Below are 287087 nucleotides of genomic sequence, written 5' to 3'. Positions count from 1 at the left end.
ACAACACTGTTGCTACCCTCAACTAGCCACAACGATGCTAGAATTACCCAGAAGCCCCCACCTCTCTGAACCCACAATGCACACAGTGACACCTTGTGGCGAAGCACAATATAACAATCAAAACTGAATCACATCACATCTTCCCCTTTTAAAGTAGCTCTGTGAAAAAGCACTTAATACTTAAACTGTAACTTCTAATTAAAAATGAATTATATTAATATCAAAACAGTTCCGTGACATGTTCAAACCCAAACACATTTCCCATACTTCTTAATAAACAAAAATAGCATTTCACATGCCCTCACATATGTCCATATTTAAACCATACATCGTTATTTATTTTCCTTTCTTTCTTGTTTTAATTATAACTTCACTTTTCAACATAGTCTCTGAACCTGATATGTGGTTTGATTGCCCTCCCAGCCAAGGTCCTCCTTGGAGTAGACCTGGGGCTGCGAGGCACAGCAGGAGTTGCAGTGACCAGGGCACCAGGAGGAATCGAAGCCTGGCCCATGTCACAGGAAGAATCAGTCCTCAAGCCACGAGTCTCTACTGCTGTAGGTGGCACAGGTGACTCTGGCACCACCTGAATGTGTCTCGTGTTCCTGCGGGCAAGCATGCTGTGCTCCATCTGCACATAGTAAGACCTGGGCTCTGGTGCCTTAGCGACGACTTTTGCAGGAGTTTTCCAGCTTTTCTCTCCATCAAGCTTGATGTTGACATTCTGACCAGGCTGTAGTGCAGGTAATGGTCGTGTTGAGTGGCGCTGGTTATAAAAGAAGCGATAGGCAGCTTTAGTTTGTTGGTCCTTACGTTGGACAGTTTTATAGTCTATTGGACTCGGATTCAGCTGCTTAGGTAGAATGGGAACTGTAGTCCTCAGCTGTCGACCAATCATAAGTTGGGCCGGGCTCAAATCTGTAGCAGAGATTGGAGTGGAACGGTAACTAATCAAGGCCAAGTGAGGATCAGGCTGGCGCAGAATCCGTTTTGCTGTAGCCACACCCCTTTCTGCAGCGCCGTTAGCTTGGGGATAGTGTGGACTGGATGTCGTGTGTTCAAAGTTGTATGTCTTACTGAACTCTCTCTGCTGAGGTGAATTGGGTGCCATTATCAGTTATCAGCTCCAATGGGATCCCCCACCTGACAAACATGCTTTTCAGGCAAGTAATTACTTGTTGACTGCTGATGGTCGACAGATGTGCAATCTCAATATCACAACAACAAGATATTGTTTACCATCTTGTTCACAAATGTCTGCTGCTATTTTCTGCCATGGACCTTGTGGCAGTGGTGTGGTCATTAACGGCTCTCTTTTCTGAGTAGGTTTGTTTCTCAGGCAAAACTCAGGTTTTAACCAGTTCATTAATGTCTCAGCCAATACCTGGCCACCACACCGACATATTTGTGTCCAGCCATGGCCAAACCGGTCACAAGTCTACTTAGGGACATTTGGAGTTATTTACAGATTAAGCTTTCCAACATTGTCAAACACATATACATCTGATAATTTTTGAAGAAGATATGGCAATTTGAATGTAGGCACTGCTTAAACTGCTTTAGGGAGAGTTTTAGCCTCAAAGATTTACACCTTCTGGGAGCCAAGAGACAGAATCATCACATTTACATAGCACAACCCCCTCCTGGTCTAAGCTGTCAGTGAAACCACACTCTGCTCTGTATGAGCACAGATACTATTGTTGTGAGCTACACTGCTACACAGAACAACACGTTAAAAACTGGACATACTATCCTCTTAAGATTTGAAATGAAATAACCTAAAAAACCAGTGGCTTATTCTGTTATCATTTGTGTAGTCATACAGTGGTATATGCAAAAGTTTGGTCACCCCTGTAAATCTTCATGATTTTCCTTTATAAATCATTGGTTGTTTGAAAACGACATTTCAGTTAAATATATCTTATAGGAGACAGACACCACAGTGATAATTGAGACGTGAAATAAAGTTTATATGATTTACAGAAAGTGTGCAAATTATTCAAAGAAAATGTATGATTTATAAAGGAAAATCATGAACATTTACAGGGGTGCCACTACCATACCACGCATACCACTCTATTTCCAGCATCTGTTTTTGTTGTTACATGAAAACAAAATATACTTTATATACTTAAGAGAGAAGGATCAAAGATAGACACATATTTCTAATATCAAATCAAACACTAATGAATGACATTGAAGTGGCTCTGTGGTGTAGTGTGGATGGTTCAGTCTGAATGAGCTGATAATGTCCTAACTCACAACTCAAATCATTAGCATCACAGTCAATACTTCACACACAAAGCTGTGTCATTCAAACATGATTCAAACACTTCAGCACGTTTGTGCTGAGCTACCCTGCTGAAAAAACCAGCCTGGTAAGGCTGGTCTGGCAGCAGTATAAATAAATGTATACTGGTCTGTCTAGCTTGCCAGCTGGACAGACCAGCTGACTCCAGCCTACCAGCCAGGTTTTGCTGGTCAGGCAGGTTGACACCAGCTTAGCCTGACTGGGTGACCAGCCATACCAGCTGGCCAGCGACTGACACACCAGCCTGGCCAGCTTGTCCAGCTTGGTAAACCAACTAAACCAGCCTAAGACCAGCTAAGACCAGCTAAAACCATCAACCATGCTAAGCTGTTTTTTTCAGCAGGGTGGTGAAACATTGAAGGTCCCCTATTGTGCAAAATCAACTTTTTACTCTTTTAGTACTTATATTTGGGAATCAGTGGGCCATACCAGTCCCCAAAATGTGAAAAAACAAGACTCAGTCATGTTTTAGTGGTTCCACTTTGTGCAAGTATAGGCGATAAAACATGCAATGTTTACACCTCCCGACCAAGTGACGACAGTGCGGACATTTCACCGTGAATGTTGGCACCCCGCCAGGCAGAGTACTTCACAGCTCCACTGTAGCTCCCCCTTGTCCCTGTGAAATACGAGACTGCAGGCGAGGGAGGAAGAGCGGAGCACAGCGGAGCACAGTGTTTTACACAAACTTCCAGCCTCAGAAGATTTTTGTGTCCAGTGGATATATTTTATTTATGAAAAAAATGTTCACAAGCTTCACAAGCCCTTTGTTGTTGATCGTGTATGTAAATTCCTATGCTGGAGGGACACCTTGAACGCACCAGTTACGTGCCTGCAGTTAGCGAGTGGCGTGTGTGGATCGGTGATATGAGGAGCACACGTTTGAAAGCACTGCAGAAAGATGTAGATGTTGTCCTACATTTCTTCTCAACCAAAGGCTTCCTTTCTGTCGTGTTTCCAGTTCTCTCCTCATGTTGTTGATCCACACACCAGTTGGAGCCGCAGTTACACTGGTGCGTTCAGGGTCTTTTTCTATGATCGCGAGAAGCCACAATTGTGGTCACTCTATGCATTACGGTGAAACGCAGTAACAACGGGTAAATGGACATTACTATGGGGTATATGGAGCGGGGGTTGTGACGACGCTGCATGACAATAGGTGATAAGTGGTGACACTCCCCTAGAAGCAGTGGATGTGTATTTACCTGGGTCTCATTCACATGTAAATGATCAGGCACAAAACCGAGCGTTCTGAAAAAGGCTGTTTTGGCAGGGTTATTGAACTGCTATTGTGCTTCAACCTTATGATATTTTGACTAAAGCATGACACAGACATGTTCATTAGGGCACCAGGACCTAGTTTAACTTGGGTTAATAGGGTATAATATGGGACCTTTAACAAGAAAAAACGTCCCTGTATGTGACTGAACACGAACGTTGTCATCATCTCAGACAACTACTGTGTCTGTCCTGCTCTCTTTCAGCCACGGAATAATCCATCTGTTTGTTGTTTTTGTGACGATGAAGTCTGCTAACACGTTAGCATAAAGATCGCTAGCTTAAAATGCTAACAGTCCACACACCAGCAGTCTCTGTGCTTTCTCTGTCCTTATGATGATGTTCAGCCACAGTTCAGATATTGTCCTCTTCTCCTTGCCTTCCTTTGCTCAACAAAGCTTTGATGACGACTGCTTTGATGACAATCACGCTTTAATTTTGCACTGCACACACACACACACACACACACACACAACTGCTGGAAAGTTCCAGACACTCTCCCCCCCCCCCCTATTTGCTGGTGTTTTCTTATTTGCTGGAGTTTTGTTACTTGCCGGTGTTTCCTTATTTGCTGGTGTGTTGTTATTGGCTGACCAACACTGACCAGAGATGAATTCACAATAAGGTGTCAATTAGGGCTGGGTCCAAAAAAATGATTAATCGATTATTATCGATCTGCCAGTTGATAATATGATAATTGATTCATAAAACCCATAATGGATCTTAAACTTATGCCGTGGTGTGAAGGCTTAAATCTCATCTCAATCTCGCAAGACTAACAACAAAGTTTGGCCATGTGAAGAAGACATTGAAGAATATAAAGAAGACGTGCATTGCTAACATGGTGGAGCCTGCACCGGGGAAGGCACCATCCGAGCTAAAATGTTTGGCAGCATTATGGATTGAAATACTGAAGTGGCTATCCCAATCCTCTATGCCAGCATTAAACCCAGTGTTGGAACTTCATTTAAGTCTGCAGAGAGAGTTGCCCTAACGTGCGACAGCTGGACATCCAGGGCTATTGACTTATAGATGACTGTTACCTTGCATTATATTGACGATGACTGGTGTCTCATGTTTCATGTTCTACAGACTAGAGCCATTGAAAATAGCCACACGGCAAGTAATATAGCTGAGCTGCTGTCTGAAGTAACACAATATTGGGGCTTCACAGACAAAGACCCAGCCATTGTGACGGACAATGCTACTCCTGGAGTATTGCTTTTCCACATTGGTTGTTTTGCTCACATACTCAATTTCAAAATCAAGCTTAAGTTTGCTGCTAGCTCGGCCGAGTGAGGCACATTGCATCATTCTTTCACCACAGTTCTACTGCTAGTCACATACTGAAGAAAAGCAAAGGTTACTTGGACTGCCTGCACATAAGCTGGTGATTGATGTGGTGACCAGGTGGAATAGTGCACTGCATTTGTTGAAACGCTTCCTGGAGCAGCAACCAGCCATTCTGTCTGCTCTGCTATTACCCGCAGTGCGCAGGAACGATATCTGTACTTTGACAGAAGTTGATAACAGTCACAGAAGATGTGGCAAAAGCTCTTGAGCCACTCAAGGCAGTTACTCTAGTGATGTCTGAAGAAAATATATTTTTTAGTAATCAGTATTGTATTGATATTTTTTACAACTTTGCAACTGTGACCAAACACTTGGGACCTTTTGAGCCCATCTAATTAATTTTCCTTTTTTACATTTTCCTGGTGATACACTCAAGCATCAGATTTCTAAACAATATTCCAATATTCCTGGGCTTGATGACTGTGAACCTTTGCTCAGATTAGGGAATTGAAAAAATGCCTTGTGAAATTTTTTTTTTTTTTTCTTAAAACATATACACTCAGAGACTCGTATCAAAACTGTGTTTTCAGATCCTGAGAAGCATACAGCTGTGAAATTGTGTCCACACACATATCTAAATATAGAGATGGCCCTGTACTATCAGATCAACACGAAACATAAGGCAAATTTCAAATTTGGGTAGTAGATTAAAAAATATTAAAAATTAAATGTATTTAACCTGATAGTGTAATGAAAATGATTAGGAATGCAACTATTTGATGTAAAAGTGGATGTTCTGTGTCTGAAACAAATACATCTAATTATTAATTATGAACCAGGAATTTGCCGTAATTCATCATAACGTAATATTTAATAAGAACAAATTCTGATAACATAAGGACAGACTCTGAGATTTAAAAACAACAACAAAAAACATAATTGTGTAATAAATAAATACATGAAACTTACATGATAAAGTGACAGACTTTCTATACTGTACTGATAGTTTCTTACTAATCAAAATAAATTGCAGTGCATAGTTTGAGATTAAAATGAAAATAGTTTTAAAAGTTTAAAGTGGGTAATGAGAAGAATCTTGGTATCTGTGGCTCAATGAAATGCAGTTAATTATCCATTTCACTCAATACGTCCTTAACAGGTAATACTCCTATAACATATTGAGGAAAGGCTCATATTACCATTTAGTTTCCCACTTGATTTACTGAGTAGAAATTAGACTTCTCCCGAGAAAAACACTGCAGAGATTGGCTCCTGACCGACCAATCAGGATTGTGAGAGAGCAGGGCAGCTCAGCTGATTGTGGATATAAACCAGGACTCCAGGTGAAGACCTCTAATCAACAGGATCACACAGCAACCATGAGGTCTCTGGTCTTTGTTCTGCTCATCGGAGCTGCCTGTAAGCATTTGTCTTTGTGTTTGTTGGCTTTTGAATAAGTGAATCATCACGTACATTCATTCACTGACTGGTTGGTTTTCTGTGCGTTTCTCAGTTGCCACTGAGGACGACAAGATCGTTGGAGGGTATGAGTGCCAGCCCTACTCCCAGGCCCATACGGTGTCTCTGAACTCTGGCTACCACTTCTGTGGAGGCTCCCTGGTCAACGAGAACTGGGTTGTGTCTGCTGCTCACTGCTACAAGTCGTATGTCTCGTGTTGATAGTATGATAGTAGGGAATAAAATACATCAATATGATTTTGAGCAGCATCATGACATTCAGCTGCAAATGATCCTCTCTCTCTCTCTCTGTCCAATCCAGCCGCGTGGAGGTGCGTCTGGGCGAGCACAACATCAGAGTCAACGAGGGAACCGAGCAGTTCATCTCCTCTTCCCGTGTCATCCGTCACCCCAACTACAGCTCCTACAACATTAACAATGACGTCATGCTGATCAGGCTTAGCAAGCCCGCCACCCTCAACCAGTATGTGAAGACTGTGGCTCTGCCCACCAGCTGTGCCCCCGCTGGCACCATGTGCAAAGTCTCTGGCTGGGGCAACACCATGAGCTCCTGTGAGTGAAATCTGATTCTCTTTGTTTAAACAATGTTTTCCTCTGTGTTAAACGCTTTTCTCACATACTTTTGTGCATACTTTTTGTACACACCTTGTAGCTGCTGATGGTAACAAGCTGCAGTGCCTGAACATCCCCATCCTGTCTGATAGTGACTGTAACAACTCCTACCCCGGCATGATCACTAACGCCATGTTCTGCGCTGGATACCTGGAGGGAGGCAAGGACTCTTGCCAGGTGTGTAATTCAGCATTCAATGGAGGATATACAGAAACAAAGGCATGAAATACTTGTTATGAATCTTCAGTGTGAGTTTACGCTCTTTATATTCTTTGTCAGGGTGACTCTGGTGGCCCCGTTGTGTGCAACGGTGTGCTGCAGGGTGTTGTGTCCTGGGGCTATGGATGTGCTGAGAGGGACCATCCTGGGGTCTACGCCAAGGTATATCTTTATTTTCAACGTTTATCAATAAACCTGTTTGGGTTTTTACTCACAGTTTGTATGTGGCCAGTAAAATCAGTCATATTTGCTGTTGACTTTTCTCTGTCTCTTATTCACAGGTCTGCATCTTCAACAACTGGCTGAAGAACACCATGGCCAGTTATTAAAGCTGATCCTGCGACCACCATCTTGTTCTACTGTCTTTTGTCTATCATTCTAACTCCAACATTGTTGTAGAGTGCTGAAGAATGTACAGCCATTTAACATCAGAACCAATAAAGTCTTACACATCAAATTATTTATCTTTTATTTTTGCCATATAAAAATAACTTCTGCGAAACCCTAAAAAGCATTTGGGACAGTTTGCAAAATTGAAAATAATATACAATAAATGCTCTTCTGTGAAAATTGGGTATAAGAAGGAGCACGGATTAGCCTCTGCAAGCAACAGAAGACATGGCTCAGTTCAATGAAGATGTTTCTGCAGCACCCCCTGCTGATGACCCCAAAATGAAAATTGTCGCAGAGACGTCTTCAGCGACTTGCTCCCGGTAATCATCAGAGAGAACATTTCTACTCTGCGCCACATGAAGACATGGTTACGCACATCTTCAGAGGCTCGGAGACAGTGTGGTGTTGGTATTGCATGGTGGAGACTTACACAGGAAAGGGCAGGGACATAACTTTTTTACTTCACTTGAGTTGGCAAAAACATCACAAGCCAAGAAAACCAGCCTGGAGTCAGAAGAGAGCTTCTCCTGCCCATAAAGACGCAAATATCGCTGTTCACCACACAGGTGCTGAAAAGTGACAACGCATCACTTACTGTCAACTAGGGCTGTAAAGTCAAAGTCGACTGGTCGACTTATTGGTCGACACGCTCTGGCACGACACGCTCTGGCTCGACCAAATTATTTTTTATGGTGAATTTCATTAGGAGGAAAGTACCACATGTTAATAGGGGTGTTTTACAGCAGCCGTTCTTCACAGGTAACAGCCTTCAGAGAACACCCCCCTTGTTTTCCAGTATTTTGGTTTAGTCCAGCCCAGTGGGTTGTTGTCGCTCCGTGTAAAACCGTGTTAATGTCGAGTTCTCGAGCAAAAAATGAGCCTGCCAAGTCCGGGCGAAACAGGCCGCAACTCCAGTCCTCCGGGCCCGAGTCACCTGAGAAACCCGGTACTAACGACGAGATGCTACGCACCATAAAGGCGATGATGGATGACCAACGAGCTGAAATTGTGGCAAGATTCGAGTCAATTATTTCAGAGTTGGTTAAGAAGGAGGTGATGACTGCTCTCAAACCGCTGCAAGAAAAAGTCTCCCTGCAAAGTGGAACTTGGAGGGTGTTGGGCCCAGCATGACTGTGAGGCCTCGCTGTCCTCTTTGGGAGAGCCTGAAGGCAGCTGAGACTTAAAATGGTGGCCTGAAAACCCTCAGGAGCCACATGGTGGAGAACAAAGAAAGAAGCCATTTTCCTCCGCAGGGGGTCCAGTTGTGACAACTCATCCCCCATAAATCAATGCGGCGTATGACTTCACCCACAGACAGACTAGAAGCTCATTGGTGGACATCACGGAAGCCCCGCCCTCGAAGTGGCGGCAATAAAACGAGATTCAAATGAGTTCGTCGGCCTCTTCACCATATTTTCCTAGCGAGAGCGGACGTATGTGTTTAAGAAGAGGAAAACATCAAGAACATCTACATCCTTGCTGGCCAAGCTTTGAAGATTTTTCTTTGTTCACTCCTACTCCATTTTTGTTTTTTTCCTTTTTGCTTTCTTTTGTTTTGATCAAAGACTGAGCGAATAACTCCCTGCGAGTTATTCCTCATCATTCCTGCAGAAGAGGAGATCGTGTTTGCTATACACACTCCTAACCCACCGTCGACCCGCTGTTTCCTACCGTGAGTCGGTTGAATGCGCGTAACACAGCTCTAGAGCCGCGCATCCAGGCGCTCTCTTATCTCTCCCATTCCGGCAAAACCAGCCGACGCACGGAGCAGAATCGCGCATCCAGGCGCTCTTTCATTGATGTTAAGTCGCGGAGCTATCCGCACAACTTTTGAGTGTTTCCTGTTCTCTGTGTCTTGCGCTACGCGCGCACCGACAGCACGATTGTAATAGGAGTCCCCATTCGACCGGTAAAACTACAGGCTTACTAGATAAACTCTAGCTAAACCTGTGTGGTTGAATCTGGCTCCTATTCATCCCACGTGATCCCCCTTTGTGTACTGTGACGTGTCCCTGTGTATCGCGATCCTGTGTCCTCAACACAGCCCGCGATCACTCATTGAGAGGAAACTTAAGTGATCTGTAAGAACCACAGTTTAAGTCGGACAAGCCGAATAAACTGTGTGATTACAGAAGTTTTCTGATCAGACTCGTTCCTTTGTCTATTTCACTTCTTGCCGCCATTACCTTTACATTTTCCACGTCACTGCTGACTTCATTTCCTCCTTCAACTCTCCTCTTTTACTCAGCGCTTCCGCTGGTGAAAGACGGAAGAGCGGAGTGAAGAAATCAGAGCACGAGCGACATCTCGCGTCGCCTCACGGTAACAGCGAGTGGCGCCATTTTCACGTGACGTACTCTTTGGTAACCCGGAAGTGGGAGGCGCGTCGTCGTGACAACCGTCACGTCAGAGACCCCTCAAACTTTTACCTTTTGGCTTTGTTTGTTGCTTCCTGTTTTACTTTGGCTTTGTTTTGTTCACTTCCTGTTACCTGCTGCTAAAGTGACACGCCCCCTTTTTATTTTACTTTCTTTCTTTTATATTGAAACGTTTTTACCAGCAGTTATTTTAGATTAAGGGATTGATGTTTGTTTCTGTTATTGATTAATTTTAATGCTTTAATAAATGTTGAACCTTTACTTTAAAAGTACTGTTTCTGTCTTTTGTGCTTGCTTGTTTGTAACAAAGGGTAATTGAAAGAAGCCAGTGTACGATCTCACACCTTCTTTGTTATTTATTAATTAATATTAATATACTTATTATTAATTAGTTATAACTGATAGTCAAGAGACGCTTGAAGGTTGTAAAGTGACAGTTTCTCTGTAATTCTCCTCACGCTAAGAGGAGTGGTGCCCCGTTTTTAAGAAATTAATAACAAAATTAATTATTAAAAATAATTAATGATTTGTGTTAATATTTTCCCACCAATTACCTAAGTTGAATCACAACAGAGGGAGACTTGGAGCGCTCGGCAAATGAACACTCAGACCAACTAACTAGCATACAGGTGACTGTAGACAAGCTATCGGGTCAGGGTCCACCGCACATTGCGTGCAAAGCCAAAGGAGGGAGAACCACCGCGCCCGATGGTCATCAGGGTGACACAATTTCAAATAAGGAATGCTATTCTGCGCGCCGCTGGTCAGAGCTCTCCTCTGCTGCACAATGGGAAGAAGGTGTTTATTTTTCCGGACTTAACACCGACTGTGGCCAAGCGGAGGGCAGCTTTCGTTCAGGTGAAGAGGGAGCTTCATGCCTGTGCTAACGTTAAATTCGGCCTCCGGTATCCAGCTACCCTACACATCACCACGTCCAGCGGCCAGACATACAGATTTGAAGACCCAGACCAGGCCCTGGAGTTCGTCAACAAGAGACTAAAAAATCCGGCACCGGAGAGTGACTAATTCTGGAGTACATATGCGCTGGCTGGATCGGTTTGTAGTTCTGCGGCAGCATGCTGCATATTCAGCAGGTAATATCCAGGTTATGCCGTGATAGTCTTGTTTATCATTCATCGATTACGTCAAGTATCTGCTTCTCAATTAATTCCTCAAATTGAGACTGGCTCAGGTGTAACATCTGACCCACTGGAAATTAATAAAACTTTTTTGAAATTTTATAAATCGTTATATTCATCTGATTGTCCTCATACCTCTGCAGATATGATCTCCTTCTTTAATAAGTATAAAACTCCCACTTTAGATCAGGTTGCAGCTGAGGAGCTGGAACGTCCTATCACAGTGGCTGAGCTTGATCTTTACAAAGTGGTAAGAGTCCAGGCCCAGATGGCTTCCCAGCCGACTTTTATAAAATATTTTGGAAACAGCTGGCCCCTTACCTATTGGAGATGTTCACTGAATCTTATAATTCACGTATACTTCCTAACACCTTAAACCAGGCTTGTATTTCTTTGCTTTTAAAGAAAGGTAAAGACCCACTTTCATGTGGTCCATGCAGACCCATTAGTCTGTTGAACGTTGATTTCAAATTATTGTCCAAGTTGCTAGCCAGACGTTTAGAAGTTGTCCTACCTTCAATTATATCTTTGGACCAAACTGGATTTATTCGTAATAGACATTCTTTTTTTAATATGAGGAAAGTGTTTAATGTGGTTTATAATCCTCCTCCAATTGCTCTCCCAGAGGCTTTGATAGCAGTTGATGCCGAGAAGGCTTTTGACAGGGTAGAGTGGGATTATCTTTTTTTTATTCTGGGAAAATTTGGTTTTGGGGAAAAATTTGTTTCATGGGTTTGGTTGCTATATGCTTCTCCTCAGGCCATGTTCAGGACAAATGGCACGAATTCTGAGTATTTCTGTTTACATCGTTCTACAAGGCAGGGTTGCCCTTTGAGTCTGCTCTTATTCGCCATTGTGATGGAGCCTCTATCAATCGCTCTGCAGTCTCATCCTGATATGTGTGGTATAACTAGAAGTGGTGTAGAGTTGAAGGTGGCGCTGTATGGGGATGATCTCCTGTTGCTTTTGTCTAATCTTCTAAGATTTATTACTTATTACTGTATCGAGAACTATTGTTCTGTTTATTATGTAAAACTCAAACAGATGTTTTGAAAAAAATAATAATAAACGTTGATTGGTTTTATAACTGCAGGCGCATCCGCTCGTAACAGCTGCAGTGTCCCGCAGTCTATTTGTGTCTCAGCCGCGAAGCTGCGCTAGGCTGTTCAGTCTCGCTCTGTACTCCTCAACAGTTATTGTGCTGATATTACTAGTTATTTTCGGATATCACAGGCTATGGTATTGCGCAGATATTGTGAGCACAAATTCTATTTGCTCAAATACTCGACCCAGGTGACGCACAACATCGAGATTGGAACTACAACCCTAGTTCTGCACTTTTTGGACTCACCCATAGGGGGACGAGACTTCCCAGAATGGACGAGACTTCATTCCCTGGATGTAAACACAGTGTCCGCCATCTTTGCTAAAAGTTACCACCGGCTCTGGCTGTTTAATTTGGCCTTGTAAACTGAGAAGACAATGACAGAATGTAGTTTTCAAACTGATATGGCTGCGAGGGAAAATACCTGCTTTTTGGCGTTGCCCGTGGCCGTAACCGGGTCCCTGGATAACTTTTTTGTAGGCACTTGAATGTGCCGACGGGCTCTGGCTGCCGCAGTGGAGTGGAGCTGCACACACTTTGGTGGATGAAGGAAACGGGATAAACGGCCCCCTCAGTATAAAGTGAGTATCTCGTTTTATATTTATTTTTACCACCATATTTATCCATGTTTATATGCAACACCAGCTGAGCTACCGTTGTCATATTTACAGTTCATTTACATCTATGCTAATGTAAGAACATATACTTCGATTCACTAACACTATAATCATTGTTTTACAGACAGTCATATCACCGAACAGCTTACCGTCACTTCGTGGAGTGGAACCACAGACTAGGGAACGACGATCGTCTTGTTTTACCTTCCTTTGTTGTTCAGAAGAACATATGCAGCTCCTGAAAACAGTACTGTGTCTATGAAGACTGTTGATAATAAGTCAGATTTTTTTTTTATGACTATTAATATTAAAAATGTAAATTCATATATGTTGTGGTTTATTTTCTAGCCATTAGTGTTCCTCCATTACAGTATTATTAGATGAAAAGAGATTTAATTTGGAGAAAAGGGTTGATAAACATGTCTAGTATAGTAATAAAACAAAATCTGTAACTATTCAGCCTCCTTCCACAAGTCTTTACTTTACACAAGTGTACAAATGCATGCAGGGTGAGACGGTGAAATAAATAACTTCATTATTCACAAAGGAAAATGTTTTACCATCATATTCAAGAGCACAAATGCAAATAAACAACGAGCCAAATCTAAAAGCATGTCTAACACAATATGCAAACAAAAATAAATAATGAAACGTGCAGAGCGGTGTCAGAATCTGATGTGGGACAGCTGGAGGAGTCACAGTGGTGAAGAGGAGCAGAGCTGGATGCTGTGAAGAGTTTCTCCAAGACTTGATTAAACCATGCTTCAACTGTAAAGGACAATGAATACAATTAAAACATAAAATATGAACGATTTTACTTTTTTACAGAAAAACAAACCTTTCAGCAAAATATACCAACTCGGTGAGCTGTGGACATTATAATGTTGTCTATATAGGCGTCTTGAACAAACATGAATAACATTGAAACATTTGAATAACGCTGACATTATTCTCCAGCGAAAGCAAGGCGACTTTACTTTGCGACTTTACGTGTATATAACATGTGTGTACTTGTCTATCAAACGTTACTTTGACAACGTTGTCGCTTCATTGCAGACAACTATATCACATCGTATACTATGAGCAGAAATACAGTGGAGTATTCGCATCAGTCTTACCTCTCAGTGACGTCTTCCTGCTCGAAATGGAGCGTGAACCCTCTTCTCAAAAACTCCAAAGAAGCTGAGCATAGCTTAGCATAGCTGACTTGAAGCTTTCACAGCTCTGAATCTCTGACCGGCAAATAATGGGAACTTACTGCTTGTCCTTTCGTTGTTTTTACTGCATATCCCAGTACAATTTAGCACCATAGAAAAAAAAACCTGTGTAATATGTAGGTCCGTAATGTATTCGCCAACTAATTCATCAAGGCGTGAGCTGTGTAAACTTTACACAACTCATGCTATCCGCTTCACTGTGATACTGGAGGCGAGGCAGCTCTGCTGCGAGAATTGCAGCCAGAAGGGAGCGTGGCGTGCAGAGCATTCTGGGAGTTGTTGTCGTTTGTGTACATGAGCGATAAATACATTTTTCTGCCTTTCTCAGCCAAGAAGGCCCTTTTTCCAAATATTATTTCACATTTCTACTCCATAGATGACCCATTCTTAATAGACATTCAACTTCCCAGCGGTGAAATATCTCTTTAAATATATCATACAGGAGACAAACACAGTGATGAGACGTGAAATAAAGTTTATATGATTTAAAGTGTGCAAGAATTATTTAAACAAAATTAGGCATGTACATAAGTACGGTGGCCGACTTTTGCAGTAAAAACAGCCTCTAAACACTTCCTATAGCTTCTAATTAGAGTCTGGAATCTGGCGGAAGGCATGTTAGGCCATTCTCCTTTACAAAACATCTCCAGTTCAGTTTGATGGTTTGCCCCGACACAACTTCAACTTTGTCACTGATTCCTGGACATTGTTCTCCGGAATCTGCTGATATTGCAAACTGTATTTCACTTCTCAAATATCACTTTGTTTGTCTCCAATATGATATATTTAACTGAAATGTCTTATCCAAATAACCAATGATTTATAAAGGAAAATCATGAAAATTTACAGGGGTGCCCAAACTTTTGCTTACCACTGTATTTTGTCGTGGAACGAACGACCTTTTTCTCAAATCGGCTTCAAAAATAAATCCCAGAGTCTTACTCCAAAAAAGAGACAGAGTTGCGTTTGTTGTCTTCAATCCAAAGGCATTTATTTGTAGATCCACATAGAACAGAATAGGATAGAATAGAATAGCCTTTTATTGTCATTGTATTTTGTACAACGAAATTTGAGTGCCACTCCCTTTGGTGCAATTTGCATTCAAATATAAATAACATTAAAACAAAAAAAGAAAAATAAGAAATTTTTGTAAAATTATATACATAAACTATACTATACATAAATTATGTATACACACAATTTGCAGCAAACTTTTGTAAACAAAAACGGCAAGTTAAACAAGGAGAAAGTGTTGACCTGTGCAGTGTGACATTGTAAACATGAGCAGCAGTTATTGCACTTTTCAGCAGTATTGCACTTAGTGTGTTTGAATAGTCCTTGACTGTATGCGACAGTTTAATGTTTTTGCAAGTATACATCAGTTTATTGTCCATTTATTGCACTTGATCCAGTGCACTTATCCAGTTTTTATTTTTGTGTTGTTTACTTCTGTGATGGCTCTGGGAAAGAAGCTATCCCTGAGTCTGTTTGTTCTGGCTCTGTGTGACCTGTACCGCCTGCCCGAGGGTAACAGGTCGAACAGGTGGTTTGCAGGGTGGAAAGAGTCCTTGATGATGTTTCCAGCTCTGCTTCGGTAGCGAGAGCTGGCAATGTCCTCCAGGCTAGGCAGAGAGCTCCCTGTGATCTTCTGGGCTGTGTTAATGACCCTCTGCAGTGCTCTCCTGTCTGCTGCAGAGCACCCTGCAAACCACGCTGTGATGCAATATGTCAGGATGCTCTCTATGGTGGCTTTGTAGAAGGTCACCAGCAGCCTCTCCTCCAGGTTGTTTCTTCTGAGCACTCTCAGGAAGTGGAGACGCTGCTGGGCCTTCTTTACCACCGCCGTGGTGTTGTCAGTCCAGGAGAGGTCGTCGGATATCTGCACGCCCAGAAATCTGATGAAGTGGACTCTTTCCACTAAGTCCCCATTTATGTACAGTGGGGCTGCCCTTCCTGAAGTCCAGTATAATCTCTTTTGTTTTTGTGGTGTTCAGTTTGAGGTTATTAACTGAACACCACGCTGTCAGTCTGTTGACCTCATCTGTGTAGTCAGACTCATCTCCATCTGATATGAGCCCGACCACGGTGGTATCATCCGCGAACTTTATGATGCTGTTTGAGAGATGGGTCGGGGAGCAGTCGTGTGTGTAAAGAGTGAAGAGGAGGGGACTCAGTACACATCCTTATGGGGAGCCGGTGCTGAGTGTGATGGTGCTGGAAAGGTGTGTACCAAGTCTGACAGACTGTCGACGATCTGACAGGAAGTCCTTAATCCAAAGGCAGGTGGGGTTGGAGAGACCCAGGTGTGAGAGCTTCTGGACCAGGATCTCCGGTAGGATGTGGTTGAAGGCTGAGCTGAAGTCCAGGAAGAGCATTCTGACATAGCTCCCCCGGTGCTCCAGGTGACTCAGCGCGGTGTGGAGCACTACGGTGTTAGCGTCCTCCGTGGATCGGTTTGCCCTGTAGGCAAACTGGTGTGGGTCCAGTGTGGGAGACAGACAGGTCCTGATGTGCTGGGAGACCAGTCTCTCAAAGCACTTCATGACTACAGGCGTAAGTGCAACAGGTCTGTAGTCGTTGAGGCTGTCCACTGCTGTCTTTTTGGGAACGGGAATTAAGGTGGAGGTTTTGAGGCAGGGTGGGATGATGGCCTGCGCCAGGGACAGGTTGAATATTCTTGTGAAGACTCCAGTCAGTTGGTCAGCGCAAGCTCTGAATACCTTACCGGGTACTCCATCAGGACCAGCCGCCTTCCTGGGGTTCACTGTCCTCAGCACACGTCTCACTTCATGCTCCTGAAGTGTCATTGTGCCAGTGCTGAGGAGGTGTGGGAGTGCTGTGGCTGCTGAGGGCCTGTCTGTCTCAAAGAGGGCAAAGAAGCTGTTTAGTTCCTCTGCCAGCGAGGCATCAGTCCTAGCAGTCACCTGGTTACTGCTTCTATAGTTGGTTATGTGATTTATTCCCTGCAACATTCTTCTGGGATCATTTACAGCAAAGTGGTCCTCGATTTTCCTCTTATAGGCCACCTTGGCCTCCCTGATTCCTCTTTTCAGGTCTGACCTGGCCATGCTGTACACGGCCCTGTCCCCTGACTTGAAGGCGACGTTTCGGCTTTTTAAGAGGGACTGTACTTTGCTGTTCATCCAGGGTTTTTGATTAGGAAAAACCCTGACCCTTTTGTTGACGGTGACAGTGTCAACACAGTTCTTTATGTAGCAGAGTACAGTGTCTGTGTACTCCTGGAGGTTGTGGCTGGAGAATAAAGCCCAAAGAGTGATGGCCAAGTTTTTATTGTCTTTGTTTGAGGCTTTGTCTTCCTCAGCAGGGGGGTGTAGGTAGGGGTGAGGGACATGCAGAGTTGGTCAGATCCAGCCAGGTGGGGGAGTGGAGTAGCTTTGTATGCATGTTTTATGTTGGAGTAAACATGGTCCAGCTTACTATCCCCTCTGGTGACAAACTTCACAAACTGGACGAATTTGGGTAGCACAGTCTTTAAACACGCTTTGTTGAAATCACCGGCAACAACAAAGACTCCATCAGGGTGGGCAAGCTGCTGTTTGTTGATGATAGCAAGCAGTAGGCTGAGTGCTGAGCTAACGTTAGCATCCGGTGGGATGTAAACAGCTACCACAGTGACCACTGTGAACTCCCTCGGGAGATAAAAAGGTCTGCACGAGACTGCCAGAACCTCTATATCAGGAGAACAGTGTGTGTCAATGATCCTGCTGCTACAACACCCCTCGTTATGCACATAAACACAAAGCCCCCCTCCTCTGCTCTTACTTGAGTCTTCGTTCCTGTCCTGCCGATGTAACGTGCGGCCTGCTAGCTGGACTGCAGCATCGGGGATCAGCGGGTGAAGCCACGTCTCCGTGATGAAAATAACACTGCAGTTCCGTACAAAGCTCGTCGTGGCTGTCTGTAGCTCCAACTCGTCCATTTTGTTGGTGATGGATCTGGCGTTTGAGAGGAAAAGGCTCGGTAATGCTGGCCTGTGCGGTTGGTTGCGTAGCTTAGCATCCAAGCCCGACTGGCATCCCCGCTTCTGTTTCCTCTCTCTCCGCCGCCTCCTCCGCTTGCTAGGCGGGCTGACCATCCACGGAGATCCCGGCGATCTCGCTATGTCCTCCGGGATATTGTGTCTGCTGATAGTCGCAGGTAACAGCCAAATTATACCTCAGGCCGAGATCAATTGGGTTCTGGCGACTAAATGTGATGTTTGCGCAACAAAATTCCAAAAACACACATAAAAAAAGTAGTACAAAGACGCACCAAGTCGGAGAGCTAAGAGCCGCTGCACCAGTGCAAGCCGCCATCTTGTCTTGTTAAGACAAGAAAAGAATACCCAGTGAGCTGTACCAGATAAAAAAATTAGGTACAAAGCTGAGGTGTCGGACAGTGTGCATTGCCTTTTAACCCCAAAATGGGGGACAGATCCCCCTTTACTCCTATGTCCATCCCCATAGCCTTTCCACCTATTAGGATCAAATCAACAGGTTTAATCGTGTCGGATTGGTCATCTATTTATTTTGTTTTTTCTGGCCTTAAGGATTGGTTAACACCCTACTCCATAGGGAGGGGTAGGTGGGTGATAATTGTTGCCCCCCCCAGAAAAATTTATTTATCGCTCATGTACACAAACGACAACAACTCCCAGAATGCTCTGCACGCCACGCTCACTTCCGGCTGCAATTCTCGCAGCAGAGCTGCCTCGCCTCCAGTATCACAGTGAAGCGGATAGCATGAGTTGTGTAAAGTTTACACAGCTCACACCTTGATGAATTAGTTGGCGAATACATTACGGACCTGCATATTACACAGGGTTTTTTTTCTATGGTGCTAAATTGTACTGGGATATGCAGTAAAAACAACGAAAGGACAAGCAGTAAGTTCCCAGAAGAGACCCTGTAGAAGAATTGCAATGGATCTCTGTGAGCACAAACGCCACACCTATCTGGTGATTTCAGACTACTACTTCAGGTTCCTGGAAATATTGCACCTGCCCTCAACTACAACCACACAAGTCATCCAAAAGCTCAAAACTGTCTTTGCAAGGTTTGGTATCCCTGATGAGGTGGGCAGCGATAATGGGCCTCAGTTCTCGAGTGCAGAGTTTAAGGAGTTTGCAAGACAGTTTGACTTCAGGCATTTCACATCAAGCCCTCATCACCCTCAAGGCAACGGGCACGAAAAAAAAAGCTGTGCAAACTGCTAAGAAAATCCTAAAGCAGGAAGATCATGTGATGGCTTTAATGACCTATAGGTCCACTCCCTGCTCCACCACTGGCTTCTGCCCAGCCCAGCTGTTGATGGGTCGAAAAATTAGGACCACACTCCCCACCCTGGAGAAAAATCTCTTGCCAAAATGGCCCAGTAGGACAGCTGTGAGAGAAAAGGACAGGAGGGAAAAGGCTAAGCAGGCAACATTACTTCAACCGCTGTCATGGAGCCAGGCATTTACCTGCCCTGCAACCAGGAGATGTTGTGCTGTCCAAGTTGGACCATGAAAAATCGTGGTCTCTGCCAGCCGTGATCTCAAGCGAGGTCACCACCCCAAGATCGTTTGTCATCAGGACGCAGCAAGGAGCGGAGCTGCGACGGAACCGTCGACACCTCCAAACAGGGCCATTACACCAGCCCATCCAAGCAGCGCCTGGTGTGAACACAGACTCAAACACTCATTCTGACGGAGCCACGTTGTTAGAGTGAGTGTTAGAGTGTGGCGGTACCCACAACCCATCCACCAGGTGAGGTTGTGACCAGGTTTGGTCGGGTGTTCAAGCCAGTCAACAGGCTTGACCTGTAGACGGGCGTCATATGGCTTTTGGGGGGGAATGGGAAGAAGAAGAAAAAAGAAGATATAACAAATGTTGTGTCTACATTCAAGTTGAAAACACTTATTTGTGTTGACACTATTACTGATATTGTTGCCATGTGACTGTGACATAGCAGCTCTTATATTTCAGTTCCTGGGCCACGTGAAAAAGAAAAAGAGACCAACATAGTTTAAATAGTTTATTTTGTATTAACCTTTGTTTATCATAACAGTCATTGTTTGTTAAAATGTTTCTTTGATGTTATTGAAAATAAGACAAAAGAAAGGGGAGTCATTTACGGTAGCCAGATGCACCTGCGCATCTACTTGAATACTTACGGGGCTACCCAGAAGCACAGAGAGTGAGTCAGGAAGTGGGGAAGTGTGTTGCTGTTTTTACGTTACATTAAAAGCTTGCCTAAGACACGAACTCCTTCGCCATCATTTTACAGAAAGTTCCATACACTCTCTCTCCCCCCTCCCTCTCTCTCTCTAGCAGCTGCCTCACATGCATATTAAGTAGCCATGTGTTTTCTCCGTGACTGTCAGCTGATTGGCATAAAAAACAACAAAAGCTCTGGAATGTGAGATCACCACACCCAAACTAGGAATGATTCACAGCGATCAAACAACCTTAATTCAAATACAGTTTATGGTTTTAAGACCCACAATACTGTGATTTGAAGCATGTAGTGGCTTCTTACAAACTTGAAGTTGAACAATTTTGAAAAAAACGAAAATTCCACATTTTGAAAAAAAAAAACTTTTTTCATGTTTTACTCGTTTTGCGATGGGTCGGCCCCATTTGTCCGTGGGCGGTGCTCTATCCAGTTCATATTATACATCCATGTGTAAAACACCTCCACCGACCTGCCTGCTAGACCATACATGGGGCATAGCGTCACTAATGTACCCGCGAAGCAGCGCAATCCTTTTTACTTTTTCTCATCATATAAACTTCATGAAACACATCCACATGACCGGAATACACATCCCGCAGACACATATACATCTTATGGTTCAGAAACACCATTTCTTTCTCAAGCACTGACCTGTTAAAACAGATATAATGCAGCGACAATGAAGACACGGAGTGTTCGTTATTGTGTACAGGTTGCATCTGAGATGTGGGCGGACGCCCTCACCTGAGACCACCCGGACCGCAACAGCTCCGGCCACAAAGGTTCCGCTTGCATCCTTTTCCATCTATCTTGTCAGATATATATGAACATACATTGAACTGTGAGTGACACATTAGTATTAAACAGGGGAATAAACCCGACCCTTCAAAAATAAAAAAAAGATTATTTTGCCCATTCAGTAAAATAAATTCAAATAAATGTGGTGACACAATTTGGGTGCACTGCATACTGTTAATATTATTAACAAGGGTCGCTCCTCAGTATCTCTGATCAATAGATTTGTTAGGCGGCTTACATGGTCATCAGTGCAGGACTTCATACTTCGAGTTGCCCATATTCCAGGTCTGGATAACAAAATAGCCGACTCCTTGTCCCGATTTGATTTCCAGAGATTTAGCCAGCTGAGCCCAGAGGCAGATCCATCCAGCTTGACCTGCCCCCCATTCAGCCAAACCGTACTAGATTTAATACGGTCCTGCAAAACTTCATGATTTCTGCTTCCCACTATATGAGATCTGGACTGTCAAAAAATACATTAAAAATGTACGATTCTGCATGGTCCTATATTTATTTTTTATTTTTCCTCTTTCTGCACCACCTTCTCTGTAGAAGTGTTGCCTGTTGACAGGCATCATATCATATGTGCCTTTATTGTTCACTGTTTTGAGTCCTGCCATTGCAGCCATCCTCAATTAAGGGACTAGTGGCCGGTGTTCAGTTCCATCTCCGCTGTTTGGATCCATCCACCATCAGCCTGCTCGAAAACCCATCCATTAGTCTCCTGCTAAATTGCCTTAAGAGACAAAAGCCTCAAGGCAACGATAACCGTCTCCCCCTAACTCTTCCTCTTCTTAAAACTTTAATCACATATTTGAGGAATGGGTGCTTCGGTTCCTACCCAGATATACTACTAGAAACAATGCTACTTACTGCATTCTATGGTTTTCCTAGAGGTGGAGAATTCACTACACGCACAGATCACTTAGATCCTTCCCACGACCTCACCATAGGAGATGTATCTATAAAGCCTCAGCATTTCTCTTTATTTCTTAAACACTCAAAAACTGATAGGGATGGGAAAGGTGCGTCAATTCTCATATCTGACACTAATTCTCTGTTTTGTCCTCTCTCTTCTATGGGCCGCTATCTTCTACACCGCTCTCGAGCCAACCAGCACATGCCTCTCTGCTACGGAGGACGGGAAGCCCGTTTCCCGGCCTTGGTTTGCTTCCTGCCTTCGCCTCCTGTGCCAATTCTGCGGGCTACACGGATCGGTACATGCCTCATTCTCTCTGCATAGGAGCAGCTACCACAGCATCATTAATCGCTCCTGTGCACACGCTCAAAGCCATGGGTTGATGGTCGTCAGCTGCCTACGAACACTACCTCCGTCTAGGAGCTCAAGATGTCCTTGATGCTCAAAAAGCAATGAGTGCTCTGTAATGGTGTTGGCTCTTTAAATAACATAACAGTTATGCCACAACATTTAATGTTTGGAATATTGATTATTAATTTCATTTATGAGTCAAAAAATCCAGCTACATTTTGAAAATGAAAAAGCATTTCATCTAATGCATTTTAATTTTCAAATTTGACATTTCAAATTGAATTTTGTTACCTTTTTGCTGGAGGATGGTTTGAAAATTAAAACTTAAATGTCATTTTCTTTATTATTTTAATTAAGTCACAGAATGAGCAGTCTTGAATTTGAAAATTAAAATGCAATTTGAAATATTGATTATTCCTTTTATTTATGAGTCACAAAATGCAGCTCCATTTTGAAAATGAAAAAGCATTTCTGTTAATGCATTTTAATTTGGATAATGGCACAAATTTGCTTCCATATGCCAGTAGTTAACTGTTTTCACAAGCGTGCACCTCCTGTTGCCTCCTGGCTGTAGGTTTGCCAGTATGGTTGTTTTGGGGGTTATTGCTGCTCTCCCTGCCTTGGGGCTTTCCACGTCAGAACATGGAAGGGCAGGGGGCTCCCAGAACAGAGCATATGCAAAAAAAATTTATTTCATGCAATAGTAAATAAAACCTTATTTATTCTTGACAAAGTGGTCCTGACTGAACTGTGATTATATACTCTCCTGAACCAGAATAATGTTGTGCCGCATTCAGTGATGGTGAGCCGTGTTGTGACACCTCTGTGGGTTCCAGTTAGAGTCATTAACCCCTCCCCCAGACCAGTGACTGAGACCCAACTGCAAGATTGCTGACCCCTCTGTGGCACTGGAAGACTTTGACACTGACTACTGTTATGTAACTGACTCACCTGATGAAGTGAGATGTACTGTGACGAGGACGGCTTACAAATCTGACACAGCCAGTGAGAAGAGCTTGACTGTTGATTGGGACTGTAATGCTCGATTGACCCTTACCCTGGATTTCCACTGGACGCGGAACAGCCGCGGAACGGCAGCGGCGCGGTCGCCGTTGCAAATCGCTTCCATTCTAATCAATGATCAAATCTTTTTCTGTTGCCGCTGCTGAACCTCGTAAATTTCAACGAAGCAGATCGCACAAGACAGGAAGTCCGACACAGAATCAAAGTAAAACATTTCCGCCCCCCTTTCAAAATAAAACACAATACGCAGGTCATATAGCCTGTCACAACTTCACATCAACATTATGTCGTGACCGGTGCTGCCAGGTTTTGAACGCCTTCATGCACAACACTGGGTGCATAATAAAGGCCACATTATACTTCTCCGACTGCGTCATGCGTTATCCGTCTGCGTCACCACGTAGACCACTCGAGCATTTATACTTCTGCGTCGTGGTGACGGATAGGCGCTGCAATTTCCCGCCCGATCAGTAGGGGTCGCTGTGCAAGGTTGTTGTGCTTTTGGCTACAGTGAGCAATGGTGTCCGAGGGAGAAAGACTGTTGTTGTTGAAACAGCGGCCGTTTGTCACTTTTCTGTGTCCCGGAACGCAGTTTTAAGATAATTTGAGGCGAGAAATTGGCCATTTTGGAGTCTAAAAATGTGCTGTGTGTGTTAAGATATGACGTATTTATAGTTCGGCAGCGACGAAGTCGGCGGTCTTCAGCTCCGCCCTCTGTAGCGCTCGCTGCTCACTGTGAGCCGGCACAGAGCAGCTTCGCTCGGCTTGTCCTGAGGACCAATCGCAGCTCTTGCCGTCTCCGTTGTCCCTTGACGGAGTGACGGACACTTAAAAATATTCCGTGCACCCGGAGACGACGCAGAGGCTCTTGGACAGGTTCTGCGTCAACGCAGAGGACTCTTGCGTAGCCTACGCAGAGCACTTTACGCAGGAGTATAAATTGGGCTTAAGGCTCAGGGTGGAAACTGCTGCTGAATGTGTGAGAACATCAAGCAGTCATGTGCTATTATATGAGAAACGGTTCTGCTAAAGTGATGATGAGTACTTTGGCAAAATCATTGCCTCTTAACCCAGAAATGCAAGTCCTGACTGTATAACTTGAGCCAAATATCAGTTGAGTTCTCTGGACCTGAAGTTATCCAGAAAAAAACTGTGGGAACATGTTCTGTGGTCAGTCAGGTCCACATTTCAGCTTGTTTTGGGGAAACATCTTGGTGCTGTGAATGTGGCAGGGACAAGGTGGACAGTTGGGACAACAACCACCTGGTTATTTAATTTGGGTAGTGTAAGAAAAGGCAACACAGGTACATTTTAAGACACTGGGCAGAGTTAGGTTCCATCCTAAATAATTTTTATTGTTAGCCTGTTATATGTCCAATCATTATTATAGCAGTCACAACAACAGAGGCCCGATAGGAAGTATGCAAAAAAGCAACAGTTAAGAAACAGGGCCAACCCGGGTCTTTCTGACCTAAATGTACTGAAATAAATTTTAAAATGAAAACAAAATCAAATTGAATTTCCCAACTGATTAAACCCCCTGTTTTGAGGCTAACTCCACTCAATACCTGATTTTGAGTGTCAAGAAGTGGACTGATAGCTGAATGAGGGAGAGTGGTCTGGTAGTGAAATCTGACACCAAGTTGTAGAGAGAAAGACGACAGAGTGACGACTCCTGCATTTATAAAAGAGAGTGGAGTCTGGGACAAGCCTTGCACTGGTTGGACAAGAGGGTATTTAAAGCAAATGGCAGAATTTCAATTCAGTAATGACAACTAAGATGTGAAGATTTGCACCTGGATGAGTAAATGCCATTACTAGATACACATATAAACTGGTTTATATCTGGTAAAAACTGGTTTAGTTAAACTTTCAATTAATCAGATAAACCAGTTGTTGTGATTCAACTTAGTAATTGGTGAGAAAATATTAATACAAATGATTAATTATTTTAAAAATTAATTTTGTTATTAATTTTCTTAAAAACGGGGCACCACTCCTCTTAAAGCGAGGAGAATGACAGAAAGACTGTCACTTAACGACCTTCAAGTGTCTCTCGACTATCAGTTATCAGTAGTTAATAATAAGTAAATTAGTATTAATTAATAATTAACAAGGAAGGTATGAGATCGTACACTGGCTTCTTTCAATTACCTTTTGTCACAAACAAGCAAGCACAAAAGACAGAAACAGTACTGTTAAAGTAAGAGGTTAACATTTATTAAAGTATTAAATGTAATCAATAACAACAACAAACATACATCAATCCCTTAATCTAAAATAACTACTGATAAAGTGTGCAGGAAAGGGGCATGGATATGAGTGCAGGAATGTGTGTGTGTGTGTGTGTGTGTGTGTGTGTGTGTGTGTGTGTGTGTGTGTGTGTGTGTCTGTGTCTATGTAAAGGGGACGTGTCACTTAGGCAGCTGGTGACAGCGTGGGAAACAGGAAGTAAAACAAAACAAAGCCAAAAGGTAAAAGAAGGAGGGGTCTCTGACGTGACGGTTGTCACGGCGACGCGCCTCCCACTTCCGGATTACCAAAAGGTGGCCGAAACGTCACGTAAAAATGGCGTCACTCGATGTTACCGTGAGGTGACGCGAGATGGCGCTCGTGCTCTGATTTTTTCACTCAGCTCTTCCGTCTTTCACCAGTGGAAGCGCTGAGTAAAAGAGGAGAGTTGAAGGAGGAAATTAAGTCAGCAGTGACGTGGAAAATTTAAAGGGAATGGAGGCGGGAAGTGAAGTAGACAAAGGAACGGGTCTGATCAGAAAACTTCTGTAATCACAAGCTTATTCGGCTTGACCGACTTAAACTGTGGTTCTTACAGATCACGGAAGTTTCCTCTCAATGAGTGATCGCGGGCTGTGCTGAGGACACAGGATTGCGATACACGGGAACAAATGACAGTACAAAAGGGGAGACTCGTGAGGAGAAATAGAAACCAAATTCGACCACACAGATTAGCAAGAGTTTGTCTCGTGAACCTGCCGTCTTACCGGTCAAATTAAGGCTTCTATTACGATCGCCGCTGAAAGGCACAAAGAATAATAAACAATCGATAAGCTGGGCGGACGGCGCCGCAGTGTTTCCGCTAAACGGTCCGCTAGCTTAGCTCACAGGTATTATTCTAAACAAGTTACAGCCGTGTGTGAGAAATAAAAAGCACATAAAGAATAAAAACACAATGAAACTACCGGGTGTGCACTACCCGTGTTTATAATAAGCTGTAAATAAGCTATTTGCCCAGACACAATCGCTTACTATGAGTTGCCTTCCAACGAGTAAGGAGGGGACAAAGAAAGAATCTTCAAAGCTTGGCCAGCACGGATGTAGAACTTCAGTGTGTTGATTCTCCCCTTAAACACATACGTCAGCTCCCGCACAAATACGGTTGGAAGAGGCCGAACTCTGGAGGTTTGATCGGTTTTGATACCTTTGCCTCGGGGGCGGGGGCATCCGGTAATGTCCACCAATGGGCCAGTAGCTGCCTGTTGTTGACGTCATCTGCCGCATTGGTTTGTGGGGGGATGAGTCCATCACAGCTGGACGCCTTGGGGGGATGGATGGTTTCTTCTTTGTTCTCCACCATGTGGCTCCTGTGGGCTTCCGACCGCCATTTTAGGTCTCAGCTGCATTCAGGCTTTCCCAAAGAGGACAGTGAGGCCTCACAGTCATGCTGGGCCCAACACCAATCAATCAGATTAAGAAATGTATTAATTGACAAACAGAAATTGAAGCTGCTGTTGAAAATTACAGATAAAAAACTTTTTTTTGTCTTTCAACTCAAGTATCTAGTGAGCACCAGAAAGTATCTTGTAGGTAAAATAAACTTTTTTTTTCCATGTCCCTTTAGGGCAGGGGTCTCAAACTCAATGTGCCTGTGGGCCACATGAGTTAGAGTCTGGGTGAGGCTGGGCTGCATCAAGTAAAAAATAAAATGAAATTCTAAAATTGCGGGGGGAAGCACAGCTTTTGAAAATGTGAGGTTAAAATGGGGCATTCTGAGGCTTTTTGAAAGACCATTATAGTGATTTGTGGTGAAGGGCAAGTAACTCAAAATGGAAATAAACGGAAATTTTTTTTTAAATTATTATGCCAATTCTGTAACATTGTTTTTTAACCTAATTGTGTTGTTATGGCTGCTAAGGTGTGTACTTACAAAACTAAAGTCAAGGCATTGCAATTATAGAGGGTGCCCCTCATCTGGTGCGGGCCTTTTTTTTCTCCGCACAGCCCCTGCTGACTCTGCTCCTCTCTCTCCTGCATTGTACGCTGCTCCAAGGGCGCCCTGCGTATCCAACGCAGAATGGATCAGGGGCGGCCGGTGTATAGGGACAATTTGGGCGACGCCCTCCCAACTGGGAGGAGAAAGAGGATTTTTTTCCTCAGCAATTCCAAAGATCCTTAGTACTAATATTCCATTCAGCCGTCTCTGCCAGCAAGGTAGTTATTATCAGTGTTCTTTGTGGTCATTGTCGAATCAGAATCGTCAGATTCAAGTCACATTTTATGGTTCCGCTTCTTCTGGGGCGATTTGACTGACATGAAGAATCGTCCAAAAATTCTCCCATTGACTCTCATGTTAAAAAGTTTTTTTCGAAAAACATCAATGCACCCTCCAATGCATTTTTAATGAGGATTTATGTGCATGCACTAACATGCTTGCGTCATATGTAAATTGAGCAAAGAGAGGAGGGTATATCTTCTCTTCACTTCACGTCTCTCGATAAGTTGTTCATCTCTGCTCGCGGCGTTATGAGCGAAGCGAAGCTCACCGTTTTAAATATACACGGAGGATCGTGCTCGTTTAATCGGTTCCAGCATGAACAGATAAGTACACGTAGTTTGACCAGTGCCACAGCTGTTTATGGCTCGTAGCAGCGGACAGCAGTCATTTGAAGCTACCTTCGTTAGCTTGTTTGCTAACATTGTTGATGTTTGTATTGCTCTGCTCAGGGTTTAACTGCAGGTTAAACTTCACGCAAATCAGACAATCGGACTTGTTGTGTCGTGCTATAATGCAGATGTGAACATAGAGGGCGCTGTTGAATGTATGTGAAGTAAAGGTGTGCTTGTAAGCAGGAAGGAGAAGAGCGAATAAAGCGCGTAGACTGAAGCACAGAGAAGCTCTCCGGCTATTTATTTTACAATACTAAACACCACATTTTGGCGACGAGGATGGCCGTTTCCGTACCTTTGCCTGCACCTTTCATGCCATGCCCAGGCGAACCTGCTATCGCTTTTACTATATGGTTGAAGATGTTTGAGAACTACATGCTAGTTATCGATGCTACGGGGGATGGCTGGCCCGATGCTAGAAAACGCGCCGTTCTTCTCCATGCACTGGGAACAGAGGGAAAGAGACTGTTTTATGCTTTGCCAGATACTGGTGATACTTACGCTACAGCTGTGGGTGGACTGAAAAAGCACTTAGTTCCCAAACTTAATGTAATAGCGGAACGTCACAAGTTTCGTCAGCGGGCACAGAGACCGGATGAGACGGTAAACGAGTTTCTGGCTGCACTACGTCAACTCGCTGCTGCTTGTGAGTTTGGGGATATGGAGGAGCAGCTTCGTGATCAACTGATAGAACGCGTTGGCAATACACGCATACGAGACAGACTGTTGCTGGAATTGGACCTGAATCTGGCTAAGGCTACTGCATTAGGAATACGCAACGCGGACGTCCTTTCTGACAACACTGCTGCTTCTGCACCGGTGAGAGCCACACACTCGCAGACGCGGAACAACCGGTCACGGGAAAAGAAGAAGCTGGCCCCGAGGACCGCACCTGCTACGGCTCCGCACACCGGTAAACGTCGCTCCTGCTACCACTGTGGATCTACCAGCCACTTGGCTAATAAGCCATCATGCCCTGCAACCAAAGCCACATGCAACTCCTGTGGTAAGAAGGGACATTTTGCCAAAGTTTGTCGGTCTGGCCAACAAGAGGTGCGTGAGGTACTGATAAATGAACTAACTGTGCTTTACATGAATGATGCTGTGCAGGATAAAATCATCTGTACTGTACATGTTGATGCTAATGAACATTCTCATGATGTTGAGCTTGTTGTGGATACAGGTTCATCTGTGTCTATTATTCCTGTTAGCATATACCAGAACCTCTTTCCTACATGGGAACTTGCTAAGCCTACTGTAACACTGTGCACATATTCAAAAGAGAAAATACAAGTTGTTGGACAGTTACATGCAACAGTAACTCATGAGGGACATTCAGCTAAATGCTCATTTATGGTTGTTGAGTCAGGTGCTGCTTTACTTGGGTTAAACCTGGTGGTTGCTCTGCATATGTGTATTGAGGGTAACAAAGTTATTCCTGCTGCAAAACCCAATGCCTCTCCTGACCCTGAATCAACAGTGCCAGTTGCACTACCACTGGTTGCTGCAGAAGCTCAGGTACAAGAAGTTGGATGTGAAGTGTATTAGACACTTTAACACAGCAAATAATGTTACTATAATTCTGTGGGTTCACATGCTCTGTGAACTGGGGTTTACAATGCCCTACAATTAAGTTTTACGACAGATGTCTGTAGATTTTGTCTGAGCAGATACTGCTCAGATGGATCATCGGTTGACCATAAAGTGGAGGTCTAGGTTAGGCATTGGTCCTGGCATTTGTCCTTTGATGTGCTCCCTAGAGGAGACTGGAGGTCGAATGGCTAACCAAGGGCATAGGAAGATGTAGGAGGAGCAGGTAACCTTTATTAAGTGTGGCTTTGCTAAGGAGAAGTTAGTGCTTCTTAGGATTTTGGCTGAGGCACTCCCGAGCAACTGCAGAGCTTGGAATTGACACTTGACTTGTTACAGAATAAAGATCTCTTTGTTTGGTAAAATGTCTTGTGTCACGGAGTCTCATTCTACGTCATCATCTCATCACCTGGTGTTCTGAACAAGAAGGAAGCCTGACTAAAACGACAGATGTGTAAGAGGATTTGTGCACACGATACGGCTGAAGCCACATGCCATTTCAGTTCAGCAGAAGCTGAGGAGACTTCCTTTCTCAGTGAGACAGGCTGTTACTGAGGAGCTCAAAGACCTACAAGACAGGGGTATAATTGAACGCGTCACCATGGGTCTCTCCCATCGTTGTCACGCAGAGACGAGATGGAGGAAAGCCTCGTATGTGTGTAGACTTGAGAGAGCCAAACAAATCAATTGTCTGTGACTGCTACCCCTTACCGCACATGGACGAACTGCTCACCAATCTGCGGAGGGCTACTATGTTTTCCACCATTGACCTTGCCTCTGCATATCACCAAGTGTTGCTCCACCCAGATAGTCGTGATATTACTGCATTCATCACACAAGGGCCTTTTCCGTTTCTGTCGTGTTCCATTTGGCCTTGCTTCAGCTCCGTCAGCTTTCCAAAAAATGATGTCTACCATACTGTCTGGCCTCCCAAGAGTACAAGCTTACCTTGATGATATTATATGTTATGGTGTCACTCCGCAGGATCATGATGCTAGCCTACGGAGAGTGCTGCATGCCTTGAATGAGGCGGGACTCAAGCTGAACATGCGTAAATGTAAGTTCAAGCAGTCATCTTTGTCTTTCCTAGGACACACTATATCCAAAGATGGACTTCACCCTGACAAAGATTGACTCAACTCAACTCAACTCAACTTTATTTATAGAGCGCTTTAGGCAGCTAAAGCTGGTACAAAGTGCTTAACAGTACAATGAATAAAACATGGCACATAAAACATAGGAGACAAAATAAAAACAATAAAACTATAAAACAGTAACAATGTTTAAATAATAAAAAACAATAAAACTATAAAACAATAAAAATGTTTAAACAATAACACACTAAAACAAGAGCAGAGTCTCATGCTGAGTTGAACGCAGAAGAATAAAAATGTGTTTTAAGATGAGTTTTAAAAATGGACAGTGAGGGGGCCTGTCTAATATGAAGCGGGAGGGCGTTCCAAAGTTTGGGACCGGCAATGGAGAAAGCTCTTTCCCCTCTGAGCTTCCGTTTAGACCTCGGTACCTCCAGGAGCAGCTGGTCAGCTGACCTGAGGCACCGAGCAGGAGTGTAAGGATGGAGAAGCTCAGAGAGGTAAGGCGGGGCAAGACCATTTAAAGATTTTAAAACAAATAAAAGAATCTTAAAATGGACTCTAAAATGCACAGGCAGCCAGTGAAGGGAGGCCAAAATGGGAGTAATGTGCTCCCTCTTACGTGCTCCAGTTAAGAGGCGAGCAGCAGCGTTCTGGACCAACTGGAGACGTGAGAGGGAGGACTGGCTGACTCCAAGATAAAGAGCGTTACAGTAATCCAGCCGAGATGTAACAAAGGCATGGATTACTGTTTCAAAGTGCTTTTGTGAGAGAAAAGGCCTCACCTTTGCCAGCTGCCTGAGGTGAAAAAAGCTGGACTTTACTGTTGCCCCAATTTGCCGGTCCAATTTAAAATCACTGTCCATAATAAAACCTAAGTTTGTCACTAAAGGCTTCACATACGATGCCAAAGGGCCCAAATCAGCAGGGGGGGGTTCACTAGAGCCGCTAGGACCAAACATTATGACTTCCGTCTTCTTTTCATTAAATTTTAAAAAGTTCAGTGACATCCATGCTTTTATGTCATCAAGACATAATAGAAGTGGTTGCAGACAGGCATTTTTCTTACTCAGTGGGACATAAATCTGACTGTCGTCTGCATAAAAATGAAATGAGATGCCATGTTTTCTCAAGATGGAGCCCAGGGGAAGCAGATACAGGGAGAAGAGCAGGGGCCCTAAAATTGAGCCCTGTGGAACCCCATATGACAGTGGAGCAGAGCGGGACTCAGAGCCACCGAGGCGTACACACATAGATCTTCCCTCAAGATACGATCTAAACCAATTAAGGGCGCTACCACTAATGCCCACTAGGTGCTGCAAGCGTGCCACTAAAATATTGTGGTCCACAGTGTCAAACGCTGCAGTTAGGTCCAGCAGGACAAGGATCACAGAGTCTCCAGAATCAACCGTCAGGAGGATGTCATTGAACACTCTTAATAAAGCTGACTCTGTACTATGCCTTGTTTTAAAGCCAGACTGGAAAATCTCCAGAATATCATGCTCGTCCAGGAACGACTTCAACTGGGCGTGGACAACTTTTTCCAGGATCTTTGAAATAAAAGGCAGCTTGGAGATAGGTCTATAATTGGCTAGCATAACACGATCAAGGTCAGGTTTCTTAAGCAGGGGTTGTACAACAGCATGTTTAAAACATTGGGGGACAACACCAGAAGACAGACTGCTGTTAATAATGGCCAGGACTGACTGCCCTATACAAGGAAATACCTCTTTAAAAAAGTGAGGCGGGACAGTGTCACAGGGAGAGCCTGATGGCTTCATCTGGGCAACCACTTTTTCTAAGGCAATCAGAGACACGGGCTCAAACGAATCAAGCACAGCTGAGAAAAGCACACTGTCAGAGGGGTCAGACACAGGTGTGGTGATTAGAGCCCTTGTGGTAGCAACCTTATCAATGAAGAACTGCAGAAAGCTATTGCACATTTCAGGGGATTCCTCTGTGCACACAGGCTGAGGTGAGCCAAGAACAGACTCTATGGTTTTAAATAACACACGTGGGTTGTGAGAGTTTGATTCAATAATATTTGACAGGTGCTCTCTTCTGGACTCTTTGACAGTGCTCTGGTAGCAGCGCCAGCTGTCTTTTAGGATTTGGCGAGAAACCTGCAGCTTGTCCTTTTTCCACCTGCGTTCAGCTTTGCGGCAATCCTGTCTGGCTGCGCGAGTTCTCGCATTGAACCAGGGCTCAGGTTTAGCTTTGGGCTGCACGGTTTTAAATGGAGCCACAGAGTCCAATATGGTTCGGCAGGAGGAGTGAAACGAAGAACTGAGCACCTCCGTGTTTGGTAATAATTCAGAGGGGACACAGAGCTGGTTAAAGGCAGCAGAAAACTGACCGGCAGAGTTAAATATCCTACGACAGCGAGCAGGGGCGGCAGATTTAACTGTAGCACAGGAGACAGCAGCTTCAAACAGTACCGGCAAATGATCGGAAAACACATCGTCACATATTTCCACGTTTGACACAGACAGACCGTGACAGAGGACGAGGTCTAGTGTGTGTCCACGTTCATGAGTGGGACCAGACACACACTGCTCTAAGTTAAAAGAGTCAATAAGGCTTAAAAAGTCCTTCACCAGCTGTTTATCAGGACAGCACACGTGAATGTTAAAATCCCCTACAAGGAGAACGCGATCGTACTTGGGCATAATTTCAGCCAGAAAATCAGAGAAGTCATTTAGGAAGTCTTTGTTGTATTTAGGCGGTCGGTAGATGACGGCACACAGCACCGGGTCGGAGCGACCCACCTCAAATACATTCGCTTCAAAGCTGGAAAAGGAGGACGAGACAGCGCGCTGCCTACAATTAAAGTCGTTTTTATAAACAGTCGCTGTTCCTCCCCCACGACCCGATGACCGCGGGGAGTTGAAAAAAGAACAACCAGCCGGTAGAAGTTCGATCAGAGGGCTGCACTCACCGGCACCGATCCACGTCTCTGTCACAAAGAGGAAATCCAGGCCACGGGAGTTGAAGAAATCCCTCAGGGTGAATGTTTTGTTCACCAGTGATCTGGCGTTCACCAGGCCAAACCTGGCAGGGGCCGGGGGCTTCGGTTCGGCTGATCGCAGAGACGGTGGCAGCGACTTCAGGAGGCGGAGGTTCACGCCGCGCTGTGAAAGTCGCGGAGGGCAGGTGCGGCGGGGCCGGAGTCCCTCAAACGAGCCGATGACAGGAATAAGGCAGGCATTGATGGGATCCAGGAAACGCCAAGGCACGGCGAACGGATGAGTTAATCCATGTCCTGTCCGGGAGATGGACAACGATTGAGCCAGCCAGACTTTCAGCTTCACCAGCCGCCCGCCGCGTTTGTCACGGCGGCGGGAACGTTTCCGCCGAGGAGGTGGAGCAGAGGCCCGGCACAGGTATGTCGGGATCCCCGCTAGTAGCGGAGGCACGGTTTTCTGCCCATTATGCTTGAATGCACATATTTCACCGACATTTCGTCGAAGACTCAAAAGAGCCTGACGATCATACACCAGCAGAGACTCGATCTGGTTAGTGCCAAGGGCTATAAACAACACAAAAATCAACCATAGTAGGAGCAAGAGGCGGCCAGCAAAACACAACGGCGCCATCTTGGATTTAGTCACTTCAACCTGAGTCAGCACAGTGGCTAATGCGCCTGCCCCACATGACACAGGCTCCCTGAGATCCTTTCTTGGTCTTGCATCGTGGTACAGTAATTTCATTCCTAACTTGTTGGAATGCTTGCCACTGTTGTTGAACCATTACGTGCCACTCTTAAAGACTGTACTGACCTGAAGTTCACCTGGACTGCTGAGGCTGAGTCCGGTTTTGCCGAACTCAAAAGGCTGATACTTGAGAGCCCTGCCCTGGCACTTTATGACCCTGAACTGCCTACTCTAGTGACCACTGATGCTTCTGACTACGGGCTGGGTGCTGTACTCACTCAACTCCACCCGGACAACACTGAGAGAACTGTTGCCTTTGCTTCCAGGACTCTTTCCCCCGCTGAAAGAAAGTACTCTACAGTGGAACGTGAAGCTCTTGCATGTGTTTGGGCGGTAGAGAAGTGGAGAACCTACTTATGGGGACGTCACTTCATGCTTCATACTGACCACCAAGCACTTACATCTCTGCTCACATCAAACTGGACTGGTCGCACTGGTCTGAGAATTGCCAGATGGTCCGCTAGATTGCTTTGTTTTACGTATGATGTTACTTACCGTCCAGGCAAATTGAATGTGACAGCTGACTGCCTTTCCAGGCTTCCACTTTCCATTACGGGAGATGCGTCTGAGGTACCAGACATGGTTGCTGCTGTCTTTCACGAGTCTGTACATGCTGTTTCTTTGCCAGAATTCACTGCAGCCTGTGACACATGCCCTGAACTGACCCAGCTGAGACGTCAGATTCAGACAGGCTGGCCCAAATGCCGGAAGAATATGACACCTGAACTTGCTCCATACTTCCAGGTGAGAGATGAACTGGCCGATGAAAACTCACCCATCATGAGGGGCGACGATCGCTTGATTGTTCCTGTTTCACTCAGATCCAGAGTGATTGATCTGGCACATGAAGGACACCAAGGACTGGTGCGTACAAAGCAGAGACTTCGTGAGCTATATTGGTGGCCGCAAATGGACAGTTATGTACACGATATGATAGCTTCATGTGTGTCATGCCAGTACACCGATAAGACTGCAAAAACTGTCTTCCAAATGGACTATGGGAAAAAGTAGGGATTGACATTACAGGTCCTTTTGACCATGCTACATGGGACTGTCGCTTTGCCATTACTCTGATTGATTACTATAGTAAGTGGCCTGAGGTAGCTTTTGCCCCTACGGTCACTGCTGAGGTTGTTATTCAGTTTTTGACCACTGTGTTCAGCCGTGAGGGAAATCCTCTCTACCTAGTTTCTGATAATGGTTGTCAGTTCACCTCCCATGCATTTGCCAATTTTCTGAGGGAGAGAGAGATAAAGCACCTGCGCTCTAGTGTATACTATCATCGAGCTAATGGAGCCATCGAGAGGTTCAACAGAGTGCTTAAGGAGTGCTTACAGACAGCTGACAAAATGCACAGACCATGGAAACAAACTGTAACAGAGTTCTTACAGAACTATCGTGCCACACAACATGGTACAACAGGAGCTACACCATTTGAGTTGCTGAGACACAGAAAGATGCGCACAAAACTACATGTACTCCCTGTCTCACACAACATCAAGACACACGCACAAGTGGAAGAGACGGTAAAACAAAAGCAACAAAAAAGCAAAGAGTACACAGACAGAAAGGTTGGTGCAAAAGTACCTATGATCCAAGTCAATGATACAGTGCGTGTCCGAAGATCTGAACATGTTCCAAAGGGATCATCCAGATTCACAGAACCCTTGACTGTCATCAAGAAAGTAGGACCTAACACTTACCTGCTCAGTGATGGTCGGAAATGGAACGCATCCAAGCTGACATCCTTCCCTAAAGGAGCTCTGACCTCCACTGGTATAGACAACAACACTACTTTTGATGGATTTATGGTGCCTGAGAATATACACCCTAATGTCCAAGAGCTAGGCCCAAGGCGGACCCAGAGAACAAGAAATTCACCCCAATGGCTGACAGGTTTTGTTAGATGAAAGAGCACGTGATTGAAGCACTGATACATATGAGTGCATATCATTTAGTTAAAATCACGTGATGTGTACATTTGTTTAACCTTACATATCCTGTGGAAGAAGATGAGTTATACTAAGGTTCATACATTCTGCTATTCATTTATAGTACTTACGGCAGTTGATATTTGTTATTGTTACAGAATGCTGTTAAAAGAAAGAAGAAGAAAAATGCTTCATTTAATCAGTCTCTGAAAGTAATTCCTTCAAGGAAAAGGAAAATGTTGTGTCGTGCTATAATGCAGATGTGAACATAGAGGGCGCTGTTGAATGTATGTGAAGTAAAGGTGTGCTTGTAAGCAGGAAGGAGAAGAGCGAATAAAGCGCGTAGACTGAAGCACAGAGAAGCTCTCCGGCTATTTATTTTACAATACTAAACACCACAGGACTGTTTTGTGTAAGAGAGTATTGTAAGATGCGGCTTTCCTGGGGCATATGTACAAGAATCATGTTTGTCCAAAATAAGAGGTGTAGTGTGACCATGGGAAGGTAATCTTTGACCGAGGTAAGTTTGATGACTCTACAATGTACAGTAGCAAAGTTATTGAAAATGATTTCATATAAAAATTCACCAAGATTGTTTAAAAGCAATTTTGTCCAAAATAAGAGGTGTAGTGAGACCATGGTGAGTACATATTTTGTCTGTGCGGATTCTTAAAACACTACAGTTAAGAGCAGTGAACCTATTGATTTTTTTTATCATAAATAGGCCAAGTCATCTTTTCCATAATTAGCAGGTGTAGTGTTGATAGGGAGGCCATAGATGTGTGTAGAGATTTTGGAGTCTCTGTACTGTATAACAGCGGAGTTATTGATTCATATTAATAAGATTAATGATTAATACCAATAACAAATCACTAAAATTTAATTATTATTATTAGGATTATTTTTACAAAACAACTGTTGTAGTATGACCATGAGGAGGCCATTGGTGTGTGTACTGATTTTGGAGTCTCTGTATTGTATAATTGGAGTTATTGATTATTATTGTTAGATATTACTGATTAATACCAATAAAAAATTACCAGAATTCAAAAAAGGCACATTTTGACAAAACAGCTGTTGTAGTATAACCATGAGAAGACCCTTGGTGTGTGTAGTGATTTGAGAGTCTCTGTAATGTATAACAGTGGACTTATTAATATTGGTAGATATTAATGATTTATACCAATAAAAAATCACTAAAATTGAAAGAAGGCTTGTTTTTACAAAACAACTGTTGTAGTATGACCATGAGGAGACCCTTGGTGTGTGTATTGATTTTGGAGTCTCTGTAATGTATAACAGTGGAGTTATTGATTATTATTGGTAGATATTAATGATTTATACCAATAAAAAATCACTAAAATTGAAAAAAGGCACATTTTGACAAAACAGCTCATGTAGTATGACCCTGGGGAGACCCTTGGTGTGTGTAGTGATTTTGGAGTCTCTGTATTGTATAACAGTGGAGTTATTGATTTTTGTTTGCAGCATCTTGATATGTGTTGCAATTTGTAGACGGTCCCTGGGTACTCGCCTCACACCCGTCTCGCTGCTCATGTTATTCTTCCAGCCCGGAATTCAGGTCTGTTGGACGAAAATGTTACTGTTGCTCATTGAGTACACAATTCTGATTGGGAAGAGACTACGCTTGTGTTTATAGGACGTTTTGTTTACAAGCTATTGAACCCGAAAGTCTGAATCTGTCAATATCTTTCCAACTTTACCGAAGTACAGAGAAATGCTTTTTCGTTTTCATGTTCGCCCTGCAAAAAATGTTTCATAATTCAAATGAGTTTGCAATACGGAGTGGAGCAGGATAGTGACGTCACTGGCCACTGGTGTGTGTGTGTGTGTGTGTGTGTGTGTGTGTGTGTGTGTGTGTGTGTGTGTGTGTGTGTGTGTGTGTGAGTGCGTGCGTGCGTGCGTGTAACTGCTTGAATCAGCTGTTTTGAATCAGCAGCTGCTACAGTCTGCAGCTTTTTTCTCTCCCTCTTGCGCCGCTCTTCCTTATTGCTACTGCGGGGCGCACTTACATTAAACTTTGATATCAAGTGTGTGTTGATATGCAATGAATCAATGCTAATACCTAATGTGACCAGCAGAGGGAACTAGCTAGTGCTAGAGAACTATTGTGAATGTGATGGCGAGGGACGAATAAGAAGAGCTACAAGCTAGGTTTAGATGGTGTTCGGAAGCACATTAAAAGTTTGAGCAGAAGCTCGTTGTGGAAATACAAAGTCTCATTATTAAGACTCGAACAACACATGGTTTTGTCAAGCTTCAGTTGACACATAAATATGGATACCTTGAAGCCACCGGAGGGACTGAAACTGATGGCTAATGTGGACAGCAACTGGTGGTCTTTTAAGCAACAGTTCCAGTTGTATATGGCTGCCGTAGGTCTGGACAATAAACCTGACGCCAGAAAAATTACTTTACTACTTACAGTAGCGGGTCCCCAAGCAATTGAAGTATTCAACACGTTTGAGTTCGGCGAAGATGAAGATAAAGAGAATTACGAAACACAATCCTTGGAAAATTCAGTGCATATTGCTCCCCACAGAAGAACATTGTGTATGAAAGGTACGTGTTCCGGTCACGGATGCCACAGCCCGACGAAACTTTTGATTGCTTTGAGACTGATTTGAAGCTAAAAGCGCAGTCATGTGATTTTGGAGATCTGAAAGATTCTATGATCCCCGATCAAATTGTCTATGGAATCCAAGAGGATAAGGGAAAGGCTTTTGAGGGATGCTCAACTGACTCTGGAAGAAACAGAGAGACTGTCATGCAAGTGAATTAGCTCAACAGCACGCGAAGACGTTTAATGAAACGAATGCCACAGTAATACATGACAGTGCCAAAGTAGCTGTAGTCAAAAATAAGTTTAAGAAGTATATGTCTACTCCACAAAGAAAAACAGTGAGTGCACACACAGGCACAGTTGAGTCCATTGTACATCGCTACACAGATATTTTTAAAGGACTAGGATGCCTTCCATGCACATACAAAATCAAACTCAAAGAGGATGCAACTCCAGTAATCCATGCACCAAGGAGAGTTCCAGCTCTGCTTCCGAAGCGCCTCAAAAAGGAACTGGAAAGGATGTGTCAGTTACAAGTGATCACAAAAGTGGAAGAACCGACAGAGTGGGTAAACTCAATGGTATGCGTCGACAAAAAGAACACAAGCAAAGAACTGACAATATGCATGGACCCAGGAGATTTAAATCAAAACATAAAACGTGAGCACTACCAGATACCTAAAAGGGAGGAAATTGCAAGTGAGATGGACTTAAGTTAAACCGCGCCAAATGCCAATTCGGTGTACAAGAAATAACATTCCTTGGAGACAAGCTTTCCTCTCAAGGGATAGAGCCAGATGAAAGGAAAATAAAAGCCATTCTAGGCATGCCTCGCCCCTCAGACAAAAAAGGTGTGCTCAGAATAATGGGAATTATCAATTTTATTGGAAAGTTCATACCCAACCTATCAGTGAAAACATCAGCACTGAGAGAACTTCTCCACGACTCCAATGAGTTCAAGTGGACATCAAGGAATGAGCGAGAATGGAATGCTCTAAAGATCACACTGACTAATGCACCTGTGCTTGTGTATTATGATCCCACCAAGAGACTGAAGATTTCAACAGAAGGACAGACTTGGAGCTGTCTTGTTGCAGGCAGAAGGAGATAGCTGGAAGCCAGTTGCTTATGCCTCTAGGTTGATGACTAAAACTGAAACAAGATATGCTCAAATTGAGAAGGAATGTCTTGGATTAGTTTATGGACTAAATATCTTTCATTGTTATGTCTATGGGCTTCCTACATTCACAGTTGAAACAGATCATCGTCCTCTGGTGTCAATCATCAAGAAAGGTCTCAATGAGATGTCACCAAGGATTCAACGGCTCATCGTGAAACTGCAAAGGTATGATTTTGAGCTCATATACACACCAGGAAAGTACTTAGTGCTGGCAGATACGCTATTGCGAGCTCCAGACATGAATTCTGCAGCTTCCACTGAAGAAGAGGTTGAGAATCATGTAAACAAGATCGTTGAGTCTCTACCTGTGTCTCATGTTAAAGCAAGAGAGATTAGTGAAGAAACAGTCAAAGACAAGGAGTTACAAACAGTAATGTAAAACATTCACAGTGGCTGGCCCAAGGGGTCATGTCAGAAATATTACCACATAAGATCAGAGCTCAGTGTGGCAAATGGACTATTTAGAGACTGTAGAATTGTTATTCCACACAGCCTGAGAGCATACTCTGTAGGCTACACGAGGGGCACCTGGGCATTGAAAAATGTAAAAGGAGAGCAAGGAACACCGTGTATTGGCCTGGAATCAACAAGGACATTGAAAACATGATAGGAAAATGTGAAACATGCAACAAGTATCAGAGCAAACAGGGAAGGGAGCTGATGTTAATCCAAGAACTTCCAACTGCTCCTTGGGAGAAAGTTGGAACATATTTGTTTCACTGTAATGGCAAAGACTTTCTGCTAGTGATCGATTACTTTTCAAACTTTCCTTCCAAACCTTGCTCACAAGTGCAACCTCCAGTAGTGTTATCACTCATGTCAAATCCATTTTTGCCCGGCATGGGATACCAAAGACTGTAGTGAGTGACAATGGTCCTTGTTATAACAGCAAGGAATTTTGCAAGACAATATGGACTTCACCATGTCACTTCAAGTCCACAGCATGCACAGGCAAATGGCAAAGCTGAAAAAGGGGTGCATATCATCAAGCAGCTTCTAAAAAAGGCCACAGACAGCAAGTCGGATCCTTATTTAGCTCTACTAAGCTACAGAACAGCCCCGCTTGAATGTGGTTTGTCCCCAGCAGAACTGCTGATGAATCGCAAGTTACGCACAACCCTGCCTTGCTACATAGACATTAAGGAGAATGCAGAGACACAAACAAAACTGGAGAATATGAAATGGAAACAAAAACAGCGTTATGACAAGTCAACAAAAACACTCAGACCACTTGCCAAAGACGATATGGTGCATATTCAGGACCAGGATGCATGGAACCGAAAAGCTACTGTTTTCCAGGAGGTTGGACCGAGGTCATATGAGGTGAAGACTGAAGAGGGTCATGTACTCAGAAGGAACCGTCACAACCTCCTCAGAACCAAAGAAACTTTCAGGGAAACAGAATGTGGAGATGAAGATGGACATGCTTCTGTGTCACATGCGGAAACAGTGCCAGACCTGAAATCAGACGGATGTGTGCATGTGGACACAAGTGATGGTCACTCAGGATCGCCTGTCTTGAGAAGATCTGAGCGTCAAGTCAGAAGACCAGTCAGACTTGATCTGTGAATCAATGGAAGGCATATATGATGTTCTCATTTATGTGTGTTTTTTTAAAAAAAGAAAAGAAAGTGGGATGTATAATTTGATTCAATTGTGAATTGTGATTCTTTGAAGTTTATTTGTCAAACAGAGCTTTTGGCATTAGAAACCACTAGTTAACAAGAAGAAAACCAATATATATATATATATAGGTTATTAGGACAAAGATGTGAATTTGGTTGTTCATGATTCCAGTGCCATTTATATACGTTAAGACATGTTTTGTTCAACGCTTCAAAGAAAGGGGGATGTGTTGATATGCAATGAATCAATGGTAATACCTAATGTGACCAGCAGAGGGAACTAGCTAGTGCTAGAGAACTATGGTGAATGTGATGGCGAGGGACGAATAAGAAGAGCTACAAGCTAGGTTGTTGTGATGGTGTTCGGAAGCACATTAAAAGTTTGAGCAGAAGCTCGTTGTGGAAATACAAAGTCTCATCATTAAGACTCCAACAACACAAAATGGGGGGCCACAAAATATCGTGTCCGAGGCTACTGCTTTAGGGGATCCGTATCATTCCTTTCTTGGTCTCGGCTTTTTTGCTGTCGGAAGCGGAACTGTTGTGGCCCTGGTCCAGCGCCAAGCCGGATCAGTAAACCGACGCACCACCAATGTCAAACTGAGCTGACGCTGATCCCACTGAGTTGTTCTTTAATTTAACGTTTCTTTTCCACTCGCAGGTCTGTTTCAAAAGCTTAGACGCTTCACTTTGATTGTACAGTTGTACATATTGTCACTTTTAAGTATCTTTGTCACGGACTGTCGCAGGCAAATCTAACCGTTCTGGATGCGTCTCACGCTGCATATGTTGATCTCGCACGGCCGGGTGGCCCGGAGGATGGGAATGGGACCGGAGTCCCGCATCAACATGCTGCGGAACATCTTGACGGGACTGGTTCGACATGAGAGGGTAGAAACAACGCTGGGCAGAGCAGATGAAGTCCGCTTCTACGCTGAAAAGGTGAGTAACGGTTACAGAGTTAGCTCATGTCACAGCATTTCACCACATCAACAGCATCAAGGTTACATGAACTCAACATATATTTGATGAGTATGGAAATTAACATCATTATAGGGAGAGTTTAACTTTTTAATGAGGTACTGATACATAATCCTACGGAGCCCCGGACATGACATGATCAAAAAAATATTAATTGTGGCCACTACAATGTGCGCACGAAATAGTATTTTGTGGCCACGAGGTAGGCATAATGTGCAACCGAAGTAATAATAATACAATTCCTGGACAGCTGGGTAAGCAAATTGAGACTGCGGTCAAGCCAGCCACGACTTCGATCTCCATAGTCAAATCAGCCGCACTTAAACTTCGAGTGCACAAGTATTCTCTGCATTATGGTAAATGCGTGGAAACGGCGTATTTACTTCAGATCCGGATAAGTTCAAATTAAGATTAATGTATAAAAGAAAGGTAAACTATAATTCTAACATAGATTTAAAATAAAACATGTTCCATTCCAGTGTTTCATCCCCCCCATGATGAATAAAAAAAGATCAAAGTATCTTTACTCGATTACTGTGTGGAGAAATTTCAAAATAAAAGTCAAGTGGCATAATCGGCCATATTTGAGCGACTGTAAAATATTTTGCACAATAATTCCTGGCTATGGTATGATATCTCTGTCTTCTACACTAACCATAACCCTACACACACACTCAATATCAAGTATTTGTACTGTACCAATGTGGAGAAATTCAAGATTATAAATCCATATTTGGGCCTCCAAGTGACATATGCGGCCATATTTAAGCTACTGTAAAATATTTTGTTCAATAATTCCTAGCTATAGGTGTAAAATTTTCATTATGCTTCAAGAAAGGTGCAATCTAGACATGTTTTCACACAAATGTTTAATTACATTTTGTAAAAAAAAAAAAAAGAACACACAATATCCTACACAATCCTAATTTTTTTCAACTTTTCACACAAATTAAATTCCAGTCCACATTCTTCTTACTTTGCAGCTCTGCTGTGTCCATTTGTAGGCACTGTATGTGGAACCACCTGCAACAGCTGTCACACTGAATCGGGGAAAGGGCAAAATAATTATTTTAATCTTCAGAACACCATTTTACCTACAGTCTCTTCCTCATATTTGTCTCTAAAATATTTGCTGAGAGGAGACACAAGGAAGACATGCGATTGAGGAAAGATATAGGAAAAACTTAGAAATGTGCCAAAAATGACACTTGGACGAACAAACATGGATTTTTAATGTTGAATTTCTCCATATTGGTACAGTAAAAGTGCTTGATATTGACTGTGTGTAGTCTTAGATATGTAGAAGACAGAGATACCATCCATAGCTTTGTATTATTGAGCAAAATGTTTTTACAGTAGCTCAAATATGGCCGATTATGCCACTTGGAAAATATGGACTTTTATTTTGAAATTTCTCCACACAGTAGTAGAATAAAGATAGTTTGATCTTTTTTATTCATCATGGGCAGATGAAACACTGGAATGGAACATGTTTTATTTTAAATCTATGTCAGAATTATAGTTCACCATTTTTAACACCTTTATTATGTAGTTATTCGGACCGGAAGTAAATGCGCTGTTTCTATACGCCGTTTCCACGCATTTACCATAATGCTGAGAATACTTGTGTACTCTAAATTTAAGTGTGGCTGATTTGACCACGGAGATCGAAGTCGCGGCTGGCTTGAACGCAGTAAATTGAGCGCACCTTCTCGAAGGTCTCAGGTAGAGGCAGAGGGGCGATCTACGCGATGAAAAGGGAAAACGCTAATATGATTTAATTTTATTTTAGGCTGGGAATGAGCTACAGATATATTCTGAAAAGCCTGGCATTGCAAGGAACCATTTTTACCGAGATATATTTAAACAGAGCCAGGTTGCTTTACGGCGGAGGTACGACTTGGACGCTGGGATAGATTTCATTGTTGACCAACTGCAAGGCCCTGGAAAGGATCATGGTTACCGGTGGATGTATACAAAGTGTAAATAACATGGCATTTCTATCAGGAAAGAAGACGTGAAGATCCTCCTCTCTCTACTGGACCCCATCGGTTCTGCAGCACCCCCTGCTAATGACCCCAAAACAAATACATGAAATAAAGTGAAAACAATAAAGTGGTAAAAAAGAACATGCCAGAAGTTCTAAGTTTCTTGCTCTTGCTCTCCCAGTTCTATAAGCATATATATATATATATATATATATATACACATACTAGGGGTGTGAAGAGATCTCGTGCCACAAGATCTTGCGAGATTAAACTTGACGATATTTCTCGTCGCGGTACAAAACTGTCCCGCGAGATTTGTGACCTAAAGAAGGAGAAGGAAAAGAATACTTTTTGTTTCAATTTGTGGAAGAAGTTTATTAAGAGCTCATCCTTACATCATGCATGTAAAGAGTTCTACATTTCAAAATGCATGTGCAACTTGTTTAAATAAATCTGTTGGTCCAGTCATATATATTGTCATTGTATATTGTCTCGTCTCGTTCTCTTGAACCCAATATCGTGTCTCGTCTCGTCTCGTGAGCTGAGTGTATCGCCACACCCCTAATACATACATATATTAGATTTGTTGTTTAATCAAGGCTATAATGACAATAGAGTATAATTATTTCTATTTCACCTTACTGGAACACATCCAGAAAATATGTATACAGTTTTTTGTTGTTGTTTTTTAAAGCATTTTTCAAAAAAAATGAAACCATCCTCAACAGGTGTCAAGTATTTAGTGTGATCTACCCTCACACTTGAACAACAACACAGCTCTAACCTTAATTAATGTTACTGGTAAATCCTGTGTTTGTCCTACTATTTCATTTAAAGAAATATCTGCTGTAAAAGACGTCTATTACGCCAGGTTTATTCAAGACATGCTTGAGCATTTCATACACATGTTGCTTGAGTTAAACTCATTGACAGCTCGCTAATATATACAACCAGCTTTAAGTCGCATCACTTCATTTCAAATGCCAATGATCAGACGAGTCCGCTCTGATAGACAGTCACACCGGAGGCAGAGGGACCCCGTCCCCTGGGGCCCACTGACAAGCGGTCTGTATCTGTGTGTGTGAGGAAGAGAAAGAACAAAAGTAGCGGATGAAAGTATTAACCACAGGGTTTCCCCCAGAAAACCTACTAAGCCCGGTGGTATGACCTCTCGGGCGGCCCACAGCGTTTTTGTAAAAAAAAAAAAAAGTTCATAGAAAATTTTTAATTATGACTATTTTGTGTTATTGTAACACATTTATTAACAATAATTAAACATCAACTATAGAGTCTTACAAAAAGACACACTCTTGAAATTAAATAAATAATATACATTTTTTCACTTAAATACTAATCAAGTAATCGGCCAGTGAATCTTAAACCAAGCCACGCAATGGTCACATTTAAAAGTAAAATAAATCAAAATAATAAATAAACAATTGGTAGTGCCCCCTCATCTGCCTCATCTGGTGCAGACAAACAGCCCTTTTATTTCTAAATCTGTGGCGTATAAAAAAATCTATTTAAAATAAATAAACAAGCAACGCTAAGCCTGCTTACGTCAGTAGTAATGTCAGGTTTTATTTCCCCCCAGCTGATTGACTACGCCAAAAAAGGGGACAGAGATGAGATGGCTATGAAAATGGCCAATTTTTGGCTGACGGTATGTATCTGCAGTTTTTCAATGTTGCAAAGTTGTGCCATTCTAATCTGAATGAATAATGTGACTGAATGTGTTTCAACTTCTCAGGAGAAGGACCTGGTCCCAAAGCTCTTCATGGTCCTTGCCCCACGGTTTGAAACTCATCCAAAAGGCTACACACGGATGGTGCGCATCCCCAACAGACAGAACCTGGACAGAGCTAAGATGGCTGTCCTGGAGTACAAAGGCAACCCCTTCCCGCCTCTCTTTCCGGTGAAAAAGCAGAATGAGCTGACTCTCATCAACCAGCTGCTGAAAGGCTACAGAGAGGAGAGGGCACAAGAGTTGGCTGCAAAATCGTAGTCCACATAAATGTTTGCTGCAGATTGATGGCCAGAAGATGAAAATGTACTAGTCACTATCAATGTGTGGCCCAAAGAGACTGATTTGTGTTTTTCAACTGAACAGCTCGACAACTAGATTGTCAGCTGCAACGAAGACCATTTGTCATTGTTGTAAATTAATAAAAGTGGTTTCCTACAAGAAGTAAGATATTTATACATTTTCTTTGTGATAAACATGAAGCATGAATTATGTGTACAAAATGTTTTAAAGTAGACAATGGGGGTCAATGAGTGTCTAGTCTTGTCAGTAGGGGCCTGTGATATATTTACATATGTATAATATCAGGTTCAAATCATTTCATGATTTTCCACCATGATATTGCAATATTCATGACAATTTGTCACAGAATTTGAAAAAAAATGTGGACAAGGTGCTTGTTTTAATATGAAACAATACATAGCTCACAAAAAAACACTTAGACATAGGTAACATTCATATACCAACAATATTGTTTGCAGATGTTATTGTTATCGGTAGTGAGAGTAGGGTACTGGTGGAAGAGAGCCTGGAGAGAGGTCTTCTCTCTTCTCTCCAGGCTCTCTCCAGGCTCTCTCTCTCTCCAGGCTCACACATCAGCCCTGACACTCGTCTCGAGTGTCAGGGCTGATGTGTGACAGAAGGATAACAGCAAAAGTAAAAGGGAAGGTCTACATGATGGTAGTGAGCACTGTATAAGACAGGAGGCAGACCTGGATGTGTCAAAGCAGAAGATGCTGAGATTTTCAATGGGAGTGACCAGGATGGTCAAGATTAGAAATTAGCATATTTGAGGGACAGCTCAGGTTGAATGTTTTGGAGATAAAGTAAGAGAGTCGACTTTCACAAGGTTTGGTCATGTGCAGGGGAGGTATAGTTATTGTATTGGGACAAAGGATGTTGAAGAAGGAGCTGCCGGGCAGGAGGAAAAGAGAAATATTGGAACATGAATTTTGGACATAAGACCTATTTTCCAACTCAGCCGGTGTGATGGAGACTTCTGGAGACATTTTCAAGAAATTTCATTCAGTTCTTCTAGTTGCCGATTTCGCTGATGCTATGGCTAGCGCAAGTCAATGATACAAGTTAACATGGCATTAAAAACGCTCATACCGACTCCACAGTGCACCCGAGACAAATCGATTGTAACGGCAGACTATTGATGTACATATCTGTGTTAAGGATATATGTCTCAGCAGCAGCAGCAGCGCGTCATACTTCCGGCAGCGGCGGAATTCCGCTGCCGGAAGTATAGTGCTGAGAAAGTAGTCCCTCAAAAATTCATGCGATGCGACGTTAGTTTTGTTTCAAATATTATTCTATCAACACAGATATGTACATCGATAGTCTGCCGTTACAATTGATTTTCCTGAGTTTGATTGAAAAGGAAGTCATTTGTCATTTCATAGACAATGTCCCGCCTCCTCTGAATGTAGTATTGTGAAAATGGACGACCGGGTCCGTGCCAATAAGGCAATTAGATTTTTAATAACATTTTAACCTCTTCCGATGTGAACAACGATTTCGGAAATTTAAATCCATAATCAACAGCCCTCACGTAGTGTGGTCGATGAGGAAATGCGGCAGATCTTCAGATCTGGAGCAACAGGTGTATCAGGGTGGAGCGTATCTTCTCCTGAGGCTGCTATACATCTGACAGCCGTCAGCCACATGAAACACACGCGGTCGTGGACTCCAAACAAACTCCATCAGACTTTATCCGATCACAGGCAGAGTGCAGCGGCTCTTCACGAAATGCGAGTGGGATGACACTGCATTCAATACAACTCGGAAACATGGGTCAACCCGTCCTGATTTTTTCCTCTGAATTGAGGCTGTGATTGAAGTGATAGCACATTGATCTCCCTCCTGGTAGTTCTAGTCTGCCGTTATAGTGTCCTGTGGCAGGTTGCCACCTGTCACGTCAGAATTGCCCTGTAGCATATCTGAGGATTAAACAGCGCTTCCTGTTTTTGTTCTTCCCTAATTTTTTGTAGTTGTATTATGAGCTGTGGTGTTGAAGCTTTGGCATCAGGAGCATCCTTAAAAGAAGAAAAAAGAGTGAGAAAGAGAGAAAGAGCACAAAATAGGTGGGGAGAAAAAAAAGACCTGTATTGTATAAAATGATGACTGTCAGGCAGTGATTCCAAAAGTGTGGCAGAACTGCAGGTGGACCATTAAAGGTGTTAAAGGTATTAAACATTTTTTGAATTTTCAGTTTTGTAATAAGTTTTTAAATTGCTATAAAATATGCAGAGGTGTTGTTTATTTATGGTCAAAAACCTGCCAGTTGCTGTAAACGAGCCGATAGATATCCTCTTTTCTGACGCTGTTCCTCAGCCACAATATTTCAGACTGAACTCTCACACCCAAAAGACAGAGTGTGTTGTGATTGGCCAGCCAGCGTAGAGCTTTCCCAACTGTCTTGTGATTGGCCAACACCTGGAAGTGACATATTCAGCACACCCGCTCTCAGAAGCGCAGCTCTCACTCTGGAACGGTGGATGCACTGCTACTCATTATCAAAACATTGTTTTAACAGTGTTTAAAAATAGTTTTGTCACGACTCCCCACCGCAGTTTATGACTTTGACCCGGAGTCAGACCCAGGGTCAGAAGACACTGTCGCTCGTGAAACACCTCCACAACGGATGTTATTCTTCTTCTGCGGTTCAATGTACGCAACCGGATGTACCCGGACTAGTGCCTGGAGCAGGAGGATCTGCTCTGGAGAACCGCTGTTTATGTAACTGGACCGGGTTTTTTCAGAGATCTCGCTGAGCCCGAGATTACAATAAAACACAGCGTTCTCAGCAATGGCTGAACTGTTTCTTTTGGTACTTCAGGGCTTTGTAAACAAGGTAATGATGCAGTTAATTGGAACTTCCGGTCTAGGTCCACTTTAAGTACAAGTAAAAGTACTGGTCTAAAAATGTACTCAAGTTAAAGTCAAAAGGGATCTTTTTTTAAATGTACTCCGTTAATTATTTCAATCGGATACACATCTCATTGATTGTTTTTAATTAACAAATTAAAGTGCTGACAAAATAAAATATGTAAACACAAAAGGTATTAGTCAAAATGGGCCATTCACCTGTCATCATCTTTTTTTTACATTTGTTTTTTTTAACTCAGTAACAGATGTGATTACAGTACTTCCAAAAAACATGCTTAAGTAAAAGTAAAATTACACATTTTAAGTACATAAAAAATACTACTCAAACTACAAGGAACAAAACAAAGCCATGGAATTTAAATTATGAGTAATTTTTTCTTTTTAACCTAGTATAGAAGGTACAACCATATTTGCTGAGCCGAAGCTTTTATTTTTTTCAGATCAAGGTTTTTTTAATATTAAACATATTAAACTATTACACTGAGCGCAAGCTGTGATTGATTTTAATATGGACAAGGGAATGGAATGATTCAAAGTTAAAGGGATATTTCACTGTTAAGAAGATGAATGTCTATTAAAACTAGGTAATCTATGTAGTAGAAATGTGAAATAATATTTGAAGCAAGTGCCTTCTTGGCAGAAAGGCAGAAGAATGTATTTATCGCTCATGAATGACAACAACTCCCAGAATTCTCTGCGCTCGCTCCCTGCCATGGCTTGCGAATGCCGCCATTGTCACTCCGAGAGAAGCAGACACGTCCATGAGCAGACAGCGTGACTTGTCTGAAGACACAAATCCCAGAGGGGAATTAGTTGGCGGATACATTACGGACCTGTAAGTTACACAGGGTTGTTTTTTATGGTGCTTAATTGTACCGGGACGTGCAGTAAAAACAAGGAAAGGACAAGCAGTAAGTTCCCATTATTTGCCGGTCAGAGATTCAGAGTGGTGCTGAAGCTTAAAAGCTAAGCTAAGCTTGTTTGGAGTGTTGTTGAAGACAAAGCTGGACTAGGCTACATTTCCAGCAGGAAGACGTCACTGAGAGGTAAGACTGACGCTAATACTCCACTCTGTTTCTGCTCATAGTATACGATGTGATATAGTTTTCGGCAATAAAGTGACAACGTTGTAAAAGTAACGTTTGATAGACAAACACACGTTATATACACGTAATCTGTTAGCAAAGTAAAGCCACCCTGCTTTCGCTGGAGAACATTCAAATGTTTTAATGTTATTCATGTTTGTTCAAGAAGTCACAGACAATGTTGTCATTTTCAACTAATGTTATTCAAAGCTTATGTAGTATAGACAGCATTAGAATGTTCACAGCTCAGCTTTTTTCTGAAAGGTTTGTTTTCCTGGAAAAAAGTCAAATCTTCGTTCATATTTTATGTGTAATTGTATTCTTTGTCCTTTACAGGAGAAGCATGGTTTAAACAAATCTTGGAGAAAATCTTAACACCATCCAGTGTCTCCTCCTCTCACCTCTTCACCACTGTGACTCCTCCAGCTGTGCCACATCAGATTCTGTCACTGCTCTACATGTTTCATTATTTATTTTATCTTTGCATATTGTATTAGACATGCTTTTAGATGAATATGATAGTAAAACATTTTCCATTGTGAATAATAATTTTGTTCACCTTACCCTGCATCAGAATCAGAATACTTTTATTATCCCGAAGGATATTGTTTTTTGTTACATGCATTTGTACACCATAGTTAAAAACAGTAAAGACTAGTGGAAGGAGGCTGAATGGTTACTGATTTTGTTGTAACAACAAAATCAGTAACCATTCAGCCTCCTTCCACTTGTGTAATATTATAAGTAATAATATTACTTATAATATTACACAAGTTAGATTTACACAATAAAATGATGCAGTTGTCAGCAGTAAAGAACGTATCTCTAATTCTAATTCTGATCAACCATTTTCTCCAAGTTAAATCACTTTTCATCTAATGACACTCTAATGGACAAACACTAAGTACGGTGGCCCAGAGGTGTCAGGGCAAATACAAAAGCCACAACACGAATGCAAAAGCCACAACACAAATGCAAAAGCCACAACACGAATGCAAAAGCCCTAACACAAATACAAAAGCCACAACACAAATGCAAAAGCCACAACACGAATACAAAAGCCACAACACAAAAGCAAAAGCCACAATGGAAGTGACCTACAACGGAAGTGAACGGTACCGGATGTTGACATTTTATTTTTATTTTTATGGATGTTGATAATGCGGCGGTAAGGACCGTGATTATTAGTTAAATTATTAATTATATACTAATTAAAATACTAATTGTTATTAGGAATAATATCAACATGTTGAAGTAGTTTTATAACTCCCGATTCTTTCACTATGTTTCCTCAAGCAAATTAGTTCATCACGGATCTCGCACTATTTTCTCAGCAGCGAGTAAGTCCGTAACTTTATTGACATCATCCCCCGCCGGTCACACTCAGTCATGGTGCCACACCACAAAATCACTGTCTCCACCAATTCAACAGCAAACATCCCGAGAACACAGCAGGGCAGAACAACAACACTCAGAACATGCAGAGCAAACATCAAACATCAACACATCACAACAATAACACTTCCGTCAACACATAAGAACCCACTCCCATGAGTCTCTGCGCCATCAGCGCTCACTGTTCGCAGCCGGGTCTGCTCCCTTCACTACAATTTTTTTTTCAACACTAACTCGCGTGTTCATCACATTTAACAGTTACTTCATGAACCGATAGTGACGATAAGACAAACAGCCTGTGTGTTGTGGCTTTTGTATTTGTGTTGTGGCTTTTGCATTCGTGTTGTGGCTTTTGTATTCGTGTTGTGGCTTTTGCATTTGTGTTGTGGCTTTTGTATTTGTGTTGTGGCTTTTGCATTTGTGTTGTGGCTTTTGTATTCGTGTTGTGGCTTTTGCATTTGTGTTGTGGCTTTTGTATTCGTGTTGTGGCTTTTGCATTTGTGTTGTGGCTTTTGTAATTGTGTTGTGGCTTTTGTATTTGTGTTGTGGCTTTTGTATTTGTCCTGACACCTCTGGGCCACCGTAGGGCTAGAAAATAAACCACAAAATATATGAATTGAACTGTTTAATATTAATAATCATGAAAAGAAAATGCATCGTGCAAGCTCATCGTGAACATCAACAGTCTTCATAGACACAGTACTGCTTTCCAGGTCCCCTGATATCCTGAACAACACAGGTAAATCATATTTCCCCAGTCTCTGGATCCACTCCATGAAGTGACAGTAAGCTGTTGGTGATATTACTGGATGCAAAAAAGCACAAATCTAAGTATCTGCTCTTACAGTAGCATAGATGTAAATGAACTGTAGAGATGCTAAAGTTAGCTCTGCTGGCGTTACATATAAACATGGACAAATGTGGTGGTAAAAATAAATATAAAACAAAATACTCACTTTATACTCAGGCGGCCGTTTATCCCGTTTTCTTCATCCACTGAGCCAGTGTCCGGTGCCCACTGCCACCGTAACCGAGGCTGGTGGATTGCCTGCAGCGTAAGTGGAAAGAATTTCTAACAATGAAACTGTCTTTGTGTATATGTTCTGTAGGGTTGCCACCCGTCCCGTAAAATACGGAATCGTCCTTTATTTGGCAATTACGGAACGCGGTTTGTTCCGTATTTCCTTAAATATCCAATCCACATGTCTGTCACACACACATCAACACTAAAGATAAAGATGAAAGTAAAACACAGGGAATAATAATGCCAGCAAACTTGTCGTGGCGGGATTTACGTAGGATCCCGGCCGCCCCGGCTCCGGTCCTCTGTGCTCGTGCTGCTGTCACGGTTGCTTAGCAACAGACGCCAACCACGGTGAAATCAGTTTCATATTGGATATTCAACAGACATTCACTCCAGCTCCAGATCCAGGGGCACCCTCCTCTGCCTCTCCCCGGAGATGGGTGCATGATCACGGCTTGTTCAAAGACCGACCCATCGCTCTTGACTTCCGAGGTCTCATTTAGGGACCGTCAACAAATTACTGTTAAAATGACAATATTTACATTGATTTTAAAAAATTGATTAAATAAAAATATGGGAGGTGAAAATGTCATAAAAGGGGGTGTGTCTTGACTAGGCAGTCTAGTACTATGGTTCTTTACTGATTTGAAGTCTTTAGGTCACATGTTCAGGAAGCTATTGAGCTGAAATGCTAATATTTACATTAAAAAAATTATAAAAAATCTGGGAAGTATTTAAATGGAATAAAAAGAGGTGTGTCCTGACTAGGCAGTCTAGCACTATGATTCTGCACTGATTTGAAGTCTTTAGGTCACATGACTTGGGAGCTATTGAGCTAAAATGCTAATATTTACATTAAAAAAATTACAAAAAATATGGGAAGTGTTTAAATGGAATAAAAAAAGGTGTGTCCTGACTAGGCAGTCTAGCACTATGATTCTGCACTGATTTGAAGTCTTGAAGGACCCAGAGAACTGAGCAACCCACCACAGAAGGCTGCATAATGGACCACTCTCTGCAAGACCTGTTCCAACTTACGATCCGGAAGCAGTCAAGAGACATTTTTCGTAAAGCATGTTTGTTATTTGTGGTTTCTTTTGTAAATAAAGCTTCACTTTCTGTATGTACTTTATGTCTCTTATTCTCTTTTGTGACATGTCGTTCTCACTAAATAATAATAGTAATGAGGATAATTAGTAGTGTTATTATTATTAGTAGTATCATTATTAATAATAATAATAATAATAATGAGGATATTATTATTATTATTATTATTATTAATAATAATAATAATAATAATAATAATATTTGTATTATTATAATCATTGTTAAAAATGGGAGGAGGGGCATGACCATGTGTTCCAAAGGTGACCAATGAGTGATGGGAATGGGATTTTACCTTTGAACTGTCTGTGATTTCATCCAATGGTTGTTTGTGTCAGTCAGTGCAGGTCAGACGATTGCAAGATTGAAATGCTAATTAGAGCCATTCGCACCTAGTGGGGGTGTGCGAGCGGGCAATGTTGGATGTAACAGAGGCGGATCTCTATCCTTTTTAAATACTTTTATATCTCTTACTTTTTATGTTTATATTTTATTTTACCTTCTTTTACCTCCTGTTTTTAGTAAATTAGTAATTAAGTTTTCAGTGTTCAGCGCTTTGTGAGTTCCATGATAGTGTTTCCTCCCATCAAACAGAGCACCCAAATGGGGATTGAAGACCATGTACACACACCATCCATGATTACTGTCAGAGTACACAGAGTAAACTTTGTCATATTTCTGGAAAGGAGGGAAGCTCCATCCAGAGTGGGATGAACACCATCCCTTCTAATAAGACCAGGTTTTCCCCAAAAAAGTTGCCAATCCTGTGTGAAGCCCACGTTATTGTTAGGACAACCAGCTGTTGAATGATAACATGCGACTATACATGTCATCACTCGTTCTGTTAGGTAGAAGTCCAGAGAAACATACAGTGTCCGACATTCTCTTGGCATATTTACACACCGACTCAACATTAATTTTAGTGACCTCCGACTGGCGAAGCCGAATGTCGTTGCTGCCGACGTGAATAACGATTTTATTGAACCTACGATTAGCTTTAGCCAACAGCTTCAAATGAGATTCTATGTCGCCCGCTCTGGCCCCAGGAATGCAACGGACTGTGGTCGCTGGAGTCTTTAATGGACTCTCATAATGAGAACAGATTGTAAATATGATTTACAGATATTAAATTTACTCATATTGGACACTTGCCTTCATCTCTAACTGGAATACAAACAATTATAAAACAGGAGCCACACACACACACACACTACCAAGCCTTCTAATAAAACAATATTTTTATTATTTTGGCAAAAATTTAATATGTACAGCATATTTTAGAATAGTCATTTGACAACATTAAAATGCATCTGAACAGTGCTTCAGTGATGTGCTCTTAACCAGATTGCTCTGAAAAGCAAATGTGCTGTTTTCTGTCATGCATACATAATCTGTTTTCTTCAAGTGTGTGTCTCAGTCCTGTCACATGCAGTGGTTCTCAAAGTGGGGTTCGGGGAACACTGGGCGTCCGATACTCAAAGCTTGGGGGCCCACAAATATTTAGCAATACATTCAAAGTGATGCGTAATCGGGCAATACTGCGTGGATAATCTGTCAATCTTAAAATGATTGCTAAACTGTAGTTGCACAAGGACTTCTCACAACTGCCAGCGTTTTTGTCGGACAGAGTGCATCCAATAAGCCATTGCTTTAGCAACATCAGCTACTGTTTCTAAGAAGTCGGCCATGGCAGACAAGTGCGTACACATGTGGTGCACCTGAACGTGTCCCTCACCCCGAAACATTTGAGAACCCCTGTGTTAATGTCAACATCTGCACAGTTAAAGTAGTGACAGCAGTACCATGTCTACAACAAGTCAAGTCCTCCCATGCCTGTTCTGTCGAGTCATGGCAACTGTAGCGTTAGGCAACAGCAGTCAAAATGGCAGACATGCCGAATATAAAGCAGACACATAATCAGAAAGTAGACTAATAGTTAGACTAATACTCTAAATCAAGTATCAAGTTACATTTCTAGCAACACAACACACAGTCCTAACATCCTAAAGTACTCCATTACAGAAACATTTCCACTGGTACACGGGGCTGAACAAAATCTGAAACAACACAATTAGCAAATCACAAAGGCTGTGATCTATTTGTTCAATATTTGATTGTTCTCTGTGATTAAAAAAAAATGTTGGAAACAATTCATCTCTCAACTTGTTATTGGAATATTTAACCGTTAAAGGTGCAGTGTGTATAATTTAAGAGCTTATATCAAGAATAATTTAATACAATATTTATTTGACCCGGTCCTCACACTCATAATAAATATGTGCCAAATATGTGTTCCTTTTGCAAAAAGAAGACGAAAAAGAATCTGAGGGCCATTCCTCCAGTTTCTATCACTGTGGTGTTTCGTTATCCTTGTCTTTACCGAGTCTTGGATTTTATCTGGTTGCCATATGTATCTTCACCCCTAGATGCCACTAAATCCAGCACACTGTTCCGTTAATGTTCTGATGGTGATGCTCCATCATGTTTAAAATTTTCTACACAGTAACACTGAACTGAGGAAATCTTTAAACAAAAATTATAGCACAAATTAAATCTCAACTAGATATTTTAGTAAAATCATTCACCCCTACAATCTGTATATTATTCACCAAATGTCACACATTTTTATGAATCCGAAATTAAAAAATTACGACAATCATTTACCTGCCTGTTAGTATCATTTCAGAAACTATTTTTCCCCATTAGCAGTTTCTCTGATGCCAGTAGCTGGTGGTGAACCCAGTGACTAAACATGAAATTATATTGAGACATTTTGTGACAAAAAACATTTACAAGTGTAAGCAACTGGAATACTAGTGGATGTTATGAGGTGACACCCTCACAAATAAAAAGACTAAGACCAGGAACATTACAGTGCTCCATGCAGGACAGACAGAATGTGCAGTTGTGTTGCCGTTTTCACAGTTAATCTACAATCTTTTCTTTTCTTTTTTCTGGACATTGCTCCAATTTAGGAGATACAAAACTAGAAACTTTTAGAGTAAAAGAGTAGATTAATGCAATGAATTCATATTTCAGGTACAAAGACGGGGTGATGATAAAGTTGAGGAAGCCTCTCGCTCATTAATCGATTTGGTGGTTGTGAGTCGGGCTGCAACTAACTCATCATCTTCATAATTGATTAATCTTTTGATTATTTTCTCAATTAATATATTAGTTGTTTGGTCCATAAACACACAATGTTGAAAAATTAGGACGTTGTTAAATGTCTTGTTTTGTCTACAAACCAAAATGTTCAGTTTGAATGATTCCTTTGTTATATAGAGCAAAGAAACCAGAAAATATTCACATTTAAGAAGCTGAAAAATCAGAAAACTTAAAATAATAATAATAATAATAATAATACAAATACTGATTGAATAATTGATTAGTTGTTGCAGCTCAAGTTGTAAGATTAAGAGAGCGTCCAATAGCATTGTATGAACCTTTTCCATAGGGTTATGTACTGATTCAGATGCGGCAGAATCTATAGGGCAGCAAATGATAGTGATAGTGATAGTAGTCTTGAGACATAAACAGGACCTAAGGTGCAGTGTAAAATAAAGCCAGTGGGTGGCAGCAGAAGTCAACTGCAGCATGAATGTCATAAATGACTAAATGACTGTTGCTGTTTAAGATTGTTGAAGATTTTTGTTGCGTTGCGTTGTCCCGTACTAGCCATTATTAGCAATATCAGTCGATGACAACCACTACACAGTATTTGGCGCTCATTAACAGCATAGCAACACGTCTATAGATAAAAATCTAATTATACAGAAGTGCTATTGACGGAGTAGCAAATTGGATCTGAATTCAGGGAGCGTTCCTGTATAAAAAACATCCCAGGATCATTCAATTTATAGTTTCGACTACAAATGGAATGCACCATTAATCATCATTCAAAATAATTGTGGAGCACAATATATATGGTATCATAACCTCTATATCGTGATACGTATTGTATTGTATTGTGAGGTTGTAGGATATACCCAGCCTTAGTATTTCAGTAACTTGAAAATCATCCTTGTTCTGTATTGCATTAATACATTCATCAACCTCTACGTAAGTGGAAATTACATTTTTGAGCGTGTGCAGTATATGCTGCACTCAACCTGAAACCAAAATAGTATCATACAGCACAATAAAAGCTTTGTTTGAAAAACACAGAATGTATCCTGACAAAAGAATATACGAAAGCCTATTGTATGTATTTACAAAATAATAGATTTCAATACACAGTAAGCCAATTATCGTCTGTTCACGTGGAATACATAGTATATCAGCGTTCTGGACAGGAGATACAATACAAACATGCTTGTTTTAGTTTTTTTTTTTTACCTTGAAGTGCCTACAGTAAACATGACATTATGGATTTACACATCAGCATATCAAACCAGAAGAACCAGCTGTAATATCAAAATATGCCAAACATAAAAAAGGCCTTTTTTAAAACGTGGATTTGGAATTTCATCATGAAGAAAAATTAAACACAAAAAAATGAAACGAAATAAAACTTTATCAATACTTTACATATACAGTCTATACAGTACACATACAACATACACTTATGTGTGTGTACTGTATCTGTGAAGTGGTATCTCTCTCAGTTTTAACTATTTACACACTCTCCCGTGCACACGCCGTCACTGCCTCATACATTTTTGAGCAAAGGTATTTTAAGAATTTTGTTCACTTCTGCTTCTTGCACAGTTATCGTTTTATTGCTCTGGCTACATCCATTTTGTCATCTGTCACCCTGTGACTTTCACTGGTCAGCATCAAAAGTGTATTGCTACTTTATTCTTTAACAAGCTCAGCACTACCCTCTCACCGTGATCCCCTCCATCTCAGCCCACTGTACAGGTTATTTCCCTTAAAGTATAAAGGTAGTTTAGGGATTTATTCACGTCTTTGTGCTTCCAATATCCCAAACTTTTTTCACCCTTTTACACAGTGACACCCCATTTTTTACTTTGCCCTTACTTGTACTGTCATTCTGTCCTTCAATACCTCCTCTCATCTCCCCTCTGTCCTGACCTTCTCTCCATCTCACGCTTTCGTTCCGAAACCAGCTCCGCCACCACCGCTCTGCATGCTAAAATATTCTGTGAAGGATGGGAGTCGAGGGGGAAGCAGGGGAGAGTGGGTGGCCGGACGGGGGGGTATCGGAGGCGGGGGCAATATCGATGTCAAGTCAGCAGCAGTGGTGATGATCTTCTGCTCACTGTTCCTTGGCACCTCCGGCCCTTTACAGGCCACCGTCTCCTCCACCGTCTTCACTGGATCCTAGAGAACATGATAGAACATGATAGTTTTACACGTTCAACCTGGTCTCATCCTCAGAATATAGGTCATGTGTTGCCTTGGCCAGAAACTGGAATCTTGTGTCAGTAACACCATATTATATATCACAGGCTACCAGGGTGTCCTATATCACAGGCTTTCGGTCAGGGTATATTACACAGGCACAGGGTGTCCTTGTGTCAGACTGATGTCAACTATTTTCTCGATAATTTGAGTACTTGTCCATAAATGTCCACAAACCAGAATTTTTCAGTTTTTATTAATTGCTTCGTCAAACTTTTTAATGACTTTTTGATGAAACAGCACTTGAACTTAAATGTTACCTGACTGTGAAGTTAGTTTCATGTTGGACATCCCACCCACTGACTCTTTCATATCCAGCAGCAGTCTGCTTTCTTCAGACTATGAAAAAAAGCATCAGCGTAACATTTGATTTTGATAGTCCATTGTTGACTCTCTATTAGTAACATATATTCCTCTGCGTCGTCTCCGACTGCACAAAATATTTTTTAAGTGTCCGTCACTCCGTCAAGGGACAACAGAGACGACAAGAGCTGCGATTGGTCCTCAGGACAGGCCGAGCGAAGCTGCTCTGTGCCGGCTCACAGTGAGCACCGATCGTCCACAGAGGCGGAGCTGATCACTGCCGACAACGTCGATGCCAAACTATAAATACGTCATATCTTAATACACAAACCACATGTTTAGACTCTAAATGGCCAATTTTTCACCTCAAATTATCTTAAAACTGCGTTCTGTGACACAGAAAAGAGAGAAACGGCCACTGTTTCAACAACAACAGTCTTTCTCTCTCTCTTACTCTCTCGGACCCCATTGCTCACTGTAGCCAGAAGGACAACAACCTTGCGCAGCGACCCCTACTGATCCGGCGGGAAATTGCAGCGCGTATCCGCCCACAACGCATATAAGATACGCCACTTGGGGCCTCCTTGCCTAACCACTGGACATGGACGGAGACCCCCATGGAGGGGTCGGATAGCGCATTACGCAGTCGAGAAGTATAATGTGGACTTAACCCTATACAAAGGTGTCTGTTGACTATAAATACTGTTTGCTGTGTTATTAACCAACATTTGACTAGTATTAATAGACTATATACTGATTACTCTGTCACTTGAAAGTTAACAGAATCATGTCAACATAGCATCACAAGTATGATTAAATCTTAGTGGATTATCTGTTGATAATATGTTCATTGTCAAGTAAATATCTGTAAAATGTGTCAGGACCATCTAAATAAAAACAATAGAGGACAGTATATATACAGTGGTATGCAAAAGTTTGGGCACCCCTGTATATTTTCACGATTTTCCTTTCTAAATCATTGGTTGAGAATGGAAGTCTTTTGTTACACTGCTCTGCAATTGTTTTGTGATTGCTTCCAAGAAAAACAGTCCTAAAAAAAAAAAAAAAAAAAAAATCACTGGTTGTTTGAAGAAATTTCAGTTAAATATATCATATAGGAGACAAACAGTGATATTGGAGAAGTGAAATAAAGTTTATATGATTTACAGAAAGGGTGCAATAATTTTTTAAACAAAATTAGGCATGTGCATTAATTTAGGCACCCTTGTCATTTTGTGGATTTCAATATCTTCAGCACTAATTATTGGAACTCAAAATTGGTTTGGTAACCTCAGTGACCCTTAACCTCCATACACAGGTGATTCCCATCATTAGAAAGGGTATTTAAGGAGGCCAATTGTAAGTGTTTCTTCTCTTTGCATCTTCTCTGAAGAGTGGCAACATGGGAGCCTCAAAACAACTCTCAAATGACCTGAAAACAATGATTGTTCAACATCATGGTTTAGGGGAAGGATACAGAAAGCTATCTCAGAGATTTAAACTCTCAGTATCATCTGTGAGGAACATTGTGAGGAATTGGAAGACGACAGGCACAGTTCTAGTTAAGGCCCGAAGTGGCAGACCAATAAAAATCTCAGATAAGCAGAGGCGAAGGATGGTGAGAACAGTCAGTCAACCCACAGACCAGCTCCAAAGACCTACAACATCATCTTGCTGCAGATGGTGTCACTGTGCATCGTTCAACTATTCAGCGCACTTTACAAGGAGAAAGCCTTTTCTCTGCACCCGTCACAAACGGAGTCACTTGAGGTATGCTAAAGCACATTTGGAATAAGGTGCTGTGGACTGATGAAACTAAAATAGAGTTATTTGGGCAAAACAAGGGGTGTTATGCATGGTGGAAAACGAACACAGCATTCCAAGAAAAACACTACAGTAAAATTTGGTGGCGGTTCCATCATGCTGTGGGGCTGGGGCAGTGCAGGGACTGGGAATCTTGTTAAAGTTGAAGGTCGCATGGATTCCACTCAATATCAGCAGATTCTGGAGAACAATGTCCAGGAATCAGTGACAAAGGTGAAGTTGTGCCAGGGCTGGATCTTTCAACAAGACAATGACCCTAAACACTGCTCAAAATCTACTAAGGCATTCATGCAGAGGAACAAATACAACATTCTGGAATGACCATCTCAGTCCCCAGACCTGAATATTATTGAAAAGTTGTGGTGTGATTTAAAGCGGACTGTCCATGCTCGGAAACCATCAAACCGGACTTAACTGGAGATGTTTTGTAAAGAAGAATGGTCCAAAATACCTTCCGCCAGAATCCAGACTCTAATTGGAAGCTATAGGAAGCGTTTAGAGGCTGTTATTTCTGCAAAGGGAGGATATACAAAATGTTTCTTTTGTGGTGCCTAAACTTATGCACATGCCTAATTTTGTTTAAATAATTCTTGCACACTTTCTGTTAATTATATAAACTTTATTTCACTCCTCAAATATCACTGTTTTTCTCCAAAATGATATATTTAACTGAAATTTATTATCCAAACGACCAATGATTTATAAAGGAACATCATGAACATTTGTTCCACAGACCAAGCGGGAACAAGTCGGCCGAGCGCAAAACGAGAAAAACAGGAAAACGTTTTTTTTTTCAAAATTAGGGATTTCCGTTTTTTTCAAAATTACACAAGTTGAAGTTTTGAAGAAGCCACTACATGCTTCAAATCACAGTATTGTGGGTCTTAAAACCATAAACTTTGTGTTTGAATTAAGGTTGTTTTATAGCTGTGAATCACTCCTAGTTTGGGTGTGGCGATCTCACATTCCAGAGCCTTTGTTGCTTTTTCAGCCAATCAGCTGACGATCACGGAGAATACACATGGCTAATTAATATGAAGCTCTCACTCAGAGAGAGCGAGAGAGAGAGAGGGAGGGGGAGAGGGAAAGAGCGTGTGTGTCGAATGTACAGCTTATGTGTGCAGTGTGTGTGTGTGCAGTGCGAAATTAAAGCGTGATTATCATCAAAGCAGTCATCATCAAAGCTTTGTTTGACAAAGGAAGGCAAAGAGAACAGGATAATAAGTCTGTGACTGAGCAGCTTCTTCACAAGAACAGAGAAAGCACAGAGACGGCTGTGTGTGGACTGTTAGCATTTTAAGCTAGCGATCTTTATGCTAACGTGTTAGCAGACTTCATCGTCACAAAAACAACAAACAGATGGATTATTCCGCGGCTGAAAGAGAGCAGGACACACACGGTAGTTGTCTGAGATGATGACGTGACGCCAGCACCGCTCTATCTCCTATCTAATTGGACTTTTGGAGGCGAACTGACGAAAAGGAAGCACGCCCGGACCTCTTATCTGATCGGAGGCACTGAAGTCTGCCGGAATACCTTTCAGTTTCTTATGGGGTGAGTTTTCATTAACGTTGTTAATCTATGTTATGTTAGTGTTCATTCAAAGTCACATACAGACGCACATAGGGACGCTGTCTTTTAATAATCCACTGTGCGTTTCATAACGCCGTTTGGCTACATTGTTATTAGCTATGCTTGCTTAGCTCGCTAGCTCGGTACTGTATTATTACAATGAGAATGATGCGCACATCGAAACTTTTGTTCGGTCAGATGAGCGTATTATAAGTCGTAAGAGGAGCATGTCACGGCCCTCTTTGAGATTTTGTACACCCGCAGGTTCAGTTTGATAATTCAAATGCTTTGAGACGAAACTCCCGTGTTCTAAACCTAACATTGCATTGAATGATGTGTGAATGCCACACCTTTGCATGCATGAATCACACATGATTAACACAGTGTGTGATGAACGTGTTAATTACACGTGCAATTCATGCACATAAAGGTGTGGCATTCACACATAATTTAAGCAATACTACTGATCAATCTATACTGATTCAGTGATAAAGTGCCTGTTAACATGAACCATGATCTGAAACAAGTATTTTGTTATTTTTTTTCAGAATCCTGGGCATAAGGATTGGCATGTGAAGTTGCTGCCAACCCATGTGTCCAAGACCTCAGTGTGTTGTCTATACATGAGGTCGGCTAAGGCTCTTGGTATGTGTATAAATTGATTTCTATACAATAGCCAAATGCTTATATAGACTGCAATATGGAATCTGTAAAATGTGATATTTTTTTTTGGGAAAAGTAAAATAATTATTTTCATTGTGGTTCTTGCTGTCAACAGGTAGTGGAACACAGCTCTCCTGAAAGTCGCCTCAATATTCCGCAGCTTGTTTGAACGGCAGATGGCAGAGTGATAGTAAATACACATCCGAGTCCCTACTTTCGAAAGCTCCCACAGATCAAGAGTTATCAGCACTTTAGGTATTTATATTAAACATTCTGCATTTTATGAATAAAAAAATCACGAATGGACATGATAGTGTTCCATGTGAACAGTGAGCCATGTTTTAAATATCCTGTTGTGTGCTTCTATTCTGTCACAGCTTTGATGCCAACAGATGATGCAGTGATGCAGAGCCTATCGAGTTTCAGCTACTGCGCAACCCAGGAGTTCTGCCCCCTGTTGACAGTCTTCCTGTCCTGGCCCCACCTGGACTGACCATGGACAGGCAGACGTATCTTTTTGAAAATATCAGGCCTTTCTGTTCTGATGAGGCAAAAGACTTCACATGCCCAGCACCAAAGGTTACAGCACAGAAGAGTAAGCAGAAGAGGGTGCGTTTGTGATGTCACCATTTAGCCGCATCTCCGACGTTGTATAAAAAACTCCCATTTGCAAAAAAAAAATAAAAAAATTGCAGCGCAACACACAATTTCTGCTGAGATGTGAGAGCACAACTTTGGTTGGTAATGTTTCAAATGTAAGGACTGATTAGTTTGTGTATGTAAATGATGGACTGTGACGTGAAACGGTACCGCTCAAAAAGTGTCTGGAAATGCAAGAACATCTACGCGCGGTCAGATAATCATCTCCTGACGAATATTTAATTTTCTGCGCAGTAATGCTGCACCTTCATCCATAGGATCATTGTCAAAAGGACATGCCATGGTGGTGAAAATAGTCGCCACCTTATATAACTTCTAATGTAGATGGCAGAACCATACTACGTCAAAACTCGCCTGCTGACTGAATGAATGAGGAAATCCAATACTGTGTTACCTCTCTCTGTGAAACCGGCTCGAGTTACCCCTCTTTCTCTGGTTTGACTTCCCTTTGTAAAACAGAAAACTCCGAGTTTCCCTCATTTCAGGGTTAACAGACTAACCCCGGATTTCCACTGGACGCGGAACGGCATCGGCGCGGTTCTGCTTCGTCCTCTGCCCGGCGTCAATCCCCACCGGGCGCGTTACAGCAGCGGCGCGGAGCCTTGGGAGCCGGCGGTATTCACGGAAGATCGCGCGATAATCTTGAACGGACGCGAGTTCGCGAGATCCAGCGATAGACTTTGTGTATAAAGTAAACAACAACAACACAGCTTCTTTTCATTCTCCGACGTGGAAGAACTGTTGATCTGGTGTCATAAATGATTTTATATTTCTCCACTTCAACAATCAGTCTCTCGTCGTACATTATGACTCTCTGAGACGCTCTGATTAATTGACTGTTTACCTGGCAGCACCGGTCACGACGTAATGTTGATGTGAAGTTGTGACAGGCTATATGACCTGCGTATTGTGTTTTATTTTGAAAGGGGGGCGGAAATGTTTTACTTTGATTCTGTGTCGGACTTCCTGTCTTGTGCGATCTGCTTTGTTGAAATTTACGAGGTTCAGCAGCGGCAACGGAAAAAATAGAACTGATTCCTATCGATAGCGATGCGAGCCGCTTCTGGGCCGCTTCTGGGCCGCTGCTGAGACGCGCCACAGCGCGGCCGGTGGGAATGCTCTCATTGATTAGAATGGAAGCGATTTGCAACGGCGTTCCGCGTCCAGTGGAAATCCAGGGTAAGGGCCTGATTTACTAAGATTCTAAATAGCGAGCGCTAAATTGCTTGCGCGAGCAGAAAGACTGCACCCGCTACTGGATTACGTTTTGCGGGTGAACTACTAAGATTGCGGACGTAATTGACTACAGGCCCAGAAGTGGTTAAGACCGCCCTATTTAAATGAGGATTTTGCGCGAGTCAAGGGTGGTCAACATGGAGAAAGAGCAGACTCAACGGAAGCGCAGAATGAAATTTGAAGCCACTGAACCGAAAGCACAGTTGACGTTCTGCGATGAGCTGATAACTGGGATCGAGGCATACAGTATATGACATCCTTGTTCCCCGGGTCCATAGGACCTTTTATTATTATTGTTATTATTATTATTATTATTATTTTAATCCTGCGTCGGTATTTTGGACAGCTCCATCATTACCTGACGTATCAAGCAAAGAAAACTATCGACTATGGATGTTGCCGTTAAAAAAAAGACCTATGTGTAATCTTAAGATTTTCCATTACGCGTGCCAACAGTCTTTGTTCTGACGTCAGAGGTGGTAGGACAATCGATATAGATGATATATCTATAGCTGATTCAGATAGTTGCATTAAATAGTGATTGTTGTGATTATTTATTGCATTTAAATGTGTCTGGAACTGAAAGGGTTAGGGTTAGGGTAACCTGCCTGTGAGGTTTTGGTGACGTTTGCGCACTGTGCCACCTGCGCTCGCTGTGCACCGAGAGTAGACCAGGTTAGAGCTGGACCCGTTAAGGTAAAGCGGGGTTCCCCGTTCCTCCGGTCTTAACTGGGTAACATAGGTACGACCCCTCCTTGAACCACAAACTGCAGACCAAGGTAAGCCCATACCAGTACAAACATACATTTCTCCTATGGATATCTATATTTAATTTATTCAGATATACCAAATAAGAAATAAATGTGCATCATCTGTGAACGCGTAGTTGAACATACTCTGGAAAAGCGTAATTTCCTGATTTACAAATATAATATAACTATAAATAACCGCAGCCATGTGTGCGCACTGCTGTGCCAGTTAAGACCTGCCTTTCAAACGTGCTAAATATAGACGCAAAAATAAACACCGCAATCAGTTTCAGGTTTGATAAATCACTTTGCACGTACTAAAATAACATATTTACATTTTCTCCTCCCATCACACGCAAAATAGCGTGTAAACGCCCCATATTGCATATGCATTAAGGCAAGAACGCTAAATGGGTTGCGAGTGCTATTTTGCCCGTCTGAGGGACGCGCTCCTCGTTGCGCCCTGTTAGTAGATCAGCATCACTGCAAATCTGCGTGTGCAATCCAGTTTGCACACGTTTTTGCACGCGCAAAGCTTTAGTAAATCAGGACCTAAGAGTTTTAACCTAACCTGCTTTGTGAAACGGACCCCTGGTATAAATTTACGTCTGAAAGTAGTCCGGACAAAATGCGTAAAAAATTTGAAGTGGGAGGGGCTTACAAAAATGAAAAACAGCTTTCATCAGGTGACTTTTTGTCGTGTTTCACGCACATGAATAAAACTGGTACACATGTTAATTATGTCAGGACGGTCCAAAAAGTCCAATGTAGCGTTGTCTTAATGCCTACAGGAAGGCCGCCATCTTGGGCTGAACAGCCATTTTTGGTTGATTTCGCACCAATGGTATTTGAACAAACTTGTCCTAGAGCTTTCGTGTGATCACCTTCAAACTTGGTGAGGTCACTGTGGACCAGTTGAGGATCAAAAGCTATTGAATGTTTTTTCAAATATCGAATGGTGCACAAGATAGGGGGCGGCAAACTTAGTGAAAATTCCGATTTTTTGCAACACACAGCGAAACTCTTATAACTTGATGATTCATGATGATTCATGATGGGCCATTGCTGAAGACACCAATGCAAAAACTGTCAACTTTTAAAACATCCCCTCCTGGTGGTGACAGAAAATATACAAAAAAAAGTTTATTTACGATTATGACTGATTTTTGCGCCAACTGTTATAACTTTGGTTAGGGTTAGAATCCTGTTCTGATCTGAACCAAACTTCCTTGGATTGATGATAGTCCGATCCTGAAGTCGTCTATATGAAAAAAATCAATTTTGAAAGCAGCACCCCCTGGTGACAATAGACAGAATTACATATAATATTTGAATGAACTTAGAGAGAGCTTTTGTGATATCACCTTCAAACTTGGTGAGGTCAATGCTGAGCAGTTGAGGATCAATAGTTATCGAAGGTTTTTTTAAATGTCGCATGGCGTACGACAGGGGTCACCAACGTGGTGCCCGCGGGCACCTGGTAGCCCGCAGGCAGCCAATACGGTGCCCGCGGGCTCACTTCACTTCACCTCACTTGCATGTATCCGTATGATCTCTCAGTAAAATATCTTTGATATTGTTTATAAAAACTGGTAATCGTAAGAAGTAAGCACTGGAATGAATGTGTATGCAGTTGAATGCATAATATTAATCATTTAAATGGTAAACAAACAAAAAAATATTATATGGTAGCCCTCCATATTATTTTTTACCCTTAAGGTAGCTCTCTGTCTCAAAAAGGTTGGTGACCCCTGCCGTACGAGATAGGGGGCACCAAAGTTGCCAAACATTCTGATTTGTAAAAACAGACAACAAAACTCTTTTAACTTTGCGATGGAGGATCCAATGTCCTTACCTGGATTGATGCGCTGGAGACTTCTTTATGACAATATTAAATTTCTAAAACAACGCCCCCTGGTGACGGCAGACTATGCCATTTACTGTGCAACAGAAAAAACTAACTGTTATAACTTTGCAAATCCTGTTGCAATCTGAAGCAAACTTCCTTGGATTGATGACAGTCTGAAGAAGTCTATATGAAAATATTCGATTTAAAAATCAGCGCCCCCTGGTTGCTGGAGATAACGTTACATTTCACACGTCTTTATGCTGCTATAACAGGGATTGTTGTATCCTCCTAACACTTGATATGTGAGACCACAGACCCGCTCTGACCATGTCAGCAAAACAAGACCTCCTGACAGGAAGTGGAACCGCCGAAACAGGAAGTAAAATGTAACTTTACCGTACATTGATTGATCTGCACGGAACTTGATATGTGAGACCAGGAACCTATCCTGTCTGCAGAAGCTAAACTTCAAACAGGAAGTGGAACGCCAAAACAGGAAGTAGAATGTAACTTTGCAGTATATTGCCCAATCTCCACACAACATGATATGTGAGTCAAGAGAACTTCCCTGAACATGTTAATGGACACGCCTTTGACCCACCAGGAAGTCAGCCATTTTAAACAGGAAGTGCCCTCTAACTAGCTGTACATTGACCAATAAGCACGGAACTTGATATGTGAGACCAGGGACCGGTCCTGAACATGTCTGCAAACAATGACCTCCCAACAGGAAGTGGAACGCCCCGTAACAGGAAGTAAAGCCTATAATTGTCCGATCTTTACACAACTTGACATGCGAGTTTACAGACACTCCCTTGACCAACAGGAATTCAGCCATTTTGAACAGGAAGTGCCCTCTAACTTTGCCGTACGTCACACGATCCCCTTGGAATGGGAGACCTGGGGACCTGCTCTGATGCTTTTGTTGCGCACGTCGCGATGGCTCCTCAGACCAAAATGCGTTGGGACGCCGCTGAAAATAACTAGTACTGAAAATAACTAGCACCGCGAGCGGTGAATGAATGGGTTCGTGGGCGAGGAGCGCATGGCGGTGTGGGCACACGGTTAAATTCCCGTCAGGGTCTTTAATGGAACGGATAGTTGTTCTTTTTTTATTTATTTTAAGGTGGTTAGCTAAAAATCTACTGGATTTGTTACAATGTTAGAAGTTTTCCAAGCGTAGCCTTTCCAGTTGGAATTGTGTTTTCCTTTCAATTATTTAATTTAATTCAAGTTTTAATTGTCGTATTTTGTTCAAAAGGTGTTTGTCTTGTAAAGCGGTGTAAGCAGTCTCCAACATTTGAATTTTCTGTTCCAATTCTATTTCAAATAAATTGTCTTTTTTGTTTTTCAATGAGGAGATTATTCTACCCCTCATTACTGCTTTAGCTGCCTCCCAGAGAACACTTTCCGAAGTTCCTGGTAGGTTATTGAACTCCAGAAAGTTTGGGTCATTTAGCAATGATGTATTAAATCTCCAGTTTCTGGTTGGTGGGGTAACTGCCTTTTTAGTAATATTTAGTGAGACTGGTGCATGAAGGTGAGAAGAAGGTGTATTCTTTCGTAGCTGGGTTCTGGGAGCGCCAAGCATCACAGAGACCTGAGGTGTGCGACTAAGATTGGCAGAGTATTATTAATCTCTGGATAAATGATGGTGGATATATAGGGGGCGTTTTACTTACGGGTTAATAATTTTAACTTATATTATACATACACTACTCACAATAAATTAGGGATATTGTGGGAGACTTAGTGTAATTCATGCATACAGTGTTTGATTCATTTCAGAGATTTTTGGGATAGGGAGGCAATTGTATTGGGGTGATAGACACAGCTCATTTTGTGTTTTCAACGTAATGGTCTCACTGTGTACAGTGTGCCTTACATATTGGGGCCAATACCAAAAGACTAAAATAACCCTTTTCAATGTGGCATCAGTTTCACCATTCTGTGGGTATAAAAAGCTTGTATTGTCAGTAAGTCATTTTAAGTTCATCATTCAAACAGCCAGCCCGACGTCACTTAACGGACGAGCAGCGCCACCTGGCCATTGCCCGCCTTTGGGTCGGTGGCAGGCAGTCAGATGTTGCTCGTGAACTTGGTGTGTCTCAAAGTGTCATCAGCAGACTTGCATCAAGACACAGAACGACTGGCAGAGTTTGTGACAGACTCAGGAGTGGAGCCCCACGAGTGACAGACTGCAAAAATGACCAGTACCTAAGGACCTATGCACTCAGACATCGTTATGCAACTGCCACAAAGCTGCAGGCCCATTTACGGGATGTGAGGGGTACTAGGTGTTGTGATCCAGCCTTATAATTGGTGAGAACATATTAATACGAATGATTAATTATTTTTAATCATTAATTATGTTATTAATTTTCTTAAAACCCTTGCACGGGGCACCATTATGTTGTGGTTCAACAATAGTGGCAATAATTTGAATGATAAAAATAAAGTAATAAACATAAAATAATTAATTTTAATAATTAATTAACTTTAGATCAGGGCACCACCCTGAAATCGGGGAAAAGACAATCAATCTATGCCTTTCAAAATCAGTCTAAATAATCACTGTAATTGACTATATCACAGATATTCCAATTGAACAGTAGTGAAGGTATTAATCCGAGCACTGACTCTCTCAACCCCCCGTTTGTCACAATATTCATGTACAAAAGACACAGACCATTCCTTTAAGTGAACAAAAGTAACAATTTATTAAATCAAATAACAAGAATCAATTAAACAATTGAATTCACCAACATTAAGGGTGCATTCCAATTCCAATTCCTTGCTTAACCCTCAATCTCAAAAATGCGCGCTCCCGCTAGTGCAAGTGCTGTCCCGATTCTCAGAAAAATTAAGTTGAGGGGCAAGTTTAAGGGCTGTATCGCCCTCAATATTGAAATTTTCAGAGACCACCCTTGGGAGCAAGGGCTACCCAGAATGCATTGTGTGTTTTCACATAAGAAAGATGGCGTTGAAAGCAACGAAGCGAGTGAGCTACAAATTAAGTATTTTCTTTGTTAATAGAGATACAAAAATTATGAAAACCATTGTATAATCTTAGACCAGTTAAGATTAAGGGTTGAGCTTGAGGGTTAAGATTGAGGGTTAAGATAGGAATTGGCCCAAAATATCCAAGGCTATTTGAATGATCTAAGTGAATGAAAGCATAATGATAATTTAGTCATTTGAATCAATAAATCTTACTTGCTAAAGCTAAATCACACAAGCTATTTACAACATTAACACCAGTGTGTGTGTGTGTGTGTGTGTGCGTGTGTTAGTGAAACAGAAGGAGATAAGGTAAGAGAAGGGAGTGTCGCAGTTGATGGCCACTCCCCCTTCTGGGACCAAGACGGTGGGAGCATGCGCAGTAGCAGTGACTAAACGCATGCTTCCACCGAAGATGGCGCCAAAACACATTGACGTCAGGCTGCAGATCTTAGACTGAACACGTGCCAGCATGGCTGTAGGAGCGCGTGTTCGACACAAGATGGCGCCTATGAGACCTTTCATTCATGAATGAAAGGGAGAGAGTGAGTGAATGAGTGAGAGAGAGAGCGGGAGTACACAATGGATTTGGGTGCAGACACAGTATGTGTTTCGAGCCCAGCGCGTTACTGAAAAACAGGATCGCGTGTAACGTAAGTTGATGGCAGTGTAAACCACACAGACTTGACACAGGCGAAGCCAAGCCAGTCTGTGAGTCGTAACGTTTAAACAGCCATTATCTCACCACGTGATCTGCCTGCTCTCTCACAGCAGGGAAGATACCTGCGCTGCAGCGAGGCGCTCCGCATTCAACAGTAAAAACACAATAACGAACACAAAGCGTAAACAAAGAAACATAACCTAACTCTGCCCAGAACACGTTGCCTCTTACTGTAAGCCGATATCAGGTTGTGTGGTCCGTCCGTGGGTCCGGTCCAGTTTGTAGGAGCCGCGGAGTGTGGACGGGCCGTTATTTGGCTCACAGCAGACAGCTGTTGATGGAAGAAGTTCGGGTGTCAGGTATGGAGGGATGAGTCGGCGGAGGTGCGATCCTCACGGGCGGAGGAATGGAAGATGGCGGCTTCTTTAAAAAGGGCATTGTTCGTGCAGCACGGGAGAGCAACATGCCCCGGGGGCCCCGGCCCGAGGCCTGAGAACCAGCAAGAGAGGAACAGGAGCAGCAACAAAGGAACCAAGAGGGCAGGAGTAGGAGAGGGATCTTGGTTTTATATGGCTGACCAGTCGAGGAGCCATAAAACAGAGACGGCCAAAGGACTTAAAGGAGCCTGCTATCCCCTGTTGGGCTCTCCAGTCGTAAACCCAAGTAATGTTACAAAATGGAGGTTGCAGGATTTGTTAAACTCAAATCAGGCTTTTGTTTTGCAACCAGGCCTTAGACAAAGAACAATGGATTACAGTCACACGCCTAAGGTCCCAACATAGGGTTTCCAGACAAACCATTCGCAACTGACTTCATCGCTTTGGCTTGAATGCCAGATGACTGTTGCCGGTGAATCCACTGATACCAAGACACCGCTGTGTCACTGCACGTTCTTACCTCAGAGAGATCATAGAACCCATCATCATCCCCCAATTCCGCCAGCACACCACCAACTTTCAGTTCATGGATGATAATGCTCCACCACATCGTGCCAGAATTGTCACAGCTCGTCTTCAGGAAGTTGGAGTGCCTCATGATATGGCCAGCAATGTCCCCTGACCTGAACCCCATAGAGCACGTCTGGGACCAGCTGAAGCAGAGACTGGATGATGGTACCCCATGTGACCTGGCAGAACTGCATGTAGCACTTGTGGAAGAGTGGAATGCATTGCCTCAGAACTCAGAATAAATATTAAACTAATGAAAATGGTGTTTCTTCCCATTCATTATTAGTAATATCAAAGAGAACTTTTACTTATTTCATGAAAATTCAGACCAAATAGGAAAAGCGCCCATGTAAATAACAATATCCCTAATTTATTGTGAGTAGTGTATTATACATATACATACAGACCTGTTTAGTAGAGCCAGGGGGTTACCTCTTTATTCCGGTATAGCTGCCCGTTGACGTACAGTTTATCCACTGCTACAACTGCCCGGGCTTGCTCCAGGATTTCCTTGGGAAACTGAACCTGACGCTGAAGTCCGTTCCTCTGATCTCTCTTCGCCGGCTCTTCACAGGCTCCTTCTGTTTAAAGTGTTCGAATTTCACGACGATGGGAGGCGGAACGCTGGCTGTCCTGTCGCCTAACTCCTATGCGGTGTGCCCACTTCTGGGTCCTCTTCAGTTTTTTCCGGAATCCCAGAGAAAACCAGGTTGTCCCTCATACTCCTCGCCTGGAGATCAATAATTGTTTCCTTGATGTTTTTATTTTCGTTTGAGACGGCTGGTTTCTTTGGTGAGCGACGCCACTGAGTTTTTTAAGTTGGCATTTTCAGCCGCGAACTCGGCCACCTGTTGCTGGCTGAACTCCAGTGACTCCTGCAGCGCCTGAAACTCTAAATTATCCAGTCTTCTGTTTTGTCTTACTGTTTTTTATTACTACTGTCTAGATGCGCGCCACCATGTTGGATTTTTCACACTGATCTCATGGAACCTCGCGACACTACAACATTACCACCTCTCAAAATGAGCCATCACCTTCAAGGGTGAGAGGTGGTAATGCTTCAAACTTGGCGAGGTCACTGTGGACCAGTTGAGGAATGGAATGAGTTAGAAAGTTTTTTAAATATCGCATGGCGCACGAGATACGGCGCCACAAAGTTGGTGAAAATTTTTCGTCACAGACAACGAAACTCTTATAACTTTACAATGGAAGATCCGATCCGAACCAAACTTGCCATGAGTGATTATGGGTAGTTACTGAAGGCATCCATGACTAAAACGGAGTTTTGAAAACAGCCCCTCCTGTAGGTGACAGAAAACGTTTCTTCAAGAATTTAGGAATAACTTTTACAGAGATCATCAAGATCACATCAACTCAAAATTACTGACAGCACTCAAAACACATGGTAGATGATGCGTGTAAAATATGGTGCCAAATCGCTTAACGGCGTTGCCATGGCAATGATGAAAAGTTGGATTTTTGTGACAAAAAGCAAACTGTTATAACTTTGCGAATCCTGGTCCGATCTGAACCAAACTTGCTCTGATTGATGACAAGCCTGTCCTGAAGATGTCTATATGAAAATAATCAATTTCGGAAACAGCGCCCCCTGTTGACAGCAGACATAATTACATTTACAGTTTTTAATCCTGCTCGAACAGGCATTGCTGTATCCACCTGAAACTTAATATGTGAGACCAGAGACCCACCCGTGCAGATGTCTGCAAAAGATGACCTAAAAACATTACTCTGGCTCCACAGCCCGACATGTGCAGGGACAGCGCTGATAATAACGAATACCACGGACAGGGAATGACAACGACTGGGGTGCTTCAAGGTCGAGCCCATTATTACCCCCGTTATTATTATTATTATTACTACTATTATTTTGCAGGGTGTTCCCCTCCCAAGGTTCTTTACAAGCTCACCATTAAAATAATGTTTTTGAAAGAAAGTGTGATATTCAATAGATGTGTGACAGGTCCTCAACACTATTTGTCTTTTACCTTGAAACAAATTCAGATTCTTATAACTGAACTACAGTGTAGAAACATTGGACTCTTACTAACCTGTGTGGCAGAGAGGATGCTAACGAGAGGTCATGGGATCACATAGGAGGCCCACGAGAGGTGAATTCTGCTCACTGCTGCAGCAAGGAGGGCTTCTGCTACACGCTTTCAGCGAATGTGTGGAGTTTCTGTGTGTATTACATCAGTTTTTGCAATATAATTTAAATACTTGACAATGTCAATTTGCACATTTTTAAAACGCAATAATGATATTATCTTTACAAGATACACATTGCCCACCCCTCACTGACTTTATGACTTATTTTTAATGAGTCTAACTGTGTGTGTGTGTGTGTGTGTGTGTGTGTGTGTGTGTGTGTGTGTGTGTGTGTGTGTGTGTAAGGAGCTGAGTGCATCAAAGGTCTACCTATGCTCTTTAACAATGAAATTACATTTTAACCAAACAGAGAAGAAATAATTTGACATTCTATGTTTATGTTGGGATGGTGGGCTACAAATATAAATCAACCTATGAGCAATCTGCAATGGGTGAGAGGACGTCAGCTGAGTAGACCATCTCTAATACATTCTGATGGACTTCAGTGTTCATGCAGTTTTTTGTGTGTGATCAGATCTGAGAACACATTCAGGGTGCATTCATGTGATTGGAATGATTGGGATTTAAGACCAAGGCAGGACTGATTTAGGACATGTTCTTCTTCAGTTAGGGAGACCAAGAGATGTTGACTGGTCATTAACTGCCAGGTGCCTATTTTTGTTAGTACTGTATGATCTTTAGGACTACAAACTAAACAAACTCAGACAGGGTTCTCTCACCTTGGTTAACATCAAATTCAACAACCTTTCAAGGACTTTCCCTCAAATTCAAAGACCAAATGTGTTTTTATATGAAGATGGTAGGGCAAATTGTAAGAGCTGCTTCGCCTATGGCGACCACTTTTAGCGATTTGCAGCACCCTCTGCATCTGGGCAAGTGATTGTCCTTGGGATCTTGTTCAAAGTCAGTCTTGTAATTTTCTTTGGTGAACCAGAGATCTTGGAATTTTCATTTCAATCACGTCATCATTTGCTCTCTCTTACTTACGTTACTTGCGCATTGGTCTGCATGGAATCTCACATCAATGGGGGAGAGAGACAGTGGACAGTGTCCACTACACCACTAGTAATAATGACTCGACGTTTGTTCTGTGTAGGCTGAGTCTATGTACATCAAGCAATGCAGGGCATGAAACAGTAGGTGGCGTCATAACAGACAAGACATTTACCTAATATAAATATAAACTGAACTTCTTAAAAAATTCAAGCACTTTCAATGATTTATGTATATTTTGGGGAAATTTCCAAAGCTTTAAGGGGCATTTTTTCCCAAATTTGCAAACTTTTAAGAATTTGAAGGACCTGTGGGAACACTGGACATTGTATTGTATTGTATACATTTTTGTGGGACATTTTGTGAACTATAGTGAAAGACAAAAAAGCTAATGGTGGAGCATCAGAAACAGGAGAATCTCTCAAAAAACATGCGTCCGGAAATACAGCAAATAAAGAAATGTTTCTTAAAATATAAGGGGAAAACACACATGATTCTTGCAGTGAAATTAATAAAATATAATTCATATTTTAACTATGCTTTGTTTATTTGTATGCCCATACAAAATGGATGTCTATTTATCAAAACTGTAACAATAACCAGCCTAATTCAGGTTGTCTCAACATCACTCCATGCTTGCTGGTAGATTGTTTCCTATATGGGTCTCTCGAGAAGCAAATTGTAAACCACTGAGCCATAACATGCTCAGTGGGACATGTGCACCCCATGTGCCCATGCATCGCGCTGAGCCTGTTCAACACACTGAAAACACACTGTGAACTAAGACTTGACATCTGTAAGTACATATTTCAATTAAGAATTTGAAAAAATAAAATAATGTTCCATCTCTTTATGACCACGAATGCAGCCTAGTTGATAAATTTCACATTCGAGCAACATTTTTGCTGCTCTTAGACAAACATGCACCTTCCATGCAGATTCTACTGGTGTGGTTTAAGATTCAAGGAGTTTCTTCTGTCACTTATTTCTGATCATGTGTAAGAAAACAGCAATGAAGTTGAGTTGAGTTGAGTTCAAAGATCCCCAGGCTCGGTAGTACATCTCAGCAAGCATGACATCTTAATTTGGTGCTGCCAAACTTTCTGTTTAGTCATGGTTCTGTTGTGCTTGTGTCTTTTTAAATCAGTGCATGCACTTTGCGAGGCTGTGCTTTCTGTCACTCACCTGCCACCCACGGGGAGAACAAAGTTTCCGTACAGAAATGAAACCTATAAACGTGTCTGCGTACAAGCTCTATAGTTAAAGTGAAACCCTCTAATTTAAGGCTCTGTTAGATGAGAGAGCAGATCATTTTAAAACTGGGTTTGACAAAGGGATGCAACAAAAAATGTGCACAAATATGTAAAGTACAGCTGTAAAGTGATGAGTAAAGCTATAAACAAGATATATTAAATTAGGATTCCACTCACTGACTGGATGGAGAAGAGTTCAGTGAAGTTAGGTTGTGAATCTCCCAGGAAGGAGCTGTTTCCATAAGCATGATGGGGGAAACTCTCTACCCCCTCACCACCTTTAGGACTAGACAACAGAATCCCAATCTGAGATGTTCGAACATGATACGGAAAGTTCTTATTGGCTGCCGAGGGCCTTGTGATGACCTGAGGGCCAAGAGAATAGAAAGATGTGATCAGTGTTGACGATTCTTACACATATTATGTATGTACATACAGTCTACAGACCAAAAAGAGCATATAGAGTACAAATGAGATGAGGGAATTGCAAAGCCTGCACTGAGCAGGAATAGAAAATGACATTAGCATAAGTATGACCTATTAATAAAGAACAACATGTTGGAGGTGAGAAAGAGGCTGACAATCTGTGGAGGAGACAGTCAGCATGAGGCATTTATGACTCCAAGGCAGTGAATAATCAATGATGTGATTTGGCGCTACACAAATAAAACTGATTCGTTTTGGTCTGTATGAACGACAGAGGCAGTAATGACTCTTGTGCTTGTTTCTGTGTGTGTGTCTTTGTGTGTGTGTGTACGTATTTGTGTGATACGAACAAGGAAGACGATGTGGGCGTAGAGGTGGATGCCGAGCTGAATGCCATTCACAATCTTCTCCCGGGCCCAGCGAGGAATCCCGTAGTTGGCGATCAGAGCCATAACTGGCACCGCAAAAAACCTGTGGAAGCAGAGTGAGATTTTTCTTCACAATGTAGAAATCACATAGTAAAAAAGTAGCCTCTCCTGAACTAGCCTGGCTGGTTAATCTCATCTGAGATTGAGTATGAGTTTGGAATTCCTACAAGCATGACCAACGGATGTTGATCAATGTCTGTGTGTGCAATTGGATAGACCTACAACCAATCAGACCAATGATCCGGTTGACGTATGCAGAGCTTTCCTCCTGGACACAGGCCACCCAGGATGTTGTTGTTTTTCTTTGTTTGTATTTTTCTCAAAAAATGCATACTTCAGGTGTTTGTTCTTCTGGGCTGCCGTAAAACCATGGCAGTGGTAGATGACGGCCAGCAAGCCGTTGGCAAGCAAGGCCCTTGCCTTTAGGCTTATTCTACAGCGACAAAAAAAATGATTTGTATCTTTTAGTGAGCTTACACATTTGTCCTGATTGATAGAATGTATAGATTATTTCTTGCTGCAGTTTCAGTGTGGCATTATGACTCTATACTAACATGTGTCTCAGCCGATTATTTTGTTGAGCGTTTTCCAACAGATCTATAAAGCTCAAACAGAAAGAAATTCAAGTAGTACAGGTACATCCACCCCCCACTGCTAGACTGAATAAAAGATGTATTTCACTTTTTCTGGTTTCTTCAGAAAGCTGTTCCATTTGTGTTAAAAGGAAAATAATGACTGGTTATTTAATTATGGGTTTTCAAACAGACTAGAATTTTGATAATCAAATTAGCCCTCTGATTCATGAACCAATTGAAATAATCAAAAACCGTCAGATACAGATTTCCAAATAAAGATGTAAAGCACAAAGAATGTCGAAACAAACAGCACCATACAGCATGAGAAGTGTAAACAATGAGGCAGGAGGTGTAGCAGGTCGTATTTATTTGGCAAAGTTCAAAGCAGGAAGTCAGTCCTCGTGGCAAACAAATCCGACAAGGAGAGGACAAGCCGGGATCAAAACCAGGAAATCAGTCCACGAGGCAAACAAATCTGATAAGAGGCAGGCAAACGGGAAGGTCCTCATGAATTGCGGCCCCCTGTCTGAGACAATCTGCAGTCTCTTTAGCAGAAGGTAATTTCGGTAACAGGACAAACTGGGCTGATTTGGAAAACCTATCTACAATGGTGAGGATGGTCATGTTACCTTCTGAAGGAGGCAATCCAGTAACAGTCCAGAGAGACATGAGACTAACGACGATGAGGAATAGGGAGAGGTTGTAGCAAACCGGATGGGGCGTAGCGAGAAGTCTTATGCTGAGAGCAGACCTGGCAGGCAGCGATAAATTATTTTACGTCCTCCTCCATAGAGGGCTACCAGAAACGTTGCTTCAGGAACTCTAGTGTGCGTTTAACACCCGGGTGGCAGGCAAGGTGCGAAGTATGCCCCCATTGGAGAACCCAAGAGCGAAGATTAGCAGGCACATGCAGGTGATTATCCAGGAAAGCACTAGGGGCTGGTTTATTTACCTGAGACTGTCTCACTTTGTCCTCGATGTTCCAGGTAACAGCGCCGATGACCATCTTGGATGGAAAAATCTCTTCAGGTGGAGTGGGGCTACTGTCAGTTTTTCTGCAGCCAGGTCTGCCAAAGCTGTAGCCTTGATGGGCTTGACCAACGGTTCCCGCAGCACTCCTAGCTGCCTGGTGAGTCTCTGATCCATAAGATTAGTGTCAGCTCTGGAGTCGAGCAAAACAGCCACAGTGTGAGACTGTCCATTGCAGCTGAGTTGAGCCCGAAGTAAGGGACGAGAGGGCATTTCTAAGTTCTTTGTGCGGCTCACCAGGGATCCAGATATTTATAACGGACAGAAGGAAACGTAGTGACGGCCACTCCCACAGTACATGCAGCAATCTCCCTCAGACGTGCGATGCCGGAGGACCTGAGAAGCTCCAGTAGGAAATGGACACAGCTCTCTCTCGTCTCTTCTCCTGTCCTTTTAGCTGAGTTTCTGACATTTCTGCAGCATGTCTTTGTTTGTTAAAGTTAGATATGGTTTTATGACGCTTTTGTCGCTGCATGTGACGCTGTCCCCGGTACCGTCACAGGTCACACTCACAGGTTCTGAGTAATCATGAATGCTACTCAGGACCTCTCGTGGGGCAAGTGAGAGGTTGAAGTTCGAAAGTCAGTGAGCATAAAGTCAAAAAGGATCGGCAGGTACCTGGAGCTCCGATGAATCATTCCGGGGCATTTAAGCGGGGTTCGAAACCAGCACCTGTGGTGCTGTATAGCAGTGGCTTGCGCTGCTACTTTGCGCTAAAGCTTCTCCGTGTCGGCTGGGTTCATTTTTGGCCAGATTGTACTGTTAGACTTTCACAAAATGGCAGGCGAAAACCCAATTGCCCGACACACCAGACGGAGACAGAGCAATTCAGATGTAGCAGGTCATATTTATTCCGCAAACCAGGAAGTCAGTCCGCGTTGCAAACAAATCCGACAAAGAGACGACAGGCAGGGATCAAAACCAGGTAATCAGTCCACGAGGCAAACAAATCTGATAAGGGGCAGGCAAACGGGAAGGTCCACAGGTCAAAAGCAGGTTCAGACAATATCAAGGCAGGGAGAATATAACGCTGGACTACTAGACAAGCTGAAGCTAGACAATCTGGCAGAGAACAACGGGAAATGGGCTGGTATATATGGGAGCAGAGTGATTAGCTGATGAGGGACAGGCGTGTGACAGGGGTGGAGCAGATCAGGTGACTGGGAGTGGCAGGGGGAGTGAGTGACAGGGTCTGAAATGACATGAGAGTTAGTGAACATGTTTAAACAGACAATAAAATGTTTTTATCCAGGTTGAAACTGTGACAACAGCAGTGAGGGCAGAGAGAGAGAGAGTGTGTGTGTGTGTGTGTGTGTGTGTGTGTGTGTGTGTGTGTGTGTGTGTGTGTGTGTGTGTGTGTGTGTGTGTGTGTGTGTGTGTGTGTGTGTGTGTGTGTGTGTGTGTGTGTGTGTGTGTGTGTGTGTGTTTAAGCAGTGCAGGTCTCACCATAGTGTATATGTGGTGAAGAAAGGGACATAGAAGGGTTGTTTCTCTGGATAGTGTTTCAGGGAGACCAGCACGGCGTAGCAGAACCACACGTAGGCCAGCAGCTGCAGGCCCATCAGTCCGTAACCTGCGGGGCTGTCGTAGGCGTACAGCACTTCACCTGGGTCAAAAAACTGGCACAGGGACATGCGACGTTGAGCCAAAAATGGAAAAACACACATACATTTGAAAACCAACCAAAACTTTCAGACATTAGAAAATATGTTTATTCTGCTTCCCACTCCTTAAGAAATACATACATTATATTTAACTTTATGCTTATCATTGTTTATCATTGCTTATTTCATTGTTTTTTGCTTGTCTTCCCATTGCAGTGCAGGAAGGAAGGAAGTTGTTCTCAAGAAATGAGGATGTGGCCTTTTCTCAATATTATGCAGACAGTATAAAAAAAAATAGAATAAGAATAAGTCCTGTGCAACATGACATATTTAACAAAGTAGATGTACTTTTTACAATGCCACCACTGGCACTCTGTGCTCTAATTACTAAGATGGATCACTAAGATAATTCAGCTGATTTACTGCGATGGCCGAGACAAAATTCAGCTTGTAGTGTCCTGTGTCTTATTGCTGCAGGAGTCTTTGACATTGACACTTCTTCTCTTCAACTAGGTCATTGGTGTGTGTGTGTGTGTGTGTGTGTGTGTGTGTGTGTGTGTGTGTGTGTGTGTGCGTGTGTGCGTGTGCGTGTGTGCGTGTGTGTGTGTGTGCGTGTATGTGTGCGTGCGTGTGTGTGCCCGTGTGTGTGTGTGCCCGTGTGTGTGTCCTGCATTGTATTTCACACTACAGTGACTGGATAACATTAGCCATACAGGGTTTCTCTCACTACATAATGTATAGGTCTGACCACTCAGCATGGCGCTTCTTGGGATTCAACCAGGAAACCAGAGCCTGTTCCCAGACCAGGAACACTCTTCCAGTCCACACTTCCAATTATATCCTAGTTTGCCATATTTTTGCCATATTTTTAGCAGGAGCTCCCCAGAGGTTTGAGCTCTTTAACAGCAGGGACCACATAAAAGGGCAGCTGCAGATAAATTGCACTGCTTCAGATCATGGATGTATTATATGAACTGGATAGAGCACCGCCCCCTCTGCCTTGAAGACAATTTTTGCATGGTGGCCACTGTGGGTACTGCAACAAAAAATCCCATGGAGCCCAAAAAGCAATTTTCCCATTGACCACAATAGTAAAAGAGACGCGTGTAAAAGTGTCCACAGGACGGGCTTTTATAAATCTTTATATTATATATTTTAATTCATGGAGTTTCATGTTTGAAAAACATTCCTAAAGGTCATAAAAAGCCCAGACAAATCTTATTTCTCAGTGTGACGTCACAGCTGTGTACAAGCACAGCCAAGCGCGGTCATGTGGCGTCTCTGGAACAGCGCTACTGTCAGTGAACATACGACATGAAAACTTCATGAGAAATGTGAATAAATGAACACAATGAGGGGTTTTCCGTTTACATTTTTTTAATATTATGACAAAGCAGGTTTTAGTTGTTTATTCGGCGCTCATTAGCATTTATTTTTAAACTTATTATCGATGTATTAGCGAGCTGTTGTGTGGATTCATTGAGGAGAGGAGACTGACATGCTTCACTTTATCACTGTGTTCAGTCCCGGACATCGTGACACTGATGACGGTGTGGACTGTGGAGCTGTGAACGTGTGATGATGTCATTGTGACACTGATGACGGTGTGGACTGTGGAGCTGTGAACGTGTGATGATGTCATTGTGACACTGATGACGGTGTGGACTGTGGAGCTGTGACTGACAAAAACAACATGATTCCTGTAACACATATAAAGTAATAGTCACAGTCCTAACCCAAATAAACCATGTTTATTGATCGTTTTAATCTTTAACTCCATCATTGTACTTTTCAGCTTACTATATTCACTTTGCTATCGTTGGTTTTGCATTTATTTACAAATCTATGGTTTAAAGCCGAAGTTAACGTGACGGCGGTATTCATGAAATCCGCTAGCTCACGTCATTAGCGTACTCCGATCATGCCTTTCGCTGTTCATGTACGCGCCGAGCAAGTCGATAACGCGGACGGCTCGTTCACATAGCCGAGAGACATTATGGTAGTGACACTACTGCGCATGCTCTATGGGCCCCATAACCCGGAAATAAATGCGGAAGTCAAAAACTTTTTTGGCATATGCGCTGGGTAAGCAGCTTCATAGGATGAATGGACAATGAATGGAAGCGAAGGGGCGGTGCTCTATCCAGTTCATATAATACATCCATGCTTCAGATCCACATATTGCAGTGTGAGAGATGGCTAGGCTTTTGTATTAAGTATAGCACAGATACATCCACAGCACTATTCCCACTGGGTCATTACCATGTTGATTTCAAAGACTATAACATACTGCCATCAGTACATACGTATGAGTGAGCAGTGGCGGAGCTAACCTTTTATCTTTGGGGTGGCAAGGAGTGGGGGGGGGGGGGGGCAAGGCTATTTCAGGGGGTCCGCAGACTATGACAATGTATTGCAATCTGAGTCTCCAAGTTGTTAACTTTGTACCCGTGGCTTCTAGCAAAATGATCTTTTATCTGAACACAAAAGTGATTTTAAACAGCGACTCATTAGGACTAGTGCTGTCAAGCGATTAAAAACATTGTGCGATTAATATAATCTAATTAATCTCATTTTTAATCTCACCTTAAAAATTGCTGAGAAAAGCCCTCCACTTGAGGTATTTTCATTTAAATGCATTATTACATTATTGTGGCAGATCAAAAGATTGATTGATATATAACCAGTGGCTTTATAAAGTAATTTATTGTTTTGACAAAGCCATTTACATTCTGCTGTGTTATTGTCAAACTCTAATTAATTAGAAAATACAAATAAAAATCAGGTCCATATAATGTGGAAGTGTAGTTCTTCATTAGAAGTGGTTTTGTTCCGGTGGAAATAAGTTGTTTTGATAAACAGCAAATGTAAGTCAACATTTCTGCTTGATACAACCATTTTCTCCATCAGCTTCCCTAAGTGAGAGGTCAGGGCTATAGGTCTATAACTACCTGGGTTGCTTGAGTCTTTGCCTGGCTTAGGAAAGGGGAGGATTGTTGATTTCTTCCATGCATCTGGCAATTTGCCCTTATCCCAGACTGTATTAAACAGATTGAGTATGCTTCCCAGAACTTCATCAGGTAGTTGTTTGAATATTGCATAACATAGATAGTCACTTCCTGGGGCAGAATATGCAGTATTGTTTAAAGCCATTTTTAATTCTGCCATACACAACTCTGAATCCATTACAGACATAGTTGTTTCCTTGATATTCAGAATGTCCTTATTTACTTTCAAAATGTCTTCTTTTCTTTTCTTAAATTTCTCTTCTAAATGGTTACCTTTATGAATATCTGCAAATGATTTACCCAACAAATTGGCTTTTTCAATGTCTGAAATAAATTGAGTTTCTCCTTTAATTAAAAATGGTATCTGTGGTTTGTATCTACCTGTCATCTTTTTAATCATCATCCATACCTGATTTAATGTGGTTTCACTTCCTATCGTTGAACAAAATTCTCTCCATGATTCTCTTATTGCTTCTTTAATAGTTTTCCTGGCTAAAGCCTTTTTCCTTTAATAATCCAATAGGTTGTCTACTGTTAATGTTTTATGCAATAGCTTAAAAGCTTTTTTCCGTTCTTTAACCACTTCAGAACATTTATCATTCCACCAAAGAACATTAATTTGTTTCTTTTTACCCTCACTAACTGGAATACTTCTGCTTGCTGCACAGCATATAATAGAACTTACGCTACCATTCAATTCATTGATATTATCTGATTCTGGAATCTGTTCTGCCATGCTTTCACAGATTTCCTTGAATTTATCCCATTTAGCTCTCCTGAAGATCCATCTACGATGAGTGTGGTTAGGTTGAGTCTTCACTTTTATATTTATTTTACACCATATTGGGAAATGATCACTTCCAATGACTGTATTTTCAATTTGCCATTCACATCTGTTAGCTATTTCTTCTGTCAGCTAAAGTTAGATCAATACAGGATGTTTCATTCTTATGAATGTTGATTCTGGTCCCAGAACCATCATTTAAACAGACTAGCATTATGTCTTTAATCATTTCATCCACTGCCGTACCATTCATGTCTGTATGCTTGCTGCCCCATAGGCTATTGTGGGCATTGAAGTCACCACACCAGATTTCTTTATGAGATTTCTTCATAATACCATTTAGTAAATCAGTTGTCAAAGCTTTACATGGGTTGTAGTAGTTAATTATGTATATGCTTTCTTGTTCTCATTAAGTGGTGGCCGGGAGAGGAACTGCCGCGTGCTGTGAATCACTCGTCAATCTTCAGCAAAAGACGCCGAGCGAGAAGGGAGTGACTCGTAAAACTGTGTCTGCCGTGCTGCTGTGATTCGTTCACACTGTCAGTTCATCTTGTATTCGGTCTGCTCTGATGCTATTATATCCTTTAATGACAAAGTTGGTGTGGTTTTAACCATGTCTCCGGGGTGCACTCCTTATAATAAGCTCTGAATAAGCTATTTTGCCCAGACACAATTGCCGCTTACTGTGAGTCGTCTTCTGATGAGTAAGCGGGGGGGGGGGGGGGTGTTGTCCTGGTATCGCTTCACGCGATTCTAATCCATCCTTCGGTAAGTACCAGTATCGGAGAAGAGAGCGGGCGTCTCGTTGCGCGGCTCTGGAGCTGTGTAGTACATGGTCCACAGTGATTTAGGAGCACGGTCTCCTCTTCTGCAGGTATAACAATGAATAACTCGCAGGGAGTTATTCACTGAGTCACTGATCAAAAATAAAAGAAAGCAAAAAGGGGAAAAAACAAAAATGGGGTAGGAATGGACAAAGAAGAATCTTCAAAGCTTGGCCAGCAAGGATGTAGATCTTCGGGGGTTGATCCTCTTCTTCAACACATATGTCCGCTCATGCTAAGAAATACGGTGGAAGAGGCAGAATTCAGGTTTGAATTTCAGTTTTGATATCTTTGTGGGGCATCCCGTGACGCTGCATCTGACGCTGGCCCCGGTAAATTTGACAACCCTAATAAAAATAACAGTAATTTGTAGGGATGCACCGATTAATCGGCCAGTGATCGGAATCGGCCGATTTTCACGTGATCGGCCAAAATCGGTGACCAGCTGATCAGTCAGAATATTCCGATTTTAATAAGCCGATCAAATGCACCCGCATCGCGCAGCATCAGCAACACACGTGCATGCGACTACACGCACATGTAGCAGAGTGTAGAGCTGGGCGGTATACCGGTTCACACCGAATACTGTTTTTTTTCCGTTATGATATGAATTTTTAATATACGGCCATACCGGTGTATTTGATTACACAACATCCGCGGAGCCGCGCCGCTGTGGAGGTGCTGCGCCGCTGCTGTCTGCTTTGCGAGTGAGCGCTCTGCATGTAAACGTTTCATTCATCTTTATATATTTGTTTCAATCACTGAACGAAGCCTGTCATATTTAAGACAAGAGTCAGGATCTTAAATCACTTGCACAAAACTTTTGATCAGCACTAAGCATCTGTTTGTTTGTCATTTAAACCTGTGCGTGCAGAGAGCGCGAGGCATTGTTGGCACGGGGCGGGAGAGAGAGAGAGAGAGAGAGAGAGTGAGCGAGAGAGAGAGAGAGAGAAATCTGAGCTCTTGGTCATTAGTTCATTTACTTATTTGTGTGTAATATGTTGTGAAATATGTTTAAACTTTAATAAACTACACATACAGGTAGTGATTCGTTTTTGTATTTTCAGTTGGATATTGGATGTGAACAACATGGTTCCATAACACTGCACTTTTAAGATGTGTGTGAATATTCCACAGCATTATTTAGTTCTATTTTATAGTGGTAATCTGTTCAAAAAAGTCACACTTTAAGTTGTTATGTTCCATGGTAGCATGTTCAAATGTACCATGACAATTGTTTTTGTTTTTTTATATATACTTCTATTTTATAGTGATTTGTTTTTGTATTTTTAGTTGGATATTGGATGTTAAAGGGGAAATAAGTAGTTTATAGTGCCATCTAGAGGAGAGGCTGAAATTTACAAACAAATACCTGCTGCTCTGCTCACCCCCTCCCTTCCCTGAGCGCTACGGTATCCGCAGCTGGTCAAATGTCGTCCTCGTTGTCTTTCTCCGTGTCAGCAGATGAGGTTCGTGAGGCGAGGGAGAGGGCGAAGCAGACGAAGCGGAGAGAGAGGAGGCAGGACTTCCGTTACAAGTAAAGAGACGCTTGTTTTGTTCTCTCGCGTTTGTCCTTACAGGCTCCGGTAGAAACATGGCGTCTCGCTGCTAACAGTGGCTATGCAACCGCGGTCATGCAACCGCGGTCATGTTATTTTACATGACTTTTTGAAACACTACGAAAATGAAACAAAAACTATTATACAGCGACTAGACAATGCAGGAGCACATAATATGTATAAAAAAGTGGATTTTGGGTTATATAAACCCATAAATACTACATATTGTACCTTTAACTGATTGTATTTCTATGTTAAAATGTTCTATTAAGGAGAAAAGATGCAAAAATATATATCTTTCAGTATGCTGAAAGTTATTATGTTACATGGTAGCATGTTCAAATGTACCATGACAATTGTTTTTGTATTTTTATATATACTTCTATTTTATAGTGATTCGTTTTTGTATTTTTAGTTGGATATTGGATGTTAACTGATTGTATTTCTATGTTAAAATGTTCTATTAAGGAGAAAAGATGCAAAAATATATATCTTTCAGTATGCTGAAAAGTGGTTTAAAAAAGGGAAATCGGAATCGGCTAAAATCGGTATCGGCAGGTCAAACATCGGTGCATCCCTAGTAATTTGAAAAGTTTGGTAGCACTAACAGCTCATTTTCATGTGGCTCTGAGTATCGCGATTTCGATATGCATATCGTTACAGGCCTAACAAACACTAATACTAATAAAGTAGAGTTTCGGGAATCAGGAAGAATTGGTGACGGCTGATTAGCGAGAGCACGCTAATTGGCAAGCGTCATCTACCGCCTGCCGTAAAGAAGAAGTAGAAGAAGAAGAGGTAGGCTAGACCGTCTCATTTCGCAGCGTTTGACTTCCGGGTCCTCCGGCGGCTGCAGTCCACAGCAGCTTACATCGGCCGCAGCCTTGCTTATGGGACATGCCTTGTATGTTATAAATTCATAAGCTCACTTGCATCAACATCGTAGTTGGTGAAAACCGTTTTCATCTTCATAGGTGTTATAGAACATGGAGACAGTATCATTAGAAGTAGATATATTTTCCACACACACCAATTAGTGATAGTGAATTTTACCTCTGCATTAATGCATGCATTAATAGTCACAGGCGGGACCATCAGCCAAGAAATGAATTGCAAAATAATCAAATTGACAATTTGATTCAGAAAACAATGTGTGACAGGAATTCAATTTGTCCAAAGATCTTGTTCTTGAGATGAAAAATAAATGCTTTGTTTGTTGACATACAAAATGTCAACATCATCATGATTTTAATTTGTCTTAACATTTGATTGACAGCAGAGACCCATTTATGATGCCTGGACTGCCAAGTGCTAGGTATTGTGTAACGTCCATACCAATGGAAAAGATGCACTGAGGTATGTAGGGTAGAGATAATGTTTGGGACAGATGGACATAAACTAGGTGAAAATGGAGTATAAATGGGCCTTAAAGATGCAAAAATTATCAGTCATACCAATTTTTAATAATATCGCAATTGCAATATCTTTAAAAAACAATGGCTTCCCTTTTTTTTCGTTTTTTTTCTTTACCATATAATGTGTCAATGCTGGAAAATGTAAATTTTGTCAGTTTGTTCAAGGCTCTCTCTCCAGGACCAAATTCCAAAGAGAAAATGTGAGATATTTCATTACACACAGCAGTTGTTCCTGCATCAGTAATTTCAAATGTGCTCCTTTGACATATGCTTGAAATCCTTCATTTGGATTGACCTAAATGACAAAAATGATACCAAACAAGGTGTACTGTGTGAGTATTAGTACCTCAAAAAAGCTGGACCAGCACAGAAGATATTGATTATTGAAATGGTGTCATGTTTTCGTAGTAGAGAGAAGCCAAGTTGTTCTTGGCAGAATCCATCATTGCTCAATCATGAAGGAGTTTCCTTATAAAATATTCATAAATATCAATGTTTCAGTGAAATGGCTGTCTTGACTAAAAAAGCTATTACATCCCGTGTTGATCTGTGTGCTCGATCTCTTCCCTGAATATTTATGTGATTATGTGATTTATGTGAACACTAATCCACACAGAACAAGTGCAGATTCAGTGTCCAACACTGTCAGTGGAGAAAGCTTACACTTGTGCTTGTTATCATCAGTTGGAGAGGTGCAAACCTCAAGAGTGTTCACATGTTTTACTTGTTTGGAATATTAATTTAAACTGACAAATTACTACACTGTAGTAGACTTTTCTTTCAATGACTATTAAACAGATGATTTTATTTGTGTGAAAATTGCAGCAACTGCTGGATAGTCATAATTCACTATTGTTTAAAGCAGACCTAGACCGGAAGTTCCAATTAACACTGTTTTTTAGTGTGTATCTGCGTCATTACCTTGTTTAAGAAGCCCTGAAGGTTCAAAACAAACAGTTCAGCCATTGCTGAGAACGCTGTGTTTTATTGCAATCTCGAGCTCAGCGAGATCTCTGAAAAAACCCGGATATACTCTGCCTCACTCCTTTCTAATACCACAGTGACATGGCAGCCGTCGATTGAGCCAGCCCTGCAAACTCATCAAGTGGACGATGCAGTGGACAGTGGAGACACATTGGAGACCACCCCAGATCAGAAACACCAGGGTCTTCATTGTGGCAGCTCAGGTCCAGAAGCACATCCAGGGACATTCCTCTCACCGAAAAATTCAGCCCGTGTGTCTTCCGATAGAAGAACCTTTCCAGCACAGAACACCCATGTTGATCCTACAGTTATCAAATGTCTGTTGTTGTTTTTTTGTTGTATTTTTATGTAAATAGTGGACATTTTAATTAATTAATTAATTAATTAATTGTATGTTTTATGTTATGTTATGTTTATATATATACACAGATAATATTTTTTTGTAATAACTTAATACTAGTTCAAAGTTCATTGAAGTTCAAAACAAGTTCAAATGAAATATTTCAATTAAAAGAATACACATTTATTAATTCATGAACAGTATTGAACATATAACACAAATAATTATCTACTAAACTAATTTTTTTCTAATGATTTCTCAAGGATGGACAGGAGCCTGTCCATCCTTCTTTCATTCATGTCATCTAGCGCTTTCTGACGTTTGACGTCCTCTTTGAAGAGCTCGACGAGCTCAAAATCGCTCGTCCTCCTTTTGGACCTCTGTGGTCTGCGGGTCTGGTTACCACCGCCGCCGCCGCCGTCCTCCTCCTCCTCCTCCTCCTCTTCATCCCCCTGTCGTCCACCCACTGCTGAACTTGGCCCTGGTAAGTCTGAGATGGAGGCGATGAGGACAGGTGGGGAAATTGAAGGTTTCTGCCCAAGCACCGCATCCATGTTAACAAACCAGGGCCAAGTAGCAGCAGTGGGCTTCCCACCAACTCCTTCCCCTGACCTGGGACACTTACAATCCTGAAACAGAGGATTCAAACATTTAAGTCAACAATAGCAGCTATGAAAGAAATTTTAAAAAGTATATTGTCCACCAAATATAATGTAAAACGCCATTAACAGACTTATGAAACTAATATGTACATACTGTATACGTTAGTGATGGGTTGGTCGCGAATGAAACGGCTCTTAGAGCCGGCTCTTTGAAGTGAACGACGGGAGCCGGCTCTTTCTTGGGAGCCGTGTTTTTTTTTGTTTTTTTTGTCACTCTCTCTCTCTCGCTCTCTCTCTCTCTCTCTCTCACTTTTTTTTCTCTTCGCACCGCACGTGATTGGTCAATATGCGTGTGTGCCTTGTGTTTGCGCTGAGCAGCGGGGGGAGGGGCGGTAGTTACACTCGCAGCAGTAACACACAAACAGAGCAGGAGAGAGAAAGAAGAGACATCGACACATTAGAAAAGGTATAGTAGATACCTTTACCATAGTAAGAAAATGAGTGACACCAGGAAAAGAAGCAAAATCTGGAACCATTTCAATTTTGTTGACAACACAGTGGCAGAGTGTAGAGTCTGCAAGAAAAGAATATCCTACAGAGCCAGCTCCACAAACAACCTGCACAGCTGAGGCACTTGGTATTTCTTAATGCCAACCTCGACCTTAATTAAAGATCTGGGTGTTCATTTTTTTTCTTTTTGTTTTGCATATTTGAATCTATATTTTATTATGTTGTGGTTTGCAGTGTTTTGTTTAGTTTCACTTTAAATTTGTTTAAAAGGAAAAAGTTGAAAATTGAAATAGTTAAAAGTTGAATTGTAAATAGTTGTTTTTGTATTTTATAATTTATTTTTTACATTTTATGTGGAGTGTATAAATAAAAGCATATTTATATAATAAACATATATGAATAAAAAGCACTTTTTTTATCTAGTGATTAATTTTGTGCATCATTTTATATTGTTGTAGATAAATTAATGAAAGCAATAAAACAACCTGAAGAGCCGCTTGGGAGCCGAAAGAGCCGGTTCTTTTTAGTGAGCCGAGTCGAAAGAGCCGGTTCTCTAAAAAGAGCCGGAATTTCCATCACTAGTATACGTACTTTATATATTTTTTTTAAGTTGTCCCACTTTTTTTTGGCCTGCAGGGGAGTAACCATGCCTTGCAGGTTCATATTTTCCAAAACAGTTCTAGACAAAAGACAACAGGAGAGGTTGTATCAGTAGTTCAAGCACAGGGGTTTTAAATTAGACATGTTGCTGCCGCCCCCTTTCAGAGTTAAAATGATCATTATAGGCAAAACATTACGCTTACATTTTAGGAATAACAAATGCAATATTTATGTCTTACCGCCAGGCAACACTGGCCGAGTTTTTGGCCCCGGTGAAGAGCTGGTCGTGCTCCCCTCTGAGGCGAATAAACTCGGCCGTCTGCTCCTTGGTCCCTACAACAAAATAAAATTATTAACATACATTTCTTTCAAACCACCAACTACAATTGGTGTATGTGGCAAAATAAGCATGATATAAAACCGCCACATTCAAGTTTAACTTAAAGAAAAGGTTTGAAAGTTACACCGTGATTGAAACTACTTCACGGTACGAACTACTGTTCCCTGACAGCACACAGCGAACAGCAAATGCGGCGGTCAGTCTTGTGACTTGTGCTTAATAATTACATAAATAGCGGTACACATTTTAAAACAGAAGAAACGTTTTTATCTTGTTTTTATAATACTTACATTTTAATACGAAATCGCTGCTCCCAGCCGCCGCAGTCGCTTCCTCCGCCATCTTGTTTTTTATGAAAATGATTTGCCGCTGGCGCGCAAAGAATTGTGGGATATGGTCGGCGGCGAAGGATACCCCAGACCTTATCCTTCAAAAACAAGCTAACGTCGGCCACATATCTCGGCCACATACGGAGCAATCGAGATGGACCGGTTCATTCGTGACAGCCGACGGCGCTGCGCTGTGACGTAATTTGACAACATCCGGTCGACGAATCCCCCCTTCCTCGGCCGCGGTCTCGCATTTGGGACATAGATCACTCATAAACACTCTCTCCATGGAGGTGTGGTCTGATGTTAGATTTCTGAATTGGCTTAGACTTAAGTGTTTCTTATTTATCCAATTCAGGAGGATAGTTTTCTTGGCGATGCTTAGGCTAGTGTTTAGTATGTGTGATTTATTCGTGTCTATATGTATTTGATTTAAATCACCCAATATGCATAGTGCTGGAGAAGGTGTTATGGTGCGACCGAAACATGCTGAGAGGTCCTCACATACCCTACACCAGAAGTTATGCAGGTGTGCATAGCCATATAGCATGCATGTAGCTATCTGCTGTGTTCTCGTTGCAGTTAGAAAAGGTATTTGATTGTGAGAACCCTCTCCTTTGTCCTGTGTAGTGTATTCTGTGTAGTATTCTGTATTGTATTAGTTGTGGGCCTTTTTTTATTTATTTTGAATGCATTAGATGATATTTGTAGGGAGACATTTTCAGCTGGGCTAGGATAGGTCTGCCTCCCATTTTGTGGTTGGTAGAGAAATTGTGCTATGTGAAAAATAATTAAAATCCACACAGCTATAACTTTTCAGACACTAATCCATAATTTCTGAACAGGTTGTGATCGGCATATTAATAGGGTGTACTGTAAATCAGACCTTTGAAAAAAAAAAATAATAATTTCACATTAGCACAAGAAATTCTTTAAAAAAAAAATCAATTAAAAAGTCTGAATGTGGGACTAAAAACTACTACTTGTATACTTTTCCGTAAAAGTATACAAAAAAGAAATATTTCTAATATGCTAATTGTCATAGAGTTCCAAACAGTCTTTTTCAGAACTTGTATTCAGAAATATCTTCTAACTCGAAATGTCTCTAACTTTATTAGTCTTGCTCAGATGTGGGAGCAATGCCATACATATTCCATACATATAATATGAGTTTTGCACACTTAATCGTTTAAATTTAAGAACAATAAAAAACAAATATTAGTTAGTGCAGTGGGTGTGATGTGTTTAGTGTCGGTGTGTGTGTACCTCTGCCTCGTAGATGAAGAGAATGACGTATGTGATGGTGTAGACCGTCATGTAAATGCTGAGCTTCACCGAGCCGCTGTGGCTGATCCTCGCCCTGGCACACAACACAACACACACCAAGAGAAGTCAGAGGTCGCACACAAGTCAGCCGAAGATAAGAAACAAACAACCACAGACATGCACATGTGTGGGATGAAGCAAAATTGGAAACAAAACACTAGTTTGAACACATAAAGTTGGGGTAGGCAGGATCAAAAGAAAGAAATCTGACCTAAAACAAAGGCACACATTTCATGATAAAATCTTTCCATATCTAGAATACTTTATATATTATATTGTACATTTTATTGCATTTATTGTCTGATTCTATTTCCTATTTTTGCAGTGAAGTTTGTTGTTGAAAATGAAAATGACTGCTAACACTAAAAATATAAAAAACATGATTCAATTTCACAAGATATCAATTTTGAGCAATTTTTTATTTTGAGAATCTTGAGTTTTATAGCTTTAACTCTATTACACACTTGAAGCCCCCGCACTCTTCAAAGCATGATGCCATTTGTCATCTGTAATTTCTACATCAAGTTCTTTTTCCCAGATTTGTTTCAAGTGAACAGTGCTTATGACTTTTATTTTTAAAAGTCACAGTACAGCACAGGTGAATATAACCGCTCGGTTACACTACTAAAACCAAAGATAACACAACAAACTCTAAGGAGATACCTGCTGTAAATGGTTTCAACAGGAAGTAGTCACAGAAGAGATTGGGTTTCTGGTATAAATCAGCTTAAACAGGGACTTGTCAACACCAAAGACACAGGAACATAAATAGAACAGCCATTAGGAGGCTCTCTCTTTTTTCTCTGAACTGCCATTAGACTGGTCAAAGTCTCACATCATGGACTTTCAGATTATTCTAATATGAAATATTAGGATTTTGTAAATGTAACTGAAGACTGTTATTTTGTCTCGTGAGTAACAATGTTGACTCTGCTGCAGTCTTGATTTTTTTAAATTATTATTAAAGTAAGTAAAGGTTATTATTATAATAATAAAGTTAATTTACTTAATGCTGACAGATTATCTATCTTTTTCAATAGATTCCATGTCATGCAGCCAAATAATTCCAAACCAATGCCAGACTGTAAAGTGGCTTGAGGTGAAAAAAAAAATCTCATCACATCTTCTGTTCTCCTCCAATTGTAAATCGATTATTTAATTATGAATCATTAAAAAAAACATAGGTCCACAAGTTCTGATGCATCGAAATGCATAAAAATGTGAATCTTATCTGATAATCGATAATAATATAATAATAATATTAAATAATCAATAATTAAATCAATCAACTATTTTGATAATTGATTCAGTATTCAGTTTGAGTTGTTTTTTTTCCATAATTAAAACAAGTTTTCAGATTTTTCAGCTTCTTAAATTAGAATATTTTCTGGTTTCTTTGTTCCATATAACAAATAAAACATTTAAACTGATACATTTCAGTTTGTGGACAAAACAAAACATTTGAGAACATCATCATTTCCAGGTTTGACTAACACTGATCAACATTTTCTGCCATTTTATGGACCAAAAAAATACTTGATGAGTCGAGAAAATAATTAATGGATTAAATTAGTGATGCACGATATATCGGCATTAATAGCGGTATTATGATATCTGATTATTGTGGAACATATGGTACTCGGGGGGGATAACTATTTGTGGGAATGCTTGTGTGATGACCTTGTATTCAGACATGTATGAACCATCTCTATCTTTTAATTTGGCATATCGTGTGAGAAACAGTTAGTCACAACCTTGTGAATATGAAATGGAAACAAGAAGTGCAACTAGCAGGCTGGCTATAGTAAGGGAATGCATTTTCTTTGTTAATAGAGATATAAAAATTATGTAAACCATTGTATTATCTTAGTTTAGGGCCATTTTATGGATTACTTACGTCATTGTTGCATAACATTTATTTTCATTTTACGATCTTTTGTCAATAGCCGGCCGGTGAGGACAATCGATCGTTTGCTATTGTTTACTTTTCAATAAGCCGTGGTGTGCTGTAACTGTCAGCTGAATATGTCCGTGTTTTATTGTATTTGTATGAGTATCATCTTATAACTAACTGACAACCTAATAACTTGACTGACAAACGGCTCGTAATAAATAATCGTAATGTAAATGTGTTCTTCTTTTTGGAGTTGACAAACTGGACGCAGCTTTCACATTATTCTGCCCCCCACAGTCTGAAGACGTATATCTGCATTTAAGGGGTGTCCCAACCGTCACGGTAAAGGATTTTAATGTAGTTCGTACGTTTCTCTACCTGAAAATCATTCCCTCTCAGTTTGTGCCCCTGCTCTCCATTTGGGAATAGTGATTTGATACATAATTGATTTGTATGTTCCCTGTAATTATTAATAATAATAATAATAATAATAATAATAATAATGCATTATATTTAAGGCGCCTTTCAAGACACTCAAGGTTGCCGTACAACAACAAAATAAAAAAATAACAAAAGGTAGCAACGGGTAGAGAGTTAGAGGGAGTAGGCCTGTTTAAAAAGGTGGGTTTTCAGATGGGATTTGAAGATAGCCAATGAGACAATGTTCCTGATGCCGGGGGGAGGGAGTTCCAGAGGCGGGGGGCAGATCGGCTGAAGGCTCTGGCCCCCATGGTGGTCAGACGGGCAGGAGGCGCAATGAGGGTGATAGATGAGCCAGATCTTAGTGTCCGGGAAGGGGTGTTGGTGTGAAGGAGGTCAGAGAAGTATGGGGGAGAGAGGTTATGGGTGGCCTTGAAGGTGAGAAGCAGAATTTTGAAATCGATGCGGAAGCCAGTGAAGCTGTTGCAGAACAGGTGTGATGTGATTGATAGAAGGGATCCTGGTGATGATCCGGGCAGCAGAGTTCTGAACCAATTGGAGTTTATAAATGGACTTTTGGGGAAGACCAATAAGAAGGGAGTTACAATAGTCCAGGCAGGATGTGACCAGTGAGTGGACCAGGATATCAGTGGAGTTGGGAGTAAGGGATGGGCGGGACGGTTGATGCTGCGTAGGTGGTAATAGGCTGACCGAGTGGTGTTATTGATGTGGGTCTGGAATGAGAGAGTGCCGTCAAGGACAACACCCAGACTCTTAACCTGTCGGGAGGGGGAAACAAAGGAGTTATTGATGGGGATGGTGAAACTTGGAGTGTTGGCGAGAGTGGATTTGGAACCTATGAGGAGAACCTCGGTTTTGTCACTGTTGAGTTTCAGGAAATTGGAAGAGAACCAGGTTTTGATTTCTTGTAGACAATTACAGAGGGAGGAGGGCGGGAAGGTGGAGGTGGGTTTGGAAGAAAGGTAGAGCTGGGTGTCATCCGCATAACAGTAGAAGTGGATATTGAATTTGCGGAAGATCTGACCAAGGGGGAGGAGATAGATAATGAACAGGATGGGGCCAAGTACAGAGCCTTGGGGAACACCAGAGGAGAGGGGAGACGGTTGGGATGTGAAGGTTTTCAACTGGATGAACTGGGTGCGGCCAGAGAGATAAGATTTAAACCACTCCAGGGGCGTGTCGGAGATGCCAATAGATGCTAGTCTGTCGAGGAGGGTGGTATGGGAGATTGTGTCGAAGGCTGCACTCAGATCAAGGAGGATAAGGATGGATAATAGGTCGGAGTCAGCTGCCAACAGTAGGTCATTAGTAATTTTAAGGAGGGCTGTTTCTGTGCTGTGACGTGGGCGGAACCCAGACTGGAACTGTTCATAAAGGTTATTGCTATGGAGATGTGCATGTATCTGTGAAGCCACTGCTTTCTCCAGAATCTTGGAGAGAAATGGTAGGTTGGAGATCAGTCGCAGGTTATAAAAGTCACTGGGGTCTAAACCGGGTTTCTTAAGTATATGTAGCCCAGGCTTCATAAGCTACAGAAGTCTGTTATTCAGTATGTATGTGTGTGAGTGATAGCTGGCATTTATGGGAGTAACTGTGGATACCTGAGCAGACGGCGCCAGGCTGTAATATTACGTGATGACGTCACACAGGCCGACAGAGAGAGAGAGGAGAGATCGCGCTGTTTCGCTGCATGTGCCTGAGGCAATCGCTCTGACAAAAATTGTCCACAACTGACGGTCCAAAAGTGTCTAGGATGGTCGGAATTAGGGATCCACCGAAATATCGGCCAGTGATCGGAATCGGCCGATTTTCACTGCTTTGCGAGTGAGCGCTCTGCATGTAAACGTTTCATTCATCTTTATATATTTGTTTCAATCACTGAACGAAGCCTGTCATATTTAAGACAAGAGTCAGGATCTTAAATCACTTGCACAAAACTTTTGATCAGCACTAAGCATCTGTTTGTTTGTCATTTAAACCTGTGCGCGCAGAGAGCGTGAGGCATTGTTGGCACGGGGCGGGAGAGAGAGAGAGCGAGAGAGAGAGAGAGCCAGCCCATTATGGCTATCAAGCTGTGATCAAGGTCCTTGAACACAGGCGCAGACAGGCTAGCGGTAGCTATGGCATGGTGAAGCTACAAGGCAGAAACCCTGAGGTCATTCCAGCTGGAAGGACTGTTGTCATTGAGGGCATTGCTGTAGCTAATGACTTCCAGAATGAGAAAACTGTTGTTGTTGATCATCCATCTTCATCTTCCTTGCCTGGTGGCTTAATAGTGAAGACTTGCTTGGTCGATCTTCCCAACCAGCAACCCTTTAAGCTACCAGTCATTGTCAGTAATGTATCTGAACACGATGTTGTCCTCTCTGCAAGGTGTAAACTTGCAGACATCAGTACTTACCAGCGCGTCTTGTCCCAACAGCACTGCGTAAGTGAACCAACCGATGTTGAGTCTTCTCAGAAGTCAAACTTGCACTTCAATTTTGGGGAGTCCCCGATTCCACCTGAGTGGAAGGAGCGCATTGTCCAGCAGCTTCATAGCATGCCAGAAGTGTTTGCGCAACACGACTTAGATTTTGGGCGAACAGATAAAGTGGCACATCACATTAAACTTTCAGAGGAGACTCCTTTTAAGCAGCGGCCACGACCAATACACCCAGCTGATGTTGAAGCTGTTCGCAAGCATATCAAAGAGCTCCTCGATACTGGGGTAATAAGGGAATCAGAGTCACCTTTTTCGTCCCCAATTGTGGTGGTCAGAAAAAAGAACGGTACAGTACGACTATGCATCGATTATCGCAAGCTGAACCTGCAGACAATAAAGGATGCATATTCGCTTCCCAAGCTTGACGACCTTTTCTCTGCACTTTCAGGTTCTCAATGGTTTTCGGTCCTTGATTTAAAGTCTGGATATTACCAAAATGAAGTCGAGGAGAGTCTAAGACCGCATTTGTATGCCCTTTTGGGTTTTGGAAATTGAATAGGATGCCCCAGGGTGTGACTAATGCACCGAGTACTTTTCAAAGATTAATGGAAAAATGTATGGGTGACATGCACTTGAGGGAGGTCTTGGTTTTCCTAGACGACCTGATCATCTTAACCCTGTAAGACCCACGGTTGTAAATTTACAACGTTAACTTTAGCCATCCCTAAAAACAATCTGTTATATTTTATCTGGTTTTTTACCACATGTACATAGTCATTGGGTCTTATTGTTCAGTCTAACAATGTTAGTGGATGTTATATGTGTTTATAAGTCCCACTTTATGGCCATGAACGCACACAACTTTTCAAGATTTCCTCCGAACAAAATCTCTTAGTTTCATTGGACTGGATTCATCAGATTAAAGTAAGTAAAATGTCTTTTATATTTTTTTTGGATGTTATTATAATGTGTAGAACATGTACATATTTAGTTATTGTGGAATAGATGCATTAATTTCATTTAGAGCTTGTTACATAATTGTTGTAATTTTACAACACTGGGTCTTGGTGGTAGCAAAAATATCAGGCTTGTTTCAGTGGACAGAGACAGGTGATATTCACTCCACAACATCACTGCCTGAAACAGAGGATTTTCTTTATACATGAACAGTATACATTACATACATTATACCCTTGTGTTGTGTTCTGGTCAAATTTGAGTGTTTTTAAAGTTTTATGTCTAAAAAAATACCTAGTTAATTTGATCAAACTGAGCTAAAATCCCATGTCTTTGTCCACAAAGAGGATATCAACAGACAATTCAGTTCTGGGAAAGGTGTAAATGTTCCTGAATGTGTGGTGTGGATGTAAGTGGGGGTTTGCATGTTTTTCTTTTAGTATGATAAGTAGAGACCATAGACTAAGACAATTACATTTACATAAAGGGCATTTAGCAGATGCTTCAGTCCAAAGCGACTTACAATCAGCAGACAGTATTGTCTGCCTTGAAAACATTTCTACACAGAGGACTTGGTCTACCACCCTATCTATTCCTTCAGATTATGTACTACAATATACAAAGCATATTTATACGTGTTAATTCATTGCTTTTTTTTCCAGAATGCCACCAGCAAGAGCCGTGATACAATGTGCAGGATGCGATAGATATCATCCAAACTGGAGAGAGTGAAGTTGAGATGGATCTCAATGACGCTGATGAGAGTGATGAAGACTCAGATGAAGATGTTTGTCAACAAGTGGACAAAAAAAACCAACCACCCATGGACTGTCCAGCTGATAATTATGTCGACATCGAGCCAAAAACACATAAAAACACCATGCACCGTGACAGGTGTCACTGGCCGAAGAAATATTTCATCAGACCCAACACAGATTTTTCTGGTCTGGATTTCATCTTAAGGCAAAGAGAGTCCAGCAACACAGACAGTGACATCATGAAGCCTCTGAATGCTCAGAAGAGACCATCCAAGAGATGTGCACACCTGCCATTGGACGTACACAAGGACATGAAGACAGGGAGAGGATGCTGCAATAAAGGATTCCCCAACACACAATGCAGCAAGTGCCTTTGCTTTTCAGAGGACAAGAACTGTTTTTAGGACTTTCACTAACAATGAAAGTTTGTCATGAAAAGAAAAAAGGAATGAATAAGTTGCTAGAATAAGATAGAGTTTAATCCTGTTTATTTATTTATGTATTTATGTTTAATAAATGCTTTCATAAAAATATGACTAATGTGTGATTATTTTTAAATGTTATATACATTTATGGAGCTAAGTAAGCAATCAAACTTGCAAATAAACCCTTAGTTGTTGTGAATTGTTGTTCAGACAAAGTGAGTAAAAACACAGAAATTCTGCTACCACCAAAGCCCAACGTTGTAAAATTACAACGTTTCTGTAAAAACTAACATAAACATTTTTTTTCCAAAAACTCTTTGATTTCTGCATCAAAGGCCTCCTACAACAACATCTGAATGGTCAAATAATTTTTTTTTTAGGTTTTTCTTAATTTGGGTCTTACAGGGTTAAAGACCTTGGAGGAGCATGAAGTTCGACTCATGACGGTTCTTGGTCGTCTTAAGTAGTTTGGCCTCAAACTCTCACCTGAAAAGTGCACTTTTTTCCAGACATCTGTCAAGTATCTTGGACATGTCGTCTCTAGAAATGGGGTTGAGACTGACCCTGAGAAGATCACTTCTCTTAAAACTTGGCCAGTCCCTCAGAATCTGCGAGAATTGAGGTCATTCTTGGGGTTTGCTGGGTACTACAGGAGATTTGTGAGGGGATACTCTTACATCACGAAACCCCTGCACTGCCTGACTTCTGGGTACCTACCTCCGAAGAAGAAATCCAATTTGAAACGAAAAACTGATCAGACTTACCATAACCCAAAGGAACCCTTTGGAGGTCGGTGGACACCTGCTTGTCAGCAGGCATTCGAGCATGTCATTGAAGCACTTACTACTGCTCCTGTTTTGGGCTTCGCTGATCCTCAAAAGCCATATGTACTTCACACTGATGCCAGCACCAGCGGCCTTGGTGCCGTTCTTTATCAAGAACAGGAAGGTCAGCTCCGTGTCATAGCTTATGCGAGCAGAGGGCTATCGAGAAGTGAGAGCCGATACCCAGCCCATAAGCTGGAATTTTTGGCACTTAAGTGGTCAGTTGCTGAAAAATTCTGTGACTATCTCTATGGTAATCACTTCACTGCAGTTACTGACAGCAATCCATTGACGTTTATTTTGACCACTGCAGTAGCTGAATCCATTGTGTTTTCGCCAACTTCAGTGAAAGGAGACCAGCAGCAGATAGCCACGAGGCGGCTTCCAGCTGGAGAAAAGGATCCAGAGAACCGGATGGCGAGCCAGAGCTGATGGACAGCGGATGAATTACCTACCTTCTTTATCGGCGGTGTGGTAGGACCACGAAATACACACAAATTAAAGGGCCCCAACGAAATAAAATATAGAGCTCAAAGAAGAAGAAAAAACAGCAGACTTAACATAACAACCACAGAGGACACTTTCTTTTATTTATTTTTATTTTTTTATTCGCGTGCGCACTTTATTTTTTTTCTTGTTAAATCGATTGTATTGTTTTCATATTGTTGTTCTATTGAGTTCTATTGAGTATTCTAATAATACAGTGTTGAGAACTCAATTTTGTGTGAGTGTGGTTAATATTGATGTTCCTTCCTGGGCTCCATGAGCGACTTCATGGAGTTCTGATTACTGGTCCAACTTGTTCAAATTGAGAGTATTAATAATACTTGAAACCTCACCGTTCTTGGAGGGGGGGTTACATATAGGTTTAACAGCAGCAGATTTAAGAGTGGACGGTACAGAACCAGAGGTGAGGGAGGAGTGAATAATGGCAGTGATCAGAGGTAGCAAGAAGGGTAGACCGTGAGGGCAGAGACTTGATGGCAAGTCTGCGCCTTGTGCCAAAATTTAATGAGCGTGTTTTTACAGAGTTATGATCTTGACATTCGTCATATTAAAGGAAAAGACAATGTCCTGGCAGATGCCTTGTCTCGTGCACCTCTGCCTTAAAATAATTCAACCAGGATATTGAGTCAGTTGATCACATTTTTTTTTGTTATTGTGACCCTTTTCCTGCATTTTTTCTCCTGCTCAGGCAATGCTTCGGTCTCTTAAATATGCTTTTTTATTGTTGGAAGTGTTTGGTGGTTTGTGCTTGTCAAACTGCCTTGCTGCCGCAGACACTAATGAAACACATTGAAGTGGCTCTGTGGTGTAGTGTGTATGGATCAATCTGTTCCTGAATGAGCTGATGATGTACTAACTCTCAGATTGTTGCTGAATCATTAGCATCACAGTCAATACTTTATACAAAAAGCTGTGTCATTCACACATGATTCAAGCACATCAGCACACTTGTGGCACACGTTACGTAGATGAAAACTCACCATAAGGAAATAGAGCAGTGCTGGCGTCATGTCATCATCTCAGACAACTACTGTGTCTGTCCTGCTCTCTTTTTGTCGCTGAATAATCATCTGTTTGTTGTTTTTGTGACGATGAAGTCTGCTAATACTTTAGTATAAAGATCGCTAGCTTAAAATGCTAACAGTCCACTCACAGCAGTGCTGTGTCTGTCTCATGGATGTATAATATGAACTAGATAGAGCTCCGCCCCCTCTGCCTTGAAGACAATTTTGCATGGTGGCCACTGTGGGTACTGCAACAAAAAATCCCATGGGGCCCAAAAAGCAATTTTTTCATTGATCGCAATAGTAAAAGAGGCGCATGTAAAAGTGTCCACAGGACACGTCGAGACGTGGACACAGGCTTTTATAAATCTTTATATTATATATTTTTAATTCATGGAGTTTCATATTTGAAAACCATTCCTAAAGGCCATAAAAAGCCCAGACAAATGTTATCTCCCAGTGTGACGTCACAGCTGTGTACGAGCGCGGTCATATGGCTTCTCGGGAACGGCGCTACTGTCAGTGAACCGTACGACATGAAAACTTTATGAGAAATGTGAATAAATGAAGACAATGAGGGTGTTTCATTTACAGTTTATAAAATATTATTTTAGATATACAAAATATTAGAAAGATTTTAGTTTTTTATTCGTCGCTCATTAACATTTATTTTTAAACGTATTATCGATGTTTTAACAAGCTGCTGAGTGGATTCATTGAGAAGAGGAGACTGACAAGCTGCACTTTATCACTGTGTTCAGTCCCGGACATCGTGACACTGACGGTGTGGACTGCGGAGCTGTGACCGTGTGATGCACTGAGACCTGCGGTCACTGAGACCGTCAGCTGATTGGCCGAAAAAACAACAAAAGCTCTAGAATGTGAGATCGCCACACCCAAAATAGGAATCATTCACAGCAATCAAACAACCTTAATTCAAATAGAAAGTTTATGGTTTTAAGACCCACAATACTGTGATTTGAAGCATGTAGTGGCTTCTTACAAACTTTAAGTTGAACAATTTTGAAAAAAACGATTCGTCCAGATCGGCCTACGTTTGTCTGACTATTATAATAATAATAATAATAATAATAATAATAATGCATTATATTTAAGGCGCCTTTCAAGACACTCAAGGTCACCGGACTTCTGGGGGCGCTATAGAGCCCTGGGGTGAGGCATGGGTTGGGGATCTATGCCACTATCGCATTTTTTGCAAACCCAGCCTCCATGCAAAATTTCAAGAGCTTTTACGCATGTTAACCCCCTCAAAACAGGAACAATAGGTTCCTCGCACTTCGTGCTAGGACGTTTCATTTTTGGGTCCTAACTAGCTGTTGATTGTGCACTGAACAGCCCTCGACTCAATAAACACAATAAACACATTAAACCCACACAGCGAGTGGGAGTGGCGTCTGGGGATCAAGTGGGAGAAATTATAACATATATAATTATATAATGGGTTATATAATGGGTCATATATAATATTTTATAATTATAACAATAATTTCAGAAGCAGCTGGACATTTTTTTTGTATTATTTTTATTTTTCCTTCAACAATAATTATGAATGGATGATAAAAAATAACCTCAAATAATAATTCTGTACCTATTTTAATGTCTGCTTGTTTGTGCTGAGGCCTTATATAGACTCATAGTTAAAGCTGTAGTGTGTATCTTTTAAACACAAACAAGATTGATAGATAGATAGATAGATACTTTATTCATCAAGCAGAGAAATTCACAACAAGGGTTACATTCAAACCATTGTCATATGAGTTCACATGACGCAAATTAAAGGTGCTATATGTAAGAAATGTACAGTGTGTACAATTACTTTGCAACATTTATCGGTGAAGCTGCAGCTTAATATCCTTCACCTCTTAACCTCTTCTTCCCTGACCCTCTTTTGCTCGAAAATGACATGCCCAAACTAAATAGAGTAAATCTCTGCAGTTGAAAGCTCTGTGTGGATTATCTTGGTATCAAAATAAATATAACACTTGTGAGATTCCACCAGAGGTGTACGTTTCACTGTAGATGCCACTGTGTATGGAACACAGTATTAATTAAGGATTTTTTTTCTCTCACCTAAAAAAATATTGCATTTTAAAGCAAATATCACCTTTAAAATATGCAGTAGGATCTTAACAACATGTGGACATGAGCTGTACAAAGTCTGATGCTGTTGAAGTGAAGCAGAGTGAAGTTGCAGAGGTTTTAGTAAAGAGATGTCTAGACATCTCCTTTGGCACAGTTCGGCACCATCTGTGCCAATTGAGATTTCTTAGGTACCAAATTATTAAAACCCATTTAATTTAATTTACATGTCACTATTGGTCTAAAAAGAACTTGTTTGGAAAAAAAAAGTACGAAAACTCGCTGTAAATGGATGCTCCTTGTGCGGTGCGTAATAACAACTCTGTGACTCTGCAGCGTCTTCAGTTATGCAGCGCCATAGCTCTGGCTTACCTTGGTCAATTTGGGTGATTGACAGCTCGTTTTTAACCTCTCAACCGGTAGAATCAGAACCCAGTCTCCAAATGCATGTGAATCACTTCATTAGCGAGTCAAGAGGACACAAATGCATATGACACATTTGTGCGGACATTCGCCCTTCTCTAATCAGAACGATCTTATGTCGCTCTGTAATGATCAATCAGCCCGGGAATAGTCCCAAAAGCATGCTGGAAAGTGTAGTTCTTCATTAGAAGTGGTTTTGTTCCGGTGGAAATAACTTGTTTTGATAAGCAAAGGTATGACAACATCTCTGCTTGTATTTCTTGAAAGTCAGTTGTTGTTTTGCTCTTATTTTGGGGCTGGATCCATGACTCTTGGTCGTAGAGTGATAAAAATGGTACCGCTGGAATCCAGTCCAGTCGACACGTTTTGACGATCTGGTGCCGCTTTTCAAAGTGTGCGTTGTAACGTTTTTTTTTTGCTCCAGCTGGTTTGATCCATCAGTGTTTTAGCTGTGTTTCGTGAACATAAGAATGGTTTATATGAGATTTTAGCTGTGTTTCTGACCTTTCTGTGGGTATGCAACGTGTCTGTGTTTGTTTAAGTTAGATATGGTTTTATGACGCTTTTGTCGCTGTGTGTGACGCTGCCCCCCGTGAAGAAGAGGTTAAGTATGTTGGAGAAATTATGTAGCCTTCAGTTAGCATCAAAACTCAAAAAATATTTAGTTTGTCCATAGTGGGCTATTGTAAAAAACATGGTGGTCCAAAATGGCAGCCTCTATAGAGATATTGTTCTTATTGTATTAGTTAACAATAATATCAATTCATTATTGATCATTAAATGAATACATTTCTGCTGCACAATCGAAATAAATCTTTTGGGTACCTAGAAAGATTTCCACCACTATCAGAGTGCATCAGATGTTGATCCACACCATCGGCTCCAGTGTTCTCAGTGAATGTTTGACTGACAGTCAACACCGGCTCGAGATGGTGTTACGACGGTGACAGCGAGGTTTGACAGTGGAAGGCATAAACATACCCACAGACAGGCCTTACAGGGTTTGAATAAACAAGAGAGGAAGAAGTGCAAAGTTCCTACCTGGTGACAGTGAAACCTTTGCCCAGCAGAATGAGCATGAGAAGGAACACCAAGAAACTGATGGAGAACAGTAATTTCCCTGGAGACAGGCAGAGACCAGAAGAGACGGAAAAAGGGGGTTAAATATGGTTATGTTTTTTTCCAAAAACACATTGAGGGAAAGGTAAAATCAGGTAGTTCCTGAAACATGACCCGTATTGTCCACAGTCCACACCGATGTGGCTGAATATGTTTATACTTTAATGTTATTCTTAAATTACACCATAGTGCAGGGGTCAGCAACATCATCATCATCAGACAAAGCTTGTTTTTTTTTCCTAACCTTTTTTCTTCTACTTTAAACTTTTAAGAAATGTATTCTTCTAAAAAAATAATTATTCTTTTCAGAATAACGGCTGTGTATGATATGCACTGATTAATTAGGCTTGGTACTTGTGAGGTAAATCCAAGGACACACCAGCCAGATGGTCTATGATTGTCCATAGCCCTTGTTAATGCAGTGTATGAGTGCCACATCTGGCCAGTGGCTTTGGGGGCAATTGACCATATGCACAGAGTGTCACTTACAACTTCTGTTAAAATATAAGCAAGCTCCTTAACTTCCTGTTTGTTGTCACTAAGGGGAAACATAAGACTTTTTATGGTAATGTTAGTAGTAATCAAAGCTTCCAATAATGATTGAAAACATGTATTGCCTTTTAGTTGTTAGCACTCAGGGATTCAACGAGGCCTAAAATGAAAAAGATTTTAGTAATTTAGTGTCAGCAGAACACTGCTGCATCCCTCTGAGCACATCCTCCACTAAATTCTATAATTTAACAATCTTGGTAACTTCTGCAGACACTGATATAGGACATCTCTATGTCATTGGCTGACAGCTTGGAGGCATTTTCATCTATGTCCATTGGTCACGCCTCTTGGAAGTGGGAGGTGACTCAATCTCAATAATAACATAAACTGTGTATAGAGAATAAAGATATAATGTTCATGCACCATTTTATATGCACTGCCACCAAATACAGATACAGACAAACGCCACCTTCTGGTAAGATAAGGAAAGTAATCTCTCAGAAAGTGTGCAAATCGACCGAACTTCAGGACAATGTGTGTTCTGGGCCTAAAATGATCTGTTTACACAAAGTTTACAAACGTCTGTACATCTGTCTCATATAGTCATACAAAATCATACATGACACTATACGTATATGCCCATCAGCACAGCTGCTCACATCCAAATCATTTATTCTGCTCGGACTGGGGCTGATTTTCCAGCATAGAGGTAATGCCAGTCATCAATCAGTCAGTCAGTGAGTCAGACATTCAGTGGCCAATGAAGGAGATGAACTTACCGAGTATTTTAAAGCTGCCGTTGCCAACTCCATCTCTTGCATATAGGCCCCAGTAGACACAATGAAACAACAGGCTGAGCACTGCCAAATGGAAAAGATGTAGTGAGGACAGATACGTGAAAATAAGGGAAATCGATGAGAGAGAAGTAGAGACGAGAAAGCAATGAAAGAGAGAGGAAGAAAAGAAAAAAATGAAGAAAGAGCTAGGGGAGAAAGAGAGATGATGTGGAAAGGGGCAGGGGGGCGACAGTGGGGAGAAATAAGAAGAGTGAGACAGAAAAGAGGAGGCATCGATGGGGAAAAGGGGAAGCAGAAGGCTTTGAGAGAGGTGGGAGTAGATGGAGAGAGGAAAAGAGGTGGAATGGCAGGAGAATTGAGAACAGATTTGAAGAAAGGACAGCGAGATAAGGAAAGGGGAGAGGAGGAAAAAAGGGGATGTTCATCAGTAACAAAATACGCTTGACTGAGCAATGGCTGTTTGCAATAGTTTCATTTCAAAGGCTAATAACGGTGATAATATTGCACCTTGAAGTGGGGATTAAGGTATGAGATGCTGCAGCCATTCAAGGGGCTCATTGTCATCCTCAGTGTGTGTGTGTGTGTGTGTGTGTGTGTGTGTGTGTGTGTTGAGGACAGAAGCTCTCACCCTCCACACCTGCCGCCGTCATAAACATTTTGTAGGTTGTGTGAAGAAGCTGTCTTCCCTTCAGATTATCTGCAGGGGGGAGAAAAAAAACAGAATGAGATAGAGGTGGTGGTGTGTGTGTGTGTGTGTGTGTGTGTGTGTGTGTGTGTGTGTGTGTGTGTGTGTGTGTGTGTGTGTGTGTGTGTGTGTGTGTGTGTGAGAAAGATAAAAGGGATGGAGATATGCTAACAGATGGCAAAGGAGAGCGAGGAGTGCAGACAGTGAGAGACAGAAGAAAAGGCGGTACAAGGGAATAGGCCAGATAAATTGATGGCCATTAATATTCATCCACCTTGTGCTGTGGAACACAGAGTAGGGGCCCTTTAAGAGTTGAGAAATATTAAAAAAACAAAAACTCCATCTGCAGAGGAAGATGGTGTGAAAGTGTCAGAACAGCTTCTAAACGGAGCCTTTATTCAGGTTGTTTCATTTCATCTTACACCTGATAGCATATAGTCATGCAGATAATTTTGTTATTTAGCCTGAAATATCAATCGTTCAAGATTTCATTTAATGACAAAAAACAGCATCAACATTACTTTTCACAATCCATAGTCTTAATTGGAACCTCTGAATAAATAGTGTATGTAGACAGAGTGTATGCTGCGGTTGGATTTTTCAGCATTAAGGGCCTGATTTACTAAAGCTTTGCATATGCAAAAACACGTGCAAAATGGATTGCACACGCAAATTTGCATTGATGCTCATCTACTAACAGGATGCAACAAGGATTGTGTCTCTCAGATGGGCAAAATAGCACTCGCAATTCATTTAGCGGTCCTGCCTTAATGCATTTGCAATGTGGGACGTTTACACACAATTTTGCGTTTGCTGGGAAAAGAAAATGTAAATATGTTATTAACGGCCAAAGTGATTTATGAAACCTGAAACTGATTGCGGTTCTTATTTTTGCATCTATAATTAGCACGTTTGAAAGGCAGGTCTTAACTGGCACAGTCGTGCACACCCCCTGCTGAAGCATAATCCTCTGACAAATCCATTAACAAATATACTTTTTGTAAATCAGGAATATACGCTTTTCCAGAGCATGTTCAACTACGTGTGCACAGATGACGCACATTCATTTCTTATTTGGTATATCTGAATATATTAAATATAGATATCCATAGGAGAAATGCGTGTTTCTACTGATATGGGCTTACCTTGGTCTGCAGTTTGTGGTTCAAGGAGGGGTTGTACCTATGTTCCCCTCCCCAGGCACATTTAAATGCAATAAATAATAACAACAATCCCCATTTATGTAATTATCTGAATCAGCACATAGATTTATATCTATATCGATTGTCCTGTCGCATCTGATGTCAGATCAAAGGCTGTTTTTTTTTTTGTTTTTTTTTATCCTTTATTTAACCAGGTTAGTCTCATTGAGATTAAAATCTATTTTACAAGAGAGACCTGGCCAGGATGGGCAGCAGAACACAGTTACACATAAAACACAATACAAAATACAAGTTCAGTATTAAGTGCGGTAGTAAAACATAAAAATAAAAAATAGGATTGACTAAAAACATTCACAATTTCCGATGGAGTCCGACTTCAAACTCATGACAACAGCTTTAAATTCGTTAAGAGTTATTAGATCCTGAAGCTTGAGCTGCTCGCAACTTATTCCATGAAAACGGCGCAAAAAACTTAAAAGCTGTTTTACCCATCTCTGTACGAGCTTGAGGAACAGTCATAAGCACCATATCCTGAGACCTTAACGCATGGGGGACGCATTTTCGGGACATATACAATGACAAATAACAAGGGAGTTTACCTAAAATCGCCTTGTAGATAAACACATACCAATGGCTAAGTCGTCGCATTAAAAAGAGAAGGCCAGTTTACTTTTGAGTACAGCGTACAGTGATGAGGCTCTGCTGTTTGTAATGAACCTCAAAGCTCCATGATATACAGTGTCCAACATATGTAGACAGTGAGCTGATGAATTAATGTACAACAGATCACCATAATCAAGAACCGGCAAGACTGTAGCTTCGACTAGTCGTCGTCTAGCCTCAAGAGAAATACAAGATTTGTTCCTAAAGTAAAAACCTAACTTGAGTTTCAGTTTTTTTACCAGGTTTTGTATGTGGATTTTAAAAGAGATGTGGTCATCAATCATAAATCCCAAATATTTGTATACAGACACAACCTCAATTGCATTACCTTCGGAAGTTAAAATATTCTGATTTAACACAATCTTCTTGGAATTTGAGAATACCATGAGTTTGGTTTTATCAGCATTGAGAACAAGCTTCAGTTGACAAAGCTGAGCCTGCACTTGATCAAAAGCACTTTGCATGTACGCAAAAGCCTTATTGAGCGAGGATGCACAACAATAAATAACAGTATCATCCACATAGAAATGGAAAGCTGCATTTGGGACATTGACCAAGGCTATTAATGTACAAAGTAAATAAAAGTGGTCCCAGAACTGAGCCCTGGGGAACTCCCTTACGCACTGTAAGCATTCCAGAAGTAAAGCCATTAAACTGAGTAGCCTGAGTTCTGTCAGTGAGGTAGTTGACAAACCATCCAACAGTATGATCAGAAAAACCAATGTTAATAAGTTGCTGTATCAGAATGTTATGGTCCACAGTATCAAACGCTTTAGATAAATCAATAAAGAGAGACACACAATATTGTTTTTTTATCTAGAGCTTCTATAGAATAGAATAGAATAGAATAGAAATACTTTATTCATCCCCAAGGGGAAATTGTTGTGGCACAGCAGCAAAATACAATACAAGAAAAGAATTCAACATAAATAAATGAGTGTACAAAAGTATGTAAAGAAAATAGTGCAAAAAGTGAAGAATGAATGACCCATAGGATCAGGTGCAATGACATAAAGGAGAGACTAATGTAGTCTGTCCAATATATTAATATAAATTATACACTGTGCTGTTGTGCAATGGAGCAGAGTCAGTTTTACAGGGATGAGTTGTAAATCCTGATGGCTGATGGCAGGAATGACTTCCTGAATCTGTCCTTGTGACAGCGGAGCTGTCTGAATCTCCTGGAGAATGTGCTCTCCTGAGCCTGGAGGATGTGGTGGAGAGGATGATCAGAGTTATCCATGATGGATAGCAGTTTGTTCAGCATCCTCCTCTCCACCACCGTTTCCACGGTGTCCTGCTTGCAGCCAATGATGGAGCCGGCCTTCTTAATCAGTTTGTTGATTTTGCTGGTTTCACCGGCTCCCATGCTGCTCCCCCAGCACACCACAGCAAAGAACAGTGTGCTGGCCACAACAGACTGGTAAAATAACTCCAGCATCTTGCTGCATACATCAAAGGATCGCAGCCTCCTCAGAAAGAAGAGCCTGCTCATCCCCTTCCTGTACACAGCACTGGTGTTAGCCTTCCAGTCCAATCTGTTGTTCAACCTCACACCGAGGAATTTGTAATCCTCCACCATCTCTATGTGCTCCCCCAGCACCGTCAGCGGTTGTGGAGCTGTCTTCTTCCTCCTGAAGTCCACCACCATCTCCTTGGTCTTGGTCACATTCAGAAGCAGGTGGTTCTCACTGGCCCACTTCACAAAGTCAGCTACCACTGTCCTGTACTCCCCCTCATGTCCATCCTTTATACACCCTACCACCGCAGAGTCATCTGAGAACTTCTGCAGGTGGCATGACACGGAGTCATACTGAAGGTCTGAGGTGTATATGGTGAACAGGAAGGGGGACAGCACAGTTCCTTGTGGGGCTCCTACATCACTAACCACCACATCAGACAAACCACGACCCAGTCGGACGAACTGTGGTCTGCCTGTCAGGTAATCAGTGATCCAGGAGATGGTGGGCATGTCCACCCCCACCTTCCGCAACTTCTCCCCCAGTAACAGTGGCTGAATGGTGTTGAAAGCACTGGAGAAATCAAAGAAAGTGATTCTCACAGTGCCTCCAGCACCATCCAGGTGAGACTGAGCTCGATGCAGCAGATAGGTGATGGCGTCATCCACCCCCAGATTGGGCTGATAAGCAAACTGAAGCGGGTCCAGTGAGGACTTAACCTGCGGTCTGAGGTGAGACAAGACCAGCCTCTCCAGCACTTTCATCACATGCGACGTCAAGGCCACTGGACGGTAATCCTTGGGTTCACATGATGATGACTTTGTCTTGGGGACAGGAACCAGGCACGATGTCTTCCACAGTGCTGGGACCATCCCCTGTTGGAGGCTCAGGTTGAAGAGGTGCTGCAGGATCGCAGCCAGCTGGGTGGCACAAGCCCTCAGTAGCCTGGGGCTGAGACCGTCCGGGCCCGCAGCCTTGTTCTGCTGCAGTCTCTCAAGCTGTCTTCTGACCTGGTTGGTTGTCACTGAGAGGGGTGGGGGGGAAGAGGGGAGGGGGGGAGGTGAGACTGTGTCCAAGCAGCTCTCCAGGGGGGGCAGAGGGTGGAGGAGCAGAGGCAGGGGGGGAGGGATGGAGGTGTGAAATGTGGAGGAGGCAGCAGGGGGCTGTGTTGAAGTCTGTGTGCTGAACCTGTTAAAGAAGAGGTTCAGCTGGTTAGCCCTCTCGACGGTGCCCTCTGTCGGTTTCTCCTTCACGTTGAATCCGGTGATGGTCTTCATTCCGGACCACACCTCCCTCATGTCGTTCTGCTGGAGTTTGGACTCCAGCTTCCTCCTGTAGGTGTCTTTGCTCTGCCTCAGCATCTCCTTCAGGTCACGTTGTACCTTCTTCATTTCCTCCCGGTCCCCATTTCTGAAGGCCTCTTTCTTTTTGTTGAGGAGGGTCTTCAGATCCCTGGTGATCCAAGGTTTGTTGTTGGGGTAGCAGTGGACAGTCCGGGCAGGGAGAACCGTGAGTTCACAGAACCTGATATATTCTGTGATGCAGTCTGTCATGGAGTTGATGTCCTCCCCATGTGGCATGCAGAGCGCATCCCAATCTGTAGACTCAAAGCAGTCCTGCAGAGCCATGTCAGCCTCCTGTGTACTCCTTCTCACTGAGCGGGTGGCAACAGGAAGCCTCTTCACTACAGGAACATACCTGGGAGTCAGCTGGACCAGGTTGTGATCAGACATGCCAAGAGGGGGAAGGGCAGTAGCTGTGTATGCATCCCTAGCATTAGCATACAAAAGGTCTATTGTTTTATTGTCTCTGGTGGGGCAGTCAACATATTGGTGGAAGGTTGGTAAAACAGAGTCCAGGTTGGTGTGGTTAAAATCCCCAGTAATTGTAATAAATGCAGTGGGATGCCGTGTCTGTAATCTGGACACAGTAGAGTGGACACTGTCTACTGCTGCCATTGCATCAGCTGAGGGAGGGATGTAAACAGCCACAACAATCACGGAGGTATATTCCCTGGGGAGGTAGTATGGGCGCATTCCCACAGCCAAAAGTTCTATGTCCGGGCTACACAGACGCTCCTTCTCACAAACATGTCCGGGGTGACACCACTTCTCATTCACGTACACAGCAACGCCGCCCCCTTTCTTCTTACCGCTCAGCGCAGCGTCTCTGTCCGCCCGCACAGTCTTAAAGCCCGGTACTGCCACGCTGTGATCGGTGAAGTGTGAGTGCAGCCATGTCTCGGTGAAACACATGAGGCTGCTCTCCCTGAACACCCAGCTGTTCCTCACAAGCGCGCAGAGCTCGTCCGTTTTATTTCCCAGGGATCTCACATTCCCCGTGATTATTGCAGGTACTGCTGGTTTGTACCTCCTCGCTTTGGCTCTCCCTTTGGCTCCGGCTCTGCAGCCCCGCCGCTTCCGCTGCAGTTCCTTCGGAATTTCAGGCCGTGCTGTGATCAGGAGAGCCAGCTCCCTCAGCGCGATCAGCTGGTCGCGCGTGTAAACAATGCCCTCGCTCCGCTGTGCGTCTGCCACGCCACCAAAAAGCAGGAAAAAGTAACAGACGAGCCACATAAACCGCGCAAAATTAGCGGAGTACATGGCGTAACTGTTAGAGAAGTGTCACTCCTAATGCGAAAAATAATAAATTAAGAAAAAGGTGCTTAAATTGAAGAAGAACTAACACAAACAGAGAGCTGCTGTATCAAGCTGCCGCTAGCACGGCGCCATCTTGGAAATCCAAGATGGCGCCATCTATGATGTCGTTTAAAACTTTCATGGCAGCAGTAGTGGTACTATGATTTTTTCGGAACCCTGATTGATGTACAGATAATATTTGATGAGTATGGACATAATCTTTAACCTGCTCACTAACCAGGGATTCCAGCACTTTTGCTAATACTGAGAGGTTTGAGAGTGGTCTGTAATTATTTAAAATTTTTGGATCCCCTCCTTTGAGTAGGGGTAGAACATAAGCAGTCTTCCAGCTCTTAGGGATTTTGTTAGAAGCCAATGAGAGATTAAAAAGATGTGTCAATGGTTCGGCTATTAAGTCTGCTGCTAATTTTAAAAACCTTGGTTCCAAGTGATCCGGACCAGACGGTTTTCTAGGGTTCAAATGCTTTAAGGCAGGGGTGTCCAAAGTTTTTTTAGTGAGGGCCAAATACAGAAAAATAAACAAAGGGCCACACACTAGAGGTGACATATTGACATGGGAATACTGTTTGTATTTCTAACTCACCTATAATGTGAAGAACATTGCACTCAGTGGGAGCAGTGATGCTGTGCTTTGGATTGAAGGATGGCTGATATGTCAGGAGAAAGTTTGGTGGTTGAGACACGAAGGACTTCACAGAGATGGCTATCAGTCATTCTGGTTCTCAGTCTGCTTTTGTTCTGATTTAACAGAGAAAATGTTTGTTCACATATGTATATTGAGCCGAACAGGCTCATCATTCTTTTTGCGTGGCGTCTCATCAGAGGAAACTTGGCATTATCCAAACTCTGATAGAAGTTAGGGAGGGAGAGAAGCTGATGTTGACTCTTCAGAGAATCATCACATTGCATTTCAATCAGTTCTAACTGCAGACTCTCTTCCACTTCTTCTGCATCCACCAGGAAGGGGGTCGAGAACAGCTTGGTTTGTTTTTCAATGACAGAAACATCTTGGAAACTCTTGTTGAATTCTGTCATGAGAGATGCAATCACAGACACATATTTCTCCTTTTTAGCAGAAAGGTCGGCCTTTGGAAAAGCAGACTTGATTTCAGACAGCGCAGGGAAGTGTGCACAATTCCTCCGTGTGGCCCCCAACAAAATCTGATTCACTTTAATTCTGAAGCAGTTGCTGCAGAGATCTCATGAAAAATATGTCCATAATAAAATCTGTTCACAGGGAAAGATTCTACAAAGTAATGATTTGTGACAAGAGGCTCTCAACTGCTCCCAAGGATACTTAAAGGATAGGTTTTTTGTGGTTGTAAAAGATGCTGACACATAGTCAGCACTCATGGCACTGACAATTGGCTTGAGACATGGACTCCCTCTCACTGACAACAAAGCTGCCAATGGGAACACAAGAAAAAGATTTACTTAACAAAAGGGTCCTTGAATAGAATCTCTCCCGCTTGAATCTGTATTATCTTAACAATATTTTTGTCACATTATCCCACAATAAGTCTTTTATGTAAACTATGCCACCTTCCCACCAAATTCAATGGAGAAAATCTGCATTTTTATTTCATCCTTACTGACCATCATAGGCGGTGCTTTAGCAATGAATGTCTCCATTTCGTGCATGCGCAGGTCGAGAGTCCGCTTCGTCGCTGGTAGCCTTGTGACAATCTGTCGGAGCTGCTTCAAGCGGAGACGGGAGGTTTGTTGCGGTTCGCCATGGACACCATTTTGGATCAGCCAGCCCTACATCTGGCTGAGTATACCAGTATCCTTTTGCGTAATCGGTACACAGCTGGTTGTACCCGCCTTTCATTGTAGTTTTATATGTTGGAGAAGCCAGTGTACTCGCTCCCACTCCGTCCTCTTGGAATTTGAACAGGGGGGGCTGGTAGCCGAGGGAAGCCATGAACGGGGACACTCCAGTGGAGGCAGAGGTGAGCGAATTGTGTGCGTACTCAACCCAGGGGAGGAAGAAGCTCCAATCGGAGGAATGACGGCGGTGACGCATCGCAAAGCAATCTCCATTTGGTTCACTCTTTCTGTCTGGCCGTTCGACCGGGGATGGTAGCCAGAGGATAGGCTGGCCGAGGCTCCCAGAGCGGAACAGAAGGCCTTCCATACCTGGGATGAGAATTGGGGGTCTCGGTCGGAAAACATGGTTCACTACTAACAGCAGATGGCAGTTTAGGAAGGAGGATGAAGTGGACTGCCTTCGAGAACCGGTCAACCACGGTGAGGACGGTGGTGTTGCCCTGGGAAGTAGGAGGACCAGTGACGAAGTCCACGGCAATGTGAGACCAAGGACGACGGGGAATGGAGAGCGGGTTGAGGAGACCAGCCGGTGGGAGGTTTGAAGACTTTCCTCGGGCGCAGATGGAGCAGGCGGAGATGAAGGTGGCAATATCCTCTGCTAATTATTACTTATTTGAACACCCCTCTTGGAAGTTGGACAGAAATCTATTGGCTGATGAGACCTTTTTGTGAAATGATATCCCAAAAAATAGATGACTTTATAGAGTCCAACAAAAAAGATGACACTTCCCCTTCTCTTTTGTGGGAAACATTAAAAGCAGTAATCAGCAGTAGGGGTCGCTGCGCAAGGTTGTTGTGCTTCTGGCTACAGTGAGCAATGGTGTCCGAGAGAGAAAGAGAGAGAAAGACTGTTGTTGTTGAAACAGTGGCCGTTTCTCACTTTTCTATGTGACGGACTGAGTTTTAAGATAATCAGAGGCGAGAAATTGGCCATTTAGAGTCTAAACATGTGCTGTGTGTGTTAAGATATGACGTATTTATAGTTTGGCAGCGGCGTTATCGGCGGGGATCAGCTCCGTGTCTGTGGACGCTCGGTGCACACTGTGAGCCGGCACAGAGCAGCTTAGCTCAGCCTGTCCTGAGGACCAATCGCAGCTCTTGCCGTCTCCGTTGTCCCTTGACAGGGTGACGGACACTTAAAAAATATTTCGTGCAGTCGGAGACGACGCAGAGCCTGTCGAAGAGCCTCTGCGTAACCTATGGAGAGCACTTTACGCAGAAGTATAAAATTGGGCTTAAGGAGCCATTGAGTTTTGCTCAATAGATGTAAGTTTTCTTCTTAGTTTGTTTCCCTGTAGAAGGAATTTCAGTTTACATTTTGAAGAGCCATTATTTCTTTGAACAATTGGAGTATTATTTAACTATATTATGTGGTTAAAACTGGATTATACCACCACACCTTTGAACTAAGCAATACCATGTATCAACATTGTGTGTAGATTCCCAGTTGTTCATGGTAACTTTACTATGAATGATGAGAAAACATAAGAAAATAACTTAAAATATCTATAATTGTGCCTGACAGTTTAAAACTGTAAACATATTTTATATTGTATAACAATATCTATATAAACTGCCCTCAAAAAAGAAGAGAAGGTTCTACATATGAAAAAATTTTAATGTTTACACTTCAGCAGTTTCCACAGAGTTCCAGCTTAACTGCACAGTGGATGTGTTTACAACACATCTTCCAGCAATGTGTTCTACAGGGAGAAACCATTCTGTGTGTGATTTGTCTGTTCGCTGCAAACTCCAATCTTCTTCTGGCTGTCATTAAAATGTCTGTCTGGGTGGAGATGAGGCCAAGAAACTTTAGCAAGGACATGTTTGAATGCAGTGGCTTTGGACATGACATTAACAACTAAAAACTGCTTTATAACAGCTGGTCTTGGTTCAGATAGAGGGTCAAATGGTCCGTCATAGGGGCGGTAGTGCACCTAGGGGGCGGTAGTGCACCTATAGATGCATATACCGGTAAAATAAAATGAAGAGAAGAGCGTCAGCCTGCTCAGCGCATCAATTGAGAACATGGCTCATAATAAATCAGCGAGTGCTTGCTCTGTATTAGGTTGTAATAACCAACACCAGACACTCCACATTCTTCCCGTCGATGAGGACGGAAAAGCGGAGTGGATATATTTTATTTTTGATGGGAATGCCGCTGCTAGATTCCCAAAAAAACTCTGTGTGTGTGCCAACAACTTCACAGAGAAGTGTTATTTAAACTGCGGTCAGTACCATGCCGGACTCAGCAGAAGACTTCATCTAAACGAAGGAACAGTGTCAACAATACCTGGTGGATTACCTGCAGTTCAAGTTGTATTTCCAAAAATGAAACTGTCTTTGTGTATATGTTCTGTCGTGTAGATAGGCGGCTAAGTGCTAAGCTCATTATCTAAGCCCATGTTTCATTTGCATGTGTGCGTCTCTCACGCTGCTAAGCGTAACGTTCTCCAGGCTAAAGCCCAATTTATACTTCTGCGTAAAGTGCTCTGCGTAGGTTACGCAGAGTCCTCTGCGTCGTCGCAGAACCTGTCAGAGAGCCTCTGCGTCGTCTCCGACTGCACAAAATAATTTTTAAGTGTCCGTCACTCCGTCAAGGGACAATGGAGACGGCAAGAGCTACGATTGGTCCTCAGGACAGGTTGAGCGTCCACAGAGCTCATCCCCGCCGATAACGCCGCTGCCAAACTATAAATATGTCATATCTTAACACACACAGCACATGTTTAGACTCTAAATGGCCAATTTCTTAAAACTGCGTTCCGTTACACAGAAAAGTGAGAAACGGCCACTGTTTCAACAACAACAGTCTTTCTCTCTCTTTCTCTCTCGGACACCATTGCTCACTGTAGCCAGAAGCACAACAACCTTGCGCAGCGACCCCTACTGATCGGGCGGGAAGTTGCAGCGCGTGTCCGGATAACGCATTACGCAGTCGGAGAAGTATAATGTGGCCTTAAGAGCTGATTACAGGCCGTGCAGGAAATGTGTGTTTATTATCCTACATATGTTGAAACACTTGAGATATGCAGCTAAAGCTAAAGACGTGTATTATTTTAGAGTAGAGAACAACTTATTGTAAATATGACGAAGATTCAAGTAAAGTAATGCCAGTCTTTTTTGTATGATCCGTAATATTATTTTAATCTTTACTATTTTCCTTTCCAGGGTCATTATATCCACACAGCCACTCAAACAGACGTTAAAGCTGTGCCACTCACACACAGCTGTCAATTGGGACCTTGAAAGAACAGCAAAAGTAAGTAGAGTTGTAATTTTGTAGAATCCAAATACTGAAGAGCATAAAATGTTAACACATCTACTCCATAGGTACCCAGACACCAAAATGGCATCCATGGAGGTCAGACTGGCGTCTCTGGAGGAAGCAGCTGTGGGATCCAGAGCAACAAACTGTGGATGTTCTGATTTGAAGAGGAAGGGTGAAGGGTGCAACATCCCAAAATTGCGGTAAATACGTTTCTCTCGTCTTCATAACTCAGAGAGAAACGATGAGGCGTCATGACTCCATACAAGGGTAAGATTTTAAGGAAAAAAAACTTGACAGTTTAAGTAGGAGTATAAGTAAATGTATCTGACCTGACTGTATTTTTTATTTGCTGACAGACTCGTCCCACAATTCTGCTGTGACTTTACATTTGATGGAAACTCTCTCTGCAAGCCCGGACATGTGTGGAGTAGACTCTGGAGTCTTTATATGTAAGTAACTTTAATCTAAAAAAATGTCTTGTTTGTTTTTTTTTATATTAATTCCTGTTGCCTCTATTTTTGTCAGCACCATGTAAGACATACTACGAGACACTCCAGAAGAACTTGCATATGAACAGATAAAGTCAGCCAGACCTTGAGGCCCAATCAGGAGCAGTGAGAGGTGCAGCCCGGAGCACACAGAAACGAAATAGGGTACGATTTGAAATCAGTGCATGATTTAAAAATGTTTTTTCTTGACCTTAATACTAAGTACGAAGTGTGACATTTTACTAAACTAACTGGTTAATTAGACAAACGCATACATACATATGTGTGTGTGTATATATATACACACATGGAGCAGCACTAATTGTACTACTTGTTTCCAGCTGCTGAAAGCGAGGAGGGCTGTTTTAACCAAGGATGAGATGGACTTCTGGAGGGGCAACACAATTGACCTGATGTCTGATGAGGAGGATGGAGGACAAACTGTGTTTTGTAATTGTGGGCTTTATAAATAAAATCTGATTTGATTTGATGGCTCAGCTGATGGAGAAGCTGGGTGGATAGTTCAGCCTCCATCCTTCAGGAGCCAGAAGCTGTCAGAACTGTGTTCTGTACTACAAGAGAGGCTGGAGAGGGACCCAGAGTGCCGAGCAACCCACCACAGAAGGCTGCATAATGGACCACTCTCTGCAAGACCTACTCCAACTTATGACCCGGAAGCAGCCAAGAGAGATTTTTCATAAAGCATGTTTGTTATTTGTGGTTTCTTTTGTAAATAAAGCTTCACTTTCTGTATGTACTTTCCTATGTCTCCTATTCTCTATTGTGACATGGGGTCATCACTAAATAATAATAGCAATAATAAAAATGAGTAGTAGTATCATTAATAATAATGTTATTATAAATATCTGTATTATTATAATCATTATTAAAAATGGGAGGGGCGAATGACCATATGTTCCAAAGGTGATGAGTGAGGGATTTGCTGTCCAATCACAGGAGGATTTTACTTTGGAACTGTCTGTGGTTTCATCCAATGGTTGTTTGTGTCAGTCAGCACAGGACCGACGATCGCGACATTGAAATGCTAATTTGAGCCGTTCACACCTAGCGGGGTTTCGCGAGCGGGCGGCCCCCGAACCCCCCTCCCCCGCAGCTGTTCTCAGGCGTTCGCGGCACAGATAATCTGGGTTTTCATGCAGTGACTGAACTGCGAGACTGAGGACGTGAATCTCGCGAACGTACTGACACACTGAACTGCGAGACTGAGGACGTGATTCTCGCGAACGTACTGACACACTGAACTGTGAGACTGGGAAGGTGACTCTCACGTACGTGGTGACACACTGAACTGTGGCAGAGGAGGTAAATCTCTTTCGCGCTGTCACTCACTCATGACCCGCGACGCGAACCTACTGCACTCAGGGTAATTTGTTTATTAAAGATAATAATAATAATAATAATAATAATAATAAATAAATAAATAAAAAATCTGCACTCAGAGAGGACGTGAGTGACGTGGCAGGGCTCCTTCTAAGCACTGAACGATTCGGTGAACGAATCTTTTGAACAAATTCTTTTAATGAACTGATTCTAGTGATTCAGTACAGTCAAATGAACTGCCATTCCCATCACTAGATTATATCGTTAAATGTCGTTGGCATGAACACAGTAGTAATAGGGGTGGGAAAAATAATCGATTCTTCGATGCATCGTGATTCTCTCTGGAACAATTCCGAATTGATGTGGATAGGTTAATAATCGGAATTTTAAAAAATTTAATAACTTCGCCTGCTGCAACATTCTGTTCGCTTCGCTCGCTGCAGAGCCTGGGTTTCCCCTAGTGAAGTATAAGCCTAGCAGGCCGCCGGGCTATACTTGCCCCCCCGCCAGGCTTTGCGTTGCTTGTTTATTTATTTAAAATAGATTGTTTTATACACCTCGGCTGCATGTTCCCCCATGTAATCCGTGCAGCGCACACTTGTCCAGGTGCCGATTGAAACCCAAGTCACACTATCAAGGTTGTCATTATTACGGTTACATCGTTCTTGTCAATAAAGATATTAAATTTAGGGATGCACCGATAATTTGGCGGTCGAAACACAGCTACAACACGGTGGAACAGCACCTGTTAAACGCTGGAAAGTCTCTGCGCAAGGCACAGATTATGAACTCCCCGCGACATTCACTTCACACCAGAGAACATTATCTCTCTTTGAGCAGTTAACTAAAGACTTCAGCTCATCTGATGCATCTGTTATTCCCGTAATTGCAGCGTTAAAGAGTCTTCTTTCACAAAGATTAAGACCACGGAGTGAAAACGATGAAAAGTGCGCTCTGCTCTTCATAGTCTGTCATCATGTTTCTCTCAGATCACCTGCACTTCATTGCGACTGTACTCCATCCTTGTCATAAAAATCATTATTTTTATGTGGGGATAAAACACGTAGAGAAATTATCCAGTCTGCTTTAGATATGAAATGAGCGCTTGGAGACGCAGAAGTGCAGAGGAGCGACGAACGGCGCAGGAGAGGGAGAAGAGAACAGTGCAGGGGCGGTGCGCAGAAATAAAAGGGCCGTTTGTCTGCACCAGATGAGGCAGATGAGGGGGCACTACCACTTTTATATTTATGTTGCTTTATCTTACTTTTAAATGAGTAGCAAAGTATTAAAGTAAAAAATTGTTGCATCGAGATGCATCTATAATCTGTTTAGAATCGAATCGTTGACCTCTGATTCGTAATCGAATCGTGAGGAGCCAAGAGATTCCCACCCCAGTAGTAAAGTGCACAAAAATATTCTCACATATTCAGAGTTTAAAAGCAGACATAATGCTCCTCCAAGTGACACACTTAGGCTGAATCCCAATTCCACCCCTTAGCCCTCCCCCTTCCCCCTACCCCTTTGTCGGAGTTCCCCTTGGCCCTCAAAACAGAGTTGAGGGAGCGAGGGGTACGAAAGTTCCCCTAAAAAATGAGACACCTCCATTGCGTCATCACGTCGTCCAGACTTGACGCTCGCAGACTGCTACATCAACAAGCCGATGCGATGCTAACCAAAAATGCCGTCCTCACAAGTAATGTCTGTTGCCTGGGCTATTTTTCTGTTTTTACGACTGTCAGCTGCTAACCAACGACATCGGCGGCGACGCTGTGAGGAGTGTTCACAAACATAGTTACAGCGACTGCAGACCCGCTGCATTACCATAACCACACACACACACACACACGGTGCAGAGAGAGAAAGTTGCTCGCAGACAGAGCGGAGTAGAGCGGGGACAGAATCTCCTGTTCTGTCCTGAAGACGTTACTGTGCACTCCGGCACACTTTGTTAATGTTAAAAAAATAGCAATAGCAGCTAGCTAACCACTTATGAAAGGAACGCCGGGATAGCATCGGCTACGACAAGCTAGTAATTCAAAACAAACTTGACTAGTGATTCAGAAACACCGTTGACAATTGAAGAAGACTGCAATACAATGATTACACATGACTGTCGTGATTAAAATACTGAAAATACATTTGTGCGAGTCTTTAACGGCCAGCTTTCAAACTTCGCTGACAGGTGACGCGGCGGAAGCTGCGAAATTCCTCAAAGCCCTCCGTTTCAAGTGTGGTCCTGAGGAAGCTTCGTTTCGAGGGCTACGTAGCCCTTCGGCTTGGCCCTACCCCTTAACCCTAATGAGAAATGAGACAGCCCTACCCCTCACATGAACGCGCAAAAACAAGGGGTAGGGGGAAGGGGGAGGGCTAAGGGGTGGAATTGGGATTCAGCCTTACTTAATAATGATCACCAGAAGCTATGTAGACCTTGGATAAGACAGATATTTCATTCAAGATTCAGCCAGAAAACTAGGGGCGCAGCCATATTAATTAGGAAGAATGTTCTTTTTAACCCTAGAGATATCTCTGCGGATGCATATATACTGTATTATTATATTATATAATAATAATATATTATTATTACACTACATCATTGTGTCTGGCACACTATACCAAAAATCTGTGGTTCTTGTTTCTGTATACACCCATAACTGGGATAACCACATTTTTATGAAAACTTTTTTATCGTCTCTCCCTAATTTAAACTGTCATGCATTATCTGGCACAGCGGTGTGCACACATGGCTGCGGTTATTTATAGTTATATTATATTTGTAAATCAGGAAATTATGCTTTTCCAGAGCATGTTCAACTACGCGTTCACAGATGACGCACATTCATTTCTTATTTGGTATATCTGAATAAATTAAATATAGATATCCATAGGAGAAATGCGTGTTTGTACTGGTATGGGCTTACCTTGGTCTGCAGTTTGTGGTTCAAGGAGGGGTCGTACTTATGTTCCCCGGTTAAGACCGGAGGAACGGGGAACCCCGCTTTACCTTAACGGGTCCAGCTCTAACCTGGTCTACTCTCGGTGCACGTCGAAGCGCAGGTGGCACAGTGCGCAAACGTCAACAAAAGCTCACAGGCAGTTTACCCTAACCCTAACCCTTCCAGTTCCAGGCACATTTAAATGCAATAAATAATCACAACAATCACTATTTAATGTAACTATCTGAATCAGCTATAGATATGTCATCTATATCAATTGTCCTGTCGCCTCTGACATCAGATCAAAGGCTGTTGGCACGCGTAATGGAAACTCAGCCTGACTGAATGAACACAGATGAAACATTTTCGGATTTTCCCTTTTAGTTCTCCTGCCACATGATATATACAGCAAATTTATATTCTGTTATCATTTGTGTAGTCATACAGTTGTATGCAAAAGTTTGGTCACCCGTGTAAATCTTCATGATTTTCCTTTATATATCATTGGTTGTTTGAAAAAGACATTTCAGTTAAAGAGCCCATATTATACCCCATAATCCCAAGTTAAACAAGTTCCTGATGCCCTAATGAACATGTCTGTGTCATGCTTTAGTCAAAATATCATAAGGATGAAGCACAATAGCAGTTCAATAACCCTGCCAAAACAGCTTGGTTTTGTGCCTGGTCATTTACATGTGAATGAGACCCAGGTAAACACACACCCACTGCTTCCAGGGGAGTGTCGATCTAACTTACTATCCACAGCCATGCTGTCACCACTTATCACCTATTGTCATGCACCGTCGTCACAACCCCCGCTCCATATACCCCATAGTAATGTCCGTTTACCCGTTGTTACTGCGTTTTACCGCAATGCATAGAGTGACCACGATTTTGGCTTCTCGCGATCATAAAAACATTAGAATCGAAGAAAAACGATTAATGCACCAAGCGGCGCGTATGTAAATTCCTATGCTAGAAAAACACCTTGAATGCAACCGGGGTTACTGCAGCTTGAAGTGACGTGTGTGGATCATTAGGAGAGAACGTGGAAACACGATAGAAAGGTAGCCTTTGGTTGAGAAGAAATGTAGGATAACATCTACATCTTTCTGCAGTGCTTTCAAACGCATGCTCTTCATATTATTGATCCACACATGTCACTCGCTAAAGGCCACATTACAGCAGTGGCACGTAACTGGTGCGTTCAAGGTGTTTTTCTAGCATAGGAATTTACATACACAATCAACAACAAAGGGCTTGTGAAGCTTGTGAACATTTTTTTCATAAATAAAATATATCCACTGGACACACAAATCCTCTGAGGCTGGAAGTTTGTGTAAAACACTGAGCTCCGCTGTGCAGCCACTCTTCCTCCCTCACCTGCACTCTCGTATTTCACAGGAACAAGGAGGAGCTACGGTGGAGCTCTGAAGTACTCTCTGAAGTACTCTGCCTGGCAGGGTGCCAACATTCACGGTGAAATGTTCGCTATGTAGTAATTTAGGTTTAAACATCGCGTGTTTTATCGACTATACTTACACTAAGTGGAACCACTAAAACACGACTGAGTCTTGTTTTTTCACATTTTGGGGACTGGTATGGCCCCCTGAGTCCCAAATATAAGTACTAAAATGATTAAAAAGTTGATTTTGCACAATATGGGCACTTTAAATATATCATATAGGAGACAAACATAGTGATAATTGAGACGTGAAATAAAGTTTAGATGATTTACAGAAAGTGTGCAAGAATTATTCAAACAAAATGTATGATTTATAAAGGAAAATCATGAACATTTACAGGGGTGCCACTACCATACCACACATACCACTGTATTTCCATCAGCTGTTTTTGTTGTTACATGAATACAAAATATACTATATATACATAAGAGAGAAGGATCAAAGACAGACACATATTTCTAATATCAAATCAGACACTAATGAAATACAATGAAGTGGCTCTGTGGTGTAGTGTGGTCTGTTACTGAATGAGCTGATAATGTCCTAACTCACAACTCAAATCATTAGCATCACAGTCAATACTTCGCACACAAAGCTGTGTCATTCACACATGATTCAAGCACAGCAGCACATGTTTGTGCTGGAGCAGGTGAAACAATAACAAGAAAAACGCCCCTGTATGTGAATGAACACTAACATTACGTATATAAAAACTCACCCATAAGGAGATAGAGCGGTGCTGGCGTCAAGTCATCATCTCAGACAACTACTGTGTCTGTCCTGGGGCCTCATGTACAAAGACTTTTGTACAAAGTAGATTTCCTACTAAATCTTGGCGTACACCAAAACCCAGAAACTGTCGTATGCACAAATAAATTCAGATGTATCAAAGTGTGCGCACGCATGGATCCAAGCACGTTCCCTTTGTACATCCCAAATCAATGTGGAATTGAGCATGCAGAGGTGCCAAACTCCTCCTTGCCCCATTTACATATGCAAATCAATTTAAATAGAACCTGCGATTCACCTCTTTGATGAAATAACGCACTGAACAAAGGAAAGTAAAGGAATTTCACACAGTCTGAGCAAGAGATTCTAGTGAATGAATGAAAACATGCAGGGAGATTTTGTTTGGTATCCTGTCAACAGGGATAAATATGACAAAAAAAGACGTGAGTGGGAGCGTGTGTGAGGCTGTAAATGCTGTGGGCTTAGAGCAGCGCACACACACACGCACGCACACACACACCCACACACACACAAACACACACACAGAGATTAAAAAGAAATGGTCAGATCTCAAGGTGGAGGTGAAGCGGAGGGTTTCTGCTCACCGCTGAAGCAAAGTGACCAACAGAATACAGTCCAGAATCAGCTGCTCACAAAACACATCGCTCGTACGTAAAGATGGCAGGATATTAAACACTTTGACTCATGTTTATTAAAACTCTGTAGCTCTAATTTCACCAGCAGAAAATAAAGAAATCCCAAAAAATTATATTTGAATGCGAACATGCCCAAATGTGCATTGCACTGGTTTACATACAGGACAATTAAAATAAACTATTATAAACTATTTACTCACCCAGAAGCCCCCCAAAGCTCGGCTCATGGTTGACTGGCTCACTTCTGACCGCAATCGGCTTATGAGCCATTTATTATTGTTTGCAAGTAAATCCGCACGTTCCCTTAATACTCGCTCACATCGGATTGCGCCATTTGCAAGGTGTTAATTGTTCCTAAGTGTGTCTCTGATGTGCACATCTCTCTGATGACTACTTGTTTTCACATTATTAAGAGTTTCCCAGCATCACCACTAAGTGTCGCCAAAGGAACAATAGCTGCAGAAAAGGACGTACGCCACATTTTTGTGCTTACGCAACCTTTGTACATGAGGCCCCTGCTCTCTTTCAGCCACGGAATAATCCATCTGTTTGTTGTTTTTGTGACGATGAAGTCTGCTAACACGTTAGCATAAAGATCGCTAGCTGAAAATGCTAACAGTCCACACACCAGCAGTCTCTGTGCTTTCTCTGTCCTTGTGAAGATGTTCAGCCACAGTTCAGATATTGTCCTGTTCTCCTTATCTTCCTTTGTTCAACACAGCATTGATGACGACTGCTTTGATGACAATCACACTTTAATTTCACACTGCACACACACACACACTCACACATAACTGCTGGAACGTTCCAGACACACTCTCTCTCTCTCCCCCTCCCCTCTCTCGCTCTCTCTCTGTACGTGCATATTAATTAGCCATGTGTATTATCTGTGAGCGTCAGCTGATTGGCTGAAAAAGCAACAAAAGCTCTGGAATGTGAGATCGCCACACCCAAACTAGGAATGATTCACAGCGATAAAACAACCATAATTCAAACACAAAGTTTATGACATCGACAAACCTTAATCGACCTATCCATCTGGCACAGTTTATCCCCCCAGCAGAGCTGGAAAGGTCAGGACTGCTGGGCCCTGTCCAGGCCTTCAGAGTCTATATAACTTTGACCACAAGCATGAGACGGTCAGAACAGCTGTTCCTCTACTATGGAGGTCCTAAGAAAGACATTGCTCTCTCCAAACAGCGACTCTCGCACTGGATTGTGGATGTTATCACCCAGGTGTAAAAACACAGTGGTCACCCCCTGCAATCCGGGGTGAGGTGCCATTCTACGAGGGCTGTCGCTACATCATTGGGGGACATCTGTGATGCGGCATCTACTATCTACCCCTCCAGATTCTATCGGGTGAATATGGCCACCCCCCCACCCACTGGGTGTGGCCTTGTTGCCCACCTCAACTGCTTCCTCTCACTGAGGTACGTATTGGCATTCCTCGTGACTTTGTAGTTATGTGTCATCCAGTGCTAAAGCACTGCCTCTGGCGGTCAGTAAGGATGAAATATAATAGCTACTTATGTAACTACTGTAACGACCCCAGGGTCATGACGTATGAGTGAGTCTAGGTGGAGCCTGCGAGCTTATTGATCCTGATCAGGAGGAATCCGAATAAGAAGCCTGAACATCCCAGCTGCAGGGGACTTCCTCAAACCTCTCACAGGCAGACTGCCAGCAGACATTTTGTGCTTGGTTTTAATAAACCTTTAAAATGGTTTGTGTGATGTATTGCTGGTGGTTTCTTGGGAGTTGGGAGGAGGGAGTCTCTTTATTCTTGTTGTGATCAGGTTTTTCCCCTAGGCCTGGTCGTAACACTGCGGTTCTATGAATCCTGGATGACCGCCAGAGTGTTCTGTCACTCAGAATCCTAGTGGTTTCACGAGAAGATTCTGCAGGAACAGATCCTCTGATATCACCGGAAGATATAGGCTAGCCAGTATCTTGACCGGACGGTCTGGATTTTAAATACCCTGTCATTGGTTAAAAATGTAAACAAGGCTTCCATGTGTTGGCTATGCATGGAACAGGCGGTCCTGCTGCTGTTCGCCGGCTGTGACTAGCGTGATAGAAATGCCGAAATGTCAAACAGCTTTTTATTCTGAATGCCCTAGTTGTGTGTGTGGGAGTGATATACCAGATCCGGTGGGGAAGCATGGAGGGCAGGCAAGGTTGACCACCCAGGTCGGTTGCCAGCTTCCTGACTAGCAGTGCCGTGTATCCCCGCCCAGCTCAGAAGAGGCCAGCCCACTCAGACCGGGGCGATGCCGCAGCTCCCCACGGGCACCACCGGCGCGGCAGGGTCAGGTCTGCTACTTGTCTTGTTTGTTTGTTTTCCCCTTTTCAACCAGAAAATCTTATGCAGCATATACACATACACATACATATACAGAAAAAGCATTGGTAATTATTCAAGTCAAATGAACATATGTCTCTCTTTTTCTTTCTTTTTCTTTTCTGCCATCTAAAATTGAAATCACCTTTGATTATAATCTGACGGGGTAAGCATCCAAAAATTAAGTCTTAAGTCCTAAAAATAAACATATAGCTGCTTGAACACAGTTGTTTTAGAAACAAGAGGCGTCAAGAGTGGGTCATACTAGGCAACACACTTATCTAGATTATAAAGGATATAGCCACGACTTTCACAGCTTGCATGGTTGTTCTTACCGTCATGTAGTAAAAGACCGGATGTGTGTGTATGCGTATCTCGGCAGTTTGTTTGTTTTTGGCAGGTAACAGTTGCTGTGGTTAAAAAAAACCAAAACACAACTATTCCTGAGATCCATGATTCATCAGTCCGCTGCAGCCATAGATGACCCCAGGAGAGAGAATCTCTCTGCGTATTCTTCCGCTTTTTTAAGGTCTGTGAAGGATGTCTGTGTACCATTGTGTGTGACCAGGGGGCTGTTTCACAAAGCAGGTTCAACAAACTCTCAGTCTAACAACTCAAAGAGTTGATCTACTCTGAGATAGGACACTCTGAGTTTTCGATTTCAGAACAGCCGATTTGAGTTAATTTGATCAACTCAGAGTAGTTTCACGTGCTCTGCATCTCCGACTGTATAAAAAAAAACTCACTGAAAAAACGCAGCGCAACACACAATATCTGTCTGGTAATCATCTCACGAGGAATATTAAATTCTCTGCGCAGAAATGCTGCACCTTCATCTACGGGATCATTGTCAAAAGGACATGTCATGGTAGTGAAAATAGTCACCACCTAATATAACTTCTAATGTCAACTGCAGAACAGACTTCAAAACTCGCCTGCTGACTGAATGAATGAGGAAATCAAATACCGTGTGTGACTGAAAGAGGGCGGAGACAGAGAGAAACTCAAGCTCCCTGGCACGATTGAATAGACCCTTCGCCCCTCATTTAGCCACGACCGGAGGATAGTCGGGGAATATTTGAATCCTATTGCCTTTGAAGTAAAGTTGCTTTGCCGTACTGGTTTCCGTAGAATGTCCTCAAGCACATGATAATAGTGAAGCCTCAGGATGAAGGGCCTGGGGGCTGTCAAGGATCGGGGCTTCTCCAGAGGGTCTGATGCAACCGGTCAATAAGTGGCTTCTCATCCAGATAGCACATCTTTTAGCAGGTTTTAACTGATTCTAATGTTGTTCAGCCAGTTTCCCCACTTCAGAGTTAAGTCATGTTACCTGGCGTTGGAGAGCAGTAAGATAGTCGGAGTGGTGTGAGGCCGACTTCTCCAGCTCTGAAATAGTTTTCTCATGCGAGGCCGTGGCTCCTTCAAGTGTTGAAATAGATGTTTGAATTTTCTTTTTAGTAGTAGCCAGCTGCTATGCTTGTATACGTGCATCTATCGAGGAACATATATCGTGACTTCATTTCGCAGGTTAGCGATAGTATTGCGCAGTTAGGTGGGTCCACCTCATCACTCATATCGCCAGTTAGAGGTGTGTTACTCGGGCCCAACGGCTGGTTGGGGCCTGTTCCCTGTTGATCGTTTTTTTCATAGTTTTCACCTTTTTTGACATATTTTCCTTACATTGGCCTCTGTAATGCAGCGGTCCCCAACCCCAGGGCCGCAGACCGGTAAAATGACCGGATTCCCTCCGTTACATGTCTATTGGCGCTTTTCCACTAGCTCTACGCTACAAGGCACTGAGCGACACGGCACGAAAAACGGCACGGTTTAGTTGTGTTTCCACTACAGAGGACGTACCTTCTCAACGTGGGCGTGGTTATCACAACACGGCTACAACGCGCGGCTGCGCGAAACTGCTGTGACGTCTTATACGCGAGACATACACGCATATAACAATATAAACAATGGAGGACGTGGAGTCGTTCTGCTGCTCCGTCTGTGGCATTTGTTCACACACAGAAGAGAAGATCGCCAGAAAAAGCTACAGGCGGCAATAAAAAATACTGTGGAGGAGTACAGAAAAGTTTGGGAAGTCATACAACATGAAACTGAAGATGAGATGTTACGAGATGACGAGTGAGGGTAAGCTAAATATAGTTGCTATCGCTAACTAGCTCATATACAGTACTGTGCAGAAACGCTGTTGTTTTTTTGAGTATGTAATACTCAAGCATGTCTTGAATAAACCTGGCGATTTACCAGTAACATTAATTAAGCTTCCACTCCAGTATTAACAGAGCTGTGTTATTGTTCAAGTGTAAGGGTAGATCACACTAAATACTTGACACCTGTAGAGGATGTTTTTTTTAAACAACAAAAAACTGCATACACATATTCTGAATGTGTTCCAGTAAAGTGAAATAGAAATAATGATCCTCTATTGTCATTATAGCATTGCTCAAGCAACAAATCTAATGGTGGCCTAAGACTTCTACATAGTACTGTACAAGTGTTCAGCGTAGTAATGACTGAAAGCAACCTCTATTTTTGGTGTTCTGGTATTAACGTAAGCATGCTGCCTGTGTGTTTCAGATGGTTCTGTCACTCCTGAAAAGGAATGACTGTGATGTCCAGCTGGTGAAATCCATGGTGGTGACCTGCTGTGCTCTGCATAACCTGTGCGAAAATCCTGGTGAGCCTTATGACACTGAATGAGATGCACACACAGCAGCAACAGTGGTTGAACCTGTGGTGGCAGTGGTAAAGGGTGTAGAGGAGGGCAGAGATGTATGTGAGGGCCTGATGTGTCACTTGTTGTGAATTTGTAAAATTCTTTATAATTGTACTGTTTTTCACTGAATTACGAATAAAAGTTTGTACTTTCTGCAGAGATGTCTCCTTTTGCCTGTATACGTTTTGTTTGTAAAGGCTGCCACAATTAAAAGAAAAAGAATAGAAATACGCATGACGTTATCACACATTGTTTATTCAAACAAAAAAACACAGCAAACCAAAGTTAAAGTGCAACACAGCAAATCAAATAAACTGTACATAGGTGGTGGAGTCCTAGGACAGGAGGGAGGAAATAGGTCACATGCTCCTGCCACCTATTGCCTGGACAAGCTGCCCAATCACTCAAAGGAATGCGTGGTTGAACGCAGCACTCTCGTGGTGTGGCGGTCACGTTGTGTCCGGTTCCACTCCTGCTACTGAACATCATCCACCTGAAGCTCTGCTAGGACAGCTGTGTGCTTCTTTTTCTCTTCCCTCCATAACACTATAGAGAAGTAGAAAGGGGTTATTAATCAAACCATTAAGGAAATACACAAATGCTGTAAATCATGTTTATTATTATTATTGCACAGAGCTGTGGTCTGTGGCGAAGTCGATGCCCCCGACGACGAAGCAGCTGCTGGCTCTGCTGGGGTGGATGAACACTCCTCACATATGGAATGGGATTCTTGAACAAAAGAAGTGTACACATACGCTGTAATTACACGCATGACAATATATATATTCAGCCACAGACTGGAACACCCTGAATGAAGGAGCTTTATACTTATTATCCTTTATTCCTCCCTGCAGCTGTTAGCTCTCAGTAGACAACATATAACCACGCTCCTCTTCCCATGTGCAATATACTTTTTACAAAAGTGCAATATAGACATATAATATCCAATGCTCATTCTCTGTCTATAATGTAAATGTCGAACCCATACTGTATATTCTGGTCTAGGCTGTTTTGACATGTAAAAAACAACACGTTACACGGTAGTAAGTCTAATTTAGGGATGGGAATTTCACACATTTTTAGAGTCGATTGTCGAGGTCCACGTGTCAAATTTTTTTTTTTTTTTATCAGCAGCAACAGCAGTAATGCGGGGGTGTAAACTATTCTGCTCTGTACTACTTCATTTTATGCTCAAAAACATGGCTGTAATGTCCATTATTGACTATCAGAACAGCTATAATAAAAATGAGGGGCAACATTTTTTTTTTAAAAGCGCACTCTCCGCTGGAACGCGTGTGTCGCCACTCGCCAGACGGCTCAGGTTTTTGAACTACGCTTGTTAGGTGTCCACCAGAGTGAAGTACAGTGATCCTGACTGGGTGAGATGCCGTCTTCATTTGTGTAGCGCTTGTGTTATGTCCCCCACTCCCGTCCTAAACTTAAGCGCAACCTCGTTCGCACTGCACGCACACACACACGCTTGGATGCGCGCACAGCCACTCGCAGCCGCGCGCCATCATGTCAGAGCGCAGCCAGCCTGGAAGGGTCACCTTTTCGTTCACAGCTTGTGAACTTTACGTGTTTGTGACACTTCGACTTTTTTTACTCGTAATTTTTTTGTCGAGGTGCGAACGTGTCGATTTCTGTCGACAAAAAAGTCCCATCCCTAGTCTAATTCATGACTTCCCTGCTGAAAAAACCAGCTTAGACCAGCTTAGGATGGTTGATGGTTTTAGCTGGTTTTAGCTGGTCTTAGCTGGTCTTAGCTGGTCTTAGGCTGGTTTAGTTGGTTTACCAAGCTGGACAAGCTGGCCAGGCTGGTGTGTCAGTCGCTGGCCAGCTGGTATGGCTGGTCACCCAGTCAGGCTAAGCTGGTCTCAACCTGCCTGACCAGCAAAACCCGGCTGGTAGGCTGGAGTCAGCTGGTCTGTCTAGCTTGTCAGCTGGACAGACCAGCAAAACCTGGATGGTAAGCTGGGCAAGCTGGTTGGATGGCCAGCCTCTTAGACTGACCAGGCTGGACTGGGCAAGCATGGCTCATAATTGTCATGATATGTATAAATAATACATCCTGATATATATATATATATATTTATATATATATATGTGTATATATATGTATATGTATATGTATATGTGTGTATATATATATATATGTGTGTGTGTATATATATATATATGTGTATATATATGTATATATATATGTGTGTGTGTGTATGTGTGTGTAATAGGGAAGCCACAAGGCAGTGTTGGTTAGTAGATTAAAAGTTATGGCTAAAACCTACAACAGGTCTATCGTATTTGCTCTAAAAAAATATATCAAAACAATAATAGTCCCTCTTTCCCATGAAGAGGCAAAGGCAGGTTGAGAAAATGAATTCATGAACTATTGTTTTTAGAGGATTTTCATGGACTGTCCTAATACCTGTGATCCATTCAAACCATGAAGAGCAATGAAAATTATTTCCTCATATTTTGTTTCACAGTTTATATATCAATGACACCAATACTCCAAAAAGTGATCGGTGTGGTCAAAGAGAAAAAAATATCATCATACTTTATGTGCCAAAATACTTCAAAACTTGATTGGGTCAAAATCCATCAACGTTGTCTGTGCGTCCAACGTCACACGTCATCACGTCGACAGAAGATGACGCAACACACACCTCGCCAGGTTCTGAAGACCGCGAAGCGCGAGCCACCAACGGGGAAACGGACCGGCGAAGGAACACGGGAACAAAAGGTCTGTGCACACTACATACGGTATATAATTCACACTTTGTGTTGCGTTTTCTATTAAAGTAGTATATTTATATTGTCGAGGCTGGTGGGTTGGTTTGGATAACAACGTAGCTAGCCATTTAGCCGCTAGCATGGAAGCTCGCAAGCTATCGTCTCCACCGGAACGTCTCTCACGTCGCGGGCTAAATATCCCGAAGTCATGTAACGTTAACTCAATTAACTTTTTTATTTATGTATGCAATTTATCACCTACAAGTACACACACGTACACAGACACGCACACACACATACGTACACACACGCACAGACACACGCACACACACACATACAGTTTTGAGGTGAGTTCGGACGGAGTGGGATTTCGTCGGGGCGGGGGGGGGGGGTTGTAAGGGGGTGTGTTTCGGCGTTGACGGCAGACTAAGCGCAGTGCTGTATATTATGTATGTATGTGTATATTACATATATATGTATACATATATATGTATATATGTATATACATATGTATATATATACGTATGTATATATGTGTATATATATATACGTATGTATATATGTGTATATATACATATATACATATGTATATATATGTGTGTATATATATATATACACATACAAGGGGTATGTTTCAGCGTTGATGGCAGACTAAGCGCAGTGTTGGGAAGGCTGTATATTATGTATGTATGTGTATATTACATATATATATATATATATATACACATATATATATATACACATATATATGTGTATATATATACACATATATATGTATACATGTGTGTATATATATATATATACATATATATATATATATGTGTATATATACACATATATATGTATATATGTGTGTGTATATATATATATATATGTAAGGGGGTGTGTTTCGGGGTTGATGGCAGACTAAGCGCAGTGTTGGGAAGGCTGTATATTATGTATGTATATTACATACATTTTTATATATATATATATGTATAGGGCGAGAGGGAGGATTGGTTTCTTTCACCCACAAACAAGCTTGTTATCTTCACATTGGATTACATTCTGCTGCTTGAATGCATTGCTTTTTGCATGGTGATATCTGAATAGTTAATATAGAGCTGAAACAATCGATTGCTAAATTAATCGTCAACTATTTTGATAATCGATGAATCGGTTTGAAGCTTTTTTCATTATTAAAACAAGATTTCTGATTGTTTTAGCTTCTTAAATGTGGATATTTGCTTTGTTTCTTTGCTCCACATAACAAATAAATCATTAAAACTGAATTGTTTAGGTTTGTGGAAAAAAACAAGACATTTTAGAGCATCGTCATTTCCAGGTTTGACAAACACTGATAAGGTTTTCTGTCATTTTATGGAGCAAACAATTTCTTTTTGTGTTTGTTTCAGATCAATCGCGCATTGTCACCAACACTCTGACAGAGTGGCAACTGTCAGAACTTATAGTAATATTTAAAGGTAAGAAATACCATTTTTTCCACCCATCCACAGCATATCAATTCTGCACTACTCATAGTGATAATTTGGATAGTTATGGAGTTGACTGCATTCCTTTTTTGTATAAATTCTTATTAAATATAATTTCCTTTTTTTTTTCTTTTCAATAGGTGGGCTGCACACATTTTCAGAACATGTTTATTGTAATGATAGACCCTCAATTAATTTGTGGCTTCTTAGGTCAGTTCAGGTCTGAATCCTTTTTTTAATTGTTTTCTGTAATGTGAGCTATATGCCATAACCATTAAGACTTAAACAAAAAAAGTTTGGAATATTTTGTTATGTGCAGTGAAAGGTAGACTATTAAAGTTTAACTTTTTGAATTATAAATGCACTGAATCTTTTCCACTATAGTTACCTAGTAATCCTAACAAAGACTCATTGTTCTTGTGGGCACCAGGAAAACGGTCCTCACAATGTCTAGTTTTAATTCTACTATAGTTGAATTTGATTTGGTTCTTACTCACTCACATTTGCTCTCTTGCATTCTTTCTTCGTTTCTTTTTTTTTTTAGCCTGGAACAAACATGGTGGAATATCTTCATGAGGCCAGATCCAGACCCTACACCTATGTCCTGACACTGGGGAATGACAATCACCATCCATCAGGCTATTACTATTGTTGCCGGAGAGGCTTTGGAGCATGATTCAGGCCATTGATGTCTGCTTTATGGCAATTTCATCTTCGACATTGAATATCCAAAGCAGTGTAAGCATGTGTGGGAATTCCTACAGAGCGCAGTCTATAAAATGCCAGGAGGGGAGTCCAAAAAGGTGAAGTTCCTTCAGACAAGAGTACTTGCACGCAAGTAGAGCTAACTACCTTTTCTAATTTAAAAGCTGTTCTTGAGGCCAACAGGTGTTGATTGTTGACTTATTTTATTGTTTGTGTTCCAGTGACCTGAAATATGCTGAATTTGATTTTATATTGTAGATCATTTTCAATAAATGTTTTCCAAGATTCCAGTATTGTTTAAGTGTTTATTGCATAATATATGCTTTGCGTGACCAAACTCTGACCAGCTTAACCAGCTATACCACTGTGACCAGCTTAACCAGCAATGGTGACCAGCTTAAGCAGCTATGGTGCCCAGCTAGACCACTGTGACCAGCTTAACCAGGTATGGTGACCAGCTATACCACTGTGACCAGCTTAACCAGCAATGGTGACCAGCTAGACCACTGTGACCAGCTTAACCAGGTATGGTGACCAGCTAGACCACTGTGACCAGCTTAACCAGCTAAAGTGTCCAAAACCCCTCTAAACCAGCAAACCATCCCAGCTTAGGCTGGTCTGCCAGCCTGACCAGCCTAAACTGGGATGGTTTGCTGGTTAAGAGGGGTTTTGGACACTTAAGCTGGTTAAGCTGGTCACAGTGGTCCAGCAAACCATCCCAGCTTAGGCTGGTCAGGCTGGTCTGCCAGCCTGACCAGCCTAAGTTGGACCATTGTGACCAGCTTAACCAGCTAAAGTGTCCAAAACCCCTCTAAACCAGCAAACCATCCCAGCTTAGGCTGGTCAGGCTGGCAGACCAGCTTAAGCTGGGATGGTTTGCTGGACCACTGTGACCAGCTTAACCAGCTAAAGTGTCCAAAACCCCTCTAAACCAGCTTAGGCTGGTCAGGCTGGTCTGCCAGCCTGACCAGCCTGGTCAATCTAAGCTGTTTTTTTCAGCAGGGTTGTACAAATCTGGTTTCTTTTACATGTTTACGTAATGTTTTGTTGAAGGTTGAGCACCTAATAGCGACATTGCTAACCAGCTAGCCAACTACGTTGTCTCGTGTAAACAGACGGACAGAGCTTACCGACACACATGATGTTACTTTTACAATGTCTTGTTTAAGTGAGTTTATTCTCAGCAGTAGTTAAACGTTGCTCTCAGGCTGAAAAAAACACTTACCGTTGGCGTGTGCGGAGTTGTTGGCATTGCTGTGGTAGCCGACATCGACTCCCGGTAAGACCTGCTCGTTACGGGTGGCTCCGTCCAGCTCGCTCTGTATGTTGTCGTCTCTGACTAAACACAGGACAGTCTGGACCTCGTCGTTGGACCATGGAATGTTCTTATGCAGAGTCGCCATGTTGAAGTATTTGCGCGATACTATTTTTTTTTTTTAATTGTGGATTTGATTCCTGCATCTTCTGGCCAATCAGTGGCCGGCAGTTTTGACCAATCAGCGCAAAGTACCTGCGCCACTGACTTGGAACCTCACCAGGGCAGGTACTAAAAATAGTGCCTGGTTCCAGGTTCTACGCTAGTGGAAACACTCGCTAAACCGTGTAGTGTAGCGCAGTGCCGTTGAGAGTCGCGCCGGTGGAAAAGCGCCATATGGCTCACTCTTGACGCATCCCAAGGGCGATCGCTGGCCAGTTTGTTTGAATTACGAGAGCTGCTGCAGAGATTTCTCTCAGAAAAGAAGTCACCGCTGGCAGCACATTTCGGTGACAAGGAGTGGGTCACAAAACTTGCTTACTTGTGCAATGTATTCAGCCTACACACCTACACACAACTAGGTAAATGAAGTAATGGCCAAGACCGCAGACCTCAATCACTTGCACTCTTTACTCTCTCCCTCTCCCGCCCACGCTCTTGGCGCATACCGATTTTGATGAACAACAAACAAATGCTGAGTGCTGATCAATAGTTTTGTGCAAGCAATTTAAGGTCTCAACTCTTGTCCCAAATTATTATTATGACGGGCTTCATTCAGTGATTGAAACAAGTATATCAACATTAATGAAAAGTTTACATGCAGTGCGTGCCCACTCACAAAGCTATTTTGTGTATCTTATTTTGAAGGCACGTTTAAGCGTTACCATAGCGACCAGAGAGCATAAGGGGGCTTCTCCGTGAAAATATTTTCTGACATTTAACCGGTCCCTGGAGCAAAAAAGGTTGGGGACTGTTGCTGTAATGCACTTGTGTGTATCTACTTGCGTCGTTCCGAGGATCTTAAGAGCGAATTTACAAAAGTATAGTGTTTTAATAGAGATAAAGTTATCAGAGCTCGCGTGAACACGTCTTACTCTTCCATCACTCAACAGCACCCCCACATAAGCCATTACTTGAGGATCTTATTCTCAGCTACACTGTGAACTTCACTTGGCACACCCATGTCACTAAATTTAACGCTACAAATGACAAAACCCTCGCTCTCTCCATCCACTCTACCTACTGCGACTGTGTAACTCATGCTCAGTTCTGACACACATTCCACGCCCCGAGAGAAAACACATTCCAACCTTTACATATCAGAGAAAACATGAGAACTCACTACCATCCCATCGATAAGGGCACTTAATGACAGTGTATTCATGGAAGGAGATGGAGAAAAGGAGACACAGTGAGTGGACAAGACAGTACTTACAGGCAAAGTAACAGGAGAGGAGGAACACCATAGAGAATATGACCAGGAATGTGATGTCCGTCTCCAGGATTCCTGTGAATACAGGAAAAATAGGAAAGAAAGAAAAGATTTTCATGGAGTCACTGAGGTTTGGAGAGTGAAGGTTCTTCACTCTCCAAACCTCAGTGACTCCATGAAAATCTCATAGATAATTATAAAAGAACAAAATTGAGAGGAATAGGAACGTGATGAGGAGTATCCTCCTTTTGAGTATTGGTATTAATCCTAAGGATTGTAGGATTATTTTATTTAGAGGATACTTGGGCCTCTTCTTCTCCTCATCCCTTCTGTTCAGTTCATCCATCATCATTAATTCATTCAGCCGTACCTTAATTATTATAATTTGTTCAGTTCACTCTGCTTTATTGGCCGTGCTAAGTGGTGCTGGCTTGTCCCAACAGCTCATCATTCCATAATCTCTCTCTTTTTTCTACGGTGGCCCTGAGGTGCAAAACACAAACGCAAATCACAAAATACAACACAAACGCAAATCAAAAAACACAAACTCAAATCAGAAACACAAAAACATTAACTCAAAACGAAACACATATCACACAACACAAACACAAAAGCAGAAAACACGAAAACATTAACTCACAACGCAAACACAAAAGCAGAAAACACGAAAACATTAACTCACAACGCAAACACAAAAGCAGAAAACACGAAAACATTAACTCACAACGCAAACACAAATGCAGAAAACACAAAAAACATTAACTCACAACGCAAACACAAATCACACAACGCGAACACAAAAGCAGAAAACTCAAAAATATTAACTCACAACGCAAACACAAAAGCATAAAACACAAAAACATTAACTCACAACGCAAACACAAAGGCATAAAACACAAAAACATTAACTCACTTTAGCTCACTTGGTAGAGCTGCCTTTCCATGTAGAAGTGCACATTACAGATAGCCCCAGTTTGAATCCTGCCCCAAAAAACACAAACACAAGTCCATACACGGACTGTGCAATGAGTGACGACACTGGTCGATCACGGGAAGTTTCTCGTTGTTTTTTGAGTTGCTTTTCCGTTTTGACATGCATTTCGTTGTGTTGTCTGCTTTTTTGTTTGCGTTTAAAGATTTGCGTATCTGTTGTGAGTTAGTGTTGTTGTGTTAAATGCTTTTGTGTTTGTGTTTTCTGCTTGGGGTGGGATCGAACTGGTGCTATCTGTAGTGTGCACTTCTACATAGAACGGCAGCTCTACCAAGTGAGCTAAAGTGAGTTAATGTTTTTGTGTTTTCTGCATTTGTGTTTGCGTTGTGAGTTAATATTTTTGTGTTTTATGCTTTTGTGTTTGCATTGAATGATTTGTGTTTGCTTTGTGAGTTAATGTTTTTGTGTTTTCTGCTTTTGTGTTTGCGTTGTGAGTTAATATTTTTGTGTTTTATGCTTTTGTGTTTGCATTGTGTGATTTGTGTTTGCTTTGTGAGTTAATGTTTTTGTGTTTTCTGCATTTGTGTTTGCGTTGTGAGTTACTGTTTTTGTGTTTTCTGCATTTGTGTTTGCATTGTGAGTTAATGTTTTCGTGTTTTCTGCTTTTGTGTTTGCGTTGTGAGTTAATGTTTTCTGCTTTTGTGTTTGCGTTGTGGCCAATGTTTTTGTGTTTTTGATTTGCGTGTGTTTTTTTTGATTTGCTTTTGTGTTTTTTGATTTGCGTTTGTGTTTTTGATTTGTGTTGTGTTTTGTGATTTGTGTTTGTGTTTTGCACCTCAGGGCCACCGTATTTCTCTGACTAATCGCTCTCACCAAACTCATCTGCAGAGAAGTGCTGCGTCCAGAACGACTGGCCATTGGTCAGCTTCATTTCGTACTCCAGCTGCAGGCCATCGCCCTGCGAGGGAGGAGAGCAAGAAAGGCAGAGGGAAGAAAATCAACTGTCTTATCTTCAGCTTTGTGATCTGCATCAACGACTTTACATTCACACTTAAAGCTACATTGGATAAATGTGCAAGTTGATGGCCCTAAACAACAAAAAGCAATAACTTTGCCATTTTCTTATATTATATTTTTTGTCACGGTAAAACTGACATAGCAATGAGACCTTTTCATAGAAATAGTGGGTAAGGGGATTTATAGTTACCTTTTAATCTATCTAATTAGATTTTGATACATTTGAATAATTATATGTATTTACACACATTACAGATGTGGTCAGTAACTGGTTTCTGTAAACACTTTTGTTTAAATCCTCTTCACGTCCTGATAGCCATCTATAAATAACATGTGTCTGTAGCCACAATTCTGTCGTAGAAATACTGTAATAAACATGATTAATAATTGTTTTTGGAGCAGTGAAGTTGTCCACACAGCACTCTCTACTCTACTTCTGAGGGTGGTGCTTTAAAAAAGAGCAGACAGGAGGGGGTGGGATGTATTGTTGTTTAGTCAGGCTTCCTTCTTGTTCAGAACACGATGTAGAATGAGACTCTGTGACACAAGACTTTTTACCAAACAAAGAGGTCTTTATTCTGTAACAAGTCAAGTGTCAATTCCAGGCGCTGCAGATCACCTGGGAGAGCATCGGCCAGATTCCCAAAAAGCTCTTACTTTCCCTGAGCACAACCACACTCAGTGTTGGGAAGATTACTTTGGAAATGTAATTGGTTACAATTACAAGTTACCCTGTTGAAAATGTAATAGTAGTGTAGTTATTTCAATTACTTTGTAAAAGTAATGTAACTAATTACATTTGATTACTTTTCTTAATTTTTAATGAAATCTCTTAACTGTTAACCATTTTCACATTTTAAGACCTATAGTGTGATAAACGTTTCAGCAGTACTTAAGACTATACAAAAACAACATAATAAAAGACTCTTTTTTTAACCATATATTATGAGTCTGACCTTAGGCCTGTGCTGTGAAGGAGGCTCACTTCCTCACTAAATGGAGCGACAATGGACTGATTTCAGACAAGAGGAGCAGGTTGTTGTAATGGAAAGAGTATGAGCGATACAAAAAAGCCCGATCACAGCCTGAAGCAACAGTGTTGCTGCAAATATGACAAGAGGCTGATTTTAATTTCTGACAGATCTACATTGAGCTTCTTTTAAATATGAACCTTTAGAGCAAACTCTAGCAAAACTAGAGTAAACTGTGTTTTATATTGTTTTCATTGTTTCACTGATCACAATTATAAAATGCCAGTGTGTGTTTTATTCAAAGCAAGGCTGGGAGTGCGTATGAAAATAGGTAACGGTGGGTTTTTTAGGTGCTGTAGCTACAAGCAAATCTCATGTTGTCTCTGTACAAAGACCTTTTTTAATGTGAGAAAACAGAGTAGACCTACTCAAGACTTGCGTTTGGGCAACACATAACAGGCGAAACAATTAATTTATTCATGGCCACATTAAGTTAAATTAAATTTAAATTAACTTCTTTCAGTGGTGACTGTATATAAAGGTAAACAGGCTATAGCCTAATAAATGACCTCCTGACGCTGAGCAGCTGAACATCTGTAGGCGGACACGCTCACAGAGAAAGTAAACAGCAGCGGATCAGCGCGATCTCTCCCTCTGTATAAATGCTCCGTTCTGATCCAGCTGCACTGGACTTTGGTGACGCCAGCTGTAAATGAGTTAAATAGTGGAACAGCGGCGCTTTTATAGCCGATGTTATGATTAAACTGGTCGGGACCCGGTTCTGGTCTGTCTGTATGAAGTGTTTTTTGTATGTCCAGCCCAGGAACATCTTGTGCGCTGTCGACATTATCGCTGCTGAGTCTGACTGCCGCCGTTTGTCGGTTGAGTCGAATGGCACATGACCAGAGAGAACCAATCACAAGCGTCAGTTTTGGAAGAAGGATGTTGATTTAAAAACTAAAACTAAAAACAAACATGAATCCATGGGGAGGAAAAAACTCTGAGCTTTTGTGGCGATTTTTCAAATGTAAATTAAGGTTGTAATCATTGAAATTTCCAAAAGCAACTGTAATTTAATTACATATTTTCTCCCAGTAATGTAACTGATTACAATTACATACATTTTGTAATTAAATTACGTAACGTCGTTACATGTAATTCGTTACTCCCCAACACTGACCACACTTAATAAAGGTTACCTGCTCCTCCTAAATCATCCTATGCCCTTGGTTAGCCATTCAACCTCCAGTCTTCCCTAGGGAGCACATCAAAGGACAAATGCCAGGACCAATGCCTAACCTAAACATCCACTTTATGGTCAACCGATGATCCATCTGAGCAGGCAATGCTCACACAAAATCTACAGACATCCGTCGTAAAACTTAATTGTAGGGAATTGTAAACTCCAGTCACAGAGTATGTGAACTCACAGATTTATAGTAACATATTTGCTGTGTTAAAGTGTCTAATACATGTTAGTATCAATAGAGCTCTGGACATCACGTGGCTCAGTTTGCTCACAGCATCATTGTTGGCAGGCAAAGCACCTGAAAAATGAATATAGTAGTGCTGGTTTCAAGCTTTAAGTATTCACTGCACTTGAAAAAAAAGTATGTGGAAGTATGTAAAGAACGGACATTATGGAGTGGATCAGTGGTAGAGCGAGCTGTCTTTCAACTGTGGGTTTGATTCAGGGCTCCGTTAGTCTGCATGCCAATGTGTCACTTGCCAAGACACTTAACCCCACGTTAAGACAGCTGTGACTGCAGCGTGTGAATGGGTAACAAAGATGTGTGATAGAAAATGCATATAGATCCACTGTATGAATATGTGTGTGAATGGGTGAATGGCAAAACTGTAGTGTAAAGCAGCTTTGTGTGGTCATTAAGAAAAGCAAAACCATTTACCTACAACATCACAACAAATATATCAGCATTAATGAAACGTTTACATGCAGTGCGCGCCCACTCGCAATGCTGTTTTGTGTATCTTATTTTGAAGGCACGTTTAAGCGTTACCATAGCGACCAGAGAGCGTTAGTGCTAGTATTTTCTGACATTAAACCGGTCCGTGGAGCAAAAAAGGTTGGGGATCGCTGGTCTACATGATTTAACTCAATGGTCAAGGGGACAGAACATGTTTTGTGAGATTTGGACACTGAAATTTAAAGATTTAATCCACGAGAACTTGCAAAATTCAGAACTTCCAAATCTAAGTGAACATTTGAGCTACATTTGAAAGGATTCTCTCTATATGAAGCTAATGCAGTGACAAGACAAAAACAATGTTTAAACAAATGTAAAGACATTTCCTATATGCATTCTGAATATTATGTTCATACACATGAGGCCACAGTGACCGTGACCTATTTAGTTTAAATGTGAGTCCAAGTGAATGTGAATTTCATCATTTCCACCAGGATATCATAGAGATTTGTCTGAGACATTGTGTGAGATGGGCAAACATAAACATGGTATAGAGACATAAAGAAAAACTCTCTATGACCCTCAAAGTACTGGATCACACTAGTCTTCCTAAATGAAAAAAAATTGTTGGAGCACTGCAAAGATGATGAAATCATATTAATATTTTTTAGTATGAAGCCCAGTATATTCATAGGATATTTAGACTGGGAATCTAGAGAGGAAGATCATTTAAATCCAAATGATGTTAATTGATTTTGTGCCGGAGCACACACAGCTGCTGTATAAATCATATGTGCTGCTCCTCCTTGAAAAATCAAATCATAATGTAAAGTGTATTGTATATTTAATGCTTTTTTTGGAAGCATGATGGAAGGTCTTATAGAATCATTAGTTAGAGGAAATGAAATGAAGGAAAATGCCTTCATATTAAGTAAACAGACATCTAACCAGTCCTTCAGATGATGATATGTTTGTCCATACATACAACATCATGGAAAACTCACTACATCACTTCATCATCAGCAGAGATATTTCCACTGATGTCTGTTCGTGTTAAACGTGTTCATCTCCAACATTTAACAAAGGAAATGTCTAAAGTCTGGTGTATTTAGTGACCACACTGCTGTAAGCAGATGATCGTGAGCCGAATCACAACCTGTTCAGGACAGAGAAGTTGGGAGACAAACAGAGGAGAGAGAGAGAGAGAGAGAGAGAGAGAGATAGAGAGAGAGAGAGAGAGAGAGAGAGAGAGATAGAGACCTTACCTCAGAGACCTCAAAAACTTAGTTCGAATTTAGGTTAGAATTTAGTGGCAGGTGCCACTAGTACGCTTAAAGGTCCCCTATTGTGCAAAATTAACTTTTTAATCTTTAAGTACTTATATATATATATATATATATATATATATAGTAGGGACTCAGTGGGCCATACAGCCCCCATTATGTGAAAAAACAAGACTCAGTCATGTTTTAGTGGTTCCACTTTGTGTAAGTATAGACGATAAAACACGCAATGTTTGCACCTCCCGACCAAGTGACGACAGTGTGGACATTTCACCGTGAATGGTGGCACCCCTCCAGGCAGAGTACACATCTCCACCGTAGCTCCCCCTTGTCCCTGTGAAATACGAGAGTGCAGGCGAGGGAGGAAGAGTGGCTGCACAGCGGAGCACAGTGTTTTACACAAACTTCCAGCCTCAGAGGACTTTTGTGTCCAGTGGATATATTTTATTTATGAAAAAAATGTTCACAAGCCTCACAAGCCCTTTGTTGTTGATCGTGTATGTAAATTCCTATGCTAGAAAAACACCTTGAACGCACCAGTTACGTGCCTGCAGTTAGCGAGTGACGTGTGGATCCATAATATGAAGAGCACGCTTTTGAAAGCACTGCAGAAAGATGTAGATGTTGTCCTACATTTCTTCTCAACCAAAGGCTACCCTTCTGTCGTGTTTCCACGTTCTCTCCTCATTATTGATCCACACGTCACTTTCAGCCGCAGTAACACTGGTGCATTCAAGGTCTTTTTCTAGCATAGGAATGTACATACACGCCGCGCTACGTGGCGCATTAATCGTTTTTCTTCGATTTTAATGTTTTTATGATCGCGAGAAGCCAAAATCGTGGTCACTCTATGCATTACGGTGAAACTCAGTAACAACGGGTAAATGGACATTACTATGGGGTATATGGAGCGGGGGTTGTGACGACGGTGCATGACAATAGGTGATAAGTGGTGACAGTATGGCTGTGGATAGTAAGTTAGATCGACACTCCCCTGGAAGGAGTGGGTGTGTGTTTACCTGGGTCTCATTCACATGTAAATGACCAGGCACAAAACCGAGCATTCATAATAGGGTATAATATGGGACCTTTAAGGCAGTCATGTCCAAAGTGTGACCTTGGGCACTGACTTTTCATCCCTCTCAGCCAAAACACTGAGCTCACCAGCGCACGCAGGAGCGCTGGTGAGCGGAGCTATTTCCTTCTGCCCACTTAATCAGGTCACGCTTCCCGGCAAGCTCCTTTGGTCTCAGCAATCTCTTCCACTTACCTTCCTCATCGACTCTGGAGCTGATGATTGCTTCATGGACCACAAGCTTGCCGCCGGGATCCCCACTGTTCCTTTGCCCGAAAACTAAGACCATCTTGGACCTGGACACTGGTCACTCACCGTACCCGGCCCATCATGCTCATCCTTTCTGGCAACCACCATGAAACTCAACTGTTCCTGATCCCGTCCTCATCTGCTCCTGCCGTGCTGGGCTTGCCGTGGTAGGCACGCTACAGTCTTCAGTTCAACTGGTCGACAGGCAAACTCCCAAGATGGACCACTCAATGCCACTCCCGCTGCTTTCACTCCGTCGACAGGACCCGAGCCGCCCCTGTGCCTCCAGACCTCACTTCAGTCCCCAAGGAGTATCGTGACTTGGCAGAGGTGTTTTCTAAGTGCTGTGCACTTTCCTTGATGCCCCACCAGCCGTACGACTGTGCCATTGACCTGCTCTCCACTCTCACTTCCAGTCGACTCTACAACCTCTCATGCCCAGAACGCAAGAGCATGGAGGACTATGTGAACGAGTCCCTGGCTGCAGGTCTCATCCGACCATCATCGTCCCTGGTTGGAGCAGGTTTCTTCTTCGTCTCCAAGAAGGATGGTTCCCTACGGCCGTGTATCGATTACCACGGCCGTATTCGGGAGGGCGACGAGGGGAAACCACCTTCAATACCCCCATCGGCCACTTCGAGTATCAGGTCATGCCTTTTGGACTCACCAACGGCCCCTTACTTTTCCAGAACCTGGTAAACGACATTTATTTGGACAATATACTCATCTTCTCCGAAACGAAAGAGGAACATGTCCAGCATGTCCGCCTGGTCCTCCAACGTCTCCTGGAGAACTAGCTCTTCGTAAAGTCTGAGAAGTGGGTCTTCCATGCCCCCTCCATTTGGGCAGACCACAAGAACCTCGCCTATATATGGGTCAATGACATATCAAGCTTCTAAAAGTGTATTTTTCAAAAGTATTTTCAAAATGGATGTAATGCATATTTTTGAGTCCAGAACAATGTGCTTGAACATTTCTCATATATGGTTTAACTATTCTAACTGTTTTTACTCATTTTTTAACAGTATCTTTAACTTCACAACAAAAAAAATGTCAGATGGCACAACCAACTATTTATAAAAAATATATAAATTCCTAATATTTATTTTAAAATTAATTATTTGGCAACTATACCTTAAGGTGTCTACACTAGATAAACATTATTATTTTTATCATTGTGTTTTTTTTTTCAATAATTAATAATAATAATAATAAGATTTTTGGTCTCTGAAGGTCAGGTTTTAAGCATCCTTAACATCCAATTTTACATTTAAAGACAGGAAAATAATCACAGAAATACACAAATTCATATATTCACTATAATAACTACACACATAACATTTATAAACAATTCGGTCTCTTTGACGTACCATTTATTGGTTTAAATTGATTGCACCACTTGACAAATATTGGTTGCACCACCTGATCACATCAGTTATGACATGAAATATGCTGAAAAAAATGCATTTTCATTTCAAATAGTAACATGTGTTTTAGACATCAGTTAAACCTAACCCTAACCCATCAAAAACAATTCACATAACATTACATCTTTATGATGAGGATTGAGTACAGTCACGATGAAGTACAGGGGATCTGGGTAGATGTTAATAAAACGTGGTGACAGACTCTTAAAGAGCAGAGCTCACTTTTTATTGTTTTCACTCCATGTTCTCAATCTTTGTGTAGAAGACACTTTAGCGCTGCAATTAACGGAATAACAGATGCATCAGATGAGCTGATGTCTTTAGTTAACTGCTCAAAGAGAGAGAATGTTCTCTGGTGTGAAGTCAATGTCGCAGGGAGTTCATAATCTGCTCCATATGCAGCCAAGTTTCGCTTTAGCACAAAGAGACATTTCAGCATTTAAAAGGTGCTATTCCACAGTGAACTCGCTGTGTTTGGGCCATCGAATTATCAGTGCATCCCTAAATATAACGTCTTTATTGACAAGAACAATGTAATCGTAATAATGACATATTTGATGGTGTGACTTGAGTTTCAATCAGCACATGGACAAGGGAGCGCTCGCCGATTACATGGGGCGCAGCGGCCTTGATCCCCGGTTTAGAAAAATTTGTGGTGTATAAAAAAATTGATTTAAAATTTAAAATAAACAACAACAACTCTTAGCTTGGTGGAAGTAAACCCTGGCAGCCCACCAGGCTTATAATGCACTGGGGGAAACCCTGTAATAATAATAATAACTGTTGTAAAACTTTCCAGCAGGTGAAACTATATGTGCTAGATGTTATGACTAAGTAATCAAAGCAGAGTTGTCAGCTGGATCATTGTTAATACTTAACCTGTGTCATGCTAATTTTGATAGTGATATTGGCATCTAAAATGTACAAATTATCATGCAAAATGATTTAAAGTGTGTAATATCTTTCCATTCAAAACTAATAAACATTCTAGAAGTGTCATGGATAACCTTGGAGCCTTGAATAGCATTATATAGTGACATTCCTTGCAGTTGCACCAACCTACATATAGTTGAAAGTAGTTATTTTTATCAGTATTTGACAGAGATCTACAAAACTTTTTGCTTAGTCCCAAGGTTCTCTGGAGTTCCTCTGGCTGATGCAACATTTAGTTTACAGCTATTGTCTCTTGACTTCAAAATAAAGTCCAATCTTTATGGTTGCACCACCCTGATATTTAGGAAATGAAAATCTTTGGACAAAAGTTTTGCAGTTATTTTAGCAGCTTTAAAACTATTGATATTAGGGAAAAAAACATAGAAAGATAGATAGATAGATAGATAGATAGATAGATAGATAGATAGATAGATAGATAGATAGATAGATAGATAGATAGATAGATAGATACTTTATTCATCTCACAGAGAAATTCACAGTTCAGCAGCTCCAGAATATGTTACAAGATAGAAACATAAGAGGCATGCAATTATATGTACAGTCTAAATATAAACTGAAACATATGTATAAAAAGAAAAAAGAAAAATATATAAAAAAATATAAAGACGTTAAAAAGAATGAGATGAACATGTACATGTGTGCTTGCGTGTATGTGTCATGTATGATGCAGATTGAAGAGTCTGATGGCATGGGGAGGAATGATCTCCTCAGTCTATCTGTGGAGCAGGACATTGACAGCAGTCTGTCACTGAAGCTGCTCCTCTGTTTGTGTATGGTGCTGTGTAGTGGATGGTGTGGATTGTCTATGATGGACAGGAGCCTGTTGAGTGTGCGTCGCCCAGCTATGGATGTCAGACTGTCCAGTTCTGTGCCTACGACAGAGCCTGCCTTCCTTATTAGTTTGTCCAGGCGTGAAGCGTCCTTCTTCTTTAGGCTGCCCCCCCAGCACACCACTGAGTACAGGAGGGCACTCTCGCTACCACAGACTGGTAGAAGGTCTGTAGCAGCTTCCTGCAGACGTTGGAGGAGGATGCCAGCCTTCTGAGGAAATACAAACGACTCTGTCCTTTCCTGCACAGAGCATCTGTGTTGGTGGTCCAGTCCAGCCTGTCATCCAGCTGTACTCCCAGGTATTTGTAGGTGTGCACCACCTCCACACAGTCCCCCTTGATGAGAACTGGTTCTGGGTGCACCCTGGATCTCCGGAAATCTACAACCATCTCCCTGGTCTTGGTGGTGTTTAGGAGCAGATGATTGTTGTCACACCATTTTACAAAGTCCTGGATGAGCTCCCTGTACTCATCCTCCTTTCCGCTCTTGATACAGCCAACAATGGCTGTGTCGTCCGCAAATCTCTGCACATGGCAGAGCTCTGAGTTGTGCTGAAAGTCAGATGTGTACAGGGTAAACAAGACAGGAGAGAGCACAGTCCCCTGTGGCGCCCCCGTGTTGCTGACCACCGTGTCAGACCTGCATTCCCCCAGTCTCACATACTGGGGTCGGCCGGTCAGGTAGTCACTTATCCAGGAAACTAGGTGTGAACCCACTCCCATCCCAGACAGCTTGTCCCTCAGGAGCAGAGGCTGGATGGTGTTGAAGGCGCTGGAGAAATCCAAAAATGTGATTCTCACAGCACCGTTGCCTCTGTCCAGGTGAGAGAGAGATCAGTGTAGCAGGAAGATGATGGCATCTTCCACTCCCACCTTTTCCTGGTAAGCAAACTGTAGGGGGTCAAGGGCGTGGCAGGTCTGTGGCCTGAGGTGATGAAGCACCAGTCGTTCCATGGTCTTCATCACGTGCGACGTCAGGGCCACAGGTCTGAAGTCGTTCATCTCTCCAGGATGGGGTTTCTTTGGGACTGGGATGATGCACGATGTCTTCCACTGCTGGGGAACCTTCCCCAGTCCCAGGCTCAGTTTGAAGATGTGCTGAAGGGGGTGACCCAGTTCCCGCGCGCAGGCCTTCAGTAGTCGAGGCGACACTCCATCTGGACCTGCAGCTTTGTTAGGGCGCAGCCTCCTCAGCTCTCCATAAACCTGAGCTGCTGTGATCGTTGGTGGTGTGGTGGGGGATTGGGAGTTGTCCTCATCTGTGTTTGTGGAGTGTTTGAATAATTTGACATTATTCAAAAGACTTCAAACATAAAACTATGCCCGAGTATTTTATTTTGAGTTTATCATTATTAAAATAACATTTTTAATAGTTTTCTTAGTCTGCTCACTTGCCCGGACAGCTGCATCACCTGATATCTTAGGGGTTTGAGAAGTCAAAACATATATAATTATTTGAATTTATGAAAATTAATAGGTTTTATAGAATAAAGTGATAGATGTCATGAAAAGATTACATTTTGGTTTTTTTATATAATGGACACAAAAATATGCACGTCATGTCATTGACCCATATATATAACCATGTATATAGGTGCCTGTTGCTTGGCAGGTTCAATTTCTCCCTCACCTTTCACCCTGGCTCCCGCAATGTCAAGCCTGACACCCTGTCCCGCCAGTTCGGACCCCGAAACCATCATTTCCCCCACCTGCGTTGTTGGAGCGGCCTCCTGGCCGGTGGAAAAGAGAGTCCAGAGGGCTCAACAGGAGGAACCTGACCCCTGAGGTGGTCCCCCCAACCAACTGTACCTACCCAAGCCCAAGACATTTGAGATCTTCATCTTTTCAAGGTTTGGGAAACGCATATCAACATTATCATTTGCTGATTTGCTGATAGAGTGTGATATGCAAAAAAAGATGTAAGGAGGGCGATGTATGGATAAGGTATCCATTACAAAAGTCTAGGAGAATTTTAAGGATGTTTAAACACCAAGCTGTCTGGGGAATGCGTGAAAAAAACAAAACTTTATTTTGAAATCTGTGTAAGTGGGGGAGATACGGGGTCAGACATGTCGATACGTCATTTTAGGAGGTGTGTCTATTTCTCAAGTAGTAGTCCTGGCGTACACAATTGAACCCCAAACTTCAACTGTGGAAAATCAACTACAGTGCATCCTCGCATAGACCCTGCAAGACAACTATTTTAACAACAGACTGCAACATTTTTATCCTGAGAATTCAATGAAGAATCTTCTGCTTTTGCACTCACATGGCTAATACAGATATCCACTTTGAGGTCTTTACTCAGGGGTCTCAAACTCAATTTGCCTGGGTGCCGCATGAGTCTGAGTGAGGCTGGGCCACATCCCCCCCCCCCCTAAAAAATGCAGAGCATTCTGAGGCTTTTTGAAAGACCATTATGGTGACTCATGAAGTAAGTGGAAAAAAAACTAAAGAACAAAATTAATTATTAGACCAATTCTGTAACATTGTATTTTGATCTAATGTTGTTGTTATGGCTGGGCCTGTGTGTACTGACATCACTTAAGTCTAGGGCTGCAACAACGAATCGATAAAATCGATAAAAATCGATAAAATCGATAAAAATCGATAAAAATCGATTACTAAAAGCGATGGCAACGAATTTAATTATCGATTCGTTGAGTAATACTTCAGTCCTAGGCGCGGAACTGTTTACAGATGTTGACTGTTTCATGCCGGTTCATGCACGCCCACAGCGAGCCTTGTGTGCGCATGAATTGTGGATCGAATAAGCGGTGCGGGAAAGTTTTAGAGTGAGCGACAACTTATATTTTAGACTTGAAATATGGCGGAGGCGGAGAAAACCGTTCTGAAATGTGGGAACACTTTACCATTCGTGAACCTAAAAAGTGTGTTAGCTGCAATCTTTGCAAGAGCAAAATTTAAAAAAAACGACATACTACAATGATGTAATAATGAAATGAGTAAGTTTCAAGTGTACATTTTCTGTAGTAAGCAGGTGAGATTCAAGTGAGGTAGAATATTATGTCGTCAGACAGGGTCAAAATCAACATTAAATATACTTAAATGAGTATAAATTAGTACATGTTAACTTTAACCTGCGTGAGTATTAAAAAATGTGTCTCGTCTGTAAATGTATATATATCATACATTGTATGTTTTTTTTGTGTTATTCCAGTAAGTTTGGATTTTTTATCATTTAATATTACTTCTGATTGGAGTAATAATAAATGATATTACTTCCGTTGGAGCAATAACCAGTTGTTTTTACACTTTAGTCTGCACTGTGAATTTGAAATGTTACCGATTAATCGATTATTAAAATAATCGTTAGTTGCAGCCCTACTAAAGTCAAGGCATTGCAATTCTAGAGGGTGCCCCTCATCTGGTGCAGGCCTTTTTTTTTCCTCCGCTCCATCCCTGCTGACTCTGCTCCTCTCTCCTGCATTGTGCACCGCTCCAAGCGGGCTCTCGTGTCCAACGCAGACTGGATAATTTCTCTATAATGCGCAGTTTTATCCACACATCCATATATGACACATTCATAATGATCTTTATGACGAGGATTGGGTACAGTCGCGATGAAATGCAGGGGATCCGAGTAGATCCGAGTAGTAAAACGTGTTGATAGATTCTCAAGAGCGCACTTTTCATTGTTTTCACTCCGGTCTCAATCGAGAAGACACTTTGTGATGTATCCGTTATTCCCTTAATTACAGCGCTAAAGAGGCTTTCCAGCATTTAATAGGTGCTGTTCCACCGTGTACTCACATCTTGTTGGACTCGTTTTATTGGTGTTCCAAACTGATCTTGGACAGACTCTAAGCGGGTATAGACAGGCGCGTGCTGGCCGCAGTTTTTGCGTGCATCATCACGTCGTTTCGGTGGTTACCAGGGGAAACGGGAGGAAAAAATAAGGCGTTTTAGGGCGTCCTGCGCTTGGCTCCTGTCTTCGTCACATTACCACAATCCCACAGTCAGTCTTATACTCGAACTTCCCACTAACGTTTTTATCCTGGTTGGAGAGATTGTTGACTGATATCTTCTCCCTGGCACCTGCGGCTCTACGGGCGTGGTGGGCCAGCGCAGTCGATGAGGATGCGCGGATGCACGTATAAGCGAAAACAGAATCACATATAGGCTGCTATTTACACCAGCATGCGGATTTCCCATCTTCTGAATATGCTGAACAGCGACGACAAGGATGTTAGGGAGCTGGCTCGATCCTCCCTGTTCCTGGACCTAAGAAGACGCAAGGTCCCTTTGGCCAAGTATAAAAACTAAACATCATCTTTTGACATGATGTAGTTTTTGAGAAAAATGATGTCCACATATGGGGACACTCGGTCTGAATTTCCATAGATACAATAAACTCACCATTGTGTAATAACAGTGTAATAAAGTGCAAAACTCTTTATTTCCAATCTGAACAGAGCAATGTTAACACATATGAACACGGATAATACTTGGCCGCAAGATAGTCACGTATCGTTTCACTAACAGGTGTCTTCTGGCTGTGTAGCATGAACACTGGTCATCAATACCGGTTTATTGTCATACCACTTCACTACGCAGATATCACTGCTGCAGCTACCCGATTCTTCATAACAGTACCAGTCACATACACTTTCTTCTTCATCATTTGTTTCACACCTTGTGAAGAACTGATCGCAGTACACTTTTGTACCAGGATGCAGAGTTTGAGACAGACGATCGATGACCGTGCTTCCCAAACCCAGACCCTCTGGTTCAACGATCCAGAAAAGGCAACAGGTCCTTTCTTGGACTGTCCTTGAGGGTTTGGTTCTGGTGTTAGCTCTTCAGGGCAATCATTTGAGCCATCAGCCTCAACCTGACGATTATGACTGAATTTGTGATATGGCATTGTCATGGTCTGAACGATAACCGCAATTTTTACTACAGTGACATTTTTGTCCCCTGCAGTGCTCAGTGCTGTGGTATTGGGTTCTCATCCCCACTACTGGTGGGGTTGATAGTCAACGTCCTGCACGGGATCATCGATGTCAGACAGATTTTCCACCTCTGAGTTTTTGAGGTGAAAATTTACCCCAGTATCTGCTCTGCTCTTGACAGAGAAATACGCAAAATGAAGTAAAATCAAGAGAAAAATCTAATAACAATCCATGTAGATTTATTTATAAAACATATAGATATGTTTGTATTGTTGTAAAGTATTGTTTTCCACTAAAATCTTAGCAAACTACATTTTCTTTCTCACATTTTGCTGCTAGCATTTATGCTACATATTAACATTTTCAACAAAACTAAGTCCCTCTGTCCACATACGTGGACATCATGTTTAGCGGGTTAGTAGATCGTTACTTTTACAAACTTCTGTCAAATTTGCATGCCATAGCAAACATACAATCCTTTTATGCATATCTGAACAAGAATCAGCCGTGAAATTTCATTGAATTTTTTACCCGGTCTACGTTTTTGAAGGGAGTGGACATCTGACCTTTCTGGTGATTTCCCAGCCATCTTGAATTTCACCTTTAGAGTGTCGCTGGAGTGGGTGCGGTCTGACTCTGGGACTGTGATGGTCTCAGAGGACATTATAACTGACCCTCTCATTGTCGTCAAGGCAACAGCCACATATGGTGGTCACAATCACCTGCTAACATCTGCAGGTGCCCGGCGAACTCTTAAACTTAAGACTTAAACCAACATCAACTGGGCACTGGGGGGAGGAATGGCGGGGCTGAGGGGAGTTGGAACCACCACATGGTTGGACCACTCTCCACGGCCCCTGACGATCTGCCGCTCTCCCCCCTAATTTTATCGCACCATAGACAACAGGGTCTGGTGGGGGAGGGAGCACGTTGATGTCCACTGTCCGCCAGCAATGGGGCGTCCGTGCCATGCCTTCCCCCTCCATTTTAATTTCACACTAGTTTACAACATACCTCATATTCCATACCCCATATCACACACACACACTCACCACCAAGCCATCTCTGGAGGACGTGGGCTGGGGGTTGGGCATGAGTACTCTCCCGGTTACCCGACCCCTGCTCACTCCTCGGTCGGGTTGGGATCTGGCTGTTTGGGTGGGGGGCGGCTACGGCGGCTTGGGGGTGTCGCTGGATGTGGGGGGACCGGGTCGCCTACGCTCGGCTGGGGGGGACTGGGGGGCATTGCTGCTGCCCATCATGGCGCACCTCCCGGAAGGTGCGGTGGTGGGCGGCTGACTGCTTACCCGGTGGGGGCTGGCGATGGGCAACGGCTACGGCAACGGATGTTTGGTGGGGACCCTGGCTGGGGTGCCGCGGGGTCGGACATGGCGGCTCCTCGGACCTCTGCCCCCGCCTATGCTTGGGAGCTCTGCCCTGGACTGGCTTGGCTGGCACTATAAGATGAAACTGAACTGATTTAGCTGTTGCAAACCTGGATAACCTCTCTTGATATGGTCGTTAACGATTACTAGAAACCATACCTGTTATACAAATGAATGTCAATCAAATTTTAAGGTCCGGTTACCACGATCATAAGACAAATAAATAAGAATAAAAACACTACAGGCCAAGTATCAGAGACTTGCCCTGCGCACAGCAAATCTGCTTAACACCACAGGGCACGTAGTCAACCATACTACATGTCCCAGGTACTGGGCAGGACAGGTTAAAAAAAAGAAGAAAAAAGAAAAAAAAACAACATCAACAACAACAACACTGGACTGGACTGAAACTTCAGGGAAAACTTGCAAGTCTTCCCTCTGCTGATCACTCTGTGTCTCACTCATTCCTTAAGAACACTGCACTCAATGAGGACATTCTCACATTTACAGTAAAAGCCAGATTACAAGTCCTCCCTACCAGACTCAAACTCTCTATCTGGTTTCCCACAACTCAGGTCCCTCATTGTCTGCATCACATCTCAGAACACATCACTGAAACACTGTCACATATCCTAAATGGCTGCCATGCCTACACAGGAATGTACATAGCACGTCATGACAGAATAGTGGACCTCATAGTGAAAGACATAATTATTTACCACCCTCAGTAAGAATGTACAAACATTCTCAGGTAAAACCATCTATGTTTCTGCACTGTAATAGTAACTCTAGTACTTGTTACTAATTACTAACTAGTAATGTTTGTGTCCCTGTACTATTTTCTTCATGTGGACATAAATAAATGGTTAAAATGTGTGTGTGTGTGTGTGTGTGTGTGTGTGTGTGTGTGTGTGTGTGTGTGTGTGTGTGTGTGTATGTATAACTGCTGTTTTGAATCAGCAGCTGCTACAGTCTGCAGCTTTTTTTCTCTCCCACTTGCGCAGCTTTTCCTTATCGTGGGCCGCTCTTACATTAAACTTTGATATAAAGTGGGGTCCACAAAATATCGTCCGTGTGTCTGAGACTACCGTCTTTACTCCTTGGCTCCTAAAAAGAAAGGATATGCTCCCCTGCATGTATTCCATTTTCTGGATCAAAAAGCATGGTTTCCTATGTATGAGTGGGATGTGCAAGACTGTAGGGTTTCAGGATACTTGTTTGATCAGGGAAGTGTGCCTCTACACAAAAGAAGCTGATGTAATGTTTCTAAAAGAAATGACTCTTCACATCCGATTTTTTGCCAAGGACTGGTACCATTTTAGACCATTCAAGACACTCCGCATGAAGAAACTCTATCCCTCACGTCTAAAGAATGGGAAACGTGGTTTAGCAATGGGTTTCTAGTTCAGTGGAGGGAATGGGGGAAAACACTAGGCATTTTTGAACGCATTGATATCTTGATGGTACAAAGTTTACATATCCTACAAAGACCTCAACATTAAGATGTTTGTTGATGATGAAGATGATAAGGCTGAACACGATAACCCATAACATATTAAATGTATGTACAGGTGATGTGTCATTTAACAAGGAAGTATCTAAATGTCACACAAATCATCACCAGGATGACTGCAAGGCCAACTCATGGGTGGATGACTTTGGTGTTGAGTTGGGTAAAAGAAATCTGACATTTCTTATTCCTGAAGAGGACTCCTCTGAGGGTATCGTTTATGAAGCAATAGAGGTAATAATAGGTTATTATTTGTGTCCAGCCAAGGCTAAACCAGTCACAAGTCTCCCGAGGGAAATTTTAAGTTATTTACAGATTCTGAAAGTGTGATTTATAAGCTTTCCAACAATGCCCAACACATGCAAATTGGATAAAATTTGAAGAAGATATGGCCATTTGACCTTCTGAGAGCCAAGAGACAGAATCATCACATTTACATAGCACAACCCCCTCCTGGTCTAAGCTGTCAGTGAAACCACACCTCTCTGAGCACAGATACTATTGTTGTGAGCTACACTGCTACATAGAACAATACATATAGAAGACATTAAAAAACTGGACATAATATCCTCTTAAGATTTGAAATGAAATAACTTAAAAATGTAGGATGGGGGGGGGGGTGGGTATTCTGTTATCATTTCTTGTCCTTACACTCGTGTAGTCATACAGTGTTATGCAAAGTTTGGGCACCCCTGTAAATTTTCATGATTTTCCTTTATAAATCATTGGTTGTTTGAAAAAGACATTTCAGTTAAATATATCATATAGGAGACAAACACAGTGATAATTGAGAATTGAAATATGCCCCCGCCGGCGGTGGTAATATGATTTACAGAAAGTGTGCAAGAATTATTCAGACAAAATGAGGCATGTGCATACGTTTAGGCACCACAAAAGAAAACTTGTCCATCCTTCTTTTGTAGAAATAATAGCCTCTAAACCATTGGTTCTCAAAGTGCGGCCCTCAAAAACATTTCTGGCGGCCCGCAATTAATTATTTTAATCCAACTGTACATTGCTTTCAAAGGATGAATCTCTGTTTCATGGTCTTTAGCGACATCTATAGGGATAAGTGACAATTACAGGTGTGGTTTAGAACTCACTCCCAGAGGTCCACGGTGCAATGTTTTTTTTCACCACTGGGGTGCTGACGGCGTCTCTCTCTGCCTCGGGGAAGGGAGGAGACAGTGACTGCAGCTGTGACGATGGAGTCGGAGCAGGAGCCGGAGCAGGGCCCCTCGAGAAAAAAACGTTGTGTCAGCGAGGAGAAAAGGCGGTTCCAAGATAAGTGGACAAACGCGTACTTTGTTGTACCTCACGGGGCGGATAAAGTCATGTGCCTGATCTGCAAGCAGGTTAATGCAATGCTCAAGGACTTTAATATAAAACGCCATTATGATACCAATCATAAAACCTACATCAAATTCACCGGTGATGTGCGCACCAATAAGCTTCAACTTAAAAGAGGTTACACTGCACAGCACTCAGTTTTCACAAATCTGACCAAATCCGGTGAAGCTGTGACACAGGCTAGCTACGTGGTAGCTCAAGAAATCGCCAGGCGGAGCAAGCCGTTCAGTGACGGAGAATTTGTGCGAGACTGTATATTGAAAGTGGCCGACATTGTATGTCCGGAGCAAAAAACAAAGCTCTGTGACATAAGTTTGTCAAATGACAAAGTGACACGACGAATCGAACATTTGGCCAACGATCTCAAAGAGCAGCTGGGACAACGTGTGGAGGGCCTGGGAAAGGGAGCCTTTTCAATCGCACTGGATGAAAGCACGGACATTTCCGATACTGCGCAATTGCTGATTTTCATACGAACAGTCACGGAGAACTTTGAAATAGGCGAGGAGCTGCTAAGCTTGGAGAGTATCAAAGACAGAACAAGAGGAGTCGACATTTGTGATGCTGTGTGTCGCAGTCTGGATGCATACAATGTGGAGCTGCCGTCTATGGTCGGTGTCACAACAGATGGAGCACCAGCAATGGAAAGACAGGTGCAGTGTCGCTGCTCTCTGAGAAGGTGGTCAACAACAGAGGTGAGAAACTAATCAAATATCACTATATAATACACCAAGAAGCCCTCGCGGCTCAAACGCTTGAAATGAAACTTATAATGGACATTGTTGTGAAGACAGTTATTTCCTGAAGTCCAGGGGTCTGAACCACCGCCAATTTAAGACTTTTTTGGAACAATCAGAGGCAGATTTTGGTGACGTCATATACTTCACTGCCGTCAGGTGGCTGAGCAGAGGTGCCACACTGAAGCGTTTTTTTTACTTGAGGAAAGTAAAGGCCAGAGCAGCATATCGTGACAAGAACCTCATCGAGTTTTACAGGGGACTTTCCCCATCCACATACCCTGCACTTCACCAGCATGCTATCAGAATGGTTTCTTTATTCGGAAGCACATACATTTGTGAGAAGACCTTCTCCACCATGGCCATCAACAAATCCAATCTGAGATCCAGGCTGACAGATGGTCATCTACATGCTGTCCTTCATATTGCAACGACGGAGATGGAGCCGGACATAAGAGGAATTGTGGTCAACAGAAAACAGCACCACAGATCCCATGCCAATAAAAAAAGGTATGTTGAACTAGTAACAGATATTCAGTGTGACTTAATGACAAGCTTATTGATGACAGGCAATGATAGATATTGATGATGATGACTTGTTTGTTAAGTTTCTATTTTATAAGTCTCTCTCTCTCTCCCTGTGTGTGTGTCTATCTGTCTGTCTGTCTGTGCAGGCTTTCCTGTGGTGCTTTGGTAGCTGAAATTGCTCCTGGTCAATGCTGATAAGACAGGAAGCAAGCACACTGAGACTGTTGGTTCTAAATAACTGTTTACATGACCTGCACACAGGATTGTTATATCCCAGATTTGACTGCAGAGGGCAGATAACCCAAGGGATTTTGTGTGCATTACAATTGTTCTCATGGTTTTCTCAAGTTTTGCCAGGTTTAGCCTCATTTATTAATTAAAATGTGTTTATTGGACATTACTGGATACAGACCAATAAGTGTAAACTGTGGAACTGCAATCTGGTCATTAAAATGATTACAAATGGGATTTCTTTCCGTTTTTTGTTTTTTTCCCTTTTTTTTTTCCTTTGGCGACCCTCAGTCCAATGTCGGGTTCCTAAATTGGCCCTCAGGTATCAAAACTTTGAGAAACCCTGCTCTAAACGTTTCCTATAGCTTCCAATTAGAGTCTGGATTCTGGAGGAAGGTATTTTGGACCATTCTTCTTCACAAAACATCTCCAGTTCAGTGAGGTTTGATGGTTTGCCCCGGAACAACTTCAACTTTGTCACTGATTCCTGGACATTGTTCTCCAGAATCTGCTGATATTGCAGACTTTCTGTAAATCATATAAACTTTGTTTCGCTTCAAATTTTTTCAACAAAGAGCCACAAAACCCTGTCTATATCTGGATGATCTGCACAAAGATCAGTGTGCTCATGCATTGATGTACTCCTCTTACATTGTCTTGAAGGTCATATGGGAGAAATTACAAGGGAGATTTTTTTTTTTTAAATTGCACAACTGCTCAATCGTTTGTACTATATAGTCTCGGTCTCCTATCGTTTGTTCCGCCGAACACACAAGACATTGAGGAAGCTATTTTGAAAAAGTGGTTGACAACACCATTTCTCGCAACAAGACAAGAAAAACTTAACAGGAATCTCTGAAGATTTAGAGTAAAAAACAATCTGAAAATGGGGATTGTCTCTAGTGCGATAAACTACTTGAAGACACAGTACACTTTGTGTAAGATGAGAATTTTGTTCTGTGATGCTGTTGATAATGCTGCACATGGCATAGATGTTACAAGAGGTTTTCCCGAATTTAAAAGTCAAAAAGACTGTGCTAGACAACCAAAAGACGATTGGTGCTTAACGGTGCAAACAGTTGCCGACAAATAGACAGATGTGAAATCTATTCTTGTTGATGTTTTAAACAGATTTCCTTCAGGCGATAATGATTTTCGCTTGAAATATATTCCTGTTGATGTTTTAAACTGTCTCCCTTTAAACAATGATGAATTTCATAGGGGAGATGTAGCATGCTTCTGTGTATTTAGTATAGATTTGTGTGTTTTGATGTAAAACAGAAAACAACGTGTGAATGTAAAAAATGTAATGCAGGAACTTGTTCTTTTCCAACGCTTGTTTTTAGTTTTTGAAATGTTTATCCTTTTAAAACATGCCTGGTTCTCCTAAAAAACAGAAATAAAAATCCTTAAACACAGACAATGCTTGTTCATTCCTATGACAATAGCGATGGAGAAGGTTATGAAAAAATGGCTTGCTGTGCTCTTAACCAGTCTGTCATCTGGCTACTTTACACACCAAAGCACGGCGCAGAAATGATTTTCCAGACTGGTAAAAATAATGTGGAAGAGGTGTAGCTACGTGCAGGGGAAAAATATCAACAATATATGATATCAAAAGAAAAAAAAATTGTTTCATAAAGCCAGTATTTAGGAGCAAACTAGTGACTAGACCAGGGGTCAGCAACCTTTACTATCAATTGAGCCATTTTTGGCCCCTCTCCTCTAAATACAATTCATCTGGAGCCGCAAAACCCAGTTGCCCCTTAAAATGACGGTAACACAGTGTATAGTTTTATATATAGTTATACTTTATTCAGAGGGATTTGAATCCCTCCAAAAGCTAATTTCTAGTATGTTTGACAGAAGTTAATGCAAAAGGAGGTCATAAAAGATACAAATTAAATTTTTGTTTCCAAGTTTTTTTTGTCATCCACTGCAAACTATAGTTTGTTGCATTTATGAAATTAAAGAACAACAAAAAGAAAACTGTTGACATTTTATTGCTGTTTTTTTTTTTTTTATTAAAGCATTTAAAGATATCCTAGATGAGGGCAGGACAAATCACACAAGTGCAGTAACGAGTTCCAAACAAGTTGCATACTGTTGCATACATACAAATGTTTGATCGTTAATAGTATGGAGTATATCAAGCTCCAGTATAATACCATCAAAAATAGCAGAGCACGCTTTATTAACTGAGAAATACCAGAAGCATTGTGTACAGCACCATATCCTGCAAATATAGAAGTGGGCATGTACAACATTTTTGTTTATACAGACATTGTTGATTATCAAACTGTAGGGGATAACTACGTTCCCCTTTTAAGAATTGTTCACGTTACTGGAACAAACAATCGCATGATAACAAGAACGTATGACAAGGACTTCCGGTGAACTCAAAACCCCCCTAAACTACGAATATTGTTCTCACAAGAAATGAATATGACTTGGAATGAAGGGGACTAGAGGCAAGAAAACTGCGGGTAAAAACAAAAAACAAGCAAACAAGACTGAAACCGAGAAAGGGGGGAAAGAAACGACGGACGTCAGTACAGCTAGCATGGAAAGGACGGAGTCCGTTGGTAAAGCGGAGGATTTTACGACAGTCAAGGCCATTCAAAATCTGAGCAGACAAGACATCCAAACCATAAAAACAGAACTCAAGCAGGATTTAATGGTCTTTAAGGACAATTTTAAGAACGACATTAAACAGGAGTTTAACAACTTCAGAGCGGAGATAAATCAAAAGCTACAAAGTGTCCGTAACCACAGTGTGAGACTGACTGAGGCAGAACTTCGAACGGAAGGAAACGGAGACCATTCTTTAATATAGGGCATTAAAGAAGGCACCGAAGGAAGCTCAATGCTAACATTTATTGACAACTTCATGAAGACGGCGCTGGCGCTTGACGCTAGCACGGATTTACAAATCTAGCGAGCCCACCGGTCTATCGGCCCAAAGCCTCAAGATGAAGCCGTTTCAAGGTCCATTCTGGTTAATTTCCAGAGATATGACATTAAAGACAAAATACATAAGGGTTTCCAAACCCCGCACCCAGCCAGGATGAAGATTTTCTGGGAAAACGGACCGCATCTCTACAACAACGCAACAGAAGTTTTCGGGGACCAGCCACTAGCCAACACCAACTGGGAACAGAAGCTGACCGGAGGCGCACACTGGAACAGAGGGAACGAAGATCGGGCCGTACGGGGTCTGGGAGAGGCTCAGAGATTTTCACCGTCAATAAGTTTAAATATGTTATTAACAGAGCTTATAAGGTATGTTTGACCTAATCGCACATACTATAGGTCACTATAGTTCACTTCACTATGGCGCACACATAATATGTTTTAGACTATTAATCCAAATTTGGATCCCATCCACTCAATAAATTTTAATTTTTTTCCCCCTTTTTCTATTTTTCACTTACTTATTATAAACATTATTTATTTTACCGTATGTTATTTTCGGATCCCCGCTGCTAAATACAAAATAATGAACCTGACCAGGTGGAGATTAAATATCTGTAGCTATAGAGGAAATGGACACTTTGTTTTTTGCAAAGAGGGAGCCCCTACAGAACGTAGGACTGATTCTCCACCAGCAAATAAGCAGGTTCATGAAGACGACAGGGCAGTGTAAGACCCTGAGGTTGGAAGTCAATGTTTTATTAGTTCCTAATGTTAATCTTAATGGTTTTTGTTATTGTCACAGTATATGTTTCTGCAGCCGGCACACGCAGATTGAATCATTGTTATGGGATATAGTAATGTCAGTAGTCTCTTAAATAACCCAGTGAGGAGGAGTAAAGTAATGTTGAAAATGAGAAGGGAGAATAACGAGGTTCATTTTTTGCAGGAAACCCATCTATCACAAAATGAACATGAAAAATTAAAAAGGTTTGGATATAAAAATACATTTTACAGCTTTCAAAACAGGACATAGACGAGGCGTTGCCATATTAATACATAACACATTTCAAATTGGTCAGGGAGATCAAGGACAGTGAAGGCAGATATATCTTAGTACAAGGCAAAATAGAAGACCATTTAACCACCCTTATTTCTGTCTTTTTACCTCCTTTAAGTGATCAAAATTTTATGAAAAAGTTCCTGGAATTGGTTGGTTCAGAATCGCAAGGCACACTAATCTGTGCAGGAGATTTTAACACAGAAATGAATGGGAAACTGGCACATCTAATAATAAGAGATATGCAACTCCTCAAACTAAATTGAGGAAGGGTCTGCATGAGATGGGCTTGTTAGACATTTGGAGGGATATGCATCCATTAGACAAAAGTTATACATTTTACTCTGCTCCTCACATGGTATAATAGAGTATATAAGAATTTAATATTTTTTTAAGTTTCAAAATGATAGACATAGAATTTTGAACTGTGAAATCGGAACTAGAGACATCTCAGATCACTCACCAATCTATTTGAAATTACATCTTGACGATAGACTAAAGAGAACAATTTGGAGACTAGTTTACTTAAGAATAAAACAGTCGTTCAACAGGTTAAATCTGAAACAAGACCAAATATACTATGGGACACCTTAAAAGCAGTAGTCAGGGGTAAATTGATATCCCTATTAAGGAAGCGAAGGAGAATAAATGTAAACAGCTAAAATGAAAGAAATTGAAACATGGCGTCTCGCTGCTAACAGTGGCAATGTGACCGCGGCCCGCAACCATGTTATTTTAAATGACTTTTTGAAACACTACAAAATGAAACAAAGAATATTATACAGCGACTAGACAATGCAGGAGCAAATAATATGTATACAAAAGTGGATTTTGGGTTATATAAACCCATAAATACTACATATTGTCCCTTTAAATACCCTAGACCTGCCTACAATTGGAGTTCATCAAAACAAATGCTTATCATCATAGTTTATAAAAAAAAGATCTGGAGACTGCTTTGAATTAAGATTAGATTAAGATTAAGAACCCTTTAAATCCCGCAAGGGGAAATTTAATTCTGCAGTGAGTTAGTGAACACACACAGCACACAGTGAGGTGGAGAACATGCTAACCCAGCGCAGTGAGCTGCCATGCCAGTGAGCGGCCATGCCAGTGAGCGGCGCTCAGGTGCCTTGCTCAACAGCACTTCAGCTGTGGACTGGTCGGGGATAGAACCGGCTACCTTCCGGTCTCGAGCTCGATGCCCCAACCACTAGGCCACAGCTGCCCCTCAAAAGCGAATAAACTGAAGAATAATAAAACACCAGGAAGTGATGGACTACCAGCTGAATGGTACAAGATCTTTAAGGAAGAATTGACTCCATCACTTATAAACTCTTTTAACTGGATTCTTGAAAAAAGGTCATCCCCACCCTCACGGGGTGAGTCGATTATTTCTGTCATCCCAAAAGAGGGTAAGAATAAAATGTTATGTAGCTCATATAGGTCGATTTCAATTTTGAATCAGGACTATAAGCTATATGCAGCTATCATGTCCAGGAGACTAGATTCATTCATTCCAGAAATAATTGACAGTGACCAAACTGGTTTTGTTCAGGGACACCAAACACAAGATAATATACGGCGCTCTCTTCACATAATACTGAAGATTAAAGAAACAAAAACAATGTCACGAGGAGGCAGATCTGCTCGTTTTTTGATGTTTAGTTAGTGTTTTAGTTTATGTTTCAAGCCTTTTATTATGGTAAACACTCTTCCTGTCGCGCTGGCACTGCATCCACCTTGACACACCTTCCCTTAATTCCCTCATGCACTGCACCTGGTGATCTTCAGCAATCACACACACCTGCCCTTGATTTTTCCTTCCCTTTATAATGTCCCCACTTCACCTCAGTCAGTGTCAGTGCGTCGTTTATGCTCCACGGAGAAATCATTGCTCAAGTCTAATCAAAAGTATTTTTTGATAACTCAAGTGAGAATAGGTTTTGTTATTTTGTGTTTTGAGCCAGTTCTTGATCTCATGTATTGTTATCTCGTATTGTTAGAGGAGAAATAAAAGCCTCACCGTCATACATTCATCCTGATTCTCTTGCATTTGGATTCAAGCATTGCTACACATCCCTAATAGAACGCAATGACCAAACATGGATCCAGCAGAGACAGGAACTGTGACGGCAGCTCTCGGCGCCCAGGGACGTCAATTACAGGCTAGTCGTCTGGACATCCGTCTTCGCGAGCGGAACCGGGAGCCGTGACAGACGACTCCACCTCGACTTCTGCCTGCCACAATTCCTGTTTCTACTTTCGAGCAGCTACAGGAGGCGCGCAAATTAACCAAACTGCAACACCCCCACCGGTCATTACGAGTATCTTGTAATGCCATTCGGCGTAGCCAACGCCCCCGCCGTTTTCCAACACATGTTTAATGATGTATTACGAGAATTTCTGAACCACTTCGTTTTTGTCTATCTGGATGATATTCTGATTTTTTCTCCGGACATGAACTCTCACATCAAACATGAATGTTTAGTTCTTCGCCGCCTCCTAGACCATCAGCTTTACGCCAAGCGGAGAAGTGCGAGTTCCACTCGACCTCTGTAACCTTCCTAGGCCTAGGTCCTATGGACCCAGCTAAGGTTCAAGCGGTCAGAGATTGGCCAACTCCAACAACCCGAAAACGAGTGCAGCAGTTCCTTGGTTTTGCAAACTTTTACAGGAAGTTCATCCGGAACTTCAGCTCCGTCACAGCCCCCCTTCACGCCTCGACCTCCTCCTAGACCTTGTTCAGCTGGACTCAGCTTTTTCCACCGCTCCCATTCTCACCATTCCTGACCCGCAGAGACAGTTCGTCGTGGAGGTGGATGCCTCCAATGGCGGAACCTTTCTCAGCATTCAACCTACTTCATCCCTGTGCCTTCATGTCCCGAAAGCTAGCCCAGCTGAGCGCAACTAAGACGTGGGAGACAAAGAGTTGCTGGCGGTGACGGAAGCTCTGATGGAGTGGAGGCAGTGGCTAGAGGGGGGTCCTGTTCCATTTCTGCACAAAAACCTTGAGCATATCCGCAAAGCTAAGAGACTTAATTCTCGTCAGGCTCGGTGGTCGTTGATTTTTAATCGCTTTGACTTTGTTCTGTCCTACAGGCCCGGGTCCAAGAATGGGAAGCCGGACGCTCTATCCCGTCTCCACGACCCCGAGCCTTTGGCCACGGATCGTGCACCAATCCTACCACCTGACCGCGTGATAGGCATTTCCTGGCCTAAAGAACAATTGGTCAAGCGCAAAACTAGTGAGTGCTCTGTGCCTAGTGGTTGTCCGCCAAGACGGCTCTTTGTCCCAGAGACCTTGCAGTCTCGGGTCATTGAATGAGCACACACTTCGCTGCTGACTTGTCATCCTGGGGCCAGGCAACATTTGTCTCACCATAATCATGACTTGAGATTTATCTCGAAGATTTTTAAACACCCATTCATCCATCCATCCATCTTCTACCGTTTATCCGGGGCCGGGTTGCGGGGCAGCAGTCTGAGAAGGGACGCCCAGACCTCCCTCTCACAGGACACTTCCTCCAGCTCTTCCGGGGGGACCCCAAGGCGTTCCCAGGCCAGCCGAGCGACGTAGTCACTCCAGCATGTCCTGGTTCTTCATCTGGGTCTCCTCCCAGTGGGACATGCCCGGAACACCTCCCAAGGGAGGCGTCCAGGGGGCATCCGATACAGATGCCCGAGCCACCTCAGCTGGCTCCTATCGATGTGGAGGAGCAGCGGCTCTACTCCGAGCTCCTCCCGGGTGACAGAGCGCCTCACCCTATCTCTAAGGGAGCCACGATGCAGAGAAAACTAATTTCAGCCGCTTGTATCTGGGATCTTGTTCTTTCGGTCATAACCCAAATTTCATGACCATAGGTGAGGGTAGGAACGTAGATTGACAGGTAAATAGAGAGCTTTGTCTTTTGGCTCAGCTCCTTCTTCTCCACAACAGACCGATACAACGACCGCATTACTGCGGCCGCTGCCCCGATCCGCCTGTCAATCTCACGCTCCATCCTTCCCTCACTCTTGAACAAGACCCCAAGATACTTAAAATCCTCCACCTGAGGCAGGATCTCTCCACTGATCCGGAGGGGACAAGCCACCTTTTTCCGGTCCAGAACCATGGCCTCGGACTTAGAGATGCTGATTCTCATCCCAGCTGCTTTGCACTCGGCTGCAAACCGCCCCAGCGCATTCTGGAGTTCCTGGTTCGAAGGAGTCATCAAGACCACATCATCTGCAAAGAGCAGCGATAAAATCCAGTTGCTCCCAAACTGGACCCCCTCCTGCCCAGTCCAACATGCATTGGGAACAAGTCTGACTTACTACTGGCAAGGCGAACCAAGCTCCTGCTCCGGTCATACAGGGACCGCACGGCCCTTAACATAGGGCCCCCGACTCCATACTCCTGGAGCACCCCCCACAGAATGCCACAAGGGACACGGTCAAAAGCCTTCTCCACAAAAGTCCACAAAACACATGTGGACTGGTTGAGCAAACTCCCATGAACCCTCAAGCACCCTGCAAAGGGTATAGAGCTGGTACAGTGTTGTACGGCCAGGACGAAAACCGCACTGTTCCTCCTGAATCCGAGGTTCAACTATCGGCCGAACTCTCCTCTCCAGTACCCTGGAATAGACTTTCCCCCGGGCACTGAGGAGTGTGTTCCCGATAGTTGGAACACACCCTCCGGTCCCCCTTTTTAAAAAGAGGGACCACCACCCCGGTCTGCCAGTCCAGAGGCACTGTCCCCAACTGCCACACAATGCTGCAGAGACGTGTGTCAACCAGGACAGCCCTACAGCATCCAGAGACTTTAGGTACTGAGGTCGGATCTCATCCACTCCCGGTGCCTTGCCACTGGGCAGCTTCCAAACTCCCTCATTGACTTCGGCGTGGGTAATGAATGAGTCGACCTCTGAGTCCCTAGCCTCTGCTTCCTCTAGGGAAAGCGTGTCAGTGGGATTGATTGATACTTAAACCCCTCCACCACGATAAGGTGGCAGTTCAAGGAGGAGGGTTTTTAAACACAACAAGATAATTGGTATTTAAATGAATGCTTAAGTTTAGTTTAAATGAATTGCTTTTTTTACAGGTAACAAAGAATCATCACACAAAGATGGCAGTAAACCTTAGACAAAATTTACATCTCTTATTTTCAACAAATCATCATACAAAGGTTGCCAACATAAATAAATATATACAATGGTTTTTTTTTGAGAAATGAATTTCTCTACATCTTTAATTAAAGTTTTTATAAAATATGTGACCCGCCACGGACCAAGCGGGAACAAGTCGGCCGAGCGCAAAACGAGAAAAACAGGAAAACGTTTTTTTTTTTTTCAAAATTAGGGATTTCCGTTTTTTTCAAAATTACACAAGTTGAAGTTTTGAAGAAGCCACTACATGCTTCAAATCACAGTATTGTGGGTCTTAAAACCATAAACTTTTTGTTTGAATTAAGGTTGTTTTATCGCTGTGAATCACTCCTAGTTTGGGTGTGGCGATCTCACATTCCAGAGCCTTTGTTGCTTTTTCAGCCAATCAGCTGACGATCACGGAGAATACACATGGCTAATTAATGTACAGCTCTCACTCAAAGAGATCAAGGAGGGGAGAGAGAGTGTCTGGAACTTTCCAGCGTATGTGTGCAGTGTGTGTGTGTGCGAAATTAAAGCGTGATTATCATCAAAGCAGTCATCATCAAAGCTTTGTTTGTCAAAGGAAGACAAAGAGAAAAGGACAATAAGTCAGCTGTGGCTGAGCAGCTTCTTCACAAGGACAGCGAAAGCACAGAGACGGCTGTGTGTGGACTGTTAGCATTTTAAGCTAGCGATCTTTATGCTAACGTGTTAGCAGACTTCATCGTCACAAAAACAACAAACAGATGGATTATTCCATGGCTGAAAGAGAGCAGGACACACACGGTAGTTGTCTGAGATGATGACGTGACACCAGCACCACTCTATCTCCTACCTAGTTGGACTTTTGGAGGCGAACAGACGTAAAACTGCGACGAAAAGGAAGCACGCCCGGACCTCTTATCTGATCGGAGGCACTGAAGTCTGCCGGAATACCTTTCAGTTTCTTATTGGGTGAGTTTTCATTAACGTTGTTAATCTATGTTATGTTAGTGTTCATTCAAAGTCACATACAGACGCACATAGGGACGCTGTCTTTTAATAATCCACTGTGCGTTTCATAACGCCGTTTGGCTACATTGTTATTAGCTCGCTAGCTCCGTACTGTATTATTACAATGAGAATGATGCGCACATCGAAACTTTTGTTCGGTCAGATGAGCGTATTATAAGCCGTAAGAGGAGCATGTCACGGCCCTCTTTGAGATTTTGTACACCTGCAGGTTCAGTTTGATAATTCAAATGCTTTGAGACGAAACTCCCGTGTTCGAAACCTAACATTGCATTGAATGATGTGTGAATGCCACACCTTTGCATGCATGAATCACACATGATTAACACAATGTGTGATGAATGTGTTAATTACACGTGCAATTCATGCACATAAAGGTGTGGCATTCACACATAATTCAAGCAATACTACTGATTAATCTATACTGATTCAGTATAACAGTGCCTGTTAACATGAACCAGGATCTGAAACAAGTATTTTTTTATTTTTTTTTTCAGAATCCTGGGCATAAGGATTGGCATGTTAAGTTGCTGCCAACCCATGTGTCCAAGGCCTCAGTGTGGCGTCAATACATGAGGTCGGCTAAGGCTCTTGGTATGTGTTTAAATTGATTTCTATACAATAGCCAAATGCTTATATAGACTGCTATATGTAATGTGTAAAATGTCATTTTTTGGGGGAAAAGTTAAATAATTATTTTCATTGTGGTTCTTGCTGTCAACAGGTAGTGGAACACAGCTCTCCTGAAAGTCCCCTCAATATTCCGCAGCTTGTTGGAACGGCAGATGGCAGAGTGATAGTAAAGACCATCGGCTGGCAGACACATCTGAGTCCCTACTTTCAAAAGCTCCCACAGATCAAGAGTTATCAGAACTTTATGTATATATATTTAAAATTCTGCATTTTATGAATAAAAAAATCACGAATGGACATGATAGTGTTCCATGTGAACAGTGAGCCATGTTTTAAATATCCTGTTGTGTGCTTCTATTCTGTCACAGCTTTGATGCCAACAGACCAGGTGTGGTGCTTGCTCAAACTCACAGTGATGCAGAGCCTATCGAGTTTCAGCGACTGCGCAACCCAGGAGTTCTGCCCCCTGTTGACACTCTTCCCGTCCTGGCCCCACCTGGACTGACCATGGACAGGCAGACGTATCTTTTTGAAAAAATCAGGCCTTTCTGTTCTGATGAGGCAAAAGACTTCACATGCCCAGCACCAAAGGTTACAGCACAGAAGAGTAAGCAGAAGAGGGTGCGCTTGTGATGTCACCATTTAGCCGCATATCAACTGTGATGGACAGAGTGGGTACAGCCACATTGTGGGGGAGGAACTGGTATTGAAGATGATAATATAGTCCATGGTCTGGAAAATATTGAACTCTCCTTCACACACTTAGATATATTTTATTTGATATTTGAAGTATGTATCTATCTTTCACCTTTCTTTTTTCTCATTTTTATTCAAGTGCTTTTTGTAACAGAAGAATTTCCCTCTGGGGATCAATAAAGTAAATTCTGATTCTTATCAGTCCACTGAAGTACTTACAGCAAATAACACTACATTGACATGAACTACATTCCTTCCTTTGTTTTCAAACTGCTACACTGTTTCTGTCCTGTGGGCTAACAGACATCAGATGTCACTGACAGCTAGACTGGGTGGGGGGTTGTGACCATGTTAATGTCATGCAAATGAGCAGCTATTGGCCTGGCTCCTCAAGAAGGTCGTAATCTTTCAGGCTGAATTTCTCCCTAAAGCAGTTTGAGGAGTGCCTACATTCAAATGGCCACATCTTCGTCAAAAATGATCAGATGGACATGTGTTTGACATTGTTGGAAACTTAGAAATCACACTTTCGGAATCTGTAAATAACTCCAAATGTCCCAAAGTAGACTTGTGAACCCTTTTGCCATGGCTGGACACATTTTTTTTCCTACTGTTTGAGGGACCAGACACAATCAAACTAAAAGGATGTTGAATTCTGAAATCAAAAAATCCTACGTCTCTAGCACCCATTTTTAGTGGTGAGATCAGGAAAGATGCGCCGTTTGGTGTAAACCACCTAAAACTTTTTATGAAACTACTTATTTTTCCGTTCAAACCTTTTTTTATTCTTGATGATGGTGTCTGATTTTGTCATTAAATCGTGTCTTGTATTATCACGACTCGCAAACTCTTGCACAAGATCCACCAAACTGTCATGAGTGATAATGGAAGTGTTGTGACTCGTCAGAGTGATTCCCTTGCATTTTAACTGTGACTTGTTAAGGAGTGTTTGGGATGCAAAACATTTTGCCCCCCCTGACAAAAATTCTACAATGTAGCCATCACCACCACTGTCTCCATTAACTTCGTCTGTCAAGTTACCAAGAAAGGGACCTGTCTCAGGAATCCAAGCTCCATCCATTGACACAAAAACCACACTGTCTGTATCAGAATAGATACAGCTCTCAAATGCCACACATCTATTTGGGATACAACGTACCCCTTTTCTGCTGCTTTTTCAGCTCGAGACTGACCCATGTTCCTGAAAGGGCCCTCTCAGAACCTGTGTGATTACATTCACCAGTCTGGTTTTCAGTCTCCGAGCAGGTGCGGCACAAAGGGAATATTAATTTATTATTGCAGCGGTATGGCAGTATTGGATGATACAAGCCTCGGGGTGGTGACGCTGTGCATTTTATTAAGTATTTATCAATCGATTCAAAATAGCGGAAGATTATTTAAAGGTGGCCAATGGGGTAGCTTTTCTGTGACTGTACGGTAGGGTATAAGGAAGTAAAGTCGTAATAATGTATTTTTTGCCGTCCGCAACTTTGTAATGCAGTTTGTAGGCATTGGTACGACCCCCAAACAGAGCTTTTCACGGGTCGAGTCTTTCAGGTACGTTGTAACTTTTTTAAATCCTGCAGTCTCTGGTCTGTTGTTTTGGCTCGTTCCCACTCACATTCCCACATCACCCGCACATGCAATTTGTGTGTCTGTCTAAGGCTGAGCAGTTTTTCTTTGAATTGTCTGTTAAGAACACCAAATGCTATGTTACTGACAGCATTTTTATGTCCAGGGGTGTAGCACTTTGGACAACCGTGCCAGAAGCATCCTGCAAACTCGTATGCAGCATGCACACCATCCCTATCACAAACACCATCAATGTGGTACAGTCCAAATTGTGCCTCTCCATGATTCAGGGCATGCCGAATCTCTATACTGTTTTTGAAGCCCTCAAATTCTAGCCATTTTCCATGCATTCCCTGAGACAGTGTGGTGTTAAAACATCCTTTAAAACTCTTGTAAAAGAGGGGGGTAATTGATACCTATCAACTCTATCAACTCTGCGTAGGTTACGCAGAGTCCTCTGCGTCTACGCAGAGCCTGTCGGGGAGCCTCTACGTCGCCTCCTACTGCACAAAATATTTTTTAGGTGTCCGTCACTCCGTCAAGGGACAACGGAGACGGCAAGATCTGCGATTGGTCCTCAGGACAGGTCGAGCGAAGCTGCTCTGTGCCGGCTCACAGTGCGCACCGAGCGTCCACAGACGCGGGGCTGATAACCAGCGATAACGTCGCTGCCAAACTATAAATACATCATATCTTAACACACACAGCACATGTTTAGACTCCAAATGGCCAATTTGGCGAGAAAATCTGAAATTATCTTAAAACTGCGTTCCGTGACACAGAAAAGTAGCAAGCACAGCTAATAACAATGTAGCCAAAGTATGTGACTTTGAATGAACACCAACATAACATAGATTAACAACGTTAATGAAAACTCACCCCATACAATAACAAGAAAAAACATCCCTGTATGTGACTGAACACTAAGGTTACGTATGTAAACTCACCCATGATGATAGAGCGGTGCTAGCGTCACAGTCTTTCTCTCTCGGACGCCATTGCTCACTGTAGTCAGAAGCCCAACAACCTTGCGCAGCGACCCCTACTGATTGGGCGGGAAATTGCAGTGCGTATCCGTCACCACGATGCCGAAGTTTGAAGGCTCGTGTGTCTCCGTGGTGACGCAGTCGGATAACGCATTACGCAGTCGGAGAAGTATAACGTGGCCTTTATTCTTCTGCGCTTGTTGCAGCAGAGTGAGAGAAAAGAGAGACGGGAGGACGAAGAAGAAAAAAAATGACTTTGATTTCATCTCACACTCATTGAGACTCCGTCTCACTCCCTCTATTAAGGAGCGCGAACAACACAGATCATTCACTGCTCTCCAAAAAATCAATACAGACACATGGAGTGGGGAAGACAGAGAAACAACAAAAAGAGTGAATGATGAAGAAAGAAAAAGCTTCGCTCGGCCTGTCCTGAGGAGCAATAGCAGCTCTTGTCGTCTCCGTTGTCCCTTGACAGAGTGACGGACACTTAAAAAATATTTTGTGCAGTCAGAGACGACGCAGAGCCTGTCGCAGAGCCTCTGCGTCGTCTCCGACTGCACGAGGGCTCTGCTTAAGCTACGCAGAGCACTTTACACAGGAGTATAAATTGGGCTTTACAGTCAACAGCAATGTGTACACAGTGTACACTTCAACATTACCGCCCATGTGTGACTTTACAAAAACTTTTAAAGACTAATTTAGTAAATTTAGTCCTGTACTCGTATGTGACATATTGATTTTTAAATAATAATTCGAATCTGATAAGGGTTCATTTCCAGGTAAAGCTTACACAATATGATCACTTTGTTTTTGACATTGCTGCAATACAAGCAATAAATATTAGTGCAACATGGAAATAAAAGGAAATAAGAACATAAAGAGTGCATTTATTTTTAAAAAGAGTTAAGATGAATATAACGACTACATCAAAAAGTTGTGCAGTATGTCAGTTGTGCCAAAGCAGAAGAATTTAAAGAAGATAAATAAACTGAACTGGACAACAAACTGTCCACAAACTGAAAATATTCAGCTTACTGTCAGTGAAGAGCACAAACCTGAATATAATTATATAAGAAATCACACGTTTTTGATGTATAAAATTCAAACATTGATTGATTATTACAACAGCTTGGGCTGCCCCTGTAGCGCCAGCTTCGCAGCAACCACTTCAGAGCGGAGGTTAACTTCAGACCAACCCGCGTCTTAGAAACATAGAGTGGGGGGGCGTTGTTGAGCACTGATGGAGTAGGACGCAGGTTTGGGAAGCTCCCACCGATTTCGATTATAATTGTTATTTTATGCACTTTTATTTGTTTGTTTTGTCTCGTCTTTATCTTTGAGTTACTTGAGTTGAGGTAGCTAAACGTTGGCTTGAGTAAAATGTCGGGAAGTAACGCTAAAACCCGCAACACCGTCCAGACGCGGTTGAGGCCTGCTCCACAAACTGCGACCACGTCTTCGAGTGAGCTATCAGCTCCTCCAGCAGCAGCAGCATCTCTGCTGGATAATCCGGACATAGATGCTCTTAAACTTGAATTGCTTGCTTCGTTAAGAAGAGACATTGCAGAGATTTTTTAAAAATAGCTGCAGGACACACTCGGCAACGCTCTTTCAACTATTAAGTCCGACTTGCAAGCAGTGAAGACGCAACTTGCTACCGATAAAGCGGCTACTGATGCTAGCATCGTGGAGCTAAAGGGTATGGTTCAAGATATGGAGCATTCCCTCACAGAGTGCTCCGATGACATTACAGAGATGCAGGCTACGATCAAGTCTCTCACTGCTAGCGTAGCTAGACTGGAGGATAAATGTGAAGACCTGGAATCAAGATCTCGTCGCAACAACGTCAGGATCGTGGGTGTACCAGAGGGCCCAGATTCCTGCTCCACTACTGCTGTGGCCGCTTTATTGAAGGAAGCATTCAAGTTGGAAGAGGTGCCATTGCTAGACCGGTCCCACCGGACCCTTCAGCCCAAACCCAAGCCTGGCGACCACCCTCGCGTCATTGTAAGCAGATTCCACTATCACAGCGACTGTGTCTACATTACACGCCGTTCCAGGGAGATGCAGCACATCCGAGTCAGAGGCCTGACCATTTCAATCTTCCCCGATTACACCGCTAAGGTAGCCCGGGCTCGGGCTGCGTTCAACGGGGTCAGACAACAACTTCGAGGCATGGAAGGTGTACGGTACGGTTTGGTTCACCTAGTTCGACTCCGCATCACCAATAATGGTGTCGAGAAGGCCTTTGTTTCAGCGGAGGAAGCTGAGAAGTACGTCAAAACTTTGGTGTAATTTTCAAGTCTGCGTGCTATCATTCTTATTTCATCTTTTCTCTCTTATTGTTCGTGTTTGTGGAATCTTTAGTTTTTGCCTTTTATGTATATTTATATGATTAAAGGTGGTTCCTCCAACTAATAGTGGCACAGGACTTAAAGGTATTATTTAGAAAAGTTATAAAAACTTTAACCTTACATTGTTATTCATGATGCCCTTTGATTCTTGCTGAAGAATAAGGTTGGAAATTTAATTTATATTGCTGTGGCTACCGCCTACTTTTATTTTTTTTTTTATTTTTTTTTTTTGGGATCATTATTGGTCGAGACTATATATATTTTTTATTTGTGTGCAATACTTATTCACTGTTGTACAGTGTTAAACTTGGTGGGAGGCTCTCCTCCCCTGCTTTTCCTTTTAGTTCACTGGCTCTGCAATCCCCGTGTTGTCTGGTGCAACCATGGGCAACTTTTGTTTACTGTGGGAAATACTGCTGTCCCCTATGTTCTTTTTTTGGGGGGGGACTTTGGGTGTTTTTATGTTAAGGGTTAGTTCTGTGGGTGGGTGCCTCGTCTCGGCTCTCTATGTACTATTTGTTATTGTTTTTATATGTAGATGGTTAATATTTACACAGGTTCCAGCATGGCTGGGCCGGGTACACCTCTTAGATTTGTTAGCTGGAATGTCAGGGGTATGGGTAATCCTATTAAGAGATCTAAGGTTTTTTCTCATCTGAAACATCTTAATTCTGATATTATATTTTTACAGGAAACCCATCTTCGCATTAGTGACATAACAGGTTACTTTGTCCTTGGCTTAGTCAGGTTTTTCATTCAAACTTTAATTCAAAATCTCGAGGAGTGGCCATTTTAAAAAATAAAAAAGTTCCGTTTTTGTCTACAGATGTTATTACAGATAGAAATGGTAGATACCTTATAGTTGCTGGTACCTTATTGCAAAAAAAAGTTGTGCTGGTAAATATATATGCCCCTAAATTCGATGACGCTGAATTTGCTAATAGATTACTGAGTAGCATTCCTTTTCTAGAGTCTCACTTACTGATCATTTGTGGTGATCTAAATTGTGTTTTTGATCCTAGCCTTGATAGGTCTAGCCCTCGGCACATGACTCAATCTTCTATGGCTAAGTCTTTTTTTGATTTTATGAAATAGAATGGTCTCGTTGATCCATGGCGATCCTGTAATCCCTCCACTAAGAAATTTTCTTTTTTTTCACCAGTGCATCAATCATATTCAAGGATTGATTACTTTTTTGTAGACAATGCTCTTATCCCGGGGGTCAACTTTTCTGACTATTCAGGTATTGTAATCTCTGATCATTCGCCCCTTCTATTGGATATTTATCTGTCTTCAGATAGACCTAGTCCACCACGCTGGAGATTTAACTCTCTTCTGCTGGCAGATAAAGATTTTTGCGATTTTATTTCCAATTCTATCGATGAGTTTTTGGACTTTAATCATACTGACTCGTCTGCGTATTCTTTGACATGGGAAACACTCAAATGTTATTTAAGAGGTCAAATAATATCTTACTCTTCCAGTGTCAATAAAAAAAATAAAGCTAGACGTAACTCAATCTTATCTGAAATAAGTAAATTGGATCAAAGATGTGCACTAGATTCTTCTCCAGAACTTCTCAAGCAGCGTTTAGATTTGCAATCGGAATTTGAGTTAATTTCAACTAAAGAAGCAGAGCGCCTGATACTGCGCAGTCGAGGTTCATACTATGAATATGGGGACAAAGCGAGTCGCTTACTGGCTCATCAATTGCGGCGTCAGGCCACCTCTCGCTTAATTCCCAATATAAAAAATAGTGCGGACATTATTGTCACTGATCCCCTGGAAATCAATTCCACTTTCAAAACATTTTACTCTTCGTTGTATAGCTCTGAATTTCCCCCAGACAATGCTAATATGAAGACATTTTTTCAAAACCTTTCGAACCCAGTTATAGATCCCACTACTGCCATGCAATTGGATTCTGCACTTACTCTGGAAGAAGTATCGAAAGCAATTAACAATATGCAATCAAACAAGGCCCCTGGCCCTGATGGGTTTCCCATTGAATTTTTCAAAACATTTATGGATAAATTGGCACCTTTACTTTTGTCTGTATTTAAAGAATCTTTGGACAGTGGTTCATTACCTCCAACTATGACTCAAGCCACAATATTTCTTCTTCCTAAAAAGGACAAAGATCCCACCTCTTGTGGCTCTTACAGGCCATTGTCTCTGCTAAATGCTGATGTTAAAGTTTTGGCTAAAGTTATTGCATCTCGGCTAGAGGTAGTGCTCCCATATATAATCTCAGAAGAGCAAAATGGTTTTATAAAAGGACGTCAACTTTTCTTTAATACTCGTACACTTCTAAATCTAATATATTCAAAACACTCGGCTGAACTTCCAGAAATAGTTATATCTTTGGATGCCAAAAAGGCGTTCGACAGGGTAGAGTGGGAATATTTATTTGCTATCCTTGAAAAATTTGGCTTTGGGGATAAATTTATATCTTGGATTCAGCTCCTTTATTCCTCTCCAAAAGCCAGTGTACAAACTAATACTTTATATTCTGATTATTTTACTCTCGGTCATGGCACTCGTCAAGGATGTCCTTTATCACCTTTGCTCTTTGCACTCGCCATCGAACATCTTTCGATAACTTTAAGATCTTCCCCTTCGTTCAAGGGAATCACGCGCAATGGGAGTGAACTCTAACTATCACTTTAAGCAGATGATTTATTATTATATATTTCTGATCCCTTACGTTCCATTTCTGCTGTTTTGGGGATTCTGGAGAATTTCTGTTTTTTCTGGCTACAAATTGAATTCGGAGAAAAGTGAGTGTTTCCCTGTCAATAATGCAGCGCGTCGTCTTCAACAGGATGATTTACCTTTTCGTCTTAGCTCATCCGGTTTCAAATATCTTGGCATCAATGTAACTCATTCATTATCTGGCCTAGCGGCTGCTAATTTCACTCCTCTTGTATCTAAGATTACATCAGATTTTCAAAGATGGGGTAACATCCCCCTTTCTTTGACTGGCAGGATAAATGTAAATAAAATGAACATTTTACCTAAATTTTTGTTTCTATTTCAATCAATCCCCCTTTTTCTGCCAAAACATTTCTTTGACTCTTTGGATAAGCTAATTGGGTCCTTCATTTGGGGTGGGAAACCACCTAGGGTTTGTAAAACATTACTTCAGAAATGCAAACTTAGTGGGGGGTTTGCTCTACCTAATTTCTCTAATTATTATTGGGCTTCCCATATTCATAAACTGTCTTATTTGTTAAAATCCCCTACATTGGTGTGGTGTAAAATGGAGCTATCTTCTACTCGGGGAACATCTATTCCAGCTTTATTATATTCCTCATTACCTGTTAAACCTTCTCTGTATACTGATAATCAGTTGGTTCTCAATACACTTAAGATCTGGTATCAGTTTAGACGACGTTTTAAATTTATGGCAGCTTCCCCTTCAGGGCCGTTGAAGAATAATCATTTATTTTCTCCGTCATTGTCAGATTCTACCTTCTCATTCTGGTATGATAAAGGTATTACCCAATTTAAACATCTATATTTAAATGGAGTCTTTGACAACTTTACCAATTTGTCGTCTCGCTACAGTCTCTCCAATTCACATCTATTTCGTTTCTTTCAGATTTGTGACTTTGTTAAAAAATGTTTCCCCACTTTCCCTTCTCTACCGCCCCAACAGGAGTGGGAACCTTTTCTATTAATTACCCCTCACTTAAGAGGTACCATCTCAAAGTTGTATAACACAATTTTGGATTTTAGCAATGTTTCATTTGTCAATTTGAAAAATACATGGGAGAGGGAGTTAGGGACACAAATATCCGATGCATCTTGGGAACAGGCTATAAGAGGGTTCGTTCTACCTCTTCATGCGCTCGTCTCGGATTTATTCAGTTTAAGGTTTTACACAGGGTGCATTTTTCTAAATCCAGACTATCCGAAATATATCCGGAAGTGGAAGACAAGTGTGACAAATGTCAAGGCTCACCGTGTCACCTTAGCCACATTCACGTTCTTTCTCTGCCCTAACTTGAGAAGTTTCTGGACTGGCTATTTCACTACTATGTCTGCTGTTCTTGGTGTATCTCTTCAGCCTTGTCCCCTTATTTCTTTGGTTGGGATTCCTAACCCTGCTATATCTCTTACCGCAGCACAGAAAGACATTATTGCCTTTACATCCTTACTGGCCAGACGGACCCTTTTGTTACATTGGAAGGCGGCTCGATATCCTTCTTTCTCACAGTGGCTCAAAGACGTTATGTACTTTCTGAAACTTGAAAAAATAAAGTTCACGTTGAGAGGATGCACTGACACATTCTTCCAAAAGTGGCAGCCCATCATCTCTTATTTTGCTAACTTAGAGGTACTTCCCTGTTGATCGTGTACCAATTTTGTCTGTTTATCTGCATATTTTGATTTGTAATTTCTTTTGGTCGAGATGAGTCGAGACGGGGCTTGGGTCGGGGGGTGGTTGGGGTTTGTTCTACCTTTTCTTTATTTATTTATTTACTTTAAAAAAAAAAATGGAAAACTGTATTTTTGCGATTGTATTTGTACTGTATTTTTCTCAATAAAAATATTTGGAAAAAAAAAAAAGAAACAGAGTGGTTTATTTGTTCCATTTGTTAAACTATAATGTAAAATATACATATATATATATAAATATACAAAAAACTATTTGCCACTTCCGTTCTACCCAGCCATCAGAATGTCACTGCATATATCCAACGTCACACATGACATCACTCTCCACAGGTCAGACAGAACGGCAAATCATGCACAGTATGAAAGCTCAAAATAAATATCTAATAATGATCCAAACATATTCCGTTAACATAAATATCAGCATTTCATTCGCGCTAAACAAATTATAAATTAATAATTCTGAGAAACAAAAAAAAATGCAAAACGGCTACAACAGCACCTATTAATTGATTAATCATAGTTAATCGATTAATCAGAACTAGCTGTCTTTTTAGCTTCTAAATTGTGAATATTATAGGTGTTGTTTTTTATACTGATTTATTTTTATTTGTGGACAAAACAAGAACTTCATTACTTCAAGGAAACACTGATTGACATTGTTCAACATTTAATGAACCAAAGAATGAATTGAGATATATAGATGATGAAAATAACCATTTGTTGGAGTCTTGGAACTCCAACACAGCTAACACAATCAATTCACTTTTGCAGCCCTGAAACAAACACTTAAACATAAGGCTGTAAAATAATATTCCTAAATTAAAACTAAGGACAAACTGTCCAGGGTGTACCCTCACCTATCGCCCTATGTCAGCTGAGATTGGCACAGCTCCCCCTGTGACCCTCATGTGGAGGATAGAGCGGTAGCAAATGGATGGATGGAACCAAGGAGCCTCATCACTGGAAACAGACCCCAAGTAAAAGTATTGATATGTCCATATACTTTTGGCCAAATATGGAAACACTTTACAATTTATAGACTGAAGTGAGTAGTTGAAAAAAAAGGCAAAGGCAACATTCCCTAATTATCTTCTCAGTTGCAAATATCAACCTTTTTGATTACATTGTGAACAAAACTGATTTTCATTATATTATTATTACTATTATTATTATTATTATTATTGTGCCGTTAATTTTCTATTCTCATATAATTTATTGCAGCTCTAATAAATGTAGTGTACAAAAAGAATGACACTCTGTTTCATATTTTTTATTAATGCGTATACAAGAATAACAAAGGCACTTACATGGTATGTTGGTGTCACATTAAACATGTTTGTATACACCCTTGGATTTAGAATTGTGTTTTTTTAAGAACAAGCAGATACAGAAATTAAAACCAAATAAACTATACAACATTTAGATACTTATAAAATACAGATATATACAGATATAATCTGTATAAGAACCCTGTAAGACCCATGGTTGTAAAATTACAACGTTAACTTTAGCCATCCCAAAAAACAATCTGTTGTATTTGTGTCCAGCCATGGCAAAAGCGTTCACAAGTTTACTTCGGGACATTTGGAGTTATTTACAGATTCTGAAAGTGTGATTTCTAAGCTTTCCAACAATGTCAAACACATGTATAGCTTTAAATTTTTGAAGAAGATGTGGCCATTTGAATGTAGGCACTCCTCAAACTGCTTTAGGGAGAAATTCAGCCTGAAAGATTTTGACCTACTTGAGGAGCCAGGCCAATAGCTGCTCATTTGCATCACATTTACATAGTCACAACCCCCCACCCAGTCTAGCTGTCAGTGACATCTGATACCTGTTAGCCCACAGGACAGTGGGCAGTGTAGCAGTTTGAAAAAAAAAAAAAGGAATGAATGTAGTTCATGTCAATGTAGTGTTATTTGCCTTAAGTACTTCAGTGGACTGATAAGAATCAGAATTTACTTTATTGATCCCCAGAGGGAAATTCTTCTGTTACAAAAAGCACTTGAATAAAAATGAGAAACAAGAAAGGTGAACGATAGATACATACTTCAAATATCAAATAAAATAGGAGTATATAAGTGTGTAAAGGAGAGTTCAATATTTTCCAGACCATGAACTTTATTATCATCTTCAATACCAGTTCCTCCCCCACAATGTGGCTGTACCCACTCTGTCCATCACAGTTGATATTTGGGCTAAATGGTGACATCACAAGCGCACCCTCTTCTGCTTACTCTTCTGTGCTGTAACCTTTGGTGCTGGGCATGTGAAGTCTTTTGCCTCATCAGAACAGAAAGGCCTGATTTTTTCAAAAAGATACGTCTGCCTGTCCATGGTCAGTCCAGGTGGGGCCAGGACGGTCATCAAAGTGTTTGATTATGTCAGTCAGTTTGCCTTTGCCAATTCTGAAAGAAAAAAAAAAAAAACTTCTTTCAGATCATGTTACATGTTAACAGGCACTTTATCACTGAATCAGTATAGATTGATCAGTAGTACTGCTTGAATGATGTGTGAATGCCACATCTTTATGTGCATGAATCGCACGTGTAATTAACACGTTCATCGCACATTGTGTTAATCACATGTGTGATTCATACATGCAAAGGTGTGGCATTCACACATCATTCAATGCAATGTTAGGTTTCGAACACGGGAGTTTCGTCTCAAAGCATATGAATTATCAAACTGAACCTGCGGGTGTACAAAATCTCAAAGAGGGCCGTGACATGCTCCCCTTACGACTTATAATACGCTCATCTGACCGAACACAAGTGTTCTCTAGTATAGCTAATAACCGTTATGGCAACATAACGCTCTGAAACGCACCAGAAGTATGTTATCCACACGTTATTCTTGCCCAGCAGAGGTCATATACTCCCGTACATATCGATCAGATGATTGTAGCTTATAATACGATCATTTGACTGAACACAAGTTTCGATGTGCGCATCATTCTCATTGTAATAATACAGTACCGAGCTAGAGAGCTTAGCAAGCACAGCTAATAGCAATGTAGCCAAACGGCGTTATGAAACGCACAGTGGATTATTATATTATTATATAAGAAAAAACGTCCCTGTATGTGACTGAACACTAAGGTTACGTATATGACAACTCACCCATGATGATAGAGCGGTGCTAGCGTCACGTCGTCATCTCAGACCACTACTGTGTCTGTCCTGCTCTCTTTCAGCTGCTGAAATTCCATCTGTTTGTTGTTTTTGGGACGATGAAGTCTGCTAACATGTTAGCATAAAGATCGCTAGCTTAAAATGCTAACAGTCCACACACCAGCAGTCTCTGTGCTTTCTCTGTCCTTGTGAAGACGTTCAGCCGCAGACAATTATTTTCCTGTTCTCCTTGCCTTCCTGTGTTCAAGAAAGCTTTGATGACTACTGCTTTGATGACAATCATGCTTTAATTTCGCACTGCACACACACACACACACATACATAAATGCTGGAAAGTTCCAGACACTCGCTCTCCCCCCCTCTCTCTCCCTCTCTCTCCCTCTCTCTCTGTACGTGCATATTAATTAGCTATGTGTATTCTCCGTGATCGTGAGCTGATTGACTGAAAAAACAACAAAAGCTCTGGAATGTGAGATCACCACACCCAAACTAGGAGTGATTCACAGCGGAAATCCCTAATTTTGAAAAAAAAACTTTTTCCTGTTTTTTCTTGTTTTGCATTTTGCCTACTTGTTCCCGCTTGGTCCGTGGCGGGTCACATTTTATCTGGATTTTTACCACATGTACATAGTAATTGGGTCTTATTGTTCAGTCTAACAATGTGAGTGGATGTTACATTTGTTTATAAGTCCCACTTTATGGCCATAAACGCACACAACTTTTCAAGATTTCCTCTGATATTTAGTTATTATGGAATAGATGCATCAAATTTCATTTAGAGCTTGTTACATATTTGTTGTAATTTTACAACACTGGGTCTTGGTGGTAGCCAAAATAGCAGGCTTGTTGCAGTGGACACAAACAGGTTGTATTCCCTCCACAACACCACTGCCTGAAACAGAGGATTTTCTTTATACATGAACAGTATACATTACATACATTATACCCTTGTGTTGTGTTCTGGTCAAATTTGACTGATTTAAAATTTTTATCTCTAAAAAAAATAATTTGATCAGACTGAGCTAAAATCCCATGTCTTTGTCCACAAAGAGGATATCAACAGACAATTCAGTTCTGAGAAAGGTGTAAATGTTCCTGAATGTGGGGTGTGGATGTAAGTGGGGGTATGCATGTTTTCCTTTTAGTATGACAAGTAGTGAGCATAGGCTAAGACAATTACATTTACATTTAGTGCATTTAGCAGATGCTTTAGTCCAAAGCGATTTACAATCAGCAGACAGTATTGTCTGCCTTGAAAAATTTCTACCCAGAGGACTTGGTCTACCACCCTATCTATTCCTTCAGCTTATGTGCTACAATATAAAAAGCATATTTATACATGTTAATTCATTGCTTTTTTTCCAGAATGCCACCAGCAAGGAGAGAGCCGCGATACAGTGTGCAGGATGTGATTGATATCCAAACTGGAGAGAGTGAAGTTGAGATGGAACTCAATGACACTGATGAGAGTGATGAAGACTCAGATGAAGATGTCTGTCAACAAGTGAACTAAGAAAACCACAACCACCCATGGACTGTTTAGCTGATAATTACGCGGACATCGAGCCAAAAACACACAAACACACCATGCACCCTGACAGGTGTCGCTGGCCTGAAAAAGATTTCGTCGCAACACAGATTTTCTGGTCTGGATATCATCTTCCGGCAAAGAGAGCCCAGCAACACACACAGTGACATCATGAAGATCTCTGAATGCTCAGAAGAGACCATCCAAGAGATGTGCACACCTGCCATTGGATGTACGCAAGGACATGAAAACAGGGAGAGGCTGCTGCAATAAAGGATACACCAACACACAATGCAGCAAGTGTAATGTTCGCCTTTGCTCTTCAGAGGACAAGAAATTTTCTTAATTTGGGTCTTACAGGGTTAAACTGACATGACAGATGCAATACATACATAATAATAAAAAAGAGTGGGGAAGAGAGAGAGAAAAAAAGGTAAAAGTAAAGAAAGAGTGAGTATTTGTGTGAGAGGGGGGTTACATCGTTGCAAAAAAGTCCATAAACGGTTGCCATTTGTTGTAGAATTTGCTTTCGGTTCCCCTTCTTAAATCTTAATCTAATTTTCTCGATTTTCAAAAAGTACATAACCTTTTTAATCCATTGTGGATTTCCAATTCAGGAGGAGGTGGCGTGGTAAAAAGCTATTACTCCCCATTCTTTAGTAGAATATAAGGTATAGTAATCCGGAAGACCAAAACTGCCAATGTGTGGTGAAATGTGAATAGTTTTTGAAAATACCTTAGAAAAGGTATTGAAGTAAGTTTGCCAAAAGTTCGACAGTGCTGGGAAAGAGAAAAACATCTGCGTAAGATTGCAGGATGTGCCTCCACATCTGTCACAGACATCTACCATATCTGGGAAAATCTGTGCCAACTTAGTCTTCGAATAATGGCATCTAAATACTTTAAACTGTATGAGTGTCAGGCGGGCAAAAATAGAGGATTTGTGAATGACCTTCAGTGCAGAATCCAACCAGTTTTCATCAAAGACTAACCCCAACTCACGCTTCCAAGTCTCCCTTGTATTGATGGGTAAATGATCATCATATCATTGGATAGAACTGTAAACCTTTGAGATTAAAGGTTAAATTAGAGGGTCTGCTGGGAGCACCTGGCGAAATCACCTGTCAGGGAGGTCTTCAACTCCCACCTCTGGGAGAGCTTTGACCAGATCCCGAGGGAAGCTGGAGATTTTGAGTCAGAGTGGACCATGTTCTCCACTTCCATTAAGGACGCGGCGGTTCGAAGCTGCAGCCGTAAGGTCTCCAGTGCCTGCTACGGCCGCAATCCCCGAAACCAGTGGTGGGCGCCGGAAATAAGGGATGCTGTCAAGCTGAAGAAGGAGTTTGGTTGGTTCGAGGGACTCCTGAGGCAGCTTACAGGAACTGACAGGCCAAGCGGATGGCGGCCTGAGCAGTCGCAGAAGCAAAAACTCGGGTCTGGGAAAAGTTCGGGGAGGCCATGGAGGAGGACTACCGGTCGGCCTTGAAGAAATTCTGGCAAACCATCCGGCGCCTCAGGAAGGGAACGCAGTACTCCGCCAACACTGTTTACAGTGGAGGTGGGGAGCTTTTGACCTAGGCTGGGGACATTGTTGGGCGGTGGAAGGAATACTTCGAGGATCTCCTCAATCCCACTAACAGGCCTTCCCTAGAGGAAGCAGAGGCTGGGGACTCAGAGGTCGACTCATTCATTACCCAAGCTGAAGTCACTGAGGTAGTTAGGAAGCTGCCCAGTGGCAAGGCACCGGGAGTGGATGAGAGCCAGCCTGAGTACCTTACGTCTCTGGATGCTGTAGGGCTGTACTGATTGACACGTCTCTGCAGCATTGCGTGGCAGTTAGGGACAGTGCCTCTGGACTGGCAGACTGGGGTGGGGGTCCCTCTTTTTAAAAATGGGGGACTGGAGGGTGTGTTCCAACTATAGGGGGATCACACTTTTCAGCTTCCCGGGGAAAGTCTATTCCAGGGTACTGGAGAGAAGAGTTCGGCCGATAGTCAAACCTTGGATTCAAGAGGAACAATGCGGTTTTTGTCCTGGCTGTGAAACACTGGACCAGCTCTATACCCTTCGCAGGGTGCTCGAGGGTTCATGGGAGTTTGCTCAACCAGTCCACATGTGTTTTGTGGACTTGGAGAAGACCGTGTCCCTCGCGCCATTCTGTGGGGGGTGCTCCGGGAGTATGGGGTCAGGGGCCCTTTGTTAAGGGCCCTGCAGTCCCTGTGCGACCGGAGCAGGAGCTTGGTTCGCATTGCCGGCAGTAAGTCAGATCATGAGATTGACAGGCGGATCGGGGCAGTGGCCGCAGTATTGCGGTCATTCTATTGGTCTGTTGTGGTGAAGAAGGAGCTGAGCCAAAAGGCAAAGCTCTCGATTTACCGGTCAATCTACGTTCCTATCGAAAGAACAAGATCCTGGATACAAGCGGCTGAAATGAGTTTTCTCCACAGGGTGGCAGAGCACTCCCCTAGAGGGTGAGGAGCTCGGTCAGCCGGGAGGAGCTCGAAGTAGAGCCGCTGCTCCTCCACATCGAAAGGAGCCAGCTGAGGTGGCTCGGGCATAGGGGCAAAAAAAGGGTGGGGAGAAGGGAAAGAAAAAAAGTAAAACAAATCAAAACATAACACACACGCACAAAGAGCTAACTTATCAAACTCACCCCAGAACCCACACCCTCCCTCCACAGCACCTACCACTATCCCATCCCCAAACGAGGATACAGTGCTAACTTCACAGGGAGTCATAAACAAAACAAATAAACTCCAGGCTATGGACCAAAGAGTCATCTTCACCTTGCTCCAACTTGGCTGGAGCATCTGGAAACATTTAGAAGATACAGATTGCATAGCAAAAGACAGGGCCTAAATATTAAAGACAAGGCTCAGAACCATCTAAGAAATATGCACATACTGTACATAAGCATAGTCACTGCTTATTCGAACAGCAGGAGTTATGGTGCCATTTATGTCAAAATTAACGGAACATGTCAACCTTAATAGTATATTACTAAAAGCTGTTTCATAGACCATGCTGCAGATCAAGTTTCAGCTTTATTAAAGCGGACCTAGACCGGAAGTTCCAATTAACACTGTTTTTGAGTGTGTATCTGGGTCCTTACCTTGTTTAAGAAGCCCTGAAGGTTCTAAACAAACAGTTCAGCCACTGCTGAGAATGATGTGTTTTATTGTAATCTCAGGCTCAGCAAGATCTCTGAAAAAACCCAGTCCGGTTACATAAACACCGGTTCTCTAGAACAGCAGATCGTCCTGCTCCGGGCACTAGTCCGGGCACTAGTCCAGGCACATCCGGTTGCGTACATTGAACCGCAGAAGAAGAATAACGTCTGTTGTGGAGGTGTTTCACGGGTGACACCGTCTTCTGACTCTGGGTCTGACTCCAGGTCAAAGTCATAAAAGGGACTGCGGCTGGGAGTCGTGAAGAAGCTATTTTTAAACATTGTTCAAACAATGTTTTGATAATCAATCACAAGACTCTGCCTTCTGCGTGAGAGAGTTGAGTCTCAAATCTCGCAACTCGGAGGTTTTTGACCATAAAAACAAGTTAATGTATGTAAGTAGACCTCCATAACTAACATATCTGTGCAACAGGACCACTCTATGTGAGCTTTAAAAAAAAAAAAAAAAAAGGATAAAAGTAATAATAATAAATAATTATAATACTAATAATAATGATAATAATAATAATAACATAACTGTAATGGCACCTAAACTCAAACTTGTGTTTTAACAAAGGCAGCGGCATCCTTCGGTGATGTAGATTCCATTGTGACATCCCCTCTGGTGATCCGGAGACGCACCGGGTGTAGCAGCCCGTATATTATGTCTGGAATGTCTCTGAGCTGACGTTGGATTTCATTGAAACTGCACAGGCTTTGGCTGTGCGTGCAGTGAGATCCGGGAAAATTGAGATAGTTGAATCCTTCACCTTGATCTGCCGCTGGGTTCTCGCATGTTGTAGGATGTCGGAGCAGTCTGCATAATAGTGTAAACGTGCTGTTATGGGACGAGGGCGTAGGGATCGATGTGCCCGTTCCTCCACTAAATCTTTGCCCAAGCCGAAAGCATCCTTCAGCAGGATGGCAACTGTGGTCGCGTCAACCGCGTCAACCGCGCCATGCTCCTCGGGTAGACCTATTATCCTGATGTTGTTACGCCGAGATCTCGCCTCCAGATCTTCACATCTGCTGTCGAGTGTAACAAGTTGTGCAGAAAGTTTGTCCACTTTACTTTGATGTGAGACCACATCATCAGTGCATGTCGACAGCGAGCCCTCCATGTCAGTCACAGTTACCTTTAGCACATCCACCTCCGATCGTATAGCCGACATGTTAGCATTTAGCTCCATTTTCCCACTCTGTAGCTCGGACTTTATCTGAGTGAAGTTATTTGTCATTGCCGTCTCTAATTCTGTCTTAAAAATGCCTCCCACCTCATCTTGAAGAGCAGCGAGGAGTTCAGCCTTAAAGTCCGGAGAGGTCAAGCTCCAGACGGCGGCCATTTTCTCTGGAGTGGGGGGCTTAGTAGGCGCACTCTCTGGCCGGGTGGCCTCACTACTCTCCGGGGACGCTGCAGCCTGGGGGGTAGGCCTCACTTGCGCCGCCGCCGAGTTGTTCGTGTTTTTCTGATTTGGAGGCATAACGGCGTGTAACACAGTCACAACGAGCTTGTGGAGTCAAAGTGTAGAAATAGTAGCATTTTTCAATGTCAGCTAGAGTTTTCCTTCTCCATTTTATCTCAATACAGTGTCAACTGATTTCTGACTGTGACCTTTATCCACATTCTTCCTGGGTCATCCTGTAACGATTAATAGTCATGTTTACATACTTCTTTTTGAATACACTCTGTGTTGCTGATTTTCTGATCTCCTCATCTAAGTTATTCCACTGTTTGACACCCGTGACCGACATGGTAAAGGATTTTAATGCAGTTCGTATTTTTTTCTGCCCTATCTGGCCCCATCTTGGCAAATCTGAAGCTCATCATTGTGAGCCACATTATGTCTCTGCATGTTAAATTTTCTATAAAAATACCACAAACAGGCAGAACATCATCATTAAATAATTTACAACATAAAATATTTAATCATATCACACACGTAAATAAATGAAATCAGGATATACTCTGTTTCAGTCTTTATTTCCTACATTATTACATGGATCATAATATTGCTCCAATCTTGTCATATGTTTGTTGTATGTATCTGCGAAAGGTTGTGAAAACTCTTAATCCTTGGTCAGTTTCAGGAGCTGCCACTGTTCCAATAGTGAACAGGGTGAAACGCTCCACCGTCAAAGACTGAACAGATCCGCATTGCCTGCATTGGCACTATGGAAATTCAGGTTTCAGCAGGTCAGAGAGAACACAAAGGTAATCGTGAGAGAACACAAAAATAAAGTACAACAGGACCACATCATTCATGCATGTTTACACGTGGTAACATCCTAGATGTAGGACTTTGGGAACCACTTCAACACAAGATAAGAGCGAACATGAAAGGAGAAGCAGGAACAAAGGGAGGGAAATGTATAAGTGGGAAAATGCATTCAATAAGTAGTAGGCTGGGGAAAATAGGCTGATGCTAAGATGGGTAGGTAAAACACAATTAGAGACGGGCTGACAGAGGGACACGGGAGACAGAGAAGTAAACAGATAGGAAATGGTGTGGAGCTCGTCACAGTGTGCTGACAGGGAGCTGAAAGAGTGCGTAAGCCAGATATTGTGAGCGACAGAGGTAGGGGAGATGGAGCGATGTAATAAGTAAAAGGGATACAAGACGGCAAGTGACGTGGGGTGGAAATTGGCTTTGGGGTGGTGTGGTATGTGCAAGCCCCCTTCCCCGGGGAGAGAAGATGAGCTTTTATACTGGAGTCCAACAGCATTAGGCGGTGTGTCCATCAGCAGATGCCATGGAGCAACAATAAACAACACCTCGCAGGAAGCATCTGCTCTAATCATATCCCTCTTCAGTGTGACAGTGACAGACAGCGACAGATACTGTCACACATCCACAAGATATTCTGCATTATTCAATCGTTTTCAACATCTACGAAATAAAAAAATGTCACACTATGAGTTGGTTTGGACATTATGGCTTTTAAAATATTTGCAGGATTTATATCCCAATATATTAGGATATATCTTTCACATAAAGCATATTTAATTTAAGAGTGTGTGTGTATCATTTGTTATCTGATAAGATAACAAATGATACACATTCTGCATCAAATATTGGCCATAGAAAAAAATCATAATGGTGTACCTTTTAAATACTGTAAAAGAACATAAGCACTAAAGTAATATGCACTACAAATAAACCAACTTCTGTATTTGCTGTAAACGATCTGTATTAATTTAACAGTTGTTACCTTTAATGTTTTTGTTTAATAAATGATACATGTATAAGAAACAGTGAAACTACCTGTAACACAAATAATACGCCTTAATAAGAAAAGTCTAGCAGTTAACAGTGACTATGCATAATTTTATTAAAAAGATACAAAACTGAAAAATGTTCTATCATTGGAGGTTTTAAATAAAATCCAAAGACAACCTAATTTATGGTGCATCTATTGCTCTGTGTGTGTTCACAGAAGTGATACAATTTTTTTTCTTTCAACAAACTGTGAACCGTCCATTACAGTCACTCGCTCTCGTGCACTGGAGTTCAGAATATTTTCACATTCAATGACTAATCCCTAATTTGGATAACTTTATAATTTCATATTGATAATTTAATAACATAAATGTCATAAATGCCTCAATAGCAGTACTGCATCAGCTGGAAACCATGAAAAGAGAATAATAATAATAAGAGATTCAATTAGACTAATCTCTGCGTTCTACTGAGATTAGGTTGATCAACACGGAGGAGGACAAATGAGGAAAGCATCAGAAATAACTCCGTTAGGAAGAAAGCGAAGAGACGTCATGGTCAAATTTCAATTATGATGAGGACCATGTGGAGCCAAAGTCAAAGGAAAAAACACATCGAACCTGAAGTAACATGTGGAGGCAAGTCATCTAGAAATCCATGCAAAGGTTTAGTAAAAAATAAAACACTATTTTATCAGCTGTTGTTGTCCATCCATCCATCCATCAATCTTCTTCCGCTTATCCGGAGCCGGGACGCGAGGGCAGCAGTCTGAGAAGGGATGCCCAGACCTCCCTCTTGCAGGACACTTCCTCCAGCTCTTCCGGGGGACCCAAAGGCGTTCCCAGGCCAGCCAAGTGACATAGTCACTCCAGCGTGTCCTGGGTCTTACTCTGGGTCTCCTCCCGGTGGGACATGCCCGGAACGCCTCGCGAGGGAGGCGTCCAGGGGGCATCCGATACAGATGCCCAAGCCACCTCAGCTGGCTCCTCGCGATGTGGAGGAGCAGCGGCTCTACTCCGAGCTCCTCCTGGGTGACAGAGCTCCTCACCCTATCTCTAAGGGAGCGCTCTGCCACCCTGCGGAGAAAACTCATTTCAGCCGTTTGTATCCGGGATCTCGTTCTTTCGGTCATAACCCAAAGTTCATGACCATAGGTGAAGATAGGAACGTAGACTGACCGGTAAATCGAGAGCTTTGCCTTTCGGCTCAGCTCCTTCTTCACCACAAAAGATGGTGAAGAAGGAGCTGCCCCGATCTGCCTGTCAATCTCACGCTCCATCCTTCCCCCACTCGTGAACAAGACCCCGAGATGCTTAAACTCCTCCACCTGAGGCAGGATCTCTCCACTGACCCGGAGGTGACAAGCCACCTTTATCCGGTCGAGAACCATGGCCACGGACTTAGAGGTGCTGATTCTCATCCCAGCTGCTTCGCACTTGGCTGCAAACTGCCCCAGCGCATCCTGGAGTTCCCTGTTCGAAGGAGTAATCAAGACCACATCATCTGCAAAGAGCAGAGATGAAATCCAGTTGCTCCTGAACCGGATCCCCTCCAGCCCCTGGCTGCGCCTAGAAATTCTATCCATAAAAATAAAGAACAGAACCGGTGACAAAGGGCAGCCCTGCCAGAGTCCAACATGCACTGGGAACAAGTCTGACTTACTGCCGGCAATACGAACCAACTATCGGCTATCGGCCGAACTCTCCTCTCCAGTATCCTGGAATAGTCTTTACCCGGGAGGCTGAGGAGTGTGATTCCCCGATAGTTGGAACACACCCTCGGGTGCCTCTTTTCAAAAAGGGGGACTTGCAGCTAAACCTAATTCTAATCCTAAAACCAGGGCCCAACCCCAAAATGCACTTTAAACCCTTGAGGACCAGATAAAATGTCCCTTTGTTTTTTAAGGTTTTTTTTGGTCCTCACAAAGATATGAGAAGAGACATACAAGAACACACACACATTTATTTTTGGTCTTCAGTTTGCACACTCAGGATTTCAGCATGAAGATAAACAAACAAACACACCACAGCTACCACAAGTCGCTTGCCTTTTTCCCAGGGTCTCATCCCATGTTTTCATTCCACTCCAACAGGGATTGCTGTATCCACCTGAAACTTAATATGTGAGACTAGAGACCCGTCCTGAACATGTCTATATAATAATAATCTTTATTATGGACTCGAAAAAGTGGTCCACTCTCATACACATACACACTTAACATACAAGACAAAACCAAGTAGAGCCAAGTAGAGTAGAACAGCCAACCAAAATACAGTAATTTGTCACTGTTAGTTTAAAAGAAACTATTGTGCCAGTGCTTACGAAGCCTGGATGTGAGCGATATCCTATCATGGGGCAGGTTAAGGCCTTGATAATACTGTTATCAGATACAGTTAGGCCCATAAATATTTGGACATCGACACAGTTCTCTTTATTTTGGCTTTATACACCACTACAATGGATTTGAAATTAAACTAACAAGATGTGCTCTAACGGTACACTTTCAGCTTTAATTTGAGGGTATTTACATCCAAATCAAGTGAACGGTGTAGGAATTACAACACTTTCTACATGTGCCTCCCACTTTTTAGGGGACCAAAAGTAATTGGACAAGCAAAACAATCATAAATCAAACTTTCATTGTTTAATACGTGGTTGGAAATCCTTTGCAGACAATTCCAGCCTGAAGTCTGGAAGGCATAGACATCACCAGACACTGGGTTTCATCCCTGGTGATGCTTTGTCAGGCCTCTACTGACACGGTCTTCAGTTCCTGCTTGTTCTTGGGGCATTTTCCCTTCAGTTTGGTCTTCAACAAGTGAAATGCATGCTCAATCAGATTCAGGTCAGGTGATTGACTGATAACATTCCATATTTGCCTAAAAAACTCTTTGGTTGCTTTTGCAGTTTGCTTTGGGTCATTGTCCATCTGCACTGTGAAGCGTGGTCCAATGAGTTCTGAAGCATTTGGCTGAATATGAGCAGATAATATTGCTGGAAACACTTCAGAATTCATCCTGCTGCTTTTGTCAGCAGTTACATCATCAATAAACACAAGGGAACCAGTTCCATTGGCAGCCATACATGTCCACACCATGACACTACCACCACCATGCTTCACTGATGAGGTGGTATGTTGTGGATCATGAGCAGTTCCTTTCCTTCTCCACACTCTTCTCTTCCCATCACTGTGGTACAAGTTGATCTTGGTCTCATCTGTCCAGAGGATGTTCTTCCAGAATTGTAACAGCTTTTTTAGGTGTTGTTTGGCAAATTCCAATCTTGTCTTCCTGTTTTTGAGGCTCACCAATGGTTTCCATCTTGTGGTGAACCCTCTGTATTCACTCTGGTGAAGTCTTCTTTTGATTGTTGACTTTGAAATACACACACCTACCTCCTGGAGAGTGTTTTTGATCTGGCCAACTGTTGTGAAGAGGTTTTTATTCACCAGGGAAATAATTATTCTGTCGTCCACCACAGTGGTTTTCTGTGGTCTTCCAGGTCTTTTGGTGTTGCTGAGCTCACCGGTGCATTCTTTCTTTTTAAGAATGTTCCAAACAGTTGATTTGGCCACACCTAATATTTTTGCTATTTCTCTGATGGGTTTGTTTTGATTTTTCAGCCTAATGATGGCTTGCTTCACTGACAGTGACAGCTCCTTGGATCTCATATAGAAAGTTCAGCATCAGATTCAAAATGCAAATGTCACTCCTGGAATCAACTCCAGAATTTTGACCTGTGTCATTGAAGATGAAATAATGAGGGAATAGCCCACAACTGTCCATGAAATAGCTTTTCAGTCAATTGTCCAATTACTTTTGGTCCCCTAAAAAGTGGGAGGCACATATAGAAAGTGTTGTAATTCCTACACCGTTCACTTGATTTGGATGTAAATACCCTCAAATTAAAGCTGAAAGTGTACCGTTAGAGCACATCTTGTTAGTTTCATTTCAAATCCATTGTAGTGGTGTATAGAGCCAAAATAAAGAGAACTGTGTCGATGTCCAAATATTTATGGGCGTAACTAAGTCCAAACGACACATGAAATTGAACATCAGAGGCCCGTTCCACAAAAGTAGGATAAGGGATTAAGCCGGGCTATGTTGCTTATCCTGGCTTAATTTATCCGTGATCCAGTTCCTCAAAAGCAGGATAGGGGAAAGCAGGATATGTTATGACATAAGTTACCATGGAGATTTATCCTGAGGCCTTAGCCTGGTCTGGAGCAGGCTAAGTTCCAGGATTTATTAAATCTCATCCCTCATCACAGCAGCAGTCACCACAAATGGAAACTAGTAGTTATTCCACTGTCCACTACACTATGTTTTCACATTCAACTATACCCATGGTCATTATCTAAACATTTGTAATCATTGATTACAATAATTCAAAAATAATTATTAATAATTTTATATTTATACACACGATAGGAATTTAAAAACACATCAAAGGGTAACACGATGCTGCTTTATTGAATAAGGATAAATCAAAGCAAGCAAATCAGCTCCTTTCAAAACTGAACTCTGTCTCTGCAAAGACATAAAGCACCAATTCAAAGCATATTATAGAACATAAGAATATTATAGAACATAAGAATATTATAGAACATAAGAATGAATGCACATTAAAAGGTCTGTATATAATACACACACGCACACCACACACACACACACTCGCATACGCACGCGCGCTCACACGCTACACAAGCTCGCTCGCACGCACACACGCACGCTCGCACACAGACACACATGCTCGCTCGCACACACGCACGCCGCACACAGACAGACGCTCGCATAAACACGCGCTCACACGCACAAAGTGTATTTTACAATCTAAAGGAAGTGACATTTACACATTTTCACTCACAATTTCAACTCATTATCAAAGTACAACTATGTTATCGGAGATGTTAAATAACTTTTTGGATCGTAAATGTGACGGTTTCGGCAGAGGAATTGACGTGTATTTCCGCACTTCTTACGCATTGAGGCGATCGCTTTTTCTCGTTGGTTTATTATCGGTTTCATTTCTTTTTGATTTGGTCTTTCACATCCTCCATGAGGATTTCAGCCTCTGAGGACGAAAAGAACGCCGCAGTTGTCATGGTGAATCTGAGAATCTGTGATCGACAGCGAGGTCTATTTGAGGAAGCTGTGTACACGCACTGATCCAGGATAAGTTTCACCTGGCTTGATGAATCCGTGTCCGATCATCCTGGCCCGGTCTTTGTGGAACCAACTGAGCCTGGACACGCTTGTTTTGGATTCGTTGAACCAGGCTCAATCATTCATCCTGGATATCTAAATCCTACTTTTGTGGAACGGGCCTCAGCTTACGCAACAATGCCAGACAAGTTGGTATATTAGACAATACAAATAACTGGCTGGCACTGTGCCACCTTGGAGCACGTAGCAACAACCTCATGGCGTCATTATAAGCCACCTTTAGCCTCTGCATACTTTTCACTCTGTAGGAAGACCACAGATGAGTTGTGTATATGGGGGTAACATAGGCCCTGAACAGAGCACATTTGACATCAACAGAACACATAGAAAGTTTTCTTAGCAGCATATTGGCCTGTGCATACATTTTACAGCACTGACGACAGATGTCACTGTCATCTCTGAGATCATCAGAAAAGACATGGCCAAGATATTTTAGTTCCTTTGTCATTTCTAAGGATCCATCAGAGAGATAAAAAGTAGGAAAGGACGATTTCCTGTCCTCCCTAGATCTCACTACCATGGCCTTACTTTTTTTAGCTTTATAGTTAATGTCAAATTCTCTGCCATACTGTGTACATATTCTTAACATTTGTTGTAATCCTGCAGTGTATGGACAGAGTACAACAAGGTCATCAGCATACATGAGATGGTTGATAACTTGGTTTCCCACAATACAACCTGTTTTACATTCATTCAATTGTTTTGACAAATCATCAATATAGACATTAAAAAGAAAAGGAGATAAAATGCCTCCTTGCCGGACCCCATTACTCACATGAAAAGGAGCAGAGACAGCATCATCCCATTTGACCTGAAATGTTTGCTGAGCATACCAGTATATGAGGACTCTAACAATATATTTGGGAACATTTCTCTCAAGCAATTTAACAAATAATTTGGCATGATTGATCCTATCAAATGCCTTAGAGGCGTCAATAAAACAAAGAAATACAGAGGAGTTTTGACTTTGGTACTTAGCAACTATCTCTTTCAATGCGATTTCTCTTGAACCCAAATTGATTGTCAGTAGTTAATACATACTTTTCTATCCTATTTAAAATGATCCTTTCCAGCACCTTAGACAGTATACTGGCAAGGGCAATAGACCTGTTATTGTCCATGCTGTTTAGCCTTCCAGCCTTCTCCTTAAGAACAGGGACCAGTAAGACAGACAGGATGGAATCAGGGACCCACCCAATTCCATGCACCAGGAGGCCAGTGAAGCACAGGGCTAACAATGGGGAGAGCCTGTAGCTGGCCTACTTGAGATGTTCTGCAGCAATACCATCTGTACCACATGCTTTGTTGTTGTCAAGCAACCTAATAACATCTGATACCTCACCAGGTCTTACTGTGACATGAGAGTCCAAATCCACAATATTAACAGCAGCCACGTTACTCTTAACACAGTTAAAGAGCTTGGAATAATGCTTGTGCCATAACTTTGCAATGTTATCTGAGCCACAGACACCTTCAATGTCATATGGTGAAGAAGTTTTATGATTATTCATCACTTTAATTGCATTCCAAAAGTCTACATGGTTATTATTTTGTAGCTTCCTGGCAAGCAAGTCAGCTCTGATAGTGTTCTCATTAGTCTTAATATGACAGAGAGCATATTTATATCTAGCATTAGTTTGTTTCTTATACTCAAACACATCACCCTGTCTGGGCCTTCCTGCATTAGACCAGAGTTTAAAGGCTTCCCTTGCTGCGGCATGATGTTCAGCCACATACTCGTTCCACCCAGGTTTGATGTTGAACACCTTCTTATGCCCACAGAGAGACCCAGCAGATGCATGTAGAGCCTTGATGATGTTATCATATAAGTCACAAAGGTCAACAGCATGTTGTGGATCAGTGCAGTTCATATTAAGACAAGTTATAGCATCTCTCAGCAAAACAACGTGATTTAATAAGCTATCCGTTAAGTCAGTATAACTATCAATGTTTTTCTTAGACAACTTAGCCCAATTTAATTTCTCAGAGAGTAAAACTATTATTAGGTAAAAAATACTTTGCTAGACAAAACCAGATTATTATCATTACAAAAATGTACCAGATGTTTTGTAAAATCCCCATTTACATAAACACAAGTTGAGTCATGGTCCTCAAAGGAATGAATAAAGGCTAGTCTGTTCAAAAATTAATCCTCATTGTCATAGGATTCATAAGGGGTATATATACTTAAGATACAAATTTTCTTACCATTAAAATGTATGTCTATCCCTATAGCCCTGTCAACATTTAGTCTTATCACTTTCACCATAGGATCATATTTGCAATTCCAGAGAATGGCTACTCCACCAGATATTCTACCTTTAATTAATTTTGTACTGAGGTCAGTAGTAGATTCTCCTGCACCATGAAAATCTTTGTGTATTGTATTTAGCTTATCTAAATCCTGTTTGGCAAGCCACGTCTCTTGGAGACACATAATATCACACTCATTCAACAAGGTATCAACAACATAGCGTCTAGATATATCTGTGGCAGTATGTCCCACACGTAACCCACGTGTATTGTATGATACAACCCGCATTATGTTCTCCAATCGGGATATGGTTTGTGCGCAGCAGCCACATAATCAGTCGCTCGTTGGCTGGCAAGCAGCTGACTGGGGCTCCCTATCACACACCACAGGCTGTATTGCAGGTAACTGGGGGCATGGTTTACCTTCCAGTCCAGCAGTTCCAAAACCAGGACTCACGGCACGGCTCAAAATAACATCTAACAAAAGAGCCTGCCGGCCACAGGTGCGGATCATACATCTCTGCTACATTGTTACATTCAGCAGTGACACAGAAAGAGCTGAATCTACTTACAGATGTTTCAATCTTACGACAGATCACCTCCCATCTCAGTTTGTCTTTCAAATAGATAGTGTCGACATCCAAGTTAAGATCAAACTTTTGAGGCAAAGACACATCGTTTTTATGTTACTGGCCGTGCCCGTTCCAATGATTCCCGTCTTCTTTCTCTCTGATTTCGCTGGCGATTTACCCCGATGAAGTCTGTGCTGTCACAATCCACACTCTCACTCATTCCTTTAAGTTTCTGTTGTTTCCCTGCTACTCCGTGTCTTTGCTCTCTCTCTGCAGGAGGCGTGGTTGACCCACTTCCCAGGGGACGCTGGTGATCACTGCACCTGCGCGATTCCACCCAGCTGCTCCTGATCACCAATCAGGAGTGCTCTTTTTTTTTTTTTTTTTTTATTATTTTACATAATTATGAACAGAACAGACACGAAAAAAAACAAAAACAACAACAAAAAAAAAAGAATAGAGCAGGCAGGTAGATAGGCAGTTCAATAAATAACATATATTTGGACGTGAGGAGCGATTCATTATTAAGGCAAAGTGTATGGCCTTAATGTAAAACATCAAAACAAAACAATTGAGAGTATCTCTACATGGTTTAGCTGTTCTCTCTAGACATATATTTACCAAAACTGTCCCACTGTTCATTTATCATATCATTTTCACTGTTTAATCTCCCCAACATTTTTTCACATGCAGCAATTTCGATCATCTGAGTTCTCCACATATTCAGTGTGGGAGCTTGAGGTTCCTTCCAACACCGCAAAATTGTCCGTGCACAAGTCATTAGGCCAGTTTTTAAAATTCCAAAAAGATCTTCGAACATTCCCATCATGCATGTACAAATGTACCACTTTTTTCCCCACACTTCCAGCATAGATCATTGTTAACAAACCCATTCTATTTAGTCTCGATGGGGTAAAATAATATCTGTGAATTATTTTATACTGAATAAATTTGCCTCTTGCTTCTCTTACATATTTTTCAGTGTTGGAAAGAATCCCCTCCCATGTTTCTTCATCCAAAGTACAAGACAAATCCTTCTCCCATATGTGCTTGAGATTACTACAGCCATTACTGCCTGTCCAAGGACACATATCATACCATTTTGATGCTTTATGATGCATTTTAGGTAACTGTACATAACATTCAACTGGACCCTTTCCCTGACCAGTGGGAACAACCTCCTTAATACAGTGTCTGATTTGTAAATATTTCCAAAAGTGGCCTCCGCCCTCTAAAGGAAATGTTTCCTTAAATCTGGTATATGAAACAAAATTACCATTTTCAAATAAATCATCTATAATTCTAATACCTTTTCTTAACCACTGAGCCCAGTAAACAGTCTGTCTATCTATCCTTATTTTTGGATTATACCATATGGGTGCATATCTTTGAGTATACTGACAAATTTTACATCTCTTATGCACCTCTTTCCATTCAATTTTCGAATGTTCTAGAATGGGGTTGATCATTTTGTTCTTCTCATGTTTGACTACTTGTGCAAGTACCTCAATGGGTTTAAAGGGGGAAGTGAGCTCCCGCTCAATCAGGACCCAGTCCAGACCAGCATCAATTTCATTTCGTGTTTTGCAAGCTTGGACATCTCAAAGGCCACACTATAATATTCTATATTCGGTAATGACAGACCCCCTCTCTTCTTAGATTCACATAATTTATCTATACGAATTCGAGGTTTTTTCCCATCCCAAAGAAATAGTTTTATCATTTTGTCATATCTCATTAATTGTTGTTTTGGAATGCATGTGGGTATCATCCCAGTTAGGTAATTTATTTGTGGTGCTACAACCATTTTTATTGTATTTCTTTACCCCATAAAGTCATACGTAGTTTACTCCAGTTGTCCAAATTAACTTGAATTTTATCCAATAGTTTTTCCATGTTAGTTGTCATAATTTCCCGTATGTCTTGATCTAAATCTATACCCAAATATTTCATCCCTTTTGGTAACCAATTGAAATTAAAGGTAGATAGCTGACTGCATGAGCATGTTTGAGATACTGGCATAGCTTCTGATTTGTGCCAATTGATACAATAACCAGAGACTTTAGAATATGTTTCGATAATTTCTAGTAAGACTGACACAGAACTGGTCAGATCTCAACTCAATACCAGAATTTCATCAGCATAAAGAAATAATTTGTGTTCCCTGCCTCCTCCAATTACTCCCTTAATTCTTGACTCTGCTCTAATCAATGCAGCTAATGGTTCTAAGAAAATTGTGAACAATAATGGGCTCAAGCTGCACCCCTGTCTCGTTGACCTGGTAATACTGAAAAACTGAGATATTATTCCGTTGGTAAAGACAGCAGCTTTAGGGTTTGAGTATAAGACTCTTATCCATCTGCAAAAACTATCCCCAAACCCAAATTTTGAGAGAGTAATAAATAAAAAAGACCATTCCACCCTATCAAAAGCTTTCTGCGCATCCAGTGATATGGCTGAAACAGGCTGGGGGTTTGTTCTATTCATCCAAATTAAGTGTAATAATCTCCTCATATTATCAGCTGATGATCTATATTTTATAAAACCCACTTGATCTTTGTGAATAATCTTAGGTAAGACCTGACCTAATCGTAATTCTAGTGTCTTGGATAATATTTTGCTGTCAACATTTATTAGGCTTATGGGTCTATAGTTAGCTGGGTCTGTTGAATCCTTATCTTTTTTTGGTATTAATGATAATGATGATATAATGGCCTCATTCTGGGAGTGAACCATATGGAAAGGCCTCTTGAAAAACCTCTGTAAGAAATGGACAAAGAATATCAACATATTTCTTATAGTACTCCACCGGGAAGCCATCCACACCAGGTGATTTCCTGGTTTTCATACCCTTAATTGCAGTTCTAACTTCAGCTTCTGTTATGGGAGTATCCAAACTATCCTTTTCCCCTAAGGAAAGCTGTGGTAACTCCACCTTTTGGAAGAAGGAGTTCAGGTCTTCGTCATTAGCCGAACATGTGGACGTGTACAAATCTTCATAAAAATGTTTGAAAACTTCATTAATTTTGTCAGCTGATGTAAATAGCTTATCATCTTTTCTAATTGCTGTAATGGTATTATTTGAATCCAAACGTTTTAGTTGTCTTGCCAATAATCGTCCAGTCTTTTCACCATTTTCATAAAAATGTGTTTTGAGCCTAAATAGTGAATACTCCGCTTTTTTATAATATATTTCATGTAGCTCAAATTTTAGTCGACAGATTTTCCTGAAACCTTCTTCATCATATTGTTCAGCTAGCCGCTTATCTAATTGACCTATTTCCTCTTCTAATTGTTGTACTTTTTTCTTATTGTCCCTTTTCTTCCATGAGCTATAAGCTATACATTTCCCTCTAATAAATGCCTTAAGTGCATCCCAAACAGGGGCTAATCTTTCAGTTGTTCCCTTGTTAATTTCTAAAAATACCTTAATATCCCCACCAAGTTTTGCCGCAAATTGTTCATCTTGTAGTAGACATGTATTTAATCTCCATCTTCCAACTTTACCTTTATCAGAACGCAAATCTATATGTAATTCAACAGGTGCATGGTCTGTTATTGCTATAACTCCTATATTGCAGTCTATCACCAAATCAACAAGTGAGCTATTTATCAAAAAAAATCTATTTGTGAGTAAGATCTGTGAGAATGAGAATAAAATGTGTATTCCCGTTCTTTCTGATTCACAAGTCTCCAGATATCTATCAAGCCCAGTTCTTCCCGTAGAGTATCCAGCGCTGCTCTGTCTCTGGGGGATGTACCTACTCTGAATTTTCTGCGATCTATTGTTTGATTAAAATCTCCCCCCAAGATAATCTGGCCATCTACATTTCCTAATATTTTATTGACCTCTTTAAAAAAAGATGTGTTTTCTTTGTTTGGAGCATATACATTGCAAAGTACCACTTTAACTCCATTAATAAGTGCTTCCACAACTAAAATTCGTCCATGAGAGTCTTTAAATTGATTCGACACAACAAAATTCAACTTTTTGTTGACAAGGATAACAACCCCACAGCTCTTGCTTGATACTGAATTATGAAAAACTTGGCCAACCCAGTCCCGTTTCATTTTTATAGCTTCATCTTGGTCTCTAAAGTGTATCTCCTGAATATATGCAATATCTGTGCCTTTAGATTTAAGATAGGTGAGTATTCTTTTACGTTTAATTGGTGAACCGCAGCCGTTAATATTCCATGTTACTATGTTGATATGTCCACTACCCATTGCCCCCAAAGAGTATATACACCTGCCTTCTTTTGCCCTCATCCACAAATCTACCCCTCACTTCTTCAATACACATTAATGCCTTTCTCCTGCCATCATGAAAATAATAACAAAAACACCTCCAATACAAAATACAAAATAACAATAACTCAAAAAACACTGTCTTTAAAGAGAACATGACAGTATACTAAGCCTTAGGCCTGATGTGATTCCGGTCTGTGTAGGTCCTGTAGACGGTTCCTCCTCCTTCTTACGTCAACCGTCTGGTTGCAGCAGCGCCCTGAGAATCCGTGTCCCCGCCATATCTTCAAAATAAAGTTCCACTCTCCCATATGTTCATATCACACAGTCATTCGTTCTCCGCGTTTTGAATATTTTCCCGAACAAAGGTCTCAGTCTTCTTCGGGTCGGTCAAACTCAGTCTCTCCCCCTTCCATGTAAACCTCAGGATTGCCGGGTGTGCCAGAGTGTGTTTCACCTGCTGATCCCACAGAGCCTTCATTATTGGGGAGAACTGTCATATTTTCTTTGGTCATATCCTCGTAGATGGAGAGTGTGCAGTCCTCCCATCGTATTCCTCTCTCTTTTTTCGCAGCCTTTCTGGCGGGCCGTGTAATGTAGAAATTTCACCAGTATCACCCGTGGTGGATTATTATTACCTGGCCGTGGCCCCCCACTTCTGTGGCTCCTCTCGATCTCATACTCATCCCCCTGTAGTCCCAATCCTTCATTCAGTATCTTCTTTACGTATTCATTCATTGTATTCCCTGTTTCTTTTCCTTCTTTCAGTCCAATCAGCCTAATGTTTTTGCGTCTCCCTCGATTTTCCTGATCATCGACACAACTCCATAGTTGTTCCACTTTCTGACTTAGCACTTTGTTATCATTAGCCATGCTGGCTGTGCTATCTTCCATGTCACCGATGCGATTTTCCGCCTCTTCGAGACGAGTTTGCAAAGCACTTACATTATTTTTGAGCTCTGTTGTGTCTGACTTGATTGTCAATACATCGCTCGCCACTTTATTCAGAGTTGCGTTCACCTTTGCAATTTCCGCGAGGATATCCCCTGTGCCGTTTCTCTGGTTAGCTTCTCCACTGGAGGGGCTAGCAGGGTTAGCTTCCATGGTAGCTGAGGTCTTCAAACGTGTTTGTACACTTCGTTTCCCCTGACTCATTGTGCCGCAGACCTTATAACTCAGTGTAACTTTGGGTTGTGCGGGAGAACCGACTGTTTACGATATTAACTATACTTTCACGTAGAGTTTACATAGTTTAATTGTTATTAATTGTTGGCGAAGGACGGGAGGATATCTACGGCGCTGCCATTCCCTAGGTCTTCCTCACGTGACTCAATCAGGAGTGCTCTTAAGCCAGGCTCTGCCGTGACACCAGCGTCAGAGTGTAGTTTCGCTACCGCCGGTAACTACTGTGTTTACTAGCTCTAAGAAACGTTGACTCTAGCCGACACTTACCTTCGTGTCCTCTCAGGTCTCCCCGTCTCCTGCCGGCTGCCATTGACACGGAGTTCCCACGTCTACTCACCTGGTACTCCTTCGTCTTCCGCCTGCTTCCTCCTCGTCGCCTCCTCGTTCCACAGCAGCCGCTGTTTGCCCACGGACCTTCCCGTCCTCCGTGTGCTCCCGCCGCCGTCGTCATCGTCTCGGCTGAGACGTTTTCTCCTTGCCGCTTCCCTCCGTGGAAGCACCATTCTCCGCTTCCTGTCTTCGTCTCCAGACTACAGACTGATATCAGAGTGAGTCCGTTCCATTGGAACGATACCACGAACTTTGATACCTGCCACGAAGGAACGGCTGTTCCTCCGACTTCCATCTGCAGACTGACTCACATACACATACATACTCACCGTATCTCCAGTTGTGATCTTCTTACCTTTTTATAATAAAACCCGTAAAACTCTCTTTGTGTCCTGTCTGCATACGAGTCCTTAGCTTAAGTACAGTTTCTCCTTCAATAGAAGAGAAACATAACATGTGCTGCACCGCAGGGTTTCCCGGTGCTGGCTTAACACGACCCGCTTTCTTCACTACCGTGGTCCAGGCAGGAGATTGTGTTTGCCCTGATGACCGGGCCGCCACAGTTGGAGTCAAAGATGTGGTCTCCTGCTGGACAGTTTGTGTTAGGGCTTTGGTCACCGTCTCCCTCTGGACAGTTGCGTCTGAAATCCGTTCGGCAGCCACGGGTTCCGTCGCTGGGGGGAGCGGCTGCTCCACAGCGGTCAATCGCCCATCAATGGTCGCCGTCACCTCCCGCAAACTTTCACAAACATTTGACTGGATTTCCAGGGTTCTCTTCATGCAACAGATCTCTTCGTTTAATTGTTCCATTCTGCCAAGCAGTGTTGAAACATCTATATGGTTGAATGAGACGGGTGGCAAATCGTCCAGAAAGTGTGACACAAATCTCGGGACATCCTCCCCACACTCATTCAGCACTCTCATGTATAGCTTAACATTATTACTGTCTTTCTGTTGGCCTTTGTAGGTGATACAACGCTGAGTCGTGTTAGGGCAGACCTCAAACAGAGCCTTCTTAGCGGCCTCAATCCGTTCTGAAGTGAAGCTACTTGTCACCAGCAGAACAATCTCGTCGTGGCTTAAAGTTCTCATTTTAACCACAAGAAAGTTCAATATTTCGGCTTCCACAATTATTTTACTGGCACTAGTTTTGTAAATCTCCGGTTTTAATCGAGAAAACGCTGAAGCAGCAGCACGCTGTGATTGTCCGTCCGCCACATCCGCCATCTTTCTTTCTTGTAAATGAGTAAGTCATTTATATAAAAATATTGTATTTCGAAAACAGAGCCCCCTGGTAACAGCAGACAGAATTCCATTTTACAGTTTTTCATGCTGCTCTAACAGGGATTGCTGTATCCACCTGAAACGTAATATGTGAGACTGGAGACCCTTCCTGAACATGTCTGTAAAAGATGACCTCCGTACAGGAAGTTGAACGCCCGAAACAGGAAGTAAAGTCCAACATTGTCCGATCTGCACGAAAATTGACATGTGCGACAAGTGAACTTCCCTGCTATTAACTAATAATTAACAAATTAATAATCCAAACGAAAGGACGGAGCAGCGTGAAAGGAGCGCCGTAAGTATCGGTATCGAATCTGTATCGCCAATACTGACTGGTATTGAATTGGTATCGGATCACTACCAAAATGTGTGTGTATACAGCAGCAATGCAGGGGTGGCCAGGGGGTGGGCGGAGACAAGAAGCATTTATCACTTATCTACTTTGAGCAGTAGATTTCACCTCTGAAACCCCAACCTGCTTACAATCTTGCTTTACTAGCACAATGTTGCCGTTGCCTCCATCCGTCTTGACCTAAAACACCACTGCATTGAGAAACACAGAGACTCATGTGGAGCTGCACAACTCAATTAGAATTGTGTTTGATAATGGTTTGAGTGTTTATATTTAAATGTTATACACCTTAGTATCTACCGACATCTTTTCTGTCTTGGCCGCAAAATCTTAAAAAACATTAAAATGGAAGAAAGAGGCGGTGTGGTCAGAGAGGTCAGTGCTTACCCCACACTTGCTGAGAGCAATGTACCACCACCGCTCCCTCACCGAGCGGAAACTACGACCTCCCACGCAGCTCAGCACCTCCTCGCTCCCATCTCCTTCCACCTGAGAGAGACGGAGACAGGTGGAGACAGAAGTATGTTATATAAACATGTTTTACCTCAGAGATGCACCAGTGCATCAGTGATATATCTAGTGCATCAGTGATATATCAGGATACAAACATATATCAAACCCACATATAGCCCGAAATTTTCAGACAGGAATAATGTGATAAACAAACATGTCACATTGCTTACTGAAAATAATATTTTTCTAAAAAGAAAAAAAGATATGACAGGAGAGACAGATCTTGACTGGGCTGCATCATTAACAGTGGTGAATGTGCATTAGCACAATGTTATGAAAACACATTACAGACCATTAGCTCTCACTCGCTGCTTTTTCCTCTTTACATGTGTCTCCTAAAAAAAGAATATTTAGAGGGAAATAAATAATGGGGTTGGGCGGTAAAGTGATAACATGATATGGTGTGGTACCTAAAAATAGCCACAATGTCACTTTCATTACAGTCATACAATCCAAAAAACAAACAAATCTGCTGCGCATCATGCATAAATTTGGGGCCTTGTTTAGTATTACATTTACTTTTAATTTACTTTACTTTTAATTTAATACCTGAATAAAGATTGTGTCCAACCTATTTGTTTGTGTGGCTGAGTTTTCAGTTTAACATTGTGTTTTTCCTGCTTGTTGATGTGGGAGATATTACATTTATTAGGAAGTAATATATGATTAAATTGAGAAGAAGGCACTGGTATGAGATTTGAATGACAACTACAAATAAGGTTATGGATGTGACGTCATCATGTGACAAAAAAGATGACAAGCCACAATCAACATCCAGTTAACAAAGTCCATTAAAAGATATTCAAGTCAAGTCAAGTTTATTTATAAAGCACATTTAAAAACAACCTCAGTTGAACCAAAGTGCTGCACAGTTATTTGAATACAATATAATCACACACAATATAATAATAAATAAAAACAATAAAGGAATAGTGAGAGCTCAGTTTAAAACAAAAACTAAAATTAGAATTAAAAACAAATAAAAGTACAAATAAAATAAATAAAGTAGGAAACCCAAGGATTCTCGCCTAGCTGGGACTGAACGCCAGGGAAAAGTGATATGTTTTTAGTAGTGTTTTAAAGTGCTCAACAGACTGTGCAGCTCTAACCTGGAAAGGTAGGCTGTTCCACAGCTTGGGGGCCGCCACTGAGAAGGCTCTGTCCCCACGAGTAGAGAGTCTGGACCGAGGTACTGCCAGAAGCAGCTGGTTTGTTGACCTAAGTGCTCTGGAGGTACTGTGAGGCTGTACGAGCTCTGATAAGTAAGATGGTACCAGACCATTTAAACACTTAAAAATAATTAATAAAACCTTGAACTGGATCCTAAAATTGACAGGCAGCCAGTGCAAAGATGCAAGGACAGGACTGATATGATCACGCCGTTTCTTTCCAGTCAACAGGCGGTGGCTGCGTTTTGAACCACCTGTAAACAGCGCAGTGCTGACTGGTCGAGACCAACAAACAAAGAATTGCAGTGAATGACTTTCTCGAGATCATTCCTGGGGAGATAAGCCTTTACTTTTTCTAATAATCTTAGCTGGAAGAAGCTTGTTTTCACAATGGAGCTTATCTGCTTCCTGAACCTAAAGTCATTGTCCAAAATAACACAAAGGTTCTTTGCAGATGGGTGACAGTAATGGCGCTTTTCCACCGGCCCAACTCTCAACGGCACTGCGCTACACGACACGGTTTAGCGAGTGTTTCCACTAGCGTAGAATGTGGAACCAGGTACTATTTTTAGTACCTGCCCTGCCGAGGTTCAACTTCAAGTCAGTGGCACAGGTACTATGCGCTGATTAGTCAAAACTGCCGGCCACTGATTGGCCAGAAGTGTTGTCACTGGGTGCGTCATGAGCGCGACACAGGATGCAGGAATCAAATCCACAATTATTAAAAGAAATAGTAGCGCGCAAATACTTCGACATAGCGACTCTGCATAAGAACATTCCATGGTCCAACGACGAGGTCCAGACTGTTCTGTGTTTAGTCAGAGACGACAACATACAGAGCGAGCTGGACGGAGCCACCCGTAACGAGCAGGTCTTACCAGAACTCCGCACACGCCAACGGTAAGTGTTTTTTTTCAGCCTCAGAGCAACGTTTAACTACTGCTGAGAATAAACTCACTTAAACAAGACATTATAAAAGTAACATCATGTGTGTCGGTAATCTCTGTGAACGTAGTTGGCTAGCTAGTTAGCAATGTCGCTATTAGGTGCTCAACCTACAACAAAACATTACGTAAACCTGTAAAAGAAACCAGATTTGTACAAGTCATGAATTAGACTTACTACCGTGTAAAGTTATGTTTTTACGTGTTAAAACAGACTAGACCAGAATATACAGTATGGGTTCGATATTTACATTATAGACAGAGAATGAGCATCGGATATTATATGTCTATATTGCACTTTTGTAAAAAGACAGTATATTGCACATGGGATGAGGAGCGTGGTTATATGTTGTTATATGTTATTCCTCCCTGCAGCTAAAGGATAATAATAAGGATAAAGCTCCTTCTTTTAGGGTGTTTCAGTCTGTGGCTGAATGTATATATTGTCATGCGTGTAATTACAGCGTATGTGTACACTTCTTTTGTTCAAGAATCCCATTCCATATGTGAGGAGTGTTCATGCACCCCAGCAGAGCCATCAGATGCTTCGTCGTCGGGGGCACCAACTTCGCCACAGACCACAGCTCTGTGCAACTGGTAAGAAATAATAAACATGATTTACAGCATTTGTGTATTTCCTTAATGGTTTGATTAATAACCCCTTTCTTCTTCTCTATAGTGTTATGTAGGGAAGAGAAAAAGAAGCACACAGCTGTCCTAGCAGAGCTTCAGGTGGAAGATGTTCAGTAGCAGGAGTGGAACCGGACACAACGTGACCGCCACACCACGAGAGTGCTGAGTTCAACCACGCATTCCTTTGAGTGATTGGGCAGCTTGTCCAGGCAATAGATGGCAGGAGCATGTGACCTATTTCCTCCCTCCTGTCCTAGGACTCCACCACCTATGTACAGTTTATTTGTGACCCGCCACGGACCAAGCGGGAACAAGTCGGCCGATCGCAAAACGAGAAAAACAGGAAAACGTTTTGGTTTTTTTTCAAAATTAGGGATTTCCGTTTTTTTCAAAATTACACAAGTTGAAGTTTTGAAGAAGCCACTACCTGCTTCAAATCACAGTATTGTGGGTCTTAAAACCATAAACTTTGTGTTTGAATTAAGGTTGTTTTATCGCTGTGAATCAGCTGACGATCATACACATGGCTAATTAATATGCAGCTCTCACTCAGAGAGAGCGAGGGGAGGGGAGAGATAGGCCTGGAACTTTCCAGCTATGTGTGCAGTGTGTGTGTGTGTGTGTGCGAAATTAAAGCGTGATTATCATCAAAGCAGACATCATCAAAGCTTTGTTTGACAAAGGAAGACAAAGAGAACAGGACAATGAGTCAGCTGTGGCTGAGCAGCTTCTTCACGGACAGGGACAGAGAAAGCACAGAGACGGTGGACTGTTAGCATTTTAAGCTAGCGATCTTTATGCTAACGTGTTAGCAGACTTTATCGTCACAAAAACAACAAACAGATGGATTATTCCGCGGCTGAAAGAGAGCAGGACACACACGGTAGTTGTCTGAGATGATGACGTGACACCAGCACCGCGCTATCTCCTATCTAATTGGACTTTTGGAGGCGAACAGACGTAAAACTGAGACGAAAAGGAAGCACGCCCGGACCTCTTATCTGATTGGAGGCACTGAAGTCTGCCGGAATACCTTTCAGTTTCTTATGGGGTGAGTTTTCATTAACGTTGTTTATCTATGTTATGTTAGTGTTCATTCAAAGTCACATACAGACGCACATAGGGACGCTGTCTTTTAATAATCCACTGTGCGTTTCATAACGCCGTTTGGCTACATTGTTATTAGCTATGCTTGCTTAGCTCGCTAGCTCGGTACTGTATTATTACAATGAGAATGATGCGCACATCGAAACTTTTGTTCGGTCAGATGAGCGTATTATAAGCCGTAAGGGGAGCATGTCACGGCCCTCTTTGAGATTTTGTACACCCGCAGGTTCAGTTTGATAATTCAAATGCTTTGAGACGAAACTCCCGTGTTCGAAACATAACATTGCATTGAATGATGTGTGAATGCCACACCTTTGCATGCATGAATCACACATGTGATTAACACAATGTGTGATGAACGTGCTAATTACACGTGCAATTCATGCACATAAAGGTGTGGCATTAACACATCATTCAAGCAGTACTACTGATCAATCTATACTGATTCAGTGATAAAGTGCCTGTTAACAGGAACCATGATCTGAAACAAGTATTTTTTTTTTTTTTTCAGAATCCTGGGCATAAGGATTGGCATGTTAAGTTGCTGCCAACCCATGTGTCCAAGGCCTCAGTGTGGCGTCAATACATGAGGTCGGCTAAGGCTCTTGGTATGTGTATAAATTTATTTTTATACAATAGCCAAATGCATATACAGACTGCAATATGTAATGTGTAAAATGTGATTTTTTGGGGGGGAAAGTAAAATAATTATTTTCATTGTGGTTCTTGCTGTCAACAGGTAGTGGAACACAGCTCTCCTGAAAGTCGCCTCAATATTCCGCAGCTTGTTGGAACGGCAGATGGCAGAGTGATAGTAAAGACCATCGACTGGCAGACACATCTGAGTCCCTACTTTCTAAAGCTCCCACAGATCAAGAGTTATCAGCACTTTAGGTATTTATATTCAAAATTCTGCATTTTATGAATAAAAAAATCACAAATGGACATGATGGTGTTCCATGTGAACAGTGAGCCATGTTTTAAATATCCTGTTGTGTGCTTCTATTCTGTCACAGCTTTGATGCCAACAGACCAGGTGTGGTGCTTGCTCAAACTCACAGTGATGCAGAGCCTATCGAGTTTCAGCTACTGCGCAACCCAGGAGTTCTGCCCCCTGTTGACAGTATCTTTCCTGTCCTGGCCCCACCTAGGGCCAGGACAGGAAAGATACGTCTGCCTGTCCATGGTCAGTCTAGGTGGACTGACCATGGACAGGCAGACGTATCTTTTTGAAAAAATCAGGCCTTTCTGTTCTGATGAGGCAATAATACTTCACATGCCCAGCACCAAAGGTTACAGCACAGAAGAGTAAGCAGAAGAGGGTGCGTTTGTGATGTCACCATTTAGCCGCATATCAACTGTGATGGACAGAGTGGATACAGCCACATTGTGGGGGAGGAACTGGTATTGAAGATAATAATATAGTCCATGATCTGGAAAATATTGAACTCTCCTTCACACACTTAGATATATTTTATTTGATATTTGAAGTATGTATCTATCTTTCACCTTTCTTGTTTCTCATTTTTATTCAAGTGCTTTTTGTAATAGAAGAATTTCCCTCTGGGGATCAATAAAGTAAATTCTGATTCTTATCAGTCCACTGAAGTACTTACAGCAAATACTACATTGACATGAACTACATTCTTTCCTTTGTTTTCAAACTGCTACACTGTTTCTGTCCTGTGATTTGCTGTGTTGCACTTTAACTTTGGTTTGCTGTGTTTTTTTGTTTGAATAACAATGTGACTTATGTGATTACATCATGCGTATTTCTTTTATTTTTCTTTTAATTGTGGCAGCCTTTACAAACAAAACGTATACAGACAAAAGGAGACATCTCTGCAGAAAGTACAAACTTTTATTCATAATTCAGTGAAAAACAGTACAATAATAAAGCATTTTTCAAATTCATAACAAGTGACACATCAGGCCCTCACATACATCTCTGCCCTCCTCTACACCCTGTGCCACTGCCACCACAGGTTCAACCACTGTAGCTGCTGTGTGTGCATCTCATTCAGTGTCATAAGGCTCACCATGATTTTCACACAGGTTATGCAGAGCACAGCAGGTCACCACCATGGATTTCACCAGCTGGACATCACAGTCATTCCTTTTCAGGAGTGACAGAACCATCTGAAACACACAGGCAGCATGCTTACGTTAATACCAGAATACCAAAAATAGAGGTTGCTTTCAGTCATTACTACGCTGTACACTTGTACAGTACTATGTAGAAGTCTTAGGCCACCATTAGATTTGTTGCTTGAACAATGCTATAATGACAATAGAGGATCATTATTTCTATTTCACTTTACTGGAACACATTCAGAATATGTGTATGCAGTTTTTTGTTGTTTAAAAAAAACATCCTCTACAGGTGTCAAGTATTTAGTGTGATCTACCCTTACACTTGAACAATAACACAGCTCTGTTAATACTGGAGTGGAAGCTTAATTAATGTTACTGGTAAATCGCCAGGTTTATTCAAGACATGCTTGAGTATTACATACTCAAAAAAACAACAGAGTTTCTGCACAGTACTGTATATGAGCTAGTTAGCGATAGCAACTATATTTAGCTTACCCTCACTCGTCATCTCGTAACATCTCCTCTTCAGTTTCATGTTGTATGACTTCCCAAACTTTTCTGGACTCCTCCACAGTATTTCTTCTTGCCGCCTGTAGCTTTTTCTGGCGATATTCTGTTCTGCGTGTGAACAAATGCCACAGACCGAGCAACAGAACGACGTCCTCCATTGTTTATGTGAGTGTGTGTCTCGCGTATAAGACGTCACAGCAGTTTCGCGCAGCCGCGTTGTAGCCGTGTTGCGATAACCACGCCCACGTTGAGAAGGTACGTTCTCTGTAGTGGGAACACGACTAAACCGTGCCGTTTCGTGCCGTGTCGCTCAGTGCCATGTAGCGTAGAGCTAGTGGAAAAGCGCCATAAGGCTTCAGGGTGCCTATGGTACTGTCATAGCCATCTAAGAGATTTTGTTGCCCGAATAAAATCATGTCAGTTTTATTTTTGTTCATGGAGAGAAAGTTCACCTCCATCCAAGATTTAATGTCATTGAGGCAGTCTAATAAGATCTGGACAGAGGCTTGGTCATTTGTTTTTAAAGGCATATAGATTTGTACGTCATCTGCAAAGCAATGGAATGAGACATTGTACTTTCTAAATATGGATCCCAATGGCAACATATATCGAAAAGAGGAGGGGGCCCAAAATAGAGCCCTGCGTCACCCCACAGCTCAGGGGGGAAGTTACCAAAGTATACTGGCCCAGCTGGACAGAGAAGCTTCTATCAGAGAGATATGATTGAAACCACTTAAGAACAGTACCCTTAATGCCCACAGGAGGGTGAGACAACACCATTGTGGTCACATGGGTTTAAAAGAGTATTTAAAGTATTGAACAGGAACTGAGGTTTATGACTATTAACTGACACAAGATTGGAGAAAAACTGACTCTTAGCAGCTTTAACAGCTTTCTGATACTGCAATAGACTGTTATTTAAAATTTCCAAAGAAACATGTAGATGATCTTTCTTCCACTTCTTCTCAGCGCCATGGCTCATTAAGCCATGGCTCTGTTACTGGCTTAGGATGTTTACACCTAAAAGGAGCCACCAAATCTAATATGTCATCGCAAGTACGATTAAAATTACTCATCAGGAGTAAGAATACCATAATGATCCTGAGTATGTAGGACGGAGTGATAAAATGCAGGGTTGAAGGGTTAATTGTGCGCACACGGCGGTTTGTGGCGCACCGTTTCACATAGGAGAGAGGCAGTGTAATATTAAATAAAACAGCGATGTGTTCGGATATACGTTTGTCACAAATCTCACTGACATTTAATTGCAGACCAAAGGATGATATAAGGTCCAGTGTGTGTCCCTTCTCATGTGTTGGGTCAGACACGGACTGAGTAAGATTAAACGAACCAATTTGATTCAGAAAGTCTTTCACAATCCACATTGAAAACTGGATTTAAATACGGAAGCCACCTGGCCAATGGTTCGGGGGGAGTTAAAAAAGAGACAGTTAAGGGGTAGCAACTCGGAGAACTGGATAAACTCACCGACTTGAATCCATGTCTCTGTCAGAAACATAAAATCCAATTCACATGACGTGAAGAAGTTATTCAAGATAAAAGTCTTGTTTGCTAGCAATCTAGCATTCAAGAGAGCCAGGCTGAGCGTGATCTCCTTGCGGGCCTGGGTGGAGACGCGGCACAGAGGCCGAAGATTCCTGAGATCCACGCTGCCGTTGCGGACCCGACATCTGGGAGGGGGACCTCCACCGGCAGGTGAAGGCTTCCAGTGGCTGAGCAGAAAGGGACAACAGGCTGGATCCAACGAAGACACAGCGGCCGCACCTGAGATCTTCTGACAGGAAGGCGAGGATCGGTCCAACAGGTGGATCGTCTGAGGATCTCGAGTTTCACCAAGACACCTGCCCTCTTTCCGCGTCTTCTGGATCGCTTCCTCCAAGGGATGACAGCCGGTGAGTGCAGCAGATAAGCTGGCACAGACGCCAGTGGAGGAGGAAGACCCGAGGCTTGATCACCCACATCAAAGTTTGGCAATGTTTTTTGAGATGCTCTAATGTCAAGAAGTCTCTTGACACTGTGAGAGACGATGGATCCCAGGTTCGGCTTGTCTACTGTGCTGCATGGGTATGAAAGATGAGTGATAGGATATGCACTGCACATAGACGGTGTATGAGTGTGAGTGAATGGCAAAAGTGTAGTGTAAAGCAGCTTTGAGTGGTCATCAAGACTAGAAAATCACTATATAAGTACAAACCAAACCATTTACCATAAAAGCTGAGTGAGCAATTTAGAGGACACTTGTTCACAGTGCGGATTTTACACACAGCTGCAACTTGGTGTCAACTAGACCATGCCCCATACACTGATCCCCACTCTCTCTCAGCTTTCAGCACACTTCTTATTACGTTTTCAAAATCAAGCATTGGGTACAGTAAGCCTCAGAATAGGGAGTTTAGTTACCCTTTAATCTGATTTATTTTGACATTCTCTCATTAGTAAAAATTATTTCACGGTACCAAACCAACCAACCCTGTGATGGAATTCTCTGTAAGACACATAACAGTATATCACAATGCAAAGAAGTCACAGGTCATCTTTGTTCCTCAGTTCAGATTGATATGTTCAGGTGTTTCGTGTGTTCTTACCACACAGCCAGACCAGGTGTAGCGTGTGGTGAGGTTGATGACCTGGTTGTTCTCAGGCCTCAGCACTGCCTCCTTCTGGTAGCAGTTCTGTCAGAGGTGGAAAAAAGAGAGCACTCATAAGAACATGGATGAGAAGAAGTTGGAAAGGTGTGCAATCAAAAAGTGATAATTTGCAGGCTCTAGCAGGCACATTGCCGTCATATGTGACCCGCCCAATGTCTGCTGAGATAGGCACAGCACCCCCCGTGACCCTCTGGTGGAGGATAAAGCGGTAGATAATGGATGGATGGATGGATGATCGCTGTGAATCATTCCTAGTTTGGGTGTGGCGATCTCACATTCCAGAGCTTTTGTTGTTGTTTCGGCCAATCAGCTAACAGTCATGGAGAATACACATGGCTACTTAAAGGGCCCATATTGTGCAAAATCAACTTTTTAATCATTTTAGTACTGATATTTGGGACTCAAGGGGCCATACCAGTCCCCAAAATGTGAAAAAACAAGACTCAGTCATGTTTTAGTGGTTGCACTTAGTGTAAGTATAGGCGATAAAATACGCGATTTTTCCGAGTATGTTCTTCCAGCCTCAGAGGAGAGAGGACTTGTGTGTCCAGTGGATATATTTTATTTATGAAAAAAATGTTCACAAGCTTCTCAAGCCCTTTGTTGTTGATCGTGTATGTAAATTCCTATGCTAGAAAACCACCTTGAACGCACCAGTTACGTGCCTGCAGTTAGCGAGTGACGTGTGGATCAATAATATGAAGAGCATGCGTTTGAAAGCACTGCAGAAAGATGTAGATGTTGTCCTACATTTCTTCTCAACCAAAGGCTGCCTTTCTGTCATGTTTCCACGTTCTCTCCTCATTATTGATCCACACACGTCACTTGCAGCTGCCGTAACACTGGTGCATTCAAGGTGTTTTTCTAGCATAGGAAGTTACATACACGCCCCGCTGCGCATTAATCGTTTTTCTTCGATTCTAATGTTTTTATGATCGCGAGAAGCCAAAATCGTGGTCACTCTATGCATTACGGTGAAACGCAGGAACAACGGGTAAACGGACATTACTATGGGGTATACAGAGCGGGGGTTGGGACGACGGTGCATGACAATAGGTGATAAGTGGCGACAGCATGGCTGTGGATAGTAAGTTAGATCGACACTCAACAGTTATTGAGCGTTTGTAGTGCGAAATCAAAGCGTGATTGTCATCAAAGCAGTCGTCATCAAAGCTTTGTTGACCAAAGGAAGGCAAGTAGAACCGGACAATAACTAAACTGTGGCTGAACTTCTTAACAAAGACAGACACAGATCTCACTTCTGCCCGGTGAGTGGACTCATTAGCATTTTAAGCTAGCGATCTTTATGCTAACGTGTTAGCAGACTTCATCTTCACAAAAACAACAAACGGATGGATTATTCGGTGGCAGAAAGAGAGCAGGACAGACACAGTAGTTGTCTGAGATGCTGACGTGACGCCAGCACCACTATATTCTTATGGGTGAGTTTTCATTAACGTCGTTAATCTATGTAACGTTGGTGTTCAGTCACATACAGGGACGTTTTTTCTTGTTATTGCTATTCACGAGCTCCAGCACAAACATGTGCTGATGTGCTTGAATCATGTGTAAATGACACAACTTTGTGTATGAAGTATTGACTGTGATGCTCATGATTTAGCAACGAGCTAAGAGTTATTAGCACATCATCAGCTCATTCAGTAACAGACTGATCCATCCACACTACACCACAGAGCGACTTCAATGTATTTCATTAGTGTCTGCAGTTTGATTTGATATTAGAAATGCGTGTCCCTTTGATTTGAAATACAGTGCTATGCAAAAGTTTGGGCACCCCTGTAAATTTTCATGATTTTCCTTAAATCATTAGTTTTTGGATGAGAAATTTCAGTTAAATATATCATATAGGAGACAAACGCAGTGATATTTGAGAAGTGAAATAAAGTTTGTAAGATTTACAGAGCCCACGGTTGGTGTAGTGGTTGTGCTAACAACCACTACACCATAAGAGTGCTTCTGGCCTTTGCAGCAAGAAGACCCGGGTTCCTGGGTTCGAAGCCCGTTTGGGACAACTTCGGAACAAGGGCCTTCTGCAAGGAGTTTGCATGTTCTCCCGGTGTGTGCATGGGTTTTCTCCGGGTTCTCCGGCTTTCTCCCACAGTCCAAAAACATGCGATATGGGGATTAGGTGAATTGGTCACTCTAAATTGACCGTAGGTGTGAGAGTGTGAGTGAATGGTTGTTTGTCTCTATATGTAGCCCTGCGATGGACTGGCGAACTGTGCAGGGTGTACTCCGCCTATCGCCCAATGTCAGCTGAGATAGGCCCCCCGCGACCCTCTGGTGGAGGATAAAGCGGTAGATAATGGATGGATGGATGGATGATTTACAGAAAGTCTGCAATATCAGCAGATTCTGGAGAACAATGTCCAGGAATCAGTGACAAAGTTGAAGTTGTGCCAGGGCAAACCATCAAACCTGACTGAACTGATGTTTTGCAAAGAAGAATAGTACTTCCGCCAGAATTCAGACTCTATTTGGAAGGTATTGGAAGTGTTTAGATGCTATTATTTCTGCAAAAGGAGGATGCACAAATGTTTTCTTTTGTGGTGCATAAACTTATGCAAATGCATAATTTTGTTTAAATAATTCTTGCAGACTTTCTGTAAATCATATTAACTTTATTTCATCTCTCAATTATCACTGTGTTTGTCTCCTATATGATCTATTAAACTGAAATCTCTTTTTCAAAGAACCAATGATATATAAAGGAATTTTCACGAGTGTAATTTTTTTACAACATGTATTTTTTTAAGTTATTTCATTTCAAATCTTAAGAGGATATTATGTCCAGTTTTTTAATGTATTGTATATGTATTGTTTTGTGTAGCACACAACAATAGTATCTGTGCTCATACAGAGCAGGGTGTGGTTTCACTGACAGCTTAGACCAGGAGGGGGTTGTGCTATGTAAATGTGATGATTCTGCCTCTTGGCTCTTAGAAGGTGCAAATCTTTGAGGCTAAAATTCTCCCTAACGCAGTTTGAGGAGTGCCTACATTGAAATGGACATATCTTCATATTATCCGATTTGCATGTGTTGGACATTGTTGGAAAGCTTTCAGAATTTGTAAATAACTCAAAATGTCCCTCGGTTAACTTTTGACCGGTTTTGCCATGGCTGGCCACATATATAACATGTTTTCACTGGACAGATACATCTCTGAGGCTGGAAGTTTGCGTAGAACTCTGTGCTGCACTGTGTAGCCAAGAATAGAACTTTTCACAGACTTTGTGGATTTCCTGATACCGTTGCCCTTGCCAGCACCCTTGCATGTTTTACGGACAAAGCAGAGCTCCACGAGACAGCAATTCCAGGAATTTTGCACATTGTGACGTCCCAGTGAGCGTGGAAGTCAACATTGTGTGTTTTATCTCCTGTACTTAGACTGAGGAGGACCACAAAAACATGAGTGAGTGATCTTTTTCACACTTTGCCGACTGATAGGGCCTCAAGAATCCCAAATATAAGTATAATATATATTTAAATGATTAAAACGTTTATTTTGCATAATATGTGACCTTTAAACTGCCGTCTTTGCAATTTGAAATGATTAAATTTGCAAATTGCAATTTAAAAAAAAAAAGTGTGTGTGTGTGTGTGTGTGTGTGTGTGTGTGTGTGTGTGTGTGTGTGTGTGTGTGTGTGTGTGTGTGTGTGTGTGTGTGTGTGTGTGTGTGTGTGTGTGTGACTCAGCAGACTTTGTGAGCTGTCTGTGTTTGACTCATCATCCGTCCTGCTGTGGTGAGCCTGTCTCTACAGCAGCCTCAGATTTTGTCTTCCTGGTTGACACCCATCTGTTCTACAACATTTGATGTGCTGTGTATTCTGACATGCTCCTCTGCTCAGGCATGTTAATCCGAGTTACCACAGCCTTTCTGTCAGCTCCAACGAGTCAGACAATTCTCCTCTGACCTCTCTAGTCAAAGAGGAGGATTTGTCTTCACAGTTGCTGCTTGGTGGATGTTTTGCTTCATGTTCCATTTTTGGCACCTTCTGAGAAAAGTATATCTAGATTATCTTCCAAGATCAGCAGCTTCATAAATATTTAAAACCAGCCTGACTGGTGCCTATAATCTAGCTCCAGGCAAAGTGACGAAGATCACATTTGCAATAATTCCTTGCAAAAAAAGTAAGCACTTTCTTCTGTTTTTGTTATTTATGATGTTAGAAGGTGTATATTTTATATATGTAAATATATTTGTTTAAACTTTTTAAAATGTGTGGCCAGCCATGGCAAAACCGGTCACAAGTCTGCCGGGGGATATTTTGAATTATTTACAGATTCTATACAGAGAAAGTGTGATTTCTAAGCTTTCCAACAATGTCCAACAATGCACATGTAAATCGGATAATATTTGAAGAAGATATGGCCATTTCATTTCAAGCATGTTTTTGAAAAAAAAAAAATGTCATGTTTTACTCGTTTTGCACTGGGCCGACTTGCGCCCTTTTTAGCCGTGGTGGGCCACATTTTAACACTTAACATTTTAGTTTCACTTACCATATTTCAGTGACATTTATCTTTCTGCTTATAACTTTTAATTAACCTTATTTTTGTCTAATTTAATATTCTTTATGCTTTTGTCTATGTCTATGTCTTTGTCTATGTCGGGCCACACGGCATCGAATCCTTATCACACGTAGTGGTTAGCGCTCTTGCCTTTGCAGCACAAACACTCAAGTTTGAGCCCCAGTTGGAACAAGGGCCTTTCTGCATGGAGTTTGCAATTGCTTGTAATTGGAGTCATGGGGCCTTTGATGCGTCTAAATTAGAAAATAAGGCTGTATTTGTGGCGTATTAGAGTTTCAGTGTTTCTTCAGTAATTAATATCAGCTTCTTGAATGTGAATATTTTCTGGTTGTCTGCAAAGACATTTGAGAACATCTTTATTTCCTTGTATGAAAAACACTGATCAACATTTTATGACATTTTAGCAACCAATCAAGTACTCAAGTAATGGAGAAATAATTATTCCCATTAATCGATTATAATAATAGTGAGTGGCAGCTCTACTTTGCGTTGTTATTGTGTGTTACCATTATAGGTGGGCTTAAAATAAGCCCATAATGGGTTTCTGTTTTTTCTCTGATGTTCTATCTATAAATGTGCAAATAAAACAATAAAACCAACACATGATGCAAAGAGTATGTTTTCAGTATCTCACCTTTTCAGGCCTTTTGTACACAGCTGGCCACTGAGAACTGTCATCAAAGTAGAGCAGTATGTTCTGACAGCAGCGCGACTGCACCAGGCGAGGAGAGACGGAGACAGATTAGGAAATGACAAGTCTGCAGGCTAACAGTATGAAACAGGGAAACAACAAAACAGAGAATGGAGATGATAGAGATGGGGATAGGATAGGATAGGATAGGAGATGGAAAGAAAAAGAGGAGGAGGGGGCAGCAGGAAGAGTGGAGAGAAAGATTGATGCACTTGGTCAAGATGAAGGAAGAGGAACTGCTTGTTTCCACATAGATCGTATGCACGTCAGACGTCAGACAGAAATGCATTAATTTATATGGCAACTGTCTGGTACCTACATTGTAGGGTTAGGGTTGTACATACAAACCCCTGTATGTACAAAATTACCTCTACAGGAGGTTAACATAAAAACTAAAGAGCATGATTAAATATAAACTTCATTGACTGTTTTTTGCCCTTCCTGACACAACCCTCCCATTTATCCAGGCTTGGGACCGGTATATGGAGTGCACTGAATGTGGTCCCTTTGCGGCTGAGTTCACTTTAGAGTGTCCATTTAAAGCTATACTTAGCTTTCGTGCATGTCTCACAGCACTTAGTAAAAATTTGAACAGGAACACCTCAGCCTCCCTCAAAGTCCCACCCTTCACAAAGGAATGGCAGTGGCTATGCGCATGCGTGATTCATTAGCAGCCTGGAGGCAGAGTGCAGAGGTTGGCTGTCTCTACGCTGACTGTAGGCTGGGACTGCAGAGGTTACTGTGCTTTGGGAGGTGATCCTGGCAACACACGCTGCTTGTTGAGCACATTAACTGCAGAGTGATACATGCTTTCACAGCAGAGTCTCCAAACACCACAAAAAGTCAGCAGATTTAGCATCAAAGTCGCCACGTTGGCAACACTGCTCTGTCAGAGATGCGCGCGACTCGCAAGCTGTGACAGCGATTTGATTTGGTCAGAATGTTTTAATTGGTCATACTTTTATCATAATAATATGAGAATTAAATAATGATGAGTTTGAAAGCCTAGTGGGTTTATCTTGTTTTAGAGTGCCATACGCTTATTAGGAGTAATTTAAGATTACAAAAGAAAAGAGAAAAAATGCAAGAAAGGTAAGTATAGCTTTAACAATGAGCAATAGAGATTGGGTATCTTGCTCAGGGGTAACATTGACCTGGAGGGAACTCAAACTGGCAACCCTTTGGTCAAGAGCCTAGTTCTCTTTCTGTTTGGTCATGGTTCTCAAACGGTAGTATGAGCTTTCTCTGGTGATACTTGGGAGGAAAATCTGAAATATTGTTCAGTATGTGATCAGAGTATATGAAGCATATATTTTGTGAGAAAGAGGATAATGATGAGAGAGAGAAAATTATCTTACTGGGAATAAATCTGTCTCTCGAGAAAATTCTGTTGTCTGCTCGACCTATTTAACACCAGTAGACCTGAACAATGTCCTTTAATCTGCGATATTATAACAACAAGCTCATTTAATATTAAACAAAACTTAGCAGTGAAAAAAGACTAAATATTCTCCCACAGCTGCAGTTCAAACACATCAATGTCTCTGTCACCCATATGGATAAAAAATCAAATCAAATCTAAGCTGTACTCATTTTAGATAAATTTGGTATAAATGTTGTACAGTGTATGTATGTGCTTTGTGATATGTCTGCTGTGATGTAATTCATTGTGTTGCACTGTCATGTATTTTATAGTGTATTTCACATACAAAAGACCAACTAGGGATTGGAGTTGTGGATTAGCAATTGCCAGGAACTCTTCATGCTCTGTCTTCGACCTATGTTAAATTAAATAAATATAAAATTAAAAAATGTGGGCTTCATTTATGTCAGTTAGTCAAGACTGTGCAGACACTGAAATAAAAGACTAGTTTCACCTGTGTCCTGGTTCAGATATACAATATGTGTCCATGAGACATGATGGGAAACAGTCATATCAGAATCCATGCAGATTTTTTTGATGTGCTACAATTGAAATCACTACAAAATCAATACTGGAGGAGAGTGTTGTCCTCTAGAGCTAAATCTGAACCTACAAATTCACTGTGAAGGAGTTTTCCTTATGGTTAAGCTGGCTCATAAATATCTTTGACAGACTTGTGTTTCTGGCAAATAATATAAGAAATTAAGTTAACTATCACATAACCAATGTAACGTTATTACATATTAGCTCAAAGCTGTTGGAACTTCATCCTGTTGTCAGCGATTTCCCATTCAGCTAGTGTTTTATTCCATCCTACTCTAGTGAGTGTTATATGTTATGAACACTCGCTAGCACCATTGCTAAGGATGGAGTGACAATTGTTAATAAATTGGTTCAAACTTGATTTTTGTTGTGTGTCAAGTGTCAAGAAAAGAAGGAAGGATGACAGAGAAATTTTTTGTTAAGAGAAGACAGTGTGAGAAAATTCCAAAAACCTGGCAAAGTCATTGGGAATAATAAATGGATAACCAGCAAAACATACCTTTGAATATCGAAACCTGAAGTCCAAGCGTCCAAAGTCGGTGAGAAAACAGAAGCGAGTGAGAAAAACCCAGTCCTGCAAATAAAGAGGTGAGGAGGAACATTTAGGAGAAGATCCAGATAAACAGGCAGATGTATGATTTATTTTTCACCTTATTTAATATAAGATTAGTATAATATAGGAGAGTCGGAGTAAGATTATACTTTGGTCCCAATCATTATCTGAATGAAGGCCAAAAAGGTGAACTACTAATGTTTGAGAAGAGACACAACGGATGTGAACAGTGTAATAAAGGAGATAAGTGGCAAGAGCCGGGACTGAAAAAGAAAAGAAGACAAGTCATTCTATAGAAGCTAAAGATGAGGTCAACAAATACCAGTTCTTATCAGAGACAGTAAAAAAGGAGGAGGACGTGGAGAGAAGTAAGAGGGAGAGAGGTAACTCTTGAGTAAACTACCACTTATCCAGCCATAAGCTTAGCAGCATGAGACCACATAATAGTGCTGATGGTGAACTTGACATTTCATAAGTCACCGCTGCAGTATCAGCATGGTGGATGGATCACACTCTCTCTCCCTCTCTCCATACTCTCAAAAACTCTCAAAAACTACTTTGTGAAGAAAAAGTCTATTGAAACACAATTAATTGTTTTTGAAACAAAATATAAAGATTCAGCTCAAGTGGACATCAGATATATAAGTTTCAAGCTTGACACTATATTAAAATAAAGGACTGCTCAATAAAACAGGAGAGCAATAAGTATTTTAATATCTTAACAAGAAAAGGGATACAATAAATATATAAAATGTGACCTGCCAAAGACAAAGGGGGCGCAAGTCAGCCCAGTGCAAAACGATTGAAACATAAAAAAAAATGTTTTCACAGTATTGTGGGTCTTAAAACCATAAACTTTGTATTTGAATTAGGGTTGTTTAATCGCTATGAATCATTCCTAGTTGGGGTGTGGCGATCTCACATTCCAGAGCTTTTGTTGTTTTTTCAGCCAATCAGCTGATGGTCACGGAGAATACAAATGGTGACTTAATATGCACGTACAGAGAGAGAGATAGAGGGAGGGGGAGAGAGTATGTGGAACTTTCCAGCAGTTATTAAGCGTGTGCAGTGCGAAATTAAAGCGTGATTGTCATCAAAGCAGTCGTCATCAAAGCTTTGTTGACCAAAGGAAGGCAAGGAGAACCGGACAATAATTAAACTGTGGCTGAACTTCACTGAACTGAAGACAGACACAGATCTCACTTCTGCTGTGAGTGGACTCGTTAGTTTTTTAAGCTAGCGATCTTTATGCTAACATGTTAGCAGACTTCATTGTCACAAAAACAACAAACAGATGGATTATTCAGCAGCCGAAAGAGAGCAGGACAGACACAGTACTTGTCTGAGATGATGACCCCGCTCTATCTCCTTATGGTGAGTTTTCATTAACGTGGTTAATCTATGTAACGTTAGTGTTCAGTCACATACAGGGACGTTTTTTCTTGTTATTGTTATTCACTATCTCCAGCACAAACATGTGCTGATGTGCTTGAATCATGTGTTAATGACACAGCTTTGTGTTTGAAGTATTGACTGTGATGCTAATGATTTAGCAACAAGCTGAAAGTTATTAGCACATCATCAGCTCATTCAGTAACAGACTGATCCATCCATTACTGTCTGTAAAACAATGATTATAACGTTAGCGAATCGGAGTATCTGTTCTTACATGAAAATGAACTGTAAATATGCTAACGTTAGCTCAGCTGGCGTTACACTGCATAAAAAGTGGGATTTGCGGCAGTTAACGTCCCTGAGAATTGCTGTGAAACTCCCAGTCAACTGGGTGTTTCAGTCGGTTGCAGATAAACTTGCCGTAAACTTGCAGTCCAGGTGAGAAAGTCACCTTTAATGCAGTGGTTTTGGACATGACATTAACAACTAAAAACTGCTTTATAACAGCTGGTATTGGTTCAGATAGAGGGTCAAATAGTCTGTGATAGGGGCGGTAGTGCACCTAGGGGGCGGTATTGCACCTATAGATGGATGGCAGCCGCCGTAAAATAAAAAGAAGAAGTGAAGAGCATCAGCCTGAGCCTTTGGAGCTTCTGAGTTTATCGATTTAAAACATGGCTCATAATAAATCAGCAAGTGTTGCTCTGTATTAGGTTGTAATAACCAACACCAGACACTCCACATTCTTCCAGTCAATGAGGACGGAAAAGCGGAGTGGATATGTGTCCAGCCATGGCAAAACCGGTCACAAGTCTACTTAGGGACATTTGGAGTTATTTACAGATTTTGAAAGTGTGATTTCTAAGCTTTCAAACAATGTCAAACACATGTACATCTGACTGCTTTAGGGAGAATTTTAGCCTCAAAGATTTACACCTTCTGAGAGCCAAGAGACAGAATCATCACATTTACATAGCACACCCCCCTCCTGGTCTAAGCTGTCAGTGAAACCACACCCTGCTCTGTATGAGCACAGATGCTATTGTTGTGAGCTACACTGCTACACAGAACAATACATATACAATACATTAAAAAACTGGACATAATATCCTCTTAAGATTTGAAATGAAAAAACCTAAAAAAAAATATGGGGGGGGGCTTATTCTGCCATTATCATTTGTGTCATACAGTGGTATATGCAAAAGTTTGGTCACCTCTGTAAATCTTTATGATTTTCCTTTATAAATCATTGGTTCTTTGAAAAAGACATTTCAGTTAAATATATCATATAGGAGACAAACACAGTGATAATTGAGACGTGAAATAAAGTTTATATGATTTACAGAAAGTGTGCAAGAATTATTCAAACAAAATATATGATTTATAAAGGATGAACATTTACAGGAGTGCCACTACCATACCATGCATACCACTGTATTTCCATCATCTGTTTTTGTTGTTACATGAAAACAAAATATACTATATATACTTAAGAGAGAAGGATCAAAGACAGACACATATTTCTAATATCAAATCAGACACTAATGAAATACATTGAAGTGGCTCTGTGGTGTAGTGTGGATGGATCAGTCTTTTCCTGAATGAGCTGATAATGTCCTAACTCACAACTCAAATCATTAGAATCACAGTCAATACTTCACACACAAAGCTGTGTCATTCACACATGATTCAAACACTTCAGCACATGTTTGTGCTAGAGCTAGTGAAACAATAACAAGAAAAACATCCCTGTATGTGACTGAACACTAACGTTACGTATATGAAAACTCACCCATAAGGACATAGAGCGGTGCTGGCGTCACGTCATCATCTCAGACAACTACTGTGTCTGTCCTGCTCTCTTTCAGCCGCTGAATAATCCATCTGTTTTTGTGACAATGAAGTCTGCTAACACAATAAAGATCGCTAGCTTAAAATGCTAACAGTCCACACACCAGCAGTCTCTGTACTTTCTCTGTCTTTGTGAAGACGTTCAGCCACAGTTCAGATATTGTCCTGTTCTCCTTGCCTTCCTTTGTTCAACAAAGCTTTGATGACGACTGCTTTGATGACAATCACACTTTAATTTCGCACTGCACACACACACACACACACACTCACACATAACTGCTGGAACGTTCTAGACACTCTCTTCCCCCCTTGAAGTTCCTATACAACATGCAGAGACTTGTGTTTGTTCAACATCATCATCAGGTATTACCTAGGCCGGTCAAGCTGTCAAACTAGAATATTTGTGAATGCTACAAGAACAACCAATTGTCCTCACAGATGGCCTAATAATACCCTGACACAATTTGCCTGCCCATTTAAACAGCTTTCATCCCAACCAGGAATCGTGTGGTCTGTGGCAGAAAGGCCTATCATAATTTGCCACCTCACTCTCAGTGGTCTGGTTGTTGTCACCAATCAATTGTTGCAACTGATTCCGTAAGAAGCCTCCTACCACCAATATTCAATCTACCACGCATTTTCGAGTTCGCCGAGACATTACTGCTATTCCCTTCAAATATGATGGTTATGTGTTAACTGACCCCTGGACCTCTCCAACATTGGCTGGCCACTATTTATAGGCGGTGGAACAGCTGCCGCCCTGAACAAAATTAATGGACTAGTCTGGTCTGTTCTTTCATTAGCAAACCAAACTGAAATAGCGCTTACCTTGATGAATACTGAACTGGCGGCAATTAGAACAACAGTTATCCAGCACAGACTTGCTCTTGATATTATTTTAGCTGAAAAAGGGGGCATTTACATTCTCAATGTATCTTGCTGTTTTTATGTCCCTGGTGAATACGAGAACATCACCAACAATATCAAACACATGCAAGATGCCATTCAACCCCCACCAGTAGCAGATGACTCATGCTTCTCTTGGCTAAAGTCTTGAGGCCAAGGATGGTCATCATGGTTTTTAACAATGATAATCCCAGTCATAGTTATTTTCTTTTTGCTCAGCACCCTGATTCCACGTGTGTTTAAATGCCTATCTAATGTACTCACCAAAAGAATTGTCCAATCCTCTACATATGTTCATACAAACGTTAACAATGACAGTCAAAATCCGGCCTCATTCCACGTTCCTGATTTCCATCATTACCCCGTTCTTCAACCAAAGTCCCGTGGTTTAATGTGTTGTTACCGTAACGAGCTAATCTGAGCTGAAGGAGCTAGCGGAGAAGCGCACACCGCTCGCCATCCGCTCAAAACGGAATGGTTACTCTTACTTACGCATGCCGACTACTCTTTGGCCCGCTCGCGCAGCGTGTCTGTTGTTTTGTTTCCGGTCTATCTAGATCCAGTGGGGTTTTGTAGTTGTTCTTACTAGTTGCTTCAACAGCATGTGGAAAAAAGTTTGCTTGGCCAAAAAGAGCGTTAATCGCGCGATAAAAAAAATTGACACCGTTAAAATAGGTTAGTGTGAACACGTTTAACTGACAGCACTAGTAAATAATGTTAATTTTGATTTTGTTTTGATTTCGTTTTGCTCAGGATCACTCCTGTGAAGATTTACCTTTTCCTTGCAAAGAAAATAAAACCTTGTCGGCCGGCAGAAGTTCTCTATTTCATTCTTCACCAGCAGCAGAGAAATTTCCACAATACACTACAGTTTGCTATTCACACCCATTCACTCACACATTCATACAGTGCATTTGGGGGCTTTCAATCAGCCAGGCTGTCAGGTGATGACAGCATGACGTCAATAACAGGACAAACTAATACAACGAGACATAACTACCTGTATATGTAGTTTATTTAAGTTTAAACATATTTCACAACATATAAGTAAATGAACTAATGACCAAGACCACAGATCTTTCTCGCTCACTCTCTCTCTCTCTCGCCCGCCCCTCGCGCTCTCTGCGCACACTGGATGAACAAGAAACAAATGCTGAGTGCTGATCAAACGTTTTGTGCAAGTGATTTAAGGTCCTGACTCTTGTCCCAAATATGACAGGCTTCATTCAGTGATTGAAACAAATATATAAACATTAATGAAACGTTTATACGCAGAGCGGGCTCACCGGCAAAGCACACAGCCGCAGCGCGGCTTCGGTGAGTTCTTCTGTGTCAGCATGTTCTACTTGTATTTCGATTTCGGAACTTTCCATGTATATCCTATCCATCTTCACGTAGCACCAGAGTGCTTTAAACCTCAAACCTCGCAGTCTCGCCATGCGTGTTTAGATGCGCAACCAGCGTAGCCGTTGAGCGAAAACAGAATCACATATAGGCTACTATAGTAACTTTACAGCAGCTGAGACACTGTGATACAGATCTGCGTGTGTGTGTGTAACTGCTGTTTTGAATCAGCAGCTGCTACAGTCTGCAGCTTTATTTCTCTCCCTCTTGCGCTGTTCTTCCTCATCCTCACTGCAGGCCGCATTTAAATTAAACTTTGATATCAAGTGGGGGGCCACAAAATATCGTCCTGCGTGTCTGAGACTACTGCTCTAATGCAGTTGTTCAAAGTCACACACGTAGTGATACTGCAGAGCAACAAAGACACCAGGGCTGAAGTGTAATTGCTCTCAACAGCATAGGCTGCATCATCAATCAATCAAGTGTGTGTGTGTGTGTGTGTGTGTGTGTGTGTGTGTGTGTGTGTGTGTGTGTGTGTGTGTGTGTGTGTGTGTGTGTGTGTGTGTGTGTGTGTGTGTGCAGAAAAAAACCCAAGTGAATACCAACAGTGGATTAGGTGTCTACCTGTGTGTGTTTGTGTGTGTGTGTTCACTTTCACATTTATCAAGTGCTATGCTTATCCAGTATATGGTCAATTTAGCATCACAGTTTCTCTTTTCTTTTCTTGCTTGATTTGTCTCTCTCGCTCTCCCTCCGTCAAAGCTTCCGTCCTTTCTTCTCCGACACATTCCTTCTTTTTTTCCTCTCTCTCTCTCTCCCAAATCACTATTTGCTTGCTAAGCCTCATTTAATTCAACAATTAATTACCAATCAGCTAGTCAAGTCACCACTGGACTGCCAGGCTTCTCAATGATTCATTAGTCAGGGTTTCACAATGCTGCGGCGCATAAACACACTCACACACCAGCAAGCTCACACACAAGGTATGTCTCATTCAGGAAGGGTGGATTCGACGACCGGATGTCGTCAAATTGCGTCACAGCGCTGCGCCATAGGCTGTCCCGAATGAACCGGTCCACCTCGACTGCTCCGATATGCGGCCGACGTTAGCTTGTTTTGGAAGGATAGGTCTGGGTATCCTTCGCAGCCGACCATATCCCACAATTCTTTACACGCAGCAAAACTTTCCAATCCAACATGGCGGACGTGTTGCGGCTGGGAGGAGCGAGTTCATTTTCATACGTAAGTATTACAAAACAATGAAACAAAACAAATTAAACGTTTCTTCTGTTTTAAAAGTCGTACCGCTTTTTTTGTAATTAATAAGCACAAGTCACATGACTGACCACAGCATTTGCTGTTCGCTGTGTGCTGCCTGCTGTCTGTAAGCACCGTGAAACAGTAGTTTCAATCACGGTGTAACTTTCAAACTTTTGTTTTAATTTAAACTTTAATTAACATATTTGTGGTGGGTTTATATAATACTTATTTCACCACGTACACTGATTGTAGTTGGTGGCATGAAAGAAACATACTTTAATAATTTTATTTTCTAATAAAATAATGCTCGCTGTATTCTCCTCAGAGATGAGCTCACCTCTTCACTCTGGCAAAGACATAAATATTGCTTTTGTCATTCCTAAAAGATAAGCGTAATGTTATTATGCCTATAATGATAATTTTAAATGTGAAGGGGGCAGCAACATGTCATTTAAACACCCGTGCTAAAACCACATCTTCGCTTGTTGTCTTGTCTCTGAATAGTACTATTTTGCAAAGAATGGACCTGCAAGAAAATGTAACTCCCTTGCAGGCCAAAAAAAAAAATTAAAAAGACAACTTCAAAAAGAAATATTAAGTGGACTTCCGGTATGGCGTAGGAGCGAACGGCAGCAAAAAACGGCGGCTCCCAGACAGCCTTATTTCCCCCAAAAAAACACTGGATAATCACGCAGAAAATATATTAATGTAGCATGACAGGGGGAAAGAAAAGACACACCAGACAGAATTCACAACGAAACCCAGGAAAAGACGATAACACGCCGACGGAAAGTGAGGATACAGCTAACGTTAGCATACTAGCTGAACAAGAAGCTATGGAGGCTATTCAAACAAAGATCATTGCCGAGATACAGGCGGTTCTTGTGGACGTGAAAAAAGACCTGAACGAGGCAATTGGGACACTCAAGAGCGAGCTGGTGGACTTCCGAGGAGAAATGTGTACGAAGCTAAACGGCATTTCATCTGAGTTAAAAGAAATAACGGATAGAGTTGAGGCGACGGAGCAGAGAGTGGCCGACGTGGAGGAAAGTCACACCGAGCAAGCAGAGATGCTAACTTATACACTTGAGCTACAAAAGTCCATTCAAGCCCAGTTAACGGACCTGGAGGCGCGTTCCCGGAGGAACAACATCCGTATCTACGGTATTGCAGAGGGGGCCGAGGGGGACAACATGAAAACTTTTCTGGAGCAATTTTTCAAACGTGAACTGTCTCTCACCGAGACCCCCCTCGGTATTCAGCGCTGCCACCGATCACTGGGACCCAGACCGCCGCAAGATGAAAACCCCAGGTCCGTGCTTGTTTATTTCCTGGAGTATACAACCGAAGAGCAGGTGCTCCGCTCCGCTTGGAGAAAGAAGGAGATTCACTACAACGGAAAACAAGTGTTTTTTGAGCAGGACTACCCCACAGAAGTACACGTGAAAAGAAAGGCATACACCTTTATCAGAAAAGCTCTCAAGGAAAAAGGCGTTCGTTTCCAGATGCTTTACCCAGCAAAATTCAGAGTGTTTTTTGACACGGGGCCAGTTATCTATAACGACGTGGAGGAGACGACCGATGACCTGAGGAAGAGGGGACTCATACCGGACGGACACGGAGCAGATCCCCCCGCGCAGAATGCACCCCCGAGATCAAAACAAACCCCGTGGGAAACAGCTGGCCCAAAATCACGTCGGCAGCATGAGTTCCGCCTCAAGCATATTCAGCACAAACTGAAGGGGTTTCGTCGCAATGAGGAGGCTTCATGAGAGGTTTTGGTTATTGTGAATAACTGATTTATCTACTGAGACTGGTAAGAGTACTACAGGCAATACCACAACAGACTGTATAGCATGATCAGGTTTATTTTTCTATTATAATCCTCCTCCAGGTAAACTGACTATGTCTGGGAGCCAATGTTTATTTTTCTACGTGCACTACTTTCATGTTATCCTGTCAGAGAGAAAGGGTGACACGGGGAGGGGCACCTTCTAGGTTAAGGGATTCCCCTCCCAAATTAGAAGTTGAAACTACACTTCTAGGATGGAAGTTACAAATGTTCATTATGTATGTTATGTTCACATGTTGTATTCTACTTTGGTACACAGGCAGATGTTTTGTTGTTCTGGTCATCTATGGATGTTTGATAATTAAGGTAAACTTTTTCCAACAATTGAAATGCACCATCAAGAGTACAGAGTAATCACTCTTAATGTTAATGGGCTAAATAATCCCATCAAGAGGAGTAAAGCCATCACTAAAATGAAAAGAGAGAAGCAAGATATAATCTTCTGGCAAGAGACTCACCTTACAAATACTGAACATGGGAAACTGTGTAAAATGGGGTTTAAGAACTCATTCTATTCCTCATTTGAGAAAGGAAGTGCAAGGGGTGTAGCAGTATTAATTTCGAACAGGGTAAATTTCCAGTTTTCCTCACAAATTACAGATAAAGAAGGGCGCTACTTATTGGTTAAAGGTTTCATTGATAATAAAGAAGTAACATTATTTAATTTTTATAGACCACCAGGAACTAATAAAGGACTAATAAAAAAGGTGTTTAACATGATAACTACGGAAGCATCAGGTGTGCTGATATGTGCCGGCGACTGGAATATTAATTTACATCCCACCCTAGACTCTACAAGTAGAACAAAAAATATAAAACCTGAAGCATTATATACCAAAAAAATACTTAAAGAAATAAAAATGTTGGATGTTTGGCGCGAATTACATCCGACGGATAAATGTTTTACCGTCTACTCCCACTCACATTGCATGTACTCAAGAATTGATTATTTTTTTTATGTTTAAAACTGACATGCATAGGATTATAAAATGTGACATAGGGGTAAGAGATATTTCTGACCATGCGGGGGTATATCTGACTCTGCATTTAGATAACCTAAAGAGACTCTGTGGAGACTAAACACCAGCCTCTTAAATGACTCCCAGTGCCGAGAATATGTAGAGAAAGAATTTGAAGAGTATATGTTGTTTAATGATAATGAGATGGTGTCTCCCAGTACACTATGGGATGGGGCTAAGTCTGTTGTCAGAGGCAAACTAATAATGTGGTTCAGTACGTAGGAAGAAAGAAAAAGAGAAACAAATTAATGATCTGACTGCAAAATTAAAATCCCTGGAAACCAGACATATGACGTATAACGATAATGATGTTCTTAACCAAATCAGAGAAACAAAACAAACTTTGAACAACATATATGAAAATCAAATAGAAAAAAACCTTAAATTTATGAAACAAACATTCTACGAAAATGGCCCTAAATCTAAAAAACTGCTTGCGTGGAGGATACGCAAACAATTGGCAGGAAGATTTATTCACAAAATTAAAGACTCACAGACTGATAGAATGTGTCACAAATTGGAGGATATTCAAAACGCATTTGAAACTTATTATAAGAACTTATACTCACAACCCCAGGCAGCGGAATCAGTAGTTGTATCAGAGTATTTATCATCTTTAGATTTACCATCGGTGGGAACGGAGCAGAATAAATTAATGACCCAAGACATTACGGATGTGGAAATTAATAAAGCCATATCAAGATTGAAAGCGGGTAAAATGCCAGGAGCTGATGGCTATCCAGCGGCATGGTATAAAACCTTTCGAAAAATCCTGGTACCGGTACTTAAAAAATGCTTTAATTATGTCCTCAGGGGTGGGGAGACACCGCCTTCCTGGAGGCTAGCTGTAATTTCAGTGATCCCAAAACCAGGTAAAGACAAGACACAATGTAGCTCGTACAGACCTATATCAGTGCTAAACATGGATTACAGATTATATGCATCAATACTCGCAAAAAGGATGGAGGACATTGTCCCAGACCTGATAGACCCAGATCAGACTGGCTTTGTGAAGCACAGACAAACCCAAGACAACGTGCGACGAGCTCTCCACCTCATTAATCGGATGAGAAGTAGTGACAGGGAATCTATAGCCATTAGCCTTGATGCCGAAAAGGCCTTTGACTCCGTCCGTTGGAAATATTTGTATCTGGTTCTTACACGTTTCGGCTTCAATGATCAGGTAATTGGATGTTTGAACTCCCTATACTGTTCCCCCACAGCCAGAATAAAAATTAACGGGCCATTGTCTAATACAATACTTCTTGAGAGGGGTTGTCGTCAGGGGTGCCCCCTTAGTCCTACACTTTTTGCTCTTTTTATTGAGCCACTGGCTCAGATGATAAGAGAGGATAAGGACATAACTGGTTAACTGGTGTGCTGATTGGAAACACACAATATAAAATTTGTCTATATGCAGATCATATTCTTGTGACCCTTAGCAACCCCAAAGTAAGTCTCCCCAAACTGTTATGTCGACTTGAAGAATTTGGCTCATACTCTGGCTATAAACTAAATTTAAATAAAACCCAAACTCTGACGTATAATCTGAGACCACACAAAGACATTTATACAACATGTAGATTTAAACTGACAAATAATATTATGAAATACCTCGGAGTACAAATACCAAAGGACTTAACTACCATATATGACCACAACTATACCTCTATAACAGCTGACATTAAGACAGACCTAAATCGCTGGTCCTTACTACCGACAAACATGTACAACCGGATAGACATTGTTAAGATGAACGTGTTGCCCCGCCTCTTGTATCTCTTCCAGTCGTTGCCAATTGAAATACCACCAAAGCAATTTGACGCATGGAATAGGATGATATCTACTTTTATTTGGGCAAAACAAAGACCGCGGATTAGATTTCAGACACTTCAGTTGCCAAAAGATAAAGGTGGTAGGGCTCTACCCTGTTTGGAGGATTATTACAGAGCGGCACAGTTACGGTTCTTGGTTGGTTGGTGTGATCCGGAATGTGATGCAAAATGGAAAGAGTTAGAACAAAATTTTATATGTGAACCTCTCCCCTCTTTGCTGGGAGATAAAAATCTCTTGAAAAAATACTTATCGACAGATAAACTAATTAATTTGATTATAAACCCTTTAAATATATGGTACAAAATTCTTAAAGACCCTAAATTTGAAAGAAATGCGCGACTATTACGCTGGGTAGCATTCGATACAGAATTCACGCCAGCCAAACTGGACGGCAGGTTTACACATTGGACAAACCTAGGTATTACCTCTTATTGTACAGTTTCTACTAGTACTGTCTTGGTTTCTTTTGATTATCTCAAGAAAAAACACAATTTGGAGAAACAGGATCTCTTCAGATATTTTCAATTGAGAAATTATTTTAATAAAAACATCAAAACAATTGTGGAAGAAGGAATGAACCTGATAGAAATATTTGCTAAAGCCTATAAAGGAAATGTGAGCGGAAAACTGATCTCTAGGATTTATTCAGCTTTACAGAAGGACAGGGGTTTCTCCACAATGTATATTAAATCGAGGTGGGAAAAAGACGCTAACATACAGATATCTGAAGATGATTGGCTGAATATTTGCAAGACAATGTCCACTACTTCTAGTTCAGATCTGTGGAGGGAATTCGTTTGGAAAAATACCCTAAGATTCTTTACAACTCCCAGAATCAAAAGTTTACAGACCAATAATCCAGCTCAAGGACGATGTTGGAGAGAATGTGATAATGTGGCTGCTGGCCATTTTCACATATTCTGGGAATGTCCCACAATTTCTTCTTATTGGGAAGACATTATAGCAGCAATTAATTCAATATTCAATTTGCAGCTTGGTCCCAGTTTCGGTGTTGTATATTTGGGAAACATACTAACTGAGATAAATAAGCAAGACAGATATCTATTACAAATCTTATTGGCAAGTAGCAAAAAGGCAATAACCAGGAAGTGGCTGAACAAGGAGTGTCCAACAATTTCAGACTGGACAGGAATAGTTGAAGAAATCTATAACATGGAAAGGTTGACGTTTTCCCTGAGGTTCAACACTGAAAGAGGTGACCAATACTGGAAGAAGTGGAGGGACTACATAGATGAGAGGTAATTGCATATTCTGTGTGGGAATATCCGTATTTTTTATTTATTTATTTATTTTATTTTATTATTATTATCATCAGTGTATTTTTCCTCTGGGCCATGAGCCACTGTGAACAGAGAGAGACTGGAGTGCCCTAATCCTTCGACATGATCCCCCAGTTTGATTTCTGCCAGCCAGTTGTTTGGAACAATAACCTTATATACTATTATATTATACTTTGCTATGGATGACCCTGTCTAATGTACCTGTTTTGTGTGTATATTTATATGTTTGTATATGTTTTTTGTTTTTTTTTTATTGGAAAAATAAATAAAAAGAAAGTTTAAAAAAAAAAAAAAAATATTAAGTAAGGATACTGTATGTAGTATGTATATATTAGTTTGATGTCTGTTCAGTGTTTTACATTATATTTGGTTTATCATGGGCATTAATAATGTACTTTTAAAATGTTCTTTCATTGTTGTTTTTGTTGACTTGATGAATCCCGTTTCAGGATTGCCAGTGTCCGAATGGGGAAGCCCACTGCTGCAACTTTGCCCTGGGATGTCCTCAGAGATCGAGTGCTTCTGTCCCAGCATCTCATCCATGAGGACAGACAGACCAGGGCAAAGTTGCAGCAGTGGGTGAAGAGGAGGACGATGGGGTGGAGGAGGATGATGATGTGGAGGACCCAAACAGACCAGAACCTCAGAGGAGGAAGAGGGACAGGGACGGTGAACTGATCGACCTCCTCAGGGAAGACATGAGGAGAGAAATGAGAGGAGGATGGAGAGACTCCTCTCTATCCTTGAAAGATGTGTCCCTAAAAACATATTTATTATATATGTGTTTATATTTTTTGATAATAAATACACTGTTAAATAGTATCTTGGATTTTATTATTTTAACATAAAAAGCTATATATATAAAATATGTGACCCGCCACAGACAAATCGGGAACAAGTCGGCAAATCGCAAAACGAGAAAAAACAGGAAAAAGTTTTTTTTTTCAAAATTACACAAGTTGAAGTTTTGAAGAAGCCACTACATGCTTCAAATCACAGTATTGTGGGTCTTAAAACCATAAACTTTGTGTTGGAATTAAGGTTGTTAATTCAATTTGCTGTGAATCATTCCTAGTTTGGGTGTGGCGAGCTCACATTCCAGAGCTTTTGTTGTTTATTCATCACGAAGAATACACATGGCTAATTAATATGCACGTACAGAGAGAGAGGGGGAGAGAGAGAGTGTCTGGAACTTTCCAGCAGTTGTGTGTGTGTGTGTGCGTGCGTGCGTGCGTGCGTGCGTGCGTGTGTGCAGTGCAAAATTAAAGCGTGATTGTCATCAAAGCAGTCGTCATCAAAGCTTTGTTGAACGAAGGAAGGCAAGAAGAACAGGACAATAATTGTCTATGGCTGAACGTCTTCACAAGGACAGAGAAAGCACAGAGACTGCTGGTGTGTGGACTGTTAAGCTAGCAATCTTTATGCTAACGTGTTAGCAGACTTCATCGTCCCAAAAACAACAAACAGATGGATTATTCAGCAGCTGAAAGAGAGCAGGACAGACACAGTAGTTGTCTGAGATGATGACGTGACGCCAGCACCGCTCTATCTCCTCATGGGTGAGTTTTCATATACGTAACGTTAGTGTTCAGTCACATACAGGGATGTTTTTTCTTGTTATTGTATGGGGTGAGTTTTCATTAACGTTGTTAATCTATGTTGTTAGTGTTCATTCAAAGTCACATACAGACGCACATAGGGACGCTGTCTTTTAACCTCTTCTTCACGGTTGCCCCCGGGATCGGGGGCAGCGTCAGACGCAGCAAACAAAAGCGTCATAAAACCATATCTAACTTCAACAAACACAGACATGCTGCATACCCACAGAAAGGTCAGAAACTCAACTAGAAGCTCATATAAATCATTATTATGTTCACGAAACACAGTTAAAACAATGATTGATCAAACAGCAGGAGCGGAAAAAAACCGTCACAGCGCACACATTGAAAAGCGGCACCGGAGCGCCAGCGTGATTATGTAAACAAAAAAAACACGTGTCAGCTGGACAGCGGAGAATCTACAGATTCCAGCAAAACAACACCTGACTTTCAAGAACTACAACCAGAAATATTGTCTTACCTTTGCTGTTTATCAAAACAAATTATTTCCACCGGAACAACAAAACCACTTCTATTGAAGAACTACACTTTCCAGCATGCTTTGGGAACAAATCCCGGTCTGATTGATCATTACAGAGCGACATTAGATCGTTCTGATTAGAGAAGGGCAAATGTCCGCCCAAATGCGTCATATGCATTTATGTCATTTTGACTCGCTAATGAAGTGATTCACACGCATTTGGATACCGGGGTCTGATCCTACCGGTTTGGACGTTTAAAACGAGCTGTCAATCACCCTAATTGACAAAGGTAAGCCAGAGCTATGGCGATGCGTAACTGAAGACACTTCAGAGCCACAGAGTTATTATTACGCATCGCACAGGGAGCATCGATTTTAGGCGAGTTATTATACTTTTTTTTCTTTTTTTTCAAAACAAGTTCTTTTTAGACCAATAGTGACATATATGTAAAATGTAATTGGTTTTTAATAATTTGGTACCTAAGAAATCTAAAAGCTTAGCCAAAAGTGAGAACGCCCAGACATCTCTTTACTAAAACCGCTGTAATTTCACTCTGCTTTATTTCAGCAGCATCAAACTTTGCACAGCTCATGTCCACATGTTGTTACATGACCTCCATGTGTTTTTAAGCTCCTACTGCATATTTTAAAGGTGATATTTGCTTTAAAATGCAATATTTATTTAGGCGAGAGAAAAAAATCCTTCATTTATGCTGTGTTCCATGTACATTTACTCTGACACAGTGGCATCTACAGTGAAACTTACACCTTTGGTGGAATCTCACAAGTGTTTTCTTTATTTTGATACCAAGATAATCCACATAGAGCTTGTAACTGCATAGGTTTACTCTATTTAGTTTGGGCATGTCATTTTCGAGCAGGGACTCCAAAAGGAGGGTCAGGGAAGAAGAGGTTAATAATCCACTGTGCGTTTCATAACGCCGTTTGGCTACATTGTTATTAGCTGTGCTTGCTAAGCTCGCTAGCTCGGTACTGTATTATTACAATGAGAATGATGCGCACATCGAAACTCGTGTTCAGTCAGATGATCGTATTATAAGCTACAATCATCTGATCGATATGTACGGGAGTATATGACCTCTGCTGTGCAAGAATAACGTGTGGATAACACACTTCTGGTGCGTTTCAGAGCGTTTTGTTGCCATAACGGTTATTATCTATACTAAAGATTGGCTAGCTCACTATTGGTGTGTTATACGCACTTCCAAAATTGTGTTCGGTCAGATGAGCGCATTATAAGTCTTAAGGGTAGCATGTCACGGCCCTCTTTGAGATTTTGTACACCCGCAGGTTCAGTTTGATAATTCATATGCTTTGAGACGAAACTCCCGTGTTCGAAACCTAACATTGCATTGAATGATGTGTGAATGCCACACCTTTGCATGCATGAATCACACATGTGATTAACACAATGTGCGATGAACGTGTTAATTACACGTGCATTCATGCACATAAAGGTGTGGCATTAACACATCATTCAAGCAATACTACTGATCAATCTATACTGATTCAGTGATAAAGTGCCTGTTAACATGAACCATGATCTGAAACAAGTATTTTTTTTTCTTTCTGAATTGGCAAAGGCACTCTGACTGACATAATCTAACACTTTGATGAGCGTCCTGGCCCCACCTGCCAAAAGACTTCACATGCCCAGCACCAAAGGTTACAGCACAGAAGAGTAAGCAGAAGATGCCACCATTTAGCCCGCATATCAACTGTGATGGACAGAGTGGCAGTGGTACAGCCACATTGTGGGTGAGGAACTGGTATTGAAGATAATAATATAGTCCATGGTCTGGAAAATATTGAACTCTCCTTCACACACTTAGATATATTTTATTTGATATTTGAAGTATGTATCTATCGTTCACCTTTCTTGTTTCTCATTTTTATTCAATTGCTTTTTGTAACAGAAGAATTTTCCTCTGGGGATCAATAAAGTAAATTCTGATTCATCAGTTCACTGAAATACTTAAGGCAAATAACACTACATTGACATTAACTACATTCATTCCTTTTCTTTTCAAACTGCTACACTGTTTCTGTCCTGTGGGCTAACAGACATCAGATGTCACTGACAGCTAGACTGGGTGGGGGGTTGTGACCATGTAAATGTGATGCAAATGAGCAGTTATTGGCCTGGCTCCTCAAGTAGGTCAAAATCTTTCAGGCTGAATTTCTCCCTAAAGAATTTTGAGGAGTGCCTACATTCAAATAACCACATCTTCTTCAAAAATTTAAAGATTTACATGTGTTTGAAATTGTTGGAAAGCTTAGAAATCACACTTTCGGAATCTGTAAATAACTCCAAATGTCCCGAAGTAGACTTGTGAATGCTTTTGTCATGGCTGGACACATATATATATGTATGTATACATACATATATAGCTATATATATATATATAGCTTTTATATTATATATATGTATAAAAATGTAAAACACAAAACAAGCACTATTAACACGATATTAACAACATTTACATTAAATAGAATATAAATGTCTTGGTTGAGAAGATCCAGAAGCACAACCAGGGCTTCTCTGCTCAGCCTGAAATCTGCCCATGTGTCGTCCTGCCTGAAGAATCTTTCCAGCACAAGAACTAACATGTTGATCCTAAAATAGTGAAAAAAAACTACTTACTACTTTACTTTTAAAGCTTAAACATTTCTTAGATTTTTAGATAAAGCTTTTCAGCTAATGACTAAAACTATATATGTGTGTATACACGTGTATGTATGTGTATGCGTATATATGTATATATGTATATATGGGGGCGCGTAAACCGAATATTTTCCGTCATTTACCCTTTTTTTAAAACGGCGACAGAAAAATCTGAGGGCCATCCGTCATTTTGACATATTGCAATTCACACCCCTGACCACTTGGTGGCAAAGAGCATATTAAAGTAATTGGCTCTTGTAGAAGAAGAAAAGTAGAAAAGAAGAAAAATGTCACGGCAGTTGAGTGTCGGAAGTTTCTTTAAAAGGCCCAATAACGATGTTGATAAAAGAGGTGAAAAAAGAGGGATAGATGCAGATGAAGATGAAGGACAAACTCAGCCCTTGGCCTCGGCAGAGCGAGGAAGCGGCAGCAAGGAGGTGAGGCGGGAGTACAGAGTTCAGTGGGAGCGGGAGTTCTCCTGGCTGAGGACGGTGCTGACAGCGCGTTAAAGAGCTATGGACAGGAGACTTTGGAGCACATCTGTGACCCGCTCATATTTTACTATTCATTGTTCATATGTAGCTACTTGGGCCACACAGTCAGATGTTTTTGTTACTGCGGAGAAAAAGTTACATATTCTTCATATTCTGCTTGATGTGTGTATCCAGGGTGTGGATTATTTGTTCAGCTTTTTTGGACTGAATATTAATTACAAATGAATTAAAATTAAATGCAATTGAATATTTATTGTCATTTAAAAAATTAAAGTGACTGGTAAAAATAGCTTATGACAGGATTTTTATGACCCTGTCAATCAAAATGACAGACAACAAAAAAGTCTAGCGCAACCTCTGATATATATCTATATATATATATATTTATATAGATATATACATCTTTATATGTATATATAGTAGGGGTGTGACGAGATTAAACTTGACGATATTTCTCGTCGCGGTAAAAAACTGTCCCGCGAGATTTGTGACCTAAAGAAGGAGAAGGAAAAGAAGAATTTTTGTTTCAATCTGTGGAAGAAGAAGTTTATTAAAAGCTCATCCTTACATCACGGTTTCCCCCAGTGTATTATAAGCCTGGCGGGCCAGTTTATTTGTTTTGTTTTATTTGTTTATTTATTGGTACGAATCCCGCACCTAGAGGTCTTTCCTGCGTGTCATTCCCCATCTCTCTGCCTCCTGTTTCCTGTCTCTCTATACTATGCTATCATTAAAGGCAAAAAGGCCCAAAAAATACATTAAAAAAAAAATAAAGATGTTATATTTAGGGATGCACCGATAACTCGGCGGTCGAAACACGCACCTGTTAAACGCTGGAAACTCTCTGCGCAAAAGTGAAACTTGGCTGCGTGCGGCACAGATTATGAACTCTCCACGACATTCACTTCACAGCAGAGAACATTCTCAGTTCACTAAAGACATCAGCTCATCTGATGCATCTGTTATTCCCTTAATTACAGCGTTAAAGCGTCTTCTTTCACAAAGATTAAGAATTAAGTGAAAACTATGAAAAGTGCGCTCTGCTCTTCAGAGTCTGTCACCACGTTTCACTCAGATCACCTGCACTTCATCGCGACTGTACACCATCCTCGTCATAAAGATCATTATTCTTATGTGGGGATAAAACACGTAGAGAAATGATCCAGGCTGCTTTGGAAGAGACCGCTTGGAGACGCAGCAGCGCAGAGCGAGGAAGGGCGCAGGAGAGGGAGAAGAGAACAGCGCAGGGGCGGTGCGCAGAAATAAAAGGGCCATTTGTCTGCACCAGATGAGGCAGATGAGGGGGCACTACCACTTTTATATTTATGTTGCTTTATTTTACTTTTAAATGTAAACATTGCATGGCTTGTTTTAAGATTCACTGGCCGATTACTTAATTAATATTTAACTTAAGTGAAAAAAATGTATATTATTTATTTAATTAAATGACTCTATAGTTAGTGTTTAAGTATTGTTAATAAATGTCTTACAATAACACATAAAAGTCATAATTAAACATTTCCAGTGAACTTTTAATTACATTTTTTTTTTTTTTTTACAAAAAAACGCAGTCGGCCGCCAGTGGGCCCTGAGAGATACCACCGGGCTTAGCCGGTTTTCTGGGGGGAAACCCTGCTTACATCATGCATGTAAAGAGTTATACATTTCAAAATGCATGTGCAACTTGTTTAAATAAATCTGTTGGTCCAGTCATATATATTGTCATTGTAATTTTCTCAAAATCTCGTCTCGTCTCATTCTCGTGAACCCAATATCGTGTCTCGTCTCGTCTCGTGAGCTGAATGTATCGTCACACCCCTAATATATAGATATATAAACAAGATTATGCTTACTTTCTGTTGTGAAGTAGGTAAACTACATGACAAGCTGAAAATGGCTCCTGGTACAGTGACATGTCCATTGTTTTATATCTGATGAGCTTGGATTAAGATAACTGTTTAATTTACTGCTGTAAATTTTAGTTTGGGCTCAGATTTAAAGCGGAACTCGACCAGAAGTTCCTATTAACGCTGTTTTTTTGGTGTGTATCAGTGTCATTACCTTGTTTATGAAGCCCTGAAGGTTCGAAACAAACAGTTCAGCCATTGCTGAGAACGCTGGGTTTATTGTAATCTCGGGGCTCAACGAGATCTCTGAAAATCCCGTAATAGTAACGTAAACAGCAGTTCTCCTGAACAGCAGATCGTGCTGCTCCGGGCACTAGTCCGGGCACATCCGGTTGCGTACATTGAATCGCAGAAGAAGAATAACGTCCATTGTGGAGGTGTTTCACGAGCGACAGTGTCTTCTGACTCTGGGTCTGACTCCGGGTCAAAGTCATAAAAGAGACTGTGGCGGGGAGTCGTGACGAAGCTATATTTAAACACTGATAAAACAATGTTTTGATAATCAGGAGCAGTGCATCCACTGTTCCAGAGGGGGGAGCTGCGCTTCTGAGAGCTGGTGTGCTGAATAGTACTGGCCAATCACAAGCCTCTGTCTTCTGGGGGTGAAAGTTCACTCTGAAACATCACGGCTGACGAAAAGCGTCAGAAAAGAGGATTTCAATCGGCTCGTTTACAGCAACTAGGAGGTTTTTGACCATAAAAACAAGTTAATATACGTAAGAAGACCTCCATAACTAACATTTATGTGCAACAGGACCACTCTATGTGACCTTTAAGTACTTCATATACATATGGCTGGTTTAATCTACTGTGACATATCAGAGTATACTGTATACAATTATGATATGATTGTATTGCTGCAAAGTGACATTTATTACGGTTTCTATAGGATTAAGAGTTCACACCATAACCATGTTTATTTTACCTGTTCATGTTTGTCTTTCAACCTGAGAAACATCACATGCCAGCATCTATGGTGAGGGTTCCTCATATGTAATATTAATATTATTATTTTTATTATTATTATTATAATCCAAAGCTCTAAAGGCTCCATCCAAACTAAACTCAATTAAAAGGAATACTAAACAAACCTAAAACAGACTAAAAACTTTACTACCACTACAACTAACCTATAACTAAATAATAATTGTAATGATATAATTATATAATTATTTTGAAATAAGGAATCGCTCTTTAAGATAGTTAGCGGCAGATTAATGGACTATTTAGGAACACTAATACTAATAGTATTAGTGTACACTTAAGTCGAGCTCTGGGAACCGGAAAGAATTGGTGAGGGCTTGCCGATTAGCGACGGCACGTTTTTTTTTAGTGACATCAAATGTGCTCTTTGGAGAAAATAATAAAGGCCAGGACTGCTATAGACCTTATGTTTAAATGCAGAGGTAACTAAAGCCCAATTTATACTCCTGCGTAAAGTGCTCTGCGTAGGCTACGCAGAGTCCTCTGCGTCGACGCAGAACCTGTTGTAGAGCCTCTGCGTCGTCTCCGGCTGCACAGAATATTTTTTAAGTGTCCGTCACTCCGTCAAGGGACAACGGAGACGGCAAGAGCTGCGATTGGTCCTCAGGACAGGCCGAGCTAAGCTGCTCTGTGCCGGCTCACAGTGAGCAGCGAACGTCCACAGAGGGCGGAACTGATCCCCGCCGATAACGCCGCTGCCGAACTATAAATACGTCATATCTTAACACACACAGCACATGTTTAGACTCTAAATGGCCAATTTCTCCCCTCAAATTATCTTAAAACTGCGTTCCGGGACACAGAAAAGTGACAAATGGCCACTGTTTCAACAACAACAGTCTTTCTCCCTCGGACGCCATTGCTCACTGTAGCCAAAAGCACAACAACCTTGCGCAGCGACCCCTACTGATCGGGCGGGAAATTGCAGCGCCTATCCGTCACCACGACGCAGAAGTATAAAGGCTCGAGTGGTCTACGTGGTGACGCAGACGGATAACGCATTACGCAGTCGGAGAAGTATAATGTGGCCTTAATGCTTTGTTTCCATCATGGCTCAGTACGGTTTGGTACAGTACAGTACAGTTTGGAATGCTAAAGCCCTGGGTCAGGCTTGCGTTTTGACTGAGAATAGTAGAATAGACTGAGAATAGTACCTTTACTTGGTAGGCGGGGGACAGCTCGGTGTCTAGCTCCACCCGGATCATACCATTTTACTCTGGTAGCCCAAGATAAGGGTGCCAAAGAACCGAGTGGTAGTGGCAGGTTAATACTATTACAGGTTGGTACTATTCCTAATGAAAATGCAAAAAAACAAACTGTTCCACTCCATGTAATCACGGCTTCAGAGTCAGACTTTCTGTTTATGTGCGGCACTTCCAGTATACATTTCCTTCTAAACTATGGATAACAAATGCAAATGGAAGGAATAGATAAAATGAAAGATAAAAATCTTTATTTTTATTTCATAAGAATTACCACTAAAATGAAAGAACATGAAACAGTGTATATATTTTATCAGAAATACTATCAAAAAAGTCATATAACATAATCTTATTTATATCTAAAATCCCTGACAGTTTATTTTTTATTTGACAGGAAGTAGTCACACGTCGCACATGCACAGTGACACACTGGTTCTCTGGGCAGGAGGTGTGGTTAATCCTCATGAAATATCTGCTGTTTGTGTTTCATCAGTGTTTTTCCCCTCAGGGTGATTTCATTCAGAGACCTTGAGCCTTCTGGTGAATATGGGAGCTTCACAAATTAGAATTTTTTTTTTTAAGGACTTTAAAGGGCATTTCTTAATTTTCATTTATTTTCAGGACACAAGAAAGTTTAAAGACAAAATCTTATGAAGTCAAGAGACTCTAACCTTCCGACAATCAGACGCTGAAAAAGTGCGACTCGATGATTATGTCTTTAATATCAGCATCATGATATGAATGTGGGGGTTTTGTAAAGTGCAAGAGCTGCAATTTGACTGCAAATTATTAATTTCAAGGGAAAAAAGTTGAAAAATACTCAGTGTTTGTCAAACCTAGAAATGATGATGATGATGATGTGTTTTGTTTTGTCCACAAACCAAAATGATTCAGTTTGAATGATTTGTTTGTTTATATGGAGCAAAAAAAAAAATCACATTTAAGAAGCTGAAAAATCAGAAAGCTTGTTAAAATTATTTTTTTTTAAACATTCAAACAGATTAATTAATTATCAAAATAGTTGTTTTACTTAAAGAGATATATTTCACTGCTGGGAAGATAAACGTCTATTAAAAATGGGTCATCTATGGAGTAGCAATGTGAAATACTATTTGAAGAAAGTGCCTTCTTCCACTCTATTTCTGCTCATAGCATACCATGTGATACAGTATAGTTGTTGGCAGTAAAGCAACAACTTTGTCAAAGTAACGTTTGATAACCCAGTTGGTATATTTTGCTGAAAGGTTTGTTTTTCCAGGAAAACAAACCTTTCAGCAAAATATACCCAAAAAAAATCTTCGTTCATAGTATATGTGTAATTGTATTCCTTGTCCTTTACAGGAGAAGCATGGTTTAATCAAGCCTTGGAGAAAATCTTCACACCATGACTTCTCCAGCTGTGCCACATCAGATTCTGTCACCACTCTGTTTCACTGTTTATTTTTTGTTTGCATATTGTGTTAGACATGCTTTTAGATTTGGCTCCTTGTTTATTTTAATTTGTAACCTTGAATATGATGGTAAAACATTTTCCTTTGTGAATAATAAAGTTAGTGTTAACTGATTTATTTTACTGATTTAGTTTTACGTTACTATACTATACAAGTTAGATTTACACAATAAAAATTATGCAGTTGTCATCAGTAAACAGTGTAGCTCTAATTCTGAAGTGTTTATCAAACATTTTCTCCAAATTAAATCACTTTTCATCTAATAATACTGTAATGGAGGAACACTAAGGGCTAGAAAATAAACATAACATAATATGAAGTTTAATTTTTAATATAAATAATCATAAAAAGAAAAATCAGACTTATTATAGCTCATCGTGAGCATCAACAGTCTTCATAGACACAGTACTGCTTTTCAGGAGGTGAGTATCTTCTTCTGAACAACACAGGCAGGTAAAACAAGATGATCGTCTTTCCCCAGTCTCTCTCCACTATTATTAAACAGTATTTTCCCTCGCAGCCATATCAGTTCAACCACTACATTCTGTCATTGTCTTCTCAGTTTACAAGGCCAAATTAAAGAGAGCCAAACCCGTTCGTAACTATGGCTGAGCAGGGCCGTTTGAAGGAATTTGGGGGCCCCAAGCAAAATGGACATGTAGAGAGTGAGCTCTGCGGTCTTGGCCATTAGTTCATTTACTTATTCTTCTGAAAGTCTCGTCTGGAGTAGACTGAGTTTCCTCGGTACCTTCATATAGGGACTGTCTTTTCTTTTCACGCTTATCCTCCTCTTCCTTTCTCTTCTTTCTTTCATGGCTTTCTGATGCATAATTCCACTTCATGATGACTGCCGAGTTTTTGTATTTTGCTGGCTGCAGAGATCACAAACCTGACTGGCTGCTGTCAGTGAAGACTGAGAGGGGCCCCCTTGAGGGGGATCCCGATAACAGCGCCATTGCACTTTACTGCATTGACTATCAAAGGGGTGCTCACACAGTTTGTCGTTGCATTTTATTCATAACCAGTCATTGTCTTGGGGCCCCAGGCCAGCTCAGGGCCCCAATCAATTGCTTGGTTTGCCTGCCTTGTCGCAACGGGCCTGTGGGTGAGACTAAAAAGTGCAAAACTAGTGTTGTAGTTCAAATCTTGATTTAATGGGTCACCTCTACCTCTTGTGGTGCTATTCTAGCAACACAAAGCCACATGGAAATCAGTGAAGTATTGCTGATGTACATGAAGGTTTTATATAACTTATTAGCTGAATTTTCTCTCACTGAATTAAACTGCAGTCAAAAGTTGAGCTTGAAACAAAACTGGTTGATATGAGTGAGTATCTTCATGTATATGTACGTTTGCCAAGATGAAAACTTTTATTTTACAGAATAAATAATGTGATAAAAATAATTATAATTTGGAAACTGGGTCACAATTTTATTTTTTTATCATTAATATTATTATTATTATTTTTTTTTTTTATTATTATTATTTTAATTAACTGTGATCAAAACTGCTGTTTCAAAATGCATCGTTTTTTTAATTGAAATTGCCGTGAGCAATTTGCAAGCGTTGCAAGTACATTTTGATGTTCTATCTTATATCTAAATTAAAATGTGTAACTCAAATATGTTGGACAATTCATATCCTTGAGACAAGGTTGATTTGTATCACATAACATTTATCACAGAGGTCACTCCATGTGCTTTACAGAAATAAAGAAAAGTCACAGCATGTAAATTGTAGAAGAAATCCAATTTAGAGCTGGCCCACAGGACAAAAGTTTCAAAGAAAGTTCACATCCTTGCATTATACAAAGAGTAGTTCATATTTTGATTGTGCTGTGAGGTAATCATGAGTCACACTGAATATTGAACTGAACTTTGACCTAAAAAAAAGTAAGAGTATTTTTCTCCAAATCATTCAGCTCTAATCAGCATTTACAATTCAAGTCCTATATACATGTGGATCTACTAGTTTTCTTTCAATTGATACTCATGTAAGTTTTTGTCATGATTTAATAACAACCTCTGAGTAAACACTGCTATGTTTTATAAACAGATCTATATATACACAACCCCTGGCAAACATTATGGAATCACCAGTCTTGGAGGATGTTCATTCAGTTGTTTAATTTCATAAAGAAAAAGCAGATCACAGACATGACACAAAACCAAGACCAAGCAGAGGGGGAAAAAAATGGAATCACTCAATTCTGAGGAAAAGTGGGGAGATCTTTGGTGTCTTCCTTGGTCTACCGGATGCTTGCCTTTAACAATCTTCCCATGTTGTTTGTACTTGGACCAGACTTTAGACACAGCTTACTGAACAACCAACATCTTTTGCAACATTGTGTGATGATTTACTCTCTTTAAGAAGTTTGATAATCCTCTCCTTTTTTTTCAATTGACATCTCTTGTGTTGGAGCCATGATTCATGTCAATCCACTTGGTGCAACAGCTCAGGGGTTGTATATATATACACGTATTTAGGGTGCATCAAAAAACACGATTCTTGATTTTTGATATGGCTGGCTGCTAATGTTCCAATACATGATGATTTAGTGGTGCCACAGGTGTTTTTCTTAATAAAGTGGTTAACAGTGCTCATGGGTTGCCATGGAGATCTGAGATAAACAAGACTGCAGCTCAAGAAAACTGAGGTGATCTTTCTGTTTTGTGTTGGGTATGTATTTTTACATATTACTATCATATTTGTAGTTGTGTCTTTGTATACTTAAGTCATATTCATAGGTATTTGGTAGGGATTAGGGCTGTAACCAAAGAAACTCTTGGTCGACTAAAGCCCTGAAATTTCGACCAAAAATCGACTAATCGACGGGGGGTACTTTGTGGGTGCGGCTCTTTTATTTTGAAAAGACCCGCAGTCGCGGCTCGAGTTCAACAGTTCAAAGTCTGACGTTCTTACGTTCATCTGCGCAATATCATAGCTGTGATATCAGAAAATAACTAGTAATATCAACACAATAACTGTTGAGGAATACAGAGCGAGACTGAACAGCGCAGCGCAGCTTCACGACTGAGACCGCAGGACGCTGCCGCTGTTACGAGCGGATGCGCCTGCAGTTATAAAACCAATCAACAATTATTAGACTAAAACATTGAAATATGCTAATAATTTTGATATGTTCATACTCAAAACGGACGGAGCAACCTTAGCTTAGCGTTTTTAAATGATAGGTCATGTTTGTAGTAGCGCTGTGAAAAACTGTTGCTTGCAAAGTTTGCATTTCACTTTTTTCTACTTTTGAAAAATGCTGCCACACTGCTGATGTCTTTGATATGGATGAGACAGGAGGACTGACTGTAGCCTAACATAAAAAGCTCAAAATTCACGTCTAATTAAAAACAACGCCAACTCCTCATGAGCCACGGAGCGACAACTCACTGGGCTGGACTAAACCAAAATAGTGGAAAACAAGGGGGGTGTACTGTGAAGACAGGCTGTTACCTGTGAAGCAAGGGTGCTGTAAAACACCCCTATTAGCATGTGGTATTTTCCTACTGATAAAATTCACCATAAAAAAAAAAAAAATTTGTCGACCAATCACAATTTTGGTCGAGCCAGAGCGTGTCGACCAATTAGTCGACCAGTCGACTTTGACTTTACAGCCCTACTATGGATGGGACTTTTTTGTCGACAAATCGATCGACAATCGACACGTGCGCACCTCGACAAAAACATTTTAATTAAAAAATGTCGAAGTGTCACAAGCATGTAAAGTTCACGACCAACAAGGTTAAAGAAGCTGTGCACGAAAAGGTGAGCCTGGTGTCCAGGCTCTCTGCGCTCTCACATGATGGTGTGTGCATTGAGGAGGACGAGTCACAGGCCCGTTTTTGTGAATGGAATAGGTGAGGGCGGGTCGGTAAGGTAACTATGGAGCTTCGGCCGCTGTCCGTGGTGCTCAAAGGCTGGTTTGCAGGATGAGTGTGTGGCCAGTCACCTGTAACGTTAGCCTACATGGTGACAACAGCTGTTCCAGTGGCTGTGCGTGTCCAAGTGTGTGTGTGTGCATGCGTGCAGTGCGAACGACCTTGCGCTAATGTTTAGGACAGGGGTGGGGGTCACAACAATAAGCCGTCTACACGAATGAAGACGGCATCTCACCCAGTCAAGATCCTGCACTCTGGTGGACACAACAAGCGCAGGTTAAAAAACCTGAGCCGTCTGTCGACACACCTGTGCAAGTGGAGAGAAAACTCTCCGCTCCGCTTTTTCTTTCTTTTTTTTGCCCCTCATTTGTATTATCGCTGCTTTGATGGTCAACAATGGACATTACAGCCATGTTTTTGAGCCGACGTAGTACACTGTAGAATAGTTTCCACCCCCCCATTGCTGCTGTTGCTGCTGCTGTTAAAAAAAAAAAAAAAAAAAAAATCGACACGGACATCAACAATCGACTCTCAAAATGTCTGAAATCCCCATCCATAGTATTTGGTGCTCATTATATCTAGGTAACATTAGCTTGCAACAGTGTCTGTTAGCTATGGTATTAAGCTTAACATCAACAATATTCTAGAGTGGACAATGTCATTTTCATAGTATTGATGTCTCATGTTTTTTGAGAGTAGCAGTAAAATAACATTTTAAAGGTAAGTATATTTGCTCAGATTAGCTCGTTACGGCTCTTTATTCACAGAACTGCGGGCTGATACACAGCCTCTCTTATTATTGTGCGGCTCTCACAATAAGAGGAATAACTGAAAATATGCAGAGTGACAGAGATATTCACCTGCGGCTCGCTAATGTAAACACACTGTCTCGTACCTCCTCCAGCACACACAAACACAGCTCCTCACACACACACAAGTTACACACCAGGTTTAGTCTGTAACATAGATTAGTTTGTCTGCCAGGGTGGTTCAGTCTGTAGAATAAGATGTATAACAATAATTCATCTAAAATTAGATTTTGGCTTGAACAAATATTAGATTATAAATATTGTGTCTTGAAATTGCAATTTAGATAAATTTGGATTAATTGTTCAGCCCTACAGTTTACACAAAGCAAGCCAATCCACTTTTCTATGTGGATAAGAGTATTAAAATGAGGAAAAATAATGGTACATAAAGAAATCAAGGGACATTTAGAATAGAAAAAAATGTGTGATTAATTGCGATTGATCGCGAGTAAACTATGACATTAATGCGATTAAATATTTTTCGGGTTATATATATATATATATATATATGTGAATTAAAAACTATAAAGCCTGAATTGAAGCCGATGTTTCCAGCCAGAGAGCGTAACCTGGGTAAATGCTGCCTGTAAGTGCCCGAGTTGATTTACTGCTTTTTCTCTGTTGGCTGTTTAACGATGAGGACTGAGGGTCACTTTTTTCCCAGCTGGATTCAAAACAGTGACCTACTTAGACAGACGAGGGAGGTGTGAGAGAGATGGGGGGAAAGAGAGAGAGGGAGGGAGGGAGGGAGGGAGGGAGGGAGGGAGGGAGAGAGAGACACTAGATAGAAATTAGTAGCATAACACACTAAGGCAATAATGATAACATTAACAACACTGATATGCATTTGTACAGTACCATTAGAATTAGTTAACAACCACATATAGAAAAGGTGATCTTGTTTATAACGGCTGTATCAGTTTATATTGGTTCTATCATGAACCAGAGTTTGTCTGTGTGTGTATCTGTATGTCTGTGTATTCGTGGTGAAAACCGCGTCGCCACCCCCTGGGAGAAGACCGGCAGTAACCCAGGCACATGGAGCATCCACCGGCCCCCCGGGCCAGGAGAGACCCACAGCCACCCGACCCAGGGCCAGCTGCAAGTCCACCCCGCACGAGACCGCAGAGCCGGAGCCCACCCAGGCCCCCAGGGCAGCCCAGCCCACCACCAGGGATAGCAGAGCCTCCCCCAGACCACCCCCCAGGAGGCAGGCCGGAGCCCGCCACAGCTATCCCCGACGCCTACCCCAGAGCCAACCACACGACTTCTCCCCCAGAGGGAAGCAGGCAGAGGCTCACGTAGGGATCCCAGCCGGGGGTCCCCAAGGAACAAGAGACAGCAGGATCCCGGATCCGCCCGGGCAAGCCCCCCCGCACAGGTATGGGTCAGAGGCCGAAAGATCCGTCACGGCGGACCTCACGCCTACCCAGCACAGGGACCCACCGTCCACCCAGGGCAAGGCGCCCAAAGTCAGCCCCCGCCGAGCGACCAGCTCGCCGCCCACCATCACCCTTCCCAGGAGTCATGGCAAGCCACGGCCAGGTCCCCCGGGGCTCCCCCGGGGCTCCCCCCGACAGACCGACAGCCGACCCAACTAGAACTTTTGTTGACTGGGAGTTTCACAGCAATTCACAGGGACAATAACTGCCGCAAATCCCACTTTTCATGCAGTGAATAAGCCTGATTTTTCTTTTTATGATTATCAATATTAAACATTAAAATTCATATACGTTGGACTTCCGATTTGACGCATGGATAGTTATACGCACGGTGAGATCACTTTCCCAGAGAAATTCCGATTGCTTGAAAAATAAAAGATAGATGGATTGGGGAAGATCACTCAGAAGCCAAAAAGCCGACAAAAAAGAACCTGCAAAGCAAAAGAACACGGCGACTGCCAGAGAAAGCAGCGGTAAAGCCAACCAGGCCGTCATGGCGCCTGCAGACAAACTTCAGGCAATTAACGACCTCAAAACTGACCTAAGAGGCGATAACAACACTTTGTGACAAGAATTCACTAACTTCGGACAGGAAATAAACGGTAAACTGGACATGCTCGGAGCAGAAGTTCACAGTTTAGCGGACCGGGCGAAGGAGGCGGAGACCCGGGTCGAGAGATGGGCTGCTGAAGCGACCGGGGCTCTGAGCTCCTGCCTGAAACAGCAAGAACCGCTGCGACATAAATTAAACGATTTAGAGTCACGTAGAGTTTGTTGAAGCGCTCCTTCGGAGCAAGTTGCCGATCCCAGCCTACATGGAGTTAAATATACAGGCACGCAGATCTGGACCTCTGAGGTCCGCTCCCAACAAGCCCCCAGAGAGCATTCATAATTCATTTCCAGGAATTCGCAATCAAAGAATTGGTTTTAAAGGAGGCATGGAATAAAACCAAGAAGGAAAAGATCCAGCTGAATAACAACCCTTTATTTCGATCATGATTACAATGCCGAGATGGTCAAGAAACGCAAAGAATATAACGGAATCAAAAAGGCTCTGAAAGTTAAAGGAGTTCGCTTCCAAACACCATATGTGAGCATGCGTGTCCACTGTGAGACAGGTGCAGGATTCTATAACAGCTCAGAGGAGGCGAGAGTGGAGCTGAGGAGACGAGGAATCACAGTGGAGGAGGCGGCGCAGGCCGAAGGTGAAACTGACTGGGTAGCACGTCTGGGAAAGCTGCTGGGTTCATGGCAGAAAGTGTCGGGACATTGCGAGGCGGAGGACGACGTCACCCAGAGAGCACGATCTAAACTTTAAAGTTTCCAGAGTGATCATACTGATGCTCAGAGGGGAGATACCAAGCGCAAGGGAGGTAAAACGAAGAAATAGAAGTCATCACAGGCCGGTAAGATTACTGCCACGGACTTGAGTACAACATTTGATCTGGACAAATACCAGGCTTCATTTGAGATATAAGGATAATAAATGTCTGGGAGTGACGATTTAAGTGTAATAGTTTATGTTGGACTTTAGGATGGAAGGTTTTTTTTCTTGAAATGACCTTTCTACACACAGGGCCCTGTCTTAGTGATAGGATTTACCCTCGACCCACCAACGGGGTCTTTGTGAGGAGTTTTCTCCTCCCGGTTTGGAGGTCTGTTATCTTCTATGTTCAGTTGACACTGTTCTGTCATTGTTCTTGTTTTACTGTGTTATCAGGGGCCAACACTACTACAAAGATTTCCACATTTGTGACCCGCCATGGACCAAGCGGGAACAAGTCGACAAAGCGCAAAACGAGGAAAAACAGAAAAAAAAATTTTTTCAAAATTAGGGATTTCCGTTTTTTTCAAAATGACAAAAGTTGAAGTTTTGAAGAAGCCACTACCTGCTTCAAATCACAGTATTGTGGGTCTTAAAACCATAAACTTTGTGTTTGAATTAAGGTTGTTTTATCGCTGTGAATCACTCCGAGTTTGGGTGTGGCGATCTCACATTCCAGAGCCTTTGTTGCTTTTTCAGCCAATCAGCTGACGATCACGGAGAATACACATGGCTACTTAATGTACAGCTCTCACTCAAAGAGAGCAAGGAGGGGAGAGAGAGTGTCTGGAACTTTCCAGCGTATGTGTGCAGTGTGTGTGTGTGCGAAATTAAAGCGTGATTATCATCAAAGCAGTCATCATCAAAGCTTTGTTTGACAAAGGAAGGCAAAGAGAACAGGACAATAAGTCAGCTGTGGCTGAGCAGCTTCTTCACAAGGACAGCGAAAGCACAGAGACGGCTGTGTGTGGACTGTTAGCATTTTAAGCTAGCGATCTTTATGCTAACGTGTTAGCAGACTTCATCGTCACAGAAACAACAAACAGATGGATTATTCAGCGGCTGAAAGAGAGCAGGACACACGGTAGTTGTCTGAGATGATGACATGACGCCAGCACCGCTCTATCTCTTATCTAATTGGACTTTTGGAGGCGAACAGACGTAAAACTGCGACGAAAAGGAAGCACGCCCGGACCTCTTATCTGATCGGAGGCACTGAAGTCTGCCGGAATACCTTTCAGTTTCTTATGGGGTGAGTTTTCATTAACGTTGTTAATCTATGTTATGTTAGTGTTCATTCAAAGTCACATACAGACGCACATAGGGACGCTGTCTTTTAATAATCCACTGTGCGTTTCATAACGCCGTTTGGCTACATTGTTATTAGCTATGCTTGCTTAGCTCGCTAGCTCGGTACTGTATTATTACAATGAGAATGATGCGCACATCGAAACTTTTGTTCGGTCAGATGAGCGTATTATAAGTCGTAAGAGGAGCATGTCACAGCCCTCTTTGAGATTGTGTACACCCGCAGGTTCAGTTTGATAATTCAAATGCTTTGAGACGAAACTCCCGTTTTCGAAACCTAACATTGCATTGAATGATGTGTGAATGCCACACCTTTATGTGCATGAATCACACATGATTAACAGACATGTGATTAACACAATGTGTGATGAACGTGTAAATTACACGTGCAATTCATGCACATAAAGGTGTGGCATTCACACATAATTCAAGCAATACTAATGATCAATCTATACTGATTCAGTGATAAAGTGCCTGTTAACATGAACCATGATCTGAAAGAAGTATTTTTTTTTTTTTTTCAGAATCCTGGGCATAAGGATTGGCATGTGAAGTTGCTGCCAACCCATGTGTCCAAGGCCTCAGTGTGGCGTCAATACATGAGGTCGGCTAAGGCTCTTGGTATGTGTATAAATTGATTTCTATACAATAGCCAAATGCTTATATAGACTGCAATTATTTTCATTGTGGTTCTTGCTGTCAACAGGTAGTGGAACACAGCTCTCCTGAAAGTCGCCTCAATATTCCGCAGCTTGTTGGAACGGCAGATGGCAGAGTGATAGTAAAGACCATCGACTGGCAGACACATCCGAGTCCCTACTTTCAAAAGCTCCCACAGATCAAGAGTTATCAGAACTTTAGGTATTTATATTCAAAATTCTGCATTTTATAAATAAAAAAATCACGAATGGACATGATAGTGTTCCATCTGAACAGTGAGCCATGTTTTAAATATCCTGTTGTGTGCTTCTATTCTGTCACAGCTTTGATGCCAACAGACCAGGTGTGGTGCTTGCTCAAACTCACAGTGATGCAGAGCCTATCGAGTTTCAGCGACTGCGCAACCCAGGAGTTCTGCCCCCTGTTGACACTCTTCCCGTCCTGGCCCCACCTGGACTGACCATGGACAGGCAGACGTATCTTTTTGAAAAAATCAGGCCTTTCTGTTCTGATGAGGCAAAAGACTTCACATGCCCAGCACCAATGGTTACAGCACAGAAGAGGAAGCAGAAGAGGGTGCGCTTGTGATGTCACCATTTAGCCGCATATCAACTGTGATGGACAGAGTGGGTACAGCCACATTGTGGGGGAGGAACTGGTATTGAAGATGATAATATAGTCCATGGTCTGGAAAATATTGAACTCTCCTTCACACACTTAGATATATTTTATTTGATATTTGAAGTATGTATCTATCTTTCACCTTTCTTGTTTCTCATTTTTATTCAAGTGCTTTTTGTAACAGAAGAATTTCCCTCTGGGGATCAATAAAGTAAATTCTGATTCTTATCAGTCCACTGAAGTACTTACAGCAAATAACACTACATTGACATGAGCTACATTCATTCCTTTGTTTTCAAACTGCTACACTGTTTCTGTCCTGTGGGCTAACAGACATCAGATGTCACTGACAGCTAGACTGGGTGGGGGGTTGTGACCATGTTAATGTGATGCAAATGAGCAGCTATTGGCCTGGCTCCTCAAGTAGGTCAAAATCTTTCAGGCTGAATTTCTCCCTAAAGCAGTTTGAGTAGTGTCTACATTCAAATGGCCACATCTTCTTCAAAAATGATCAGATGGACATGTGTTTGACATTGTTGGAAAGCTTAGAAATCACACATTCGGAATCTGTAAATAACTCCAAATGTCCCAAAGTAGACTTGTGAACCCTTTTGCCATGGCTGGACACATATTATAGTTCATGTAAAAATAGTACACGGCGAGGGGTTGTAATAATGATCTCTAATTATTTAAACTTTGAGCTAATTAAAGAAAAGAGAGATGATGAAGGTCGATTAATAATAATCAAGGGAAGGATTGACAATGTCTTGGTCACATTTGTGAACATCTATGCTCCTCCTGAGAGTGACAGATCTTTTTAAAAAATATATTTGACTTGAGAGTGAGGGAATCCTTGTCTGTTGTCTGGGAGATTGGAATACAATTCTCAACCACCATCTAGACACAACGAGCACAAGCAGACGTAGATCCCCAAAATCTAAAGACTTAAATATTGTGATAAGAGAGGTGGGCTTGTTTGATGTCTGGAGAAGTATCCATACAAAGGATAGGGAATTCACCCACTACTCAGCCACACAAAGTACACTCTAGGCTAGATTATTTTCTGATGAATAGCATCGATAGACACAGGGTACAAGAGTGCTCAATTGGAACGGCGGATATATCAGATCACAGTATGGTTTACCTTAATATACACTTAAACAGCAAGCCACGGAATACATTATGGAGGCTAAATATAGGAATTTTAAATAATAAATACACAGTGGAAGAAGTTGAAAAAGAAATTGGTGAATGTGTAAATGATAATAAGGATGACCAGGTTGACCCAACTATTCTCTGGGTCACAATCAAAGCAGTTATGAGAGGGAAGCTAATATCAAGAACTGCTCACTTGAGGAAAATCTGGAGATCAAAATTTTATCAATTAGAGAAGGAATTGGGAAGGCTGGAGAAACAGCAACCCAAAAATGACAATAAGGACTTAAAAGGGAATCAGATTAAAGAAAAAAGGAAACAAATAGAGAAATTAATTAACAATGAAATTGAAAAGTATCTGAGATTCATAAAGCAAACTTTCTATGAATCAGGCTTGATATATTCCGCTGTGACTTTATGAATCATGGTTTAATTACTGCTATTTTAAAGGCCTTAGGACGCAGCGAATAACACACTCAATTAATAAGATTAGGGACCCTTCAACAAATACACAAAAATAGGACCCGGAAGATATTCATAGAATCTTTAAAAACTACTATGAGACCCTATATTCACAGCCTGAGAAGGTAGACGAAGAGAAAATAAAGCAATTCTTGAACTCACTGGATCTCCCCCAATTGGGCACAGAGCAAAATGAATATCTGACTGCTCTTATTACAAAAGAAGAATTGGATAAGGCCATAGGTAGACTGGCGACTAATAAAAGCCCTGGGAGCAACGGCTATCCAAATGAATGGTACAAAACATTCAAAGAAGTCCTTGCCCCAGTACTATTAGAATCATTTAATTGGTTGCTCGAGAATGCTGTAGCCCCACCTTCCTGGAGGGATGCTGTAATATCCATCATTCCAAAGAGGGGAAAAATAAAGAATACTGTGAGTCATATCGCCCAATATCTATTCTGAACGTAGTTTATAAACTGTTCACATCAATCATCACTAAAAGACTGGAACGTTTTCTGCCTGACCTGGTACACGAAGACCAGACATATATATACATATTATAGATCATATCAATAAACACCATATAAGCGCTGCCCTGATCAGTTCAGACGCTGAAAAAGCATTCGATAGGGTCTGCTGGGATTTTTTTTAAGTACTAGACAGGATGGGATTCAATGACATTTTCATAAAATGCATAAAGGTATGGTATACTGACTCATCCGCCAGAGTTAAAATTAATGGACACCTGACAGGCAACTGCACAGAGGGACACAACAAGGTTGTTGCGCTAGTCCCGCCCTCTTCGCAATATTCATAGAGCCACTTGCTCAAATAATTAGACAAGAAGTTGAGTTGACCGGAATCACAATTGCAAGAGATGATCACAAAATAGGACTATTTGCGGATGATATAATTACCTTTCTTCAAGATCCCAACACATCGTTTACCAAATTAGTCAAGATAATGGAAGAATAAGGATCGATGTGTCATAATCCACACTCATTCATTCCATTCATTCTGCAAGTTCCTGTGTTTTTCCCTGCTGCTCCATCCCTGCAGGGGGCGTGGTGGACCTACTTCTCACGATGACGCTGTTGATCACCGCACCTGCGCATCTCCACCCAGCTGCTTCTGATGACCAATCAGGAGCAGTACATAAGCGGGAACCAGCGGTGACTCCAGCGTCAGATAGTAGATTCGCTACCCATGGTAAATGCTCGTAACCAACTTACCTCGTGAAACTCTTGGACTCCATAGAACTCACCACGTTTCCTCTCCAGGTCGCCACGTCTCCTGCCGGCGGCAAAGACACGGAAGCTCCACGATCGCCACTCTTCTGGGTTCGTCTCCGACTTCCGCCTTCTGCCTGCCTCACTCCTCGTCGCCTCCTCGTCATACTTCTCCTGTGGTTCTCCGCTGATCCTGCAGCTTCCAGCGATTTCTCGCTGATCGTCTCCACAGCCGTGAGACACTGCCGTTTCCTCCTTCATCCTGTGGACGTCATCCCGACTCCTCAAACGACACCGTTGTACGTCTACAACCAGAGTGAGTCCGTTCCTTGGGAACGCCACGACGAACTTTAAAACTGCCACAGAGGAACAGCGTCTCCTTCACCATCCTGCTGCAGACTGACGCACATACACACATACACACATACACATACTTACCTAGTGTTGTAAATACTTACCTACTTGCTGTAAATAAAGTCCTTAAACTGTTCTCGTGGCTCTGTCTGCATTCCAGGTCTTCTATTCCTTAGTCATTGGTTTCTCCTCACGAGAAACCGTAACACGATGTGGGGTTACAAATTGAATATGTCCAAAACTCAGGCTTTATCTTTTAATTACAAGCCAAATAAAGAAATTAGGAAGAAATATCATTTAAATTGGAATGCCAAGTCGATAAAATACCTAGGAGTGACTAGGGATTACACTCCTAGGGATTACACGGTTACACCGTTAACCGTGACATCCTGGTTAACGGCGATAAAATGTTATCGCGGTTTGCGATAACTTTTTGACGATAATAATTACTGTCTTCATTTCAAAAAAAATTAATATCTCGGGGAACGCTCATTCGTGGCACCACCCGTGCATCTCCCCACAAACACTCACCCGGCCAGGGTTTCCCCCAGTGCGTGTTGCTTGTTTATTTACTTTATATACACTTTTTTTTATACACCACGGATTTTTATAAACCGCGGAACAAGTGCGCTGCACCCGCATGTAACAGGCGAGCGTCCCCTTGTCCAGGTGCCGATTGAAACTCAAGTCACACCATCAAATACGCCATTATTACGGTTATATTGTTATTGTCAATAAATATGTTATATTTAGGAATGCACCGATAATTCGGCGGCCGAAACACGGCGTGTAAACTGTGGAACATCGCCTGTTTAATGCTGGAAAGTCTCTGCGCAAAAGTGAAACTTATGAACTCCTGTGACTTTCACTTCACACCAGAGAACATTCTCTCTCTTTGAACAGTTAACTAAAGACATTGGCTCATCTGATGCATCTGTTTTCCCCTTTATTGCAGAGTTGTAGGGGTAATATTGCGTGTAGAGAAATGATCCAGTCTGCATACGGAGAAGCGCACGGCGCAGGAGAGGGAGAACAGTACAGCGCAGGGGCGGTGCGCAGAAATCTCTCTGCACCAGATGAGGGGGCACTACCACTTATTTATGTTGATTATTTTACTTTTAAATGTGACCAGCATTGCATGGCTTGTTTTAAGATTCACTGGCATTTACTTAATAAGGATTTAACTTAAGTGAAAACAATTGAACAATTGAGAAGTCAGTGGATTCAAGAAGTCAGTGGACATTTTATTCACTGACACAAAAAACACATTCTATGGTGGTAAAGTAAGTATAAAAGGTAAAAAAAATAGAATAAAAAAAAATTCAAATGGGAAAAACGGAATTCTAAAAAATTAAAACGGAAAAAACGGAATTTGGAAAAAAATAAAACGGAATTTGGAAAAAAATTAAACGGATTTCATAGGGCCCTAATTATAGCGCGGTGCTGGCGTCACGTCATCATCTCAGACAACTACCGTGTGTGTCCTGCTCTCTTTCAGCTGCTGAATAATCCATCTGTTTGTTGTTTTTGTGACGATGAAGTCCGCTAACACGTTAGCATAAAGATCGCTAGCTTAAAATGCTAACAGTCCACACACCAGCAGTCTCTGAGCTTTCGCTATCATTGTGAAGATGTTCAGCCACAGACAATTAGTGTCATGTTCTCCTTGCCTTCCTTTGTCAAACAAAGCTTTTGTTGATGACTGCTTAGATGACAATCACGCTTTAATTTCGCACTGCACACACACACTGCACACATAAGCACAAGTTCTATGCACTATCTCTCCCCTTTCTCTCGCTCTCTCTGCATGCATATTAATTAGCCATGTGTATTCTCCGTGATAGTCAGCTGATTGGCTGAAAAAGCAACAAAAGCTCTGGATGTGAGATCGCCACACCCAAATTAGGATTGACACACAGCGATAAAACAACCTTAATTCAAACACAAAGTTTATGGTTTTAAGACCCACAATACTGTGTCAATAATGTTAACATGATAGTACAGCTGCAGCGCCCACCGCCAGCATATTAAAAATGCATAGCTTTTAGGACTATCAATGCTTTCTGAACATATTCACACACTTTTTAAAAAATACCGCGATAATACCGAAAACCGCGATAATTTTGGTCACAATAACCGTGAGGTTCAATTTTCATACCGTGACATCCCTAGGAGTGACAATAACTCAGGAATATGACAGAATTTACGAGACAAATGACAAACTAATCAATGATGAAATTAAAATAGACGTAGCTAAGTGGTCAATGTTATTAAAGGATTACAGCTCAAGAATCAATGTGATCAATTTTTTTTTTTTCTTAAAATCGCTCCCAGTTAGAGTACCAGATTCACAATTCTCAGCATGGGATAAGCTAATATCCAGAATCATTTGGGCGGGAGCCAGGCCTAGGATAAGATTCAAGACCCTCCAACTAGACAAAGAAAATGGGGGATTGGCATTGCAGTCTCAGAGAATATTACTATGCTGCACAGTTAAGATACATTGTCTATTGGTGCTCTTCGTGTTATCACACCAGGTGGAAGGACACCTGGCATTGAGATGAGCCTGGGTCGGGCCCCTCCACAGGAAATGCTAGGTGGAAAGGAGTACACGGATCTTAAGGGTGAAAACTTGATAATAATGAGAGTAACATTCGAAATATCGTATGACGTTTTTTTTAAAATACAAATTAACAGGAGACTGTAAGCTGTTGATCTGGCCTTCTCACACTTCCAAGTTCAGACCAGGTGTGTTGGGCAAAACCTTTGAAAAGTGGAGGGACAAAGTAATAAAAGCTACATGTACACTCATAGATAAGCAACATTTTAAATCATTTGGTAAACTTAAAAATGAGTTTGGATTGGAAAATAGCGATTTCTTCAATTAAGACACATTTATGAGACGGAAATCAAGAAGGAAATCTCATTGGAAGGGAACGATGTGATTGAGGTGTTGACAGGTGCATACAAGCATACTCCATCAAAAATTGTCTCTAAATTGTACAGAGGTTTAATGAAGCAACAAGGAAGCAATACACTGTATATAAAAGTGAAATGGGGAAAAAGAATTCGACATCTAACACAATATGCAAACAAAAAATAAATAATGAAACATGTAGAGCGGTGTCAGAATCTGATGTGGAACAGCTGGAGTCACAGTGGTGAAGAGGAGCAGAGCTGGATGCTGTGAAGAGTTTCTCCAAGACTTGATTAAACCATGCTTCAACTGTAAAGGACAAGGAATACAATTACACATAAAATATGAACGAAGATTTTACTTTTTTCCAGGAAAACAAACCTTTCAGAAAAAAATGGCAACTGAGTGAGCTGTGAATATTCTAATGTGGTCTATATAGGCTATGAATAACATTAGATGAAAATGACAACATTTGTGACTTCTTGAACAAACATCAATAACATTAAAACATTTGAATAACACTGACATTATTCTCCAGCGGAAGCTGGGTGGCTTTACTTTGCTAACAGTTTACTTTGTATATAAAGTGTGTGTAATTGTCTATCAAACGTTACTTTTACAAAGTTGTCGCTTCACTGCCGACAACTATATCACATCGTATACTATGAGCAGAAACAGAGTGGAGTATTAGCGTCAGTCTTACCTCTCAGTGACGTCTTCCTGCTGGAAATGTAATAATAATAATAATAATAATAATAATAATGCATTATATTTAAGGCGCCTTTCAAGACACTCAAGGTCGCTGATGTAGCCCGCTAGTTTACAGGTTTGTTTTCGGTGTCTTGTACAACACTCCAAACAAGCTTAGCTTAGCTTTCAAGCTTCAGCACCGCTCTCTGACCGGCATATAATGGGACTTACTACTAGTCCTTTCCTTGTTTTTACTGCACGTCCCGGTATAATTTAGCACCATAGAAAACAACCCTGTGTAACTTGCAGGTCCGTAATGTATCCGCCAACTAATTCCCCTCTGGGATTTGTGTCTTTAGACAAGTCACGCTGTCTGCTCATGGACACGTCTGCTTCTCTCGGACTGACAAGGGCGGAAGTGTGAACTCTCGAAGGAAGTGAGCGCTGTGCATTCTGGGAGTTGTTGTCATTCGTGTACATGAGCGATAAATAATTTTTTATGCCTTTCTCAGCCAAGAAGGCACTTGCTTCAAATATTATTTCACATTTCTATTACAGAGATGACCTAGTTTTAATAGACATTCACCTTCTCAACGGTGAAGTATCCCTTTAAATGCAGCAAAGACTGTGTGTTAGATGAGCAGCAGCCACTAGGTAGAAAGTAGGTAGAAAGTGAGACGTCTCCCTCCGTATATAAAAAATATTCTGTTGTTCAGGTCTTCAGTACATCTGTTCATAATACATCCTGGATGGGTCGTATGACCTATGACCACATGAGATCACATCTGGCTTCCTTTATTCTGACTGAAACAATGGCAACTGCTGCTGGAGTGGCTCATACTCACACACACGGGCCGTTTCTCAATATCCATACTTGTGTGTACTTGTGCGTACTTGTGTACACCCGTACTTGTGAAAACGTCATCAGCCTCAGTCCAAGTTCTGTTCCATTTCTCAAGAATGCGAGCAGCGAGTATGGTTCTCATACCCGGAAGTGTTCTCGCTCCGCCCATTTTACCAAGTATGCGTGGTGACTTGAGCGTACTTGGGAAAGCCATATATCCTAGAATGCATTTCGGTGGAACACAGCAGGATAAAATACTAATATAAACCTGAAATAAATATTTTTCTTTGTCCCGGAACGCAGATTTAAAATCATTTGAGGCGAGAAATTAGTCATTTAAAATCCAAACATGTGGTTTGTGTAATAAAATATGACGTATTTACAGTTTGACAGCGGCGCTGTCGGAGGTGATCAGCTCCGCCTCTACGGACGCTCGGTGCGCACAGTGCCCGACACAGAGTAGTGTTACCTCGGCCTGTTCTGATGAAATGATCCGCTGGCTCAGACGGCTCCGTCATAACCTACTTGGTGTGATCCATAGATTTGTTGTTGACATGTTTTGCTTTTAATGTAAACCTTTCACACTGACCTGACAGTGTGAATGTTTGTATAATATTAATGTTAGATTTATATTAAAGTCACACTGTCATTGTATATGTATTTAAATATAATGGACACTATAATATTTAAATACATATATACACACATTTTATATATATATATGTGTGTGTGTGTGGGGGTGTGTGTGTGTGTGTGTGTGTGTGTGTGTGTGTGTGTGTGTGTGTGTGTGTGTGTGTGTGTGTCTAATATATTACTCTACACTGCTCTAATGTATCTATTTTCCACATGGTACTGTATATTTCAATAAAAATTAATTAATATATTAAGTTAAATATTTAAAATGTGAAAATTTGCATTTATTAAAATTATTTTATATGTTCATTCATCAACACTGTAGGTGGCGGTAATGAGGCTTAAGTGCTTGGCGCCACCCGCCATTCAAACAGTAAAACAAGGAAGCTACACCGCTGTTCCAATTGAAGAGACTGTACTCGTGTACTCCCGTACTTGGCAAGTATGTACTCCAGTTGTACTTCTCAAGTATGTACTTCCCAAGTATGCAAGTACGTACTGGCATACTTGGGTATTGAGAAAGGGCCATGGTTTCCATGACTTCAGAGGACATTACATTGACTTACAATCATTACAGATAGATATATATATATGTGTGTGTGTGTGTGTGTGTGTGTATGTGTGTGTGTGTGTGTTTTATGTCTGATTTGTATCAAATGCAGATATATTTTGTGTGAGACTAAAGCCCAATTTATACTTCTGCGTAAAGTGCTCTGCGTAGGCTACGTAGAGACTCTGCGTCGACGCAGAGACTGTCGAAGAGCCTCTGCGTCGTCTCCGTCTGCACGAAATATTTTTTAAGTGTCCGTCACTCCGTCAAGGGACAACGGAGACGGCAAGAGCTGCAATTGGTCCTCAGGACAGGCCGAGCGAAGCTGCTCTGTGCCGGCTCTCAGTGCGCTCCGGGCGTCCTGACAGAGGCGGAGCTGATCCCCGCCGATAACGCCGCTGCCGAACTATAAAATGTCATATCTTAACACACACAGCACATGTTTAGACCCTTAATGGCCAATTTCTCGCCTCAAATTATCTTAAAACTGCGTTCCGTCACACAGAAAAGTGAGAAACGGCCACTGTTTCAACAACAACAGTCTTTCTCTCTCTTTCTTTCTCGGACGCCATTGCTCACTGTAGCCAGAAGCACAACAACCTTGTGCAGCGACCCCTACTGATCGGGCGGGAAATTGCAGCGAGTGTCCGTCACCACGACGCAGAAGTATAAATGCTCGAGGCGTCTCCGTGGTGACGCAGACAGATAACGCATACGCAGTCGGAGAAGTATAATGTGGCCTTAAGTGAAGAAACATTTAAACCGCGCTCTGTAAGCCAGATGTCTCCTCTTGCTCTGACTGCAGAGACTGACTGCCTGAGCCCTTGATCAAGCATTTGTTTTTTCTCACTCGTCTTGTTTGCGTGGCATTTTATAGCACGTCGTGCTAAAGATGTAAAGACCTTCGCACAAACACATCATTTAAAAAACAGGAAGCAATGGTGTAAATTAGACTGTGGCAGCAGGAGGTACAACAAGCTCCCACTGTGGGGTGGACGTACACGTACATCTACGGCTCACATATTAAAAAATTGTCGGGTTTAAATCAGGCTCGGGCTCGTGATTACAGTTAACGTGTTGGGCCGGGCCGGGCTTTGGCTTGATTTTTTGGGCCCGATATAAGCTCTAGCTGGGATTCCTGTTGAGAGGGATACATGCTTTCACGTGAGAGTTTCCAAACACCACAAAAGATTTAGCGACAAAGTCAGCAAGTTGGCAAAACAGCTACCCCACCCCGACCTCAGTAGCCGCTTTGTCTTTCCTCACCGTCTCGTTCCCTTCTTGTTACAGAGGGCGTGGAGTCACGTGACTAAACACGCTGTACACAGCCGAGTGTCTTAAGGGGACATGAACATACCGGTAGCCTGCCTACATACACACACAGCCAAAAACAACTTTTTTTTTCTTTTTTTTAAATTATCTAATATATCGACATGGGCAAAAACATTTTTTTTTTTTTTTTTCAATATATCGCCCAGCCCTAGTGGGTGGGGTCTGTTGCTATCCGTCTGGCCCTTCTCTGGAGTCAGTAAACAAGAGTCCAGATCAGGTAGACGGTGGCCCACACTCCCCTGTGCAGTTCTCACCGCCAAGGATAAGTCCTTCCTGTTTTGTGACATGCAGCTGCCGTACCACCTCATCACACTGAGACACAGGATGCTCTCTATCGTGGCCTTGTAAAAGTTTGGGAGCAGCTGAGGAGAGAGTCCAGTCCGCTTCAGCTTCCTGAGGAAAAAGAGCCTTTGTTGGGCCTTCTTCAGGTGTGAAATGTTCACAGTCCATGAGAGGTCAGAGGAAATGTGGATGCCCAGGAACTTGATGTTGTCCACACGCTCCACTGCCTCTCTGTGACCTTCTTTGTTTTAGTGGTGTTCAGGATGAGGTTGTTCCTGGAGCACCATTGTGTGATGTGCTGGACCTCTTCTCTGTAGTGGGTCTCATCATTGTTAGATATGTCGAGTGTAAGAAGAGAAAAATCAAACACAGAAAAGCATTTTTCAAGATAGCAGCACTAATATTCTAATATATAATATAATGAACTTCTTTTCATTTAAAAACGTGATTTCAACTTTAAACGGGTCACAAGACTTAGGACTTTTATCACCTAAGTCACGGTGTAGATACAAATTAAGGTTTTTACACAGTCGCAGTTTAAGCATTGTACTTTTTTGGGAGCTTTCAGATTTTATAATGGGTGTGTATTGCGTGTGTGGGCGGTAGTTAAGGCCACATTATACTTCTCCGACTGCGTATGCGTTATCCGTCTGCGTCACCACGGAGACGCCTCGAGCCTTTATACTTCTGCGTCTTGGTGACGGACACGCGCTGCAATTTCCCGCCCGATCAGTAGGGGTCGCTGCGCTAGGTTGTTCTGCTTCAGGCTACAGTGAGCAATGGCGTCCGAGAAAGAAAGAGAGAGAAAGACTGTTGTTGTTGAAACAGTAGCCGTTTCTCACTCTTCTGTGTGACGGAATGCAGTTTTAAGATAATTTGAGGCGAGAAATTGACCTTTTAGAGTCTAAACATGTGCTGTGTGTGTTAAGATATGACGTATTTATAGTAGGGCCCTATGAAATCCGTTGTATTTTTTTCCAAATTCCGTTTTATTTTTTTCCAAATTCCGTTTTTTCCGTTTTAATTTTTTAGAATTCCGTTTTTTCCGTTTTATTTTTTTTATTCTGTTTTTTTTTACCTTTTATACTTACTTTACCACCATAGAATGTGTGCTTTTTGTGTCAGTGAATAAAATGTCCACTAAAATGCAACTTTCTTCTTGAATCCACTAACTTCTCAATTGTTCAATTGTTTTGACTTAAGTTAAATCCTAATTAAGTAAATGCCAGTGAATCTTAAAACAAGCCATGCAATGCTGGTCACATTTAAAAGTAAAATAATCAACATAAATAAGTGGTAGTACCCCTCATCTGGTGCAGAGAGATTTCTGCGCACCGCCCCTGCGCTGTACTGTTCTCCCTCTCCTGAGCCGTGCGCTTCTCCGTATCCGACTGGATCGTTTCTCTACACGTAATATTACCCCTACAACTCTGTAAATAAGGGAATAACAGATGCATCAGATGAGCTGATGTCTTTAGTTAACTGTTCAAAGAGAGAGAATGTTCTCTGGTGTGAAGTGAATGTCACGGGGAGTTCATAAGTTTCACTTTTGCGCAGAGACTTTCCAGCATTTAATAGGCGATGTTCCACAGTTTACTCGCCGTGTTTCGGCCGCCGAATTATCGGTGCATTCCTAAATATAACATCTTTATTGACAATAACAATATAACCGTAATAATGGCGTATTTTATGTTGTGACTTGGGTTTCAATCGGCACCTGGACAAGGGGACGCTCGCCGGTTACATGCGGGTGCAGCGCACTTGTTCCGCAGTTTAGAAAAAAAAAGTGTATATAAAGTAAATAAACAAGCAACACGCACTGGGGGAGACCCTGGCCGGGTGAGTGTTTGTGGGGAGATGCACGGGTGGTGCCACGAATGAGCTTTCCCCGGAACATTTCTCCAGACAAACGTTCCTTCTCCTCACGATGACAGCATTTTGAATATTAATTATTAATATTAATAATGATTATTAATAAAGATTAATTAGATTCCGTTTTTATTGGCCAATTCCGCAATTCCGTCCACGATTCCGTTAACACGGAAATCATAGGGCCCTATTATAGTTTGGCAGCGGCGTTATCGGCGGGGATCAGCTCCGTGTCTGTGGACGCTCGGTGCTCACGGTGTGCGCTGCATCTGCTGCATCTGGGGTCTTTCAATCAGCCAGACTGTCAGGTGATGACAGCATGACGTCAATAACAGGACGAGCTAATACAACCAGACAAAACTACTTGTATGGGTAGTTTATTTAAGTTTAAACATATTTCACAACATATTACCTACACAAAAATAAGTAAATGAACTAATGACCAAGAGCGCTGATCTCTCTCGCTCGCTCGCTCTCTCTCTCTCTCTCTCTCTCTCGCTGCGTATACTGGTTTACAGGGTTTCCCCCAGAAAACCTGCTAAGCCCGGTGGTCCCCGGTCCACCGGCGGCCCACGGCGTTTTTGTGCAGAGACTTTCCAGCGTTTAACAGATGATGTTCCACAGTGAACTCGCTCTGTTTCGACCACCGAATTATCGGTGCATCCCTAAATATAACATCTTTATTGACAAGAACGATTTAACCGTAATAATGACGCACTTTATAGTGTGACTTGGGTTTCAATCGGCACCTGGACAAGGGAGCGCTGCGCTGATTACATGGGGGCGTATGCGCTCTTGTTCCCCGGTATAGAAAAAGCCGTGGTGTATAAAAAAATCGATTTTAAATAAATAAACAAGCAACGCTAAGCCTGGCGGGGCTTCATTCAGTGATTTTTGAAACAAACATGTCAACATTAATGAAATGTTTACATGCAGTGCGGGGCGCGCAAAGCAGACAGCAGCGCCGCGGCTCGAGCGGCGCACAGTGAGAGAGGAGCAGTCTGCGTCTCACTGAACAACACAAACATGAGCGCGCAGACATTTACCTTTTCACATAAGTATTTCCCACCGACCGCGAACCCGTTCTGGTTCACAGAAAGTGTTGAAAACTTAAACAGAAAAATTTAGTCAGTCAAAATTCTCTTTCGTCCCGTGGTCGTCCCGATGACAATTAATGACCTCCCCGGGACGACGGGACGGTGTTAATTTTAATCCCTGCAAAACCTCCACGATATCCAAGCATGCACTTTCCTAGCCGGCCTGCCGGTGGAGCCGGCAGATGTGAGGTCCCGCTCATCGCTGCTCGCAGCTTTAATTTTCTCTTTATATTGTAGGAACGGAGAGATAAATAAAGTATGTGAAAATATAAATGTAAAGAACAACAAAATACTGTCAATAACTTTTTTTTAAAAAACCTATACAAATTTAGTAAAAAATAAACATTACATTGTAAAGAACCCAAATTATAAGACAATATAAATATATAGAAACTAGTGCTGTCAAACGATTAAAACATTTAATCGCGATTAATCGTATTAATGGCATAGTTAACTCGCAATTAATCGCACATTTTTATCTATTCTAAATGTCCCTTGATTTCTTTTTGTATTACTGTATTATTTGCATTATTTTTCCTCATTTTAATACTCTTATCAACATAGAAAAGTGGATTGGCTTGCTTTGTGTAAATGTTATTTGCATATTTTGGCATATACTGTAGTGTAGGGCTAAACAATGAATCGAAATTTATCTAAATTGCAATACAAGTTACTGCAATTTCAAGACACAATATTTATAATATATTTGTTCAAGCCTAAATCTAATTTTAGATGAATTATTATTACACGTCTTATTTTACAGACTGAACCACCCTGGCAGACAAACTAATCTATGTTACAGGCTAAACCTGGTGTGTGTAACGTGTGTGTGAGGAGCTGTGTATGTGTGTGTGAGGTACGAGACGTTCACGTGTGACGTCAGAGACATACGTAGGTGAAGCAGGAAGTAATGTGTTCCATGTGTTAATTAGCGAGCCGCAGGTGAATATCACCGACACTCTGCATATTTTCAGTTATTCCTCTCATTGTGATAGAGCCGCACAATAATAAAAGAGGCTGTGTATCACCCCACAGTGTTGTGAATAAAGAGCCGTTCTTCAAGTCCCGTGGTTTAATGTGTTGTTGCCGCAACGAGCTAATCCGAGCTGAAGGAGCTAGCGGAGAAGCGCACATCGCTCGCCATCCGCTCAAAACGGAACGTTTACTCTTACTTAAGCGAGCCGACTACTCTTTGGCCGGCGTGTCTGTTGTTTTCTTTCTGGTCTAGCAAGATCCCGTGTGGTGTTGTAGTTGTTCTAACGTTACTAGTTGCTGCAACCGCATGTGAAAAAAACTACAAAATTTGCTCGGCCAAAAAGAGAGTTAATCGCGCGATAAAAAAAATTGACGTCATCAAAATGGGGTCGCGTTCATGCGTTAATTAACGCGTTTTACTCACAGCACTAATAGAAACAATAAAATACTGTAAATAACTTTCAAAAAATGATACATTGTACTGTAAATAACTCACATTATAAACAAAATATAAAGTATAGTAGTATATATAGTATTCTAAATAGTAAATATAAATAGTTTTCTTGGGGGTACTAAGCCCACAGCAGGAAATTCCTCATAAGCACCTTTGAAGCACTGCTTCTACTAGCTAGCGTTAGCGTCAGCTAGCATTCTGACGCTAATGTTAGCTGCTGTTCAAGTCTGTCCCTGTTAGTTAGGCAAAGTATCTGTTCAGTAACAGCAGTCATTTACTGACTCTGTCTTTCTTTCTTTTATTCTTCATCCTCTTTTTTTCTTCCTCTTCTACCTGATTGATAACTCCTCTTTATTTTCCTTCAGCTTCATTTACAACTTGCAGAACGATAAATTCACACAGGTTAACGTGAGGTGACGTGGAGTCCATTTAGGGAGGTTTCCTACCGAGATGTCATTGCAAATCAACCATTGTTGTTTAAGGGGGACAGGGATGTGGCTGGTCACTGATGCATTTAGGCAAAAGCCCTATGGCTCTGAGTGTCGGGTGCCCCCTATCGGCTCGGGGCCCCAAGGAGTTGCCTGCCTTGCCTGTTCATAAACTGCACGTTTACCCGTAGTGCAATGAAAGTGAGAAAGTGCGTTAGTTTGTGGAATTAATCAACGTGTTAATTCCACAAATTAATCATCCTGCGTTAACGCGTTATTTTTGACAGTCTTAATTAATATAATTTTTTTTTTTTTTAACCCTTAAATTGCCAGGTTCATTCATGATGCCCCTTGATTTTATGATCTAAAAAACACAAAAAAATAATTATTTTCAATATACTTCATGCAAACTGGATTATTTGTTTGGATTATTGCAGCCTGATATATGTGAAAGATTACCAGAAAAAAATATTTTTTTGCGTTATTATTTTATTTGTAATGTCAGATGACCTAAAATACTCACGTTAACACACCTAGAGCACCAAATGGTGCTCATAAAGTACACAGCCATAAAAAAAATAGTATACATCTGTATTTTTGATTATTTCTTTTTTTTAGGTTTTAGACCAACATCTGTTCTTTCCATACATATCAAATATTAATATATTCTTTATATTTTTAACCCTTAAATTGCCAGGTTTAGTCATGATGCACCTCATTTCATGATTAATTATTAATTATTTTCAATATAATTCATGCAAACTGGATTTGTTTTTATTATTATTATTGCAGCTGGAATGTGTGAAAGATTAGCAGGAAAAAAAAGTGCATTATTTTTTTATAATGTCAGATTTCATAAAATATTAAGTTAACACACCTATAGCACCAACGTGCTCATACAAATACAAATTGTGTACATTTGTATTTTTTGTATTTTATTTTGTTATTTCTTAGACCAACATCAGACCTCATTATAGATACCAAATACAAATAATAATATATATTTTTTGTGCTGTAATGAAGAACTTCCATCCTTGGCATCCTCTCCTTTGCAGTGGTTATAATCAGAATGATTTTGGGCTTCTGGGCTTCTTTTTTCCCCGTTGCTGATCTCCGGCTCCCGGTGTTTGTTGCTGAGCAGGAGGACATTTTTGTCCTGCTTTGGAGTGTAGGACAGCAGGATGTGAGTTGATTGAGAGATGGAGGAGCCTCGGGAGCTAAGGGGTAAGCTCTGGTCAGTTTTTACGCATTGTGCCAAAGATCTTTCTTTGCAGCAGCTCCTCTGCCAGCCCAAATGAGGAAAATAAATGATCAATAGTCACAGTCACCCTCCCAGCCCCTCTGTCATGTCCAACACGACCCTCTCTGTCCTTGGTTTCTTTCTGGCAGCGCACCAGCTGACCAATAGACGCCAACAGAAGGAGTCCAAACTAAGCCAGCACGGTGGTGACATCGAGGTCCTTCCACTCGGGCACTGTCCTTCTCACATGTTGTTTGGTTTATTCCGTGATAAGTTTTGTGATCTCCGTGGTGAAAAATAAATAAAAAGTGTTAATCAGCTCACTAACAATGGCCACGGCATAGCGCGGAGGTTCTGGAGTTTGTCCCGAGTCTGGAGGCTTGCGCTGGAGCGTCAGGGTGTATGTGGGTGCCCAGATCTCTCCGTTTTTAGATTTCCACAAAAGGTCCGCTAGTGTCACCTCTTCCCCACAGTCAGAAGAGTCGGTGGAGTTGGTGGGACACGAGAAAGCCGACACACTCTTCACCATGGACATTTTGTGGAGGGAGGGGGGCGGGGTTTAGTGTGAGTGCCCTTGATCAGAAAAAGCAGTTTTTTTCTCCATGATGGTGCAAAAAAAAGAAAAATTACGTAATCTTGATGGAAATCTGTCAGAGCACATATTGTGAGAAAATTAGATTATTCGTGTTTTTTTACTTTATATTTGAGCAGGATCAAAAATAGTGATTTGAATGGGTTTCAATTAGCAAATTTTCGTGCAAAAGGTGTGTTAACGTGACTATTTTTGTTAACGTTGTTTAGAATGGACTAAAAAAATAAAATCACATGAAAACATTTTAAAAAATACACAACCTGGCAAATTTTGAACAATATGCATGAAAAAATGAAAAAGATATGCTAAAAAGAACCTTTTTGTCAAAAAGACAAAGGGTTAAACATAATCAGCAAAGTAATAATAACAAAGCAGCCTAATTGACTTGATTTATGTAAACTCATTTCATTTAAACCTTTACCTAAATGTTGAAAGTGGAAGTCGAACTGTTGATATCCTGCACTTGTTTGCAGAAGACGAGACGAGTACTTCCATAAAGAATGCCCACCTGCCCACGTGTGAACAACTCCACTGGAGCAGCTGCAGATTGAATATTCAAGGGCATCTCAGCAGCCATGGTGGATGGATGGATGGATGAGTGCTTCTTTTTCTATATATCTATTCTGATCCCTCATCGTCATCTGGTGACTTCCATTTCTCAGTTGAAGAGAGATTTGTGACCTGCCACGGACCAAGGGGGCGCAAGTCGGCCCAGCGCAAAACGAGAAAAGATAGGAAAAAGGTTGTTTTTTTTTCAAAATTAGGGATTTCTTTTTTTTCAAAATTACACATGTTAAAGTGGGTCTTAAAACCATAACATTTGTATTTGAATTAAGGTTGTTTTATCGATGTGAATCATTCCTAGTTTGGGTGTGTGAAATTAAAGCGTGATTGTTATCAAAGCAGTCGTCATCAAAGCTTTGTTGACGGCAGGCAAAGAAAACCGGACAATAAGTGAACTGTGGCTGAAATTAACAAAGACAGAGACAGCACAGAGACTGCTGGTGAGTGGACTGTCTTTATGCTAACGTGTTAGCAGACTTCATCGTCACAAAAACAACAAACAGATGGATTATTCAGCGGCTGAAAGAGAGCAGGACACACACAGTAGTTGTCTGAGATGATGATGCGACGCCAGCACCGCTCTATATTCTTATGGGTGAATTTTCATATACATAATGTGTGCCACTAGTGTTCAGTCACATACAGGGACGTTTTTCTTGTTATTGTTATTCACTAACTCAGCACAAACATGTGCTGATGTGCTTGAATCATATGTGAATGACACAGCTTTGGGTATGAAGTATTGACTGTGATGCTAATGATTTAGCAACGAGTTGTGAGTTGGGACATTATCAGCTCATTCAGTAACAGACTGATCCATCCACACTACACCACAGAGCCACTTCAATGTATTTCATTAGTGTCTGATTTGATTAGATCCTTCTCTCTTAAGTATATATAGTATATTTTGTTTTCATGAAACAACAAAAACAGATGATGGAAATACAGTGGTATGCAAAAGTTTAGGCACCCCTGTAAATGTTCATGATTTTCCTTTATAAATCATTGGTTGTTTGGATAGGAAATTTCAGTTAAATATATCATATAGGAGACAAGGTGTAAATCTTTGAGGCAAAAATTCTCCCTAAAGCAGTTTTAGGAGTGCCTACATTCAAATGACCATATCTTCTTCAAAAAATTGTTGGAAAGCTTAGAAATCACACTTTCACAATCGGCAAATAACTCAAAATGTCCCTCTGTAGACTTGTGACCGGTTTTGCCATGTCTGGACCAGTGTTGTTTTCGTCAACGATGACGATGACGAAATCTTTTCATTGACGCCACTTTTTTTCATGACGATAACGAGACAGTGACGAGATAAACATGACTCTTTGATGACGAAAACATGACGAGACCTGTGTGAGTTTTCGTTGACGAGAGGGAGGGACGAAAATGTCAGTGGGTGGTCTGTCAGACGTTTAAAACGCATGACATTTCATTTTTTCGGCCAATCACCTGACGGTCACGGAGAAAGCACATGGCTACTTAATATGCACGTCCCCCGCTACTGCTTCTGCAGTGTTTGTGTGTGTTTGTGTGTGTGTGTGTGTGTGTGTGTGTGTGTGTGTGTGTGTGTGTGTGTGTGTGTGTGTGTGTGTGTGTGTGTGTGTGTGTGTGTGTGTGTGTGTGTGTGTGTGTGTGTGTGTGTGTGTGTGTCTGTGTTCACCGTTGAATGAGGATGGATAAGGAATCCCACAGAGGGACTGAACTGCGGCTGTACTTCTTCTAACCCGACACTTATGTAAGTGGAGTCGTTAGCATTTTAAGCTAGCGATCTTTATGCTAACGTGTTAGCAAACAACAAACTGATGGATTTTTTAGGGACATGACAATAACTGGACACAGTTGTTAGTAGTAGTGGCTAAAGTTAGCTTTTGTTACGCTAACGTCAAATTCATTATGTGTGTGTGTTTCTTTAGCAGCATGTTTAGCCATGTTTACATTCAGTGACAATGTGGTCATCTCTTTGAGTGTAATAATAGCCAATCTGCAAGCTCACAGTGTGTTGAACTTATAGATCTGCTGCTATTTTCACAACTTATGTGCGACACTGCCCAACAACAATCTCCAATACTTATTGACCTAAATACATTTGTTAAAAGACTATACTTCTTTTTGGAAGAAGATACAGATATGTACATCGATAGTCTGCCGTTACAATCGATTTGCCTCGGGTGCACTGTGGAGTCGGTATGAGTGTTTCTAATGCCATGCTAACTTGTATCATTGACTTGCGCTAGCCATAGCATCAGCGAACTCAGCAACTAGAAGAACTGAATGAAATTTCTTGAAAATGTCTCCAGACGTCTCCATCACACCGGCTGAGTTGGAAAATAGGTCTTATGTCCAAAATTCCGAACTATCACTTTAAGTATTTTCTTTGTTAATAGAGATATAAAAATTATGAAAACCATTGTATTATCTTAGTTTATGCCCATATTATGGATTACTGACATCATTGTTGCGTAACATTTATTTTTATTTTACGATCTTTTGTCAATAGCCGGCCGGTGCGCACACGCGATCGTTTGCTATCGTTTACTTTTCAATAAGCCGTGGTGTGTGGTAACTGTCAGCTGAATATGTCCGTGGTTGTGGTATTTGGTTGAGTATCATCTTATAACTAACTGACAACCTAATAACTTGACTGAAATAAAATAATAAATAAATAATCGTGACGTAAATGTGTTCTTCTTCTTCATTTTTGGAGTTGAGAGTCTGGACGCAGCTTTCGCTTTATTCTGCCCCCCACAGTCTGAAGACATATCTGCATTTAAGGGGTGTCCCATTTCTAAGTGACAAAATAACCCTCAACACTTGGTTTTGAGGGCCAGTTAAGATAAGGGTTGAGCTTGAGGGTTAAAGGGGAAATAAGTAGTTTATAGTGCCATCTAGAGGAGAGGCTGAAATTTACAACAAAGACCTGCTGCTCTGCTCACCCCTCCCTTCCCTGAGCGCTACGGTATCCGCAGCTGGTCAAATGTCGTCCTCGTCGTCTTTCTCCGTGTCAGCAGATGAGGTTCGTGAGGAGAGGGAGAGGGCGAGCTACCGCGGCCGTAGCAGACGAAGCGGAGAGAGAGGAGGCGGGACTTCTGCTACAAGTAAAGAGACGATTGATTTGTTCTCTCGCGTTTGTCCTTACAGGCTCCGGTAGAAACATGGCGTCTCGCTGCTAACAGTGGCTATGCAACCGCAGTCCGCAGTCATGTTATTTAACATGACTTTTTGAAACACTACGAAAATGAAACAAAAACTATTACACAGCGACTAGACAATGCAGGAGCACATAATATGTATAAAAAAGTGGATTTTGGGTTATATAAACCCATAAATACTACATATTGTACCTTTAAGATTGAGGGTTAAGATAGGAGTTGGAATTGTCCCCAAATCTCGAATTAATGGGTCACCTCTAAGTACTTCATATGACCGGTTACGCGTCATATTAAGTACTTAGAGGTGAGCACAAATACTATTTCTTAGAAATCAGGGGAAAACTGAGGGAGGGAAGCACACTAAAAAAAATACTGCTATTCTAGCAATACAAAGCCACATGCTAATCAGTGAAGTATTCCTTTAAGTAACATCATTACCACTGCAAAAGACACACATAGGTATGTAAGGTAGTGACAGACATACAGTTTGGGACATAAAGTACAGAAAATGAGAGTATGAAAGGACCTTTACACGCACACTTCAAAAAACTCAACAACCACCCCAGGTTCCACTTTGCCTTAGGGGCCCCCAAAGTCCACTGAAACACCCCTGTATGGCAAGGATCAAACTCCTCAGGAGGTTGAGTTGAGGAACAGCAGGTGATGAAGCTGCTGCTGCTGCAGTGATCACTTCAACTCACTCATCTGCTCATCTGAGCTGTGTCTGGAAACAGAGACTCAGAACCAGTCTAGACCAAGACTGTTGTGGTTTCTTCATGAGTCCGCCACAAATCCAGATCTGCACGCCAGATGACGCCAAATGGCGCACACACCTGTAACTGCTCCTTTAAAAATATACATACATACACGCACACGCACACCACTGCTTATTAAACCATGGTAATAACATCACACACGTTCAGAGGTGTCCACTACTTAAACCTGGTCACCCACCCAGGGTGTGAGCACGGACCCGTGGGATCTGCTGAAGCCCAGGACTCGGGATCTTAATGAGGATGAAATATGACACGCGTGGATCTGCACCTCAGAGCAGAGCACAGCAGAGGCAAGGGCCACGGAAATTCCCGAGACAACTGCACCGTGAATCGGTCGCAGCCTCTGCGAAGACAAGTGCGTGCTGGGTGTGCAGTCGAGTCCGTTTCACGCACTCCTCTTCCTCCTCCTCCCACGCCAACCACTAGTCTGTGTAATTGTCGCGAGTGGAAACATTCATTCATGCGAGAGAGGGATAGAGAGAGGTAAAAAGACATAGCAGCTCTCACCTCTTTGGTATTCACGATGCCTTTCACGTATTTCCCGAGGACCGTGTCCACGCAGAGGAGACTGCACAGCGCGGCCAGGCACGCGAATCTGTCCACGACCCGCACCTCCATCTTTCTCTCTCCCCCGCTGTCGCTGATCTGCGATCCCAGCTCCCCGAAGCCTGGCTCTGTGCGGGAGCGCGCACGGAGGAACAAGCGCTCGAGTCGGGAGAGAGAGAGGAAACGGGCGCGTGCACGGCGGTCACTTCAACAGCAGGGAAAAAACAACAAATACTCAAGAGTTAACCTACCGGTTCAGTACAAACAGCGCCACTATGTCATTACTTTGCAGCCCTTTTTGTGCTTTCAGTTGTCTATGGAAGCAAATTTGTGCCATTATCCAAATTAAAATACAGAAATGCTATGTCATTTTCAAAATGGAGCTGCATTTTGTGACTCAAAAATAAAATTAATAATCTATATTTCAAAATGCATTTTCATTTTCAAATTCAAGACTGCTCATTCTGTGACTTAATTAAAATGATAAAGAAAATGACATTTAAGATTTCATTTTCAAAACATCCTCCAGCAAAAAGGTAACAAATTCAATTTGAAATGTCAAATTTGAAAATTAAAATGCATTAACAGAAATGCTTTTTCATTTTCAAAATGGAGCTGCATTTTTTTGACTCATAAATAAAATGAATAATCAATATTCCAAACTGCATTTTAATTTTCTACTTCTAGACTGCTTATTCTGTGCCTTAAAGGGGAACTCGGCCGGAAGTTCCTATTAACGCTGTTTTTTTGGTGTGTATCAGCATCATTACCTTGTTTATGAAGCCCTGAAGGTTCTAAACAAACAGTTCAGCAGTTGCTGAGAATGCTGTGTTTATTGTAATCTCGGGGCTCAACGAGATCTCTCAAAATCCTGTAATAGTTACGTAAACAGCAGTTCTCCTGAACAGCAGATTGTCCTGCACCGGGCACTAGTCCGGGCACATCCGGTTGCCTACATTGAACCGCAGAAGAAGAATTAACGTCCGTTGTGGAGGTGTTTCACGAGCGACAGTGTCTTCTGACTCTGGGTCTGACTCCGGGTCAAAGTCATAAAAGGGACTGCGGCGGGGAGTCGTGACGAAGCTATTTTTAAACACTGTTAAAACAATGTTTTGATAAACAGGAGCCGTGCATCCACCGTTCCAGAGGGGGGAGCTGTGCTTCTGAGAGCTGGTGTGCTGAATAGTACTGGCCAATCACAAGCATCTGTCTTCTGAAAGTTCACCCTGAAACATCGCGGCTGAAGAACAGCGTCAGAAAAGAGGATTTCAATCTGCTCATTTACAGCAACTAGGAGGTTTTTGACCATAAAAAACAAGTTAATATATGTAAGTAGACCTCCATAACTAACATTTATGTGCAACAGGATCACTCTATGTGACCTATAATTAAAAGACAAAGCAAACAAAATGCTTTTTCGTTTTCATGTTCGCCCGCAAAAAGTGTCTCATAATTCAAATGATTTCGCAATACGGATGGGCGCAGGATAGTGACGTCACTGGCCACGCCCCTTGTTCTTACAATCATGCTGAGCATAGATCTGTAAATTATAGATGTCTTACGGCGGAGTGTCCAACGACAGTATTGGCCAGCAGCGCGGATGACACATCTACCCTTTACATATCTATGGTGCTGAGGTGTTATGCGTGATATCGCTAGACTGCCGATGACCGATTGACCAGAGTGCTGTCACAGGAAGAAAAGTCTTCCCCAACTGTAGATCAGTTAAAACTAACGTAACAATCCCAACAACGTGGGTTAATCTCCAACAATTACCGGGGGAAACGTCTAAAATCTCAATAAGAAGCCTGGTGTGTTTAGCGACAGCACCGCTGATTGTGACCGGCTGCATAGACGCTGCAGCTGTGTGTGTTTGTGTCACACGGAGTCTGCGCTCCAGAGAACTCTGACACAAGGATCGGGCCAAACAATAATGCCGAACACTAGATCAGTTTAAACTACTTTAACAATCCTCAAAACGTGGGTTAATCTCCGACAATTACCAGAGAAAATGTCTCACATTTCAATATTTAACCGAGAAGTCTGGTCCGCGATGGTCCTCCATTCGTTTGTGTGAGTGTGTGTAGCAGAGCCAGAAGAAGGGGAGTGGCCAGTGACGTCACTATCCTGCTCCAATCCGTATTGCGAACTCATTTGAATTATGAAACACTTTTTGCCGCGAACATGAAAACAAAAAAGCATTTCTCTGTTTGCTTTGTCTTTTAATTAAGGCACAGAATGAGCAGTCTAGAAGTTCCATCCATCCATCCATTTTCTACCGCTTATCCGGGGCCGGGTCGCGGGGGCAGCAGTCTGAGAAGGGATGCCCAGACCTCCCTCTCGCAGGACACTTCCTCCAGCTCTTCCGGGGGGACCCCAAGGAGTTCCCAGGCCAGCCCGGTGACGTAGTCACTCCAGCGTGTCCTGGGTCTTCCTCTGGGTCTCCTCCCGGTGGGACATGCCCGGAACAGGCGTCCAGGGAGCATCCGATACAGATGCCCGAGCCACCTCAGCTGGCTCCTCTCGATGTGGAGGAGCAGCGGCTCTACTCCGAGCTCCTCCCGGGTGACAGAGCTCCTCACCCTATCTAAGGGAGCGCTCTGCCACCCTGCGGAGAAAACTCATTTCAGCCGCTTGTATCCGGGATCTTGTTCTTTCGGTCATCACCCAAAGTTCATGACCATAGTCAGTCTAGAAGTTGAAAATTAAAATGCAGTTTGGAATATTGATTATTAATTTTATTTATGAGTCAAAAATGCAGCTACATTTTGAAAATGAAAATGCATTAACAGAAATGCTTTTTCATTTTCAAATTTGACATTTCAAATTGAATTTTGTTACCATTTTGCTGGAGGATGTTTTGAAAATTAAATCTTAAATGCCATTTTCTTTATCATTTTAATTAAGTCACAGAATGAGCAGTCTTGAATTTGAAAATGAAAATGCATTTTGAAATATTGATTATTCATTTTATTCATGAGTCACAAAATGCAGCTCCATTTTGAAAATGAAAAAGCATTTCTGTTAATGCATTTTAATTTGGATAATGGCACAAATTTGCTTCCATAGTTGTCACCACCATTCAAACGCAGCACTGATGTTCCCTCTGGTCTTGAATCATTCTGTCTTTTTCTTGGCAGTAACTTTCTCAGAAAACGTCTTTCATTTGCGACCAACACCCGTTGTAGACACCTTTTCTGCCATCACATTGCTGCAACTCTCATTGGATTTAGTAAGCTAAATCTGCATGATTAGTGCATGAAGTGGGGTACGAGCATGGGGGAAGGGGGGTTAACATGACAGATTGAGTGATGCATCACTATCTGGGTCGTTCAGTATGATTGGATGGTGGTTTCACAGGCCTGTCCGCTCCACAACGGACTGACATTTTTTTTATTTTTGTGACAAAAATTGGTGTGAAGAGGATTTTAAGCAATATGATAAATAATGCTCCAGAAAATGACCTCCCACCCCAGCTTTAAGGTTAGTGATAACACTTTGTGTGTGTGTGTGTGTGTGGACACATGAGCCACTGCTGATTGCAATCGTGTTTTTATCAGAGGTCACGCACCTATAATGGAGCGCCAGCTGGTGTTTGGCCTCCTACATCTAGGTTAATGTCACTAACCAGCAGGGTGTACTGTATATAAACAAACATCAACAGGAAAATGATGGAATACATTGGTTTGTTGCCATATATATGGTAAATTAAAATAAATGTAAAGTACAGAGATTCCTGAATTCAGAGGTTTGTGGTCACCACGAAATAACGCAAATCCTCCGAGGTCCACATCCAGATCAACTGAAAGAATTTGAATCCAGTATTTAAGAATTAGTGACATCCAATAGTGAGACTGTAGAATTGCACCAGGGAACAAGGTGGCCTTCATGTAATAAAGAATGCCATCTTTCATATAAGCTTCTGCTGTAAAACACTGGCTGCTTTGTCCATTCAGGCTGCGGTAGAAATATGACACTGCAAGATGGTGGCCTATGTGAAGTAAGGCCCTTATCTAAAGTAAATATACAAGTTTTAAAGGTCCCATATTATGCTAAATCAACTTTTTAATCATTTTAATACTTATATTTGGGACTCTGGAGGCCCTACCAGTCGCCAAAGTGTGAAAAAAGATGACTCAACTCGTGTTTTTGTGGTCCTCCTCAGTCTAAGTACAGGAGATAAAACACGCAATGTTGACTTCCAAGCTCATTGCGACGTCACAATGCGCTTGATTCTTGGAATTGTTGTCTCGTGGAGCACCGCTTTGTCCGTAAAACATGCAAGAAGGATTTATCTGTCCAGTGGATACATGTTAGCAATGTGCCTGCTAGAGCCTGCAAATGATCACCTTTCCAAATGCTAACTGTTGTTAACTCCCAGTAGCCTCTGTGGCTAATGTCATTTCATGTCCCTTAAGTTTTGTTTTACTTTTTTTAAGGTGGACCTAAAGAGATACTACTATACAGAGTGTTCTGAACAGGGCTGTTTTGGCAGGGTATTTGAACTGTTGTGGTGCTTCATCCTTATGGTATTTTGACCAAAGCATAGACACAATAATAATAATAATAATAATAATAATAATAATGCATTATATTTGGAGGCACCTTTCATGACACTTAAGGTCACATCACAACAACAACAACAAAATAATAATAACAATAATAATAACAACGAGTAGAGAGTTAGAGGGAGTAGGCCTGTTTAAAAATGTGGGTTTTCAGATGGGATTTGAAGATGGGGAATGAGACAATGTTCTTGATGCCGGGGGGAGGGAGTTCCAGAGACGGGGGGCAGAGTGGCTG

At 41.8% G+C, this 287087-nt stretch overlaps 3 protein-coding genes across 3 annotated transcripts; 2 read left to right on the top strand and 1 right to left on the bottom strand.

Moving 5' to 3' along the window:
- Positions 1-6174: 6174 nt before the first annotated feature.
- Positions 6175-7521, top strand: LOC310936066 (trypsin-1-like; the record flags this gene model as incomplete). Its single annotated transcript, XM_083900097.1, has 6 exons — positions 6175-6301; positions 6396-6546; positions 6663-6913; positions 7014-7150; positions 7253-7354; positions 7474-7521. Exons 1-6 carry the CDS (start codon positions 6262-6264, stop codon positions 7519-7521), a joined length of 729 nt encoding a protein of 242 aa, XP_083756223.1. The 5' UTR covers positions 6175-6261.
- A 34972-nt stretch (positions 7522-42493) lies between these two features.
- Positions 42494-47109, top strand: mrpl17 (mitochondrial ribosomal protein L17). Its single transcript, XM_083886883.1, has 4 exons — positions 42494-42628; positions 42717-42909; positions 46531-46599; positions 46687-47109. Exons 2-4 carry the CDS (start codon positions 42736-42738, stop codon positions 46939-46941), a joined length of 498 nt encoding a protein of 165 aa, XP_083743009.1. The 5' UTR covers positions 42494-42628; positions 42717-42735; the 3' UTR covers positions 46942-47109.
- A 12402-nt stretch (positions 47110-59511) lies between these two features.
- On the bottom strand, positions 59512-282430 carry tmem145 (transmembrane protein 145; the record flags this gene model as incomplete). The annotated part of the gene is made up of 15 exons (XM_083886994.1): positions 282246-282430; positions 226464-226538; positions 223942-224019; positions 218690-218776; positions 209501-209602; positions 142337-142421; positions 140536-140607; positions 109144-109212; positions 108498-108578; positions 107149-107227; positions 94290-94383; positions 81571-81743; positions 78443-78563; positions 77844-78032; positions 59512-59748 (listed from the first exon to the last, which is right to left on the bottom strand). The coding sequence occupies exons 1-15, from the start codon at positions 282354-282356 to the stop codon at positions 59512-59514; spliced, it is 1653 nt and encodes a 550-aa protein (XP_083743120.1). The 5' UTR covers positions 282357-282430.
- Between the last annotated feature and the right edge of the window lie 4657 nt (positions 282431-287087).

This window comes from Microchirus variegatus (assembly GCF_963457635.1).
Source record: "Microchirus variegatus genome assembly, chromosome: 1".
NCBI lineage: Eukaryota > Metazoa > Chordata > Actinopteri > Pleuronectiformes > Soleidae > Microchirus > Microchirus variegatus.
This window is presented reverse-complemented; position numbering and strand designations above follow the sequence as displayed.

Bases quoted from the DNA above. Each gene is read 5' to 3' on its own strand.
- mrpl17 (XM_083886883.1), top strand. From the start codon at position 42,736: ATGCGTCTCACGCTGCATATGTTGATCTCGCACGGCCGGGTGGCCCGG. The intron at 42,910-46,530 runs GTGAGTAACGGT...ATTTCCCCCCAG, and splicing joins TCCGCTTCTACGCTGAAAAG to CTGATTGACTACGCCAAAAA. The intron at 46,600-46,686 runs GTATGTATCTGC...TCAACTTCTCAG, and splicing joins TGGCCAATTTTTGGCTGACG to GAGAAGGACCTGGTCCCAAA.